General features: G+C 43.7%; 2 protein-coding genes and 1 pseudogene across 4 annotated transcripts; 1 reads left to right on the top strand and 2 right to left on the bottom strand.

Moving 5' to 3' along the window:
* Positions 1-41617: 41617 nt before the first annotated feature.
* Positions 41618-154167, bottom strand: EIF2AK1 (eukaryotic translation initiation factor 2 alpha kinase 1). The gene is made up of 15 exons (XM_082261884.1): positions 153910-154167; positions 124380-124535; positions 120023-120159; positions 106759-106796; positions 106578-106677; positions 105690-105770; positions 104527-104626; positions 96593-96650; positions 91614-91989; positions 90869-90977; positions 71577-71683; positions 62656-62773; positions 47265-47344; positions 45846-46079; positions 41618-41820 (listed from the first exon to the last, which is right to left on the bottom strand). The coding sequence occupies exons 1-15, from the start codon at positions 154016-154018 to the stop codon at positions 41698-41700; spliced, it is 1926 nt and encodes a 641-aa protein (XP_082118010.1). The 5' UTR covers positions 154019-154167; the 3' UTR covers positions 41618-41697.
* Positions 107408-116352, bottom strand: LOC309557688 (zinc finger protein 862-like; annotated as a pseudogene). Its single transcript has 3 exons — positions 116250-116352; positions 107901-109751; positions 107408-107714 (listed from the first exon to the last, which is right to left on the bottom strand). The product of its transcript is annotated as a zinc finger protein 862-like (transcript).
* Positions 154168-154316: 149 nt separating the features above from the next.
* On the top strand, positions 154317-227736 carry RSPH10B (radial spoke head 10 homolog B). 2 transcript variants are annotated; one of them, XM_082261882.1, is made up of 19 exons: positions 154317-154463; positions 170363-170645; positions 175138-175213; positions 175293-175361; positions 175965-176138; positions 177447-177532; positions 179851-179971; positions 180715-180891; positions 183142-183283; positions 187154-187278; positions 191229-191418; positions 192577-192685; positions 196203-196282; positions 208211-208359; positions 216575-216682; positions 220964-221137; positions 224231-224324; positions 226788-226968; positions 227070-227736. In XM_082261882.1, exons 2-19 carry the CDS (start codon positions 170398-170400, stop codon positions 227287-227289), a joined length of 2523 nt encoding a protein of 840 aa, XP_082118008.1. In that variant the 5' UTR covers positions 154317-154463; positions 170363-170397; the 3' UTR covers positions 227290-227736. The 2 variants fall into 2 exon arrangements, with proteins under 2 accessions (XP_082118008.1, XP_082118007.1); XM_082261881.1 differs by having other exon boundaries at positions 192574-192685.
* Positions 227737-249839: the final 22103 nt, after the last annotated feature.

The following is a 249839-nucleotide window of genomic DNA, read 5'->3' as shown; positions in this document are numbered from 1 at the left end:
AGCGCGCCGCGACCTCGGAGCGGCCGCCACGGACTTCATAACATTGAAGTCTATGGCGGTCGCCTCCTGGTCGCCCCAAAGAAGCTCCGGACCCTTTTTCTAGGTCGGAGCGACTTGTGTCGCTCCTATTAGAACGGGTCCGCAGCTTCCCTATGGGAGGCGACCTGCGGCGACCTGTGAGGCGATCAGGTCGCCTCACAGGTCGCCCTAGTGTGAACCGAGGCTTATGAAGTGACTGTTTAGTGGCCTGCTCTAGGTGTCTGATGGTTAAAGAAAAGGAGACCTCTTATTGGTACCAATATTTTTACCTTCTGAGTGTGGGGAGGAATAAGGTGGAGTGAAACACCAGGAAAGGGTGGATATCCGAAGTATACTCAGACCTAATTATTATTAAGTAGTCCATACAGTCTGGTGAGTGAGCATTTTAGAGGGGAATAAGCACCAAACACAAGTGTTTTTTTTTTTAGGGGGGAATTTGGCAATGATTATGCGATGCATACTAGCTCATTATGCCTTTGTCTTTAAGGTTTTTTCTTTTTTTCTGAGGTTTACAACCTCTTTAAGGAACTGAAACATAGGGTGTTAACCACAATGAAAAGGTTATATATTACCCGTATGCAGTGTTTTACTGCTCAAACAGATGGGTGTATAGTCAGAGCTTAGGCTTTCTCTCCGGCTCCCCAGGGAAAGAGTAGTTGGAGAAATACAACTCCATGGGATTAATTATGGTTCCTGAAATTTTTGTCAGGGTGCCAGGAAACAAGACCTCATGAAGATGCAAGTAAAAAAAAAGCAGTTTATTAGGGCAAAACAATAAACGCACAGCAAGAGTGAGGAGCGAAATGAGGAACAGCCAGGGGTCAAGTCCTGAAGCGGGTTGTCATCCAGTAGCGAATAGTCTGCCGATGCCGGATTGTCTGCCGATGCGGGGTCGTCTGCCGATGCGGAATCGAGAACCAGAAAAGTCGTCGCCAGGACAGTTCAAACACCTCCCAAATGACCCCTTTTTGGAAAGTAGACACCCAAAGCTATTTGCTGAGAGGCATATTGAGTCCATGGAGTATTTTATATTTTGCCCTAAGTTTCAGGAAAAAATTTTTTTTTTTTTTACACAAAGTTGTCACTAAATGATATTTTGCTCACGCATGCAATGGGTATATTTGAAGTGACACTCCAAAATACATTTTGCTGCTTCTCCTGAGTACAGGGATACCACATGTGTGAGACTTTTGGGGAGCCTAGCTGTGTATGGGACCCCAAAAACCAATCCCCACCTTCAGGTTTTCTAATGGCGTAAATTGCTTATTTTACCTCTGCACTACCTGTCACAGTTTCAGAGGCCCTGAGATTTCAAGATAGCACAAACCCCCCCCCCCCCCCCCCCCAAATGACCCCATTTTGCAAAGTAGACACTCTAAGCTATTTGCTGAGAGGCATGGTGAGTCCATGGAATATTTTATATTTTGCCACAAGTTTCGGGACAATTATTATTTTCTTATTTTTTGTTTTTTTACACAAAGTTGTCAGTATATGATATATTGCTCACACATACCATGGGTATATGTGACATGACACCCCAAAATACATTCTACTGCTTCTCCTGAGTACAGGGATACCCCATTTGTGAGACTTTTTGGCAGTCTAGCCGCGTACAGGACCCGAAACCAATCGCCGCCTTCAGGCTTTCTAAGGGCTTAAATTGTTGATTTCACTCCTTACTACCTATCACAGTTTTGAAGGCCATGAAATGCCAAGATAGCACAAAACCTCCCCAAATGACCCCATTTTGCAAAGTAGACACTCCAAGCTATTTGCTGAGAGGCATGGCGAGTATTTTGCAGCTTTCATTTATTTTGAAAAGTGAAGAAAAAAAAGGAAAATGCATTTTGGACTTACAGAGGAGGTCTACTGCAAGAATTACTGCACTCGACCTGGCGTTCGCGGCAATACCTCACATGCATGGTGCAATTGCGGTTTACATATGACACTAGACCAACGCTTGCGTGCGCATTTTCGCGCAAGCACGGGGGGACAGGGGGGGATTGATTTTTTTATTTTGCTTTTTTATGTTATTTTGACACATTTCCTTTCATTTTTTTTTTTTAATCATTTTTATTGTTATAAACAGGCAAAAAATTTGGGGGAGCATACCCATGTATTTCTAAAGCTGCTGCAGCTATGAACCAAAAGACATGTATATTAAAAAAGAATAGCGCGCAAATGCAAAAGAAATAACTACCAAATCTGAAGACAATCCATAAATAAAAATGGGGGTTTGGTCCCACCATATGGCCATATCGTGCTCAAGCCCACTACTGCGTCAAAGTACCCCATTATCAGTGGGTCCTACACTATCCATGAAAAAGAGATGAATCCAGCCTAACCCTTGGAGATAATACTCCTTGCTGGGAAGGATGTGCAAATGCACTACAGGGGACTCCTACTATATCCACTAGATGGTGGACACTGATTGAGTACAGGTGTGTGTGGGGGGGTGGGGAGGGTTGCTCAACCTCGATAGTCTGGTCAGACCGAATACATAATAAACAGGCAAAAAATTTGGGGGAGCATACCCATGTATTTCTAAAGCTGCTGCAGCTATGAACCAAAAGACATGTATATTAAAAAAGAATAGCGCGCAAATGCAAAAGAAATAACTACCAAATCTGAAGACAATCCATAAATAAAAATGGGGGTTTGGTCCCACCATATGGCCATATCGTGCTCAAGCCCACTACTGCGTCAAAGTACCCCATTATCAGTGGGTCCTACACTATCCATGAAAAAGAGATGAATCCAGCCTAACCCTTGGAGATAATACTCCTTGCTGGGAAGGATGTGCAAATGCACTACAGGGGACTCCTACTATATCCACTAGATGGTGGACACTGATTGAGTACAGGTGTGTGTGGGGGGGTGGGGAGGGTTGCTCAACCTCGATAGTCTGGTCAGACCGAATACATAATAAACAGGCAAAAAATTTGGGGGAGCATACCCATGTATTTCTAAAGCTGCTGCAGCTATGAACCAAAAGACATGTATATTAAAAAAGAATAGCGCGCAAATGCAAAAGAAATAACTACCAAATCTGAAGACAATCCATAAATAAAAATGGGGGTTTGGTCCCACCATATGGCCATATCGTGCTCAAGCCCACTACTGCGTCAAAGTACCCCATTATCAGTGGGTCCTACACTATCCATGAAAAAGAGATGAATCCAGCCTAACCCTTGGAGATAATACTCCTTGCTGGGAAGGATGTGCAAATGCACTACAGGGGACTCCTACTATATCCACTAGATGGTGGACACTGATTGAGTACAGGTGTGTGTGGGGGGGTGGGGAGGGTTGCTCAACCTCGATAGTCTGGTCAGACCGAATACATAATAAACAGGCAAAAAATTTGGGGGAGCATACCCATGTATTTCTAAAGCTGCTGCAGCTATGAACCAAAAGACATGTATATTAAAAAAGAATAGCGCGCAAATGCAAAAGAAATAACTACCAAATCTGAAGACAATCCATAAATAAAAATGGGGGTTTGGTCCCACCATATGGCCATATCGTGCTCAAGCCCACTACTGCGTCAAAGTACCCCATTATCGGTGGGTCCTACACTATCCATGAAAAAGAGATGAATCCAGCCTAACCCTTGGAGATAATACTCCTTGCTGGGAAGGATGTGCAAATGCACTACAGGGGACTCCTACTATATCCACTAGATGGTGGACACTGATTGAGTACAGGTGTGTGTGGGGGGGTGGGGAGGGTTGCTCAACCTCGATAGTCTGGTCAGACCGAATACATAATAAACAGGCAAAAAATTTGGGGGAGCATACCCATGTATTTCTAAAGCTGCTGCAGCTATGAACCAAAAGACATGTATATTAAAAAAGAATAGCGCGCAAATGCAAAAGAAATAACTACCAAATCTGAAGACAATCCATAAATAAAAATGGGGGTTTGGTCCCACCATATGGCCATATCGTGCTCAAGCCCACTACTGCGTCAAAGTACCCCATTATCAGTGGGTCCTACACTATCCATGAAAAAGAGATGAATCCAGCCTAACCCTTGGAGATAATACTCCTTGCTGGGAAGGATGTGCAAATGCACTACAGGGGACTCCTACTATATCCACTAGATGGTGGACACTGATTGAGTACAGGTGTGTGTGGGGGGGTGGGGAGGGTTGCTCAACCTCGATAGTCTGGTCAGACCGAATACATAATAAACAGGCAAAAAATTTGGGGGAGCATACCCATGTATTTCTAAAGCTGCTGCAGCTATGAACCAAAAGACATGTATATTAAAAAAGAATAGCGCGCAAATGCAAAAGAAATAACTACCAAATCTGAAGACAATCCATAAATAAAAATGGGGGTTTGGTCCCACCATATGGCCATATCGTGCTCAAGCCCACTACTGCGTCAAAGTACCCCATTATCAGTGGGTCCTACACTATCCATGAAAAAGAGATGAATCCAGCCTAACCCTTGGAGATAATACTCCTTGCTGGGAAGGATGTGCAAATGCACTACAGGGGACTCCTACTATATCCACTAGATGGTGGACACTGATTGAGTACAGGTGTGTGTGGGGGGGGGTGGGGAGGGTTGCTCAACCTCGATAGTCTGGTCAGACCGAATACATAATAAACAGGCAAAAAATTTGGGGGAGCATACCCATGTATTTCTAAAGCTGCTGCAGCTATGAACCAAAAGACATGTATATTAAAAAAGAATAGCGCGCAAATGCAAAAGAAATAACTACCAAATCTGAAGACAATCCATAAATAAAAATGGGGGTTTGGTCCCACCATATGGCCATATCGTGCTCAAGCCCACTACTGCGTCAAAGTACCCCATTATCAGTGGGTCCTACACTATCCATGAAAAAGAGATGAATCCAGCCTAACCCTTGGAGATAATACTCCTTGCTGGGAAGGATGTGCAAATGCACTACAGGGGACTCCTACTATATCCACTAGATGGTGGACACTGATTGAGTACAGGTGTGTGTGGGGGGGTGGGGAGGGTTGCTCAACCTCGATAGTCTGGTCAGACCGAATACATAATAAACAGGCAAAAAATTTGGGGGAGCATACCCATGTATTTCTAAAGCTGCTGCAGCTATGAACCAAAAGACATGTATATTAAAAAAGAATAGCGCGCAAATGCAAAAGAAATAACTACCAAATCTGAAGACAATCCATAAATAAAAATGGGGGTTTGGTCCCACCATATGGCCATATCGTGCTCAAGCCCACTACTGCGTCAAAGTACCCCATTATCAGTGGGTCCTACACTATCCATGAAAAAGAGATGAATCCAGCCTAACCCTTGGAGATAATACTCCTTGCTGGGAAGGATGTGCAAATGCACTACAGGGGACTCCTACTATATCCACTAGATGGTGGACACTGATTGAGTACAGGTGTGTGTGGGGGGGTGGGGAGGGTTGCTCAACCTCGATAGTCTGGTCAGACCGAATACATAATAAACAGGCAAAAAATTTGGGGGAGCATACCCATGTATTTCTAAAGCTGCTGCAGCTATGAACCAAAAGACATGTATATTAAAAAAGAATAGCGCGCAAATGCAAAAGAAATAACTACCAAATCTGAAGACAATCCATAAATAAAAATGGGGGTTTGGTCCCACCATATGGCCATATCGTGCTCAAGCCCACTACTGCGTCAAAGTACCCCATTATCAGTGGGTCCTACACTATCCATGAAAAAGAGATGAATCCAGCCTAACCCTTGGAGATAATACTCCTTGCTGGGAAGGATGTGCAAATGCACTACAGGGGACTCCTACTATATCCACTAGATGGTGGACACTGATTGAGTACAGGTGTGTGTGGGGGGGTGGGGAGGGTTGCTCAACCTCGATAGTCTGGTCAGACCGAATACATAATAAACAGGCAAAAAATTTGGGGGAGCATACCCATGTATTTCTAAAGCTGCTGCAGCTATGAACCAAAAGACATGTATATTAAAAAAGAATAGCGCGCAAATGCAAAAGAAATAACTACCAAATCTGAAGACAATCCATAAATAAAAATGGGGGTTTGGTCCCACCATATGGCCATATCGTGCTCAAGCCCACTACTGCGTCAAAGTACCCCATTATCAGTGGGTCCTACACTATCCATGAAAAAGAGATGAATCCAGCCTAACCCTTGGAGATAATACTCCTTGCTGGGAAGGATGTACAAATGCACTACAGGGGACTCCTACTATATCCACTAGATGGTGGACACTGATTGAGTACAGGTGTGTGTGGGGGGGTGGGGAGGGTTGCTCAACCTCGATAGTCTGGTCAGACCGAATACATAATAAACAGGCAAAAAATTTGGGGGAGCATACCCATGTATTTCTAAAGCTGCTGCAGCTATGAACCAAAAGACATGTATATTAAAAAAGAATAGCGCGCAAATGCAAAAGAAATAACTACCAAATCTGAAGACAATCCATAAATAAAAATAGGGGTTTGGTCCCACCATATGGCCATATCGTGCTCAAGCCCACTACTGCGTCAAAGTACCCCATTATCAGTGGGTCCTACACTATCCATGAAAAAGAGATGAATCCAGCCTAACCCTTGGAGATAATACTCCTTGCTGGGAAGGATGTGCAAATGCACTACAGGGGACTCCTACTATATCCACTAGATGGTGGACACTGATTGAGTACAGGTGTGTGTGGGGGGGGTGGGGAGGGTTGCTCAACCTCGATAGTCTGGTCAGACCGAATACATAATAAACAGGCAAAAAATTTGGGGGAGCATACCCATGTATTTCTAAAGCTGCTGCAGCTATGAACCAAAAGACATGTATATTAAAAAAGAATAGCGCGCAAATGCAAAAGAAATAACTACCAAATCTGAAGATAATCCATAAATAAAAATGGGGGTTTGGTCCCACCATATGGCCATATCGTGCTCAAGCCCACTACTGCGTCAAAGTACCCCATTATCAGTGGGTCCTACACTATCCATGAAAAAGAGATGAATCCAGCCTAACCCTTGGAGATAATACTCCTTGCTGGGAAGGATGTGCAAATGCACTACAGGGGACTCCTACTATATCCACTAGATGGTGGACACTGATTGAGTACAGGTGTGTGTGGGGGGGTGGGGAGGGTTGCTCAACCTCGATAGTCTGGTCAGACCGAATACATAATAAACAGGCAAAAAATTTGGGGGAGCATACCCATGTATTTCTAAAGCTGCTGCAGCTATGAACCAAAAGACATGTATATTAAAAAAGAATAGCGCGCAAATGCAAAAGAAATAACTACCAAATCTGAAGACAATCCATAAATAAAAATGGGGGTTTGGTCCCACCATATGGCCATATCGTGCTCAAGCCCACTACTGCGTCAAAGTACCCCATTATCAGTGGGTCCTACACTATCCATGAAAAAGAGATGAATCCAGCCTAACCCTTGGAGATAATACTCCTTGCTGGGAAGGATGTGCAAATGCACTACAGGGGACTCCTACTATATCCACTAGATGGTGGACACTGATTGAGTACAGGTGTGTGTGGGGGGGTGGGGAGGGTTGCTCAACCTCGATAGTCTGGTCAGACCGAATACATAATAAACAGGCAAAAAATTTGGGGGAGCATACCCATGTATTTCTAAAGCTGCTGCAGCTATGAACCAAAAGACATGTATATTAAAAAAGAATAGCGCGCAAATGCAAAAGAAATAACTACCAAATCTGAAGACAATCCATAAATAAAAATGGGGGTTTGGTCCCACCATATGGCCATATCGTGCTCAAGCCCACTACTGCGTCAAAGTACCCCATTATCAGTGGGTCCTACACTATCCATGAAAAAGAGATGAATCCAGCCTAACCCTTGGAGATAATACTCCTTGCTGGGAGTGCCACACACACCTGTACTCAATCAGTGTCCACCATCTAGTGGATATAGTAGGAGTCCCCTGTAGTGCATTTGCACATCCTTCCCAGCAAGGAGTATTATCTCCAAGGGTTAGGCTGGATTCATCTCTTTTTCATGGATAGTGTAGGACCCACTGATAATGGGGTACTTTGACGCAGTAGTGGGCTTGAGCACGATATGGCCATATGGTGGGACCAAACCCCCATTTTTATTTATGGATTGTCTTCAGATTTGGTAGTTATTTCTTTTGCATTTGCGCGCTATTCTTTTTTAATATACATGTCTTTTGGTTCATAGCTGCAGCAGCTTTAGAAATACATGGGTATGCTCCCCCAAATTTTTTGCCTGTTTATTATGTATTCGGTCTGACCAGACTATCGAGGTTGAGCAACCCTCCCCACCCCCCCACACACACCTGTACTCAATCAGTGTCCACCATCTAGTGGATATAGTAGGAGTCCCCTGTAGTGCATTTGCACATCCTTCCCAGCAAGGAGTATTATCTCCAAGGGTTAGGCTGGATTCATCTCTTTTTCATGGATAGTGTAGGACCCACTGATAATGGGGTACTTTGACGCAGTAGTGGGCTTGAGCACGATATGGCCATATGGTGGGACCAAACCCCCATTTTTATTTATGGATTGTCTTCAGATTTGGTAGTTATTTCTTTTGCATTTGCGCGCTATTCTTTTTTAATATACATGTCTTTTGGTTCATAGCTGCAGCAGCTTTAGAAATACATGGGTATGCTCCCCCAAATTTTTTGCCTGTTTATTATGTATTCGGTCTGACCAGACTATCGAGGTTGAGCAACCCTCCCCACCCCCCCACACACACCTGTACTCAATCAGTGTCCACCATCTAGTGGATATAGTAGGAGTCCCCTGTAGTGCATTTGCACATCCTTCCCAGCAAGGAGTATTCTCTCCAAGGGTTAGGCTGGATTCATCTCTTTTTCATGGATAGTGTAGGACCCACTGATAATGGGGTACTTTGACGCAGTAGTGGGCTTGAGCACGATATGGCCATATGGTGGGACCAAACCCCCATTTTTATTTATGGATTGTCTTCAGATTTGGTAGTTATTTCTTTTGCATTTGCGCGCTATTCTTTTTTAATATACATGTCTTTTGGTTCATAGCTGCAGCAGCTTTAGAAATACATGGGTATGCTCCCCCAAATTTTTTGCCTGTTTATTATGTATTCGGTCTGACCAGACTATCGAGGTTGAGCAACCCTCCCCACCCCCCCCACACACACCTGTACTCAATCAGTGTCCACCATCTAGTGGATATAGTAGGAGTCCCCTGTAGTGCATTTGCACATCCTTCCCAGCAAGGAGTATTATCTCCAAGGGTTAGGCTGGATTCATCTCTTTTTCATGGATAGTGTAGGACCCACTGATAATGGGGTACTTTGACGCAGTAGTGGGCTTGAGCACGATATGGCCATATGGTGGGACCAAACCCCCATTTTTATTTATGGATTGTCTTCAGATTTGGTAGTTATTTCTTTTGCATTTGCGCGCTATTCTTTTTTAATATACATGTCTTTTGGTTCATAGCTGCAGCAGCTTTAGAAATACATGGGTATGCTCCCCCAAATTTTTTGCCTGTTTATTATGTATTCGGTCTGACCAGACTATCGAGGTTGAGCAACCCTCCCCACCCCCCCACACACACCTGTACTCAATCAGCGTCCACCATCTAGTGGATATAGTAGGAGTCCCCTGTAGTGCATTTGCACATCCTTCCCAGCAAGGAGTATTATCTCCAAGGGTTAGGCTGGATTCATCTCTTTTTCATGGATAGTGTAGGACCCACTGATAATGGGGTACTTTGACGCAGTAGTGGGCTTGAGCACGATATGGCCATATGGTGGGACCAAACCCCCATTTTTATTTATGGATTGTCTTCAGATTTGGTAGTTATTTCTTTTGCATTTGCGCGCTATTCTTTTTTAATATACATGTCTTTTGGTTCATAGCTGCAGCAGCTTTAGAAATACATGGGTATGCTCCCCCAAATTTTTTGCCTGTTTATTATGTATTCGGTCTGACCAGACTATCGAGGTTGAGCAACCCTCCCCACCCCCCCACACACACCTGTACTCAATCAGTGTCCACCATCTAGTGGATATAGTAGGAGTCCCCTGTAGTGCATTTGCACATCCTTCCCAGCAAGGAGTATTATCTCCAAGGGTTAGGCTGGATTCATCTCTTTTTCATGGATAGTGTAGGACCCACTGATAATGGGGTACTTTGACGCAGTAGTGGGCTTGAGCACGATATGGCCATATGGTGGGACCAAACCCCCATTTTTATTTATGGATTGTCTTCAGATTTGGTAGTTATTTCTTTTGCATTTGCGCGCTATTCTTTTTTAATATACATGTCTTTTGGTTCATAGCTGCAGCAGCTTTAGAAATACATGGGTATGCTCCCCCAAATTTTTTGCCTGTTTATTATGTATTCGGTCTGACCAGACTATCGAGGTTGAGCAACCCTCCCCACCCCCCCCACACACACCTGTACTCAATCAGTGTCCACCATCTAGTGGATATAGTAGGAGTCCCCTGTAGTGCATTTGCACATCCTTCCCAGCAAGGAGTATTATCTCCAAGGGTTAGGCTGGATTCATCTCTTTTTCATGGATAGTGTAGGACCCACTGATAATGGGGTACTTTGACGCAGTAGTGGGCTTGAGCACGATATGGCCATATGGTGGGACCAAACCCCCATTTTTATTTATGGATTGTCTTCAGATTTGGTAGTTATTTCTTTTGCATTTGCGCGCTATTCTTTTTTAATATACATGTCTTTTGGTTCATAGCTGCAGCAGCTTTAGAAATACATGGGTATGCTCCCCCAAATTTTTTGCCTGTTTATTATGTATTCGGTCTGACCAGACTATCGAGGTTGAGCAACCCTCCCCACCCCCCCACACACACCTGTACTCAATCAGTGTCCACCATCTAGTGGATATAGTAGGAGTCCCCTGTAGTGCATTTGCACATCCTTCCCAGCAAGGAGTATTATCTCCAAGGGTTAGGCTGGATTCATCTCTTTTTCATGGATAGTGTAGGACCCACTGATAATGGGGTACTTTGACGCAGTAGTGGGCTTGAGCACGATATGGCCATATGGTGGGACCAAACCCCCATTTTTATTTATGGATTGTCTTCAGATTTGGTAGTTATTTCTTTTGCATTTGCGCGCTATTCTTTTTTAATATACATGTCTTTTGGTTCATAGCTGCAGCAGCTTTAGAAATACATGGGTATGCTCCCCCAAATTTTTTGCCTGTTTATTATGTATTCGGTCTGACCAGACTATCGAGGTTGAGCAACCCTCCCCACCCCCCCCACACACACCTGTACTCAATCAGTGTCCACCATCTAGTGGATATAGTAGGAGTCCCCTGTAGTGCATTTGCACATCCTTCCCAGCAAGGAGTATTATCTCCAAGGGTTAGGCTGGATTCATCTCTTTTTCATGGATAGTGTAGGACCCACTGATAATGGGGTACTTTGACGCAGTAGTGGGCTTGAGCACGATATGGCCATATGGTGGGACCAAACCCCCATTTTTATTTATGGATTGTCTTCAGATTTGGTAGTTATTTCTTTTGCATTTGCGCGCTATTCTTTTTTAATATACATGTCTTTTGGTTCATAGCTGCAGCAGCTTTAGAAATACATGGGTATGCTCCCCCAAATTTTTTGCCTGTTTATTATGTATTCGGTCTGACCAGACTATCGAGGTTGAGCAACCCTCCCCACCCCCCCACACACACCTGTACTCAATCAGTGTCCACCATCTAGTGGATATAGTAGGAGTCCCCTGTAGTGCATTTGCACATCCTTCCCAGCAAGGAGTATTATCTCCAAGGGTTAGGCTGGATTCATCTCTTTTTCATGGATAGTGTAGGACCCACTGATAATGGGGTACTTTGACGCAGTAGTGGGCTTGAGCACGATATGGCCATATGGTGGGACCAAACCCCCATTTTTATTTATGGATTGTCTTCAGATTTGGTAGTTATTTCTTTTGCATTTGCGCGCTATTCTTTTTTAATATACATGTCTTTTGGTTCATAGCTGCAGCAGCTTTAGAAATACATGGGTATGCTCCCCCAAATTTTTTGCCTGTTTATTATGTATTCGGTCTGACCAGACTATCGAGGTTGAGCAACCCTCCCCACCCCCCCCACACACACCTGTACTCAATCAGTGTCCACCATCTAGTGGATATAGTAGGAGTCCCCTGTAGTGCATTTGCACATCCTTCCCAGCAAGGAGTATTATCTCCAAGGGTTAGGCTGGATTCATCTCTTTTTCATGGATAGTGTAGGACCCACTGATAATGGGGTACTTTGACGCAGTAGTGGGCTTGAGCACGATATGGCCATATGGTGGGACCAAACCCCCATTTTTATTTATGGATTGTCTTCAGATTTGGTAGTTATTTCTTTTGCATTTGCGCGCTATTCTTTTTTAATATACATGTCTTTTGGTTCATAGCTGCAGCAGCTTTAGAAATACATGGGTATGCTCCCCCAAATTTTTTGCCTGTTTATTATGTATTCGGTCTGACCAGACTATCGAGGTTGAGCAACCCTCCCCACCCCCCCACACACACCTGTACTCAATCAGTGTCCACCATCTAGTGGATATAGTAGGAGTCCCCTGTAGTGCATTTGCACATCCTTCCCAGCAAGGAGTATTATCTCCAAGGGTTAGGCTGGATTCATCTCTTTTTCATGGATAGTGTAGGACCCACTGATAATGGGGTACTTTGACGCAGTAGTGGGCTTGAGCACGATATGGCCATATGGTGGGACCAAACCCCCATTTTTATTTATGGATTGTCTTCAGATTTGGTAGTTATTTCTTTTGCATTTGCGCGCTATTCTTTTTTAATATACATGTCTTTTGGTTCATAGCTGCAGCAGCTTTAGAAATACATGGGTATGCTCCCCCAAATTTTTTGCCTGTTTATTATGTATTCGGTCTGACCAGACTATCGAGGTTGAGCAACCCTCCCCACCCCCCCCACACACACCTGTACTCAATCAGTGTCCACCATCTAGTGGATATAGTAGGAGTCCCCTGTAGTGCATTTGCACATCCTTCCCAGCAAGGAGTATTATCTCCAAGGGTTAGGCTGGATTCATCTCTTTTTCATGGATAGTGTAGGACCCACTGATAATGGGGTACTTTGACGCAGTAGTGGGCTTGAGCACGATATGGCCATATGGTGGGACCAAACCCCCATTTTTATTTATGGATTGTCTTCAGATTTGGTAGTTATTTCTTTTGCATTTGCGCGCTATTCTTTTTTAATATACATGTCTTTTGGTTCATAGCTGCAGCAGCTTTAGAAATACATGGGTATGCTCCCCCAAATTTTTTGCCTGTTTATTATGTATTCGGTCTGACCAGACTATCGAGGTTGAGCAACCCTCCCCACCCCCCCACACACACCTGTACTCAATCAGTGTCCACCATCTAGTGGATATAGTAGGAGTCCCCTGTAGTGCATTTGCACATCCTTCCCAGCAAGGAGTATTATCTCCAAGGGTTAGGCTGGATTCATCTCTTTTTCATGGATAGTGTAGGACCCACTGATAATGGGGTACTTTGACGCAGTAGTGGGCTTGAGCACGATATGGCCATATGGTGGGACCAAACCCCCATTTTTATTTATGGATTGTCTTCAGATTTGGTAGTTATTTCTTTTGCATTTGCGCGCTATTCTTTTTTAATATACATGTCTTTTGGTTCATAGCTGCAGCAGCTTTAGAAATACATGGGTATGCTCCCCCAAATTTTTTGCCTGTTTATTATGTATTCGGTCTGACCAGACTATCGAGGTTGAGCAACCCTCCCCACCCCCCCCACACACACCTGTACTCAATCAGTGTCCACCATCTAGTGGATATAGTAGGAGTCCCCTGTAGTGCATTTGCACATCCTTCCCAGCAAGGAGTATTATCTCCAAGGGTTAGGCTGGATTCATCTCTTTTTCATGGATAGTGTAGGACCCACTGATAATGGGGTACTTTGACGCAGTAGTGGGCTTGAGCACGATATGGCCATATGGTGGGACCAAACCCCCATTTTTATTTATGGATTGTCTTCAGATTTGGTAGTTATTTCTTTTGCATTTGCGCGCTATTCTTTTTTAATATACATGTCTTTTGGTTCATAGCTGCAGCAGCTTTAGAAATACATGGGTATGCTCCCCCAAATTTTTTGCCTGTTTATTATGTATTCGGTCTGACCAGACTATCGAGGTTGAGCAACCCTCCCCACCCCCCCACACACACCTGTACTCAATCAGTGTCCACCATCTAGTGGATATAGTAGGAGTCCCCTGTAGTGCATTTGCACATCCTTCCCAGCAAGGAGTATTATCTCCAAGGGTTAGGCTGGATTCATCTCTTTTTCATGGATAGTGTAGGACCCACTGATAATGGGGTACTTTGACGCAGTAGTGGGCTTGAGCACGATATGGCCATATGGTGGGACCAAACCCCCATTTTTATTTATGGATTGTCTTCAGATTTGGTAGTTATTTCTTTTGCATTTGCGCGCTATTCTTTTTTAATATACATGTCTTTTGGTTCATAGCTGCAGCAGCTTTAGAAATACATGGGTATGCTCCCCCAAATTTTTTGCCTGTTTATTATGTATTCGGTCTGACCAGACTATCGAGGTTGAGCAACCCTCCCCACCCCCCCACACACACCTGTACTCAATCAGTGTCCACCATCTAGTGGATATAGTAGGAGTCCCCTGTAGTGCATTTGCACATCCTTCCCAGCAAGGAGTATTATCTCCAAGGGTTAGGCTGGATTCATCTCTTTTTCATGGATAGTGTAGGACCCACTGATAATGGGGTACTTTGACGCAGTAGTGGGCTTGAGCACGATATGGCCATATGGTGGGACCAAACCCCCATTTTTATTTATGGATTGTCTTCAGATTTGGTAGTTATTTCTTTTGCATTTGCGCGCTATTCTTTTTTAATATACATGTCTTTTGGTTCATAGCTGCAGCAGCTTTAGAAATACATGGGTATGCTCCCCCAAATTTTTTGCCTGTTTATTATGTATTCGGTCTGACCAGACTATCGAGGTTGAGCAACCCTCCCCACCCCCCCACACACACCTGTACTCAATCAGTGTCCACCATCTAGTGGATATAGTAGGAGTCCCCTGTAGTGCATTTGCACATCCTTCCCAGCAAGGAGTATTATCTCCAAGGGTTAGGCTGGATTCATCTCTTTTTCATGGATAGTGTAGGACCCACTGATAATGGGGTACTTTGACGCAGTAGTGGGCTTGAGCACGATATGGCCATATGGTGGGACCAAACCCCCATTTTTATTTATGGATTGTCTTCAGATTTGGTAGTTATTTCTTTTGCATTTGCGCGCTATTCTTTTTTAATATACATGTCTTTTGGTTCATAGCTGCAGCAGCTTTAGAAATACATGGGTATGCTCCCCCAAATTTTTTGCCTGTTTATTATGTATTCGGTCTGACCAGACTATCGAGGTTGAGCAACCCTCCCCACCCCCCCCCACACACACCTGTACTCAATCAGTGTCCACCATCTAGTGGATATAGTAGGAGTCCCCTGTAGTGCATTTGCACATCCTTCCCAGCAAGGAGTATTATCTCCAAGGGTTAGGCTGGATTCATCTCTTTTTCATGGATAGTGTAGGACCCACTGATAATGGGGTACTTTGACGCAGTAGTGGGCTTGAGCACGATATGGCCATATGGTGGGACCAAACCCCCATTTTTATTTATGGATTGTCTTCAGATTTGGTAGTTATTTCTTTTGCATTTGCGCGCTATTCTTTTTTAATATACATGTCTTTTGGTTCATAGCTGCAGCAGCTTTAGAAATACATGGGTATGCTCCCCCAATTTTTTTGCCTGTTTATTATGTATTCGGTCTGACCAGACTATCGAGGTTGAGCAACCCTCCCCACCCCCCCACACACACCTGTACTCAATCAGTGTCCACCATCTAGTGGATATAGTAGGAGTCCCCTGTAGTGCATTTGCACATCCTTCCCAGCAAGGAGTATTATCTCCAAGGGTTAGGCTGGATTCATCTCTTTTTCATGGATAGTGTAGGACCCACTGATAATGGGGTACTTTGACGCAGTAGTGGGCTTGAGCACGATATGGCCATATGGTGGGACCAAACCCCCATTTTTATTTATGGATTGTCTTCAGATTTGGTAGTTATTTCTTTTGCATTTGCGCGCTATTCTTTTTTAATATACATGTCTTTTGGTTCATAGCTGCAGCAGCTTTAGAAATACATGGGTATGCTCCCCCAAATTTTTTGCCTGTTTATTATGTATTCGGTCTGACCAGACTATCGAGGTTGAGCAACCCTCCCCACCCCCCCACACACACCTGTACTCAATCAGTGTCCACCATCTAGTGGATATAGTAGGAGTCCCCTGTAGTGCATTTGCACATCCTTCCCAGCAAGGAGTATTATCTCCAAGGGTTAGGCTGGATTCATCTCTTTTTCATGGATAGTGTAGGACCCACTGATAATGGGGTACTTTGACGCAGTAGTGGGCTTGAGCACGATATGGCCATATGGTGGGACCAAACCCCCATTTTTATTTATGGATTGTCTTCAGATTTGGTAGTTATTTCTTTTGCATTTGCGCGCTATTCTTTTTTAATATACATGTCTTTTGGTTCATAGCTGCAGCAGCTTTAGAAATACATGGGTATGCTCCCCCAAATTTTTTGCCTGTTTATTATGTATTCGGTCTGACCAGACTATCGAGGTTGAGCAACCCTCCCCACCCCCCCACACACACCTGTACTCAATCAGTGTCCACCATCTAGTGGATATAGTAGGAGTCCCCTGTAGTGCATTTGCACATCCTTCCCAGCAAGGAGTATTATCTCCAAGGGTTAGGCTGGATTCATCTCTTTTTCATGGATAGTGTAGGACCCACTGATAATGGGGTACTTTGACGCAGTAGTGGGCTTGAGCACGATATGGCCATATGGTGGGACCAAACCCCCATTTTTATTTATGGATTGTCTTCAGATTTGGTAGTTATTTCTTTTGCATTTGCGCGCTATTCTTTTTTAATATACATGTCTTTTGGTTCATAGCTGCAGCAGCTTTAGAAATACATGGGTATGCTCCCCCAAATTTTTTGCCTGTTTATTATGTATTCGGTCTGACCAGACTATCGAGGTTGAGCAACCCTCCCCACCCCCCCACACACACCTGTACTCAATCAGTGTCCACCATCTAGTGGATATAGTAGGAGTCCCCTGTAGTGCATTTGCACATCCTTCCCAGCAAGGAGTATTATCTCCAAGGGTTAGGCTGGATTCATCTCTTTTTCATGGATAGTGTAGGACCCACTGATAATGGGGTACTTTGACGCAGTAGTGGGCTTGAGCACGATATGGCCATATGGTGGGACCAAACCCCCATTTTTATTTATGGATTGTCTTCAGATTTGGTAGTTATTTCTTTTGCATTTGCGCGCTATTCTTTTTTAATATACATGTCTTTTGGTTCATAGCTGCAGCAGCTTTAGAAATACATGGGTATGCTCCCCCAAATTTTTTGCCTGTTTATTATGTATTCGGTCTGACCAGACTATCGAGGTTGAGCAACCCTCCCCACCCCCCCCACACACACCTGTACTCAATCAGTGTCCACCATCTAGTGGATATAGTAGGAGTCCCCTGTAGTGCATTTGCACATCCTTCCCAGCAAGGAGTATTATCTCCAAGGGTTAGGCTGGATTCATCTCTTTTTCATGGATAGTGTAGGACCCACTGATAATGGGGTACTTTGACGCAGTAGTGGGCTTGAGCACGATATGGCCATATGGTGGGACCAAACCCCCATTTTTATTTATGGATTGTCTTCAGATTTGGTAGTTATTTCTTTTGCATTTGCGCGCTATTCTTTTTTAATATACATGTCTTTTGGTTCATAGCTGCAGCAGCTTTAGAAATACATGGGTATGCTCCCCCAAATTTTTTGCCTGTTTATTATGTATTCGGTCTGACCAGACTATCGAGGTTGAGCAACCCTCCCCACCCCCCCACACACACCTGTACTCAATCAGTGTCCACCATCTAGTGGATATAGTAGGAGTCCCCTGTAGTGCATTTGCACATCCTTCCCAGCAAGGAGTATTATCTCCAAGGGTTAGGCTGGATTCATCTCTTTTTCATGGATAGTGTAGGACCCACTGATAATGGGGTACTTTGACGCAGTAGTGGGCTTGAGCACGATATGGCCATATGGTGGGACCAAACCCCCATTTTTATTTATGGATTGTCTTCAGATTTGGTAGTTATTTTTATTGTTATCACAGTGAATTTAAATATCCCCTATAATAGCAATCTGTAGTGACAGGTACTCTTTTTTTTTTTTTTTTAAATTGGGGTCTTTTAGACTCTAGAAACCTTCCTCTGACCTTAACGCATCTGACCACACCAAAATTGGTGTGATAAAATGTTTTCCCAATGGCGCTGTTTATTTCTGGCGAAAAGGTCATGAAATGCTCGTAGCTTCTGGTATCTTAGGCCATAGAGATGATTGGAGCCATTCTCATCTCCAATCAGCTCTATGGTTAGATAACTGAACCATTGACTGCACTCTTGGGTTAACCGGTGGGACAGGAGAGCCCGAGAAAAAACGCGGAAGGCAGCGGGAGGGGAAGGGGGGGGGGCGGAGTCCCATCCCACTGCATGTAAAAGCAGTCTAGCAGCCAATTATCCGCTAAGATTGCTTTTACATGTAAGCCGACCGCTGGCTGTAAAAAACGATACCAAGGTGATGCCTATATCTGCAGACATCATCCTGGTATAACCACTCAAAGTCCAGCAATGTATCAGTACATTGCTGATCCTTGTTTGGCATATAGTGTATTCACCACAGGAATATTGTGTAGTATACACACCATTAACCACCCAACAACCAAACCCACTTATTTAATGGTGGGTATACAGTGGGTACGGAAAGTATTCAGACCCCCTTAAATTTTTCACTCTTTGTTATATTGCAGCCATTTGCTAAAATCATTTAGGTTCATTCTTCTTCCTCATGAATGTACACATAGCACCCCATACTGACAGAAAAACACAGAATTGTTGACATTGTTGCAGATTTATTAAAAAAGAAAAACTGAAATATCACATGGTCCTAAGTATTCAGACCCTTTGCTGTGACACTCATATATTTAACTCAGGTGCTTTCCATTTCTTCTGATCATCCTTGAGATGGTTCTACACCTTCATTTGAGTCCAGCTGTGTTTGATTATACTGATTGGACTTGATTAGGAAAGCCACACACCTGTCTATATAAGACCTTCCAGATCACAATGCATGTCAGAGCAAATGAGAATCATGAGGTCAAAAGGAACTGCCTGAAGAGCTCAGAGACAGAATTGTGGCAAGGCACAGATCTGGCCAAGGTTACAAAAAGATTTCTGCTGCACTTAAGGTTCCTAAGAGCACAGTGGCCTCCATAATCCTCAAATGGAAGACGTTTGGGACGACCAGAACCCTTCCTAGAGCTGGCTGTCCGGCCAAACTGAGCTATCGGGGGAGAAGAGCCTTGGTGAGAGAGGTAAAGAAGAACCCAAAGATCACTGTGGCTGAGCTCCAGAGATGCAGTCAGGAGATGGGAGAAAGTTGTAGAAAGTCAACCATCACTGCAGCCCTCCCCCAGTCGGGGCTTTATGGCAGAGTGGCCCGACGGAAGCCTCTCCTCAGTGTAAGACACATGAAAGCCCGCATGGAGTTTGCTAAAAAAACACCTGAAGGACTCCAAGATGGTGAGAAATAAGATTCTCTGGTCTGATGAGAACAAAATAGAACTTTTTGGCCGTAATTCTAAGCGGTATGTGTGGAGAAAACCAGGCACTGCTCATCACCTGTCCAATACAGTCCCAACAGTGAAGCATGGTGGTGGCAGCATCATGCTGTGGGGGTGTTTTTCAGATGCAGGGACAGGACGACTGGTTGCAATCGAGGGAAAGATGAATGCGGCCAAGTACAGGGATATCCTGGACAAAAACCTTCTCCAGAGTGCTCTGGACCTCAGACTGGGCCGAAGGTTTACCTTCCAACAAGACAATGACCCTAATGCCCCATACACACGTGCAGATTATCTGCAGACTTTTGTCTGCAGACTTACTAAAACCATATAATATGAGGTCAAACCTAAACACTTTCAATTTGTATGCAATCCGGCAGGCCCTTGCACTACATAGAAAAGGTAAGTCTGCAGACAAAAGTCTGCAGATAATCTGCACGTGTGTATGGGGCATAAGCACACAGCTAAAATAACGAAGGAGTGGCTTCACAACAACTCCGTGACTGTTCTTGAATGGCCCAGCCAGAGTCCTGACTTAAACCCAATTGAGCATCTCTGGAGAGACCTAAAAATGTCTGTCCACCAACGTTTACCATCCAACCTGACAGAACTGGAGAGGATCTGCAAGGAGGAATGGCAGAGGATCCCCAAATCCAGGTGTGAAAGACTTGTTGCATCTTTCCCAAAAAGACTCCTGGCTGTATTAGATCAAAAGGGGGCTTCTACTAAATACTGAGCAAAGGGTCTGAATACTTAGGACCATGTGATATTTCAGTTTTTCTTTTTAATAAATCTGCAACAATGTCAACAATTCTGTGTTTTTCTGTCAGTATGGGGTGCTATGTGTACATTCATGAGGAAGAAGAATGAACCTAAATGATTTTAGCAAATGGCTGCAATATAACAAAGAGTGAAAAATTTAAGGGGGTCTGAATACTTTCCGTACCCACTGTATATGACAATATTCCACATATACCTAAAGGTATTTTAACTGCAGTCGTGAAATCAACCTACCACAGCTACTGCCATCAGAGGTATCCATATATGCTGAGCGCAAACGCTGTTTGTGTCAGAATATATAAAATCAGTGTGGCAGCCGACGGGTACCTTCAAGAGAAACAGGTTAACAAAAGAATGAACAAAGTACAGTAAAAGTACAGTAGGAAGAGTAGAAGAACATAAAAATAACTTAGACGACAACAATTTTTGGCTTTTTTTTTTTTTGTAATTTTTATTTCATGTTTTTATGCATTTTTTTTTTACACTTTTTTTTTTTTCTTCAACGTTAAAGTTCCAGGTTCCAGGTTAGGATGATAGCCCTCGAACATCTTTTGAGACCCTGTGAAAATGTGCCCTAAACTGTGTCGTGCTGTACCCTACGCTAATAATCCACTAGTGTGTGGTAGCGATGGAAACAGTCACTGTGGCAAAGACCAGGTCGGTCAGGACAGTCGGGACAATAATCACGGGTGTCACGCCTAAATCCGCGCTTGCTGCAGACACGGCATCTTTTTTGGGGTTATCTTTGGGTAGGGGTACTCGGGAGGAATTCCGGAAAATGCCTCTCATGCAGCCAGCTCACTGCATCCGGTTGGGGAAGTTGGGCAGGAGCACCAGCTGGATCTCATTATCTCTTATTGGTATTGAAAGAAGGATAATGTTCCGGCAGACGCTTTTTATAAGACAAAAGCAAGCGTTGTAAATAGCCAATTGAAATAGGTATACCCAGCGTCTGGCCTTACGGGCAATTAAGTACGGTCCCATTATCTGGTCGTTGAAGTCCACCCCTCCCATTTTACGCTTATAGTCGTGGACACAGAGGGGCTTCTCAACAACAACACCGGTGACCGTAGTAATTTCGACTGCTGTGTCTGGGTGAATGGAGGACAGAACGAAAACGTTCCGTTTGTCTCTCCACTCACTGCAAGCAATTCATCACATCTCAAGCAGGCTCTCTCCCCCTGACTCAGTGGAGCATTTACTAGCCATTGGGGGAAGCCCTGGCAATTAGATCGCACGGTGCCACAAGCGCCAATTTGTAATTCAAAGAGGTTTCTAAAAAGTGGCACGCTTGAATAAAAATGGTCCAGGTACAAGTGGTACCCCTTTCTGAATAAGGGTGACACCAAGTCCCAAACTACCTTACCGCTGCTCCCTATGTAGTCTGGGCAGTCGGGGGGCTCCACAGAACTATCTTTTCCATCGTAGACACGGAAACTAACTGTATAGCCTGTCACAGAGCTTATACAGCTTGACCCTGTATCTGGCATGCTTGCTGGGGAGATACTGTTTCATAGCAAGGCGTGCAGCAACCCATATCAGGGACTCGTCAAAGCAGACATCTTGTTCAGGGGTAAACAAGGCTGCAAACCGCTGAATGAAGTGGTCAACAAGGGGCCGAATTTTGTGGAGCCGATCATATTCAGGGTCTCCCCGAGGATGACAGAGTTCATTGTCATTGAAATGCATGAACCGAAATATTTGTTCGTATCGAGCCCTGGACATAGCAGCAGAGAACACGCGCATTTGATGAATTGGGTCAGTGGACCAATATAACCACAATTCATTCTTTTTTGTAATGCCCATGTTGAAGGATAGGCCCAGAAAGATTTTAAAATCAGGAACAGTTATAGGATTCCAGGCAAATGGTTTGGCAAGGGGTGAATTTGGGTTGGCGGTGATGAATTGACGTGCATATGTTATACCTGAAGGGTTTCACATGTACTGTCACTTTAAGGCTGGCTCCACCCAGGAGTGATGACAAGGCTCAAGGGGCAGAGTGGCCATCTTAGACACATGTAGAGATGTATTGATATACAGAGCTGTCCTGTAATGCTGTACAGAGTGCTGAATAAACATCCGTTGTTCCAGACCAGAGTCCTGTGTCTCTCACAACACGGAGAATATAACAGTGGCGACGAGGATGGGATTCACAAGGTTACTATTTATGTGAGAAAGAAAAAGAAGAAAAAAAAAAAAAAAAAAAAGAACTCTGGATTGTCAGCTGGATGCAAACACCCACAGAGCCCAGCAGGAAAATGTCATTGATCGGGACATTTAGTGAATTTGATGGAGAACAGACAACGTGGAGTTCCTGAATTGAGAGACTAGAACAATATTTTGCTGCAAATGCCATCCCAGGCGACAGGCAAGTAGCAGTATTTCTGACACTGGTTGGTGCTAGGACATATGACACTCTTAGGGATCTCCTTTTCCCTGAAAAACCAGCAACTAAGACTTTGGCAGAGCTCCCGACACTGTTAGGGAATCACTTCTAGCCTAAACCACTAGAGATTGCAGATAGTTTCCGGTTCTATCAGCGGCAGCAGCAGCCAGTTGAAGATATTAAGGCTTATGTGCTCGCCCTTCGCAGACTAGCCTCAACCTGTTCTTTTGGGGAGTATTTACCAACTGCACTGAGGGATAAGTTTGTCATGGGACTAAATAGTGAGTCTAGCCAAAAGAGACTGTTAACAGAGAAAGAACTTACCCTTACAAAGGCAATTGAGATAGCTTCAGTGATGGAAATGGCTGTGAAAGATACAGAGGCATTGAACCCCCAGAGCAGAAGGAAAGAGGTTAAAGAGGAAGTTTTCAGAACAGCAGTCAAGCCAACTGCAGCTAACTGTAAATATAGAACCTCACCAACCCGGAAGTCAGCTTGCTACTGTTGTGGGAATACAGACCATGATCACAAAGTCTGCCGGTTTAAGGATCAGCTCTGTCATAATTGTGGTAAGGCAGGCCATCTGAAACGAGTCTGCCGTAGTAAGATGGTGCGAAATAAACAACCTCTGAACCCCAGGACAAAGGCATATATGGTGGGAAGATATACATCGTCATCTGAATCAGAGGATGAGGAAGTGCTCCACAGATTGGACATGTATCATATGCATTCAGCACCCTCAGCAATGACTGTAGAGGTAACCGTGGAAGGAAAGAAACTCAAGATGGATGTAGACACAGGAGCAGCAGTTTCAGTTATCACCCAGAAACAATGGAGAAAACTTCTGATCCGAACAACTGTCTGTCCAACACCAATCAAACTGCAGACATACTCAAAGCAGATACTCCACCCACTGGGTTACGTGAAATTACAGGTATCCTACAAGGGTCAGACGAAAAGAATGCCATTATATATCCTAGAACATGGGAGACCCCCTCTCTTTGGGAGAGACTGGATTGCTTACTTTGGCATGCCAGACATCGCCATTAACCCCTGCAAAACCGTGACCATCCCATCAGGGGATGAAGAGGGATGGGTGGAATCCCTGAAACAGCGATTCCCACAAGTCTTTGTTCACCATTTGGGAAAAATAAAGCATGACTGTGTGAGACTCAGGCTGAAACCCAATGCCCAGCCTAGGTTCTTCAAAGCTTGGACGGTACCTTTCGCACTCCGAGCAGGTGTGGAAGCTGAACTAAGCCGGCTGGAGGAACAAGGTGTCATCTCAAAGGTAGAGCACAGCGAGTGGGCATCACCAGTTGTACCAGTAAAGAAAGCGAATGGGGACTTACGCATTTGTGGCGATTTCCGCATGGCACTAAATTCTCAACTGGAGATAGACCAGTATCCCCTACCCAGAGTAGATGACATTTTTGCCTCTCTTGCAGGAGGTCAAAAGTTCACCAAGCTTGATCTCAGGCAAGCTTATTTACAGTTTGAGGTCCACCCTTCGTCCCCCAAGTTTCTAACCATCAACACTCACAAGGGACTGTATGAATACAATCGGATGGTGTTTGGTGTAGCCTCCGCCTCCGCCCCTGCCATTTGGCAACGCAAAATGGATGAGATTTTGGCGGACATTCCTTTCACACAGTGCCTGTTAGATGACATGCTCATCACGGGCCTGACGGACCAGGAAAACAAAGCTGTAACGGATCTTTGTACCCCAGGTGGGCACATCCGCCGGATCTGTGTCTCCTGTCCTCCAAACGCACCCACAGCCTGCAGAGAAGCCATATCCAGCCTGTAACCCCTCAATCACAAGACAATCCACACAGGTGTTGAGGGTTAACCATGCAGAGCTTAAACTGTTTATTACATTCCAAGACAACAGTTTTACATACAGTTAGGGAAACTCCCCTTAGCCTTTCCACAGAAGGGGGGAAGGGAACAGGGACCAACCAATGAGAACTGAACATTTGTACATTTGAAACATGCAGTCTTAATACACACCCCCTGCGGAGAGATGTCTCCAACTCAGACCATTGTCTGCCATGAACCCACACACTTAGACACAGAAACAGGAGGGGGGGGGGGATGGGTTGTAACATTACATTACATTAACTCAATGCCATGAGTCAGTTGTTCAGAGGATGAATAAAGGGAAAATAAAATGCAATGTCCCAAACTCATAAGAAAATGACACAAAGGGGTTTACAATCCAGGGACAGGGTGATCCGTCACCCATAGTGACGGCTAGTACCGTCACATCTCTTCCCCCCAAAGGTAGACTAATCCAGGTACTAGACCTCCAACTGGTCTGTGCCTGAGTTAGTCGGGTAACAAGTCCCAAAGAGTCAATGTCTGTTTGCCTGGATAATTCGTCGGCATTGCCGTTTTGCTTCCCAGGGCAGTAGTGGATGGTAAAGTCAAAAGGCTGCAGCGCCCAACTCCAGTAGCTTCTGGCCCATAGTCTGTCGGTAGGAGGCTTGCGCACAGTCCCCTCCAAAACACACAGTGACAGTGGGTTCTGTCACATTTCTCCCCTTTTAAAAACAGACTAACGAGGTTCCTGACCCTCAAATGGTCTGGACCTGTGTTAGTCACAAACTTCCACCCCAGGCAACCAGGAAAAGTAAAAGTACGACTCTGGCGCTGGGGAGCAAAACCGCACATAGGGTCTCCCATGAATAAAAACAGCTGCTGCAGAGTTGGAACAGCTGTCTGCACTCCTCTGATCCAGGGCAGGGTTGCAGATATTGGGGGGAGCTGAATAATCCTCTGCCCTGATGCCAGCGCTTCCGCTGGTAGGGAATGTAGGCTGGTAGGGCTATGCATTTGGGGATAAAAAGGTACTTGCTTTTCTCCTGGTGTAGTTACCAGCCGCTGAGAAGGTATCTTGCAGGGACTGTCTCCCGGATTCTTCATCTCTGGTTCTGATGCTGGGCAGAGACCATCAGCGCTCTGTCCTGTAGCCAGCGCTTCTGCTGGGGGGATGAACATTGGGGTAGTGTCCAATTGCTGGGGAGGGAGAATTGCTTCCTCTACTCCCGGTGGGGATATCTGCTGTTGGGAAAACAGCTCACGCAGATCCTCTCTCAAACTCTCCGGATCCAACTCTTTTTCTGATGCTGGGCAGATGCCAGGGGCACTCTGCCCTGTAGCCAGCGCTTCTGCTGGGGCGATAAACACTGGGGTAGTGTCCAATTGTTGGGGAGGGAGAATTGCTTCCTCTACTCCCGGTGGGGGTATCTGCTGTTGGGAAAACAGCTCACGCAGATCCTCTCTCAGACTCTCCGGATCCAACTCTTTTTCTGATGCTGGGCAGATGCCAGGGGCACTCTGCCCTGTAGCCAGTGCTTCTGCTGGGGCACCAGATGAGATACTCTGGACTTGCTGCTGATCACCATTTCCCAGCCTTCCAGCGCCTGTCTCAACTCCCCCTTCTGAGACCTTCATGCTATCAGCTGGTCTCGCTGCCTGGGGGACCTCCGGGGCATTCCGGCATTCTAGCGCTCGCAGTGCCCTCTGTATCATCGCTGCTTCTTCCATTGCAGTTAGTACGGGAAAACGCAGGGTCACCCCTGGCCCCATTTGCTTCTCATCTTCGTGACTGTCTGCTATTTCTCTCGGGACAGTCCCAGGCAACGGGAGCCATGCCAGGCTGCTGATCACCGTCAAACAGCCGCTTGTAGGCAATCTCGAGCTCCCATTCCTGCTCAACCAGGAACTCCAATTCCTCCAGGTCACACGCCTCGTCGGGGAGGTCCAGCACCTCATCTCGGAAATCCAGAATGTGTTCCAGCCGCCACTCCTCATCGCTCCCAAAGTCTGGGTCTCCGTACATTTTTTGATGGAGCAGCCCCATGCCGCCATAGGCAACGCCTTCTGTTGGGCTGCCATCTGCTGTACCTGGCCACAGTTGAGCCGCGAACCACCGGAGGGCTCTGTAGCTGGCGTCCAGCCTCATTTCCTCCTGGACCAATCTTCCGAGCTCCGTCTTCCCTTCATCTCGTGGTCGTTCCCTCAGGAACACCTCTCGCGCACAGTACTGCGTCCGGTACATCTCTGTGGAGGAGGGAAGGATCTTCCCCTGATGGTGCCGCTCGTGGCTTAGCGCCTCATGCCAGAGTTGCCGGCGGATCACATCCTCCCAGCCGAGCCTGGTGTGCTCTGTCGCTGGTCCCCGATGGTGCTTCCGCATGCCTTGAAGCCTCCTCCCGAACTCCGCTCTCATGCTGGCTGGTCCCCGTATCACTCCTCGGCAGCTGCCCAGATCTTGAATCCTGGTGGTGGTTTGGATGTCCTGGACTGCAGGAGACATCCCACCGCTGCCAACCAATGTAACGGATCTTTGTACCCCAGGTGGGCACATCCGCCGGATCTGTGTCTCCTGTCCTCCAAACGCACCCACAGCCTGCAGAGAAGCCATATCCAGCCTGTAACCCCTCAATCACGAGACAATCCACACAGGTGTTGAGGGTTAACCATGCAGAGCTTAAACTGTTTATTACATTCCAAGACAACAGTTTTACATACAGTTAGGGAAACTCCCCTTAGCCTTTCCACAGAAGGGGGGAAGGGAACAGGGACCAACCAATGAGAACTGAACATTTGTACATTTGAAACATGCAGTCTTAATACACACCCCCTGCGGAGAGATGTCTCCAACTCAGACCATTGTCTGCCATGAATCCACACACTTAGACACAGAAACAGGAGGGGGGGGGGGGTGGGTTGTAACATTACATTACATTAACTCAATGCCATGAGTCAGTTGTTCAGAGGATGAATAAAGGGAAAATAAAATGCAATGTCCCAAACTCATAAGAAAATGACACAAAGGGGTTTACAATCCAGGGACAGGGTGATCCGTCACCCATAGTGACGGCTAGTACCGTCACATCTCTTCCCCCCAAAGGTAGACTAATCCAGGTACTAGACCTCCAACTGGTTAACTGAGTTAACAAGTCCCAAAGAGTCAATGTCTGTTTGCCTGGATAATTCGTCGGCATTGCCGTTTTGCTTCCCAGGGCAGTAGTGGATGGTAAAGTCAAAAGGCTGCAGCGCCCAACTCCAGTAGCTTCTGGCCCATAGTCTGTCGGTAGGAGGCTTGCGCACAGTCCCCTCCAAAACACACAGTGACAGTGGGTTCTGTCACACAAGCGTAACGTGTAGCTTGTGTTGGCTAGACTCCAAGAGCAGGGTCTAAAAGTGAACTTAGCGAAATGCCAATTCATGGTACCTAAATTGGAGTTTTGTGGCCACCTTGTGGATGCAGAGGGTATACACACCACGGAAGCCAAAGTTGATGCTTTAGTAAAAGCTCCAGCCCCAACCAACGTCCAACAGCTGCGATCATACCTGGGCTTGCTGAACTATTACCACAAAGTCCTGCCGGATCTAGCACACACTTTGTTTCCATTAAACAAGCTTTTGGAGAAAAACTCCAGATGGAACTGGTCGGCTGCATGCCAACGTGCTTTTGAAGTTTCTAAGCGAAAGCTGTTGGCGTCACGCATGCTCGTGCACTATGACCTCCAAAGGCCTCTCACCTTGGCTTGTGATGCCTCACCCTATGGTCTAGGGGCTGTACTATCTCATGTTTTTACCAGATGGGTCAGAGAAACCTGTGGCAATCGCCTCCAGGTTGTTGACAAAAGCAGAAAGCAATTACTCTCACATTGACAAAGAGGCTCTGGCGCTCATATGGGCAATTAAGAAGTTTCATCTTTACCTGTATGGTAGGGAATTCACCATACTGACTGATCATAAACCACTCCTTCAGATCTTTAGCCCTGACAAAGGCATCTCCCAGACGACTGCGGCCCATCTTCAACGCTATGCCCCATTCTTGGGAGCATATAACTACAAAATCCAGTATCGCAGCCATGATGCCAATGCTAATGCAGACGCCATGTCCCGTCTGACAAGGACATTAACAGACTCTTCTCCACCTGTGAAGAGTTGTCGTTACACCAGCATATCCTTTCTGTCTTCCGGGGAAGTAGCAGCCCATACAGCCAAGGATACCTTCCTTTAGACAATACTCTCCTGGGTACGGTACAGTTGGCCTGCAACTGTCACACAGGATTATGAACCTTACTTCCGTAGGCGTCTGGAATTAACTGTGGCTGGCAACTGTGTTTTATGGGGAGACCGAGTGATCGTTCCACAGACCCTCCGGAGACACATTCTGGACTTGCTACATACTGGTCATCCCGGGGCACGCGTATGAAACAAAAGGCCTGAGGCTATGTGTGGTGGCTGAACCTCGACTCCGATATCACAACATATGTGAATGCGTGTGCTGGATGTGCACAAACTGCAAGAGACCCTCCTCGAGGGTGCGTCCAGCCCTGGACTTGGCCCATGGTTCCCTGGTTTCGCCTACACTTGGACTTTGCAGGCCCGATCAGAGGACACACCTTTTTGATCATTATTGATGCCCATTCAAAGTGGCCTGAGGTCATTCCTGTTACCCAGTCGACGACTAGGGCGACGATTTCCATACTGTTACATCTCGCTGCTACGTTTGGATACCCCAGAGAAATTGTCACAGACAACGGTGCACAATTCACAAGCCAGGAGTTTCAGGGTTTCCTGACTGCCCACAACATCAAACACAAGTTGACCGCACCTTACCACCTGGCTACAAATGGTCAAGCAGAAAGGTTTGTACAGACCTTCAAACGCTATTTCAAAGCTACTGTGGCTACAAGTAAACAACAGTCCCTGTCACCCCAGCAGCTGGACCCCTTCCTTTCTGCTTACAGAACCACACCACATGCAACCACTGGAAAAACTCCAGCTGAACTTCTTTTGGGTCGGCAGCCATGGACTGTTTTGTATATGCTCCGCCCTCAAACGGTCCAGGAACATGTACGGCAGTCCCAAGACAAGATTCCCCGGTTTACAGCCCAGCAAAAGGTATGGGCCCGATCTTATGGGCGCTTCCAACACTCGTTGGCTTCCTGCTATCGTCGCAGAGACTTTGGGACCCAAAATATATAGGGTCTGCCTGGAAGATGGTTCCATTTGCAGACGGCATGCGGACCAATTGCGTCCTCGTTCTCAGCTGCCTGAATCCCTGACATCGGCTGCACCTCCTGTGTCTCAAGGATCTGCTCCTACCGGATCAGGAGGCATTGAGACTGATGCTTGGGGGGACTCTGAACTTTTGAACTCAGCTCCAACAGAGCCCTCCAGCCCTGGTCCAGAGGTTTGTTCACCCTCTGAGCTAGGGGATCCCCTCTTGGCTCCGCCGGTGTCCATTCCGGCCAGCCCTGCTTCCTCCGGCCCAGAGTCACTGGGTGCCCGTCCTCAACGACACTGTCGCCCTCCTGACCGGTTTCAAATGCAAGACCGGTTACGAGACTTTTGATGGGCCCGCTGAAAGTGATCCGCTGCCATGTTCTCCCCGTAGCATCCCTGGAAGTTGTTCTCACATCCGGACGCGTAAGAAGCCATGTAAATCTCCTGAGTTGGAGGACTGTATTGGACAATTATGAGTTACTGTTTTATGCCTGTTCTCGTTTTGTTGTTTTTTTTTTTTAGGGATGGATGGAAGGTGTTATACCTGAAGGGTTTCACATGTACTGTCACTTTAAGGCTGGCTCCACCCAGGAGTGATGACAAGGGTCAAGGGGCAGAGTGGCCATCTTAGACACATGTAGAGATGTATTGATATACAGAGCTGTCCTGTAATGCTGTACAGAGAGTGCTGAATAAACATCCGTTGTTCCACACCAGAGTCCTGTGTCTCTCACAACACGGAGAATATAACAGCATATACATTTGATTGATCCACAATAGATCTGTAAAGATCTTCAGTGAAAAACAGCTCAAAAAAATTAAGGGGATTAAAACCAGCTGTTTCCACTCGAATTCCAGGTTGGGCAGTGAATGGGGGGGGGGGGGGGGGAAGTACTGGTGCTGTAGAATCTGTGGGCTGCCAATTAGGATATGCCAGCGCTTCAGGGAGGACACTATGGGCTTTACGGGCCTGTTTTTGAATACTTCAACTGCACTTATCGCCACGTCACCAAGTCTTACTGCAGTGCTGGTTGTACTAGGTCCAGGGTGTACTAGGCCACTCGTGTTTGCCACGGCACTAGTACTAGCACTCTGCTGCATACGAGAAACATCCAGTTCTTGCATCTCAGCAACTCCAGAATGGGGTCGGGTACGCCTGACCTTAGCAGGGACCCATCCGTCGTCGGAGCGGTCTGTCAGGGAGCCGCTGCTGTCTACAGGTTCATATACTGACCCTGATTCTGCCAGTGAGGCTTCCCCATCGCTCTCATCTGACATGGTCAGTATACTGTAGGCCTCTGCACTATTGTACCAACGTTTGGACATTTTATCAACTATATTTACCGGTACAGTAGTGTGACTAACCGGTAAAAAAGCACCTGGTTGTCAAGGACTTTTTGGTCACTACAAAAAAAAAAACTGCTAGTGCTAGCAGAGATCAGGCCTGACTCTGCTAACGCAGCGGTTTTATGTGATTTTGGAAGTGACAATAATCTATTGATTACTGCACTGGCCTGGGAAGGGTGGGCTGGGCGGAGGGGCTAAACGCAGGTGCTGGCAGGAATCAGTGCTGATTGTGCGAACACCACGTTTTAGGAACACTAAACTATGGGGACGCTAGTAATCAGATCAGATATTGAATTGTTCAAACACTATACTAGTAATGGAGGTGTGTGTGTATGTGTGTGTGTTCGTGTACTTGACTCTAACCGACGCTAAATAACGGTGGTGTGGTGGGACCCTGACGCTAACTAGCCTAAGTAGCGTCACCCGTGACACTAGTGATCGGTAATCACTGTATATAGTGAACACTGTGACAGGGCATTGAAGGGGTTAACTGGGGGAGATCAAGGGGTTAAACCTTTATAGGGGATAGATGGCAGGTGGCCTAAACCTATTTGGGCCTAGCGCAAGCACAAATTAGGGTCACAAGTGACACTAATACAATGATCAGTAAAAATGGATTTTTGTAAAATCTTACCGTAAAATCCTTTTCTCTTAGCTCATTGACAGACGTAGTCCTCGGTGATACACCACCTTCGGGTTATGTTGCCTCCACAGGAGCAGGACTAGACAGGAAATTAAAATGCTCTGGCCACACCCTAGGGGCAGTCCCAGAGGGTATATCCTCCCTCTCTCTGCCTCAGCAAATCAGTTATGTGAAAAAGCAGTCTTTAGAGATTTTAACCCAACTCAAAAAACAGAGGGGCGGGGACTACGTCTGTCAATGAGCTAAGAGAAAAGGATTTTACAGTAAGATTTTACAAAAATCCATTTTTCTCTGGCGCTCATTGACAGACGTAGTCCTCGGTGATACACCACCTTCGGGACGTCCCAGAGCAGTATCACAAATGAGGGGTGGGAAAATGAAATCAAATCCCAATCTAGAAGGCCCAACCGGTGCCAACTAGAAGTTTACAATGCTCATCCTTAATGATGAGACTCAACAAAAAAAGAGAAAAATTATTTTTTTTTTTTTTTTCAAACAGAAAAAACCCTCGAGGTAGACCCCCGGTCTCCTCAAATTGCGGCCTGCAAAACCTTGTGGCCAAATGAGGCATCCGCCGATGCCGTCACATCAATTTTATAGAATTTTGTAAAGGTATGTACCGACGACCAGGTGGCCGCCTTACATACCTGGACCACTGACGCCTGATGGCGAAAGGCCTAGGAAGTACTGAGCGCTCGAGTGGAGTGCGCCCTAACAGGGAACGGAGGACTCTGACCCTTAATAGAATAAGCCTGTACCACCGTTTGTCTAATCCATTTAGCAATGGTCGCGGCAGATGCAGGCAAACCCTTTCTGGGGCCATCCGTGATCACAAAAAGTGAATCCGTCTTACGGAATGATTCCGTAGCTTTCAGGTATACCCTGATTGCCCGAACCACATCTAAGGAATGCAACGCATGTTCCCGATGATGCTTGGGCTGAGGACACAAGGAAGGTAGTACAATATCTTCATTCAGATGAAAATCTGAAACCACCTTAGGAAGAAAAGATGGCTTAGGATGAAGTACTACCTTATCCCTATGAATCACTAGGTATGGGGACTGGCATGATAATGCAGCCAGTTCTGACACCCTGCGAGCAGAAGTAATAGCCACCAAGAAGGCCACCTTCTGGGATAAAGTAAGCAAGGGAATCTCCCTGATGTTTTCAAAGGGAGGTTTCTGTAGAACCGACAAAACCAAATTAAGATCCCAGGGCGGTAAGGGCGCGCGGACTGGAGGAGCCAGGTGCCGCACCCCCTGGATGAAATTCCGCACCAAGGATTTGGTAGCTAAAGGCTTCTGAAAGAAGATTGCTAATGCTGAAACTTGACCCTTGATGGTGCTCAAGGCTAGCTTCTGCTCAACCCCTTGTTGCAAAAAGGCCAATATTCGAGTCACCGAATAGGTACGTGGAGGAAATCCTAAAGATTCGCACCACGCAATATAAGTCTTCCATGTGTGATAATAGACTTTGCTGGAAGTCGCTTTCCTTGCTTTAATAAGGGTAGGAATGACTGAAGTAGACAAACCTCTGTCCTTCAGTACTTGGGTCTCAATGGCCAGGCCATTAAACCCAGCGACTGTAAAGCATGATGGTAAATTGGTCCTTGAGACCACAGACACTCCCTGAGACTAAGTTCCCACGGAACGTCTACGACTAACATGTCCAAGTCGGCCAGGCCGGCTTGAGGAGGCCAGCCTAGAATTTCTAGGACCACTGGCGCTGATAGAATCTGAACCAGGCGTCCCTAGAGGTATCTGGCCCCGACCATCCGAGAAAGTCTGGTCGTTTTCTGTTCCCACACATTTATCAGATACCTGATTGTTATCAGGAAAGGTGATCTTTTCTGGTTGAACCTCAGGGACCGAAGTCACCCGACTAGAGGCTACTTGGCCTATCTGGTCAACCAGATCCGATTCCTGTGAGGTATAGGGACTAATCTTAGGAAAAGGTAAAGGAAAAGATCTATTCAGGGAACGGTAACTACCGCTTCCTGTAGTACTTAAATGTTGGAAGGGAAGAATCGCACCGGTAGTAGTGGTTGATGCTCGATCTAATGTCCTGAATACCGGTAAAAACGTCCCCCCACCCTGAAACCGGGTGGGGGCGCACCTTCAGGCTGTGTACTCCTTTGCTTCGGGTTTGGCTGGGTTGGTCCTTTGCTTGTCCGACCAGCCCTTCTTGAACCCTCCTGGAGGAGTCTTGCCTTTCCCGCTAGTACCAGCCGGGCGCCCTTTATGGGCGGTAAAGAAAGGTCCTCGCTTGTTGCGAGGTCCTTTAGCTTTAGCAGCCTGTGGCAAAAAAGTGCTCTTGCCCCCAGTGGCATCCTTAATGATTTCATCTAGGTTGGCCCCAAATAGACGATTCCCCTGAAAAGGGAGATTAGTCAAGGTCTTTTTGGAACCTAGGTCAGCTGACCAGCATTTTAACCACAGCACACGTCTGAGGATCACCGCTGATTTAGATGCATGCCCTAATAGGGGGGTAGTGTCCAAGGCTGCGTCACAGATAAACTGTAGCCCTTGTATAATCTGTTCCATCAAATCAGATGTCTCCTGGGGAATATCTTTTCCCCTAAGATCTTGGCGTACCATTTTCGCCCATTCCGTAAGTGTCTGGGAAACTAGACCAATAACAATTACTGGTCTAAAAGCTGACCCTATCAGAGAGAAGATGGTGCGGGACTCTGCTTCCATCTTTCGATCCACCGGATCCTTAAAGGACGAAGTGTCCTCCACTGGAATAACCGTGGCTTTATTCAGCCTGGAAATAGGTGGATCCACCACTGGTGGTACCGTCCATTTCTTAATGATGGATTCCTCAAACGGATAGCGTCTAGCAATACGCTTGGAAATAGTAAAGGTACGTTTAGAATGCTCCCATTCTCCTTTAATCTGATTACCGAAACATTTAGGTACAGGAAAAACCTTCACCGTTTTGATGGGCTTATTAGTACCAAAAGGAATCTCTGTTTCAGTTGCCTCTGCCGGTAAAGCCTCAAGTTTTAAGGTTTCCTGCACTGCCACAACTAGTGCGTCTACCAATGCTTCTTCCTGAATTATAGCGGGAGAAGGAACGTCCTCCTCACTGTCTGAGGGGGCTTTACCTGAGACAACAGCCCTTGCAGAGGAACCTGCAACTGCAGTGACCATCTCTGAATCTGAGTCAGAGGTGTCAGATAGTATAGGGGTAGGCGGGGGTCGCTTCCTTGACCCCCGTCCCTGACAGGCCGCCTCCACCCGAGCCACCATAGACTCCAAAATTGCTGTAAATGACTCTATACTCTGTGCACCGGCGGGTCCCATGGCCCCCTCGAGGGAAACAGGTGGGGGAATATGTGTGGCAGGGTCCATGATAATTCCAGTCACTTCCTGGATAATATAATTCAAAAATAAAAAACTTTTTTTTTTTTTTTTTTTTTTTTTTCAGACCCCCAGCGCCACAAAAGCCCCTTAGTGTTACCTGCTAGGGATCCCTATCGATCGAGAGAGAGAAAGAGATAGACCCCCAGGCTCACCACTTGATGCTCAGAGTTTAACTGCAACAGGTTACAGCGCTGTCTTAACAAACAGGAAGTCTTTTGGCTGGCTGCCCAGGAAGAAAGGAGACGGCTCCGCCCCTCTGCACGCCTTCCGGCGCCTCCCCCAAGCTCCACGAGGTGTTTGGATCACCTCAAACATGGCCGCCCCCATGCTGGAGACACGAGGCTACGCCAAAATGGCGGCTCGTGCGATCCAGCAAAAAAAAATGGCGGCGGCCTGTACTGAATAGCGGTGTGCTGCAGGGCACACAACACTCTCTCTGCATGGGGATATGGCGTGGTTGGCGGTACCGGCCCTGGCGGACCGCATGGCCATTCGGGAGGCCTGCTAATAGCTGGAGATCTGATTAGGAAGGCAGTCTACATGTCCGTGGCTTCTGACTGGTAGGTAGCTTATTCTTAACACCGTAAGATTCCCAGAATGCCACAGATTACATCTTTTTAACATGTATACAATTAGATTGTTAGCTCCCAAACCAAGCCTCCTGGCTTTTTGCACATAAAATCACACTCAAAGTAGGAGGATCTGTGTCATGTTATAGGATAGAGAGGGACTCTATCTTACCATACAGAGAGGGGCCCGCGTTCACCACAAGACCCGTCAGGGGAAAAGGGGGAACATACTACTCACCATACCGGAACCAGGCGGGCACCAACTCCTGACAGTACCCCTCTCCACCGGGGCGGGAGGGCTGTCGACCGATACGGACGCCGTGACTCATGGTCTTTGGCGTTTCAGCGAGACGTTTAACTCGCGTGGACAGTCCTTTAATGGGACTTTGTCGCGGCCGACCCAGCGCGGAGCTATGGCCTGCACGCGCTCGTAGGCTGAACTGGGGTGACCACCGGATCTCAACATCCAGCCCGTCGCCCAGTTCAGCTTTCTTGCTTGAAGATCTCACAGGAACTCTGGAGAAAAAAAGCTGTCTAAAAAATCCTTTAAGAAAAAATTCTTGCCAGGACCTAAGATCCCAGCAAGGTATCTAGGTCCTTACTCCTAACTAGACAGAAAATAACTGATTTGCTGAGGCAGAGAGAGAGAGGATATACCCTCTGGGACTGCCCCTAGGGTGTGGCCAGAGCTTTTTAATTTCCTGTCTAGTCCTGCTCCTGTGGAGGCAACATAACCCGAAGGTGGTGTATCACCGAGGACTACGTCTGTCAATGAGCGCCAGAGAAAAGATATTTATACCACTGTATATATAGTGTTCACTGTGGGGGTTTGGGGGGGTGATCAAGGGGTTAAAATGTGCCTATGTGAGGTAGTGTCAGTGTAGTGTTTGGTGGAACTCACATTTTTGATGCTTCTTCTCCTGGAACCGAAAGGGCTCCAGGAGGGAAGATTACATCACTTCCCCTGCCTGTGTTTACATTACACAGGCAGGGGACATGATGCCATTGGCTAGAACCGATCACCAGATCGAGACCAAAAATCATTGGTCTACATCTGGTGACTGATCGATTCTCAGCCGAATCAGACCAGGATCGGCTCGCAGGGCGCGCACCCTGCGAGCCGTGATCGCGCCCGACGTAGGTCTACGTCACTGAACGCAGGAGAGCCACTTTGCCACAGTACCCTCCATGTGAGCGGTCGGCCAGTGGTTAAAAACACTCGTAAACCAGGTTACTCGCAAAACCAAGGTATTACTGTACATACAATACCTGGCCGATGGCACTGGAAATCACCGAAGTAGAGTCACTTCCATGATCTCCACTTGCTTCCAGGTTCCATGATGCAAAGCGTTCTTTTACTTCATAAGGTGGAGAGGCAGAGTGGTGCCATCACACTCTACACTTCTTCCAGAGGATGCCTTGGAAAATGCACGCCATTCTTTCAATGGTGCCTGTACTGAGTGGCAGACAGATCGGACCCCTGACTGACATTTTTGACACTTTTGGGGTACCAGTGACATTCCAGTAATCAGTGCTATAAATATGCACAATTACTGTAAAAATGATACTGGCAGGGAAGGGTTTAACTTATGGGTGATCAAGGGGTTAAATGTGTCCCTAGGGGTGTGGCTAGTGAAGTAATCACAGAGACATACGATCCTACATAGCCTCTGTTATTAGTTTAAGCAAAATGACAGACGGCTGTGTTTACATCAGCCATCTGTCTTTCTCCCTCTCCTGTGGGAGACTGCGAGTGGCCGGTGGACATTGGAGCCGTTGGTCACACGCGCTGGCTAGGCAGGGAACAAGTGGGGCGGGCCTGGGGCCAACTTGGATGACAAGAGGGAGGCTATCCGAAGGGCTCATGAGCGAGAAACCATAAGAGGCCTCAGGGGATAAGACCCTCTCCCCAGCCCACGAGCCGGTGGGCCTGATTTACCAAGGGTGACTCGTAAAGACTTCAAGCCATTTTGTGAAGCTACAGGGGATGTGGACGAGTTCTTCCAGGATTTCGAACACTTATGTCAGCTGCTGGAGGTGCCTAGTGGGCCTGCTGGAAGGTGGTGCGGCTGCTGCCTACCGGACAATGGACACACAGTGGAATCGAGATTACAGTAGGATAAAACAGACTGTATTAGAACATTACATGGTAACTTCAGAAACTCACCGGATCCAATTCTGGGACCTCTCCTGTCATTCTGAGCCTTCCTTCAAGATGTATGCACACAATATCTCGCGGGCCTGCCGACGCTGGCTGGAGGGGGAGCAGGCCTTTACTATTGAACACGTTATCCATCGCCTTCTTGAAGGAACAATTCTTTGCCAAATGCCCAGCAGAGGTACGGGAGTGGGTGAAGGAGAGGAACCCTGGCACCCTCGGGCGGGCTGCTGCACTGGCAGACGAGGCCCTTGCCATTAAACCCTGCTGGAAGAGGCTGGTAGCCGAACAACCCAAGGCCCAGAACCCAGCTCAACCACTTCCCGGCACTCCCATGCCACTACTCCAGCACCCTGTCACCCCAACACCATCCCCAGTCCCTCCCTACCGGCCTCGTCCTTCTGGGCTATTTCTGGACTGCCGGTGCCATAGGTGTAACCAACCAGGGCATCTTCAGGCCAGCTGCCCTCAGAACCGTCGCACCACGTCCACCAGCCACAGTTGCCCAGTCAACTACCCAGAGTTGGCCTCAGCGGAAAGGACCTCTACCCCAGCCTCCCAGTGACTGGCTGACCCCCACGGCACCCAATCCTCCTCGGGGAGTCTACAGTGTTCATCCCCTTGTCATACCATACCCGGCAGCAAGACCCTCAGTAGGTGAGCCTATTACCACAAGTGCCTCCAGGGAGACCTGCCAACTCCTAAGATATTTAGCTGAGTGAGAGTCCCTCCTGTGTTGTTCATCTCTGCTGTTTGTAAGACTGTGTGTCCCCTACAGACTCCCCTAGTGGTTCCTGCGGGCCTCTTCATACCTGCCTGCCAACCTGGATTTTGGATTTACCCTGTCCCTTCCTACAATCTGGATTTTGAATTTATCCTGTATCTGCCTGCTGGTGAGTGGATTAACACTGGGCCTACCAGAACTCTGCCTGGACTTTGTCACTTCATTGTTTGCCCTGATCCGTGTGTGGCCCAATCCCTCGCTGGCCAGGACTTTGCCCATTCTATCGGGAGCCCCCTGTTACGGACTACCCCTGTTATCTGGAACGCTGTCCTACCCACGTTGGGTCTGACCCTGGGCACCTTTGTTTTGGCCCCTTTCTTTGTGAGCCTACCGCTACCATTCAATAGAAGGCTTTGTCGGCACTCCTGCTCTCCATGTGTGTTCTGTCCCACCTACACTTCCGTTACAGTAAACCTTATTTGCGAAGGGATAACAGCATTTAAAACGTTTGGGCACCAACATGTGCTTGATGCGCCCCCACTGTTCATTGACAAGATTGTCAAAAAGTTCCGGGCAGGGATACACTTTGCCTGATTTCTGGGATTTGCAGGTGCCAAAAGACACCTGTGTTTCTGACACTGTAGACTCATCCGCCATTTTTCAAGTTTCACGCACTGAAATTATAGGTGCTTCCACCAACGCGCAGCGACTGACGAGGACAGGTCCTCTTCGCCATCAGAATGCGATGACACAGAGCCACCAGGGTGGGATGCGTCTGCGGTGACCATATCTGCCTCAGAATCGGAAGATACAGCAGAAGGAGGCGAAGGTACAGGGCATTTACGGCTAGAGTTACTTTAACACTAAATCCACTTTTGATACCAGGCTTCTCAAGATCGCCGTAAAATCTGATATGGGCTGCGATCCAGAGGGTTCCGCAGTCGCACTGAGGGTCTGTAAGTGAAATTTTATCCTGGGACTCCATTTACACTGGAGGAAAAACAATGCAGTATCACTTTAAAAAAGTTGCAAAAACCCGATCGCACCGCTACACAGCGGTACAGCAATTCCCAGCCTAACAGTCTGTCAGCAGTGTGTTTGAGGAAACCCAAAGAGACCCCAAAAAAACTTTACCAAACTGATCAGGAGGCTTGCAGAAACGATCTGTACAGCAGAAAGATCTGACACATGAAGTGAAATTCACCTGGGTCATGCCTAGAGTATCCAGAGTCTGCCTGTGCTGTCCAGCATGTGGACTACAAGAAAATGGCCGCCCCATGCCTTTCTATGGGGAATTTTAAGAAAATGGCTGCCCATGCATTACGATGAAGATTATTTTATCATCAATGCAGAGCAAGCCTACAGCAAAAAGGCAGCCTCTACGGCGCGCCATGCAGTCTCCAGGACCCCCAGAGAGGTCGGCAAACAAAGGCATCGGATGGTCCACAGGAGGAGACCCCACCAGAACCCCCCCTCCCCCACAGAACCACCGCAGCAATATATCCGCCTACGAGGGAGGCCCTTGTCTACCCGAGAGGCTACGGGAACTGAGGTATACCCAAGGGTCTGACTATTCTGAGGAGGGGACCCATGTTCTCCCTGAGACCACCAGAGAATTGGGGGGACACTCACCATACCACAATATCAGGTGGGCACCACTCTGAACAGATTACCTCCCACCCGGGGTGGGGGTACTGCCAGCCAAGGGGTACACTGCGACTCAGGGCGTTCCAGGTAGTTTGCGTCCCAGCGAGACGGTCCATTTGCGGGCTCGTCCCCATCCAACGGGGCTCTGTCGTGGTGAGCCCTAGTGCTGGACTATAACTTGCTCACACTCGCTGGCCAGGCTGGTAGACCTTAAGGATCTAGAATTTCCAGTCCGAAACCCAGCCAGCTGTTGCTTGTAGTTCTCCAGGAACTCTACTTAAAGAATAAAGTACAAATAAGGTTCCCAAAAAAAGAATAACAGCTAAGACCGAAGTACCAGCAGGGAACTAGGTCCCACTCCTAAACTAGGCAGAAACAAACTGAGGGCTGTAGCAGAGTGTGTGGGGTTATGCCTGCAGGGACAGCCCCATAGGGGTGGTGAAAGCTTTTTCCTGCCTAGTGTCCTACTCATGTAGGGGGCAGCATAACCCAATGGTCAAGAAGATATGAAGCTGCATCTGTCAATGAACGATAGAGAAAATGTGAATGACTTAAAATTCTCACCAGTGGCATTACTCTAAAATATTTTCACAAAAATGTAATTGAAACTGCCACCTGAGGCTAAATACATTGCATTTGGACAGTCACTTTGGGTGGCTTAATTGGAGGAAAGGTTAATTCACTGAAAGCAGTCTATTGCAATGTGTTAACGTGTATTGTTGTGCATTGATGTGTGTATAGTTAAGAATGCATTAGGACTAGGCTGCCCAAGCAATGGACCAAAAAATTCACTTGATTCCCTTTTTGGGAATGCTTTACAATACAACACACTGAAAGTGCTATAATGCGTTTTTGCACATTTGCATTGGCTGACGCTGCACAGTTCATTGGGGTGCAATTCACAATTAATAGCACGGCAAAGCACCACAGCACTCATGTTGCAGTATTGCCCAGTATCACAATCCAATGGTGACTGGTCCGTCATGACATCAGACTTGGTGCATAACAGTATGCAGTATTGAAATTGGATGCCAAAAATATGCTCAGATTTCATAATCTGTAAACTGAACCATTAATACAGCTTTCCAAGTTTATAATTTCACAGGTGAAAACTCCACAAAAAAGGCATGCATATATAAAATAAAGTTATTTTATTTTACAATGTACACGTTTATGTACTAAAGGCAAGGGACAACTTGGCAGGAGGTGAAGAGGAATTTATACTGGAGATTCTATTCCCGGTCTGCCTGACATCTGTCCTTGTAACAGCTCCAAGCTCTTTTTTAGTCTCTCGTTTTCTTTCTCTAAATCAAGAACTTTCTGCTGGAGATCCTGCATCACCTAGTAACCAGAGAAAAAAATAATTAAAAAGCAAATATGCATTTTACTAATTGCCTGACTGCCAATCTGATTTAGTTTTTGAGTCACTGAGGTAGAATAACTATGAAGAAGATCAGAATTTCTGACTTGACAAAGATCACTGACTCACGTACTGAAGCCACAGGATTAGCATTAGGCAGTTACTAAGGGCATCTTACAAAAATTTACGTATTAAAGGTCAGCATTCAAATTCTATCTAGACTACTGCTGTAACTCAAGGAGCTGCTATGGAGTCCACAGCCAAAGAAGTCTAGGGCCAAAAAAATGAAGAAAAGAAAAAGTCTGATCCTACAAACACATTTTTCTTTGTAGAAACTGTACTGCTATCCTTTAAAGTAAAGAAACATTACCAGAAAAAACATGGAGCCTTTCATTGCTTAGGTCTTCTTGTGAAAGTTTGGAATTATTGAATTTTTAGGACTCTACATCAGTCAACCAGGAAACTACTTCTCCTACCCATCAGTCAACCAGGAAACTACTTCTCCTACCCATCAGTCAACCAGGAAACTACTTCTCCTACCCAACAGGAAGCAGATCGGGAAGGTTAAAAAGACTTTTGGTTGATTGGTTGTGCACATCTAACCAGTGAATGAAATCCTTTGCTTTCTCTACAATACCTAGTTGAAACATGGCAAGTAAACTTTGAGAGAGGGGATATAGTGAAAAGTGTCTGAACATAGATTTGCCAATAGATCCAGATTGTAACACTGGATAAAGGTTTGACAGCTGGACTACACTGCAAATATGTTCAAGACACAGCTATTTGCCTAGTGAAGTGTGCTTTTAAGGAATATATAGTAGCTTGGTGCATGTTTTTTTTTTATATTATATGGTCAGGAGTAAAAAAAAAAAAAAAAAAAAAGTATTGCATTTTAAAATGATGTAGTATTCTATCCAGCTATCAGGTGGAGATCAAGTATCCTTATTAAATCATTAGCACCATTACTTTTTAGCTGTGCTAAAAGAAGCCTTTTAATTAAAAGGATTATGGTTGACTTGTAAAATCCTTTACCCTTGCCGTACATCACAGGACACAGAGGCATTAATATTTATGACTACTTGGTTATGTTACCATCTTTAGGCGAATGGGCAATAGCCAAGCCTCAGTTTTGTAGCAAGCGATGACGAACGCAAGCAAGAGGGTAGACAACTCCGTGTCATACAATAAACTCCAAAAAAAAAGCATTTTGCAGGCAAATCAAAAATCCTAGTTGCTTAACCATTTCAAAATCGGGCAGTTTCACCCCCTTCCTGCCCAGGTCAATTTTCAGCTTTCAGCTCACGCAAACTGAGTGACAATTGCGCGGTCATGCAACACTGCACCAATATGACATTTTTATCTTTTTTTTAACACAAATAGAGCTTTTTGGTGGTATTTAGTCAGCCCTAAGTTTTTTTATTATTTGCTAAATATTTGATATATGATAAAAAATTCAGACTAAACTGTATTCTCCCACATTTCTTTGGTGAAAATAACCCAAATCTGCGTTTATTATTTTGTCTGTAGGAAAGTTTTAGAATCCACAAACTATAGTGTATATATTTCTAAAAATTGATCAATCCTGATGTACTGATGGCCTATCAAACTTCTTCAGGCCCAAAAATGCCAGGATAGTACAAATATCCCCAAATGGCCCCTTTTTGGAAAGTAGACAGTCCAAGGTATTTAGTAAGAGACATGGAGAGTTTTTTGAAGTTGTAATTTTGTCACAAATTTTGGAAAAATTTAAGTGAAAAAAAAATTTCCACAATTTTTTGTTTCATACGGTCACCACAGTACAGTGTCATCATATAACTGGTGTGGTGGTGATCAGGGACACTGACTGGTGACAGTATGTAAAAAAACAAAGCAAAATTTTTACTGAATGAAACTGATTAGTTCCTTGTTTACTATTGTGATTAGCTGTGATTGGCCACAGCTAACCACATGGGTACAGTTGGGCTGTACTATGTGATCACTTTGACCAATCAGAGCTAGCAACACAATGAACCGCATGAAAGAAAGCCATCCATTGTGTACAGTGATTGGTTACAGCAATCACATGGTACAGGCAGCGGTCCAGTACACTGATCAGTCATCGGCTGTCATAGGACGTCCACCTGGAACAACAAAAGTCCCCCCCCCCCCGGCTGTCAAATTACAATAGGCTGGGCGGGAAGGGGTTAATCATACACCACAGGATCACAGGACAAAGAGGAGTTAATATTCATGACTACTTTGAATGTTTCCAAGCACTGAACATGAGGGGAGGACAACACCCAATTCCTCAAAGAGAAATAGGAAATCCCACTACAAAACTGCATGCAAGACCCCCCCCCCCCAAAAAAAAATAAAATAAAAATAAATAGCATCAGCAGAGGCATTAAAATCAACCTGGTAGAACTTAGTAAATGTATGAAGGGAAGGCTAGGTAGCTAACAAACTTGGAAGAGAAGCTTGATGCTCAAAAGCCCAGGAAGCACTGACATGCCTGGTGGATTGGGTCTTAAAGTGATACTAAAGCCTCTCTTTTTTTTTTTTCTATTAAAAACACAAACATGGTATATACTTATCTGCTCTGTGGAGTGGTTTTGCACAGGGCAGCCCAGAGTCTCCAGGTCCCTGGCTGGAGCTCCTGCTCCCTTCCTGCTTGCTGTCCGGGCACTGTTGAGTGCCAGGACAGCAAGCAGTTTGCTATGGGGGCACCCGAGTGGAGCTGCAGCTTTGTGTATCCATTCAGACATGGAGCTGTGGTTCGGCCCTGCTCCCTCTCTCTTCTGAATGGCTGAGTTTTATTGACAGCAGCGGGGGCCAATGGCACCGCTGCTGTGTTTCGGCCAATCAGGAGGGAGAGTCCCAGATGACTGAGGCACTCGTGGACATCGCTGAATAGAGATGGGGCTCAGGTAAGTATTAAGGGGACTGGTGGAAGCTTTTTATCTTAATGCAAAGAATGCATTAGGATAAAAAACCTTCTGCCTTTACAATCACTTTAACCAGGAAAGAGATTTGTTGCCCTTGATGCCACCCCAAATCTGTTGGGTTGTAAGGAACAGGCAGGGAGATGTAGGAACAAAGTTCCAAAAGTAGAGATCTTCAGAGAGGCTCAGGGAAGCATCCATCACCTTCAGACACTAGCACATGACTATTGAGCTGGGAGGGGTTATGCCTGGGTGGGGATTCCTGACTTTTTTTTGACCAGTGTCCATTCATCTGAAAGTGGCAGCATAATCCATGCAGTTATGAACATTAACTAGCTTTGGTCCCACCCCCAATGCAATGCACTCGCCTGAATGGCATGCACTGTGCTCGCTGTACCTCGCAGGATATGTACGTCACATAACCCAGGAAGCAAAGTCTTCCATTCACAAAGGAGATGGGTGTGAGCCTAGCAGCGTGTCATCGGGAGGCTGAACCTAGACGAGCTGGCAGAATCCCACGAGATCACAAAAACCATAGAACGGCAAGACCCAATCAGTGGGAGAAAAGAAGGTGATTCTGCAGGACACACTGGATCTGCTAGGTGGGGGGGGGGGGGGGGGGGGGGGGGGCAAACTTTGGAGAACCTACAGAAAGGTAAGTCGGGGAAAGAGCCCAAAATGGGGGGTAGGGGTTTGATCTGCTTTAAGAAAAAAATAGTTGCAAACTTTAAATTAAAATTAAACTGACCATAAACCATATCATTTCTCTTTAAAGAGCCCCTGTCCGGTTTCTTCAACCCTCTGTGTACCTTTTGGAAAGATTTCCCCTTAATCCTGTGACGAAGGAGCAGGGGACATGACTGAGCCACGCTGTGTCTATGGATGCAGGCAGCGACTTCCTATGGTGGCATACCGAGAAGAGGAGCCAGCAGGGTAACTGAAAAAAGGAGGTTCAGGACCACTCTGTGCAAGTATAACTTGTTTGCTATTTAAAAAAAAAAATCCTTTACAATCACTTTAACGATGGAAAAAAGGGCAAAGGGGACTGCCATTACAGCAAACATTACCCTTATATTAATACTTACATTTTCCTTGTCATGAAAGAGTTCACATTTCAGCATTTGATCAGCAGATGGTCGCAGTCCACATTCTGCACTGGTCAGTAGCTTAACGTATTTGGTTTGCACTGGCCAGTGATTTTCAAAGGGTTTTGGAATAATGCCTTTGCTCAGAGACGTTAAAATGTCATTTCTCTCCATCTCAGTCCAGAACGGGTGGAAGAGTTCCAGCAATATAACGCCCACACTGTACATATCTGACTGCAAGACACAATGTTATGGTTTAAAATGAGAGCAGCACAACCCACTGGAAATAGATACAAGTAAAGATGAATGATAAAACTTATTAAATTTGTTGTTGCATTTTCACACCTACAGAAACAATATACACGTACAGCAATGTATTTTTTTACCGCTTGCCGATCGTATAACCTACATATACAGCGCCAAGGTGGCTCTGCTGTGCAGGATCAAGTACTGCAAGATCCCGTGATACGTGATCCTGCATTTCCTGGTCTGGGACGTGCATGGACGCCGCCGTCGACCCGCTACCGCTGGGATTACAACACCACAGGGGATGATGTGCGGGTACGCAGACTCTATACCCGCCAATCATTAGGCAGAGAGCCAGAAAGGCGATCTGCCTATCTAAACAAGGGAGATCGCCGTTCTGTCAGTAGGGAAGGCATTGATTCTGTATTCATGCAAAGCATGAATATGGATCATTGCTTTCCCCATAGAAAAAATAACTGCCTGTCAGCACTGTACACTGGCTAGGCACACAATTAACCCTTTGATGGTCCCTTATGTTAACCCCTTCCCAGCCAGTGTCATTAGTACAGTGACCATGCATATTTTTTGTCACTGATCACTGCATTGTTACCAGTTCCCAAAAAGTGTCCTAAGTGTCAGGGCACAATTTGTCTGCTGCAATATCACAGTCCCGCTATAAGTCACTGATAGCCACCATTACTAGTAAAATAAATAAATAAAAATTCCATAAATATATCCTACAGTTTGTAGACGATATAACTTTAGCGCAAACCAATCAATATACGTTTATTGGGATTATTTTTACCCAAAATATGTAGCAGTACACATATTGGCCTACATTTGATTATGAAATTTGATTTTTAAATTTTCTTTTTTTTTTTTTTTACCGTTATATAGCAGAAAGTAAAAAATATTTTTTTCAAAATTGTTGGTCTTTTTTGTTTGTAGTGCAAAAAAATAAAAAACCCAGGGGTGATCAAATACCACCAAAAGAAAGCTCTATTTGTGGGAAAAAAAGGACATCAATTTTTTTTGGGTACAGCGTCGCACGATTGTCAGTTAAAGTAACGCAGTGCTGTATCACAAAGAAGGGCCTGGTCACAAAGGGGGTAAATCTTCCGGAGGTCAAGTGGTTAATCTTTGCGTAGAGCAACATTGGAAGAAATACTGTACCTTAAAATCATAGTGTGATCCTTTCAACTGTTCTTGAGCAGCATATAAGCAGGTGCCAACTCCTGAAGTATGTGTTGAGTCTGCATGAGACAATTACATGGTATTATTATAACTCAACTGTTCGAAGACATAATAGGAAGAAATCATTTTACAGCCATAGGCATTACATAGGTCTTAAAAATTATTACAGTTACAAAGAGACATGAAAAAAAAAGCCTGCTGCACACCTGCAGAATACAAACTGAACCTATAATAAAAAATGCATTGTATAAAGTAAATAAATAAAAATGGTAGTGGTGGTAACTGATGCATTGTATATATCAGCATGGGGGACAGTGACAAGAAGAGTAGATTTGTGTTACTGGTATCACAACCAAAATCAGCAGGGAGGAAGGCTTCACGCCACGGATTAAAGTAAGTTTTACCATGTGTTAGATCAGTGTTTAACCCTTTTCCAGTCGGGGCACCCTTGAAAATTATTGGTTTACATTACTGTGTATTGTGAAATGCACAAAAGCGCGCTCCTGACACGCAGACAAATGCAGTGCTCTTACGCAGACATGCAAGGGTGTCAGTTGCTGAATGCCCACCGCATTTACTGCAGCAAGGTGGCTCGGCTGCGCGAACCAACATGACTGTAGGGGGCACGCGCACTAGCCCCACGATGTTCTGATTCCATTCAGAACCGATCAGTCATCAGGTCCAGGCCAATGATTTTTGGCCTGGACCTGGTGATCGGTTCTGACCAATTGCAGCATATCCTGTGCCTATGTAATGTAAACATAGGAACAGGAAATTATGCAATCTTCTCTCCTGGAGCCCCCCTTTTTCGGTTCCAGTGTGGGAAGAGATCTACCATGAGTACACAAGCAATACACTGACACCAGTACACATGGGCACACATTTAACCCCCTGATCACCCCCCAGTTAACCCTTTCACTCCCTGTCACAATGTACACTATACACAGTATACAGATAATTTACTGATCACTGTATTAGTGTCACTTGTGATTTCAGTTAGTGTGAGAGACAGTTCGTGGTAGTCTGAGGGAGTCCCAGATGGATTTAGGGTACCCGCCATACATCCCCCAATAAAGATTTAACCCCCTGATCACCCCCAGTTAAACCCCTTCATTGCCCTGTCACAGTGTCACTATTATAGTGTACAGATCTTTTTTCTGATCACTGTATTAGTGTCACAGGTGACATCAGTTAGTGTTAACGTTAGTTAGCGTCAGATTGCCCACCACATAATTAGTAATACATTTTAACCCTTTGATTGTCCGTGACATATACACACAAACACACACACATACACTAAACCCCTCTATTACTAGTATAGTGACTAAAATGATCAATAGCTTTGATCTGATCAGAACTATACTAGCATCCCCAATAGTTTAGTATAGTGTTCCCAAAACACAGTGTTAGCAGGATCAGCCCTGACATCTGCCAGCACCTGCGTTTACCCCCTTCGCAGATGCCCGTTCCCCCCCCCCCCCCGGCTCCACAAAATTCAGCCCCTCGTAAATCACTTCAACCTGAGGTTTGCAGCCTTGTATACACCCCAACAAGCTGTCTGCATTGATGAGTCCCTTATTAACTTTTCTGGCCCCCTTGCTTTCAAACAGTTTCTCCCCAGCAAACGTGCCAGATATGGGGTCAAGATTTAGAAGCTCTGTGACAAGGCAACAGTCTATACATGTAATTTCTAGATTTACAAGGGAAAAGATAGCAATCTAGAGCCCCCCAAATGCCCAGACTACATGAGGCGCAGTGGCAAGATTGTTTAGGACTTGGTGTCATCCTTATTCTGAAAGGGGTACCATTTATACGTGGACAATTACTACACAAGAGTGCCACTTTTTAGTCACCTTTTTGGATTTTGGAATTGGCGTATGTGGCATCGTGAGAACTTATCGCCGGTCCTACTCTCAGCGGCTTGTAGATTCCAAACTTAGACAGGGGAAGAGAGCCTGCTTGAAGTGTGATGAATTGCTTGCAGTGAAGAGGAGGGACACACAGAATGTTTTCGTTCTGTCCTCCATTCACGCAGATATGACAGTCCAAATTGCAACGGCGACTGGTGTTGTTGAGAAGCCCCTCTGTGTCCACGAATACAACCTTAGCATGGGAGGGGTGGACTTCAATGACCAGATGATGGCGCCGTACTTAATTGCCCGTAATGCCAGATGCTGGTAAAAAAAAGTGTCTGTATAATTATTCCAATTCGCTCTGCTGAACACTTATGTGCTATACAAAGAGTCAGGAGGAAGTGGATTCTTCCTTAAAATTCCAAGAAGAGATCATCACAGCTCTTCGGGATCCAGAAGATGCTGTGGCCCAAATTCACAATCCAGATGCACGAGAGGCATTTTCTGGATGTCCTCCCTGGTACCCCTACCCAAAGAGCACCCCAAAGATGATGTAGTGTCTGTAGAAAACGCAGGTATAGGCGTGACACCCGCTATTTTTGTCCCTCCTATCCTGGCCAACATGGTCTGTGCATCGGGACTGTTGCCGTCGCTACCACACACTAGTAGAGTATTAGTGAGCACACTTTCACACAGGATCTCGAAAGATGTTACATTGGCTTTCGCATTTTGAGAGACCCTAGCCTGGAACAAAAACAGTGTAAAAAAAAAGTTTAAAAAATTAAAAAATAAAGCCAAAACTAGTTGTTTTTTTGAGTTAATTTTCTGTTCTTACTCTGCTTTTCTACTTTTACTGTACTTTAAAATATACTGTCAGACTAATGTTTTATTGTTACCGTTTTTCATTGTTAACCATAGTTATCTTCGCAGATACCACCATTCTACTGTTTTACTGCACTGTATACTATTATAATTGTAATGTTTTATTGTTAACCATTGTTTGCTTTGCAGGTACACCCATCAGCTGCAGCACTGATTTGTTCATTCACAGCAACAACGTTTGCCCTCAGTATATATGTAAATCAATGATTGCAGCACTATAGGAAGTGATTTCACCACCACAGTTAAAAAAAAAAAAAAAAAAAAAAAAAAAGAAAGAGCATTTATGGCGAAGCATAGGGGATGGGGTGAACACAGAGGGCAGATGTTTAGCCATTTAACAGTTTACGTGGCAGAGATTTCTACATCCACATGGACTGATGCGAATGGGGGTATCTGCTAAAATTCTTTATTTTCATTCAGCCCATGGGCTGAACGAAGAAAAAAAGAACATTGCATGTGTGCCCATCATTAGAAGTGGGTGGATGCTGCAAGGTCAAATGGTGGGCATACCACACACTTTCTGGTATCGGTTAAAATCCATTTCTCTGATGTTCACCGATGGACACAGCTCCTGATTCTTCTTAACCATTGGGTTATACTGCCCCCTACAGAAGTAGGACAATAGGAAAAAAATGCTTGACTACACCTATGGGCAGTCCCAGCTATAGGCACTCAGTTTTGTCAGAAGAAAGCCAACTCCCCAGAAGGGTGGATGCTGTGTCCGTCAACGAACATCAGAAATGTATTTTACGGTAAGTCATAAATCCCATTTTCTCTCTTGTTCATTGACGGACACAGCTCCTGATTCTTCTTAACCATTGGGATGTCCCAAAGCAGTGTTCATGAGGGGTGCAAAAACCACAGAAAAAAAAATTCCCATGGCTAGCCATAGCCAACCAGGTAACAGAGCTCAACCATAAACTGGAGCTTAACTGAAAAACAATACACCCTCAAAGAAGACCAGGTCCTCTAAACAGCAGCCAGCAACCCTTGCGACCAAGAAGCATCCGCAGATGCCAAAACAAAAACTTTACAAAAAACTTAGTAAAAGTGTGCACTGACGACCAGGTGGCCGCCTTGCAAAACCTGCATCACTGACGCTTGAAGACAGAAAGCCCAGGAGACAATAAGCACCCTAATAGAGTGTATATAAAGTCAAACTCGTATCAGAGAAATATAAAGTCTCCACCCTGCACCGTGGATAAATATAATTGGATAAAATCAAAAATTCCAAGTAAAATATAGCTGCTGCTATAGATCCAAGATAATATAAACAAATGCGGTCATTCAATGGAATGTCAAACATTAAGCAGCGCTGGAATTAGTCCATCACACATTACATGGAACAAAATAAAAAGCAATCAGAGGTAGAGTCCATATAAATAACTGTCCAAAAGAGGCACCAGGTGAGAAGATAACCAAAGAGAAGGTAGCTGTAGCTAATCAAACTGGTAAGTGAACTGTCACCGCACCTCATGGGTTCCTCTCCCTATGGTGGAAAACTCACCACAATCAGCAAATAGGCATTTTGATCTAATCACCATTGAGCTGACAATCCTCCAGACTGAATCCTTCCTCACAGGCTCGGAAAGCGAGGGCACAATCAGCATTCAAGGGTGGTGACTCCAAAAATTCCTTATAGGGATGGCTCATATCCAGCTGAACTCCTCACTCTTGTAATCATACACGGAAGGCAGTGAACCCTGGACTGTCCCGCGGTAACCTTCAGGCAGAGGAAGCCTTCAGATGCTGGTATTGGAAGCCATGGATGCATTTCGTCATCACTTCGTCAGAGGGCGTGGTGAAAAACACTGATTGCCTAGAGCCGAGAGTGGGTGTATACCCCCCCCCCCCCCGGACTGCCCATAGGTGTAGTCAAGCTTTTTCCTGCCTAGTGTCCCACTCCTGTAGGGGGCCATAAACCCAATGATTAAGAAGAATATGGAGTTGTGTCCGTCAGTGAACATTTTCTTTTTTTTTACACAAAGTTGTCACTAAATGATATATTGCTCGCACATACCATGGGTATATGTGGAATGACAACCTAAAATACATTCTGCTGCTTCTCCTGAGTACAGAGATACCATGTGTGAGACTTTTTGGCAGTCTAGCCGCACAAATGACCCCCAAAACCAATCACTGCCTTCAGGCTTTCTAAACGCGTAAATTGTGGATTTCACTCCTCACTACCTATCACACTTTCAGGGGCCATGAAATGCCAAGATAGCACAAAACCCCCAAATTATCCCTTTTTCGAAACTAGACACCCCACAGTATTTGCTAAGAGGCATGGTGAGTATTTTGCAGCTCTCATTTGTTTTGGAAAATGAAGGAAGAAAAAAGGAAAAAAACGTTTTTTCCTTTTTTTCAATTTTCAAAACTTTGTGACAAAGCGAGATCTGCAAAATACTCAAAATGCGAATAGCTTAGGGTGTCTACTTTCCGAAAAGGGGTCACGGGGGGGGGGGGGGGGGGTTGTGCTGTCTTGGCATTTCATGGCCTCTGAAACTGTGATAGGTAGTGAGGATTGAAATCAACAATTTCCGCCCTTAGAAAGCCTGAAGGCGGTGATTGGTTTTCGGGGTCCTGTACGCAGCCAGACTTCCAAAATGTCTCATGTGATGTGATATCTCCATACTCAGGAGAAGCAGCAGAATATTTTTTAGGGTGTCATTTCACATATACTCATGGCATGTTTAAGCAATATATCATTTAAATGACAACTTTGTGTCAACTTTGTGTAAAAAAAAAAAAAATTTTAATTTTACCAAAACTTGTGGCAAAATATAAAATATTCCACGGACTCAACATGCCTCAACAAATAGCTTAGGGTGTCTACTTTCTAAAAAGGGGTCATTTGGGGGGTTTTGTGCTATCTTGGCATTTGATGACCTCTGAAACTGATAGGTAGTGAGGAGTGAAAACAATTTACGCCCTTAGAAGGCCTGAAGGCAGTGATTGGTTTTCGGGGTCCTGTACGCGGCTAGACTGCCAAAAAAAGTCTCACACATGAGGTATCTCCATAGTCAGAAGAAGCATCAGAATGTATTGTGGGGTGCAATTCCACAAATACCCATGGCATGCGGTAGCAATATATCATTTCAATGACAACTTTGTGTAAAAAAAAAAAAAAAAAACACGGAATTTTTGTAAAATCTTACCTGTAAAATTCCTTTCTCTGAGTCCTCCGACAGTCGCCGCCTCTTCATATTCGTCACATATGGGGGTATTAGACTTTGCTCCGAAGGAGTAGCTAGGCAACAGAATATGTTAACATTAAAGCTTTTAACATATCCCACCCTCAAGGGGTGGTCCCCTCAGTCAATACCCTCCTACTTCCTGCAACCATATCTCAGTGGAATAGCAGTAGAGTATACAACCAAACCCCAAAAGAGGGGCGGGGGCGGCGACTGTCGGAGGACTCAGAGAAAGGAATTTTACAGGTAAGATTTTACAAAAATTCCGTTTTCTCTTACGTCCTCCGACAGTCGCCGCCTCTTCATATTCGTCACATATGGGGACGTCCCAAAGCAGTGCAAACATGAGGGGTGGGAAACGCATCCGCGCCGAAAGGCAACGCAGTCTCCGCATCAAAGAAAGGAACCTTACCAAAGGAAGTAAACCAGCTGGGCTACAGGAAAAATAATTGCTCAACAGGAGCAACAACCCAGGAAAAGACAAAATAACCAGGGGATAAAAAACTTATCCCAACAGCCAGAGGTCCCCAACAAGGGACCCTAGGGAATTGCCGCACTAAGAACCTTGCGGCCAAAGGAAGCATCCGCCGATGCCTGAACATCTACTTTGTAGAATTTCGTGAAAGTGTGCACGGTCGACCAAGTCGCCGCCTTACACACCTGGGCTACAGAAGCCCCATGACGACAGGCCCAAGACGTACTCAGAGATCTAGTAGAGTGCGCCTTCACAGGCACAGGGGGAACCTTCCCCTGCAAAGCATAGGCCTGTTCAATGGTCTGCCTGATCCATTTGGCGATGGTAGAGGCCGACGCCGCCATGCCCTTCCGAGGACCCTCTGGAAGAACAAACAAGGAGTCAGTCTTTCGAACAGACTCAGTCGATTTAAGGTAAACCCTTATCGCCCGAACAACATCCAAAGAATGTAATCTTACCTCCTTTGGATGTTTAGGCTTCGCGCACAGCGAAGGCAAGACAATATCCTCATTAAGATGGAATTCCGAAACTCGCTTCGGAAGAAAAGAAGGATTAGGTCGCAAGACCACCTTATCCAAATGAACAACCAGATACGGAGACTTGCAGGACAAAGCTGCCAGCTCCGACACTCTGCGAGTCGAAGTGATCGCAACCAAAAAGGCGACCTTTTTGGACAACATAGACAACGAGATCTCCCTGATCTGTTCAAAAGGAGCACGTTGTAACACAGATAGAACGAGATTCAAGTCCCAAGGGGGCAGAGGATCCCTCCTAGGAGGAACCAGATGCCGCACTCCCTGAACAAAAGTGCCAACCAAGGAGTTGGAAGCCACGGGACGTTGAAACAGAACGGCCAGCGCAGACACCTGACCCTTTATCGTAGCCAGCGCCAAACGCTGATCGACACCCGTTTGAAGGAAGGACAGCACTCGGGAAACCGAGTACGTGCGGGGTGAAAACCCCCTGGACTCACACCAGGCAAAATAGGCCTTCCAAGTACGGTAATAAACCTTCCCCGAGGAAGACTTCCTCGCGTTGATCAAGGTATGAACGACCTCTGGGGAGAGACCCTTCTCCTTCAGGACCTCGGTCTCAACAGCCAGGCCGTCAAAGCCAGCGACTGTAAAGCAGGATGGTATATCGGTCCTTGAGACAGGAGATCGTCTCGAAGAGGCAGACGCCACGGGGCGTCGACCGCCAGATTCACGAGGTCTGCGTACCAGGACCGGCGAGGCCAGTCCGGTGCCACAAGAATCACCGTGCTGCGTTCCGAGTGTAACCTGCGAAGGAACCTGGACAGCAACCGAATCGGTGGAAACGCGTACATCAGCCTGTACTGATGCCACGGGGCCACTAACGCGTCCGACGCGTCTGCCCGAGGGTCGCGCGTCCTTGCCACGAACCTTCTCACCTTGTTGTTGAGACGAGACGCGAACAGGTCCACATCTGGAAGACCCCACTTCGCGCACAACATCTGGAAGACAGCCGGGTGGAGAGACCATTCCCCCTGATCCAGGGTCTGGCGACTCAGATAGTCCGCCTGCCAGTTTTCCACCCCCGGAATGTGAACCGCCGTTATCGCCGGGACATGAGTCTCGGCCCAAGACAGAATGTCGGCCACTTCTCGAGCCGCTCGGGCACTCCTGGTGCCCCCTTGGTGGTTGATGTAGGCCACCGCCGTGGCATTGTCCGTCTGCACCCGAACCGGGCAGCCCTGCAGCCGCTCCGTCCAGCGATGAAGACAGAGATTTATCGCACGCAATTCCAGAATGTTGATCGGAAGGGAAGACTCCCCCTCCGACCAAGTTCCCTGGGCGGACAGAACGCCCAGAACACCACCCCAGCCCGACAGGCTGGCATCCGTGGTGATCACCGTCCACGAGATAGGACAAAACGACTTGCCCCCGGACACCATCGGGGACTGGAGCCACCACAGAAGGTCTCTTCTGGTGCGATGACTCAACGAGATTTGAAAATCCAGAGATTTAGGTCGTCCGTCCCACATGGACAGGATCTCCGCTTGGAGACCCCGCGTGTGAAACTGGGCGAAGGGAATCGCCTCGAAGGCCGAGACCATAAATCCCAGGCATCTCATGCACGTCCACAGAGACGAGTGCGGAACGTCCCTGAGGGACCTGACTTCCTCCTGAAGAGTTCTGAGTTTGTCTTCCGGCAGGAAGACCTTCGCCTGCACCGAGTCCAGAATCATTCCCAGGTAGGGAAGACGAACCGACGGACTCAGTGTCGACTTTGGAAAATTTATGGTCCAACCAAACTCCTGCAGAGTTTGCATCGTGACAGACAGGTCCTTCTCCAGACCCTGGCTGGTAGCAGACCGAACCAGAATGTCGTCCAGATACCCCAGGACAGAAATGCCCTGGGCCCTCAATAATGCCAGAACCGGTGCAAGCACCTTGGTGAAGACCCGCGGAGCCGAGGCGAGACCAAATGGTAACGCCACGAACTGGTAGTGATCCTCCGCAATGGCAAATCGAAGGTACCTCTGGTGACCCTCGAAAATGGGGATGTGAAGATACGCATCCTTCAAATCGATGGAGGCCATGAATTCCCCCGGAACCAGGGCAGCCACCACCGACCGCAGGGATTCCATGCGGAACTTGCGAACCCGCACAGAGCGGTTCAGAGCCTTCAAGTCCAGAATTGGACGAACCTTGCCCTCCTTTCTGGGCAAGGTGAACAGATTGGAATAAAACCCCCGAAATCTGTCCCGATGAGGCACCGGAACTACCACTCCCTGAGCCCGCAGGTCCCGCACCGCCAGGTGCAGGTCCCGTAAACGCTCTGGAGACAGTTGAAGATTTGAGGGAAAAAATCTGCTCTCCGGCCGAGAGAGAAACTCGATCTTGTAACCAGATCGAACGATCTCCTGAACCCATCTGTCCCGCACGCGGGCCAACCAGGGTTGAAGAGAACCGAGCAAGCATCCCCCCACCCCAAAACTGGGTGAGGGCGCCCCTTCAGGCCGCACTGTTATGGGCTGCGGATCCGGATTGACCGGACTTCTGTTTACCAGACCAGGGCTTCTTCTGAGAGCCTTGACCTTTGAACGGTTTGCCCTTGTAGTGCGATCGAAAGGCACGAAAGGACCCCTGAGGGGGCCGAAAATTAGCATGCTTCTTCCCAGAAGCCCCCTTAGCCTTGGGGAAATGGGGTAAGAGAGTGCTCTTACCTCCGGTGATCCCCTTAATCAACACATCCAAGGACTCCCCAAAAAGGCGAGACCCATCATAAGGCAGATTGGCTAAGGTCTTACGTGAAGACTGGTCCACCGACCAACATTTCGACCAAACCAGACGGCGAGACAACACCGCCACGCTGTGCACACGTGCAGCCAACGGGACTAGGTCCAAGTCCGCATCACACAGATACATGACACCCTGGTGGATTTGATCCACCATATCCAGGGTCGCCGGCGAGGCCGAATCGGCCACTAGGACGCGCCTAAGCATCTGCGTCCAACTTGCGACCGCCTGGGCCGCCATGAGAGAGGCAAACAGAGCCTTAAGCATAGAACCAGTAACAGAATAAGTATGATGGGCAAGAGACTCCAATCTCCTATCCGTGGCATCACGGAACACAGGGGAATCCTCTGCAGGAATCGCAGTGGATTTGTTTAAAACCGCAATTGCGTGATCCACTGGGGGTGGTACACACCACCTTTCATCAGTGGAAGGCGAGAAAGGATAACGCAGCTTGAACCTACTTGGTACAGCAAAAGGTTTGCGCAGATTGCGCCATTGTTCCTTAACAGCGCGCTGAAAATCATCATTGCAGGGAAAAACCTGCGGCGTCCTGCGTTTTCTCTGCGTCCCATAAGCCGCCAAGGCAGCGGGGGGACACACTTCATCCTGCAAACGCAGCGTTTGTTTTATGGAAGCAATCAATTCATCCATGATTGCGAGCTCTTCAGGCGAGCCAGGGGGAGAATTATCAACCCCTTCAACTTCAGCTTCCACCTCGGACCCCACTAGATCCAGGGAGGAGCGGGACCCCGATAAGGAGGCCCCCGCCATAACAGCCCCATCACCTTCACCCTCAGAATCAGAGGAAAGAGAAACTCTGGGTCTTTTAGTAGATTGAGCAGCCACCAGCATCTGCACCTGAGCAGCAAGGCCAGCCACAATAGTGGCTAAATCCCCCCCTGGGGGGGAAACAGCGGTCCCCTGGCTTTCCACCAAGGCGGTAGGAAATTTGCCCTCCTGAGAATCCATTGCCCCTATTACAAATGCCGGATAATAAAGGGTAAACTGCCCCTTTAACAAGCGCGGCGAGCGCAGCCCACCGCACCACACACAAGCACAATGAGACCCCCACAGGGACAATAAAACTGACACAGGCAATGGATAGGAAGGATATAACCTGAGGAGACCCTCGCCGCTGCTGCTGCCTCGATCGGTGTTCCTGGAGAAGAGGAAGTGATGCTGCCAGGGCGCTCTATGAAAGCCTATGGGAGGCTACAAGAAAATGGCCGCCATGCATGTAGAACATGCGGCCGGAGCGAGTGTAGGCAAAATGGCGCCGAAACCGCCGCTCCACAGTACAGTAATGCACACGTGTCATTATAAAGAAACATGTCAGATCGCCGCAGCGATCGCTGTATAGTGCCCAAACATGCCCAAAAACATGCCCCACAGCACACAGCTTCTCACACTGACAAGGCTGACACACACAGTGTCACACAGCTCCCCCCCCCCCCCCCTTGCAGCCCACAGCATGCAGCCGAGTGATAGGGAGACAAACAGTGTGAACAGAGGCAGGTTACACAGTCCCAGACTGACACCCCCCCAGACAGACAGGTCCCCACATAGATACACTTACCTCACAATGGCGTGGGGGACCCGCACAGGCGAACAAGCCGCTGCACATGAGGCAGGGAGAGTCGCATACAAGACGCACAGAATGGGGGTTAAGAAACCGCACAGCGTCCAGTGAGGTAGCCACCTCACCAATCATCCCTGCACCGAACAGGGATGGGTCGTTCACTGTGCCAGGAGCGTTACCTGGCTGAACGCTCGATGGCAGGCTGGGAAGCCACTGACCCACGACCTGCGACTAGGGGGATCAGCCCGAGACCCAGCCCGCATGATCCTCTTCATCCGAAGAACTAACGCTGACAAAAAGAACAGCTAAGTAAAGGTAGAGAGAAAACTCAAACAAAAAATCAAAAAAGAAGAAAGAGTCTGGGGCACAAAGCCCCAGCACAGAGAGAGCCAGCCACTCCTGACAAGCTAGACATTGAAACTGAGATATGGTTGCAGGAAGTAGGAGGGTATTGACTGAGGGGACCACCCCTTGAGGGTGGGATATGTTAAAAGCTTTAATGTTAACATATTCTGTTGCCTAGCTACTCCTTCGGAGCAAAGTCTAATACCCCCATATGTGACGAATATGAAGAGGCGGCGACTGTCGGAGGACGTAAGAGAAAAGGAGTTTTTGTCAATTTGTAAACACCTATGACAAAAAAGAAATATTAAATGGGCTCAACATGCCTCTCTGGAAATTAATTGGGGTGTCTACTTTCCAAAAAGGGGTAATTTGGGGGGGGGGGGTTGTACTGTTCTGCCATTTTACCACTTCAAGAAATTAGATAGTCAGTCAGAAAGTTATAGCTGCATAAATTCTAGTATATACACCATAGTTTGTAGGCACTATAACTTTTGCGCAAACCAATAAATTTACGGTTATTGAGATTTTTTTTTTTTTCAAAGACATGTAGCTAAATACACTTTGGCTAAATTGTATGAAAAAATTGAGTTTATTGGCTATTTTTTTTATAAGAAAAAGTAGAAAATTTTATTTTTTCCTCAAAATCTTTTTCATTTATATCGCAAAAAATAAAAAATTATCAGTGTTGATGTCCCTTTTTTTTTTACACAAGCAGGTTACTGGCTCTCCTCACATTGACAGCATGAGGAAAGGAATGCCAAAAACCAGCTTGTGTTTACATCATGATCAGCTGTGATTGGACACAGCTGATCAGGCGGTAAAGAGCAGATGATTGGCTCTTTACCCTAATCTGTGATCAGCTGTGTCCCGAGGACACAGCGATCACAGAGCGCGCCAGCGGGTGCGATCACAGGAGGACGTCATATGATGCCCTCTCAAAGCTGGCCAGCCTTGCTGCAGCCGTCATTTGGCTATAGCGCGGTTGGCGAGTAGTTAAAAATCGGCAGTACTGTACCTTTCTTCTAACTACCGGGTACTGCACTTTAGGGGGAGGCAGAGAGCAAGAGCGCACACACACTCCACAGCTCTCCCTCACTTTCGTTTTCCTATGTGAAATTAGTCTGACGGAGCTCTCCAGTTCGGCTGGGGATCTGAGAGCTCAGAATCATGTGACAGCTGCGAAACCCCTCTTGAAAAAAAAAAATACTGATCAATGGGGGGAGGGGGTAGTTTTGTTTTCTGCCTGCCTGTACTCTAAATCTATCAATGTTTTTAATATGTGGTTTTCACTTCACACATCCCCTCCGATTATGTAATATATTATATATATTAATTATATGCTCAAGTTAAAATGTCTGCGTTTGTGGCAGGTTTACAATAAATGCAATATATTTTAGTATCGTACAATACAAGCATAAAGTAATTTATTGCACAATTATAGCAATCGACTGAAAAGCAGGGGTACGGGGGTGGGGGGTTAATTTAACTACACTTTGTAGCACTGTACAATGTAATTTGTATACCAAGGGAAGGTAGTAAAAGGTAATACTACACAAATACCAGAGGCCCACACACTTAAAGTGTCATTAAACCCACATCATTAAAAACTATCAATACATGCTGTATTACATGCTGTTCATACTCTCTAGGAGATTCGTATTTCTGTATTCTGCAAAAAAAAAAAAACTGTCTGAAACTGCTGTTCTTCATCTCCCCCCTTCTGTTCATGGCCCCATTGCAGTTGGGGATTTTTTGAGCAGTGTTGGCAGCTCTGCACATGCTCAGTTTTCAGTGAGTTTGTATACTGAACATTTCCTCCTTATCACATCTGAGCAACCCATGTGACTATAGAGTCACATGTGTGTGTGCATAAACACAGTGGTAAATGACAGCCCACTTCCTCCCTCCTCCTTAATGCCCACTAACTAGTTAAACACAATAGGGAGGGGGGGGGTCATTACACCTTGATTGATGGATGCTTCACCTCCCTGTTATTCTAAGACACCGGCTGGAGGGGCCTTTACTTACTTGCTCTCCTGATTCCTGCTGCAGCCTTGGTAAAGGTTCTGGTTATGGACAAAGGTGCATTTAGAAGTTTCAGATGCTGTAGCATACCAAGCAGCATGCAGAAGGGAATTCAAGAGAGAGAGAGACTATGTGTTGGCAGATGGCTTCACCAGCTGCCAGCAACTATAAAACATTATGGTGTCCTATGGAAACCATCAGAACTTAGCTTTTATTAATCTGGCTGCACTCCTTGGCTAAAACCAGGCTGGCAGGGTAGCAGAGTATTTGTTTGCAACAATAAAGTTCAAAGCTGAGCCATAATTGCACCCTAACAGACATACCCACAAGCCAATTTATAAGTTTTTGTTATAAATGTTAACATACTAATGCAACACACTCACCATTGGTCCCTTCTTTCTTTAACCAGTGGTCCGAATGTTGTAAAATATCTCTGCAAGCGAGCCCAAAATCCCCAATGCGTACATGCAGGTCTGGTCCTTGCAAGCTTTTATTAATCTGGCTGCACTCCTTGGCTAAAACCAGGCTGGCAGGATAGCAGAGTATTTGTTTGCAACAAATAAGTTCAAAGCTGAGCCATAATTGCACCCTAAAGGCCCGTACACACGTACCGATTGTCGGCCGAAAATGTTCGGCCGCCGAACGATCGGCCGATTTTCGGCTTGTTAGTATGATGCTTCCGACAGCGCACTTTCGGCCGAAAAGAATCTGTCTTGCAAGCATGAAAATTTTTGTATGCCGACACCAGAACGGCCGATTGTTCGCCAGTCAGTACAGAATTCCGCCGACAGACAGCAGATTTGCAAGACTGGGCATGCTCAGAAAAGAAAAAAAACACAGGGAAAGTTAACCATTACATGACATCACTTCTGCAGTCGGCTGTAGTCGGCGGACAAAATTCTTGTGCAGTCTTTTGCACTTTTCAACAGACACCGACAGCCCTGGAAAAAGACGGCCGATCGTTCGGCCGACGATCGGTACGTGTGTACGGGGCTTGACATACATACCCACAAGCCAAGTTATACGTTTTTTTTATAAATGTTAACATACTAATGCAACACACTCACCATTGGTCCCTTCTTTCTTTAACCAGTGGTCCGAATGTTGTAAAATATCTCTGCAAGCGAGCCCAAAATCCCCAATGCGTACATGCAGGTCTGGTCCTTGCAAGCTTTTATTAATCTGGCTGCACTCCTTGGCTAAAACCAGGCTGGCAGGATAGCAGAGTATTTGTTTGCAACAAATAAGTTCAAAGCTGAGCCATAATTGCACCCTAAAGGCCCGTACACACGTACCGATTGTCGGCCGAAAATGTTCGGCCGCCGAACGATCGGCCGATTTTCGGCTTGTTAGTATGATGCTTCCGACAGCGCACTTTCGGCCGAAAAGAATCTGTCTTGCAAGCATGAAAATTTTTGTATGCCGACACCAGAACGGCCGATTGTTCGCCAGTCAGTACAGAATTCCGCCGACAGACAGCAGATTTGCAAGACTGGGCATGCTCAGAAAAGAAAAAAAACACAGGGAAAGTTAACCATTACATGACATCACTTCTGCAGTCGGCTGTAGTCGGCGGACAAAATTCTTGTGCAGTCTTTTGCACTTTTCAACAGACACCGACAGCCCTGGAAAAAGACGGCCGATCGTTCGGCCGACGATCGGTACGTGTGTACGGGGCTTGACATACATACCCACAAGCCAAGTTATACGTTTTTTTTATAAATGTTAACATACTAATGCAACACACTCACCATTGGTCCCTTCTTTCTTTAACCAGTGGTCTGAATGTTGTAAAATATCTCTGCAAGCGAGCCCAAAATCCCCAATGCGTACATGCAGGTCTGGTCCTTGCAAGAAAATATTTCTTGGCTGCTCAAAGACAACATAAAAACAGAACAGGGTTAAGCCCATTGTAATAGCTAGGCACAGATAACTATGCCTAAAAGAGATAAATTCGGGTAGTTATATTAAATTAAAAGAAAGCCTTTCCTCTGATAAAACGGCAACTACCAATGCCGACTTCTCATTCTACAATGACTAATTTTGCTTTCATTCTGCCCCTCTGCTTCAATACTTAGAATGTATTGAAATCGGAGGGTCCGCATAATAGCCAGGCAACTACAATGTTCTGGTCAGCATTGGCAGCTCCCATTTTTTTCTTCCAGAAACATTTATTTTAAAGCAATTAAGTCATATATTAAAATTAGATAATAAAACAGATGTGTATTATCCCGCGCTCCCCAAGTTGTGTTCCCACAACTGCAAACAAAATTAAATAAAAAATGTTGGCTGCGCATATCCTTGTGCAATCCAATTAATGTTTTTAAACCAAAACCTTACTTTCAAACCACAAAACTGCTTTCATTCAGTGACAAACTTTCTCGTGTACAATAAAAAAAAACAAATGCGACAGTCCCAGGTAAATATAACTCAATTAGTAGTGCTTTTCTTCTTTCAAATATGCCTCTTATATCCCACAGTTTTTCCACCTTCACCCTTGTGGAATTCAGTTAATTGTGCAGTGACTCCCACCACCTTTCACCACTATGCTCACCTCCAGTTTAGACCTGTTACAAGGTCTAAAATCACCTTCCCCTGCTGGGGTTATTTCCACTCTCCTCACGGAGCTGGCTTTGTCTGGACTTCCTTTCCCCCACGTCCCCTCAGTATAAAAGATACACTCCCATTGTGTAGTATATAAAGGTTTCACATTTATTGAATATCCACTTACATTAAAACTTGAGACAGTGCACTTTAAAAAAATCATCCGAGGGGGCAGCAGCTCCCGTATGCTCTTGTACATGGGTTACCAAACTATGGCCCTCCAGTTGTTCGGGAACTACAATTCCCATCATGCCTTGCTATGTCTGTGCACGTCAGAGTTTTACAATGCCTCGTGGAAAGTGTAGTTCTGCAACAGATGGGAGGGCTGTATCCCCACTCTTGTATGTTCCACAAATACAGTCCTCTGTCACCGGACTCCATCCACACGTATCATCAAGATCACGTGACTTCCTCAGGGATTAGGGGGCAGGTTTTGGGTGACGTTTTTTAACATAACATGAGGCGTGATTGTTATGACCTATGCAAAACCAGCAGTGGGAGTAGTTGTGGTTGCCTGAACAACCAACCGCCTCATGTTATGTTAAAAGAAGTCACCCAACACCTGACCCCTAATCCCTGAAGAAGTCACGTGATCGTGACGATACGCCTGGGAGGAGTTGGGTAAAAGAGGACTGTTTGTGGAACATATGAGAGCATACGGGAGCTGCTGCCTCGTTTGATGATTTTTTTTAAAGCGCACCATTTCAAGTTTTAATGCAAGTGGATATTATGCAATAAGTGTGGAACCTTTATATACTACACAATGGGAGTGTATCTTTTATATTGAGAGGATGTGGAGGAAAGGAAGTCCAGACAAAGCCTGCACAGTGAGGAGAGTGGAAGAAGAATAAACAGCTGACAAGCCTGGAATTAACCCCAGCAGGGGAAGTTGATTTTAGACCTAGAAACAGGTCTAAACTGGAGGTGAGCGCAGTGGTGAAAGGTGGTGGGAGTCACTGCACAATTGTATTGACTGAAATCCACAAGGGTGAAGGTGGAAAAACTGCAGAATATGAGAAGCACATTTAAAAAAGGGAAAAATATTTAAGAAGAAAAACACTACTAATTGAATTATAATAATCTGGAACTGTCACGTTTGTTTATTTTATTGTACACGAAAAAAAGTTTTGTCATTGAATAATAAATGGATTTTTGTAAAATCTTACCGTAAAATCCTTTTCTCTTAGCTCATTGACAGAGGTAGTCCTCGGTGATACAGCACCTTCGGGTTATGTTGCCTCCACAGGAGCAGGACTAGACAGGAAATTAAAATGCTCTGGCCACACCCTAGGGGCAGTCCCAGAGGGTATATCCTCTCTCTCTCTGCCTCAGCAAATCAGTTATGTCAAAAAGCAGTCTTTAGAGATTTTAACCCAACCCAACTCCAAAACAGAGGGGCGGGGACTACGTCTGTCAATGAGCTAAGAGAAAAGGATTTTACGGTAAGATTTTACAAAAATCCATTTTTCTCTATCGCTCATTGACAGACGTAGTCCTAAGTGATACAGCACTTTTGGGACGTCCCAGAGCAGTATCACAAATGAGGGGGTGGGAAAATGGAAATCAAATCCCAATCTAGAAGGCCCAACCGGTGCCAACTAGAAGTTTACAATGCTCATCCTTAATGATGAGACTCAACAAAAAAGAAATTTTTCAAACAGAAAAAAACTCTCGAGGTAGACCACCGGTCTCCTCAAATTGCGGCCTGCAAAACCTTGCGGCCAAATAAGGCATCCGCCGATGCCGTCACATCAATTTGATGGCGAAAGGCCCAGGAAGTACTGAGCGCTCGAGTGGAGTGCGCCCTAACAGGGAACGGAGGACTCTGACCCTTAATAGAATAAGCCTGTCCCACCGTCTGTCTAATCCATTTGGCAATGGTCGCGGCAGATGCAGGCAAACCCTTTCTGGGGCCATCCGTGATCACAAAAAGTGAATCCGTCTTACGGAATGATTCCGTAGCTTTCAGGTATACTCTGATTGCCCGAACCACATCCAAGGAATGCAACGCATGTTCCCGATGATGCTTGGGCTGAGGACACAAGGAAGGTAGTACAATATCTTCATTCAGATGAAAATCTGAAACCACCTTAGGAAGAAAGGATGGTTTAGGATGAAGTACTACCTTATCCCTATGAATCACTAGGTATGGGGACTGGCATGATAATGCAGCCAGTTCTGACACCCTGCGAGCAGAAGTGATAGCCACCAAGAAGGCCACCTTCTGGGATAAAGTAAACAAGGGATTCTCCCTGATGTTTTCAAAGGGAGGTTTCTGTAGAACCGACAAAACTAAATTAAGATCCCAGGGCGGTAAGGGCGCGCGGACTGGTGGAGCCAGGTGCCGCACCCCCTGGATGAAATTCCGCACCAAGGACTTGGTAGCTAAAGGTTTCTGAAAGAAGATTGCTAATGCTGAAACTTGACCCTTGATGGTGCTCAAGGCTAGCTTCTGCTCAACCCCTTGTTGCAAAAAAGCCAATATTCGAGTCACCGAATAGGTACGTGGAGGAAATCCTAAAGATTCACACCACGCAATATAAGTCTTCCAAGTGTGATAATAGACCTTGCTGGAAGTCGCTTTCCTTGCTTTAATAAGGGTAGGAATGACTGAAGCTGACAAACCTCTGTCCTTCAGTACTTGGGTCTCAATGGCCAGGCCATTAAAACCAGCGACTGTAAAGCACGATGGTAAATTGGTCCTTGAGACCACAGACACTCCCTGAGACGAAGTTCCCACGGAACGTCTGCGACTAGCCTGTCCAAGTCGGCCAGGCCGGCTTGACGAGGCCAGCCTAGAATTTCTAGGACCACTGGTGCTGACTGGATCTGAACCAGGCGTCCCTAGAGCTATCTGGCCCCGACCATCCGAGAAAGTCTGGTCGTTTTCTGTTCCCACACATTTATCAGATACCTGATTGCTATCAGGAAGGGTGATCTTTTCTGGTTGAACCTCAGGGACCGAAGTCACCCGGCTAGAGGCTTCTTGGCCTGTCTGGTCAACCAGATCCGATTCCTGTGGGGAATTGAGACTAATCTTAGGAAAAGGTAAAGGAAAAGATCTATTCAGGGAACGGTGACTACCGCTCCCTGTAGTACTTAAATGTTGGAAGGGAAGAATCGCACCGGTAGTAGTAGTTGATGCTCGATCTAATGTCCTGAATACCGGTGAAAACGTCCCCCCACCCTCAAACCGGGTGGGGGCGCACCTTCAGGCTGTGTACTCCTTTGCTTCGGGTTTGGCTGAGTTGGTCCTCTGTTTGTCCGACCAGCCTTTCTTGAACCCTCCTGGAGGAGTCTTGCCTTTCCCGCTTGTTCCAGCCGGGCGTGCGAACCCTTTATGGGCGGTAAAGAAAGGTCCTCGCTTGTTGCGAGGTCCCTTAGCTTTAGCAGCCTGTGGCAAAAAAGTGCTCTTGCCCCCAGTGGCATCCTTAATGATTTCATCTAGGGTGGCCCCAAATAGACGATTCCCCTGAAAGGGGAGATTCGTCAAGGTCTTTTTGGAACCTAGGTCAGCTGACCAGCATTTTAACCACAGCACACGTCTGAGGATTACCGCTGACATAGATGCATGCCCTAATAGGGGAGTAGTGTCCAAGGCTGCGTCACAGATAAACTGTAGCCCTTGTATAATCTGTTCCATCAAATCAGATGTTTCCTGGGGAATATCTTTTCCCCTAAGGTCTTGGCGTACCAATCTCGCCCATTCCGTAAGTGTCTGGGAAACTAGACCAATAACAATTACTGGTCTAAATGCTGACCCTATCAGAGAGAAGATGGTGCGGGACTCTGCTTCCATCTTTCGATCCACCGGATCCTTAAAGGACGAAGTGTCCTCCACTGGGATAACCGTGGCTTTATTCAGCCTGGAAATAGGTGGATCCACCACTGGTGGTACCGTCCATTTCTTAATGATGGATTCCTCAAACGGATAGCGTCTAGCAATACGCTTGGAAATAGTAAAGGTACGTTTAGAATGCTCCCATTCTCCTTTAATCTTATTACCAAAACACTTGGGTACAGGAAAAACCTTCACCGTTTTGATGGGCTTGTTAGTACCAAAAGGAATCTCTGTATCAGTTGCTTCTGCCGGTAAAACCTCAAGTTTTAAGGTTTCCTGCACTGCCACAACTAGTGCGTCCACCAATGCTTCTTCCTGAATTATAGCGGGAGAAGAAACGTCCTCCTCACTGTCTGAGGGAGCTTTACCTGAGGTAACAGCCCTTGCAGAGGGACCTGCAACTGCAGTGACCATCTCTGAATCTGAGTCAGAGGTGTCAGATAATATAGGGGTAGGCGGGGGTCGCTTCCTTGAACCTCGTCCCTGACAGGCCGCCTCCACCCGAGCCACCATAGACTCCAAAATTGCTGTAAATGCCTCTACACTCTGTGCACCGGCGGGTCCCGTGGCCCCCTCGAGGGAAACAGGTGGGGGAATTTGTGTGGCAGGGTCCATGATTATTCCAGTAACTTCCCGGATAATATAATTCAAAAATAAAAAACTTTTTTTTTTTTTTCACAGACCCCCAGCGCCACAAAAGCCCCTTAGTGTTACCTGCTAGGGATCCCTATTGATCGAGAGAGAGAGAGAGAGAGAGAGATAGACCCCCAGGCTCACCACTTGATGCCCAGAGTTTAACTGCAACAGGTTACAGCGCTGTCTTGACAAACAGGAAGTCTTTTGGCTGGCTGCCCAGGAAGAAAGGAGGCGGCTCCGCCCCTCTGCACGCCTTCCGGCGCCTCCCCTAGCTCCACGAGGTGTTTGGATCACCTCAAACATGGCCGCCCCCATGCTGGAGACACGAGGCTACGCCAAAATGGCGGCTCGTGCAATCCAGCAAAAAAAATGGCGGCGGCCTGTACCGAATAGCGGTGTGCTGCAGGGCACACAACACTATCTCTGCATGGGGATTTTTGGCGTGGTTGGCGGTACCGGCCCTGGTGGACCTCATGGCCGTTCGAAAGGCCTGCTATAGCTGGAGATTTGACTAGGAAGGCAGTCTACATGTCCGTGGCTTCTGACTGGTAGGTACCTTATTCTTATCACAGTAAGATTCCCAGACTGCCACTGATTACAATCTTTTAAACCTGTATACAATTAGATTGTTAGCTCCCAAACCAAGCCTCCTGGCTTTTTGCACACAAAATCACACTCAAAGTAGGGGGATCTGTGCCATGTTATAGGATAGAGGGGGACTCTATCTTACCATACAGAGAGGGGCCCGCGTTCACCACAAGACCCGTCAGGGGGAAAAGGGGGAACATACTACTCACCATACCGGAACCAGGCGGGCACCAACTCCTGACAGTACCCCTCTCCACCGGGGCGGGAGGGCTGTCGACCAATACGGACGCCGTGACTCATGGTCTTTGGCGTTTCAGCGAGACGTTTAACTCGCGGGGTCAGTCCCTTAATGGGACTTTGTCGCGGCCGACCCAGCGCGGAGCTATGGCCTGCACGCGCTCGTAGGCTGAACTGGGGTGACCACCGGATCTCAACATCCAGCCCGTCGCCCAGTTCAGCTTTCTTGCTTGAAGATCTCACAGGAACACTGGAGAAAAAAGCTGTCTAAAAAAATCTTTTTAAGAAAAAAATCTTGCCAGGACCGAAGATCCCAGCAAGGTATCTAGGTCCTTACTCCTAACTAGACAGAAAATAACTGATTTGCTGAGGCAGAGAGAGAGAGGATATACCCTCTGGGACTGCCCCTAGGGTGTGGCCAGAGCATTTTAATTTCCTGTCTAGTCCTGCTCCTGTGGAGGCAACATAACCCGAAGGTGCTGTATCACCGAGGACTACGTCTGTCAATGAGCGATAGAGAAAACAGTTTTGTGGTTTGAAAGTATGGTTTAAAAATATTAATTGGATTGCACATGGATAGGCGCAGACAACATTTTTTATTTTAAGTTAAATATTGAAAAATGTTAAGTCGGCAGCTACAAAAACTGTAGCAGCTGACTTTTTAAACAGGATCCAGCACAGTCCTCATAGAACATAGGTCCACGGCACCAGCATACTAACTGAGAGCAGCCAGCTGTGACTGCATGTGGCTTACCAGCCGGCTGCTTACTGCGCTGATTGGTCCTTCAACTTTCTGGGACCTGTGTTGTGTCCCAGAGGGCTGTGGAGGAAGGTGGGGGCCGAACTTCCACTTGGATTACCACGGTGATCTGACCAGAAGTGGGGGAGCGAGTACTTGTTGAAACCAGGTAACCGCAACCCCACCCCCTCCCCCGCATAAAAATTGTGTCAAATGTGGAGGAGGGGAGGAGGAGGAAGACCAGAACTTCCCCCTTTCCTCAAATCCACTTATAGCAGGTGAGCGGCTTGCTTTTTCTCCTGAACAATGTTTTTCCTTTTTACCCCTGTTCACATTTCTACCCTTTCACTTATACTCCCTACGAGTGTTTTCTAAACTTTGTCCACTCATGTGCCATTATCGCAAAAACTGCAAAGTATCAGTTCCAACTGTGCTACTGAAAATGATTACACCTCGCATTGCTGTCTTCTTCCCACAATGCCAGCAACCAGTCAGGACCTAACCTTCTCCAAACGTGCGCTGAAAAAATTCAAACCCATAAAAAGTGGTGGTCCACCACAGTCCCTGTGGTATCTGCCACTGGAAGCTTACTCAAGAGGAAATGCATGGCTATTCGACTTCAAAGTCCTACCATTAACACTGCTTAATCTTTTTTTTTTTTTCCTTCGGTCTTTAAATACCAGTATGCAATATTTTAACCTCTTCCTGACTGGATGCCTATGTGACTGTAGAGAATCTAGTCACAATTTTTTTTTCACCATCAATTTCAAAGTACCAAGGTATGACTAAGCAGCCAATCTTTCTCTACCACAAACAGGAAGGGAGAGAACACTTTCGAGCCAAATCTAGAAAAACATTATCTCTCATTTTATTTCCACACAGGTTGCATTTTGGTTGAGTAAAAAGTTTGTCTCATACTTTATTATTTTGGCTTTGTGTGTTTGACTCCTAGACCCTTAGTCTAATAAGTAACAGCTAGATCATAGATACACTTATAGTGTTACTAAACCCTCAAAAGTAAAATCAGTCTGTATATTCAGTAAAGCATGCTTGTTTTACTCACTGTGGAAGGGGTTAATCCTCTGAAAGGTATAAAAAGGCTGTTTGATCCTGTATGCACAGGTCCTCCTCTTCTTGCATTGTCCCCATAACATGTACATACAAGACAGAGTTGCTGGATTCAGGCTGCACATGCTCAGTTTGGTGTGGATTGCTGGATATTTTTTTTCTTTTTTTGAGAGTGCGCATGTGATCAGCACAGGGCCAATCCAGAACTGTCCAGACAGAGGGTCAGAGGTCCTGCATCCTGATAGGACAGCCAGTGCAGTATGAAAACGCCTCCTGCAAGCTTTAACCAGGCACTGATGGAAGTCACAAGACTGCTATATATTGCTGATGAGAAAAGGTATTTAGCAGTTTAAATTTACTAAACTTATTGGATTTCCATGTTTTGTGTACCGTGGGAGACCAAATATAGTGATATATATATATATATATATATATATATATATATATATATATATATATATATATATATATATATATATATAGACCAGATATAGGCTCCTGGGTTTAGTAACACTTTAAGTACAGGTGGAAAATAAGTGGAAAAAAAAATCTACACTGTGGTCCATTAAGTCCCACCTCACCAGATCTACCATAACTGGCCCATAATAACAGGGTGCATGGGCAAAAATATACCAGCACATCTTAGAAATAACTCAATGTAAAAAAAATGTGTACAGGACTATCCAAGGTTGCAATTAAAGCCCAACTCTGGGGAAAAAAAAAAAAAATACCTTGCAGTGAGCTGTGTCCACACTGCAAGGGTTATTTGCTACTTTAGGTCTAAGGGACATAGAAAAGAAGATCTACTTACTCAATTCTCTGACCGGTCCCTACAGCTTCACTACAGGGGATAATTTTTAAGTTTCCCAGAGCTGACCTCTACGTTTATAAAAGTTAAATAAAAAAATATCCTTCTTGTTTGGAATGATTACACATTGATAGTCATGAAAACACCATACCTTCAGATCTCTATGAAGGACGCCCATGGAATGGATATATCGCACTCCTTGCAGAAGTTGGTAGAATATTCTGAGTGCGCTAGACACATCCACAAACTCAAAGCATCCTGTGGAAAAGTTAAACTCAATTAATAGTAGAACACCAAGGCAAACCTCATTAAAGGATAAGTTCACCTTTAGGAGCATGTTATACCCACATTTTAGGGAGTATCTCGGAACATGCTCCTATCCACCCAACTCCCCCCCCACCAGCGCTTTCCGCTCTGACAGTGGACTTGGGATTTTCTCGCTGCACCCGCTGTCACAATTTTCGGTGAATGAGTAGGCTACAAGTGCTGTCAGTCATTGTGGCTGAAGGCTTGTAGTTCTCAATGAACTGCGAGGACACTGGTGATTGTCCTGCCATTCAATAACTGCCTTCTGCCCCCAGAGGTATGGGAAGACAGTGTGCTGAGAGTCTTCAGGAACCTGGCATTGCACCCGCAAACTTCTGATTGCGGGTACTTTTTTTTTACCTGCAAAAAGATATGCAATTATTATTTTTTTTTGTTTACAAAAAGCGCACACAGCCTTTAACACCTCTTAGAATGTAACCCCCGCAAGATATTTTCTAAGAACATTAGGAGATAAAGAAATAAATAATGCAAACATTTTTTTTTTTAAATGATAAAAAAAACCCATAGTACCCTATTGGACACCTTACTGATGTTTTAAATAATGTGTGGACTGGTCATTAATAAAGACATTTCAGTCATCCAACAAAGTTGCTTTTTTCATATTTGTAACTTCTAAATAAAGCACATGGAGAACAAATAAATAATGATATAAGCGCCGGTTCACACTACCGCGACGCTACTTCGGGTGGCGACCTCCGAGGTCGCGGTGCGAGCCGCGACCTCGGAGCGGCCGCCGCGGACTTCATAACATTGAAGTCTATGGCGGTCGCCTCCTGGTCGCCCCAAAGAAGCTCCGGACCCTTTTTCTAGGTCGGAGCGACTTGTGTCGCTCCTATTAGAACGGGTCCGCAGCTTCCCTATGGGAGGCGACCTGCGGCGACCTGTGAGGCGACCAGGTCGCCTCACAGGTCGCCCTAGTGTGAACCGAGGCTAAATATAAGCTAGTACATAATATAAGAGGCTATAGTTCAGAGGCATTCATGTAAATCCATGTTTCTCTAGCGCTCATTGACAGACGTAGTCCTCGGTGATACACCACCTTCGGGTTATGTTGCCTCCACAGGAGCAGGACTAGACAGGAAATTAAAAAGCTCTGGCCACACCCTAGGGGCAGTCCCAGAGGGTATATCCTCTCTCTCTCTGCCTCAGCAAATCAGTTATTTTCTGTCTAGTTAGGAGTAAGGACCTAGATACCTTGCTGGGATCTTAGGTCCTGGCAAGATTTTTTTCTTAAAGGATTTTTTAGACAGCTTTTTTTCTCCAGTGTTCCTGTGAGATCTTCAAGCAAGAAAGCTGAACTGGGCGACGGGCTGGATGTTGAGATCCGGTGGTCACCCCAGTTCAGCCTACGAGCGCGTGCAGGCCATAGCTCCGCGCTGGGTCGGCCGCGACAAAGTCCCATTAAAGGACTGACCCCGCGAGTTAAACGTCTCGCTGAAACGCCAAAGACCATGAGTCACGGCGTCCATATCGGTCGACAGCCCTCCCGCCCCGGTGGAGAGGGGTACTGTCAGGAGTTGGTGCCCGCCTGGTTCCGGTATGGTGAGTAGTATGTTCCCCCTTTTCCCCTGACGGGTCTTGTGGTGAACGCGGGCCCCTCTCTGTATGGTAAGATAGAGTCCCTCTCTATCCTATAAATGACACAGATCCCCCTACTTTGAGTGTGATTTTATGTGCAAAAAGCCAGGAGGCTTGGTTTGGGAGCTAACAATCTAATTGTATACATGTTAAAAAGATTATAATCTGTGGCATTCTGGGAATCTTACGGTGATAAGAATAAGCTACCTACCAGTCAGAAGCCACGGACATGTAGACTGCCTTCCTAATCAGATCTCCAGCTATTAGCAGGCCTCCCGAATGGCCATGCGGTCCGCCAGGGCCGGTACCGCCAACCACGCCAAATCCCCATGCAGAGAGAGCGTTGTGTGCCCTGCAGCACACCGCTATTCAGTACAGGCCGCCGCCATTTTTTTTGCTGGATCGCACGAGCCGCCATTTTGGCGTAGCCTCGTGTCTCCAGCATGGGGGCGGCCATGTTTGAGGTGATCCAAACACCTCGTGGAGCTAGGGGAGGCGCCGGAAGGCGTGCAGAGGAGCGGAGCCGCCTCCTTTCTTCCTGGGCAGCCAGCCAAAAGACTTCCTGTTTGTCAAGACAGCGCTGTAACCTGTTGCAGTTAAACTCTGAGCATCAAGTGGTGAGCCTGGGGGTCTATCTCTCTCTCTCTCTCTCGATCGATAGGGATCCCTAGCAGGTAACACTAAGGGACTTTTTATGGCGCTGGGGGTCTGAAAAAAAAAAAAAAAAAGTTTTTTTATTTTTGAATTATATTATCCAGGAAGTGACTGGAATTATCATGGACCCTGCCACACATATTCCCCCACCTGTTTCCCTCGAGGGGGCCACGGGACCCGCCGGTGCACAGAGTGTAGAGTCATTTACAGCAATTTTGGAGTCTATGGTGGCTCGGGTGGAGGCGGCCTGTCAGGGACGGGGGTCAAGGAAGCGACCCCCGCCTACCCCTATACTATCTGACACCTCTGACTCTGATTCAGAGATGGTCACTGCAGTTGCAGGTTCCTCTGCAAAGGCTGTTATCCCAGGTAAAGCCCCCTCAGACAGTGAGGAGGACGCTTCTTCTCCTGCTATAATTCAGGAAGAAGCATTGGTGGACGCACTAGTTGTGGCAGTGCAGGAAACCTTAAAACTTGAGGCTTTACCGGCAGAGGCAACTGAAATAGAGATTCCTTTTGGTACTAATAAGCCCATCAAAACGGTGAAGGTTTTTCCTGTACCCAAATGTTTCGGTAATCAGATTAAAGGAGAATGGGAGCATTCTAAACGTACCTTTACTATTTCCAAGCGTATTGCTAGACGCTATCCGTTTGAGGAATCCATCATTAAGAAATGGACGGTACCACCAGTGGTGGATCCACCTATTTCCAGGCTGAATAAAGCCACGGTTATCCCAGTGGAGGACACTTCGTCCTTTAAGGATCCGGTGGATCGAAAGATGGAAGCAGAGTCCCGCACCATCTTCTCTCTGATAGGGTCAGCATTTAGACCAGTAATTGTTATTGGTCTAGTTTCCCAGACACTTACGGAATGGGCGAGATTGGTACGCCAAGACCTTAGGGGAAAAGATATTCCCCAGGAAACATCTGATTTGATGGAACAGATTATACAAGGGCTACAGTTTATCTGTGACGCAGCCTTGGACACTACTCCCCTATTAGGGCATGCATCTATGTCAGCGGTAATCCTCAGACGTGTGCTGTGGTTAAAATGCTGGTCAGCTGACCTAGGTTCCAAAAAGACCTTGACGAATCTCCCCTTTCAGGGGAATCGTCTATTTGGGGCCAACCTAGATGAAATCATCAAGGATGCCACTGGGGGCAAGAGCACTTTTTTGCCACAGGCTGCTAAAGCTAAGGGACCTCGCAACAAGCGAGGACCTTTCTTTACCGCCCATAAAGGGCGCCCGGCTGGTACTAGCGGGAAAGGCAAGACTCCTCCAGGAGGGTTCAAGAAGGGCTGGTCGGACAAGCAGAGGACCAACCCAGCCAAACCCGAAGTAAAGGAGTACACAGCCTGAAGGTGCGCCCCCACCCAGTTTCAGGGTGGGGGGACGTTTTCACCGGTATTCAGGACATTAGATCGAGCTTCAACCACTACTACCGGTGCGATTCTTCCCTTCCAACATTTAAGTACTACAGGAAGCGGTAGTTACCGTTCCCTGAATAGATCTTTTCCTTTACCTTTTCCTAAGATTAGTCCCTATACCTCACAGGAATCGGATCTGGTTGACCAGATAGGCCAAGTAGCCTCTAGTCGGGTGACTTCGGTCCCTGAGGTTCAACCAGAAAAGATCACCCTTCCTGATAACAATCAGGTATCTGATAAATGTGTGGGAACAGAAAACGACCAGACTTTCTCGGATGGTCGGGGCCAGATACCTCTAGGGACGCCTGGTTCAGATTCTATCAGCGCCAGTGGTCCTAGAAATTCTAGGCTGGCCTCCTCAAGCCGGCCTGGCCGACTTGGACATGCTAGTCGCAGACGTTCCGTGGGAACTTCGTCTCAGGGAGTGTCTGTGGTCTCAAGGACCAATTTACCATCATGCTTTACAGTCGCTGGGTTTAATGGCCTGGCCATTGAGACCCAAGTACTGAAGGACAGAGGTTTGTCTACTTCAGTCATTCCTACCCTTATTAAAGCAAGGAAAGCGACTTCCAGCAAGGTCTATTATCACACATGGAAGACTTATATTGCGTGGTGCGAATCTTTAGGATTTCCTCCACGTACCTATTCGGTGACTCGAATATTGGCCTTTTTGCAACAAGGGGTTGAGCAGAAGCTAGCCTTGAGCACCATCAAGGGTCAAGTTTCAGCATTAGCAATCTTCTTTCAGAAACTTTTAGCTACCAAGTCCTTGGTGCGGAATTTCATCCAGGGGGTGCGGCACCTGGCTCCTCCAGTCCGCGCGCCCTTACCGCCCTGGGATCTTAATTTGGTTTTGTCGGTTCTACAGAAACCTCCCTTTGAAAACATCAGGGAGATTCCCTTGCTTACTTTATCCCAGAAGGTGGCCTTCTTGGTGGCTATTACTTCTGCTCGCAGGGTGTCAGAACTGGCTGCATTATCATACCATACCTAGTGATTCATAGGGATAAGGTAGTACTTCATCCTAAGCCATCTTTTCTTCCTAAGGTGGTTTCAGATTTTCATCTGAATGAAGATATTGTACTACCTTCCTTGTGTCCTCAGCCCAAGCATCATCGGGAACATGCGTTGCATTCCTTAGATGTGGTTCGGGCAATCAGGGTATACCTGAAAGCTACGGAATCATTCCGTAAGACGGATTCACTTTTTGTGATCACGGATGGCCCCAGAAAGGGTTTGCCTGCATCTGCCGCGACCATTGCCAAATGGATTAGACAAACGGTGGTACAGGCTTATTCTATTAAGGGTCAGAGTCCTCCGTTCCCTGTTAGGGCGCACTCCACTCGAGCGCTCAGTACTTCCTGGGCCTTTCGCCATCAGGCGTCAGTGGTCCAGGTATGTAAGGCGGCCACCTGGTCGTCGGTACATACCTTTACAAAATTCTATAAAATTGATGTGACGGCATCGGCGGATGCCTCATTTGGCCGCAAGGTTTTGCAGGCCGCAATTTGAGGAGACCGGTGGTCTACCTCGAGGGTTTTTTTCTGTTTGAAAAAAAAAAAAAAAAAAATTTTCTCTTTTTTGTTGAGTCTCATCATTAAGGATGAGCATTATAAACTTCTAGTTGGCACCGGTTGGGCCTTCTAGATTGGGATTTGATTTCCATTTTCCCACCCCTCATTTGTGATACTGCTCTGGGACGTCCCGAAGGTGGTGTATCACCGAGGACTACGTCTGTCAATGAGCGCTAGAGAAAAATGGATTTTTGTAAAATCTTACCGTAAAATCCTTTTCTCTTAGCTCATTGACAGACGTAGTCCCCGCCCCTCTGTTTTTGAGTTGGGTTGGGTTAAAATCTCTAAAGACTGCTTTTTCACATAACTGATTTGCTGAGGCAGAGAGAGAGAGGATATACCCTCTGGGACTGCCCCTAGGGTGTGGCCAGAGCTTTTTAATTTCCTGTCTAGTCCTGCTCCTGTGGAGGCAACATAACCCGAAGGTGGTGTATCACCGAGGACTACGTCTGTCAATGAGCTAAGAGAAAAGGATTTTACGGTAAGATTTTACAAAAATCCATTTTTGCTTTTCAAATTTGCCAGCACATCTTTTCGTTTTATATAGTAAAGTTTACATTTAGTTGAAAAAAAATAGCACAAGGCACATTAATTCTAGTCTCTAGAAAGTACTGTATCCATTATGCTGCTTTCTCCTCAGTTAGCTGAAATGCTTTTCCATAGATCTCCTCCCTTCCCAATATCAGCTGGGTAATAGTATTGAGGGAGCGGTGAAAGCCGCTCATCAATAGTGCACGACTATGCCCACCCTTTCCGACCAGCTCCTCCATTCATAGAAGCAGTACTACAGCTTCAATAGACATTATGTTTAATCTATTTATTAGTTTTTTTTCTTTCCAAGGAATACAAAAGATTCCTCTAATTCCTCCTGTATTGAATTGTATTGTAACTGTATTGTCTTCCCTCACATTGTAAAGCGCTACGCAAACTGTTGGCGCTATATACGATAAATCCTGTATAATAATAATAATACAAAACTAATAAAGAGACAGCATTCAAGTCATACAAGGATAGCTTAGAGATCTGTCTTTGTTCATACCCTTCAAGTTTTTAACAGAAAAAGCAATACATATTCACATACTCACTAATAAATCATACATAATAGAAGAGAGATGAATGCATTGTCAAAGACTTGGTGGTTACCATAGCAAACATATGCATAGTAAAAAGACTTGATAAACAGGCACTAGAGCCAGATAAAAATATGTAAAGAGAATTGAGCTGTATGTTAAGAAAGAAAAAGGCAGCTAACATATAAGCTGTATACCCAACTTAGATTTGATATGAAAAAGGAAGTGTAGCGCACTTGATATAATTAAACATATGTAGAATGTATAAATTCAATAGTGAAAAAATGAAAGTCCATTCATCCTGATGTCATTAACGGCAATCATCAGTGATATGGCAACTGCTTCAAAGTGAAGATAAATGATATTCAAATAAATGATATTCAATCGTGTATCACCACCACCAACAGAAGGATTGCAAACTCACCAGATGTCAAGGCTGCCATTACAGCAGCAAGAAAGCCTCAAAAGCACTTATATGGGTCACTCTGCATATCAAAACCGTGGATATCTTTCACAAGATCAGCTTAGCAGGTTCCAACTACTGTAGAGATAAAACCACTCAGCCAGATCCCAAAAGTATAACCAGTATAAGTGCAGTAGGTTTATTAAATCATAATACAAAGCATTTCCAAATATAAAATTGCATAAAACTCACATAAATTGCTGTTGGCAACCCAGAATCGCACAGCAGCAAAACATCATTGCCAAATGTAGCACCAGACATGTTTCGTCCTGAAGGAAGTTGTCATAGGGTCATTTGGCACTGACATCTGGACAAATATAAAGAAAATAGTGTCCCGAATTTGCAGGTGCAACCACTTCCGAAAAAAACGCTGCAACCGGAAGTTGCGAATCGGTCATTTTGCCGGAGAACTGGAAGTCATCTGTCTGCCGTCTTTGGATAGACCCGAAAGTCGGCTCAGGGCCATCTTAAGAAGGTGACAGGAAATCCAGATATGGCCATAAATAGAGAGGGTAAATGGGAAATAAACTGTAAAAAGAGAAATATTTTTACAGAAGACAGACATAGTATACCAAAAATTGTATTATATTCAAAACTGAGGATACCATTAGATATTCCCAGGCAATAGAGCCAGCAGACCCAGTTCCTGTTCCCATTTTAGATAAAGGGAAGAGGATTCTGGTAGGTTTCTTTCTATAGAATTTGGTAGATCAGAGAGAGTGGGTGTTCTGGTCTGGTGGACTAGGAAAGTAATCAACAAAGTCCATACATGAGCTAATCATTTTGACTGAACTTAGACTTAAATGATATGAATCTAACAGGTATCCTAGCAAATTTGAAAAAAAAAAAGAAATTGGTCTGCATGGATAAATTCCCAAATACCTGTGAACTACAGCCTTTATATAATATAATATATATATATATATATATATATATATATATACACACATACACACACACATACATATATACATACATACATACATATATACAGTACAGACCAGAAGTTTGGACCCACCTTCTCATTCATAGAGTTTTCTTTATTTTCATGACTATGAAAATTGTAGAGTCACACTTCAAGAGGTAGTCACCTGAAATGGTTTTCACTTCACAGGTGTACCCTGTCAGGTTTAAGAAGTGTGATTTCATGCCTTATAAATGGGGTTGGGACCATCAGTTGTGTTGTGCAGAAGTCAGGTGGATACAAAGCTGATAGTCTTACTGAATAGACTGGAATCAGGGCTGTCTTTAACACAGGGCAAAAGGGGCAGATGCCCCGGGTCTAGTCATTGTTGTGGGGCCCAAAGCAGCTGCCCCTTGAGCCCCCAAATAGTTAAAAGGGGATTCAAGAGGGCGCAAGAAAATTTTTGCCCAGGGTCCAATCAATCAAATCAATCAAGCCCTGATTAGAATTTGTATTATAGCAAGAAAAAAGCAGCTAAGTTCAGGAAAACGAGTTGCAGAAGAGACTTGTTTGGGCTAAAGAACACAAGGAATGGACATTAGACCAGTGGAAATCTGTGCTTTGGTCTGAGGAGTCCAAATTTGAGATCTTTGGTTCCAACCACTGTGTCTTTGTGCAACGCAGAAAAGGTGAACGGATGGACTCTACATGCCTGGTTCCCACCGTGAAGCATGGAGGAGGAGGTGTGATGGTGTGGGGGTGCTTTGCTGGTGACACTGTTGGGGATTTATTCAAAATTGAAGGCATACTGAACCAGCATGGCTACCACAGCATCTTGCAGCAGCATGCTATTCCATCCAGTTTGCGTTTAGTTGGACCAGCATTTATTTTTCAACAGGACAATGACCCCAAACACACCTCCAGGCTGTGTAAGGGCTATTTGACCAAGAAGGAGAGTGATGGGGTGCTGCGCCAGATGACCTGGCCTCCACAGTCACCAGACCTGAACCCAATAGAGATGGTTTGGGGTGAGCTGGACTGCAGAGTGAAGGCAAAAGGGCCAACAAGTGCTAAGCATCTCTGGGAACTCCTTCAAGATTGTTGGAAGACCATTTCAGGTGACTACCTCTTGAAGCTCATCAAGAGAATGCCAAGAGTGTGCAAAGCAGTAATCAAAGCAAAATGTGGCTACTTTGAAGAACCTAGAATATGACATATTTTCAGTTGTTTCACACTTTTTTGTTATGTATATAATTCCACAAGTGTTAATTCATAGTTTTGATGCCTTCAGTGTGAATCTACAATTTTCATAGTCATGAAAATAAAGAAAACTCTTTGAATGAGAAGGTGGGTCCAAACTTTTGGTCTGTACTGTATATAGAGTAATACTAGCTCCTCCGGGTTTGCTGGTGCACATGCCCACTGCTGACTGTGCTGTGGTTGGACACAATGCAATTTTGTCAGCATGTCCGGCCCCAATGATTCATGATTGAGACATGTTGATAGGCTGTGTTCAATTGCAGCACAGAACCCTGTGTTTACAAACACACAGGGCTCTGTACAGTGATCTGAATAAAATCAGCACACATTATGCATAGTTAGCCATATATTTATCCTTTGATTGCCCCTAGATTTTAACCTCTTCCCAGCCAGCGTCATTAGTATAAGGTCAGTGTGCAGCATTATCACTGATCCCTAAATTAGTGTCACTAATGAGGTCAGTGTCTGTTAGTGCCAGAATGCCTGACAACCTATTACAGTCACACTATACAGTGGGGGAAATAATTATTGGATCCCTGCAGATTTTGTATGTTTTTCCACTTACAAAGAAATGACGGGTCTATAATTGGTATCATTAGTGTATTTTGAATGATAGAGACAGAATATCAACCAAAAATCCAGAAAAAACACGAAACAAATGTTATAAACTGAGTTGCAGTTCAGTGAGCAAAATGAGTATTTGGTCCCCTACCAACCAACAATAATTCTGGCTCCCACAGAGTGACTACAGTATGTGCTGATGTGGTACATCAATTAGTCCTGTCAATTTAAGAAGGTACTCCAGTCCTAACCACAAGTCGTTATGTTTATAAGACACCTGTCCACAGAGTCTCTTTCTTCCATTCAAACCTCACCATCATTGGTAAGACCAAAGAGCTCTCAAAGGATGTCAGAGACAAGATTGTAGACCTGCACAAGACTGAAATGGGCTACCAGACCATCAGCAAGAAGCTTGGTGAGAAGGAGACAACTGTTGGAGCGATTATTCCCAAATGGAAGAAATACAAACTAACCATCAATTGCCCTTGGTCTGGAGCTCCATGCAAGATTTCACCTCATGGGGTAAGGATGATCATGAGAAAAGTGAGGGGATCAGCCCAGAACTACCCGGGAGGAGCTTATGAATGATCTCAAGGCAGTTGGGACCCACAGTCACCAAAAAACCATTGGTACCACAATACACTGCCAGGTCCCCCTTCTCAAAAAAGGCACATATACAGGCCCATCTGAAGTTTGCCAATGAACATCTAAATGATTTTGAGAAGGATTGGGAGAAAGTGCTGTGGTCAGATGAGACTAAAATTGAGCTCTCTGGCAATAACTAGACTCGCCGTGTACGGAGGAAGAAAAATGCACACACACACACACACCATAGTTTGTAGCCTCTAAAACTTCCACACAAACCAATTAATATACACTTATTGGGATTTTTTTTTACCAAAGACGTGTCAGAATATATTTTGGCCTAAATTGTATTTTTTATTGGATATATTTTATAATAGAAAGTAGAAAATAATAGGATTTTTGTACTCAATGTAAAATCCTTTTTTCTGTGTTCATTGACAGATACAGCTCCATATTCTTCACCATGGGGGTTATGCTTCTCTCTACAGGAGTAGGACTAGGCAAACTAATACAAAAGCTTGGCTACGCCCTGTTGGCCATCCTCGGCTGGCATAATCCCCCTTGGGGGAACCCGACCCTTAAGTGAATAAGCCTGGGTCACCCTCTGTCTGATCCATCTGGAAATGGTAGCAGAGGAAGCCCCTTCTGCGGCCTATCCATAATCAAAAAGAGCGGAGTCTGACCTCTGAAAGGGCTCAGTGGCTGCCAAATAGACCTGAATAGCTTGAACAACACCCACAGTATGCAAAGCAAATTCCCTGGGATGAGCCGGCTTGTGACACAAGGATGGCAGCACAATGTCCTCATTCAAATGCAAATCAGAGACAACCTTCGGGAGGAACGACAGCCGTGGTCGCAGGACCACCTTATCCCATTGAACCACCAGATAGGGAGAACAAGACAAGACAAAGCCTCCAACTCCAGCACCCTGCGAGCAGAGGTGATAGCCACTAAAAAAAAAAAAAAAAAAAAATCACCTTTGCGTCAGCCTAATTAAAGGGATCACCCGTATGTCTTCAAAGGGAGGTTTTAGAAGAACAGACAGAACCAGGTTCAAATCCCACGGTGGCAGAGAAGAACGTACAGGCAAACCCCTTGAAGGTATGTACGCACCAATGAATGGAAAGCCAAAGGTCTTTTGAAAAAAAAAAAAAAGACTGCCAAGGCAGACACTTGGCCTTTCATGGTGCTCAAGCCAGTTTCTGATCAACACGCCCTTGAAGGCAGGCCTAAATCTGAGCCACCAAAAAGGAATGAGGCTGGACTCCTCGAACCTCACACCAGGAAATGTACGCCTTCTACGCCCGTTGATAAAGCTTTCGAGATGTAGATTTCCTTGCCTTCAACATGGTCGGAATCACCGAGCCAAACAACCTCTGTGTCCTTCAGCACCTGACTCTCAAGAGCCAGGCCGTCAGCAACCATAAAACAGGATGGAAGATCAGCCCTTGAGACAACAGATCGTCCCTGAGAGGAAGCCTCCAGGGGACGTCAAGCGACCAGTCGCACCAGGTCGGCATACCAGTACCGGCATCATTTTGGCCCCGAACCTGCATATAAGTTGCAGAAGAAGCTGGAGCAGAGGAAAGGTGTAAATCAGATTGTACCGGCTCCATGAAGCCAGCAGAGCCTCTGGCGCCTGCCAGAGCCATCTCGCGACCTGGCCATGAACCTCTGCATCTTTGTGTTGAGCAGAGACGCCAACAGATCCACCTGGGGGTTGCCCCGCGGCAGACAAATCCGATGAAACACGTCCAGGTGGAGGGACCATTCCGCCAGGTCCAAAGCCTGACGACTGAGCTAATCCACCTGCCAATTTTCCACGCTGGACATGTGCACGGCAGAGAGGGCCGGAACAAACTGCTTTCCCCACCGAAGAATGTTGGACACCTCCAGGGCCGCCATCACACTCCTGCCGCCCTGGTGATCCACATAAGCCACGGCCGTGTCGTTGTGGGACTGAATCTGCACCAAGAGCCCCCAGAGCTGCTCTGTCCAATGATTCAGAGGCCGTGCCACCAACCTCTACACCTTTCCATTGGGCTGATAGGCCAAGAGGTTTACCTCGGAGTGCCCCGTCAGAGACAACTGAAGTGACCATTCCCCCTGGTCCTACGCCTGTCCACGTCAAAGGCAATCCGCCTTACCCTTGAATGTGTACGGCGGAGAGGGCTGGAACGAAAAGTTCTGCCCACCATAGAATGCCAGCTACCGCCAGAGCTGCCATGACCCATCTTGTGCTCCCCTGGTGATCGACACAAGCCACAGCCATGGCATTGTCCGATTTAAATCACACCGGATACCCCTGAAGACGATCCATCCAAGGATCCAAACTAAGTCTGATCGCTCGGAGTTCCAGTACTTTGATTGTCAGTCTGGACCATTCCAGGGTCCAGACCCCCTGGGCAGAATCTTTGCCGAGAACACCTCCCCACCCAAACAGGCTGGTAGCCTTGGGACAACTGTCCAACACAAGGGGAGAAAGGATTTATCCCGGCGGGGCGCCGGAGAAAGAAACCACCAGGATCAGGGACCCTCTCATTCCCCGGCTCAGCCGGATCAGATCGGCTAAAGACTGTAGATTCTCGTGCCATTTAACCAGAATCTCCCTGCAGTGACCTCATCCCGCATGCAAGTCCGGAGGGATGATCGTCTATCGGACAACAAAAAATGAATAGCAGCCTGCAATTTCTGTAACATGGCCAGAGGAAGAAGCACTCCAGAATTGGATGAACCTAGCCCTCTCTTTCGGAGGGCAAGAAGGAAAACTCCGACTTGTAATCAGACAGTAGCACTGTGTGGACCCATTGGATGTTCACCAAGAAGGTCCACGGGCCAGGAAACCAGTAAAAACGTCCCCCCAACCCAGGCACAGGTGACGGCACACCTGCAGGCTGAAGATGCCTCGTCTGCGGGTCTAGAAAAAAATCCTGCTCTCGCCAAGCCAGGCCCGCTTGGAACCTATCTAGGAGGACTTAAAACTTCTTGTGGGCCTAGAAGGGGTACCTCATAGAAAGAGGTTTAGGAACCACAAGGGAACATTTTGGACGCTCCCATTCAATCTAGACATATTAATCAGAATAGGATGGAGAAGGCAACATTGTTGCCGTGCGAGATAAATAGTGAATGTCAAAAAAGGGGAACAGCAACCTAACCAGCCACCTCAGCTACAACCTCCATCTGCAAAGTCTCCTGCATGGATTGTAATCAGTGCACAACCAGTGCCTCTTGAGTGCAGCCACAGCTGAGGAAGGAATAGCCTTACCATCTGACAGATCAGGGATGTGGGCATGTCCGCTGCGACGGAGCCAGAATCCAGGATCTGGCAACTGATGAGGCACAGGAGGGTAAGAGGGCGCTAGCGGAAAACACAAAAAATGACCCCGAGGGGTCTGCCATCAAGGCCCTACGCAGAAAAGCGCTGACTAAGGCCCTGCATAGGGGGCACCGACCGCTGACGCCCCTCCAAGGCCCACTGCCATCATCTCACTGATGCAGGTAGTCTGCAAGTAGAAAATCCCTTAGGGCCCAACAGCATCACTGGGAAGGGTAGCATAATGGTGGCCACTACTTGCAGAGACCAGGACCAACCCCACAGCGCTGAACCTCCAAAAGGAGGGGCCCAGGTCGGTCGCAGGGTGGAGGTGAACCCCTGAGGGACCGACCACCCCAGGGACTTTCTGCGCCTGACTCACCATGCAGGAAGGAGGGAGCGGGCAATCTACTTACCAGTCCAGCATGTATGCGAGTAGCACTCCCAAGACAGAACCTCCTCGCCAGTGGGGAGGAGCTGTCAGCCAGGGCAACACTGACGCAGACTATCTGCGCTCAAGCATATGTGTCCCTGAACGTTGAACTCCCTGGCCGCCCTGGTCCAGGATGGGGCCTGTTGTGGCCGACCCAGCGCGGAGCTCTGGTCTGCGGGCGCTTGCTGGCCAGACTGGGGTGACCACTGGATTTTTTAAAAATAAATGGATTTTTGTAAGATCTTACCGTAAAATCCTTTTTTCTTAAGCTCATTGACAGACGCAGTCCTCTTGATTAATATCAAATCGGGTTATACTGCCCTCTACAGGAGTAGGACACTAGGCAGAAGGAAAACGTTCTGGCCACACCTTAGGGGCAGTCCCAGAGGGTATATCCTCTCTCTCCCTGCTACAGGATGTTAGTTATGTCACAAAGCAGTGTCAGAGAATTTAACCCAACCCAACTCAAAAGTATAGGGGGGCGGGTACTGCGTCTGTCAATGAGCTTAAGAGAAAAGGATTTTACGGTAAGATCTTACAAAAATCAATTTTTCTCTGTCGCTCATTGACAGACGCAGTCCTCTTGATTAATATCAAATCGGGACGTCCCAAAGCAGTGCCACAAATGAGGGGTGGGATAACAGAAATCAAAATTTAAATCCAGAAGGCCCAACTGGTGCCAACTAGAAGTCTAAAAGGCTCATCAAACAAAAGGATGAGACTCAACTGAAAATCCAACAGATTAGCTGTCTGTGGTAAAAAAAACCCTCGAGGTAGACCAACGGTCTCCTCAAATTGCGCCCTGCAAAACCTTGCGGCCAAAAGAGGCATCCGACGATGCCATCACATCAACTTTATAACATTTTGTAAAGGTATGAACCGACGACCAGATAGCCGCCTTGCAAACCTGGACCACTGACGCCTGATGGCGGAAGGCCCAGGAAGCACTAAGCGCCCGAGTGGAGTGCGCCTTAACAGGGAACGGAGGATTCCGACCCTTAACTGAATAAGCCTGTACCACCGTCTGTCTGATCCATTTGGAGATAGTCGCGGCAGATGCAGGCAACCTCTTTTTGGGGCCATCCGTGATCACAAAAAGTGAATCCGTTTTACGAAACGAGTCCATAGTTTTCAGGTAAACCCTGATTGCCCGAACCACATCCAAGGAATGTAACGCACATTCCCGAGGATGACTGGGCTTAGGACATAGGGAAGGAAATACAATGTCTTCATTCAGATGAAACTCTGAAACCACCTTAGGAAGGAAGGATATATTCGGACGAAGAACCACCTTATCCCTATGAACCACCAGATATGGGGAACGACAAGATAATGCGGCCAGTTCTGACACCCTGCGTGCAGAAGTAATGGCCACCTTCTGGGATAAAGTAAGCAAGGGAATCTCCCTGATATTTTCAAAGGGAGGTTTCTGTAGAACCGACAACACTAAATTAAGATCCCAGGGCGGTAAGGGCGCGCGCACTGGCGGAGCCAGGTGCAGCACCCCCTGGATGAAATTCCGCACCAAGGAATGAGTAGCCAAAGGTTTCTGAAAGAAGATTGCTAACGCTGAAACCTGACCCTTGATAGTACTCAAGGCCAGCCTCTGCTCAACTCCTTGTTGCAGAAAAGCCAAGATTCGGGCCACCGAATAGGCCCATGGAAGAAATCCAAAGGATTCACACCACGCAATATAAGACCTCCATGTGCGATGATAGACCTTTCTAGAAGTCGCTTTCCTTGCTTTAATTAAAGTAGGAATAACTGAAGTTGACAATCCCTTGTCCTTCAGCACCTGAGTATCAATAGCCAGGCCGTTAAAGCCAGCGATTGTAAAGCAGGCTGGAAGATCGGTCCCTGAGACCGCAGATCCTCCCTGAGAGGAAGTCTCTAGGTAGCGTCTGCTGTGTTCGTTCGCGGACCTCGGGAGCGGGTTACAAAACTCTGCGCCTTCCTGTTGAGCCAAACTGCCAACAGATCCACCTCCAGGGTGCCCCAATGAAGGCACCGCTGGTGAAATGTCTCTGGATGAAAATCCAGAATCTAACGGCTGACCTAATCTGTCTGCCGATTTTCCACCCCCGGAGTGCATACTGCGGGGAGAGCCGGAACAAACCGTTCCGCCCAATGAAGAATGCTGGCCACCTCTATGGCCGCCAGGGCACTCTTGGTGCCCCCTTGGTGATTGACATAAGCCACGGCCGTGGCCTTGTCCAACTGAATCCAAACCGGGTTGCCCTGAAGCTACTCGGTCCAGAAAATCAGACAAAGTCTGATCGCTCTCAGTTCCAATACATTTATCGGTAACCTGGATTCTGTCGGAAGAAATGACTTTCCCTGGCTGAGCATTGGAGACCGAAGCTACCAGACCAGAGACTTTCTGGTCCGCTCGATCGGATCCGATTGTCCAGAGAATCGGGATTCTGATTTGATCTGAAAAGAATCTCCTTTTGTGATCTTTTGCAAAAGTGAAGAAAACGTTCCCTGTTGCATCAAGTCTATTACTGCTCCCCGCAAAGCTTTTAAGCGATCCGGGGATAGTCGAATGTTGGAAGGGAAGAATCGCACCGGTCGAAGTGATCGAAACTTGATTTTGTATCCCGACCGCATGACCTCGCAAACCCCTTTGTCTGGGATTCTGGAAAGCCATGGATCCGGAAACCGGTGAAGACGTCCCCCCACCCCAGAGATGGGTGGGGACGCACCTTCAAGCTGTCTTATCTTCAGGTTTGGCTGAGTCGGGCTTTTGTTTACCCGACCAGCGCCCTCTGAAACCCCCTGAAGGGGCTTTGGAGGACTTCCCCTTATCGCCTGCCCCAGCGGAGCGAACAAACTTTTTATGAGCGGAAAAAGGAAGGTCCTCGCCTGTTACGAGGTCCTTTACCTTTAGCTGTCTGTGGTAAAAAAGTGCTCTTACCCCCAGTGAGATCCTTTATAATCTCATCCAAGGTGGCCCCAAACAGGCGATCCCCCTTAAAGGGAAGATTAGCCAAAGTCTTTTTGGAACCTTGATCAGCCGACCAGCACTTTAACCACAACACACGTCTGAGGACCACTGCTGAAACAGATGCACGCCCTAGCAAGGGAGTGGCGTCCAGGGCGGCGTCACAGATGAACTGTAGCCCCTGTATAATCTGCTCCAGCAAATCTGATACTGCCGGGGGGATACTTCTCCCCTTTATGTCACGGCGTAACAATTTGGTCCATTCTGTCAATGTTTGTGAAACTAAACCAATGGCAATCACTGGCCTAAATGTTGACCCTATCAGGGAAAAAAATGGAGCGGGATTCCGCTTCCACTTTTCGATCCACCGGATCCCTAAAGGAAGTACTGGTGGTACCGTCCATTTCTTAAGGAGGGATTCCTCAAACGGATAGCGTCTAGCAATGCGTTTGGAAATAGCAGGGGTTCGTTTAGGATGATCCCATTCCTCCTTAATTAGGTTACCAAAACATTTGGGCAAGGGAAAAACCTTCGCCATCTTGGTAGGCTTGCTGGTACCAAAGGGAATCTCAGTGTCATCTACCTCTGCCGGTGTAAACTCAAGACTTAAGGTTTCCCGGACAGACATGACTAGTGCGTTCACTAACGCTTCTTCTTGTGCTATGGCGGAGGCAGAAACGTCCTCCTCACTATCTGAGCAGACCGTGCCCGAGACAGCAGCCCCAGCAGAGGGACCTGCAGCTGCAGTGACAAGCTCAGAATCCGTATCTGAAGTATCAGATGAAATAGGGGTAGGCGGGGGTCGCTTCCTTGACCCCTGTCCCTGACAGGCTACCTCCACCCAGGATACCAAAGACTCCAAAACTGCTGATAATGCATCAATCACAAGTGGGGTACTGGAGGGTCCTGCGGCCACCTCAAGGGGATCAGGTGGGGATACATGTGTGGCAGGGTCCATGATTTACAAGACACTTGCCAGCAAACAAAAAATAATTTCAAAGAAAAAACTTTTTTTTTTTTCAATCCCCCAGCGCAACAGCGCCCCTCAGTGTTACCTGCTTGGACCCCACAGAGAGAGAGAGAGAGAGAGAGAGAGAGAGAGAGAGACCCCAAGGCTCACCACCTGATGCACAGAAGTTTCTATCAACCTGCTCCCAGCACTGTCTGTTACAGACAGGAAGTCTTTGGCTTGCTTTTCCCGGGTAAAGGAGGCGGCTTCCTGTTTCCTTCCTTTTGCAGTCCTGACACTACATCTCCCATTATCTTTTGAGCCTCTGTAGTTTCAGGGTGGGCTATGTGAGACACTTGTACCAGTTGTGAGAGTTGATGTGGGTAGGTCCTAGGGTTACTTGTGGGTGTCTCTGGGCCTTCATGTGGCTGGTGAAAGGTGTAAGCGTGTCATTCGTATCTTGCAGCATGCCAAAGAATAATGGCTTACTGCAAAACTACAGAGGAAAGATATGGGAGGTTATTATGAGGGGGGGGGGGGCTCAGATCTGAGGGGTGGGCCTTTCCCTGTTCACAATGGTTGGCATATTTAGCTAGGCAGGATTGGTCTTTAATTGTAATCCATTTAATCCTGCCCAGCAGAAGCACAGCTAGCTTTCAGAACAGGCTGTGTATAAAGGGGTTACCTTCTTGAATAATGCTGTGATCTGTGAGGTGGGACTTGGGAGGTTTGGACTCTTCCTGTAGGAGCGACTTGGTGGGATTAAATGCTAATTCTGATGTATTCAATCCCACCCAGTATCAAAGCTGTGAGGGAAAGGACATCTGCAGAATCAGAAAGACTACAGAGGGGTGTGTTACAGACTCTAATTGCCGCAGGAAGTGGATGTGGAGGGAACAGAGTCTATCAATCAGCAGGATATACATTGTCACATGATACAAAGCCACAACTAAACCCAGAATATCGGGATCCGCAGATAACTGTGCAACATGGTACAGAGGCAGGATCTAGGCTGGGATTGATCATTCCACTCATTTCTAATGAAAATAAAGGTGGAGTTTAGCTTTAAAAAGCAGTGAGATACATGACCATACCATGTCACAGAACCACAGTTTACTGTAATTGATTTTTGGATACTGTAGATCTTGCATTCAAATCTCAATTTATCATATCCTGCCCTCAATATGTCTATGCGCATCAATGCATGTACCTGTGAACTTTAACTTTTTCAATAAAAATCACTTAGGAAAAAAAAAAGATAAAAAACTGTCAGAAAGCCTTGCGGACTTATAAGAAGGGGCAATTGTCAATATAGCTTGCCACTGTACCTAAGAGAAGTAACAAAAAAGAAACAAGTTCATTAAAACAAACAGACATTTTTAATATTATTTATACTTACTTGAAGAATCTCCTCCTTTCCTGTAACATTCATTCCTCTCTTCAATCCAATCCCACAAAGACTTTTCACATAGTTTCATTTGTATATGTAACATCAAGTGATACTGTATCTAGAAGAACAAAATGGCATGGGTACTGTATATATACAGCTCTAATGAGCAGTAACTACATCTCACAGAACACAATTTATGGTTTAAAAAAAAAAACTTTTCAAGGGCCTTTTGTCAGTGAACGCACCATACACTCCACTGAGCAGGACATACTATCCAGTCTGTATACAACTTGTTTCTACATTATATCCGCCATATTGACTACCCCAACAGCTCTAGGCTGTATACCACCATACCCCCCCCCCCCCCAACATAAATACAGAAAATAAAGAACTAATAATGCCACCACATACAAGATATTGTAGGTTGCAATATATTACATTTTTGTTTTTGAGTTTAGATACAGCATCAAGCAGAAGGCTTTTTAAATGCTCCAATATAGAATATTTCTCTAATATTACTTTTTTCAAAACGCTTTGGAAAGGTGGAAGCTCCATTCTGAAATCAAAACTACAGCCACGTCTTTTTCCAGGTTTTAATTGGTCAGAACTTTTTTCGGCTTTTTACTGTTTGAGAATAAATCTCACATTACTTCCTGCAGCAGTGACAGCAGTTAAAAACTCTTACTATTGAAATTGTAAACCTCTAGTATGTAGATTAACAGGGTATGTAAATACGAAAGAAGACTTTACATACTTCAAAGTATCGATGTAAGCATAATTCCTTTTGAACACAGTCTTCTTCATCGCAAGATGAGTCGCTTCCATCGTCTACATCATCCTCGGAGCTGAATGGACACCGGTCTCTCCTGCATAGATCCTGAGATGTGTCAAGCTTTTTATATACACTGGACACTGGGCGGACATTGGCATTAGAGTCTTTGTTCCCACAGTAGTAAACATCAGACACAGTAAGGTTTTGCATCTTGCTTTCAGGAGAGCACGTCTTTTTATTTAGAGACATCATGCTAATACTCTGTGAGGCAAAGGTGGCAGCGGGATTCCCCTCTCCCGAGTCTGCAAACACAATGGAGCCACTGCTGTTCTCTGTGCACTGGGTATCTTTAAAGTGTCTGCAAAAAAAAAAAAAAAAAAAAAAATGGCAAAAACTCCAACAAGATAATATAAAACATCAAAAAAGGAAAAAAGGGCTCTCTACCACAGACCTGCATCATGTATAAAATGTTGGATATCACTTTAAATTTGGACTGCCGAGAGAGTTTTTAACCACTTCCTGACCACCCACTGCAGATATACTTCGGTAGGGCGGCCACTCTGTGCCAGATCACATGCCTAGTATGTGATCTGACACTTCCAGGTCTAGGGCGTGCACACGCGCCGCTGGCGACCGGCTCCTGCTGTGTGTTACCGCAGACTTTGTCAGCCAGCACCAGCCGATTGTACAGTACACAGGCAAAACGGTGATCTGCCTATGTACACAAGGCAGATTGCAGTTCTGTCAGTAGGGAAGGTATTGATCCCGTTTTCCTGCAAAGCAGGAACATGATCAATATTTATTCATAGTAAAAGCACCCTCCCACACAGTGAAAAAGCACAGGCTAGGCACACAGTTAAATCTTCGATCGCCCGATGTTAACCCGTTCCCAGCCAGTGTCATTAGTACAGTGACAGTGCTTTTTTTTTAGCACTGATCACTGTATTAGTGTCACTGGTCATCAAAAAGTGTCAGTGTCCCATTTGTTTGTCCGAATATCACAGTTCCGCTATCAGTCGCTGATCACCGCCATTACTAGTAAAAAAGAAATAAAAATATCCCATAGTTTGTAGACGCTATCACTTTTGCGCAAATCGATCAATATACACTTATTGGGATTTTTTTTTTACCAAAAATACACTATATTACCAACAGTATGGGGACACCTGCCTTTACACGCACATGAACTTGAATGGCATCCCTGTCTTAGTCTGTATTGTTCAATATTGAGTTGGCCCACCCTTTGCAGCGATAACAGCTTCAACTCTTCTGGGAAGGCTGTCCACAAGGTTTAGGAGTGTGTCTATGGGAATGTTTGACCATTCTTCCAGAAGCGCATTTGTGAGGTCAGGCACTAATGTTGGCGGAGAAGGTCTGGCTCGCAGTCTGCGCTCTAATTCATCCCAAAGGTGTTCTGATTGCAGTCAGGAGTCTGTGCAGGCCAGTCAAGTTCTTCTACCCCAAACTCTCTAATCCATGCCTTTATGGACCTTCCTTTGGGCACTGGTTTAAACTATTTGGTCGAGGGGGGATTATGGTGTGGGGTTGCGTTTCAGAGGTTGGTCATGGTCCCTTAGTTCCCTTAGGTTGGTCATGGTCCCTTAGAGGAACTTGACTGGCCTGCACAGAGTCCTAAACCTCAACCCGATGGAACACTTAAGAATTAGTGCAGACTGAGAGCCAGGTCTTCTTTCCAACATCAGTGCCTGACCTCGCAAATGCGCTTCTGGAAGAATGGTCAAACATTCCCATAGACACACTCCTAAACCTTGTGGACAGCCTTCCCCAGAAGAGTTGAAGCTGTTCTAGCTGCAAAGGGTTGGCCAACTGAATATTGAACCCTATGGGCTAAGACTGGGATGCCACTAAAGTTCATGTGCGTGTAAAGGCAGGCATCCCAATACTTTTGGTAATACCGTTTATGTAGCAGAATACATATTAGCCTAAATTGAATTAGAAATTCGATTTTAAATTTTTTTTTTTTAGTTGTTTTATAGCAGAAAAGTAAAAAAAATATATATTTTTTTCAAAATGGTCGGTTTTTTTGTTTATAGTGTAAAAAAAATAAAAACCACAGAGGTGATCAAATACTAGGGCTGAACGATAGTCGATGTGCTATCGACTATCGTGCAGCAGGGGTGGGCGATATTCGCATCGCCGAGGGTGCGATATTAATTAGGCAGGTAGAAGACGGCGGGGGGAGGGCTCACAGTTCTCACAGTTCAGCGCCAGTGGCAGGGAGAAGTCGGTCGGGACTCGGACTCACAGTTCAGCGCCAGCGGTGAGCAGCGCGCCGTGAGTAGCTGCACAGCTAGCCAATCACGCGTGCCTGCACACCTGATTGGTTCGCTCTGTGCCGATACTTATGGCGTGATTGGTTCGCTGTGCCGCCGGTCAACAGAACTAGCTGCAGGGCGGCAGACTCCACTGAACGTGTGGGCTGGAGTCTGGACGGATGATTGTCGAGTCAGGCTAAAGCCCGGTACACACGTACCGAATGTCGGCCATCTTTTGTCCGGTGCTGTCCTGTCGGCTGAAAAGTGCTAAAGACTGCACACGAATTTTGTCGGCCAACAACAGCCGACTGCAGAAGTGATGTCATGTGATGGTTAACTTTCCGTGTCTTTTTTTTTCTCAGAGCATGCCCAGTCTTGCTAATCTGCTGTATGTCGGCCGAATTCTGTACTGACTTGCGAACAATCGGCTGTTCTGATGACAGCCAACAAAAATTTTATAGCCTGCACACCCGATTCTGTTCGGCCGAAAAGTCGCTGTCGGAAGCATCATACTAACAAGCCGACAATCGGCTGATCGTTCGGCGGCCGAATATTTACGGCCGACAATCGCTACGTGTGTACGGGCCTTAAGGCTGTGTTCTTCTACCGGCTCCTCTCCTACCACCACTGTGATTCCCGACTGAGAGTGACTGTGCCTAATCCAGATTGTCATCCACAGTACACTGAGTGTCAATAGTGCTGCCTGATAAATATATACCATTATTAACCCTGGCCAGCCCTGGCTGTATCTGACTGCAATTATAAGAAGAAGGCTGTGCTGCTGCCTGCATTGCAATACTCCATGTCCATGATTTCCATCCCAGCACCCCTACAGTAACATTAACCCTGGTTGTCCCAGCTGGTAATTGTTGACTTTAGCCTGGATTGACGTCTCTCTCAATATCGCAATATATATATAGTTGAAAAAAAAATATCGCAATGTACTTTTTTTCCAATATCGTGCAGCCCTATCAAATACCACCTAAAGAAAGCTCTATTTGTGGGAAAAAAAGGATACCGTATATACTAGAGTATAAGCCAACCCGAATATAAGCAGAGGCCCCTAATTTTACCACAAAAAATGGAAAAAATGATTGACTCGATTATAAGCCTAGGATGGGAAATGCAGCAGCTACTGGTAAATTTTGAAAATAAAAATAGATACCAATAAAATTACATTAATTGAGGCATCAGTAGGTTAAATGTTTTTGAATCTTTATTTCAAAGAAAAACAGTAAATTAGCTCTATAAGTGGAAAAGAGGGTCAACAAAAACAATATGGTATCAACAATAACTTTAAAAGTACAAAAACCTTCGCTCAATCAGCAACCAAGCTAAAACACAAGCTATGGATGGCAATGAAGACAGCGCTTTGTATGAGGACAGCAGTGATGGTGATGACTGCGAACTCAGTGATGATGACAATGTCTATGCCGATAACCTCACACCAGCTATAGCTGAAGCTCTGTTTGGACATACAGATGATGAGGAGGAATCCAGTTTTGAAGGATTTTCGGCTTGTAGTTCTCAATGAACTATCACAGCGCTGTTGTAGTTCATTAATGCTTCCTGCTAGTGTGTAACTGCTTAGCCATATGATGTATGGCCAAACAGATTACACACAGGGTCTGCAAGAGCCCTGCATAGCACCCACAACCTGCTGATTGTGGGTGCAATGCTTTCAAGGTTACCAACAAAAAAATATTAAATGCACATTTGTTTTACTTGCAAAAAGATGTGCATTTATTTATTTTGTAAAAGGTAAAAACTTATCCTTTCCTAGGATAAACTTATCCTATCATAAGGAAGCTAATAAGCCCATATATGTGATAGAACTGAACAAGTCACAGGTAGTCTTTATGGGGGCATAAGGGGCCTATTAGACCTCTAAAGTCTCCACTGCCCTCTGCTTCAGCCAATCAAGCACAGACTTTGCTTGATCTGCTTTTTACCCAGCTTTTCAAGCAGGATTTAGACAGCTGTGAACCTGGAAGTGCTCAGAGCTGAATTCTTTCAGGTTACATATTTATATAGTTAGCCAGGTTGAAAAAAAAAAAAAACACAAGTCTATGTAGTTTAACTAATAGAAAGAAAACAAAAACATAAAACCTCCATATACACAATCCTAAACCAGTCATGTGATCCAGCTCTCCTGCTTCAGTTGCAGGGGAGAGGAGGGAGGGCCAACAATGTATGGGCATAGGAACCTATGAGTGATGTCACCAGTCTAGGCTTTACTAGCTGTTGCCAAGCGCTCTCTCTTCTCCCTTGCAGCCACCGCTGGCTGACACGGGATTATGTTACCGGACTGAAAATATGCAAGTATACAGTGTACACCTTGCTTACACAGATTAGCCAGCATGGGGGGGGGGGGGGGTGGGGGTGGGAGAGTGGGTCTGTAAGATTCATTTGCCTTATTTCAGAATTTTACTTCAATCTGGCAGATGTTCTAACTGTTCTCCACTCTGTCAAAAGCTAGAAAAATAATTTTGGCTGAATTTCCAGTTTTAGCACTTGATAGAAAGACAGGTAGATCAGCTAATCAAAGAAATAAACTACTGAAAATGGGCATGAAGGGACACGCCATTTAACCTAATAGAGGAATATATAAACTATAAAAATGGGAATAAGCCATGATGAAAGAAGCAAGAGATAAAAAGAGAAAAAAAGTGCAGCAATACTTACTCCTGAGACTTTTGGTTGGAAGAACCTCGAATAGCTTTTAATGTGGGGATAGCTTTGCCTAAAATCACAATACAAATTAAAGACATTTAAAAAGAATAGGAAACAGCATCATTTAAACAAACAATTCTGGTCAACTAGAAAAACAGAAGAATGTTTTACAATAAAGAGTTGAGAAAAATATAAACTTTTTAGTTTAAACTCTTGCAATTTCCAGTGTGAGAAACTCTGTAAAACTGTATGGAGCCCTGCCCCCCCCCCCCCCCCCCCAATGTCATGCTGACCATATGGAGCAGAAACAAACAGGCTTATACCTGCCTACTAGGACATGCTGTGAAAGATTGGCCACAGACAGTATATCGAATCCCTGTAGAATACAGATAATAAAATAAAAATATATTTGAACTAAAAGTATACCTTAAAAAAGTTATTTTGTCTTCACAGAAAGTATTATTGTCCCTTTGAAACTACACTGAGGAAATGTCATTCAGAAACAGTGTTCAAATTAACAGCCCACTGCAAAACTGATCTGCTAAGAGAATGACTTTAGTGCTTTTGCTGTGAGCTTTGAGGAGGAATGGCTCCAGGGTGCCTGCATCCACCAAGGTCAATGAAGGATAGTTTAGAAGCCAATTTACGGTTAGTTAAGAATATAAAAATATTTAAAATGCCCAACGCCTGGCCACGTGTTCACTTCAAAAACTTTAGTTGTTTACAATCCATATCCATCCACTGGGTAAAAAGTTCCCTCTCCACAGGAGAAAAAGGGGCTGGTAATCAAGTTAACAGGTAATAACTTCGTTTTCAACTTGGCAGTTCAGCAGAAGTCTATGTAATGATCGATATCTGTTGAACAGGGACTGAAATGCATTAAAAGATAGGAATATCTTTTAATGCATTTCAGTCCCTGTTCAATAGATATCGATCATTAGATAGACTTCTGCTGAACTGACAAGTTGAAAATGAAATTACCGGTTAACTTGATTTCCAGGAATCTTCCAGGACGAACTTATGAGGGAGTGGCTCCTCCCACCTAGCACAGGAAACACAAATCCACATTAGTATAAAAAGACAGGCACTGCGCATGGTCCCTCAGTAATAACAAATAACCGAAGGCCTAACATGTACACCCTCTATTAACCTTTACAAGATCATAGGATGGGAACAGTAACGTTCCTGGAAGATTCCTGGAAATCAAGTTAACAGGTAATAACTTAGTTTTCCCAAATCATCTTCCAGGACGGCCTTATGAGAGCAACATCATAGAAATCAATACCTGTTAGGGAGGTACTACTGCCTGCAGCACTTTTCTCCCAAAAGTCTAATCAATTGATGACAGAAGGTCCAGACAGTAGTGCCTATACGAAAGTCTGGAAACATGACAAGGTGGCTGCTTTGCAGATCTGGATGAGGGTGCTTTCTCTGCCCAAGAGGAGGCTAAGGCTCTAGTGGAATATGCTCTAAGCTTAGGTGGAGCTAGCAGTCCTGCTATGGAATAGGCTTCCTCAATAGCAGATTGCATCCATCTCTAGATAGTGTTTTTTGAGTCGCCTAGTCCTTTCCTGGGACCTGAATACAGCACAAACAGATTGGGTACCTTTCTCCATTCTTTGGTTCTTTCAATGTAGCATAACAGGCATCTCCCGACGTATAAATTGTGAAAATTCTCTTCTTTTAAATAGGTTGCTTGTCCGCAGAAAGATGGAATTCCGATGTCTTGTGAGCTATGGAAATCAGTAGATATCCTAGAGAGGAACCCCGGGACAGAGCGACCTTATCTGGAAAAATGAAACAGTAAGGTTCTGCTATTGATAAAGCTTGCAATTCACGCACTCTCCTGGCAGACACCAGGGCCACTAGGAGTATGGCTTTCTAAGTTAGGAGTTTTAAAGCGCTCAAACGGTTCTTTCATAAAACTCTGCAGTACTGCCAATAGGTCACAAGGTCTCACCTCTTCTGCTGAAGAGGTCTTTTCCTTGAAACAGACTTAATAACCTCTTTGAGTATGATCCGCTAATCTTAGGTCTAGGAAACTGGATAATGCCACCACTTGCACTTTTAGGGTGTTGGGTGCAAGACCTAAATCTGTTCCATCCTGTAAAAAATCCAGTACGGCTGCTTTACTACACCCAAAAAAAATCCTGCCTTTTTCCTTCCTCCAGCCATACATTTTCCAAATTTTGGAGAAAATAAAATCTGTGGACTTTTTCCTACTTTGCAATATGGTGCAGTTCACTTTCTCTGACAGACCTTTGCTTTTTAGCAGCTCCTTCTCAGTAGCCAAATTGTCAGAGAAAGACGGCCCACATGTGGGTGGCACAATTTTTCATTGAACCAGCAAGTCCTCCCTTACTGAAAGCTTCCAAGCATTTGAGATCGAGAGGTTCTGGAAAGCAGGAAACCAGGTTCTCGTCGGCCAAAACAGGGCTATTACGGTGACTTTTGCTTCTGTAGTTTGAAACGTCTGTAAGACTTTCAGAACGAGCCTGAAGGGAGGCAATGCATACAAGAGCTTCCCTGACCAGGGGTTGGGCGAATGCATCCAACCCTAAACTGCTTGAACCCCTGTGTATCGCGAAAAATTTCCTTACTTTTGCATTTTTTGAGGAAGCGAAAAGGTCCATCTTCGGATAACCCCAGTTTTGAGTGATCAGCATGAACACTTCTTGGTTCAGATTCCATGAGATCTGTTCATGTATGTAAAATCTGTTCTCTGCTAGCGAGTTTAATTTCCCTTTGATGTGTACTGCTGCAAGGGAAAGGACATTCTCTTCTTCCTAGCAAAATATTATCCTGGCTAGTTCCGAGGATTGCTGAACATGTGCCTCCTTGTTGGTAATATAGGAAACCGTGGAGATAATGTCCAAAAGGATTAATACATGTTTTTCACTTATGGTGGATGCAAAAGTGCGCAAAAGATCACCCTCTCTCACGTTGGAAGACTTCTTGGCCCAAGACTGATTACATTTCCCTTGCGCTGCCTGGTGGCCCGTGTAGGCTCCCAAACCCCACGCACTTGCGTCTGTTGTGATTCTTAATGGATCCACCTGTGTCCAACAACGTCCCAGAGATAAATTCCTTTCTAGCAGCCACCACTGTAAGGATTCCTTCACTGGACTCGGCAGTGTCACAAGATTGTTTAGGGATTGTTGGTGACCGTCCTATACTGATTAACATTAACCTCGGAAGAGCTCTCATGTGAGTCTGGGCCCAAGTCACTGCCGGAATATCGGCGGTCATCAGTCTTAATCTCATTATCTTTCTGATGGATGTTGTGGGGTTCCCTCTTTTCTTCTAGTAAGAAGATTTTTGCCTTTAAGGTAATCCACCATATAACCCAGAAAAATAACTTTCTGAGCAGGGAGAAAATGCGACTTTTCTGTGTTTAAAATCCAACCCAGACTCTGAAGGTGACTGTGTTATGTTCAAAGACCTTTCCAATTCCATAGCAGTTTTTGCGAACAAGAGCAGGTCGTCTAAATACGGTATTATCAAGATCCCTTCTGTCCTTTAAGGTCTGTAATGCTTCTGCTAACAGTTTTGTGAAGATTCTTGGAGCAGATGCTAGCCCGAAAGGTAGAGCATTGAATTGGAAATAGATTGTCTGATGTGGACCTTTTACTGATGGGAATGTGTAAAAAAGCATCCTTCGGGTCTATTGTGGCTATGAATGACCCCTGCGTCAGTAGTTCTTTTGTCGTAAAGATGGTTTCCAGCTTAAGTTTTTTGTATTTGACTGTTCTGTTGAACATTTTCAGGCTGAGGATCAGTCTGAATTTTCCTGACTGTTTCTTCTTTAGAAAGATGTGGGAGTAAAAACCCCCTCTGCTTTCCCCTTGAGATAAGGGAGGATATGACTCCTTGGTCCATCATTTCTTGGAGCAGATTTGTCATGGCAGCTGCCAAGTCCGCATTCTTCAGAAGTCTGGTTACTAAAAAATGTTCTGGGGGGGGATATGATTGAATTCTATCTGATAACCTCTGGTGATTAGATCTAAGATGTATGCCCTGTTTAATGTGGCCTGCCATTGGGATAGGAAGGCCACCAGTCTCCCTCCTACCCGGCAAGGGGAGTCAATGCCCTTTTTCTTTAGGCTGCGAGGGATTAAACAAAAATCCACCTTTTCCCCCTGGTTTTCTATATTGCTATGGCTTCTTTTGCTCTTGCTTGCTACCTTCTTTAGGTCCCATTTTCTTGAAGGGACAAAATCCTTTATTGTATTGCTGTTTTTTGGGAACTGGAAAACTTTGCTTCCTGTCTGATGAACGTTCCAACACTGAATCTAGATCAGCCTTTTTCAACCAGGGTGCCCAGGCACCCTGGGGTGCCTTGAGGTACCTTCAGGGGTGCCTTGGCAAAAAGCCTAAAAATTGCCCAAAAACTGTATACAAGTTAGTGAGTGGAACAAGTCTGCCTTTAGTTACACAAAGCCAAAGAATTTTATTGTGCACCATTACAACCTTATAGCCGCCAGTGCCCTAACAACCAATGACATCATCTGTTAATAAGGAGGGTGACGGCTGCCTGCACAGAATCCTTGTTTGACCCTCTCCTGCCCGTTTCCATCAGTGTTGGGGGTCACATTAGCTGAGTGATTGAGGGAGAAGAGAAACACTGGATTAATAGTCAGTACCAGCGTTTAAAAGTGTATTTGCTTTGGAAGAATAAAAGTATTTGTTTTGGAAGAATAAATAACCTCTAACTTTGGGTGTCCTACCTGTGTCGGTGTTGCTGCATTATGTAAAACTATTAGAATCGTTTTTTACATTTTGGAAAAGGGTGCCTCAAGACTGTCCAAAATTTTAAAGGGTGCCTTGAGATTGTCCATAATTTTAAAGGGTGCTTTAACTGAAAAAAAAGGTTGACAAAAGCTGATCTAGATCTTCACCAAAGACTAACTTTCCTTTGAATGGCAGGGAACATCATTTTTCCTTGAAAGAGGAATCCCCTGCCCAAGTTTTCAACCAAATAGCCCTTCTTGCGTGGTTGATCAGAGCAGTACATCTAGCCGAAAACCTGAAAACTTCAGCCGAAGTGTCAGGTGACCGCTTTGTCAAGTGCCGGGAGGGAATCCAGAAGCTCTTCTTTAAGAGTATAATTTTCCAGCAAAACTTTTAAATTGCTTCAACTAGAGATCAAGGATCCTGGCAACGCAGGTAGAAGCAATGGTCAGTTGGAAGTTTGCTGCCCCTGCGTCCCATGCCTTCCTTATGTAGCCTTCGCCTTCCTGTCTATGGCATCCTTAAGGGAACCTGTGTCTTAAAATGACAGGTCTAAATGCTTTGCAACCCTGGACAAAGCTGCATCCAATTGTGGACACTTCCCACAGTGATGAGTCTTCCTCTTTATAGGAAAACCTCCTTTTGAGGCTTTTAGGGAGAAAAACCCTCTTCTCTGGTTCTTTCCATTCCCCGAAGATTGTGTCCTTTAATGCTGAATGTAAAGGGAAAGATCTAGGCTCTTTTGTATGTAACCCCGCATATAGTTTGTCATGGATAGATAGATCCTTTTTCTTCCTTCTCTTCCAGCTCTAATGTATCATAAAATGGGATTTTTGACTTACCGTAAAATCCATTTTTCTGATGTTCATTAATGGACACAGCTCCTCAACTTCATGACTATATGGGTTATACTGCCCCCTACAGGAGTAGGACACTAGGCAGACAAAAACTTTACCACGCCTAGGTGTCCAGTCCCAGGGGGTATACGCCCACTCTCTGCTATAGGTATTTAATTTTGTCACAAGCAGTGTCAGAAGGAACACTTACAGGGGAAACCGATATTAGCCCGGGAGGCCCTTGCCACCTAGCACAAAGGCCTGACAGAAGTGGGAGTCGCTGTGATAATAAAATGTTCCAGGCAGGTTTGACTCCTCCATCAACCTTGTTTGTGTAGATGAAGGAATCTGATAGTTTTTTGGGCTGAACAAATTGTCTATGGCCAACCTTTGCATAGATTGCATAAACCCTGCAACCGATTTTTTGATTTGATTGATTTCCTGTTGCTTTTTCCTTCATTATTTCTGGTTTCCTTCTCCTTTTCCCATCCTCATCTCCATCCAATGGATTGCATCAACTAATCCAATCGGATTGCACGAACACCTTTGAAATTTTTCTCCAAGAAACAAATCCAATCGGATTACCAAATTGGTACAATCAATTCGGAATTCGACTACTTTCAGATCACCCTGGTATCATACACATGGACCAACCCTATCGGATTGCACGGATCCTGCAACCGAATTTTTCATTATTTCCGTTTCTTTTCTCCCCTCTCTCCCCATTTTCATCTTCTACTCAATGGTCTGTAAAGACTATTCTAATTTTTTGTACCAATATCCGCAAATGACTTTGGCCCCCCTTTACCTTTTCGATGACCTTTGACCTCATGTCTGGACCAATGTTATTCGACTTTGTGTCTCCCACCCTGACCCATCCCACATCTCCCCACAGGAATTTTTCTTCCTTTTATTATATTGCTGCAACCTTAATCCAAAATGCTCTAAATTATTATCTTGGTACTATATTTTATTGATTTCTTTAGGGTTTACACTGTTGCACAGTGTATCTCCCCTTTGATACATGTTCCTCTTATACTGATGTAATAATCTGCATCCACTTCCTTTTGCCTCCCCATAAGAGATTCCAGTGGCTCCCGGCACAGAAAGCCCCGATCGGGGCTCTTGAACCTGAATGGTCGGTGTTTTCACCCTCCTGTATCCCGCACAGGGACTTCAGCTTCTAATCTGTGTCGGCGGCCTCGCAGGCACATCCGCACGGCTACAAGGGATGCGCCCTGACAGTACGCGGGTGCACCTCGTACCATGCTACGGATTCCACCTGTTTGGCATCACGCAGCGCATCATTGCGCATGCGCGGCTGCCTTTAAAAGGCCGGGGAACACTCCGGGTGCCTCAGTCTCTCCCACACCGAGGGAGGAGATGGACCCGGAGCGTATATGCTGCCTCTATTTATGACAACTCCTTCTCAAACGTAAGTTAAACACGGAGGGGATCTCCTTGCACCCCCTCAACAAAATTTGAGAAATTTCTTCACCCATGTTATACTTAAGATAACAACAATTATTACTTACTACAATAATTTTTACATATTCCCTAAATTGATAGACGATCTCAATCAATGTGGATTCTGCCAGTCAAACCACATTGGATCCTGGATCGGGTCATTCCGTTCAGAAAGTAAATACTACTAGATATTAAGCCTTCAAAATACCTTTTTATACCCATTTAATGTACTTATGCAGCATATTTGTTCCTGCAGCACCTGGACAAAACCTGGGAAGGCATGGTCTTAGGAAGTGGACAAAACAATTGTATGTTAACCCACACATGTGTAAACTATATTATGTATGTTTTCAGTACAATATTGCCCAACTTGATACTCCCTTTTTGATTATCTGTAGAATCGGTGAAATATCCTTGATAAAGGCCACAATAGGCCGAAACATGTCGGATCACCGATCTGGCACCTCCTCTGCACTCATCCCGGTCTTCTGACATGAGGAACAGCAGAGCAAGACCACATATAACCCACTTTTAAGTCACTTATTGCCACATGCAAACACACTTTATTTCTTCTTCTTCACTGCACAATGGGACTTTACCCATTAAAGTCACCATTTAATTGTTGTATATATATTGCTAATTCGCAATAAATTTTGTATATTATACTACTTTTGCTTATTCTCCTGTACTCCTGCCCATAAAATCCCATACTTGACTTGAGGCACCACAAACCACAAACAATTTTGTTGGGATGGTGGCAGAAACGATTATAATCTTCCAATGTAAGATCCAAAAAACTTATCTCTTCGTCTATGGCCAACCTAACTAATCTTTTACAGTGTGTTTGGGCCTTACTTTTTTTAGATCAGCAACTTAGTGTAAGGAATTACTAAAACAGTAAATATCACTTACATTTAGAGTGTGGCGGCTTAACATGTTCCATCCAGGCTGTATTGTACCCAACAATATTGGGATGCTGCAGACCAGCCAACACCTTAACTTCACGAAGAACCTGGTACAGATAAAAGCGATCCATCAGCAAACTGCAGCATAGACTTACAACACTATCAATTAGGACATTGTTATTCTAGATTCTGATCAATGCTAGCTCTCTAACAATCCATCTATCCCCCCAGCTGTAAGTGGGACTTGGGAAAAGGACCAATTAAGGTAAAAAAGACTTCAGGTTTTAGTGAATATGTGTTTGCTAGTAACAAGTAGTCTTCAATTTATAATTCACACAACAGCCTAAAAATGAAAGCTGCAAGCATGATGTGACTAAGTCACCTTTCAAAATATTGGTATACAGCATAAGTGCTGCGCCAATTAAAACATTGAATGAACTTAGTGCTTGGGTGGAGCTTAGCGATCCTGGAGTGAGCTAGTTGTTTGTAGGCTGGAGGAATCCGGATACTGCTACAGATTATTGTAGTCAGACAGCACTGCTCTGCCACATGCTTTGTATTATGGGAGGCATTTCTCTTTACATTCATGTGAGCATACTGTATTTTTATTATTCTAATAAATCTATTGCAGTGAGCACTATGTTCCCTCTTTGTCCCCTTTGAACCTGATTACTGGGTGTATTCATGAGTGGATGGGTCAGCCTGCAATGCTGGACCTTATGATCAAATGGATACATGCTGGTGATTTCTGTAGAAGGTATACACTGAAAGGTTATTATTGGCACCATCTACAAGCATCTGCCTGATTTCTCCTTTAAAGAAATACGCGCATTTGACCTTTGTAGCGAGGGTCAAATGTTGATGGTGCCACCATAGGCAAAATACCTGGGTTTTTCATGCCGCAGAGATGTGTGCAGGACAGATTTGTATAAACAAAGATTTAAACAAACTTACACTCTGCTTTAGTAAAATACTGAACCATCTTCTCACCATCACTGAGTCTTGGGTGCTGCATCTATTACTAATCTATTTATGATACAATTGCTCTCTCTCGCTATACACACATAGTGCACACACACTAATGTCTAATTTACTTAAAGTGTGCGGTCCTATAGTTCACAGTCTCATTGCCTCATCCACTATTACCACACTCTTTCCTATGAAACATACCTTTTTACAGTCTCGGCGCGACACCTTCTTAATCAGAATTTTTTTGATTGCATAGAACTGGCCATCCAGCTTGTTACGGACCTACAAAAAATAAATTAAAAAAAAGTATAGTTACATAACATTTTAGCGGATGAAGTGTGGAATTTGCTGTGAGAGGATCTTACACTTGGAGTTTTTGGTTTGATACATTGTCTCTAAGACTCAAGCCATTTGTTTGAAAACCAAATAAAATCAGTAATATGCTGAAATTCTAAATTATTTACCATAGAGTTTTTGACTTTAACCAGCAACATGTACTGTGAATTCTATGACTAAGTCCCCTGTGGGCAGGGTGAAACATGTCAGGGGGCGTGGTCAGTGAAGTAGCACTGGCTGAGGCTGTTCGAACACTGCACATGGGTTGGGTTAGGGGAGCGGCATCCCAGATGCTTAGTAGCACGACATGCTGCAATTTAAGGCCTAATAAATGGTCATTGGTTTAAAACCGAATACGCGAGTGAAGGGTGGACACATTAGATATCCCCACCAACTAGCGTCTTACATCTTGGGCATTTCTGCTGGAGATTTTTTTTTGCGGGGGTCTCAAAATGTGCCTACTGCTGCAAAATAAAATGATAATCCAACAGGCAGAAACAGGCCTCCTTAGCAATTAACCTAAATTGGGAACAACACCCAAGAAATACAAGCGGATGCAAGAAGTCCATCCCACCATCTATCCAAGAACATCCATTCTGTATCCAGAATATGACAGCAGAGGAGGAATGGACCAGGATGGAACAAGCACATTGTTTAAGCTTCTAGACGTGACCAAATCACTCCTTCATTTTACAGAGTGACCAATCTTTAAAATCAGATAAAAAAAAAAAATTACAAATATATTAGCTGTACCTTGTAGACTTTTCCATATCCACCTTTCCCAAGCTGAGTAATTTCCTCAAATTCATTTAAGTAACGAGAAGTCTGTGCCTCGGCAAGCATATCCTTCGCCCTAAACAAAACATGTCTATTAGTTAATAGAGGTCATGAGAAGTTCCAGTTTCAGATCAGCTACTGAATATAAGTTGCTTACCTGTTCAAATGTAGATTTAGGTCACCATTGGTTATTTCCTACAAATAATAACACATGCATTAAGAACTATGTAAAAACATTGGCTTTCATGTATCAAAGTGACTTAAAGAAAACAGATAGCAGTTCCACCATTATATCTGAAGGATGCTTTTTCCACACCTGTGGCAATAAAAATATGGGAGCTGACTTCATAACCTAATACATCACTGAAGTGCAACAAGCAGTCTAAAATTGGTCGGCAACATGAGTTAAGAGGTGTCCCAAGCAGCGACGGCTCAGCATCCCCTTATACAAAGCAAAGCCTAAGGATCAATGAGAGATGAAAGATAGCTGACAGCCTACAGGGGTGTCCAAACTTTTTTCAAAGAGGGCCAGATTTGATGAAGTGAACATGCGTGAGGGCCGACTACTTTGCCTGACATTCTTTGGACCAGGGCTTGACAAATTTGTTTGGAATCTAGGAGCCAGCTAAAAAAGTTAGGAGCCAGTTTTTTTTTTTTTTTTTAACAACAAAGCTTTATTTTCAATGACGAAAATAACCGATCTTAAATTTAAACATAAAGACGACTAGAACCAAACATCATAGGCATTTAACTTGTGTAGATAATGAATATATTCTGATGTGACACACCAGCTGTTTAATGCAATGTCATTTTTTTTCACTTGACTTTTTGTGGCCATGAATATGCCTTGTACTTTTGCAATTAAAGTACCAATGGTCAACGGCCTTTGCAGGATCAAAATCCTTCACTGATGGTCCATTCATGTTGGTCATCAACAAATCGCCTAAACTTTCTTGCTGCATTAAAGATCTGAACTTATTTTTTACAAAGTTCATTAAGCTGAATCCTCTCTCACAACATGCGGTTGAGACAGGCAACACAGACACTATAGACAACAAGTTTCCCAAAACTGGAAATCTGTCTGTGTTGGAGAGTGCCAAATCCAGAAGTTCACTAATGCCCCATACACACGTGCAGATTATCTGCAGACTTTTGTCTGCAGACTTACCTTTTCTATGTAGTGCAAGAGCCTGCCGGATTGCATACAAATTGAAAGTGTTTAGGTTTGACCTCATATTATATGGTTTTGGTAAGTCTGCAGACAAAAGTCTGCAGATAATCTGCACGTGTGTATGGGGCATTAGTTTCTTTCCTTTTCCAAGGACTTTAAATTCATATCACTCATTGTGGATTGCATGCATGCATTTATCATGCATTTCAGGCAGTGAGAGTTGTTTCTGGAAATGCTGAGCCAATGTTGTAATGTCATCAACACCATAGTCTTGTAGTGCTTTTCCCGATGGCCAGGCAAAGGTATCAAACACTGCAGTGGAACGTTCAATATTCCATTGAATGAGAAATCGCTCTTCTAGATATTTTACACCATACTGAATCAATTTGTCCTTTTCATGCTGGATCAAAGAAGTTGCAGTATTACCGAGTCCATGCAACTGTACATCTTGATACTGTCCTTTGAGTGATGTTCCAGTTAGAAATCTCTCCTCATACTGTTGTGGCACATCTTTGAGAGATTTTAAAGAAGAAATAGTGTTTTTCACATGCAACTCAATTGTGCTTAGGAAAAGCTCTTCCCTTTGAAATAAAAGGGAGAGGTTCTTAATAATTTCTAGGTAGTCAAGCAGAAAATGGAGCATGTGAACAAATTTAAAATCAGTTCGTTTTTTCAACAAACCATGTGCAACTGCAGAAGCAGTGTCTTTTTCTGCAGCAACACTTTCCAGGTGGACTGTCACACATTTCCAATCTTTGACAAGTGCAGAGAGAGCACTAACTTTGCTTGACACCCATCTTATGTTATGCAAGTACTGAAATTTCTGGATTTTTTTCATGAAAACTTTCAGCTACCTGCTTTAGCTGTCGCATTCTCTTGGGTGAATCCTGGTAAAATTGGTACAGCTTCTTTAAAACAGAGTCAAGGTCATCAATGCATTTTTCCTCTTTCACAGAGCTTAATACACTTAAATTTAATCTGTGTGCAACACAGTGAATGCCAATGACATGACTGAGATTTTGACGTACTTTCTGTACCAGTCAATTTTCAGCTCCAATCATGCTTGCAGCACCATCTGTACCAATTCCAATCAGCTGGTTTGAAAAAAGCCAGTCTAAAAGACCATGTGTCTTCAGCTCTTTAGTGATGGTTTCTAAGTACCCATCTGCAGTTGCCATTTCAAGAGGTAGGATTGATAGAAATACTTCTTTGATCCTATTGCTCTTGATGTATCTGACATATAATATTAAATCTTCTACTCCTCCTTTGTCAGTTGATCCATCTAGCATCAAGCTAACATATTTCGCCTCCTTTAGCTCGCAGATGAGTTCTTTCCGGATTACAGTTGCAATATGTTAGATGAATTCCTTGCATCTCTTGTCATTTGCATACTCCTCTCTCACATCAACCCCTAGTTTCCCTGTTAGCTCTAACAAACCTTTAAAGTCTGTATATGGCTTGTTGTTTTTTGCAATATAATAGGCTACATTAAATAGAACTTTCATGTGGTTGAACATCCCTTGGTCCATTTTGTGAATGCATACAGCCAATGGCGTAGCTTCTGGAGCCAACAGGGCATGTTTGGCCTTCATACATTTTTCATGCTGGAGTGACTTTCCATGTTTCTTGAAGGTCTCCAGTTTAAATGGTCCTGAAAACCCTTTCGCAATCTTGGATGTGTGGTCGGCAATGCCAGGGAAGGAGGCACAACACTCACATATGGCTATACCTGTGTTATAGTCATATTTAAGCCATGTGTTCTTTGCACCAATCTTGCTTAAACTTCCTTCTGCCATCATTTTGAGGGCGACTTGTTGAAGGGGACTCCTCTGCTGGTTGTTCTTCTCTTGTGCAGTTTGATTCTGCAATAACATTTTGCACTGCACTTTCTGAACAAGAAGTCTTTGCAAAGAAATTTGTCATTCGCAGTTGCTTGGTATCTTCTGACGTCACGCCTTTTGCAGCACGTTTCTTTTCTTCTGAATTCACAAACAAAGATGTTTTTGTTGAAATCCCAATAAGTAAAATAGTCTACAAATTATGGTGTGTGTATATATACTGGAGTTATTAGCTTTTTTTTTTTTTTACACTAGTAATGGCGGCGATCAGCAACTTAGAGCGGGACTGCAATAGTGCGGCATACAATCTGACAATGACACTGGGAGGGAACTAACTGCCACTGCCATCTAAAGTGACACTAATACAGTGACCAGTGATAATATACACTGTACTAATGACACTGGGTAGGAAATGGTTAACACCAGGGGCAAATCAAAGGGTTAACTATGTCCCTAGTAGCGTGTAAGGGCTCTTTCACACGGGCGATCCTATCAGATCCGCCTGCCAGTTTTTTAGGCGGATCGGATCGGATCCTCCATGCAGCTCTATGGGGCAGCGGATGTCAGCGGAGACACCTCCGCTGACACACGCTGCCACCCGTATCTGATCCTGTCCGTGAAATCTGGACGGATGGAAACCCAATTTTTCCATCCGTCCAGGTATCTGATCAGATGAGAGCGAACAGGCGGTCCGCTCTCATCCGATCCCCCATAGAGAGCAGCGGGAGCTGTGACACCTCCCTCTTCGCACTGCAAGTGGAGACGGAGCTGTCATCCGCCGGCTCAGCGGGGATCGGCGGATCGATCCCTGCTAAGCAGCACGGATCCGCCTACGAAGTGTTTACTATGTGGTGCTTTAACTAAGGAATGTAACTGTTTTTATTTCCTGCTTTGCAGGACACAAAACCAGCACATCCCCGCTATTAATTTACCAACACAGGTCTCTCTCCTGTCATCCGCTCCACCAATTGATAGACCGCAGTGATGAATCATTGGCCGGGCCCCCTGATTGGCATGTGCTGGAGCTGGAAGTGCCAGATCGCTGCTTGCCCACAGCAGGGCTAAATGTAAAAACCACATGGCTGGTGCCCAGAACTGCATGTACTGGGCGTTGGGTGATATAGTTTGCACAACCCTGTGAAAGGAATGGCAGGCACAGCACTTCTAGCCCCCAGCCACAAACCAAACACAGCAGAAGGCATGTGGACCATCCCCAGTAGGTCAGAGGCCCAAGGCAGAAACGCAGCATCACAGCCTGTCCATCACTAGGCCATGTAAAGCCTTGTACACACTATAATTTTTTTTTTTCGTTCATCCCAACAGGTTTAAGGAAAAAAACTAACAGCGCAGGTCTGAGCCACTGTACTAACAATCTGATGTTAGTACAGCGATCTCCCCTGCTGAGCTATTGTGTTGTGACAGGGGGACAGCCATTGGCTGAGAGTGCTGATTTTATAGCATACTCATCTGACAGAAGCCAGCCCAGCTGCCATACACACGGGTCGAAATGGCAGCCAGTTTTTATTGAGCTGGCCGATTTTGCCCGGTATTTGGCCCATGTGTATGGGGCTTGATGGTGTGATGTGCAGGGGCTCACTAGGGAAAAACAGTGCAGCAAGGTTGGGGCGATAGGCGATCCAGTGACCAAGAGTAACATATGCCACCTTATGCCCCTTTCACACGGGCGCCTACGCTAAGCAGAAGCCGCATGCTCAGTGGGGATCTCTCTGCTGATCCCCGCTGAGCAGGCGGATGACAGGTCCTGTCCACTCTGCTATGCAGACACAGCCCATTCTCCTCTATGGGGCAATCAGATGGAAACGACCGTCTGTTCCCATCCGATGCCATCCAATCCGATTCACTGGACGGATGGTAAATAGAACCACCATCCGTCTGTTTTTGGCGGACAGGATCGGATGGCAGCGGCTTGCCACTCCATAGAGACTGAAGGGTCCGATCAGGTCCGCCTGAAAAACTGACAGGCGGACCTGATCAGAAAGCCAGTGTGAAAGGGGCCATCGGCTGTGTGGCATGGCAGGGCAATGATGAAAAATAATATATATTTTTTTTTTTCCATAAAAGATTCTTATTGTGAATAAGGGATTATAATCAATACATTGCAAGGAGATTACAAAATGCAATTTTTAAAGTAAGGCCCCTTTCACACGGTCCGCATTCCATTGCGGACCGTGCTCTGCTCAGCGGGGATCGATCCGCCGATCCCCGTTGAGCCGGCGGATGACAGCTCCGTCTCCGCACTGGGAGGTGTCAGAGCCCCGCTGCTCTTTATGGGGAATCAGATGAGAGCGGACCGCCTGTCCGCTCTCATCCGATCCCATGGACGGATGGAAAATAGTGTTTCCATCCGTCCGGATTTCACGGACCGGATCGGATACGGATGGCAGCGGGTGTCAGCGGAGGTGTCACCGCTGACATCCGCTGCTCCATAGGACTGAATGGGGCATCCGATCAGATCCGCCTAAAAAACTGACAGGCGGATCTGATCGGACCGCCCGTGTGAAAGAACTAAGGGCTCTTTCACACGGCCGCTCCGCTTGTCCGCAAATCATCCTATTTTTTTGCGGATGATTTGCGGACATAATGTAAGTCAATGGCACTGCGGATGTCAGCGGAATACCATCCGCTGACATCCGATTTTCTTCCTTTCAGTTCTGCTCCGTTTTTTGGAACGGAACAGAACCCTAGTTTTTCATCCGTTCAAAAAACGGAAAGGAAGGAAAATCAGATGTCAGCGGTGTCATCCGCTGACATCCGCAATGCCATAGACTTACATTATGTCCGCATATCATCCGCAAACGGATGGGATGATATGCGGACATACGGAGCGGATGACACAAATGTCATCCGCTCCGTGAAAAAAAAAAAAGTCCCGCAGCGGAGAAGAAATCCAGAGCGGCCGTGTGAAAGAAGCCTAACACTCTTTTGCAGAAGTGCATAAATATGTAGAACACATTATCCTTGAAATTCCAGGAGAGAGCAGTGTAAAATAAAATAACCACACTCCCCTGCACACTTACCTTTTAATCAAAGGGCGCCAGATGAAGACTGCAAAAACTTCCGTCTCTCCACCTCTAGGGAAGGAGAAAGGCGGGCATTCAGAACAAGCAGTAGAAATTCCTTGCAGCACGGTTAGTTACTGCTTGTTGTAATACTCCCGGCCACCACAAGAGGCCGCCAGTTCCCCATTGGCAGCATCTCCATGAAGAAGGCCCAAAAGTCGGGGACTAAATTTTCGGATACTGCGGTAGTTCGAGCGCTCGGGGCGGGCGCAAAGCGGCAGGACATCTCCTGCAGTGCACCCCAGGCGCCAGGTCGCTAATTCTAGTCGCAAATGCGACCTGGCGCCCGGGGATTGTCGAACCCTGCTTTGGACCAATAAAGTTAAATGCAAATGAACTATTTTATGCAAAGTTTTTGCAAACGGCATACTTTTTATTTCGTCACATGGATGGCAAATCTAAAAACAGGTGTTAAATCACTCCGCCTTTCAGATCTGAAGGCCAGATGAAAATAAAATCCAGGAAGCGGAAATATATACAATGCCTTGCGAAAGTATTCGGCCCCCTTGAACTTTTTGACCTTTTGCCACATTTCAGGCTTCAAACAAAGATATGAAACTGTAATTTTTTGTGAAGAATCAACAAGTGGGACACAACCATGAAGTGGAACGAAATTTATTGGATATTTCAAACTTTAACAAATAAAAAACTGAAAAATTGGGCGTGCAAAATTATTCAGCCCCCTTAAGTTAATACTTTGTAGTGCCACCTTTTGCTGTGATTACAGCTGTAAGTCGCTTGGGGTATGTCTCTATCAGTTTTGCACATCAAAAGACTGAAATTTTTGCCCATTCCTCCTTGCAAAACAGCTCGAGCTCAGTGAGGTTGGATGGAGAGCGTTTGTGAACAGCAGTTTTCAGTTCTTTCTACAGATTCTCGATTGGATTCAGGTCTGGACTTGGCCATTCTAACACCTGGATATGTTTATTTGTGAACCATTCCATTGTAGATTTTGCTTTATGTTTTGGATCATTGTCTTGTTGGAAGACAAATATCTGTCCCAGTCTCAGGTCTTTTGCAGACCCCATCAGTTTTTCTTCCAGAATGGTCCTGTATTTGGCTCCATCCATCTTCCCATCAATTTTAACCATCTTCCCTGTCCCTGTTGAAGAAAAGCAGACCCAAACCATGATGCTGCCACCACCATGTTTGACAGTGGGGATGGTGTGTTCAGGGTGAGGAGTTGTGTTGCTTTTACGCCAAACATAACATTTTGCATTGTTGCCAAAAAGTTTGATTTTGGTTTCATCTGACCAGAGCACCTTCTTCCACATGTTTGGCGTTTCTCCCAGGTGGCTTGTGGCAAACTTTAAACAACACTTTTTATGGAGATCTTTAAGAAATGGCTTTCTTCTTGCCACGCTTCCATAAAGGCCAGATTTGTGCAGTATACGACTGATTGTTGTCCTATGGACAGAGTCTCCCACCTCAGCTGTAGATCTCTGCAGTTCATCCAGAGTGATCATGGGCCTCTTGGCTGCATCTCTGATCAGTCTTCTTGTATGAGCTGAAAATTTAGAGGGACGGCCAGGTCTTCGTAGATTTGCAGTGGTCGGATACTCGTTCCATTTCAATATTATCGCTTGCACAGTGCTCCTTGGGATGTTTAAAGCTTGGGAAATCTTTTTGTATCCAAATCCGGCTTTAAACTTCTCCATAACAGTATCTCGGACCTGCCTGGTGTGTTCCTTGTTCTTCATGATGATCTCTGCGCTTTAAACGGACCTCTGAGACTATCACAGTGCATGTGCATTTATACGGAGACTTGATTACACACAGGTGGATTCTATTTATCATCATTAGTAATTTAGGTCAACATTGGATCATTCAGAGATCCTCACTGAACTTCTGGAGAGAGTTTGTTGCACTGAAAGTAAAGGGGCTGAATAATTTTGAACGCCCAATTTTTCAGTTTTTTATTTGTTAAAGTTTGAAATATCCAATAAATTTCGTTCCACCTCATGATTGTGTCCCACTTGTTGTTGATTCTTCACAAATAATTACAGTTTTATATCTTTATGTTTGAAGCCTGAAATGTGGCAAAACGTCGCAAAGTTCAAGGGGGCCGAATACTTTCGCAAGGCACTGTATGTCAGGAACATTGTAAAGTACATTACATATTATTGGTAATAAAGGTTGTCTGTCAACTTTTAAGTTAAAAAAATATGAACAGGAACATAACACCAAGTATACATGTTGTGTCCAATTATATTTATAAACTGATTTAAACCAACTGACATCAACTGAGATTTTACAATGTATTCATCTCAATTCGGAGCACGCATGCTCTCTAATCAGTCACACAAGGGTTAACCACATAAGCGCTATATGAACCCACCGATGATGATTAAGGATGGTAGCAATAATACTCATGAATGATGCCAATGTAGTAAATAGAACATTGAAAAGTTTTATTTAAAATCAGTTCCATGTATCTATAAAACAGCAGTACACCTTGTACAATGACCCCCCGCTGGATCTGCAATGGTGAAGCCAAAATAAGGGGTTAAAAATGCACAGCTTGGTGACCATTCAGTGTGTGTGAAGGCATAAAACCAGCCAGGAACAATGCAGCAGTATGGACAGTTGTGCCTTGCTCAGACTGTGAGGAGATAACAGAATGCCTCAATACTGGACAGGGACGGGTGGAAAACCAGTCACACAATGCCCGGTATAGGGCATACCACAATAAGTGGTGACCGGGAAGGGGACCCGGAAATGACGTCAGACTCTGGGAGGAGGACGACCAAAACAAGGCTTGAACCGCTTTAGAGCCCCTGGTGGTGAGCGCCATGTGCGGTGACCTAATGCAGGGGTGCCAGGGAAGCATGAGAAGTGCCTGCTTCTCATATGGTTGTCCTGACAACTTTTCAAAGTTCTATTTAGTACATTGGAATCATTCATGACTATTATTGCTGCCATCAGTAATCATCATCGGTGGGTTCATATAGCACTTAACCCTTGTGTGACTGATACTTTTGAACATCCCTCCTGGTGCGTTTTTTTCCCCACACAGCTGCTACTTGACCCCCAGGTGTTATGCCAATTGTCATGGAGAGGGTGCTGGTCCTGTCATACTAGCGCTGGATTTATGTGTGTTTTTTAGTGCTACCTAATCAGGCTAAGTCCGAAGCCATATTGAGCAAGGGATATAAAGCTGTTGGGGGCGGGTGGTGGGTGTTAACAATAGTGTATTCACAAGTAACAGGAGAAACTGGAAGTGGATGCAGCGGGCTGGGATGGAACATCATTTTGAGTAAAAGTCATTCAAAACAGTAGCATATATAAGAGAATAATTTATGGTAAAAGAACTAATTTGGCATACGTGCTTACTTTCATCCCTCACAGAGGTTATCTTTGAGCTTTATATTGGTTATTTATTCAGCAGACTTTAGTTCCGTGGGACCCACAGCCATGATCTATTAAGTTGATAGGGCAACAATCCGTTCCAATTTTGGTAGGTGTGTTTTTTTTTTTTGGTCTCTTTTCCACAATATTTTTAACTAAATCGCAATAAACTTTTTGTTTAAAACTATACTGCCTGGGTGGAATTTATTACCTGCTTTACACAGTCTGTTGGAATGATGGGGGGAAAGTCTGCCCAGACTGTTGTAGATGCCCGGTCTGTGAACCAAAGGCAAGTCCAAGTCATGCACCAACATGTAGAGCTGGGTAACCGCAGGGACACGTCACAATGTACTTAAGGCCTTATACCAGTCGGTCTGTTCCACGTGCACCGGGCACACCCGTCCTGAATGCTGACCTTGTTATAAGGGCTGACCTACCAAGTAAGTGACTGAGAAACTAGGTCCGTGGTCAAACCCAGGCTGCAGCGCCAAACCGGCAATGGACAAAAACATTGCAGACAACCCTTCCTCATCACAGTCCATAGGAGCCTCCATAATAAACTGCAAATGCAGTCCCCCCACTACCACATTAACCACCCAAGCCTGTAGAGGAAAAGGAGAACTCTGCAGGGCTGACCACCCCACAGAGCACCCGTGCCCCACACTGCGTCTGGTGAGGGAATTTGCTTACCGATCCAGCCAAATGTATGGGTAAGACTTCCATGACAGATCCTTCTTTCCACCGAAGTAGGGGGGCTGTCAGGGTAACACTGACTTCGGAGCTTGGTCATGTGTCCCTGCAAGACGTTTAACTTGATGGGGCTTGTCACGGTCGACCCAGTACTTCACTAAAGGTTTGCACAGTAGCTGGTAGGAAAGACTGGGGCGATCACTGGATCTAGATTATCCAACCAGTTGCCCAGCCTGGATGTTGATTAAAAATCCCAGGAAAAAATGCTATGGAACCACAAGACCCATCAGGGAACAAGGTCCTTACACCAGAAAGAACTGATTTGCAGAGAGGGGGGTTTATACCAGCTAGGACTGCCCACAGGCCTTGTGTACTACTCCTGTAGGTGGCACTATAAACCCTGTGGTCAAGAATAGAAGAGCTAGGCAAATTAATGGAAACCCTATTAAAGGATAGGATTGTGGAACATCTTAAATCCCATGGATTGCAAGATGAAAAACAACATGGGTTTACTTCAGGGAGATCATGTCAAACAAATCTTATAGATTTTTTTGACTGGGTGACTAAAATAATAGACGGTGGAGGTGCAGTAGACATTGCATATCTACATTTTAGTAAGGCTTTTGACACTGTCCCACATAGAAGACTTATCAATAAACTGCAGTCATTGAGCATGGACTCCCATATTGTTGAGTGGATTAGGCAGTGGCTGAGTGACAGACAACAGAGGGTTGTAGTCAATGGAGAACATTTAGAACAAGGTCATGTTACCAGTGGGGTACCTCAGGGATCTGTACTGGGACCAATTTTGTTTAATATCTTCATTAGTGATATTGCAAAAGCCCTCGATGGTAAGGTTTGTCTTTTTGCTGATGACACAAAGATATGTAACAGGGTTGATGTTCCTGGAGGGAAACGCCAAATGGAAAAGGATTTAGGAAAACTAGAAGAATGCTCAGAACTCTGGCAACTGAAATTTAATGTGGATAAGTGCAAGATAATGCACCTGGGGCGTAAAAACCCAAGGGCAGAATATAGAATATTTGACACAGTCCTGACCTCAGTATCTGAGGAAAGGGATTTAGGAGTAATTATTTCAGAAGACTTAAAGGTGGGAAGACAATGTAATAGAGCAGCACGAAATGCCAGCAGAATGCTTGGATGTATAGGGAGAGGTATAAGCAGTAGAAAGAGAGAAGTGCTTATGCTGCTGTACAGAACACTGGTGAGACCTCACTTGGAGTATTGTGCGCAGTACTGGAGGCCATATCTCCAGAAGGATATAGATACTCTAGAGAGAGTTCAGAGAAGAGCTACTAAACTAGTACATGGATTGCAGGAAAAAACTTACCAGGAAAGGATAAAGGACCTTAACATGTATAGCTTGGAAGAAAGAAGAGACAGAGGGGATATGATAGAAACTTTTAAATACATAAAGGGAATCAACTCGGTAAAGGAGGAGAGCATATTTAAAAGAAGAAAAACTACCACAAGAGGACACAGTTTTAAATTAGAGGGGCAAAGTAGAGGAGAGAGTAGTGGATGCATGGAATAACCTTCCTGCAGAAGTGGTAGCTGCAAATACAGTGAAGGAGTTTAAGCATGCATGGGATAGGCATAAGGCTATCCTTCATATAAGATAGGGCCAGGGACTATTCATAGGATTCAGATATATTGGGCAGACTAGATGGGCCAAATGGTTCTTATCTGCCGACACATTCTATGTTTCTATGTAGGTCAATAAACATAAGAGAAAGAAAATTGCTTGATTCTCCCATCAACACTGCAATCCCTCCCGCAGCACTATTGTGTTCTGCCAGCGGGGGAGTCTTTGCTGCTGGCTGAACACAAGGGTCACTGCTGGTGGCTATAGCTGCCAACAGTGATCGCATAAAAAAAATCCAAAAAGCTGGTTGTACTGATGTTGATCGATGGATTGACTTTAGTACAACCAGCCTGCCCATAGATGGTTGGAATCTTGGCCAGTCCCTGCTGAACCGGCTGAGATTCTAGTCATCTATGGTCGGATTTAGACTAAGGAATGAACATATTAAAGCCAAACACCTGTTAATCATTTTTAATGTATTTTTTATTTATACATTTTCTGTATTAAAGCAAAATATACAGAATACAGAAAGGATATCTAAGAGAAAATAATGCAGAGTGCAAAGATCGTTGAGAAAAGATAAAGTATCATGAAAACAGTAAATTAAATCTCTATCCACATAGCTATAATAATGTGGTTGTAATCCCTAACATATACCCAGTGAAGTTACTGGCCTCAGGTGACACACAGGAGGTGAAACAAAACAATGTACATTGGTTGTACCAGTTTATATGCAGTACATCTTTGTAAAACTCGGAAAGGAAAAGGTTTTTTCACAGACTCACAAAGCAGGGGGCAGGAAGCTGCAATTATGCTTTGGAGAGAGGCAAGTAAATACTACATAAATATGTGCTTTGTTCTGAGGTTTACAACCACTTTAATAAAAAAGTAGAACAATGCTAGTAAAAAATAAACAAAAAATATTGCTTTCAATAAGTCAAAAGTATAAAGGTTATAAAGAGCCTTTTGTCGATGACTTAACAACTTTAAGCATTTGCAGCAACACAATCAATGATTACTGTGGGCACCACGCCTGTCAAGTGTTAAATGGTTTGCCTCAACCCTCTAACTGACAGTTTTGCTGGACAGCTTGGTGTCTTAAAGGAAGTGAAAAAAAAAAACAGACGTATTGGCTGGATCCCCAGGAGAAAACAAAAGGGAAAAAAAGGATGCAAAAAGAAAACTAATGCCCCAACCCTAAGAATTTGTACATTGTACATTATACATTTTTGTTTACCAATGCTACATTTAGGTTTACTGATAATCTAAATAACATCATGGAAATTGTATGGCGGGAAGCAAGAGTATGCAAATAGTGAATTCTGACTTTACTGGCTCCATGATTGCTAAGGATTTGTAGGTCACCATACAGAAAATGATAATTCCAGAGCTTATACCTTTAAAACTTAAAAAAAAAATGTCAGCTTTCATATTTCTGTCCAATAATATTCATTATAAGTTGTGCTGCCACATAAAGCACTGTCTGGATCACAAGACTCTGTGCATCACTTTAAAAATCATTGGGGACTTAATTCCCAAATATTGGTTTCAATTGCTTTTATTGCCCTTTAGTTCATGACACAGAGATAAGTGATTGTGTTAGATAATCCGACTTATTTTTAAAGTGAGCCAGCAGATTTGGATCACAATATAATATTGAAATAGGATTACATAATAAAAATAAATACCTCTTTGTGCATGTGCCGTTTAGCAGCCTTTAGTAGTTCTGTGATAGCTGTGCTGTGCTGCAATCTCACTGAGCTGAACTCATCACTGAAGGCAAATGGAGTCAGAAGGCCCATTCTTGTAAAGGTTTGGCAAAGCACTAGGAAACAGAAGGATGATCACCAAACAAATTATGTTAAAGTGCAGCTCATAACTTTCTCTATGTACAGGAGAGGGATCCCCAACATCCATTTAATGCCTCGTACACACGCAACAATTATCGGCCGACCGATCGGCCGACTTTTGTCCAGTGTTTTGTTGGTTGAAATGTGCTCTAGACTGCACACAAATTTTCTCGGCCAACAAAAACCAACTTCAGAAGTGATGTCATGTGCTGGTTTACTTTCCGTGTGTTTTTTCTTCTCTGAGCATGCCCAGACTTGCTCATCAGATTTTTGTCTGCCGAAATCTGTACTGACTGACGGAAAATCGGCCGTTGTGGTGACGGCCAACAAAAATTTTATAGCCTGCACACCAGATTTTATTCGGCCGAAAAGTCGGAGTCGGTTGTCGAAAGCATCATACTAAACAAGCCGAAAATCGGCTGATCGGACGTTGGCCAAAAATTCACGGCCAACTATCGATGCGTGTGTACGAAGCATTAGTCTCCTTGCAATCCAACCATTACAGTCCTGGCCCTCAGTGTCTTTTCTTCAACTACCCCTCCTCATCCTGTCTCTTATTTCATTTCAGAGATGTGTCAATTTTGCAACTTAATAGCATTTAACATTTGCAGTCTATCCCAGCATACTGTATTATAGATCTTTATTTTTCTGGAGTTATAGATACTTTTGTTTTGGAAAAGAGAGGGATTTAACTCGATACTTATCACAACCCTAGAGACTGATCCCAAAATATAAGCCAAGTCTACCCAGACTATGGATGCGAGATCCAGAAAGGATTCCACAGTGGGAATGCTCAGAAGTACCTGCATAAACTTCAATTGGATGTTGCTCCTACAGTACAGAGCCAATTAAAGTCTATAGGACAGTAAATGTGACTTTTTTTTTATCAGGTGCAATATAGCGATGACTGAATGAAAACGAAAGCACTGAGTAAGTAGGCACTGTGCTCTTCGGGGACGTGTTACTACGGCATGATGGCCGTGCGGGGCCCCTCCCACAGGGCCGTGACATTCATTTACACAGTTATGTGAATGAATAAACTACAAGTACCGTCAGTCTTTGTGGCTGACGGCTTGCAGTTCTCAATGAACTATGAGGGCGCTAGTGAGCATCTTCGTAGTTCATTGTTTCTTCCTGGACTGAAATAACTGTCTGCTAGTAATGGAGGTACGGGTAGGCAGCTACACTGACAGTCTGCACCCACAATCTGCTGATCATGGATGAAATGCTTAGTAGGTTCCCAAAAAAAAAAAAAAAATATTTATATTTTTTTAAAGCACAACTTATCTTTTAGAGTAGCAGTTTTAATTTTCACTAAAAAGTGTACCTTTAATCCCAAATGTAGAATGTGAATACAACATATCTGTATGTATGAAATCGTAATGGAAGTAAACTTATTTTCAATATTACCTATTTACAATTATCAATATTAACAAAGCATATTTATATTAGGTCGCAAATATTAAAAAAAAACGTTTTTTTTTTATGTGCTTTCTGCATAATGAGCACATAAACAAGGAGTCTCAGTAGAATACTAGAATCCGTTTTAATGCACTCCAAGAGCTTGTTTACATGGGTGACCAAGGGATGATAAAAGCAGGCAGTTGGGCTGCAATTTTACCTGTCCCTGCCCATGAAGGGGGGCATGCATCCACTCCGGTCTATACACATGCCACGGTCACAAAGCAAACATGTCATCACAAGGAATGGTTGCCACACATATGAACAAGCCCCATCTATAAAAACCCTAAAGTGCTACCCACATTTCTTTATCTTTTCTATATTTCTTTATCTCATCTGCTGTATGAAACAGCATATAGTTACATATTTTTGAATTTTTTTTTATTTTTTTTTTACAGTAAAACTTGACAGCCCACTGCTTTGATTCCTGACCTATCCCTGCTGCCTACTGTGATGTTCACTTCACACATTCAAGAAGGCAGCTTTAGGGAGAGGCACATGTGCGCCACAAGATCCCATGTATGTGAAGACATGATGCTGGTCTCTGTCCCAAATACCTAGCAGAAGCCTGCAGCATGTCTGTGCATGCACAGGATTCCCCACACCTGTGCAGACTTGCTGCAGGTCTCTTTCCTAAGAGGAATCTTAATGCCTCGTACACACGGTCAGATAATCGTACGACATATCGTTCGAGTAAAGTAGCATGCTACAAAATGTCGAATGCAACCATGTGTACTAACCATATGATTTCTGTCGTACGATTGTGTGAAAGCAACCAGAATGCGTAGCCACGTCTTGGAAAGTGATGTCACATATAATAACCTGGCTTATAGTTATTTCGCTATTTCCGATCATGCGCGGTGTTTGTCGAACGATTTTTAGCGGACGCATAGTGTACTAATTACACGATTGTCGTTCGCGGGGCTATCGTACGAAAGAAGTTTTCCTGTTTGTCCCTTCGGATTTTGTTGGACGAACTGTTGTGATCGGCTGTCGAAAGCTGTGTACAACGATCAGATTATCGTGCAACCAGGTCGAAAGCGAGTTTTTCGTACGATTATCTGACCGTGTGTACGAGGCATAAGATTATGCAAGGCATAGCAAGAACAAACAAGATAATCAGTGTATTCCACAGGCTAGTAAGTACTCTTTTTTGTTATAATGAAGGGACAAATATTAGGTAGAGGGAATTCAGTTTCATCTAAGGAGGGTGACGTTCCTCTTAAAATGAAAGAAAAAAAAAAAATACTTCACTTGAACTTTACAGCAAGTTTTATTAGCTAGTGCAAAGGTACACAACATCATATGCTGGAGTTCAAACAATAAGATTGGACTCTGAGCAGAACTGTAATTCCGCCCTGCACTTAAAATGTGCGTCAGTGCTAGCATCTATATTATATGAAATTATTTACTTAATATAAAAAGAATGATCTTTCACATTTTTATGCAAGATTTAAAAACAGGAACTAGCTTTAATATATATATATATATATATATATTTTTTTTATTAATGGTATTTGACTACTATTATTGAATGAACAGACAGTGCTGATCATTCATTCACAATAGTGACAGATCACAGTGCTGCGGCTCTGTGTGTCTATCAACGGCTGCTTTTACACTTACACAGCCTGCTCGATGGATCACACAATGCTGCAGTGCCGTGTTAGCTTTAACTTTTAGGAATTAGTGATTGAAAATATACCAAAGGCTGTAAAATGTTTTTTTGTGAATGGCAGAGAAAAGTCAAGTCTATTAAATTAATATTTTTAGCACAATGCCTAACTGACCATTATCAATTTCTGTGAATTCAGTTGAGATTTACTCAAATACCTGATCAAGAAGTCTTTCCAAGAGCATTTATAGACAGACGAGAAGACATTTGTTTTTCCAAGTTAGTAAAAAGCAAACATTTAGGCTCTCACAGTATGGTAAAGCTTTTGGAATCAGATCAGCCTAAGCGCGTAACAGCTGTTTTCTTTTTTAACTGATAAATGTGCATTTAAAAGGCAATAGAAATGCTGATAATAAAACTGCCAGATCAGCAGCAATATTTACTGGCTAGAGTTTCCCCTTCCTCTCTACTTCAACACTGCTATCTCCTTTTGGCTTAAACTATGGGCAGATTTAGTTCACACAAACATTTCAAGCTTAACAGCTGCATTTTCACAACATGTGGAATGCCCCAGCTATTTATGCTGTCAAACCTATACTTCTTTATTTACATTGTATGCATACTGGATCTGCTTCCATTTATATCTTGAATATACAGAATGTATTAAATAATATAAAATGCATAGAAACATTTGTTTTGTTTGTGTATGTGTGATTGCTCAGTGCTTGGCCTACATATAGATCAATAAAAATAAAATTAGTGAACTGCATCCAAAAGGCTTTTCTATTAAACAAAATGGGGGAGGATTAGAACCTGTAGTGGAATTTTTGCTGTCTGTCAGCACTTTGGATGTTCCCTCGCTCTGTCCAGGCATGCTCCTGAGATCCACCTGATTAAAAAGGGAGGCCCCCAAATGCCCTGCAACTACCCCCAGTTTGAAGACTGGTTTTAACCATCTTAAAGGGACTGATGACTGGGCCACTTGTTCTTCCAAGTGAGCTCCCCATACTGAGTTCTCTAAAAACTATATGTAGGGTTATACAAAACACTGGTCACAAATTCCATCAAATATTCCATTTAAAAAAGAAAAAAAGAAAACAAACATAAAAGCATACTTACATCTAAAAAGTTGTTTAGAGCGGTTGGGGTTTTGTTCATGGACATGACATAAATGCTCTACCAGAGAAACCAACAAGAGCTGGTTGGGGACTGTAGTAACGTTTGGGAATTGCCATCTTCTTTTCACCAATTGCAGGTCAGAAGGTGAATCAGATTCTACAAAAGGAAAATATAGAAACTATTCAGCTAACAAAAATAGAACAAACATAATAAATTTACCTATAAATTTAAGGGCCGTTGACACCACAATTTCTTTTTTACGGATAGGTTTCTGCATGTGTGATACGTTCTTGTGCAGTTTTTCCCATCTCATTTGAGGATATGCATGTTCCAGTGCAAGTTTAACCACTTTACGACCGGCGCACGACGATCTACGTCGGCACTCAGCCCCGGCCAGGCAAACTGACGTAGGCCTACGTCAGCACAATTTGCCGGCCCTGTGCGCGCTCCCGCGCGTCCCCGCCGCCAACGATGACTCGATTGGGTTCAGAACCGATCAGTCATAAGGTCCAGGCCAATCATTTTTGGTCTGGACCTGTTGATCGGTCCTACCCAATCAGATCATCCTCTAAGCCTGTGAAATGTAAACACAGGCTTAGAGGAGATGTGCCCTCCCCCCACAACGGTCTTTTTGGATCCAGCGTGAGAGGAGAGCACATCTTACTGTGAGTATTGCACCAAGCACACCCACACACAGTTAGATAGGCACATTTCACCCCCGATCGCCCCCCCCAATTAACCCCTACAGCACCTGACACAACACACACTATATACAGCATATAGCAGTTACCTATATACCTGTATAAGTGTGATTTGTGAACAGGTGTAGCACTTGCGACCCCCCCTTTTCCACTCAAATTACCCCCCACCCCCCCCTAATAAAGATTTAACCCACTGATCTCCCCTGACCCCCCCCCCCTGATCACCGCCGTTAACCCCTACACCCTCTGTCACATCAGCACTAATACAAACGCAATATACGGTGTTATTGTATTTTTGTATTAGTATCATTGTGATCAGAATTAGCGCAGGCGACTAAGTTTCTGTCCCAAGAAGGTTTAGGGTCCCCGCCACCCGCCCAATAAAGATTTAAGCCCCTGACCCCCCCCGATCACCCCTACACCCCCTGCCATAACACACACCGTATACAGTATATAGCATTTTGCTATATACCCGTATAAGTGTGATTTGTGGTCAGGTCTAGCGCTTGCGACCCCCCTTTTTCCACTTGAATTACTCGCCACCCCCCCTAATAAAGATTTAAGCCCCTGATCCCACCTGATCCCCCCCTGATCACCGCTAGTTAACCCCTACACCCTCTGTCACATCAGCACTAATACAAACGTAATATACTGTGTTTTTGTATATTTGTATTAGTGTCATTGTGATCAGAATTAGCGCAGGCGACTAAGTTTGTGTCCCAAGGAGGTTTAGGGTCCCCGCCACCCGCCCAATAAAGATTTAATCCCCTGATCCCCTCCTGATCACCCCTACACCCCCTGCCACAACGCACACTGTATACAGTATATAGCATTTTCTATATACCCGTATAAGTGTGACTTGTGACCAGGTTTAGCGCTTGCCACCGTTCCTTTTATCCTTAGGATACCCGCCAGTCCCTTCCAATAAAGATTTAAACCCCTGATCCCCCCCTGATCACATCCCGTTAACCCCTACACCCTCTGTCACATTAGCACTAATACACACATAATATACTGTTTTTACTGTATTTTGTATTGGTGTCATTGTGACTTGAGGTTGCGCTAGCTAGCTAGTTTCTTTCCCAAAGGAGGTTTAGGGTCCCCGCCACCCCCCCCAGATCCCCGGCGCATAGTTTAGAAGTAACCCCTTGATTGCCACGCACGCACGCACGCACGCACGCACGCACGCACGCACCTACACTTCCATTTCTAGTATAGTGTTTGAACAGATCAATATCTGATCAGAACTATACTAGCGCCCCCATAGTTTAGGGTTCCCAAAACGCGGTGTTTGCACGATCAGTACTGATTCCGGCCAGCACCTGCGTTTAACCCTTTCACCCAGGCAAGTGTAGTAATCAATAGATTACTGTCACTTGCAAAAAAACACAAGACACAAAACCGCTGTGTTAGCAGAGTCAGGCCTGATCCCTGCTAGCATTAGCAGTTTTTTTTTGTAGCGCTTGAAATAATCTTCGACAACCAGGTGCTTTTATTACCTGTGAGTCGCATCACTGTACGGGTAAATTTAGTTACCAAAATGACCAAACGTTCGTACAGGGATGAAGAGCTTATCAGTTATATGCTGACCGAGTCATCTGATAGCGAAGGGGAAGCTACAATGACCGAATTAGTGTCAGTATATGAACCTGATGACGGCAGCGGCTCCCTGACAGATAGCTCCGACGACAGATGGGTCCCTGTTAGACCCAGGCGTACCCGACCCCATTCTGAAGTTGTTGTGATGCAAGAATCGCAGGGTGCTCGTATGGAGCAGAGTGTGGGTACTAGTGCCGCTCATCCTTCTGGCGACCTGGCAAGCGCCAGCGGCCTAGTACAACCTGGACCTAGTACAACCAGCACTGCAGTAAGACCTGGTGACGTGGCGAGTCCCCTAAGTGCAGTTGAAGCTGGTGCGGTGGCTAGCACAAGTAGTGGCCCGCAGCCACCGCGTATTCGAAGACAGGCCCGTAGAGCCCATAGTGCCCTCCCTGATGCGCTGGCATTTCCTAATTGGCAACCCACTGATACTACAGCGCCAGTACTTCCCCCATTCACCGCCCAACCTGGAATCCACGTGGAGACAGCTGGTTTTACGCCCCTGAACTTTTTTGAGCTGTTCTTCGCGGAAGATCTTTACAGATCTATTGTGGATCAATCAAATTTATATGCACAACAGTTCATCGCCGCCAACCCAATTTCACCCCTTGCCAGACAATTCGGCTGGAAACCTATAACGGTTTCCGAATTTAAGATCTTTCTGGGCCTTTCCCTCCACATGGGCATAACTAAACAGAGTGAATTGCGGCTATATTGGTCCACTAGCCCAGTTCACCATATGCGCATGTACTCTGCCTCTATGTCCAGGACGAGATACGAGCAAATTCTGCGATTTATGCATTTCAGCGACAATGAACTCTGTCGTCCTCGGGGAGACCCTGCATACGATCGGCTCCACAAAATTCGGCCCCTCATAGACCACTTCAATCAGCGGTTTGCAGCCTTGTTTACCCCCGAACAAGTTGTCTGCGTTGACGAGTCCCTGATTAAATTTACTGGCCGCCTTGCTATGAAACAGTACCTCCCCAGCAAGCGTGCCAAGTACGGGGTCAAACTGTATAAATTGTGTGACAGGGCCACAGGCTATACAGTTAGTTTCCGGGTCTATGAGGGAAAAGATAGCTGTGTGGAGCCCCCCAACTGCCCAGACTACATAGGGAGCAGCGGTAAGATCGTTTGGGACTTGGTGTCACCCTTATCCGGAAAGGGGTACCATTTGTACGTGGACAACTTTTACACAAGCGTGCCACTATTTAGTCACCTTCTCGATTTACAAATTGGCGCATGTGGCACCGTGCGACCTAATCACCGGGGCTTCCCCCAACGGCTTGTAGATTCCCGTCTTAGTCGGGGGGCGAGAGCCTGCTTGAAAACGGACAAATTGCTTGCGGTGAAGTGGAAGGATACACGGGATGTTTATATTCTGTCCTCCCTTCACCCAGACACGACGATCCAAATTCCTACGGCAACTGGCGTTATGGAGAAACCCCTCTGTGTCCACGAATATAACCTTAATATGGGAGGGGTGGACCTTAACGACCAGCTTTTGGCGCCGTATTTAGTTGCCCGTAAAGCCAGACGCTGGTACAAAAAAGTGTCTGTTTACCTATACCAATTGGCTATGCTGAACGCCTTTGTCCTATACAGGGCGTCAGGACGAACTGGATCTTTCCGGGAATTCCAGGAAGAGATCATCCTTGCCTACCTGTACCCAGGAGGCATGCCTGCCCAACTTCCCCTTCCAGATGCAGTGAGCCGGCTGCATGAGAGGCATTTTTCACATGTCCTCCCGAGTACCCCTACCCAAAGATGGCCCCAAAGAAGATGTCGTGTCTGTAGCAAGCGCGGATTTAGGCGTGACACCCATTATTATTGTCCCAAATGTCCTGACCAACCTGGTCTCTGCATCGGGGAATGTTTCGAGCGCTACCATACACTAGTGGATTATTAGCGTAGGGTACAGCACGACACAGTGTAGGGCACATAAACACAGGGTCTCGAAGGATGTTGGATGTCCATCGACATTTTGAGAGACCCAAGCTGGAAGAGAAGATCGCAGAAGATCGCAGTCCCTCCCAAATCAAGAAATAAAGGAACAGTTAGAAAGAAAAATAAAAGGATCCAAAAACTGTTGTGGTGTCAGTAATTTTATATGTCCTTCTACTCCTTCCTACTATACTTTTTTCAATGTCCTTTGTTTGTTTTTTCATTCTTTTGTGACCTGTTTCTCTTGCAGGTACTTGTCGGCTACCACGCATTGATTTTATATATTCTGACACAAACCGTGTTTGCGCTCAGCATATATGGATACCTTTGCTGATAGCAGCTGTGGTGATTTTCTGATTTCAGCACTGCAGTTAAAATCCTATTTTGGTATACGTGGATAGCGCCGTGTATACCCATCATTAAATTCAGTGGGTGGTTGTTTGGGCGGTTAATGATGAAGATCCAAAAACTGTTGTTGTCAGTCATTTTATATGTCCTTCTACTCCTTCCTACTATACTTTTTTCAATGTCCTTTGTTTGTTTTTTCATTCTTTTGTGACCTGTTTCTCTTGCAGGTACTCGTCGGCTACCACGCATTGATTTTATATATTCTGACACAAACAGCGTTTGCGCTCAGCATATATGGATACCTTTGCTGATAGCAGCTGTGGTGATTTTCTGATTTCAGCACTGCAGTTAAAATCCTATTTTGGTATACGTGGATAGTGTCGTGTATACCCATCATTAAATTCAGTGGGTGGTTGTTTGGGCGGTTAATGATGAGTAATACTACGCATTATTCCTGTGCTGATTTCTGATAGGTTCTCTTTTTTTCCGTTCAGCCCACAGGCTGCATGAAAAAAAAAAAAACCTATATGCCAAACAAGGACCAGCAATGTACTGGTACGTTGCTGGACTTTGAGTGGTTATACCAGGATGATGCCTGCAGATTTAGGCATCATCTTGGTATTGTTTTTTACAGCCAGCGGTCGGCTTACACGTAAAAGCAATTCTAGCAGGTAATTGGCCGCTAGACTGCTTTTACATGCAGTGGGAGGGGCCTCCCCCCCCACCGCCGCCTTCCGCAGCCTTCCATGGTTTTTCTCTGGCTCTCCTGTCCCACCGGTTAACCCGAGAGTGCAGCCGGTGGTTCAATTATCTAACCATAGAGCTAATTGGAGATGAGAATGGCTCCAATCATCTCTATGGCCTAAGATGCCGGAGGCTACGAGCATTTTATGACTTCTGTTTCGCCAGAAATAAACAGGGCCATTGGGAAATTGGGAAAGTATTTTATCACACCAATTTTGGTGTGGTCAGATGCGTTAAGGTCAGAGGAGAGATCTAGAGTCTAAAAGACCCCAATTTTTTTAAAAAAAGAGTACCTGTCACCACAGATTGCTATCATAGGGGATATTTAAATTCACTATGATAACAATAAAAATGATTTAAAAAAAAAAAAAATTAAAGGAAAGGTGTCAAAATAACATAAAAAAGCAAAAGAAAAAAAAAAAAAATTGAGCCCCCCCCCTTACCCCCGGTGCTTGCGCGCAATGGCGCACGCAAGCGGTGGTCTAGTGTCATATGTAAACCACAATTGCAGCATGCATGTGAAATATCGCCGCGATCGCCAGATCGAGTGCAGTAATTCTTGCAGTAGACCTCCTCTGTAAGTCTAAAGTGGTAACCTGTAGAGACTTTTAAAGGTTTTCAAAAATGTACATACGTTTTTGTCGCTGCGCAGGCATGCGCAATTTTTAAAGCATGTCATGTTAGGTGTCTATGAACTCGGCATAAGATCATCTTTTAAATTTTACCAAAAAAATTGGAATTATATAGTGTATTTGTGCAATAAATTAAAAAAAATGTATTTTTTTCGCAAAAATTGCGTTTGGAAAATCTGTGCGCAAATACCGTGTGACAAAAAAATTTGCAACATCCACCATTTTATTCTATAGGGCCTCTGCTTTAAAAAAATATATAATGTTTGGGGGTTCAAAGTAATTTTCTAGTAAAAAAAAAATATTTTTTCATGTAAACAAAAAGGCACAGAAAAGGCTTGGTTTTCAAGTGGTTAGAAGAGTGGGTGATGTGTGGATAAGATTGAGCATAAAATGCCGGGACTGTTCAAACACCCCCCTAATGACCCCTTTTTGAAAAGTAGACACCCAAAGCTTTTTTCTGAGAGGCATGGTGAGTCCATGGAGTATTTTATATTTTGCCACAAGTTTCGGGAAAATTATTATTTTTTTTTTTGTTGTTTTTTTACAGAAAGTTGTCACTAAATGATATATTGCTCATGCATGCCATGGGAATATGTGAAATGACACCCCAAAATACATTCTTTTGCTTCTCCTGAGTACAGGGATACCACATGTGTGAGACTTTTTGGGAGCCTAGCTGTGTACGCGCCCCCGAAACCCAATCCACATCTTCAGGTTTTCTAATGGCGTAAATTGCTGATTTTACCCCTGACTACCTGTCACAGTTTCAGAGGCCCTGAAATTTCAAGATGGCACAAAACCCCCCCAAATGACCCCATTTTGCAAAGTAGACACTCCAAGCTACTGGCTGAGAAGTATGGTGAGTCCATGGAATAGTTTATATTTTGCCACAAGTTTCGAGGAAAAAAAAATGTTTTATTTTTTATTTTTTTACACAAAGTTGTCAGTAAATGATATATTGCTCACACAGGCCATGGGTATATGTGAAATGACACCCCAAAATACATTCTGCTGCTTCTCCTGAGTACAATGATACCCCATGTGTGAGACTTTTTGCCAGTCTAGCCGCGTACAGGACCCGGAAAACCAATGCGCACCTTTAGGCTTTCTAAGGGCGTAAATTGTTGATCTCACTCCTTACTACCTATCACACTTTTGAAGTCCATAAAAAGCCAAGATTGCACAAACCCCCCCCCAAATGACCCCATTTTGCAAAGTAGACACTCCAATCTATTTGCTGAGAGGCATGGTGAGTATTTTGCAGCTCTAATTTTTTTTGGAAAATGAAGAAAAAACAGGAAAATGCATTTTTTTTCCTCTTTTTTCAATTTCCAAAACTTTGTGACAAAAAGTGAGATCTGCAAAACACTCAACATGCCTCTCTGCAAATAGCTCAGGGTGTCTACTTTCCGAAAAGGGGTCATTTGGGGGGGGGGGGGGGGGGGTTGTGCTGTCTTGCCATTTCATGGCCTCCAAAACTGTGATAGGTAGTCAGGAGTGAAATCAACAATTTACGCCCTTGGAAAGCCTGAAGGCGATGATTGGTTTTCGGGGTCCTGTACTCGGCTAGACTGCAAAAAAGTCTCACACATGGGGTATCCCTATACTCAGGAGAAGCAGCAGAATGTATTTTGGGGTGTCAGTTCACATATACCCATGGCATGTGTGAGCAATATATCATTTACTGACAACTTTGTGTAAAAAAAAAAAAAAATAATATATATATATATATATATATATATATATATATATATATATATTTCCCGGAACTTGTGGCAAAATATAAAATATTCCATGGACTCACCATGCCTCTCAGCAAATAGCTTGGGGTGTCTACTTTCCAAAATGGGGTCATTTGGGGGGGTTTTGTGCTATCTTGGAATTTTAGGGCCTCCGAAACTGTGATAGGTAGTCAGGAGTGAAATCAACAATTTACGCCCTTGGAAAGCCTGAAAGCGGGGACTGGTTTTCGGGGACCTGTACTCGGCTAGACTGCAAAAAAGTCTCACACATGGGGTATCCCAGTGCTCAGGAGAAGCAGCAGAATGTATTTTGGGGTGTCATTTCACATATACCCATGGCATGTGTGAGCAATATTTCATTTACTGACAACTTTGTGAAAAAAAAAAAAAAAATAATATATATATATATATATATATATATATATATATATATATATTTCCCGGGACTTGTGGCAGAATATAAAATATTCCATGGACTCACCATGCCTCTCAGCAAATAGCTTGGGGTGTCTACTGGGGTCATTTGGGGGGGGGGGGGGGGTTTGTGCTATCTTGGAATTTTAGGGCCTCCGAAACTGTGACAGGTAGTGCAGAGGTGACATGCACAATTTACGCCATTAGAAAACCTGGGAGTGTCGATTGGTTTTCGCGGTCCTGTACACAGCTAGGCTCCCAAAAGGTCTCACATGGGGCATCCCCATACTCAGGAGAAGTGGCAGAATGTATTTTGGGGTGTAATTCCACATATACCCATGTCATGTGTGAGAATTTTATCTTTTAGTGACAACGTTGTGTAAAAAAAAAATAAATAAAAAAAAAAAAAAAATAGTAATATTCCCAAAACTTGTGGTAAAATATAAAATATTCCATGGACTCACCATGCCTCTTAGCAAACAGCTTGGGGTGTCTACTTTCCAAAATGGGGTCATTTGGGGGGGTTTTGTGGTATCTTGACATTTCAGAGCCTCCTAAACCGTTCGAGGTAGTGAGAAAATGCAATGAAAAATGTACGCCCTTTGAAATTCTGATGGTGGGGATTTGTTTTTGTGGTCCCGTACACAGCTAGGCTCCCAAAAAGTCCCACATATGTGGTATCCCTGTACTCAGGAGAAGCAGCAGAATATATTTTGGGGTGTAATTACACATATACCCATGGCATGTGTGAGCAATATATCATTTCAATGACAACTTTGTGTAAAGAAAAAAAAAAAAAATTTTTAGTCATTTTTCAAACACCTGTGACAAAAAAATGAAATATTCAATGAGCTCAACATGCCTCTCAGAACATTCCTTAGGATGTCTACTTTCCAAAAAGTGGTAGTTTGGGGGGGGTTTTGTACTGCCCTGCCATTTTAGCACTTCATGAAATGAGATAGGCAGTCAAAAATTAAAGCTGCGTAAATTTCTGTATTTACACCATAGTTTGTAGACGCTATAACTTTTGCGCAAACAAATAAAAATACGCTCATTGAATTTTTTTTTGTCAAAGACATGTAGCTAAATATATTTTGGCCAAAAAAAAATACATAAATTGAGTATATTGGATATTTTTTAAAAGACAAAGTTGAAAATGTCATTTTTTTGCAAAATTTTCGCTCTTTTTTTATTAATATCGCAAAAAATAAAAAGCGCAGAGGTGATCAAATACCACCAAAAGAAAGCACTGTTTGTGGGAAAAAAAGGACGTAAATTTCGTTTGGGTACCACATTGCATGACCGCACAATTGTCAGTTAAAGTCACGCAGTGCCGAGTCGTAAAATACCCCCTGGTCGGAATGGGGGTAAAATCTTCCGGGGCTTAAGTGGTTAATGCATTTTGCCATAGGTCAGATGCGTTCCATACAGAAAAAAATGCAACATGAGCGACTTCTGTTGACTGCACTGATGTGAACTAGGGCTAGGGATGCACCGAAATGAAATTCTTGGCCGAAGCCGAATAATAATAAAATGTTTGGCCGAAGGCCGAATACCGAACGCGGTGTTTGACATTTTTTCCATTTATTTTGCCAATTTTTTGTCCTCTCTCTTGTCCTCTCGTGTCTCTCTCTCTCTCTCTCGTCCTCTCATCTCTCTCTCTCTCTCTCTCCCTAAATGTTACTGTAGGGAATGGGATTCAGTGCACACTGAAGCCTTGTACCATAGGGTTAATGTTAGTGACACTGTAGGGATTGGGAAGGATGCTGGGAATGGAAATCAGGAAGCATGCAGGCAGCCTTGTAAATTTTAATTGCAGATACAGGGCACTGGGCAGGTCAGGGTTAATGTGGTAACATCAATTACTCAGTGACAGTCAGTCAGTGTCAGTGTGGACTCCATCAGATTATACAGTCTCTCATAGTGGTGGTAGTAGGAGGCTGGAGGTGGACTAGTAGTAGCCTGGAAAGGAGCACAGCCGCATACATACATTACTCACTCGTGCACTGCAGCCCACCCCACACATTCAGTGAGTCTTACTCTCCTCCCTAGTTTTTTCAATGGCACATTCAGGAAGCCAATCACGCCGTGAGTAGCGGCACAGCGGAACCAATCAGGTGTGCAGGCATGCGTGATTGGTTCGCTGTGCAGCTAATCACGGCGTGATTGGCTTCCTGAATGTGCCATTGAAAAAACTAGGGAGGAGAGTAAGACTCACTGAATGTGTGGGGCGGGCTGCAGTGCACGAGTGAGTAATGTATGTATGCTCACCGCTGGAGTGTCCCGGCTTCACGGAAGTCTGTGAGTCCTCCTGTCCTCCTCCGAGTCCCTTCGCCCTGCCTATGTAAATATCGTGACCTCGGCGATATGAATATCGCCTACGGCCACAGAACGATAGTCGATATCATATCGACTATCGTTCAGCCCTATTATTCGGCACAAAATTATTCGGCCTTTTGACTTATTCGGCCGAACACCGAAAGTGCTATTTTTTCTATTTTCGGCTGAATAATGTTCGGCCGCCGAACATTCGGTGCATCCCTAACTAGGGCCTTTTGTTTATCATGCAGAATAAAACGCACTGGACTGCATCTGGTGTGAACCAGCAAGAAAGTTGTTGTATTGAAGCAGAAACATGCCAGACTGTAGTAACAAACCTGTCAATCCTTTTAAATGCTCAAATGTTCTAAGATCAGACTCTAAAAGATCCCTGCTATTACATTTTCTAGCCAAAAATGCCTCAAAAAAGGTGCACCTCTCTGTCGCAGGTTTTACCATTTTAAAAATGGCTTAATGTAATGTACTACCATATTAAAGTGGTTTTACATTTGTTTTTTTTAAAATAACAAACATATCTATACTTACCTGTTTTGTGCAGTGGTTTTGCACAAAGTAGCCCCAATCCTCCTCTTCTGGGGTTACGTGCCGGCGCTCAAGGCTCCTTCTCTTCATCGGGTACCCCCATGGAAAGCCACTTTCCCCATGCGGGCCCTGACCCCCCCACCCCATCACAGGATTTGATTGACAGCAGCGGCAGCCAATGGTGAAAATGTAAGACTTTACAATCACTGTAAGTCCTACCCACCTACGATCCACTTCCTCAGTGCCTCAACGCTTAGGAACAGCTCCCTCTCTCTCTCAATGGACTTGCAAATGGATAGGCCATAGCCGAGAATTGAAGGAAGTTGCGCTATGAAGCCACACACTAGTAGATCAAAAATTCATAAGAAAATCTGCACAAAAATTCTCAGCACATTTGACAGCTTGACAAACATTGTATAAAAGTATTTTTAAAGTAATCTTTGCTTTTAGAATTCAGTTTTGAATTTAATCTACTTTAGTGAATTGAAGCCACATGCACTGTTAAAAATGTGTTAGATTGACAAAAAGTTTCCATCTTGCGCCAAAAGAAATGCTGATTTGACTCCACTAATTATTCTAAAATCTAGAAACATTCGTAAAACGACTTAACTTATTCTCTCTGGAGAAGAGATGCTTGAGAGGAGATATGAGAGCAATTAATGATGGGGTCAGGTGTGTTCGGATTGTACCCGCCAGGAAGCCATCACTGCACACCGCCAATCATAGGCAGCATGCTTCGGGGTGGGCAATGCCTCACTGCCTATGATTGGCGGTGTGCAGAGACAGCTTCCTGGCAGGTACAATCCGAACAAGCCTGAGCCCATCCCCAATAGCAATATACAAAAATCTCAATGGTGATCCCAGCATAGGTAGGAAGCTATTCAGTCTCAGTGAGTGAGAAGACACAAGGCCACACAATGAGTTTGGAGGAGAAGCAGTTTAACTATAAGCTGTGTAGGGAGGGCTTTCAATGTCAGGGCGATAAGGATGTGGAACTCGCTTTCACAATCGGTGGTGTCAGCAGGAAGTATTGATCATCCTGGACGTGCATCTTAGTCCACACATTATACAGGGATATGCGAAACGATTTTTGACATGAACACACACACCTTCACAAGTTGAAATGAATGAAGTAGTGTCTTTTTTTCAACCATACCAACTATGAAACTATTATTGTATAACTAAAGCTGGCAGTAGAATAAAGATTACCAAAGATGAACAGCACTCCTAAAGTCATTCTAAAATCCCCAGCTTTATTTCATCAATTTGCAAGCATCACCTAATGCATACAGACACCAAGCTCCTTTCAGATTTTGCATTTCAAGCCACCAGGTCTTTATCAAAGCCATCACATTGGAACAGAGAGCAGGAAAAAGAATTCCAAAAAAGTTTATTAGACCAAAGAAAAGACAATCAAAAAAGGGGGTTCAAGTAACAATAGAGCCGTACAGTCCACTTTTGTTTTGCACCCCCATTTCCCTGTCCCCGGTTTTATGAGCAAGAGCATGTATATAAAAGTTAGGCAAACCATTGAAACTTCCTGTATAAATCCTTCACTTAGAACCCACATACAGGCCCCATGCACACATGCAAAAAAAAACCCCCATCACTTTTGGAGGCAATTTTTTTTTTCATCTTTTTATGCCTCTGAACACTTACCCTATGTCAAACAAAAAAGTAAGACGAATGCACCAGCCTAGTGCAGTGCCATTAATTAGAATGGAAAACACAGACAATTATACTCACAAAGCCAGATGAGTATAGGGCACATACCTAGAACCAGAAGAAGACTCCAAACGTAACCTCCTTTAGATCAGCACAAACGACACTCAACGAAAAAGGTGACTTGTGATGTGTTTTGAGGGTACACCTTCTTCCTTTCCCAAAAACACATCAGTGTCTGCTCTGCAATGGGCGTCATTAGTGCCTATCTAGAGCTACAATTCAGGCTACAGTTCACATTCTTGTTATGTGCCCTTCACTCATCTGGCTTTGTGAGAATAATTGTTTTACTTTCTAATAAATGGTACCATTGGTAATGCACTAGGCTTGTGTGCCCTTCTTGTTCTTTAAGGATTTATACCTGGGAATAAATACAAAATGGATCTTGTCACTCTTGCATTTGAAGATGAAGCCTGGAGGATGGATTACACTAACCCTATCAGTGCAATACTGGAAGTATGCAATTTGACTAATCTGGACAATTTCTGGATTTATAGAGTTATAACAATTTATTTAGACTGCTTTGGAATAGTAGACATGTATGATAAAGTAGGATAACTTCTTTTATTAACCAGAGATGTGCAAGGCATACAACCTTGACAGACAGTATATTTTAGTATAAGTGCAGCAAGAGCTTAAGAAGCATGTCCTGTGGGGAATGTTTGAAATGTTTGTTAGAATAGGTCTGTCGCATTAACCACTTTACCACCGGAGGATTTTGCTGTCTTACGTCCAGGCCACTTTTTGCGATTCAGCGCTGTGCGACTTTAACTGACAATTGCGCGGTTGTGCGATGCCGTACCCAAACGAAATTTATGTCCTTTTTTTCCCACAAACAGAGCTTTCTTTTGGTGGTATTTGATCACCTGTGCGCTTTTTACTTTTTGCGCTATAAACAAAAAAAGAGCGTTTATTTTGAAAAAAATAACAATATTTTTAACATTTTTTTATATGAAATTCCCCCCCAAAAAAATTTAAAAATCTAATTTTTTTAAAATTTTTGGCCAATTTGTTTTCCTCTACATATGTTTGGTAAAAAAAAAAAAATCACAATAAGTGTATTTTGATTGGTTTGCGCAAAAGTTATCGCGTTTACTAACTACGGGAAAGATTTTTGGTGGTTTTTTTTTTTTTAACGCGTAATGGCGGCGATCTGCGATTTTTTTTGCGGGACTGCGATATTGCGGCGGACAGATCGGACCCTTGACTGACATTTTTGACACTTTTTGGGTTACCAGTGACATTACTGCAGTAATCAGTGCTATATATATGCACTGTTACTGTAAAAATGACACTGGGAGGGAAGGGGTTAATTTTATTGGAGAGGGAGGGGTTAATGTATGCCTGGTGCTTACTGATGTGTGGGGGGGGGGGAGGTGACTGAGTGACAGAAGGACCGATCGGATGTTCAGCTATGCTCACTCCGATCTGTCAGTCCCTGTCACTTAGGAGATCCGCCCGCTCTGTTTACACAGGCGGGCGGATCTCCTCACTCGATTTCCCGACGATCGGGGCAGAGCAGCGGCAAGCGCCGCTGCTCCTCCGCTGGGCCGACTCCCGCTGTGACTGAAAACAGCGGGAGCGCGCCTACAGGGGGAGGAATCCAGCGACGTAGGTCTACGTCGCTGGACGGGAACGAGCCACTGTGCCGCAGTAGCAGCACAGTGGCTGGGGGTAAAGTGGTTAAATATATATATAGGCAATGTAGTTTTGGACAGAGTTCAAATATTTATATTCATATACAGTACTAGGATAGACATCTCTGCTTTCTTTGGGTCGATTTTTGCTTTAACCACTTACCGCATACTAACGTAGGTCTACGTCAGTAAACTTTGCGGTAGTGTACCGGGATGATGCCTCTAGCTAGAGGCATCATTCCGGTACCGTGGTTTGAAGCCGACGGTTGGCTTTCCGTCGGTACTGACCGATGCGGCTCGGGAGCCGCTCGATCGGTACCCGGGGGGGCGGGAGGGGACGTCCCCCCCCCCTCCCGCCGCCTTCCGTGGCTTTGCTCGGGGCTCCCGTCCCACCGGGAGCCCCGAGCACCCAGCCGGCGCGTCCGCCGGCTGGATGGAGTCCCGATGAATGCCGGAAACAGCATCGATCGGGGCTCCGTTGACGTAACCCGGAGGCGGCGTCCATGACGTCACTTCCGGGTTACTGTGCCGCAAAAGGCGGCAAATTTGAAAATCGGCTGTATGCAAAAACGCCGTTTTTGGCATTTTGCATACAGGGAAGTGTAGTGGAGGGGTCTAGGGTCTTTTAGACCCTCGATCCCTCCATAAAGTGTACCTGTCACGACATATTGCTGTCACAAGGGATGTTTACATTGCTTGTGACAGCAATAAAAGTGATCAGATTTTTTTTTTTTTTTTAAAACTGTAATAAAGTTAAAAAAATAAATAAAATAAATGGGGAAAAAAAAAAAAAATTTAGCCGCCCCCGTCACCGTTAGCTCGCGCACAAAAAAAAACGTATACGCAAGTCGAGCCGCAAATGAAATCGCTGTTCAAACCACACATGTGAGGTATCGCCGCGATCGCCAGAGTGTGAGCAATAATTTAAAAAAAAGAGCTACACTCTACCTCTAAACTGGTAACCGTTAAATAAATTTAAAGCGTCGCAGATTGAGATCTCTATTGACCGTAGTTTGTCGACATCCCACGGGGGGGGCGCAATTTTAAACCGTAACATGTTGGGTATCTATTTACTCGGCGTGACATGTTCTTTCACAATATACAAAAAAAATGGGCTAACTTTACTGTTTAGTATTTTTTAAATGCAGTGAAATGTGATTTTTCAAAATTTTTCCAAAAAAATGGCGCTTTATAGACCGCTGCGCAAATACCGCGTGACAAAAATGATTGCAATGACCGACATTTTATTCTCCAGAGTCTTTTCTAAAATAATATATATAATGTTTGGGGGTTCTAAGTTGTTTTCTAGGAAAAAATACTGATTTTAACTTGTGAACAAAATGTGTCAAAAATAGGCTCGGTCCTTAAGTGGTTAAAGAAAAAAAATTATATATATTATATAAATAAATAAAAAATGAAAACATGGAACTGAAAGCAAATAAAAAAAGCCATCTCAAACACTGCTTATAGGTTTTAGTTTATTGGCAGCAGGGAACTGGGCCCAAGAATACCCTTGACTCTCACTCTACAACCTTTACATGATGCAATGTCTTGTAACTGTTTAGTAAAGTAAAGAGCAATACATGAAGTGGGCACACAATCTTCTTGTAGAATTGGTTTTATAAGCTTTCTGGCACAAAATGTTGCTTTAGGTGTGGTTTATTAAACTAAACATTTTCTCTCACAAGGATGTCCTTTTAACTAGCCCTGGGGGAGTAACCATCAAGCTATACTATACAGATAGTGGTTATCTGCACCCTGCATGCCATGTCAGTCAGGGCTGGTGCTAGACTATTTTACGCCCTAGGCAAGACCAGCTACTTGCGCCTCCCCCCCCCCCCCCCCCCAAAAAAAAAAAAAAAGGGAAAGGGTTAAAAACTCCTCTATGTAATACCCAGTGACCCTCCCTGATCTGATGGTTCCTCCATGTTATGCTGTCATACCCAGTGACCCCCATATTCCTTCATGTCCCTCTATGTCACAACCAGGGACCCTGATGTTTTTCCATGTCACATCCTGGGACCCCGATATTCCTCAATGTCATGCTGTCATACCCAATGACCCCAATGTTCCTCTATGTCACACCAGTGGCCCCTGATGTTCCTCCATGTCATACTCGGAGAGACCCTGATGTTTTTACATGTCACACCTGGGGACATCGGGTCCGCCGGTCACACGCGCGGGGGGGGGGGGTCCGTGACCGCGCGGGGGCGCGCGCTCGCTCCCTAGACCCTCCCAGGCTAGTGACGTTTATATACGTCACTTTGCCTGTGAGGGGCTGACCGCCGCAGTATATTTACTTGCGGCGGTCGGCAAGTGGTTAAGTGGGGTACAAGAAAAGTAAGAAAATTGGGAGAAAACGATTGTCTGATTTTCCTCGTTATTTCACAGCAAGCCGGAACCAAGGAAATAATGTATTTTTCCCATTGTTTGTTTTTTCTGACCATGCAAAATCTTTTCTTTCTGATTTTTACATACAAAAACGGAACGAAAATTTTTCGTTCTGGTCCCATACAAGAAAAAATTTGGAGTTTGTCCATTGGGAAATTTTCGTTCTGAAGATCGGAATCGGCAGTCGAAAGTTGTGTACACACTATCAGAAAGTCGGGCAATCATTCCTTGGATTAAAACGTTTGCCTGATTTCCTTCTAGTGTGTACAAACCTTTACTATAAGCCGCAATAGCCGCTAGCAATATACACTCCGTGTTCTCCCGGCCAGGAAGCCCCCCCCCTGGAGAACACAATAGCTCAGCGGGAGGGATTACTCTTTAAACCATGACTGTATTAATGGGGGAATTGAGAAATTGGTAGCAGGGAAGAAAATTGCTCCATCTTTGGCCGGCTTAAAGTTGTGTTCCAGCTGGGGGGGAAAAAAAAATTCAAATACTGTAGCTGCTGACTTTTAATATAAAGACACTTACCTGTCCAGGGAGCCCATGATGTCAGCACCCCTTTCGGACCAAGTGCTGCCGCCGCCATTTGTTCTAAGGGAAATCGGCAGTGAAGCCTTTTGATTTCACAGCCGGTTCCCTACTGCGCGTTTTAATTGGCTTGGCAGTGGGGGAAGGAGGGGGGGCCGAACTTCCGAGGGACAGTGCCGTCTCCCGGAAGTGGGAAAGGATACCTGTCAAAAAAGGTAACCGTTCCCCCCTCCGGTACACAATTTGGCACCATTCGGGGGGGGGGGGGGGAACTGGGAAGGCTTCATTTACACTTGTGGTGCCATCTGGAAGTGTACCGTTCTAAGAGGGCAGTTGACTGGCATGTCGCCTTCTGGACACCTGTTTTACCTACTGAAAGACCTCTATGCAGTGCTGCAGTTGCGTACAATAGATGTTAGCTTCAGTTCAGTGCAGATGCGGCACGGTCTCGTTTATTTGCATGTGCTGCGTTTGCGGCATTAAATCCTGCTAAACATGACATGTGGTATAATTTTTTTCACATCTGTGAAGAAAAGTAGGGATGAACCGAATATTCGGCGGCCGAACATTATTCGGCCGAAAATAGAGAAAATGGCACTTTCGGTGTTCGGCTGAATAATTCAAAAGGCCGAATAATTTTGAGCCGAACAATGTCTCACCTTCCTCATTGCGGCTCGCGGTCCTCTATTATGATCTATGTAAAAAATGTCCTCTGCAGTAAGTAACCCTCTGATAATGTATGCAATGATCCTCTGTAGCTTCCGCCCTGACCGCTCACCTTCCTCATTGCGGCTCCCTTCTCACACGCCGCTGGTGTCCTGTCCGGCCGCGAGTAGGGGGTGTGACGTCACGCGCACGTCCCGCCCCCTGCTCCTGACTGGCGGCTCCTTCACACTAGGTCCACGCCCCGCCCCCCTGTTCGCGGCTTTTGGCTCTGGCTGCAGTTGAGGTATGTGATGTGGAGCTGAGCACATTTGGGGGAGAAGAATACGGTAGCTGGCAGCTGCACAAGCATTAGTGTGCAGACTGCCATATGTTGTTGCCACTTGCCATGCTAATTATATTAGAGTGCCCTATAAAGTGCCCCTTGACATAAAATGTGGCCATCAGCGTGCCCCTTATTTTATGCTAAGGGACATGCTGATGAGCATATTTTATGTTAAGGGGCACTCTGATGAGCATATTTTATGTTAAGGGGCACTCTGATGGGCATATTTTATGTTAAAGGGCACGCTAATGGGCATATTTTATGTTAAAAAATTCGAAACACCGCGTTCGGTATTCGGCCAAGCATTTCATTATTATTCGGCTTCGGCCAAGAATTTCATTTCGGTGCATCCCTAAAGAAAAGCAAAGCAAGGAATGTTTATCACCCTCCTCCAGCCACCATGTTATGTTAAACTGGTTTGACTTGAAGTCTGAACAAAGCACATTTCTAGATTTTTTTTGCCTCTCCCCAAAGCACTAAAGCGGTTCATTTACTAAAACCGGGGAGTGCAAAATTGATGCAGCACTGCAGAGAAACAAATCAGCTTTTTTTTTTTTTTTTTTTGTCAAAGCTTAACCACTTGCCCACAGTGCACTTTCACCCCCTTCCTGCCCAGGCCAATTTTCAGCTTTCAGCGCTCTCACGCTTTGAATGACAATTGTGCGGTCATGCTACACTGTACCCATATGAAATTTTTATAATTTCTTTCACACAAATAGAGCTTTCTTTTGGTGGTATTTTATCACCTCTGGGTTTTTTTATTTCTTACAAAAAGTTTTCTTATTTTCTGTGAGTACATTTTAAAAAATAAATAGATTTTTCTCCTTCACTGATGAGCGCTGATGAGGCTGCACTTATGGGCACTGATGAGGAGGTACTAACATGCCGCACTGATGAGCACTGATAGGTGGCACTGCTGGGCACTGAGAGGTGGCACTGCTGGGCACTGAGAGGTGGCACTGATGAGCGGCACCATCAGTGCCCACACTCAGTGCCCATAGATGAGCAGGCACTGACTGGCAGCACTATGGGCACTGATGGTGGGCAGTTATGGCATTTTATTTCCCTCTTGTGTAATCAGGGCACTGGTGATCAGTGCCCTGATTACATTTCTCTGTGTCCCCTATGAGGAGGAGCCGCTGTTCGGCTCTCTGCTTCCTCACATGCAGTCTCTGTGTGAGCCGGAAGGAGAGCTGGCAATAAGAGATGATCTCATAGGTTTACATTTGAGATCATCTCTCATTGGATGTTCCGATCGCGTGGCAAATGGCCGCTGTGATTGGCCATTCACCACGATCTGTGATTGGCTGTGTCCAAGGGACACGGCCGACACAGATTTTCCCCGATGCGAGCGCGCGGGGAGCCTGTTACTGGGAGGCCGTTTAAAGACGGCCTCCTGGAAATTAGAGCCCGTGCTGAAGCCGTCTTTCGGCTATAGCGCGGGCAGGAACTGGTTAAATAAACTAAAGTTAGAAGCTGATTGGCTACCATGCACAGCTGCCCCAGATTTTGAACTCTCCAGTTTTAGTAAATCAACCCCTAAGCCCTGATTCACACTGGAGCGGACGTGGGACTCTCGTGGGATGGTTGGCCCCCCAGGTTCCCCTCCTTCCCAATTGGGTCTCCCCTCCCCCCAGCTTGGTGGTCTCTGTAGCCCCCATCTGCTCATCCCAACCCCCCCCCCCCCTCCGGGATGGACACACCTTTTTGGAGATACATATACACAACGTTCGACCTGCGCCAGTGAAAGAGTCAAGTACATTCGATCTTATACAAAAAGTTTCAACTGTGGCTGTAGGTAGTCTTTTTAGGAGGTATGCAGGATAGTTCAATCCCTGGGGTTAGCGGAGATGGATGGTGGAGGTGGCTGCAGGCTTCATACAGAGCTAGAGGGACTCTGCAACAGACAAAAAAGGGGTAGGAGAAGAAAAGCAGCGCCACCTCAGTGTAGATTAAAAGGGGAACACCCGCCACAGTGTACTTCCCTAACATACCAACAGTGTTGTAGATGAACCATCACCATTTGCTGATCAACTATTTCCTCTGTGTTAGTTACTACGTTGTTTTTATGTAATAAATAACCTTTTAATCTACACTGAGGTGGCGCTGCTTTTCTTCTCCTACACCTTTTTGGAGGTGAATGGGGTTCGACACAGGCGATGGGGAGCGTGCCACCGGCGCCGAAAAAAGAAAACGCTCCTTAAAGGGGGATGGGAAAGGTGGGGCACCTGTCTGGGCCCCCCTCAGTGTTGGGACCTGTTTTACAGCCATTGGAAGCCCCCCCCCCCCCCCCGGAATCCATGGGAGCCAAGCAGAGCCACCATTTTCTTATAGCCTGTTTACCTACTGAGCGGCGGCCATGTTTGTGTGACCTCGGTGACCATTTTCCTATAGTTTCCCATTAAAATAAGCGGCGGCCACGTTTTTGAAGCTCAGATGGGTGGCGATTTGAGTGATGGGGGGTCCTCGGCCTCTAGTACTAATAGCCAGACATGTCTTTTACTGATCGCTGTGCAGAAGCCTACTGTGACCTACCCGGTGTTGGCGAGTGCCTAGGTCTCCCTCTTCCACTTGCGGCTATACAGCAGTAGTGCAGTGCTGTGCCTTGTGGTGTGGACAGCGCGGTGGGGTGTCCCTTACAGTGGATTTTTACACTGAAACATGTTTCACCACCTGATCCACTCTCCAAGGATGCGGGGCCCTCCGGGGCCCCACAACCGGCTGCACTGACAGCGGTCCTGGAGTCCTGTCCAAAGTGGATTTGGTCCTGGACAAACGGGCTAGCAAAAAGTGTCCCCCGCCTTTACCCGATTCCTCTGTCTCTTCAGTTCCAGGGTCTGAATCGGCCTCCAAGGATGCCAGTTACCCTTCGGGGTCTGTGTCCATGCCCCCCAGCATGCCCATAGTAAGTACAATTCCTCTGTTCCTCTAGTCGCGCATAAAAAGGCGCTAGCGGATACACTGATTGTATCGGTGCAGGAAACCTTATATTTGGAAGATGCGACTGATGCAGCATCAGAGGCGCGGGTCACCTTTGGCACCCACAAGTCCTCCAAAGCAGCAAGGGTGTTCCCCTTTCCCGTCTTCTTTTGATGATATTGTCTCAAAACAGTGGGGGACCCCAAAATGCACAGTTGCAATCCCTAAGCGTTTGGCAAAGTGATACCCTTATGAGGAGTCCTTCCTTAAAAAGGACAGTACCTGCTGCAGTGGACTCTCCGGTTTCCAGGTTGAATAAAGCCACGGTAACACTGGTAGAAGAGTCTCTGGTTTTCTCTGATCCGGCTGGTAGGGGGGGGGTCAGAGGCCTTGACCAGCCATATGTTCACTGTGGCTGGGTCGGCGCTTAGGCCGGTGTTTACCTACCATCACCCTGGCATCACATGCTATGACTGAATGGGCTAAAGTTTTACGCTGGGACCTAAAAGGAGAAGCATCTCCCTACTGAGTTTTTGGAGCTGGCGGATCAATTGGTCCAAGTGCTACAGCTCGTTTGACGCCTCTTTGGATACCGCTCCCTTGATTTCCAGACTGCCTGGCTCTGCAGTGGTCCTGCAACGCATAACCGGGCTGAAATGCTCGTCCGTGGACCAGGCTTCTAAGAAGGCCTTGTCCGATCTTCCATTTGTGGCAGATTGCCCGTTTGGAGCTTCCCTGGATGACATAATCAAAGACCTCACAGGGTGAAAAAAAAGGAGTACTCTTCTTCCTCAGGCTTCCAAGAGTAAGGAGTCCCGTCGCAGATGGGGACCCTCCTTTTCCGTTCACAAGCAGCCTTTTTGTTCCTCAGGATCTCAGGACAAGGGATCAAAACCCCTTAGGGCCTCCTATGGAAGTTCCAAGAAGTCTTGGTCAGACAAACTTAGAGCGGGATCTGCCAGGCCTGCAGACAAAACCTCCTCCACATAAAAGGGGCGCCCTCGCCCTTATCAGGGATGGGAGGGGGGGGGAGGGGAATGCCTTCGCTGTTTTTAAGACCCGTGGACCTTCCTAATTCAGGACAAGTGGGTCCACGAAGTCCTTCGATCCGGCTACAAGATTGAGTTTTGATCATTCCCACTGGCAACCTGCACTTATCCCCAGATCTCCTACAGGATCTCTAGAAGGTAGTGCAAGATTTGTTATCTCAAGGAGTGATTGTCCCGGTTCCGATGTCGGAATGCTTTCAAGGTTTCTATTCAAACCTCTTTACGGTTCTCAGGAAGGAGGGCAAGATGCATCCAATTCTGGACCTCAATGTACTGCACTGCTTTGTGCCGGTACAGAATTTTCTGGCGTTCCCTTTTGGTCTTGTCTCCTTATCCTCGGGTCTTCACAAAAGTGTTGGCCCCGGTTCTAGCATTACTGCGTCAGCGGGGGATCGCGATCCTGGTGTACCTGGATAATCTTTTGCGGGCAGAGTCTTCAACTTCCCTGTTAGCCAGCTTGGAGATCATTCTGCAAATGCTGAGGGAGTTTGGTTGGATTCTGAATCTCCAGAAGTCGGCTCTGGTTCGGTCCATGAGCTTGAAAAATCTAGGACTGACTCAGCCTCGGCCAGAGTGTTTCTCTCTTGCACAACTTCAGAAGTTGCGGGAGGAGATTCGGCTTCTGCTGTCCAGCAGACGGTCATCTGTTCGGACTTGCATGCGAGTGATGGGCCTGATGGTGTCTACCTTTGAGGCGGTTCAGTTTGCACAGTTTCACACAAGATCTCTACAAAAGGAGATTCTGGTGAACAAGGATTCTTAGTCTCTGGACAATCTGATCATGTTGAGCCAGAGAACCAGGAGGGTCCCTGGTTTGGTGGCTTCGCTATCTGGCACTTCTTCAGGGAAAAATTCTCTCTTTCCCTTTATCGGACGGCTATCACCACGGATGCCAGCCTATCCCCGTGGGGAGGCATCCTTGGCACAGATTGTGCTCAAGGGGTCTGGACTCTGGAGGAGTCCAGGCTACCAATCAATGTACTGGAGCTCCGTGCGATCAGGCTTTGACTGGATCATTGGACAGTTTAATTGGACAATGCCATGGCCGGGGCCAATGTCAATCACCAAGCGGGCACGAGAAACATTCCAGCGGCTCGGGATGTAGCCGGCATTCTAAAGGTGGGCAGAACGGTTTGTTACAGCCCTCTCTGTTGTACACATTCCTGGGGTGGAAAACTGACAGGCGGACTATCTCAGTCGACAGGTGTTGGACCAGGGAGAATGGTCACTTCATCCGGAGGTGTTCAATCAGTTGAGGCCTCTCGCCTTAAAACAGGAAAGTTCAGAGGTTTGCGGCACGGTCTCGGGACCTTTTAGCTGACGCCATGGACGCCCTGGTGGTTCCCTGGAGTCATGATCATCTGATATACACCGTTTCTCCTCTCAAGCTTCTGCCGAGACTCCTGCGCAGGAACAAGGCAGCAGGGATTCCGGTCATCCTAGTGGCTCCAGACTGGCCTCGCCGGTCTTTGTACACAGATCTGGTATGGCTGGTCGCCGATGTTCCTTGGAGACTCCCTTTCAGGGAAGTACTGCTGTCTCAAGGACAGATCTTCCATCCTGCTTTACAGTGGCTGGCTGTTGAAAGCCAGGTGCTGAAGGATAGAGGGTTGTCTGATTCAGTGATTCCTACGCTTTTAAAATCTAGAAAGTCAACTTCCAGGAAGATTTACCATCGTACTTGGAAGACGTACCTTGCATGGTGGGAGTCTCTTGGGGGTTCACTCTTGCTCCTTTTTGGTGACTCCAGTGGGGGGGAGGGGGGGTGCGGTCGAGCAACATTTAGCTTTGAGTACCATCAAGGGCCAGGCCTTGGCGATTTTCTTTCAATGTCCGTTGGCCTCACACTCCTTGGTGCGTACCAGGGAGTGACACACTTTGCTCCTCGGTACGGTCTCCATTGCCGCCATGGGACCTCAATTTGGTGTTGTCAGTTCTTCAGCAATCTCCCTTTGAAAATATTTGGGGGATTCCCCTGCTTACGTTGTCCCAGAGGGTAGCCTTTTTGGTGGCTATTACTTTGGCACACAGGGTGTCTGAGCTGCAGGCGCTGTCTTGCCATTCACCTTATCTAGTTGTTTACAGGGATAATGTGGTTCTTCGACCATGTCCGTCGTTCCTTCCGAAGGTCGTCTCCGAATTTCATCTGAATGAAGACATTGTGTTGCCTTCCCTGTGTCCTAAGCCTAAACATCCTAAGGAAGTTGTCTTGCATTCCCTGGATGTGGTTCAGGCAATCAGGTTCGGGTTTTCCTGGCAGCTACAGAGTAATTTAGGAAATCAGACTCCCTATTTGTCCTCATGGTCGGATTGACCTTGCAAGAGACTGGCTGCTTCTGCTGCGACCATTTCCAGATGGATCAGGCAGACTGTGGTTCAGGCTTACTCTATTAAGGGTCAGGTTCCTCCTTTACCTGTCAGGGTGCATTCTACTTGGGCGCCTAGTGCCTCCTGGGCCTTCCGTCATCAGGCATCAATGGTGCAAGTTTACAAGGCGGCCACCTGGTCGTCTGTGCACACATTCACATAAAGTGGATTTGTTGGCATCTGCGGATGCTTCCTTTGGCCGAAAAGTTTTGCAGGCTGCTGTTTAGAGGTTTGTCCTCTTTGAGGGTGTTTATTCAGGCGAGCTCCATGTTACCTGGTTAGCTATGTTTAGCCTTTGGGAAGTTGTTTTTTTCTGCTGTTCCCACCTCTCATGTTTGGCACTGCTTTGGGATGTCGCCAATGGTCATGAAGATGAGGAGCTCTGTCCGTCGATGAACGAAAGAGAAAATCGGATTTTTGACTTGCCGTAAAAATCCATTACTCTGATGTTCATTGATGGACACAGTACCCCCTCCTCTTGGAGTTGGGTTTTTACAAAACTGAATACATATAGCAGGAAGTGGGAGTATACCCCCAGGAACTGCCCCAATAGGCATGCTCAAGCTTTTCTCTGCCTAGTGTCCTACTCCTGTAGGGGGCAGCATAACCCTATGGTCATGAAGATGAGGAGTTGTGTCAGTCAATGAACATGGAGAGAAATGGATTTTGCGGCAAGTCAAAAATCCCATTATTTTTGGTGCCCTCCACCAACTAGTGTAAACAAGGCCTTTTAGTACCATTACCAAGTAGTTATAAGGCTTGGACTAAAAATTTCTACAGAACATTCTATATTCTGACTTATATTTCCAATGCTCCTTAAAGCTGAACTCTGGGCATTTTCTTTCCTGTAGAGTTGCGCTGTGCTTGCACTGCAGGGGTTAACTGATTGTTTTATTCTAGCCACTTGCCGACTGCCTAACTGTAAGGCTACGTTCACATCTTGGCGTTGCTAATACAGGCGTTTTTATGGGCGTTTTTAGATTGAATAGAGACCAATGGAAAACGCCTGTAATCTGCCCAAAAAGAAGCTCATGTACTTTTCTTGAGCGTTGGGCGTTTTGCTCACTACGTCAAAACGTTTAGATGTGAACAGGGGCCATTGAAATGAATAGGATTTGTCTTGTTGGGCGTTTTGAGAGCTGATCCTAGAGCAGAAAAATGCCCCCAAAACGCCTACATGTGAACGGAGCCTAAATGTAAATCATTAATTTGACATTAATATATTACTAAGTATATGTAACATATGTAAACTGTGTTCAAACAACATGTGAGGTATCACTATGATAGTTAGAGCAGAAGCAATACATTCTAGTGCTAGACCTTCTCTTTAACTGGTAACCTGTAAAAATATTCACAGCACCGCCTATTGAGATTTTTAAGTACCGTAGTTTGTCGCCATTTCACGAGCATGCGCAATTTTCAAGCATGACATCTTAGGTATTTATTTACTCCGCATAACATCATCTTTCACATTACACAAAAAAATTGGGTTAAATTTACTTTTTTTTGTATTAATCAAAGTGTATTTTTTTCCCAAAAAATTGTGCTTGAAAGACTGCTGTGCAAATACAGTGTGACATAAAAATTTGCAACTACTGCCATTTGATTTTCTACAGTCTCTGCTAAAAAATATATTAATATAGGTTTGGGGTTTCTAAGTAATTTTCCAGCAAAAAATACAGATTTTACTTGCAAACAGGCAGGGAGGCATTTTCCCTCAGTTACTCTAACCAAAATATTATTTTAAAAAATGTTGCCTTTAGTTACACTTTAACCAATTGCTGACCACAATACATACATAATATATATATATTATATATACACATACATTGTGGTTTGGAAGTGGTTTTCCGGGGTTATGGCTGAAGATATCAGCCATAACCCTGGTATTGCTTTTTTCAGCTGGCAGCTCGCTTTCTCTTGAAAGCATTCTGAGCGGCTCATAAGCAGCTGGAACACTTTCAGACGCCCCCCGGCCCGCCGGTGTTTCTTGGGTTTACCGTTTCCACCGTCTCGTCTGACAAATTATCCAACAATGCGACCGGCTGGTCACAGGGGCGATAAAAGACTAGATTGTCTTTGATCACCTCTATGGCCTTGGAGGACCGAAGCAACAGCGGGATATAACTTCTGGTCCACGGTGAAAGTAAACAATTTTTTTTTTTTTTTAAAGCAAAATATCACTTATTTTTCCAATCCTTTGCTTTTAAAACTAAAAGAGAGATGTGTCTTTTTGACCCCATATCTCTCCATGAAGAGGACCTGTCATCCTTATTTCTATTACAAGAGATGTTTACATTGCTCGTAATAGGAATAAAAGTGATCCCCATTTTTCATGAGCTGAACTCAAAGATCTAAGACTTTTCTTTGTACACAAAAGGCCTATTTCTCTCAAATATTGTTCACAAATCTCGCTAATGCCCCTTTCACACGGGCTTTCCGATCAGGTCTGCCTGTCAGTTTTTCAGGCGGACCTGATCGGATGCTCCATGCCGCCCTATGGAGTGGCGGATGGCCACAGTGACCGCCTGTCCATTTTCAACGGATCCTCCAGACGGATGGAAAATAGGGTTTCCATCTGTCTGGATTTCACGCAGAGAGCAGCGGGTGTCAGCGGACATGTCACTGCTGACATCCGCTGCTCCATAGAGGTGCATGGAATGTCTGATCAGATCCGCCAGAAAAAACTGACAGGCGGACCTGATCAGAAAGCCCATGTGAAAGGGGTCTAAAGCCCCGTACACACGATCAAATTATTAAACGATCTGTCGTCCGTTTTTTTGTGGCATGCTAGTCTGATGTGGAAAGTGAAGAGGTTATTTTCATACGAATTTTCCCATACGACAGAATTCTACTTCAGAAGTGATGTCATGTGTTGGATTGCTTTCTATGTGTTCTTTCCTCTCTGAGCATGCCTAGTCTTGCTCTTAAGTTTCTTTTCCGTCGAAATCTGTACTAATGAGACGAAAATCGGATGTTGTTTTGATGGACGACAAAAATTATATAGCCTGCACATCAGGATTTTGTCAGCCGAAAAGTCGGCTGTCGAAAGCACCATACTAACAATCCGAAAATCGGTCGGACGAATTTTCCCTACAGATTTTCTTATCGTGTGTACGGGCCTTAAGGCTCCTTTCACACGGGCGGTGCGCCCGACGGAGTCTGCCCTGCTCAGCGGGGGATCGATCTGTCGATCCCCGCAGAGCAGGTGGATGACAGCTCCGTCTCCGCTCTGTGTGCAGTCATCCGATCCTCCAGACGGATGGAAAAAAGGGTTTCCATCCGTCTGGATTTCACAGACAGAATTGGATAGCAGCGGGTGTCAGCAGACATGTCTCCGCTCAATAGGGCTGCATGGAGCATCCGGTCCGCCTGAAAAACTGACAGGCGGATCGGAAAGCCCATGTGAAAGGGGCCTTAATGACCACTTCTCCTTTGGCGAGATAATCCATCCACCTCACAGGTGTGACATAGCAAGATGCTGATTAGACAGCACGATTATTGCACAGGTCACAACAAATTTTATATATATATATTTTTTTTTTTTATTTATTATTAAAATGTATTTTTCCCCCAAAAAAATGTGTTTGAAAAAAATACTGTGTGACATACACGATTTAACCACTTGCCGACCGCCACAAATACATATACTGCGGCGGTCAGCCGCTCACAGGCAAAGTGACGTATCGGTACGTCACTAGCCTGTGAGGCTCTGGGGAGCAAACGCGCGCCGCCGGATGCGTGCTCCCGCTCGGTCACGGACCCCCCCCCCCTCGCGATCGCCCGTTAGAGCGGGAGAAAGGCAGGCGGCTAATGTAAACAAGCCGCCTTGTTTACATGTAGGACCGTTGATTACTGTTTCGACACCTCAAGCCACAGCCAATAACAGTTAGAAACACGCCCCTAGGGACACAGTTAGCCCCTCCCTCTCCAAAAAAGTTAACCCCTTCACTGCCAGTGTCATTTTACAGTAACAGTGCATATGTATAGCACTGATTACTGTAGTAATGTCACTGGTACTCCCAAAAGTGTCAAAAATGTCAGTCAAGGGTCCGATCTGTCCGCCGCAATGTCGCAGTACCGCAAAAAAATATAAAAAAAATCGCAGATCGCCGCCATTACGCGTTTAAAAAAAAAAAAAACAAAAATGACATAACAAAAATGAAATAAATCTTTCCCTTAGTTAGTAAACGCAATAACTTTTGCGCAGACCAATCAAAATATGCTTTTTGCGATTTTTTTTTTTTACCAAAAATATGTAGCATAAAACAAATTGGCCTAAAATGTTAAAAAATTTAGATTTTTACATTTTTTTGGGGAATTTCATATAAAAAAAATGTGAAAAATATTGTTATTTTTGCAAAATTGACGCTCTTTTTTTTTTTTTTTTTTTTTTTGATCATGCGCTATAAACAAAAAAAAAAAATCGCACAGGTGATCAAATACCACCAAAGGAAAGCTCTGTTTGTGGGAAAAAAAGGACATTAAATTCGTTTAGGTACAGCGTCGCACGACCGCGCAATTGTCCGTTAAAATCACGCAGTGCCGAATCGCAAAATAGGCTCTGGTCAGGAAGGGGGTAAAATCTTCCGGGGCTTAAGTGGTTAAACCATTTCCAAGATTGTCTGCTAAAAAAAAAAAATAATATTATATATATATATATATATATATATATATATATATATATATATATAAATAAATAAAATAAATGTTTGGGGGTTAAAAGTAATTTTGCAGCAAAAATACAGATTTAAACTTCTGGTGTGACTATCAATAAATATGACTTTTTTCTGATTGTTATGAAGAAATGTGAAGACTGCCATTAGAAGTGAGATTGGAGAAGTAACTTGTGAGCAGTGTGAGTGGTCTGTCCTCTCCCTGGCACAACTCCCAGCTGTCACCCTGTACATGGCTCATTACATCAGCCCAACACTCACCGTCCAGCTCCAGGTCCGCCTCCTCCGGGTACTGGAACACCGGGATCCCCTCCGCCGCCGTCTTCATCACCACCTGAGCCGAGGAGCGGGGTACCGGGCTCTCCCCCATTCCTGGAACACCCGGCTCCTACCACACACCGAGCATTCCCATACAGTACAAGGCAACACACTCCGCTCGTCTCCAGCAATTTCCACACTTCACCATAGACACCGCAAAGAGCAGGTGAGAGCGCCCAAGACTTCCGCCTCTGGTTGGCACTGCAAGCGGAAGTCGGAGGACACCACATGAAGAGATTCCAACGTACGCTGTGTATCCTTCTCCTCACACCTTCAGAAGATCAGGGGATCTAATACGGAGACAGGAATGTGCACGAGAAGAAGGTAAATGAAGCGGCAGCACTAATTTACTGGGAGGGTTTTCAAACGTGCCAGCCACAATATGGCGACGTAAGCTTCCATTGGTCGAAAGGAATCACATGGTAGACGTTTCCAGGGAGATGGAGACACTTCCGTGACGCTCAAGAAAGAGTTCTTATCATCTGGTCAGTGTTTTGGTAAGATCGTGTACTTGTTATTCTGGCTACATTTCATCATTATTATTATCACCATCATCATTATATTAGTTTGATTTTATTGCTTTTGATTTATAAGATTACAAAAAAGTAGAAAGGGGGCTAACATATAGAAAGGGAATGGGAAATGCACAGGGAAAATTTGAGAACAGCATGGTTTTGGAAGTACAGGGACACTCCACTCATTTGTTTTTCTCAAGGTGAATAAAAATCAATGATTTAATTAGAAACGAATTTATAAAAATCTTATTTTTTAATTTTTTTTTTTATTTAAATCAGATTTGTTGGGATTTTTATCAAATTTATTTTGATAAAATGCTTTTGGTGCAGAAATCTATCTAAAGATAGTTTCCTCCTTTTTAACCACTTCTGGACCGGAAGATTTTCCCCCTTAATGACCAGGCCATATTTTGAGATTCGGCATTGCGTTACTTTAACAGACAATTGCGCAGTCATGCGACACTGTACCCAATTAAAATTGATGTCCTTTTTTCCCACATATAGCGCTTTCTTTTGGTGGTATTTGATCACCTCTGTAAATTTTATTTTGTGTGCTATAAACAAAAAAAGAGCGACAATTCTAAAAAAAAAAAAAAAAAAAACAATATTTTTCACTTTCTGCTATACAACATTCTCAAAAAAAAATTCAAAAATCAAAATTTTTTAATATTTTAGGCCAATTTGTTTTCTGCTACATATTTTTGGTAAAAAAATCGCAGTAAGTGTATTTTGATTGGTTTGCCCAAAAGTTATCGTGTCTACTAACTACGGGAAAGATTTATGTCATTTTTATTTTATTTTTTATTTTTTTACTAGTAATGGCAGCGATCTGCGATTTTTGAGACTTTTGGGGGGACCAGTGACATTACTACAGTAATCAGTGCTAAAAATATGCACTGTTACTGTAATAAGGACACTGACAGGGAAGGGGTTAACATTGTGGGGGATCAAGGGGTTAAATGTGAGCCTAGGGGAGCGATTCTAACTGTGGAGGGGGCGTGGCTTCTGAAATGATCATAGAGACCTATGATCCTATATAGAAGGATCACATGGGGTCTGTGATCATTCCAGGGAGAAGAACAGTCAGTTGTGTTTACAACAGCTGACTGTTCTTCTCTCTCAGTGGGGAACGATCACGGGTGTCAGGCAGCAATCGGAGCCTCCTGCCCCCTGCATCGGAGTCCCCGCTGGAGAAGTGGGGGCGGAAGTGCGCTCGCCTCCTAGCTGCCAGCGTGCGTCCGATGTAGACCTAATTCGTTTCCACGCAGGAGAGCCACACTGCCGCAGTAAAAAGGCGGCGGGTGGTCGGCAACCGGTTAAGATACATCAATAATTTGGTTTATTCAGCATGAAATAGAGCTTAGTTATGTAGCATGAAGATGTATATTCTGCAATATTTAAGTTTTTGGTAAACTCATTCATTGAATCCAAGCAAGCTGAAATGACATGCACTGCATTGTGACAATTTCACACTAACTACCAGCAAGAATGAATCCTTATATTTAAAGAGTACCTGTCATTTCAGATCCATCATGGCAGCGCCTGTTAGTGGGGATCCACTCACCTGCTGCCGCCACGTCCCTCACCTTGTTGTGTCACTGCCGCATCACTAGCTGTCCCATTAAAGTGAATAGGACTGTCAGTGGGTCAGAGGAGGAGCCGCTAAAGGACCGAGATGACAGTTGCTCTTTAAAAATGATGATTTAAATCGAGTTGATTTCAATAAAGCCTTTTTACTAGTGATTTAAATCCTGATTTAAATCACAAATGAAATCGACTTGATTTAAATCAAATCCACCCTGGTTTTTCTTCTTTTTTTTTAGATAAAATGACAATGCCGCAAACTCTTTAAAGTGGAAATAAGCCCATCGATTTAACAGTTTCAAAAAAGTTACATTCCTGGCCCATGCCGGAAATATAACTGTCACATTGGTTGTGCTCTGTACCAAACTGTCAAACTATCCAATGTCTGATGTCATAACTGATCACATGTGCATCATCATGGCAGTTGCAGATCGAATAGAAGCAGCTTCCTTGGCTGTATAGGATAAGAGGGTTTAATTCTGCTTCAAGGCTGTCATCAGATCAGCCTCTACAATCTTGCCAGTGCCTAAAAATGCCTAAAAAAGGAGAGCAACTGAGCATGTGTAAAGCAGGGTGAGACGAGACAGTGTATTACTGAACTTTAAACAGTATAGGCACTTATTTTCAATGTTTTACATAGCTATCCCTGCAAAAGGGGCCAACCTGAAGTGATCTAGCAGGATTTAATTTCATTACTAAACTTCCACTTTAAATATATGTAAGCTGAGGTTTGCATACGCACATCACGGGAGGAGCAGTCTATTCATTTGAATGGGTTGCTGTACCAGCAAGAAATGTGGGGAAAGAAGTCCCCGATCCTCTTTTAAAAAGGTGCCACATGTGCTGATATGTGGGGGTGCCATTAAGAATTAACTGCTCCTCATGCATCTGCTTAAGAGCAGCACGTTTGTGCGATTATGTATGCATTACCAACTCGCACATATGTGAACGTAGTCTAATGAGCAATTTCCAAGTATGGATATTTATTTTATACATAGTTGCTATTGTCCAGCTTTGATCAGTGTAACTATGTATATATAGTTACATAGTTAGTGAGGTTGAAAAAAGACATCAGTCCATCCAGTTCAACCAATGATGTGCGTTGTGTGTTTGCTGTTAACCGTACATTGTATACCCCTGTATGTTGTGGTCTTTAAGGTGCCCATCTAATAGTCTTTTGAAACTATCGATGCTCCCTGCTGATACCACTGCTTGTGGAAGAGAATTCCACATCCTTACTGCTCTGACAGTGAAGATAGTTACATAGTTAATATATCATACCTGGCTGATGTCTCTGGAAGCTGGAAATCACTGAAGTACAGTAGACCCCGCTTTTCTAATGATCTTCACTTGCTTTCCGGTCCTGTGCTGAGCAGCTGGCCTGTTGCATTTTGAACACAGGAGGTTGGCTGCTCAGCAAGGGTGCAATTCAGAGAATGCTTTCACTTTCTGAATAAATGCAAAGCATTCTCTCATTGGATGAGGTGGAGATGTCACTGCCCTGCCTCTCGACCTTGTCCAATTATCCACTTACCGACCGCCCACCGCCTATTTACATCAGTCCTGTGACACTAAATACCAGGGTTATGGCAGCAGATCGCTGCCATAACCCCGGTATTTTTAAAAACGGCGGGCATATTCACAGTGGGATGACTCTTACGGTGCGGCGGAAGAGGTGCCCCCTCCTGACACTTTCCGGCCGTTTTCCCCACTTACCGGACCCGCCGGCTGCGGGGAAAGCGATCCGGTCCCGAATCCTCTGAGACAGGAAGTTGAGTGAGGGCAAGATGGCCCTCACTCGATTCTATGGTCTTGGAGGACCGGAGAGACGTTAAACGCATACTTGCCAACATTTGAAAAAAATTTCCAGGGACACTTTGCAGCACAGCTATCAATTACTTACCACACCCACTTCCCTGAAGCCCTGCCCACTCTGCATAATTAATCTCTGCCTACTTATCATCAGATTATATGGTCTACTCAATAAAGAGAGAATTACAGGAATTTGAAAAGGGAATTTCAAACTTAAGGCCAAAGTAGCAGAGTAAATTACCCGGGACAGGGTCCTATTTGCCAGGACTGACCCGGCAAAAATGGGGCAGTTGGCAGCTATGCAATTGTCGTTGCCTAGCAACCAGTTTAAAGGGCCGATTTTTTTATTTTTTTTTTTCCTTTTTTAGTGTAGTTGTGAGGTCTGAGGTCTTTTTGGCCCCAGATCTCACAATAAAGAGGTCTTGTCATGCTTATTTCTTTTACAAGGAATGTTTACATTCCTTGTAATAGGTATAAAAATGATACATTTTTTTTTTAAACTGTGTAAAAATAAAAAATAATAAATAAAATAAACAGGAAGAAAAAAAAATTAAAGCGCCCTGTCCCTGTTAGCTCGTGCGCAGAAGCGAACACATACGGAAGTCCCGCCCACATATGTAAACGGTGTTCAAACCACACATGTGAGATATAACCGCAATCGTTAGAGTGAGAGCAATAATTTGAGCCCTAGACCTCCTCAGCTGGTAACCTGTAGAAATTTTTAAAGTGTTGCCTATGGGATTTTTAAGTACCATTCCACGAGCGTGCGTAATTTTGAAGCATGACATGTTGGGTATCTAAATACTCGGCGTAACATTATCTTTCACATTATAGAAAAAAATTGGGCTAACTTACTGTTTTATAATTTTTTAATTCAAAAAAGTGAATTTGTTTCCAAAAAAATTGCGTTTGGAAGACCGCTGCACAAATACGGTGTGATAAAAAATATTGCAACAATCTCCATTTTATTCTCTAGGGTCTCTGCTAAAAATATATATATAATGTTTGGGGGTTCTTAGTAGTCTTCTAGCAAAAAAAACAGATTTTAGCTTGTAAATACCAAGTGTCAAAAATAGGCCTGGTCTTAACCACTTAAGCCTCGGAAGATTTTACCCCCTTCCTGACCAGGGGGTATTTTGCGATTCGGCACTGCGTGACTTTAACGGACAATTGCGCGGTCGTGCGACGCTGTACCTAAACGAATTTGAAGTCCTTTTTTTTCCCACAAACTGAGCTTTCTTTTGGTGGTATTTGATCACCTGTGCGATTTTTTGATCATGCGCTATAAACAAAAAAAGAGCGACAATTTAGCAAAAATAACAATATTTTGCAATTTTTTTTATATGAAATTCCCCCCCCCCCCCCCAAAAAATGTAAAAATCTAAATTTTTTTAAATGTTTGGCCAATTTGTTTTCTGCTACCTATGTTTGGTAAAGAAAAAATCACAATAAGCGTATTTTGATTGGTTTGCGCAAAAGTTATTGCGTTTACTAAGGGAAAGATTTTTGTCATTTTTGTTGTTTTTTTTTTTAACGCGTAATGGCGGCGATCTGCGATTTATTTTGCGGTACTGCGACATTGCGGCGGACAGATCGGACCCTTGACTTACATTTTTGACACTTTTGGGGGTACCAGTGACATTACTACATGAATCAGTGCTATACATATGCACTGTTACTGTAAAAATGACACTGGGAGGGAAGGGGTTAACTTTATTGGAGAGGGAGGGGTTAAGTGTGTCCCTAGGGGCGTGTTTCTAACTGTCATTGGATGTGGCTAGTGGTGTAACAGCACAGATCAACGGGGTCCTACATAGCAGGACCGAGTGATCTGTGCTTTTACACAGGGGAGAATGACAGGCGGCTTTGTTTACATTAGCCGCCTGCCTTTCTCCCTCTCTACCCGACGATCGGGAGTGACCGGCGGACATCGGGTCCGCCGGTCACACGCGCTGGCTTCGTCGGGTACGAGCGGGGGCGGGAGCGCGCCTCCGGCAGCGCGCGCTCGCCCCCTTTATGCTCCCAGGCTAGTGACGTACCGGTACGTCACTTTGCCTGGGAGGGGCTGACCGCCGCCGTATATAGTCGGGCGGCAGTCGGCAAGTGGTTAAAGTGGTCATAGAACTCTTTGCATTCATTCATTCAGGAAATGTAAAGCATTCTCTGAATGGCACCCTTGCTGAGTGCCTGACCTCCTGTGTTCATAATGCAGCAAGCCAGCTGCTCAGCACAGAACCCAGAAGCAACTAGAGATCACTGGAGTAGTGGTGTCTATTTCAGTGATTTCCAGCTTCCAGGGGTATCGCCCAGATATAATATATACATAGTTACATAGGTCCAAAAGGACTAACATACCTATGTATAAGATATCTATACCTGGAATTCTTTTTTTAAATAATAGCTGTGTGTATATCAAAAAGATCACCAGACTATTTTTTTCAATGAAAACATTCCCATAATATTATATGTGCATTTACCATATTTAAGGCATGTTATTACCCTGTAATAGCCTGCCTTGTGTAGATGTCCAAAAGCCCCAAGACTGCTGTTGTGTGCCACCATCTTGGATGTGATTTCAGCAGCCCCAGCAGACTCAAAGCTGTCACTCACGTTTATGTAGGAAGTTAATTGGAGTGGCAGTGTAGCTGGGCAGAGAGAGTATTCAGACCCTCCTAGAAAAGGAGAGGTCTATGAAATGCAAGAAGGAGTGCTAGGGAATGGGTTAGTCATATCAGTGTTGCCAACCTACCAGATTGAAATTTACTGACACGACACCCACAATTTACTGGCACAGCCAAGTTTTTACTGGCTTTTCCAAAAGTTACAAAATTACGGTTTTAAGTGCAAATTTCAATATTTAGGCTACAAACAAATACAATATGCAATTAGCAATGTGATTTATGGTAGCTATTGAGGCAAAAAAACATGTTTCCTATTTTATTTTTGATATAGTGAGTAGGGATGGGCGAACGGTTCGGCCCAAGTATGAGTTCCCAGCCGAACATTTGCCTGTTTGCCCATTCCCCGAACACCCGAATTTGCAGGGGGATCGCCTTGACGAACATCCTGCAATGCACTGCAGAGCACTGCACAGTGCATTCTGTGCCCTGATTTGCTCAAAGCTTTCCACATTTAGGGCGCAGTGTTAGCTGGTTGTTAAGGAATGGGGCCGGGAAACCGGCCATCACGTCCTTAACAACTGATGAGTCATCAGCTGTCAATGTGTTTCCCCGCTGACAACTGAATAAAAAAAAAAAAGTGCCGGTAAAAAAAATAAAGAAAACAATGTCAAAATTTAAAAAAAAAAGGACTGGTGTGGGGACCCCCCAAAATCCATACCAGACCGGCAGGTCAGGAAAAAGGGGGGGAGACGAGTGAGTGCCCCTTCTCCTGAACCATACTGGGCCACATGCTATCAACATGGTAGGGTGGGTGCTTTGGGGCAAGGGGGCTCTGCTCCCCCTACCCCAAAGCACCATGTTGATGGGGACAAGGACCTCTTCCCGAAAACTCAGGGCTGCGGGTGGGGGCTTATCCGAATCTGGAAGCCCCCTTTCCCACGGGGGCCCCCAGATCCTGGCCCCCCCATGTGAATGGGTATCAGGTACATCGTACCTGTACCCATTCATCAAAAAATTGTCAAAAAGTAATAAACGCAGGAAACAAATCCTTTTTTAAAAAATAGAAAAAAGTGTCCCGCGATGTAAATCCATCGTCAATCAAGACGCCCGCCAGACCCGGAAAGATAGAAAAAAAAGAAAGCGCTTACCCCTCCTGGGAGACCTCCCACCGACTGCTCTTTCTTCGCTTTGACAGTTCATATATAGGCATAGGGCGGGGCCACCCTGTTAAGTCACCTGGTGGCAATGCCCCCTTTTGACGCCAGATGTCATCACGTGATGTCAGACGGGGTCAGTGCCACCCAGTGACGTAACTGGGTGGCCCCGCTCCTTGCCTATTTAAGAGCTGTCAAAGCGAAGAGGGAGCAGTCGAGGAGGCCTCCCAGGAGGCGGAAGCATTTCCTTTTTTTCTATTTTTCGGATCTGGTGGACGTCTCGATTGACAATGGATTTACATCGAGGAAAATTTTTTTTATTTTTTAATAAAGAATTTATCAAAAACTGTTTCCTGCGTTTCTCACGTTTTGTACCCCTTTTATGGTGAATGGGTAGGGGTACGATGCCCGATACCCATTTAGATGGGGGCGGGATCTAGGGCCCCCCTTGGTAGAGGGGGCTTCCAGATTCCGATAAACCCCCCATCCACAGACCCCAGCAACCACAGCCCAGGGTTGTCGGGAAGAGGCCTTTGTCCCCATCAACATGCGGACAAGGTGCTTTGGGGTGGGGCGCACAGAGCCCCCCTGCCCCAAAGCACCCACCCCCCTCATGTTGAGCAAACGCCCCCCCCCCCCCTTTTCCTGATCTGCCAGGCTACATGCACAGATAAGGGTCTGGTATGATTTTTCATTTTTTTTTTTAAATTTTAGCATGAGGTTCCATGTAAAATCCACACCAGACCCGAGAGGCCTGGTATAGCCTGGGGGGGGCTATATTTTTTAATAGCTGAGTGCTGGCAATTGTAACCGTGAGTCATTTTTAAATGGGATTTCTGTAAATGCTACAAATGCGCCACTTTAGAGGCACATTAGGGGACCCCCCAGGCATTATATTTAAAGGAATTTTTCACTTTCATTGTTGCACTTTAAGCATCATTAAAATCAAAACTCCTGAAAAAAACAATTGTTTTTACATTTTTTTTTTTTTATTCATACATGTCCCCCTGGGTAGTACCCAGACCTCCAAACCTCTTTTATGACCAATTACTTGCATATAAGCCTTCAAAATGGCCACTTTTGATTTTTGCTGTCCGGCTTCCATAGTCTTCAATGAGGTTTGCTGTTCGGGTTAGAACATTTCCCCTGTTCGGGAGTTCTGCTGGGTGTTTGGCAGGCAGCAGACTTGATGCAACTACATTATCTTAAGGACCCTCTTTAGCATCCCTTTGACTGACACCTGTCCACTGGCTCTTCTAGCTGACGAGTTGGCTCTCTCTGGACAGGCCTCATGACACAGATCTGTACTCACTGTATCCAGAATCAGATCCTTTCCAGTGTTTCCCTTCTAGTCAGCTCTGTAGGACATCTGGGTTCAGCTCCTCTCTGACTCTGACCCCGAGCACATGTGCCCTTGGCATTTATACAGTATCCCAGCATGCACCAATGCACTTTTCTCTGCCAATCACCAGGGCTGTAGTGAATGCCCGTGCACTCATTAGTCAGGTTAACTCCCACTGTCCACCATGCCTCCCTATTGGAAAAGTGTGAAACACTTCAGACAAACTGAGCTGCACCTGAGTGCCATGAGCAGACCTCACTAGCAGATCCTGCTCTCTGGTAGGCAGAGAACAATATAGACTTACCTGGTAATCTTTCTGGTAAGCAGAAAAGATCCAAAACTATACTCTCTCTCTAGCACCTACCTAGGAGGGTGCTACACTCCCATCCTGCAGACCCAACACGAGGCTCCGGTCCCTCCGCTCGTCTCCCTTGCACTATGACATCACACGACACGCTCGGGTACTGCCTCTGCCAGATCTGCCCCCCCGCCAGCACTTCCCGAACACAGTGTAGCAGACACTCAGATGATCTCTGCCAGCTCCCGCCAGCTCCAGACCAAAAATGCGAATGCGAAGTTCCGAGACGAGAGTCACAGCCACATTTTTTACTGGCAACCTTTGCCTGTCACTGGCATTTACTGGCAAGAGAAAAGTGCCCTTTTTTTACTGGTTGGCTGTAACAATAAGTCTTACTTTCTAGCAAGTTCAAAGGCACTTTTAATCCAATTTAAAAAAAATAGTAGAAAAAAGGGGGGGTTGGTGTGAAACACCAACCAACCTGCGCTAATGAATGTGAAAATAGTATTAATAAATTAAATATAGATTCATGTGTTTTGTGAAATTGCTTTCAACCTTGTGAGCTGCAACATAAACGTGGTACACGTGGATAAATGCAAAATATATAAGGGTACGGCGCACAACAAAGAATGAATCAAATTCTAAAAAACTAGATAAAACACACCGTGCTTGTTAGTGAACAGTGAGGTGAAATTAAATATGTCACACTCTAGTGCTCAATAAATAAAGAGTGACAATATATCAAAATAAATATATCAAGTCTCTGGTGCTCAAAAAGCCATCAAACAGATAATCCAAATAACAACAGCTAATAGGAAATCTTGAAACTTGATAGGAGTGTGTATTCCTTTAAGCCTCCACCTTCACTCCTTCACCCAGTGCAAGCAAATCTTACTGCTTACCAGAAATATGGGACCCCTTGATTATAGGGGGTCACATAAGCGTAATCCTTTCAGCCTTTGATCGGACCAGACCATAAAGCTCTCACATCAGTAATATCCACATATAAGTTGGCACTTGGTGTAGAAAAACACTTTCTCAGCAGGGTGAGTGTGTAGCCAAACCATGGGATTGAATCAGGACCATAACAAAAGTGGAGAGAAGAAAGAGGCTCTCATGGCGCAGTATCTCATAATTAATCGTTTTAATGATTTAAAATTGCACTTACTACATCCAGATAAAAGAAAGCCTTTACTGTAGGAATCGCGGTGACAAGGGATGGGAACGCCGCTTCCGCGTTCCACCTGCGCTCCACCTTGACCGGAAGTTCCTCTATGGTTACGATCTCACGTTCCCGACGCACGTTTCGTCAGTACGTACTGACGTCATCAGGGGATTTATAATTTGATTCATTCTTTGTTGAGCGCCGTACCCTTATATATATTTTGTATATTTAAAAAAATAGTAGTTGGAAAGGAATACACTGTAAGGGGTCATTTAAAATACATAATTTTTCTGTGGTTTTACCTGCAAATTTCTAAGTTGCTGACAGGGTCTCTTTAAAGGAAACCTGAGATAAGAGAAGTACAAAGGCTGCCATTCCAGACTTCTTTATGAAAATGTTCTTTGCTTAGATGTCATGCCAACCTAATGATTTCAATGCTTTCATAACCTGTTCAGGACAGCCCACATTGTACTGCAGACGTGTGACTCCAGCAGGCACAGTGGCGTATCTGTACGTTGCTGACCTCTGTCGAGTACAAGTCTAAATGCAAAATTCCCTATGCACACATTCATGAAAATGGCTGTAGTAATGTTGGGTGCTGTAAAGACCACCGGCTGGGAACCCTAGACAATCAGAGTGAAGAAATGTCCTCAGCACACCAAGCTTTCCTCAAAGAGTCCAAAGCTTTATTCACATGGTGACACGGTACACATACAGCAACATTTCGAAACCACACAGGGCCCCTTCGTCAGGCAAGTGACATCATTTTCCTGACGAAGAGGCCCTGCGTGGCTCCAAAACATTGCTGTATGAGTTCCGTGTGACCATTTGAATAAAGCTTTGGACCTTTTGAGGAATCCTTGGTGTGATAATGACATTTTTTCATTCTGTCGAGTACAGGGAGCGCAAGCTCCCCCTGACTTTCACTGTAATTAGACAAAGCAAGATTCTGTCAGCAGGTCCTGGTGAATGATTCATGACTGGGACCTGCTGATCAGCTGTGTCCAATCACATTCCAAAGCCCTGTGTGGACAAACAACACAGGGCTCTATGCAGAGGGATCAATATTTCTTTTTGTTCTCCCGGCAAAGCAGTTGCAATTGCAATTCCAGTATATATCCCATAGTTTGTAGTCGCTATAACTTTACGCAAACCAATCAATATACACTTATTGGGATTTTCTTTTTTTTTACCAAAGACATGTAGCAGAATTCATTTTGGCCTAAATTTAAGAAGAAATTTGATTTTTTAATTTAATATGTTTTATAACAGAAACTAAAAAAATATAAATTTATTTTTTCAAAATTTTCAGTCTTTTATCGGTTATATTATAAAAATAAAAAACACAGTGGTGATTAAATACCACCAAAAGAAAGCTCTATTTGTGTGAAAAAATGCTATACATTTTTATTTTCATACAGCATTGCATGACCATTTTCTAGTTACAGTAGCGCAGTGCTAAATAGTGGTGAAGTGCTTAATCGTTATCGCAGAGCACACATCAGGAGTTCTGACTTCACACTTTTCAGAAATGGTCAGCAATGGCAGCCAATATATTTCCTTCAGGAGAGGTTTTTCCTAATGCTAAGACGTACAGTGGGGAAAATAATGATTTTATCCCCTGCAGATTTTGTATCTTTGCCCAATTACAGAGAAATAAAGGGTCTATAAATTTTATCATAGGTGTATTTTTAGTGATAGATACAGAATTTCAAACAAAAATCCAGAAAAAACACATGATACAAATTTTATAAAATGAGTTGCAGTTCAGAGAGTAAAATAAGTATTTGATCCCCAAGCAAAACATGACTTAGTACTTGGTGGAGAAACCCTTGTTGGCAAGCACAGAGGTAAGGTGTTTCTTGTAGTTGGTTACCAGGTTTGCATACATCTCAGGAGGGATTTTGGTCCACTCTTCTTTACAGGTCCTCTCTAAATCCTCAAGGTTTCTTGGCTGTCGCTTAGTAACTCGAAGTTTCAGCCCCTTCCATAAATTTTCTTTAGGATTAAGTGCTGGAGATTGGCAAGGCCACTCCATGACCTTAATGGGCTTCTTTTTGAGCCACTTCTTTTTTGCCTTGGCAGTCATTGTCATGCTGGAAGACCCATCTATGACCCATCTTCAGTGTTCTGGCTGAGGGAAGATGGTTCTCATCCAAGATTTTACAATATATGGCTCCGTCCATTGGCCTCTCACCTATGATACAAATTATAGACCCTATATTGCTTTGTAAGTGGGCAAACTTACAAAATCTGCAGGGGATCAAATAATTATTTTTCCCACTGTATGCATCATGAAATCTTTTTTAGATAAGGGGCTCATTTATAAAGCAGCCTAAGTGTGGCCATACTGCTGCTTTTCTATTAAAACCCCTCTGGCAAATGTATAAAGCAGTGATTAGTACTTCATAAATATACTTTGTGTTTCCTTCCCTCTGAGACTTTGAAGCAGGGGAATCCCAATTCATTTTGATGAGTAAGGCAAAAAAACATTTTAAGGTCATGTGACAGCACTCTCCTCCTATCTACAAGTGTTCTCTGCAGTGTTATGTACACCAAAGGAGATAAGAGTCTTCCTGCATCATACATTTTGCATTTTAAAGTTAAGTTTTAAGTAAAAACAACTTCAATTTATTAGTTAACAATCGCTGTACTTTTAGGAAATCAAGCCCTTTTACCTTAAAGCTTAAAGTGTTACTAAACCTACAACAGTAAAATCAGTCTGTGTATGCAGTAAAGCATGCTTGTTATACTCACTGTGGAATCTAAGGGGTTAATTATCTGCATTGTGTACAATGCTGTTTGATCCTGTCTTCTCTGCTCATCGCCTTCTTCCACTGACTCCAATATATTTCCTGATAACACAGAGCCAGGGGACAGGCTGCATATGCTCAGTTTGGTGTGTGTTGCTAGCGAGTTTTTTTTTTTCTTAGGACGGTGCATGTGATCAGCACAGGACCAATCAGCACTGTCCAGACAGAGGGTCAGGGGTCCTGCATTCTCATAAGACAATCGTGGGAGAATGAAAACTCCTCCTACAAGCTTTAACCAGAGATTGAAAGATTTCACAAGACTGCTATATACTGCTAATGAGAGAAGATATTTTGCAGTTCGCATTTACTAAAAAAAAAAATTGTATTTCCTGTGTACTGTGGAAGACCAGATATAGTGAATGCAGGGTCCAGGGTTTAGTAACACTTTAAGTTTAATCTGCTTATATTTTGCCTTCCTTGGTTCTCCCCCCCCCCCCCCAATTAACATACTAATGACATTTTTAAATAAAACCTTTATGTTTTCATTTCATACTTTATTTTAGACCAATATTATATAAAAAGGAAGGGGGAGGGATAAAGGGGGGGATGGGGGGAATGGGAAAGAAAAGGGAAGGTGGGACTATAATTGAAACTCTTGCCATCAAGTCTCCATCCCTGTATACGATTCAAAAGTGAAACACATAGTGTTCGGAAATGGTTGGGACTTTAGATGAGATGTGGTCAGTGTAAGAATAGTGATGTAAATGGTAATAGTATATACATGCTGGTAAGCATAAAAATATGTATATAATTATTTAACATCACGTATTTATTAAATATATCCATGGCAGTTAATATCACAATACACATACAATACAAAAGCAATAGACAGACATACACAATATGTGTACATACAATATATTATAATAGTCTGGTAGAACCATACACAATGATTAGAACAGTCGAAATGATAAATAGAAAGATGTGCCAGCCAATGTAATTGGAAAAATCGAAAAAGGATTGGATGCATGGTGGAACTTGGTAGATGAAGATTGCCTCATAAGCTCAACGCGTTTCGTGAAATTGTTATCACTTCCACAGGAGCAGGCATGGTTTTAATATCTAAAGGAACATATATGTATGAATAATATTGCATCCAAAAAGGATAATATAATATTGGGAATATTGGATGATATGTAAAACTTACGTCGTAAGTATTGGCTGTCAGTAGGCTATGAATCACCCGGAAAATTGTCTAGGATGGGAATTTATTTTAGACCAAGTAATATAATTGCTGGATCTCTGTGCTTTTCATTGAAAAGTAGGCAGATCATGACTGGTGGGAGGGGCCAGCAGGATGCTCTACATAGCTTCTTGAAAACATGACAGAACCCGTGCTTCAATGCTCCTCTCGTGCCCTTAGTACTAATGCTAGCATTGGAATAACTGTTGGGAGAAGTTATGCATATGTCAAAATGCTTTGATGGGTGGATGTCAATTTGAAGGAGTGGGCATTCCTAGACAGGCTGCGCTTGCATGCAGACTGCCCTTACCAATGTCCACCTGTGATGTTGAACCTCCATGACTGAAAAAACTGAAATAGAGTGAATTAAAGGAAAGAGCCAAGGACAGTAAGGACCATGTCGCTGGTGACTCCTGCGAGCATCAGGGTCGCTAAGAGACATCCTATTAGTCTTTATTAAATTACTTCCTTACTGCTCAGGCCAGCTAGATTTTGCTCCCATGCTGCGCCATTGCTAGTATTCAAGGCCAGATAGAGTGCAGGTTCCACAGAATTAAGTAGAGCCTCTGTCGCTTGCAATGTGTTGCTGGAGTCACGGGTTTCAGGAGGAAAGGGCTGGAGGATGCTCCTCCACCCAGAAAATGTGGCAAACTCTAATTTGCTGAAGCTTCTAATGCACACTTGGGAAGCTCACAGAATACAGTAAAATCCAGGTAAGAAATTTTAGCACAAGAGAGAAGACTGAAGGAAAAGCTGGAGATCAGCTTTTAAGTCAAACATACAAAACTAATTTATATTGTGATATTTTATTTTTTCTCCCACAGTTGCAGTACGCAGATATTTATTTTATTTTATTTGTGTGTTCATTTACTTTAAAATGGTATTAGGAGTCCTTTCACACTGAGGCGCTTCTAAACTGCCAGTAAAACACTTTTCAGGCGCTTTTCAAGAGATTTTTGGGCGCTTCACATACATTTTAATGGAGAGGGACCCTTTTGAGGTGCTTTTTTAGCAATCCAAGATGCTGCTCGCCACTCCACCAGCGCACCGGCCCAGTATGAAAGCATTTATTGATTTTAATGGGAATAGGATTTCATGAGCTTTTCAGATGCTTTTTTAGCGCCAAAGCGCTTGCAAAGCATCTCAGTGTGAACGGGGTCTGCCCCGTTCTTTGCGTCCATAAGACACGTAGATCCACAGCTCAGCTCTGCCCCCTGTCTCATAATTGGCTTTCTGACTGTGATTGACAGCAATGGGAATCAATGGCTGCCTCTGCTGTCTCAGCCAATGAGGAGAGAGAGACCCAGAACACCTGAGGTTTCGATGCACATCGCTGGATCGAGCAGTTGGGGGCTCAAATGAATGGGGGGGGGGGCTGTGGGGGAAGCAGCACACAGAAGGGTATTTATTCCTATGCATAGAATGCACAAAGGTAGAAAAAAAACTTTAGCCTATTACTAATACCAACTAGTAGCCTTTCTTTTTGTTTTAGAATGGGGAAGGCGTGGGCCCTTTGTTGGAATCTTATTAATCTCTGTCCCCTTTGGGGAGATTTCTCCTTACTTCCTGTCCTAGAGAGCAGGGAATTCACACCTCCAAGGACACAGACAGCAATAAAAATCTGACAAAGGATGTTACACGTTGTTTTATCTAACTCAATTAAATTAAACATCTTGGCTATATTTGAGCTTTAAATTCTGATTTTTTAAAAACTTTCACTTCAAATTTTAACATGTCCTAAGATTTAACATGCTGACAACATGGTATTCATTTCCCACCGTGCAGTTTGCTATTACCAATAAATCAGGACATTTCCAGTAGCCTAAGAAATTAAGGACAGGCTATAATTTATTTTACTGTCAATACTAATTGTGATTTGTAAACATGTGTGTGTTCTGCAAGTAAATAGATTGATGTTTCTGATGGTGATTAGAAATTCAGAATATGGGGAAAATTAAGAAAAAGAATGAGAAAAAGGCAGACAAGTTAGCGGTGGATACCTCTGAAGATTCAAACTCCAAAATCTCATCTGTATCTGCTTCCCCAACTGAAGAACTTCCTCCTCCTTCCCCTAAAGTTGTTTCTGAGGACCAGCCTGTAAAGACTGAGGAGTCCCCCACCGCTGTGCCTACCATTGTCCCCTCTCCAGCACTGTATGAGGAACCAGTTCTAACTCAGGTTATTATAGAAAAGTAAGTTCATCCTCATTGTTTTATGCTAAAGGACTTTGTGAAAGCACCTTCTTCTGTGGTATTTTCTTATAGAATAATCAATTGTAAGCCATTTTTTTCTTAGTTATCTATTTTATGTTGTTCTTGTGCAGAGTTTTCACAACTGTTATCTAGGGATTTCTAGAGACCTGTGACATGTAGACATGTGCTTTTGGTTTTGTGCCGAATCGAAATTCGGACAAAATTTTAAGTATTCGGATATATACGTATTTCCAAATAGAAAACTAATTTAAACAAATCGGAAATAACGAAACAAAATTTCAGACGAAACTCGTTTTCAAATGGAATTTGAATTTCCAAATAGAATAAATAAAAATAGAAAATAAAGGAATAGAATAGAAAATAATATAATAGAATAGAAAATAATAGAATAGAATAGAAGCGAGTAAAACAGAACAGAATAGAAAATAAAAGAATAGTAAGAAATAGAATAGAAAATAAAGGGATAGAATAGAAAATAAAGGAATAGAATAAAACATAAAATAATAGACTAAAATAAAAAAGAATAGAGAAAAACAGAACAAAATACAATAGAAACTTAAAGTTAATTTAAAATAGAGTATAACTATGTTCTGAAATTCGAATTGCAAATAGAATAAATTTAAATGAATTTGAATAGAAAAGAATAGAATTAAAAAAAAAGAATAGAATAGAAAAAAAACAATAGAATAGAATCAAATGGAAAGAATATAACCTTCTTCTGAAATTCAAATTTCAAATAAAATAAATTCAGATTCGAATGGAAAAAACTTGAATTTGAGAAGCATAGAATGAAAAAGAATAGAATAGAAAATAAAAGAATGGAATAGAATATAAAAACAATAGAAAAGAAAATTTATAACCATTTCCCAAATGTGAATAGAATAAATTTGAATTAAAATAGAATATAATAGATTAGAATAGAAAAAAAGAATAGAAAATTATAAAATCTAAAGAATATAACAATATAACCATCTTCCTGAATTTGAATTTCAAATAGAATAAATATATTTGAAAAGAAAAGAATAGAATTGAATCAAAAATAAGAGAATAGAATAGAAAAAAACAATAGAATAGATAGAAAGAATATAATCATCCCAAAATTAAAATTTTGAATGCAATAAATTCGATTTCAAATTAATTTGATTCCAATTAGATTGGAATTTGGTCGAAATGAGTTCAATTCAACCAAATTCATAATATTCAAATTGATTTGATTTTGAATAAACAAAACAAATTCTAAAAACGAATTAAATGTATTTAACACATTTAACTAAACTAATTTACAGTGGGGAAAAAATTGATTTGTTCCTCTGCAGATTTTGTAAGTTTGCCCACTTACAAAGAAATGAAGGGTCTAAATTTATTATCATAGGTGTATTTTAAATGATAGAGACAGAATATCAACCAAAAATCTAGAAAAAACACATGATACAGATGGTAAGTATTGAATTGCAGTTCAATGGTTAAAGTAAGTATTTGATCCCCAAGAAAAACATGACTTCGTATTTGGAGGAGAAACCCTTGTTGGCAAGCACAGAGGTAAGACGTTGTAGGTGGTGACCAGGTTTCCACACATCTCAGGAGGGATTTTGGTTCACTCTTCTTTACGGATCTTCTCTAAATCCTTAAGGTTTCTTGGGTGTTATTTGGCAACTCGAAGTTTCAGCTCCCTCCATAAATATTTTATAGGATTAAGGTCTGGAGACTGGCTAGGTCACTCCATGATCTTAATGGCAAGTTGAGTTGATGCCAGGGAGCTCAATTTTGGCCTCATCTAACCACAGCACTTTCTCCCAATCCTTCTCTGAATCATTTAGATGTTCATTGGCATGACTGTACATGTGCTTTCTTGAGGAGTTGGAGTTGCCGTGTTTGGAGGAAGAAAAATCCTTACTATGACCCTAAGAACACCATCCCTACAGTCAAACACGGAGGTGGAAACATTATGCTTTGAGGCTGTTTCTCTGCTAAAGGTACAGGCCGACTTTGCTGCATTGAGGGGCCAATGGATGGGAATGTGTACTGTAAAATATTGGATGAGAACCTTCTTCCCTCAGCCAGAACACTAGAGATGGGTTGTGAATGGGTATTTCAGTATGACAATGACCCAAAACATCCTCCAAAGCAACAAAGTAGTGGCTCAAAAAGAAGCACATTAAGGCCATGGAGTGGCCTAGCCAGCCTCCAGACCTTAATCCTATAAAACATTTATGGAGGGAGTTGAAACTTTAAGTTGCCAAGTGACAGCCAAGAAACCTTAAGGATTTAGAGAAGATCTGTAAAGAAGAGTGGACCAAAATCCCTCCTGAGATGTGAGCAAACCTGGTCACCAACTACAAGAAATGTCTTACCTCTGTGCTTGCCAACAAGGCTTTCTCCACCAAGTACTAAGTCATGTTTTGCTAGGGGATCAAATACTTATTTTCAGAAAAAGGGGTTTGGTGTAACCGTGGATATATATAATCAATAAATATAAACATAAAAATTATGTGAATATATGAATATTGATAAATATTAAATAAATATTAAATAAATATTCATTTAAAGGAATTGCTTCCTTATAGTGAGCAGCAACAAAAAAGCAAGGTGCTGAACAGTTGTTTAAAAGAAGGAAAGTGTCGCGCTCAAACATAAAGTGCTTGTGCAGATATTAAACCTTAAAAGGTTTAATATCTGCACAAGCACTTTATGTTTGAGCGCGACACTTTCCTTCTTTTAAACAAATACTTATTTTACTCACTGTACTGCAACTCAATTTATAACATTTGTATTGTGTGTTTTTTCTGGATTTTTGGTTGATATTCTGTCTCTATCATTTAAAATACACCTATAATAAAAATTATAGACCCTTAATTTCTTTGTAAGTGGGCAAATGTAAAAAATCTGCAGGGGATCAGATAATTATTTTCCTACTGTATATAAAGAACGAATCAAAACTAAATACATTTTTTCATTCTGCACATGTCTAGTGACATAAGAGCGGAAGCAATAAAGAACCTACAACATCCTCTATACACAGTAAGTGTTAGATGAGAAATTACATAGGTCACATGTCACTTTCAGGCAAAGTACCCTTAGGCTGGCCATACACTGAATATAGCACCTGCTAGCAATAATCACAAGAGAATCCAGCAGGCTGGTTGTACACAAGCTGATCGATCAATCAACTTGGTACAGTCAGCCTGCCAATTAACAGTTTGAATCTCGGCCAGTTCCTTCTGATCCGTCCGAGATTCAAACCGTGTATGGCTGGCATTATTCTTTTTCGTCTCTTTTCTCTGACCTTAACAAACCCACCCCTTTGACAGATGTATACTTACCAAGATCCATCACCTTTGGCCTATGTTGTTTGTTTACATAGAACAGTGAAAGGCTCCCTATCCTGGCTGTGCCTGTGCAGGAGTCTCATATATGCCTATGGAGCTCATCCACCTCAGGCAGCCTCATAGAAGTCTAGGGGCTGCAAATCCTCTAAAATGTGTTTTTGATTTTGTCTGCATCCCTGTTGGAGACACTTCCTGTCACTACTTGTCCTAGCAAGAAATGAGGGAAACCTTCCCCTATAGGGACACAAATGACAATAAAACCCTACCAGAGGAGCTGACTTTTATACTTACAACGTGGCAGTAAAAATAAGCAGTAGACAGTAACAGCAAGAATGCCGACTAGCTTAATGTCCATTGATGACGCTCGGGACGGTGGGCGAAATGCGTTGAAGTAATTTCCGGTTTAACCAATTGCGTCACTTCCTGTCTCCTCGTGCAACACACGCTAGTCGCCGTTCCAGGAATTTCATGCTGTTACTGTCTACTGCTTATTTTTGCTGCCACGTTGTGAGTATAATTGTGATATATATTATTAAACAATCCTTTTACAATATCACACTGTGATCCTTTCATTTCGTCGGGGCTGAGCTTGCCAAAGAAACAATTTTTGGGCATTTGAACCATACATTACTTCTGGATGGCACCCAGGACTCCACACTCACAATTGGCCCAGAGGGGTCTTCCTTTCTGGGGAGCGGGGGTGCAAGAGGGGGGAGTGGCTCCCTGACAGGGATGAGCACCTTTCAGCATTAAGACAATTAAGGCACCTGAGCACCTTTTTTGAGGACTTTTGCACAGCTTCTTCAAACATCCCATGAACTTTATTATTGCATGCAACTATTTATTGAATTGAACTTGATTATTACATGCATTTATATATTGAATTGAACTTTATATTGTATGTATTTATTTATGAAATTAATTTTGTATTTATATTTTTGCTTAGTTTGCACATTTATTTACTGACCTAATATAGGATTTTTTTGCACTTTAAATGTTGATACACATTTTCATCTATCAATTGTTTTAGCACGTTTTACAACGTATTTATCCATTTATTTGATTTTATCTAGCAAGCACTGTTTTATATATTTTGTTTTGCCAAAGTACACTACAGTTTCCATTTTTTCGTTCTTTTTTCACAGGTATGAAGGGGAGTTGGTGCGTGGACTGTATGAAGGAGAAGGAGTTGCTTATTACAAAGATGGAAATGTTTACAGAGTAAGTTTTTGTAGATGCAATTTGCTTTCATCCCGTGTATTTAACTGAAAAAGTACATAATACATGTCTTCATTTGCAGGGTTCATTCTCTGAGGGGCTTATGCATGGCAAAGGAACATATACATGGGCAGACGGGGTAATATATGAGGTAAGGGAAAACTATCATTTTAATCTGTTCTTTCTCCCACACTGATCCTGCCCTTCTGGCCTTCAGATAAAAACATGATATTGTATCTCTAAGTAAAAATTTGCTTCTAAAAACACTTTCTTACCGACTGTTATTCTGATTCTATTCTAAGTAACTCATCTGGAACAAGTACACAGATAAGAAAATGTGTAAAAAAATTCAGAAGTGCTTAGCTACATACTTATTCTGAATTAGCGACTTAACGTTTTCAAGCAAGAGTATTAGTATGACAGCCACGCTAATGGCAATTTCAGTTGTTGAGTTTAAAAATGGCAGCCTCCATATTTCTCTCATGACAGGTTTCCTTTAACTCAAGGCTGCAATCAACAGCTAAAAACACATTTAAAATACATATATGTTAGCTTTGTTACCTGCTTAAATATATGAAGCTCTGAGCAACTAATTTTGTGATTCACATACTCCCTTAACACTATATAACCACGAGCGTAATGTCATTATTCAAAATTTCCCACTTCAGCCTCATCAATGCATAATGGCTACTTCACAAAATGTACAAACTATTATTATTTTACATTAATTGTCATTAATTTTTTTTTGCTCCAGGGTCAGTTTTGTAAGAATAAACTAATGGGACATGGCATATATAAGTGGCCTAATGGCAGTCGTTATGAAGGACAGGTGAATGAAGGCATCAGACATGGGACCGGCATTTACATATCTAGTGATCAGCAGATCTCATATGTTGGTGAATGGTACAAGGGCAAACGCCATGGCAAGGTAAGCTGTAGATATCAATAAACACAGTGGGCTTTAAGCTGAAAAGTGTCCGAAAGAACAGCAGTTCCTGTTGTACAGTTAAAGTTCACCTTAAAACTAAAATCTCTAAATCTACTTGCAGCCACAATCTAAGACTAACCTATCTATTCCTGTAAAGCAAAAATCACTATACATACCTTTTCTGAAGCCAGTCCAGGCTCCATCGGTGAAATCTGTGTGCAGGAGATACCCAACAATGGCTGGCAAATGCCTGGGAAGTGACATCACCCATTGAGTTACCATGGGGCTTCCGTTGTCGGCTGCCTCTTGTCCACCCGCCTACACAGAGAAGTTACCGCTGACAGCTCTGCGTGGGACCGGACTGGAGCGGCTTCAGAAAGCATATGTATTACGATTTTTTATGTACAGGGCTAGATTGGTTAGCCTTAGATTGTGGCTGCAAGTAGATTTAGAGATTTTAGTTTTAGGCTGAACTTCTACTTTTACATTTCTTTTTTTTTTTGTTTCCAGTGAAGCATGGTAGGATATAAAAGAGCATTTGATTTATTAATGACTGTTAGTCAAGGAGTGTTAGTATTTCTCACACCTTTCAGATTGTGTGGTACATATAGCATTTCAGAGGCTGCATTTGACCTACTGTGTGTTCTTTGGGCACAGCATGTCTTACTAAAGTATATGTGAACCCCTACCTTTTAACAACCCATTCAGTTTTAAAAATAAATACAAGGCAAGACGTGTGTTTGTGTAAACCTTTTTTTCCTTTTATGTGACCACATGACCTCTGTTCTCCTCTGCATAAGGGGCTTACAGAGGTGGGAGTTTAGACTGCAGCACAAGTCCTGGCCATTGAAGGACAGGCAGGCTGTGTTCCCAGCACAGCCAGAAAACATATCACGCTGGGAAGGATGTGCTACATGCCTAGCTTGGTCAGTTTGAAATATGAAAGCAGGAAGACTGGCAGGATCACCAGTTATTTCACACAAATTAGGCAATACAAGGAGAACAGAATACTTTTTAACACAAGTACATAGCACAGCATACACTTACCAGAAATATGAAATGTTGGGGTGACAAACACTTTAGGCTGAGTTTGAACAGCAGACAAAGCAGGACAAATTCAGCCTTTTCTTGTCAAATGCTGCAATTCCCATTCCAATGCATACATTTGCATAAACAGTGTTTGAAGACAATACCTGTCAACATAAGCCACACACGTACCAATGTTTTCAGGCTGCTTTAAGTCATGATTAGCAGGTAAAATGGTAGGCAACATGAATATTCTTGATGATCATATGCCTTTTATTGCAGGGTGTGATGTATTATGATTCAGAGGAAACATCATGGTACGAAGGGGATTGGGTGCACAATAACAAAGAAGGCTGGGGAGTACAGTGGTACGTATGTTCATCAACTGGTTTTTATATAAAGATGAACACATATGGTAATATCATTCTTACTCTTACTTCTAAACTAGAAGCTCTTCTTATATATTAGTAATGACCAAAGGAACAAAATCTCAGATACAATAGGCCTTATTTTTTTTTGGGCTTTTTTGGAGTGATAGGATAAGAGGTATAGAAGCATCACGGGGTAGAGCTGGAGAGTAGAGCTGCTACTTCTACAAGAGAGACTTTTATTTTAGAATAAACGTGTGTAAAGGATTTGGCACTTCCAGTGCTCTTAAAAATCAAAACTGTTTTAAAACTCCTGGTTTTTGTCCATAATAAATGATGGCAAAAAATTAGTCCAAAGCAATGACAAAAACAGGCAAACAAACTTTTAAAGTCCAATGTGACAAATCCCAACACTAAACAATGTGCTTCTATACACGGACCTTTTATTTACTTCTACAAGACCTTTTATTGGTTGAATTAGATGGACTTGTGTCTTTTTTCAACCTGACTAACTATGTAACTATTTCAAACAGTGGATCAGTGCGCAGCTAGGCCAAGTTTGACCAGACTGGGTGTTGATAATTTTGTCTACCAGCCCCAAAAATCATTGTTGGAGTGAACAGTTGTATCACATTGTTGAATTTTTTTTTTTTTGCAAAGGCTGTGATTTTCCTACCAAAAGGATATCACTTTATTGTGTATGCATACTCTTCTGCATAAATGTGATGATTTGGCGCTATGATTTTTTATTTTTATGCAACGATAATTGGTATAAATGTAACCTCACATACTGTCTATATTATTACATAATTATTACATAATTATACATAATGTCTATATATAATTTGTTGAGCATTGGTGTAAAAAAAAAAAAAAAAGAACTCCAGGAGAAAAAAAAAAAAACATTTCTTTACACATGAAAGTTGAAGGCTACAAGAAGATCAGCAAAGCTTTACTTATCAGTCAGAATACTGTAGCAAAAGTGATACAAAAATATAACAAAGATGGAACTGCAACCATCTTACATACCGTAGACGCCCACGCTGTCCATTGAAGTTGACACCTCGATAGGAGCGTCTTCTGATGAGAAGCGTTGAATAAAATCGCCATGCAAGTTCACTGCAGTTAGCTAAAGAAGTAGAAAGCCAAACTGGGGTGATTGTTTTCCATGACAGAATATGAGATACACTGCAGAGGAATAGCTTGCATGGGTGGAAGGAAGCCTCTCCTAAAGCCCATGCACAAAAAAGCCCACCTAGAATTTGCCAGGGCCCATGCTAAAAAAAAGAAGATGACTACTGGGATTCTGTATTATGGAGTGATGAGACCAAGATAAATGTTTTTGGAACTGATGGCTTCAAAACTGTATGGCGTTGCAAAGGTGAGGAGTACAAAGAAAAATGCATTGTGCCTACAATGACACATGGTGGTGGCAGTGTCCTTCTGCAGAGCGTCATGAGTGCTGTTGGTGTCGGGGAGCTGCATTTCATTGATGGTATCATGAATTCACAGATGTACTGTTCTATATTAAAAGAGAAGATGCTACCATCACTCCATGCCCTTGGTCCTCATGCAGTCTTCCAACATGAAAAAGATCCAAAACACACATCTAGGGCCACTGTTGCATTTCTGAAGAAGAGCAGGGTAAAGTGGTCAAGTATGTCTCCTGATCTGAACCCAATCAAACACCTTTGGGGAATACTGAAGAGACGTGCATCACTCTTCATCCAGCATCCAGTCACTAAAAGAGGTTGTTCTGGAAGAATGGAAAAAGATAGACGTTGCAGTATGTCACCAACTTGTCCATTCCATGCCTAGAAGACTTGGTGCTGTCCTTACAAATCATGGAGGTCATACAAAATACTAGATGTAGTAGTTTTTGTTGTGGGGTGTATTCATTTTGCATCAAATAATTTGAGTAAATCTGAAGATTTTGTAATCTAAGTTATATTATTAACCTTACTTTCATGTAATGAGCTAAGCAAATGTTCTATAAAACTTAGTTTTGTCCAAATCTTGGAAATTGTTCTTGTGTTCATTGAGATATTGATTAAAATCTTACTTTTCAAAAGGGGTGTACTCATTTATGCTGAGCACTCTATAATGAAAGCTATACTAGCGGTGTTCAGTGAAGCAGTAATTTGTAAACAAAATAGAGAGATCCAAGAAGTGGCATATACCTCTTTGTGGTTAATTCGCTGTATGCCAGCATATTTTAAATGTCTATTTTTTTCCTGGAGTTCTTCTTTAAATACTGTGTATCTGTCATCCTAAAATTATGTATCAGTACACTGTGAAAATGTGATCAAATTTGACAGTTTTAAGTCCGGAAACCTCTATGAAGGCCAGTGGAAGAATAACAAGTTACATGGAGTGGGGAGGATGAGGTGGATTATCTCCAATGAAGAATACATAGGCCAATGGGAGAATGGCATACAGGTACTAACATATTTATAGCTGAGAAATATTCACTGTTCCATCCCTCCTAACATTTACTATTAGTATTATTTCAGCGTTTATTATTCAGGGAAAGAAACACCAGTACTACTGGCCACAGCCACAGTTACTACAAGTAACCCATAGTATGATGAAAATTATTGTTTTCAAACAACAAAAAAAACACATTCCAAAACCACTAATTTGCAATTTTGTTTTGTAGATACAGCTAAAATGGCATACCAGAACAAATGAATTGTTTTCTGTGACTTTGGGATCTACGCTGTTTAAATCTAAATAGTTTTGTCCCATTTATTCTCTTCATCTGTTGGCATGACGTGTCCTATTTTACAAATAAAGGGAACTGCCTCTGTGAATTCGATTTTTTATGTTTAAGGGGCTGCAATCCCGATCTTAACTTAACTGCTTGCTGAGTCACTGACCTGGGACAAGCATGTAGCCAATAAAGTCTCAAAAGTATAAATACTCATTTGCCTGCTTTTTCCAGGTCAGTGACGTACTAAGAAGAGAAGCCACACTTGGCATGTTCCTTTAAATACCAAGTCAGCCCTAACAACTTCTATATTTTTATTAAAGTTCACTTAAAGGTAGCTTTTGCCTATTTATGGATAATGTATCCATACACGGGTCAATATTTGGCACATTTAGGCATATTCTTTAGGATAAAATAAAATAAATGATGGCTGTAACAGTTGCCTTTCTAAAGTTTTTACCTTTTAATACAGAATGGTCATGGGACCCATACCTGGTTCTTAAAGAGAGTGCCTGGATCACAGTACTCCTTGAGAAATGAATATGTCGGGAACTTTGTCAATGGTCAACGTCATGGACATGGCCAATATTTCTATGCCAATGGCGCAATGTATGATGGGGAATGGCAAAACAATAAAAAGCATGGCATGGTAAGTATGCCATCAGTTGTCCTAGAAATTAAACACATGCATAAAAGTGTTTGAAGGTATAACAGTTATTTTTGCCCATAGCATCGATCAGATTGTCCCTTTTGCTATTCCACTGCATTCTGGAAGAAAATAAGTGAGAATCTGGTTATCATGGACAGTAATATGTATTCCTCCTTCATACAGAATTATGCATTATGCATTATGCCCTCTAGTTCCTCCTGTTTTGAATTGTATTGTAACTGTATTGTCTTCCCTCACACATTGTAAAGCGCTGCGCAAACTGTTGGCGCTATATAAATCCTGTATAATAATAATAATAAGGCATGCAACCCATTTTGTATATTTATATTGCACATTCTATATGTTAACGTTTTAGAGCTTAATACAGTACACCTGACCAAATACAAGTGAGACAGGAATAAAAGCAACAATAAGGTCCATGCAATTCAACCCATAACAAGTTGCCTTTTTTGAGTGGGCTGAGGGGGCTGGGGCATAGCTAAATCTCCTGCTTATTTTTTTTTTTTTCGAGGAAGCCAGCAAGATGATATCTGATTGTCATATCTGCAGCCATCACTCTCAGCTTTCTGTTGTATGCTACACCAGCATGGAACAGGTGACAATAAATGTGTCATCAATCATCACGCATAACTCTTTATTTATATTAATCTATAACAGCCTTTTTCAACCAGGGCGTCCAGGCACCTAGGGATGCCTTGAGGTTCCTTCAGAGGTGCCTTGGCAAAATGCCTAAAAATTGCCCTAAAACTGTAGGTGGGTGGATGAAACCTGCCTTTTAGTTACACAAAGCCACAGGTTTTCATTGAACACCATTACAACCTTCTAGTAGCTGCCACCCTCCTAACGACCAATGACATCATCAGTTGATAAGGAGGATATCAGTTGCCTGCATATCATCCTTGTTTGACCGTCCCTTGCCTCTCTCTATTAGCTTTGGGGTCTCATTAGCTAAGCGATGGAGAAACACTGAGGGAGAAGAAAAACATTGGGATACTAGTAATTGCAAAGTTTGCAACATTGTATTTGCTTTGGAAGAATAAATCACCTTTACTGTGGGGGTCCTATGTGTAATGATGTTGCTGCATTATGTAAAACTATTAGAATATTTTTTTCATTTTAGAATGGGGCGCCTCAAGACTGTCCATAATTTTGGAGAGTGCCTCGAGATTGTCCAAAAATGTAAAGGGTGCCTTAACTGAAAAAAGGTTGAAAAAGCACTGCGCTAGAATAGTGGCTCTTACCAAAGTCCCATTCTGCATAGGAGTATGGGAACCAAATGATGGGGATATGGACTGGATCTCTGAATAATTAAAAAAAAAAAAACAATTAGAACATGATTGTTAGCATTACTGAACTTGAAATTAAAGTGGAGTAATTGACTTGATATCAGATGGCAATTGTGTCAGCAATTGAACCTCGATTCCTTTACTAAATATGATAAAACCCATATGATTTTCTTACAGCTGTTCTGTTCCTAGCAATCAGTATGTAAAATAAAACTGAGCTAACCAAGCTATTGACATCTTTTCAAGTCATACTGGTACCTATTAGGAGATGTTATGATAATGATTTTGAAAGTGTGGTGAACTTGGTATGGACTCATTTTGGGCAGTCTTTAGGGGGTCTGTAATCATAAAACGTTTAAGAACCCCTGCTGTGAAAGAAGACAAAAAGATTTGTCTTAGATAAAAAGGAAATGCAAAGATTTTGCTGTAAGCAGCTGTCAACTGTCAACATTTACCTAGGCATCCCTTTGCAAAATAGATTCAAAAGTTGAAACTGACACTTCTTTATAATAGACAGGACAGGTTAAGTGACATTGGATAAGCACATTTGCCACTTGACTTTTTGAAAGTAGGAAAAGGTAATTGGGTAATTCCTGGTGCTAGCATTTACTGTAACTGAAAAGTAGGGGGGTTGAATTGTAGTTTAGAACATTTTCAGGCTAGTCAACAGATAATAAAAGTCCTAAAAATTAGTCCTAAAATTATAGCTTTTGACATAACAAGGTTTCCACATTGTATTGTGTTTTTTTTTTAATAGTAAGAAATGTTCAAATGTACAGTATCTGTTTGTACTTCGTGTTTCTTTGAAAAGTTTTTCTCTACTCTCTGAAAGAAAAAATCTTTTCATGTATGTTGGTTGTAAATGTTTACTTTGTGTATTTGCTCTCAATATACGCTGACTTGCAACACAGCATTACTTATAATTTTGCCTTGTGATTTTTAGGGCAAGTTTGTTTTTAAGAATGGGAGGATCTATGTTGGTGAATTTACAAATGATCAAATATCTGAATATCCCAATTTCAAATATGATAGAGTGAACACTCCTGATCTGAGTGGAATCCGTACCCAGAGTCCAGGTGGAGCAGGTGAGCAGTATAAGAAAAAGATCATACAGCTATGGGACTTAGTGTACAGTAGTGCTGTACCCCCTTGGGAGCCACTGGTAATTTGGGTCTCTTTCCCTCACTCAGAGAATACAGTGGCAAAAATAATTATTTGATCCCCTGCATATTTTGTACGTTCACCCACTTACAAAGAAATGAAGGGTCTATATTTGTTATCATAGGTGTATTTTAAATGATAGAGGCAGAATATCAACCAAAAACCCAGAAAAAAACACATGATACAAATGTAATAAATTGAGTTGCAGTTCTTTGAGTAAAATAAGTCTTTGATTACCTACCAACCAATAATAATTCTGGCTCCCACAGACTGGCTACAGTATGTGTTCATGTGGTACACAGATTAGTCCTGTCAATTTAAAAACTCGGTATGTGTATAAAAGACACCTGTCCACAGAATCTTTTTCTTCCATTCAAACCTCACCATCATGGGCAAGACCAAAGAGCTGGAAAGGATGTCAGGGAGAAGATTGTAGAGCTGCACAAGGCTGGAATGGGCTACAAGACCATCAGCAAGAAGCTTGGTGAGGAGACAACTGTTGGAGCGATTATTCGTAAATGAAAGAAATACAAAATACCCATCAAACGCCTTTGGTCTGGAGCTCCATGCAAGAATTTACTTCATGGGGTAAGGATGATCATGAGAAAAGTCAGGAATCAGCCCAGAACTACATGGGAGGAGCTTGTGAATGATCTCAAGGCAGTTGGGACCACAGTCACCAAACAAACCATTGATAACACAATACGCCGCCATGGATTAAAATCCTGCAGTGCCAGCAAAGTCCCCCTCCCCAAGAAGGCACATGTACAGGCCTGTCTGAAGTTTGCAAATGAACATCTAAATCATTCAGAGAAGGATTGGGAGAAAGTGCTGTTGTCAGATGAGACCAAAATTGAGCTCTTTGGTATAAACTCGACTCATTGTGTTTGGAGGAAGAAAAGTGCTGACTATGACCCTAAAAACACCATCCCTACAGTCAAGCACAGAGATTGAAACATGATGCTTTGGGGCTGTTTCTCTGCTAAAGGTACAGGCTGACTTTGCCGCATTGAAGGGCCAATGGACGGGGCCATGTATTGCAAAATCTTGGATGAGAACCTTCTTCCCTCAGCCAGTACACTGAAGATGGGTCATGGATAGGATTTCTAGCATGACAGTGACTTAAAACATACTGCCACGGCAACAAAGGAGTGGCTCAAAAGAAGCACATTAAAGTTTTCGAGTACCACTCCTCAAGAAGGCACATGTACAGTCATGCCAATAAACATCTAAATGATTCAGAGAAGGAGTGGGAGAAAGTGCTGTGGTTAGATAAGGCCAAAATTGAGCTCTCTGGCATTAACTCGACTTGCCATTAAGATCATTGAGTGGCCTAGCCAGTCTCCAGACATTAATCCTATAGAGAATTTATGGAGGGAGCTGAAACTTCTAGTTGCCAAGTGAACAAGAAACCTTAAGGATTTGTAGATCTGTAAAAGATCTGTAAAGAGTTCACCAAAATCCCTCCTGAGATGTGTGCAAACCTGGTAATCAACTACAATAAACGTCTTACCTCTGTGCTTGCCAACAAGGGTTTCTCTACCAAGTTCTAAGTCATTTTTTGCTTGGGGATCAAATACTTATTTTACTCACTGAACTGCAACTCAGTTATTAGCCTTTGTATTGTGTTTTTGACTGGATTTTTGGTTGCTATTCTGTCTGATTTAAAATACACCTATGATAAAAAATTATAGATTGTTCATTTGTTTGTAAGCGGGCCAACTTACAAAATCTTGAGGAGATCGAATAATTATTTTCCCCACTGTATACAGCCAGGCACACAGCATTTTCTGCATTTTTTTTCTCTGGCTCAAAGGTCTGTCTAGGGGTTTCTTTTTAGGGTTTTTATGAAAACAGTAACTTGGATAGGGATGGCTTCATGTGATACTCCCAGACTATAGAACAACTTGAGTACTGCTTGGCTTCTGGCTGCTATGTACAAAAATACAGGCTATATTGCACAACCTTTGGCTGCACTGTACTCTTTTGGCTGTCTTGTGCAACTCCTGGCTGTACCGGGAAAACTTCTAAGCCAGTGATGGCGAACCTATGGCACGGGTGCCACAGCTGGCACGCAGAGCCCTCTCTGTGGGCACCTGAGAGCCGCCGCCACTGCCCGCACTGTGACACTGGGAGAAGTGAGCGCGGTCTGTCAGTGTATCTCCCCCGCTCGCCCCCTTCTTCTGTCAAGCAGCACGGGATAGGGACAGAGTGGCACTTGCAGAGATCGCTGCCCACTTTTGATTCCACCTTCCTCCCCATTGCCTGAAGCCAGGGACCAATGAGGAGCCAGGAACAGTGCACCATGAGACATGTAGTCACTGAAGACTATGCCTCAATTTTATTCAATTAAAGAAAAACTACAGCCCCAGCATGCCATGAGAAAATAAGAGGAGGAGCAGCCTGGAGCCCAGGAAAATAAAGGGCTGAGAGAGAAGGGTGAGAGGAGTGTGGAGACAAGAGTGAGAGGAGGCTGAGGTGGATCAGGAGGGAGAGAGAGCCCAAGCCACAACAGCCCCTGGAGTGTAACCAGCCAGAGAGGAGCAAGAAGACGGTGCTGAGAGGACACCATCAATAGTGAGGAGGGTGATTGAAGTCTCCAACAAAAGGAGAAGCTGCTTCCAGGCATACCAACACTGGACGCTGTAGCCGGGTGAGTGCTGAATTTACTACAATCCATCTTGGAGTGTGTGATCATCACCTGGGTGGCTGGGTGTCTGCAGTTAAATTGCAGTTTTGGCACTTTGAAAAAAATAAGTTGGTTTTGTGATGACGTTTGGGCACTCTGGCTCAAAAAGGTTCGCCATCACTGTTCTAAGCAATGTAGCACACTCCTGGCTGTTTTTGTACAACTCTTGGCTGGACTGCACTTGTTTGGGTGGTCAGACCAACCCACAGTCACTTCTCCTCTGTATAGCAGTATCAGTTACTCATTCAGTCCCAGAATGGTTGGGCTTTCTCCCACCAACTCCCCTCTGACTCTGCTCAGTCTCTGGACACAGCTCTCTTTGGTAGGCCCCCCAGCTAAGCCTAGTTGGGATCTCAATATCTTCAAAGATTCCTCTGACTTCCTCTTTGTCTCTTTCTGCACCAGGGGCAGAGCGCCTGCACACAGAAATCTCCTCCTGAAGAACTGGACCCAGGAACTCTGCTCCCTGGCTGCCAGGTCCCAGAATATATAAGGGCTCCCACTCCACCTTCTGGGCATACCTCCCCAAGGATTGGCCGGAGTTCCATAAATATTCAGGCAGCCTGTCCTGCTGTCCCTCCCGCTGTATTTCTAGAAGTCTCTAGAAGGCAGGGGGAGTAGCAGAACAACAGCCTGTGAGACACTGAACAGCCCTGAGTAATCAACCCCTGCTCCATTGTTACAGAGGAGCTAACTACATTTACCTAGCAGCCTTCACTGAACTAGGAGGGTGCTACAAGAGAAAGCAAGAATTGTTATTCTTGTCCAAAAAACAACATCGTCACTTTGGCAGCAGGTGGATCTTGATGCTTTACACAACACTCTCAGACACCCACCTTGAGCTCTTTATCTTTATTTAATAAAATAAAAAGTGATGCCACACAAGGCAGTCTAGACCAACAGCCCTAATATGCTGCCAATAACAATTTCTCATGACCTACAGGTGTCTATGCACCTTAGAAAGGGTGGGCATTAGACATAATAGATAACCTTTATAAGAAATGCTTTACAGTTTCTCATAATTTAAATATTTAGACATGGATGTTTAAAGGTGGTATCTAGGTGAATTGGTTTTTTAATTGTGTTATTTATAATCATTTTGCAGGTTTATTAAACTCCTCCACAACTAATTCAGGGATACCAAGTTTAGCAGGGTCCTACATCGAGCTTGACATAACATCGTTATTGAATACATTTCCAGAGAATGAGCGATCAGAAGAGTTGAAGCAGGTAGACTATTGTTTATGAAACATTCATAATATGTTCTTATATAATAATGGAGGCTTGGTGGTGTTGCTTTTGGGTTGTAAGTTACCCCATCAATGCACAAGTAAAAAAAAAAACAGTTGTATAGTATAATCCAAAAGTTCCTAACTAGTCGCTCAGAATCCAATTGGGGGGTTTCAGCTCCTTTTGTTTTTACATGTTGGCAGCCTATGTGTAGTTTTTTTTTTTTTTTATAAGGTAAGAACCTGTATTTCCTGAACACCAGCTGCAATACACAGTTTTTAAAGCCAAGGCTCTCTATCTGATTAATTCTTTAAAATGTTACATTTCTGTAGATGCTTTCTTATAAACTAAAGCAGCCTATAGATTATATAGATTATGTAGTTTTCTTTCCTTCCACCACAAGAAAAAAATGAGATGAAACAACACCAGTACAACCAGGCAAATAAAAAGCTCTAAAAAAGAAAACCAAAACAGATTAGTTCAGCTGGCTCCATGTACACGGGACGTTAGAAAAAACGTCCTGCAAAGCTATTTCTGATGCCGGGAAAAAGCAGCTGTTAAACGTGCTTTCAGTAGCTTTTTCCATTTGCGTTATTGCACGTTTGGCCACGTTGCTTTTAGCAGCGTTTTTCTGCCTCCATTCAAAATCAATGGTTCCCTATGGGAGCCTTTTGATTTGAATGGAAGTCGCACCGCAAGTCGGATCTGACTTGCGGCGCGACCTGCAATGTGAGAATCTTGAGGGGGAACTCCACGCCAAAAATGGGAAAAAAAACTGCATGGGGGGTCCCCCCCAGGTTCCAAACCAGGCCCTTCGGGTCCGATATGGAATTTGAGGGTAGCCCCACGCCGAAAAAACGGCGTGGGGTCCCCCCCAAAATCCATACCAGACCCTTATCCGAGCATGCAGCCCGGCAGGCCAGGAAAGGGGAGGGGACGAGCGAGCGGCCCCAACCCCCCCGGACCACAGCAGGCCACATGCCCTCAACATGGGGGGGTGTTGGTGCTTTGGGGCAGGGGGGGCTCTGCACCCCCCACCTCAAAGCACCTTGCCCCCATGTTGATGAGGACAAGGGCCTCATCCCCACAACCCTGGCCGGTGGTTGTGGGGGTCTGCGGGCAGGGGGCTCATCGGAATCTGGAAGCCCCCTTTAACAAGGGGGCCCCCCAGATCCCGGACCCCCTCCCTATGTGAATGGGTATGGGGTACACTGTACCCCTACTCATTCACCACATAAAAGGCAGTGTATGGAAATAACGACAGGAGAAATTTTGGAAAGTTTATTAAAAATCTTCATCCGGTTCTTCTTGTCTTCTCCTCTCCGGTCTTCTGCTCTTTTGCTGTCCGCTCTTCTTGTCTTCTCCTCTCCGGGGTCTTCTGCTCTTTTGCTGTCCGCTCTTCTTGTGTTCTCCTCTCCGGGGTCTTCTGCTCTTTTGCTGTCCGCTCTTCTGCTGTCCTCTCTTCTTTTCTTCTCCCCCCCCCCGGTCTTCTACTCTTTTGCTGTCGGCTCTTCTTCTTCCTCCGGTCCTCCTCCGACAACGTCTCTGGTGATTATGACGGTCTCCGGTCCTCTGCAGCTGATTATATAGCCATTAGGGGCGTGGCCCCGATGACGTCATCGGGAGGCCCCGTCCCCTCATGTCACAGATGACGTCATATGCGTTCTAAAAAAAGTCCCTGAACGCAACTGCCTGCAAATGACTGTAAACGACCATGTGTACATGGCCATTTCCAGCGTCCCGTGTACATGGAGCCTTAAAGGTTAACTCCACTTTTGTGGGGGAAAAAATAGCAAATAAAGAAAAAATAATATAGAGTATACAATTGCCACACAAATCATATTGTAATTGAATGTTACAAAAAATTCCCTTTCCTTGTCTATCTGCAGCTTTGTAATTTTCTGAAAACGCAATGCAGTATGGCTACCTGGAGGTGTTCTGTACACAGAATGTGTACAGAACACCCCCAGAAACATAATTTCCTGCTTGTGTGATTGGCTCATCAATTTTCCAAGAAGTCTGCCCTAAGATACAAGTTAGGGCATCCCCTGCAACAAAAATTTAATTTTTGGTGAGCTACTTCTAATAGGAACACGTCTAAAGGGATGCAGGCCCAGCAGCTTTCCTCATTAGAGCCCTGCAGGTGCATAGCTGATTGATAAATATGAAACCACTCCCATTAGACTCACTTTCCCACATCGATACAGACAAACACACAGGGATTTCTTCAGAATAACAAAATGTAGAAATCTGCAACAAAGTTTGATAAAATTCTTGCAATGTACATAGATCACCCAGAGGGGAATGTTTTTTTCTTAACAAAAGTGGAGTTACACTTTAAACTATGGCCACGGCAGTGCAATGACATCACTTGCACCTTGTGAAAAATAAAAAAAGGAATCTGCCACAAACTAATTGGTAACCAAAGCACAATTCACTGCTTTTAGCAGAAAAATCTTTTTTACCTCCAAAAGAACAGCAGAAGCTGTCCTCTGAACAGCAATACCGTTGGAAGTCAACACAGCAAAAACTGCTCTTAGGAGAGGTACAGTTAAGAAATGCAGATTTAGACAATGAATCCATAGCTGATCCTAACAGTGTAAGAATAAAAAAGGGGAAAAAAATGTTTTTTATGGAGAAGTCCTATTGAATTTCAGAGATGGAGGTAATCCATCTATATGTTGTCGTGGAGTGTACAGGAAACTTTTCTGTGTGGGGCAAGATCCCCCCCAGAATGTTAGCAGGGCAGGCCTGAACTAGAAAAAATAAATTATACAAGTGGAGTACATATTGCTCTGCTTCCAGGTTATATGTTCAACCAGGAGAATAAGGCCAGGTTCACACATATGCCAATTGGAGGCGGGTTTGCCCCCACATCCAATTCACATGACAGGAGAGTGTGACCGGCTCTCAATGGAGCCGGTTCACACAGCACTGGGGCAGCCGCGGCCCACATTTAAAAAGGGTCCTGGGCGTCTTTGGTTTCCGATTCAGGTGCAAATTTAGGCAAAAATTCCCACCTGAAGTGGACCCCATGATGTGAGCCATGCCCGTGGCATAATGAAGGGAGCCGAAAGCTGGATACACACTATGCAACTTTTGTTGGTAGATTTCCATTAGATTTACCTTCAACTATGTAGTGCAAGGGCCTTCCTGATTGCATACAAATTGAAAGTGTTTAGATTTGACCTCATATTATATGGTTTTGGTAAGTCTACAGGAAAAAATCGAAAGAAAATTTTATAGTGTGTATCCAGTTTTTGGGTAAGTTTGTGAGGGCTGGAGGTAGTAGACGGCATAGTAGCTGCTCTCACGTTTCAAAGTGCTAAAGCTATCCAATGAACACCATACCTGCTAAAATGTCACTTACCTTACCTTTATCTAACTTCTGTGCATGTTGTGATAAAAAAAGAAGAAATTAAAGAAATGTTAAGAAATTCAAATATAATGAAATAAATAAAATAAACATTTAAAGCAACCCCACCACCCTGCGCACACAAATATGGCCTCCAAAGCACGTGCAGGGCACACGTGTATGTATATGACAATTGCACAACACATACTGGATACTGCCGCATGCACTAGAGAGGGAAATAATTGTATCCTCAGTTATTGCTACATTTAAACTAATGCACTATAAAGGCATTTAAAGTGTTACCTGCTGATAATTTTGATACTATAGTTTTTTGCTGTACTTTTTAGACCAAGATTCAAGTATCAATACACATGCTTCTTGAAATTTAGACAATATTTGTTTATCTTGGAGCTCAGCTTTAATCAGCAAGAGGATCGAGGGGGCATTTATTTGCAAAGGGTGTGTGGCTCCGGTCAAAATCGCACAATAAAAGTGTGTGCAGGAAGGGAGTACTTCACAAGGCAGACTGTCGTCAGGGATGGGGGAGTTCAACTTAAAGAACATTTCGAATAATTTTGCTCTTGGCTATTTATAGGTAGAATATGGTATCCTGCGGAACCTTACAGTGCTGAAGAAGACATACAAGTATTACAGCAGTCTGGGGAATGAGAATTGCTTTGATAATGCTTTTCTAATGACAAAATTACAATTTTGGAGATTTCTAAAAGACTGTAAGTTCCACCATTATGACCTTACACTTTCTGGAATGGATCGCATACTGGCTGGTGAGTAGGATTACCTTTTTTTTCTTTTTTTTTTAATGATAATGTCATTATATTACATTTGTCCTTCAGTGTATTAATAAACAAATTTGTCAAGGTTAAAGCGGTAATAAAACCAAAACCAAAAATTAATATATTGCAGCTTACCAATCATTGGATGTGGTGGCTGCATTCGTTTTCTTTTTTTTGCCTCTGTTTTCACCTGGTGATCTACTAGCAGATTCAAATATGCTAACAAATTGAAGACAAACTCCAGCTAAGAGCCCATTAACATTAGAGCGACTTGTCAGACGACTTGTCAGCCTGACAAGTCGCGCTCGGTTGCGTTCCATTGATTAGCACAGGACCCGTTCTAATAGGAGCGACACAAGTCGCTCCGACTTAGAAAAAAGGTCCTGTACTACTTTGGGGCGACCTCGGAGCGACTTGCATAGACTTCCATTATGTGAAGTCTCTGCAAGTCGCGCCGAAGTCGCGGTGCACAGCGGTGCACGCGACTTCACAGGTCGCCCCCCAAAGTCGTGTCGCGCTAGCCTGAATGGGCTCTAACACCCTATAACCAGGTACAACAAACTGTTTTTTCTTTTAAGATATAATATTTGCATGAATAAATCAACATTGATCATTGTAAGGACCTCTGCAAGTGTCAAATGGTTTGTCTCATCCCCGTAAACTGATACATCTGGAAGGGAGCTTGTTCTGTTGAAAAATAACAGACTTACTGGCCAGGTCACCAGATGAAAAAAGAAGAAAAAAAATCCTTAAAAAGAAAACCAATGCAGTCATCACATCTAAGAATTGGTAAGCTTCAAAGTACTAAATGTTTGCTTTTGGGTTTAATACTGCTAATACACCCTTGCTACTGGAGTTGATTCATTACAATTGGAGTAATGAAAATTAGCACAAAGGGGAATATATTGTCATCAGCAACCAACCAGGTTTCACATTTCTATATTATGAAAAAAAAAATTCCCAAGAACACTGACTGGCTGCTATGGGTATTTTTAATCAAGTTACCTGATAAAAAAAAAAAAAAAAAGATACACTTGTATAACATGTTCAACCACTCTTTCTACAATCTCTTATTTCTTAATTACTAAAATTTTAATTCTGATGTGATATTGCAGTATAACTTTATTTTAGATTTGACTTATTCAGCAGGAAATGGCGACCCTGAAGAGGTACACTCCCCCTATGCAACAATACTGCTTCGTACCTTCCTGACATATATTGTCTATTTGGCCTACCACGTCACTCATGAAGAGAATCCGTAAGTAAATCATGTTGTGTATAAATTGTAAAATATTTGAAAAGTTTCCAGCTTGGGTGGCGGACAGACCATTATATTATATGATAACCCTGGATTAAAAATAAATCCAAAAATGGTTTCGATATACTCCAAAATACTCTAAAACATGCACTAAAGAGTCATAATTACATTTAAAAAGGCCTGATGTTTTACATACAAAATATTCTTTACTGCTAACCATTTAAATTATGCCTAGTCTGTATTATGTGCCTGATGTGAGATACTGTATCTTGCTTCTATAAGGCTTGATGCCATGGGTGTGGTTGTTGAAAATTAAGGTATTATTTGCCTTGCATATTTACATTGGTCCAGCTTGCCACAATGCAATTAAGGATAATTTATATCTAGTGGGCTGCTGGGAAAGCTGGAAATTACCGTAGTAGTCGATGCTACAGTGAAAGCCTTCCGGGTCTTGCTCAGTATCTATGCGAGTGGCCGCTCCATTGCACACTGACCACAGGGGGTCTCTTGTTTGGCACCATTGTTATTCATAGAATACCTTGTATTTTTATTAAAGAATACAAGGCACTCTCTGATTGGACAAATTGTGACATCACTGCCCCTCCTCTCCCCTTCGTTCAGTCAGAGAATACCTTGTAGTCTTTGAAAAAAAATAGAAGATGTTCTATGCTAAACAAACATAATTTACTATGATATTGTGGAGACTGAGCCTCCATCCTGGGAGCAAACATCGATTGCACCTGAAAAAACCTTTCATCTTGGTCCCTTCCTGTTTGTGTTTACTTGGTGAGCCCACTACAGTCTGAGGATCCCTGGCGCGTGTCGTCTGGCCCGACTATAGGATACTCTATTCAAGGATCAAGGTGCCCCAGTCTTAGGAGGATGCGAGAAGGATTGGTATTAAGGCGTGATACCCCTGTAGGGGTTACTCCTTTTGGTGAGTGCATATTATAGCAAAAAGGAGCACGGGCACCTCTTTACCTCACCACTCCACCCAGTGTTGCTTGGGTTCAATACCTAGACGGATTCTCCACTTGATTGCACGGCCATTTTTAAGCACAGACTTTTGTATTGGACTTTTTACCTGATGATCTTATTTATTGCCACTTATTTCAACACTTTTATATGATATATCACCATCCATTTAAATTATTTTTTGTTGATCTGACCATCACTGTGCACAGTATCACTTTAGCATTGTCACTTTATGAGTGATTTTCACACATATATTTATCACGTTATGGTATATATTGTTTACATTACTACCATTTATTTAACTTTTATTTATCTTTTTGGCACATCACTTTGTACACAGTCACTTTAGCAGTGTTTTTTTGTGCATGGCATTTCATATATTTATTTATTTTTGGTGCTATTTATTCATTTTTTATTATTTGTATAGTCACAGTAACCTTTACACTGGTATTTTACATATTTATGGTATAGATATTGATTTTACCATTAGTCCCTTTGTATGGTTCTATACACATATATTGATTCCAGCATTTTGTGTACCGGTTTACACACCCGACTAGTTGCCACTTTATCCCTCCCCCCTTTTCTTATTGTGCAGACTGAGCCTCATGTAAAGTAAAGTTAAAAACTTGTTTGGGAACTGGAAAAGACATTATAAAAGAGGTATAGAAAAAGTTAGCCCTTGGGGTTGTAGTGGAGCCTAACAGCCTGTAGTTAAGTCACATAGTGCTCATGCCTAAGCTGAAAGGCAGCCTGAGGTTCTGCAGTGCCTTCAGGAAACTAAATTAAATATCCCTATTTCATGATTCTCCTGTACCGCAGAGCAAAAAAAAAGACAGCATTTGCATCCCCAGATGGGCTGCACCAGTAATGTTTCCCACTTTTTTGCTTACAGCCTCATACCAAAGAATGATGGCCTTAAGACCCTACAGATATGCTGCTTCAGCATTTATATCTAGATGATGTAATTTTTAGTCTAAACTGGAATTCCCATCTACAGAAGGTACAGGCAGTTGTAGATTGTATTTGTAAGGCCTGGTTAAAAGCCTGTACAAAAAAAAATGCTCTATAAGCATGGAAGAAGCCCACTATATTGGCTTTAGCATTGGCTTGGAGGCTGTAAACTATGGGCCTCCAGTTGTTCGGGAACTACAATTCCCATCATGCCTAGTCATGTCTTTGAATGTCAGTGTTTTACAATGCTTCATGGGACGTGTAGTTCTGCAGCAGCTGGAGGGCCGTAGTTTTAAGATCCCTGCTCTAATGGATTGAAGCAAAGATGAAAGCAGTTAAAAGCTGTTTGAAACCAGTGTTTATAAAAGGTTATAGCCATTATAGAGATTGTAGGAAACCACTGGAGGTTTTTGCCTAACTTTCCGAATATAGCAGCTCCACTTACTGAGCTCACTAAAGGGAACAAGTCAACTGAGGTGAAATTGTTCGAAGAGGCAGAGAGCTTTTCAAGAGCTGAAGGCAGAATTGTGTAAGATACCAAAGTTAACCACCACCAACATCAGTTAAGAATGTCTTGTACAAACAAGTGCCTCTGGTGTTGGCCTTGGTGCAGTCATGTTCCAAGGAAATGAATGGAGAAGAGAATCCTGTAGCATACCTCAGCTGGAAACCAATTCCTGCATTGAGGATTAATTCAATAGCCATTGAGGTATTACCTTTTGGAAGACAGTTCCATTTGATTACAGACTTTTCTCCACTACAGTGGATGGCTCGGAAGGGAAGGGAACACTGCAAAGGTGACAAGATTGGTTTATTGCTCTGCAAGACTTTGAATTTTACGTAGAACGTAGGACAGCTGCCCAACAAAGAAAAGCTGATGGACTATCCTGTGTCCACGTGTATTTTAGCCAAATGTGTTCCTTCCTACAGGTCTGACCGAAGGGTGAGGTTATGTAAGGCACTGATTTGCAGGATTGTGGACTATGTATATGTGTCACCTAGGCTTTCCATCTGTAAATGGTGAGGGGCTCTAGGGTTTATGACAAATATGAAGAAGTCAAAGTCTATGTTTGTTTTCTCAGGATTCTAATAGGCTCTGGCTCCTGGAGTCTGGAAGCTTTGAAGAACTGTGTGCGAGATCATGCCTCCATTTCTAGGTCCACATCTTACCTGGTAGCCAGGCCTTGGTATTACCTTAAACTGTGCACAGGCTTTATACTGTATATGTGAGCTGACTAATGCTTGGGACTCTGTCATGCTCTCTGCTGTGAATTGTTGCTGAACACTAAAAAGTTGGATGGGGAACCTGTTATTTAGTTAGAAGTTCAGAGGAGATGTTCAGTTTTATGCTATGGACTTGCTGTACAAAGCCTGCATGCCATGAAACATTTTTTATGACCTTGCTGAATAAATGCAAGTCTACTTGGACTGTTCTTGGATCTCCCTGTTTTGTGGATGGTTGAACTTGGACATTGTTCATTTTTAACCTTATTGACAATGTAATGGTAATTCTGAGAATCATGTCAGTAGTTATACTGTTAATACTTTACTTATCTGTTTAATAAGAATAATATTTATTTTCTTGCAGAGGGAAAAAGGTATCCCTTGTGGACTGCTTTTCCAAAATGATGGCACAAAATATATCACCTAATTCATGTAATGTGAAAGGTCAGTGCTATACATACACAGTATATTTAATTTTAAATAATATAGTAAACTTTTTTGCAGATCTTAACCAGGGGGCACAACAGAAACATACAGTGTGTGTGTATATATATATATATATATATATATATATATATATATACAGTGCCTTGTGAAAGTATTCGGCCCCCTTGAACTTTGTGACCTTTTGCCACATTTCAGGCTTCAAACATAAAGATATAAAACTGTAATTTTTTTGTGAAGAATCAACATCAAGTGGGACACAATCATGAAGTGGAACGAAATTTATTGGATATTTCAAACTTTTTTTAACAAATAAAAAACTGAAAAATTGGGCGTGCAAAATTATTCAGCCCCCTTAAGTTAATACTTTGTAGCGCCACCTTTTGCTGCAATTACAGCTGTAAGTCGCTTGGGGTATGTCTCTATCAGTTTTGCACATCGAGAGACTGAAATTTTTGCCCATTCCTCCTTGCAAAACAGCTCGAGCTCAGTGAGGTTGGATGGAGAGAATTTGTGAACAGCAATTTTCAGTTCTTTCCACAGATTCTCGATTGGATTCAGGTCTGGACTTTGACTTGGCCATTCTAACACCTGGATATGTTTATTTGTGAACCATTCCATTGTAGATTTTGCTTTATGTTTTGGATCATTGTCTTGTTGGAAGACAAATATCCCTCCCAGTCTCAGGTCTTTTGCAGACTCAATCAGGTTTAATTCCAGAATGGTCCTGTATGTGGCTCCATCCATCTTCCCATCAATTTTAACCATCATCCCTGTCCCTGCTGAAGAAAAGCAGGCCCAAACCATGATGCTGCCACCACCATGTTTGACAGTAGGGATGGTGTGTTCAGGGTGATGAGCTGTGTTGCTTTTACGCCAAACATAACTTTTTGCATTGTTGCCAAAAAGTTAAATTTTGGTTTCATCTGATCAGAGCACCTTCTTCCACATGTTTGGTGTGTCTCCCAGGTGGCTTGTGGCAAACTTTAAACGACACTTTTTATGGATATTTTTAAGATATGGCTTTCTTCTTGCCACTCTTCCATAAAGGCCAGATTTGTGCAGTATACGACTGATTGTTGTCCTATGGACAGAGTCTCCCACCTCAGCTGTAGATCTCTGCAGTTTATCCAGAGTGATCATGGGCCTCTTGGCTGCATCTCTGATCAGTCTTCTCCTTGTATGAGCTGAAAGTTTAGAGGGGCGGCCAGGTCTTTGTAGATTTGCAGTGGTCTGATACTCCTTCCATTTCAATATTATCGCTTGCACAGTGCTCCTGTAACGCTCCTGCGTTTTATGTATAATGTGGATTTACAGCTGCAGAAATATTCCACTTCAGTAGTCATGTAGAGAAACGTTGAGACACCAATCGCAACTCCCAAGACTCATCATGTGTGGATAGTCTCAATTCAGCAAGTAAATACACACACTCAATAAGATGTTCCTAGAGTGACTTATATGTATAGTAATATAGTGATGATAGGCTGAAGAGACAGGTTGGGTAGAGATGGTAGATGACAGACACTTGAAAGGAATGTTCTTGAAAGTAAGATAGTAGCAGATGGGATGCAGATAGGTTTAGCAATCATGTATGGTAGCAGATGATAGAGTAGCAGGTGAACATACAGGATAGACCAACCCAGTGCAAGAGCAGATGGTATTAGGCTCAAGAGCTAGCAATCTTAGTTAGTGCAGATGTAGTAAAGGAGAGGTTCGGCAAGAACAGATGATCCGGTAACGGGATACAGGGATCAGCAGCGTGGTTCCGATAGCGAGGTATGCTTGAGAGCTTCAAGGCAGATTATGCGGCATTGAATGAACATGTGAGTGAGACCGCCGGAGGTTGAAATAGCCGCTCCAGCGGCGCTCAGTGATGACAGCATCGGTCTTAAAGGTGTATGCGCACCTTACCAAAAGAGAATGGTGGGGCGCATACACTTAGGAAAAGTGGAATTAGGGTACCAAAGGTACCAGAACATTACAGTACCCCCCCCTTAAGGCCGGCTCCTGAAGGCCTCTGGAGCTGGTTTGTCTGGGTACTTCGCATAAAAGTTGCGGATTAATCTAGGGGCATGTATGTCAGAGGTGTTTAGCCAGGTGTCGTCTTGGGGCCCATAGTTCTTCCATCGAACTAAGTATTGAAGTTTTCTTCTGTGGATACGAGAATCCAGAATCTCTTTTATCTCATATTCTTCTCCACCTTCAACTTGTACAGGAGGAGGAAGTGGGATAGTAGGCCTTATTCCTTGGTCAGGAACATGGGGCTTCAGTAGCGACACATGGAAAATGGGATGTATTTTGAGGTCTATTGGCAATGTAAGCTGTACTGCAGCTTTTCCAATAAGTTTCTTGATTGGGAAAGGTCCCAAGAAGAGAGGTCCAAGCTTTTTGCTAGGGATTTTCAGTCTTAAATTTTTTGTTGAGAGCCAAACGAGGTCTCCAATAGCATACTGAGGAGAAGGTCTTCTGCGAAGATCATAGTACTTCTTTTGTTGACTGTGAGCGTGTGCAATGGTAGTATTAAGCAAACCCAGAGAGTCCTTTATTTGGGTAAGATAGTCTGAGGCTACTGGGTTATTTGAAGGAAGGATGCGTGGTGGAAGAATAGAGGGATGAAACCCATAGTTCAAGTAGAACGGACTCTGCTTGGTCGTACTGTGGGTTGCGTTGTTGTAGGCAAATTCTGCCAGAGGGAGAAGATCCACCCAATCATCCTGTTGGTAAGAAGTGTAACAACGTAAATATTGCTCGATGCATTGGTTGACTCTTTCAGTCTGTCCGTTGGTCTGCGGATGGTAAGGAGAAGTGAGCTTCCGCTCAATTCGTAGTATGTGACATAGTTCTTGCCAGAACTTAGAAATAAATTGTGATCCACGGTCAGACAGAAGAGTTTTTGGGATACCATGTAACTTAAAGACATGTTTCATCAGGAGTTCTGCCGTTTGTTTGGACGAAGGTAGTCTGCGAATAGCAATGAAATGTGCCATCTTTGTCAGATGGTCCACTGACACCAAGATGGTATTAAATCCTTTGGAAGGAGGTAGTTCTACTATAAAGTCCAAGGACACAACTTCCCATGGAGTTTGGGGTATTGGTAGACTGCATAGTAGACCGGATGGTCTCGTAGTGTCAATTTTGGACCTGGCACAGACATTGCATGAAGAGACGAATTTTTGTATAGATGTTTTCATGTCAGGCCACCAGAATTGTCTGGTAATCAGATTAAGAGTCTTTGTCATACCCATATGTCCTGCCATAGGCACATCATGCGATAATTCCAAGATCTTGGTGCGCATGGTAGGTGGTATGTAAAGTTTGTCGTTGTAGTAGAGGAAGCCTTCTGCATCGGTATTTAGTTGTGGTGGGGGTGAATACAAACTTATACCATGCAAAACCTCTTCCTTCAAAGAACGGACAACTCCAATAATACGCTTGTGAGGTATTATAGGAACGGAAGGGATTTCGAAGTAGTTTTCTTCAGTTAGTCGTGATAGTGCATCCGCCTTTTTGTTCTTATCTGCAGGTGTGTAGGTCACTAGGAAGTTAAACCTTAGAAAGAATAGTGACCATCGTACCTGTCGGTGAGAGAGAGTTTTGTTAGTCTGAAGATATTGAAGATTTTTATGGTCCGTGTATATAAGTATTGGTAATCGGGTGCCTTCGAGTAGATGTCGCCAATTCTCCAGAGCCAATTTTATAGCAAGCAGTTCCTTTTCACCCACGGGGTAATTTACCTCTGGACTGCTTAAGGATTTAGAAAAGAAGGCGACTGGATGGAGTGGTGAAGTGTTAGTTGGTCGTTGGGAGAGTATTGCTCCTACTGCCATGTTTGACGCATCTACTTCCAGAATGTATTGGAGGGATGGGTCTGGATGGCGTAGTATGGGAGCAGAAGTAAACCTTGTTTTTAACAGGTGAAAAGCTTTATTTGCTTCATCTGACCATTTGAATGGTCTCTTAATGCTAGTGAGCTGTGTGAGGGGTCTCACAATGGCAGAGAAGTTCCTGATGAATTTCCTGTAGAAATTAGAAAATCCAAGGAATCGCTGTAGCGCCTTGCGGGTGGTTGGTGTAGGCCAATCCTGAATGCAGGATATCTTACTCATGTCCATCTTGATTCCTGTTTTGGATATGATGTAGCCTAGAAACAGTACCTCTTCTTTATGAAACAAGCATTTTTTCAGTTTCACGTATAGGTTGTGTGCAAGCAATCTCGATAATACTAGTCTTACATGTATTCAGACATGTACATGTACATATTCAGTACATGTGTTCAGACAAGGATCGTGAATTTTTAAGTATATCGTCCAGATATACCACAACACAGACATCTAGTAAGTCTCTGAAAATATCGTTTATAAATCGTTGAAAGGCTGCAGGGGCGTTGCATAGCCCGAATGGCATTACAAGATATTCGAACAATCCGTATCTGGTTCTGAATGCAGTTTTCCACTCGTGTCCATCACGGATTCCAATGAGATTGTATGCCCCTTTCAGGTCCAATTTTGAAAAATAGGTAGCTCCACGCACCTGCTCAATGAGCTCAGGGATAAGCGGTAGAGGATAGCGAACTTTTATTGTAATAGCATTCAATTGCCTATAGTCGATGATAGGCCTGAGACTTGAGTCCTTATTGCGGACAAAAAAGAGTCCTGCTGCTGTGGAAGAAGTGGAAGGTCTAATAAAACCTTTTTTCAAATTCTCATCCAAATATTCTTTGAGATGGGAAAGTTCATCCTGTGAAAGAGGATAAACATGACCGAACGGCAATTTGCTATTTGGGAGTAGATCAATACTACAATCATAGTCTCGATGGGGAGGTAGTGCTTGAGCATTTTTCTCAAGAAAAACCTCAGAGAGATCCTGATAACATAGTGGTGCAATCTCATCTGTCACCACAGACAGGATCTTCCCGGAAGACGGGAGGTTACACGTACCCTCGCAATAGCAAGAGAGGAAGGCCAGGGTCCGTTCCTTCCAATCTATGGTTGGTTGATGTGTGTGTAACCAGGGAAGTCCCAAAACAATGGGAAAGTGGGGTGAAGGTATTAGATCGAAGGTAGTGGTCTCCATATGAGACCCGTTAGTAGTGACTAGGAGTGCCTGTGTCTGATCAGTGATCGGACCAGAGGATAAAGGAACACCGTTAATAAGACTCACTGAGACAGGTTTAGAAATAATAGGGACTTTATTTAAAGCAGCAAAACGTATGTCAATATAATTTCCACAAGATCCTGTGTCAATCATGGCCTTAGTAGTAATCCTGTTCTGGTCCCACTGTAATGTTAAGCAAACAAAAAGGTAAGGGTTAGTAATTGAAGTTGTCAATCCCCCTAGGAGGACATGTGGACACTCACCCTTCTTTTTGTAGACTAGGGGACAGACGTTTATCTTGTGATCCGGGGATGCACAGTACAAGCAGAGATTACCAGATCATCTTCTGGCTCTTTCCACAGTTGATAGAGGTGGGCGTATGGTTCCTACCTCCATAGGAGTGGGGTCATCGGCCGAAATCCGAGAAGAACTGGATAATGGCATTCCCATTTTTTGAGCCTTTCTTTCTCGTAGTCTTCTATCTATGGTGATACTGAGTTGTATCAATGCATCCAGGGTTTTTGGCAGATCCGCTCGGGCGAGCTCGTCTTTAATGGCCTCTGATAGGCCAAGCCTAAATTGAGTTTTCAGAGATGCATCATTCCATTCTGAATCAAGGGTCCATCTCTTGAATTCTGCGACAAAGTCTTCCACAGGTCTCCTACCTTGTTTCAAGGACCTTAATTGAAGATCGGCAGTACTCTGCCTATTGGCATCATCATATAGGCTAGTAAGTTCTGCTAAAAATAAGGCATAGGATTTGAGAAGCTGATTGTTTTTCTCAAAAAGAGAGTCTGCCCAGGCCCGAGGATCGCCTGTTAGGTAAGAAGTAATAGTACAAACCTTAATGTGATCAGTAAGGTAGGTACGGGGTTTTAGCAAGAAAAGTAACTCACATGCGTTTTTAAATTCGCGAATTTTTTTGCGATCGCCTGTAAATACCAAAGGAGGATTTATTTTGGGTTCAGGGGACTGAGCAGTGGTAAGTTGTGTCAGTCTGGTTACCTGCTGCGTCAGAGCCTGATTTTCTTCTCTTAATTCAGCAAGTGCGTGTATTAACGCAGTTACTTGCTGTTTTAATTGTGTCACCTGAGTGGTTATTTCTGCTGAATCCATTTGAGGTTCGTTCAATCTGTACGCTCCTGCGTTTTATGTATAATGTGGATTTACAGCTGCAGAAATATTCCACTTCAGTAGTCATGTAGAGAAACGCTGAGACACCAATCCCAACTCCCAAGACTCATCATGTGTGGATAGTCTCAATTCAGCAAGTAAATACACACACTCAATAAGATGTTCCTAGAGTGACTTATATGTATAGTAATATAGTGATGATAGGCTGAAGAGACAGGTTGGGTAGAGATGGTAGATGACAGACACTTGAAAGGAATGTTCTTGAAAGTAAGATAGTAGCAGATGGGATGCAGATAGGTTTAGCAATCATGTATGGTAGCAGATGATAGAGTAGCAGGTGAACATACAGGATAGACCAACCCAGTGCAAGAGCAGATGGTATTAGGCTCAAGAGCTAGCAATCTTAGTTAGTGCAGATGTAGTAAAGGAGAGGTTCGGCAAGAACGGATGATCCGGTAACGGGATACAGGGATCAGCAGCGTGGTTCCGATAGCGAGGTATGCTTGCAAGCATGAGAGCTTCAAGGCAGATTACGCGGCGTTGAACGAACATGTGAGTGAGACCGCCGGAGGTTGAAATAGCCGCTCCAGCGGCGCTCAGTGATGACAGCATCGGTCTTAAAGGTGTATGCGCACCTTACCAAAAGAGAATGGTGGGGCGCATACACTTAGGAAAAGTGGAATTAGGGTACCAAAGGTACCAGAACATTACAGCTCCTTGGGATGTTTAAAGCTTGGGAAATCTTTTTGTATCCAAATCCGGCTTTAAACTTCTCCACAACAGTATCTCGGACCTGCCTGGTGTGTTCCTTGTTCTTCATGATGCTCTCTGCGCTTTAAATGGACCTCTGAGACTATCACAGTGCAGGTGCATTTATACGGAGACTTGATTACACATAAGTGGATTCTATTTATCATCATTAGTCATTTAGGTCAACATTGGATCATTCAGAGATCCTCACTGAACTTCTGGAGAGAGTTTGCTGCACTGAAAGTAAAGGGGCTGAATAATTTTGCACGCCCAATTTTTCAGTTTTCTATTTGTTAACAAAGTTTGAAATATCCAATAAATTTTGTTCCACTTCATGATTGTGTCCCACTTGTTGTTGATTCTTCACAAAAAATTATAGTTTTATATCTTTATGTTTGAAGCCTGAACTGTGGCAAAAGGTCGCAAAGTTCAAGGGGGCCGAATACTTTCGCTAGGCACTGTATATATATATATATAAATATATATACACACACTTGTATGGGGAAAAATATAATGCTGGATATCTATACTGATATGGACTGGGTAATGTGTTAGGAATGAAAGGATGCCACATTGTTTGATGGAAATGAAAATTATCAACCTACAGAGGGCTGAACTCAAATACGCCCCCAAAAATCAAAGTGTAAAAATGATGCAGCAGGCTAGTCCATTTTGCTGAAATTTCATTGCAGCAACTCAAAATAGTACTCCCCCACGTGCTTGTATACATGCATGACAATGTCGGGGCATGCTTCTAATGAGAAGACCGATGGTGTCCTGGGGTATTTATTGCCAGATCTGGACCAGGGCATTACTGAACTCCTAAACAGACTGAGGTGCAACCTGGCAGTGTCGGATGGACCGAAACATAATGTCCCAGAAGTGTTCTATTGGATTTAGGTCAGACGAGCCTGGGGGCCATTCAATGGTATAATTTCCTTCATTCTCGAGGAACTGGCTGCATATTCTCGCCACATGAGGCCGGACATTGTCATGCACCAGGAGGACCCACTGCACCAGCGTAGGATTTGGCAATGAGTCCAAGAAATTCATCCCGATTCCTAATGGCAGTCAGGGTGCTATTTTCTAGCCTCTAGAGGTCTGTGCATTAATCCATGGATATGCCTCCCCAGACCATCACTGACCCACCACCAAACCAGTTGTGCTGAACAATGTTATAGGCAGCATAACGTTCTCCATGGCTTCTCCAGACCCTTTCACGTCCATCACATGTGGTCAGGGTGAAGCTGCTCTCATCCGAAAAAGCACAGGGCGCCAGTGGCAGGACCTGCTGTCAAGGTCTTACCTTGCGCTCCTGTTGGCAGCCATCTTGGACATGTGCAGACTGCTGCCTCTTATAGACTCTGATTGAATCATCACTTCCAGCTGCCTGGGCGTCGCACATTGATAATGTTGCACACCTGACTATATCTATCACCTGTTGGGTTGCAATCCTTGCCCTTGTGTGTGCTCCAAGGTGCATCTCTGCTAGCCGTTTTCTGTTCTCTGTGTTCCTCCGTGTATGACCTGGCTTGGCTGGCGACTCTCCTGGCTCTTGACCCGGCATTGGCTGACGACCTAACATCGGCAGACTACCCACTTCTGGACCTGTCCCCGGCTTGTTCCTGCTCTCTCTTTCTCACTCTTGCTGTGTGATTATTGTTGTTTTCTCCAAAAAACTGATTTATTTTACGTGCATCCTCATGTGGTCTAGTTTCCTGGCACCCTGACAGCACACAAGGGCCATGAATCCTGATGATGCAGGTGCTCCTACACTCCCTATGCTGGTTACCAGGCTCGATCAACAAGATCACCTTTTGGATAAGTTCTCTCTGGCGTTGCAGACGTTGCTTGCATGCACAGCACACCTTGCAGCTGGTGCTGCTAGGCCAGTTGGTTCCTCCTGTTGTTGCACCTGCTGCTGCTCCTGCAGCTGCAGTCTCTTTTACCAGAGGGATGACTGGTTCAGCCCCCCTCCCGCAGCGAACCGAGTCAGTGTTGTGGCTTCTTAAACCAAGTGGGCATTTCCCTCTGACAGCTCCAAGCTGGACTTCCTAATCTCGTTGCTCTCGGAGCAGGCCTTGGCCTGGGGGAATCCCTTATGGGAGAGCGATAATCCTGTGATACTCGATTACCCGAATTTTGTTGCCTCCTATTGTAGGGTATTCAATGTGCCTGCTCGCTCTGCCTCTGCTGCTAAGCTGCTCATTATATTTTTCCCCCACATCCATGCCACATCAGTGCCATATCGGTGCAACATCAGTGCCATGTCAGTGCTCATCCGTGCCACATCCATGCCACGTCAGTGCTCATCTCTGCTACATCCATTCCACATCAGTGCTCATCCGTGCCTCTTCCATGCCACATGACTGCTCATCCATGCCACATCAGGGCCACTACGGTGCTTATCAGTGCCCTACAGTGTCTCACAAAAGTGTAATGGGTAGTCAGGAAATTAAATTTGTAATTTTATGTCCCTAGAGCACGGTGCATGTCAGGCCTCTGTATGTGGCTTGGCTGTGTAAAAGTCTCACACATGTGCTATCGCCATACTCAGGAGGAGTAGCAGAATGTATTTTAGAGTGTAATGTTTGCTATGTACATGCTATGTGTTAGAAATATCTTATAAATGGATAACTTTGTGTAAAAAAAAATGTGTTTTAATTTTCTTTCCATGTTTTCCAAAAACTTGTGGAAAAAAATGACATGTTCAAAAGATGCAATATGCGTGCTAGATTATGTGTCGGGGTGTTTGCTTTCAAAAATGGAGTAATTTTTTAGGCGTTTCCATTGTCCTGGTGCTCCAGGGCCTTCAAAAGTGTGATAGGTTGTCAGGAAAGTATAAGTGTAATTTATCCTCCCAGAACGCCTGGAGGTGCTACTGGGATGTTGGGCCTCTGTAATGGCTAGGCTGTGTAAAAATCTTACACGTGGTATCGCCATATAGCAGAATGTATTTTGGGGTGTAGTTGCAAGTATGCCTATAAAGTGTGAGAAATAACTTAGTAATATGACAATTTTGTGAAAAAAATAAACAAAAAATCTTCATTTTGTAAAGAATTGTGGGAAAAAAGGATGACTTTAAAAAACTCACCATGCCTCTTACTAAATACCTTGGAATGTCTACTTTCCAAAAAGGGGTCATTTGGGGATATGTGTACTTTCCTTGCTTTTTAGTGTCTCAAGAAATGAGATCAATTTTCAATGATTGGCACCATAGCTTGTAGACTTTATAACCTTCATGAAGACCAAATAATATATACTTATTTCGGTTATTTTTACCAAAGATATGAAGCAATATAACTTTTGGCCAAAATTTATGAAGACAAATTAATAAATTTGCAAAATTTTAAAACCGAAACGAAGAAAAATGCATTTTTTTTATATTATATTCTTTTTTCATTTATAGCGCAAAAAATAAAAAATCCAGTGATGATTAAATACCACCAAAAGAAAGCTCTATTTGTTTAAAAAAAAGGACAAAAATTTCATATGTGTTGCATAATTGTCATTCAAAATGTGAGAGCACTGAAAGCTGAAAATTGGTCTGGTTAGAAAGGGGGTATAAGTGCCCAGTAGCCCTCCGCTACTTAACTGACTAAGGGCTCTTTCACACGGGCGGTCCGATCAGATCCGCCTGTCAGTTTTTTAGGCGGATCTGATCGGATCCTCCATGCAGCTCTATGGGGCAGCGAGTGTCAGCGGAGGTCACCTCCGCTGACACCCGCTGCCATCCGCATCCGATCCTGTGCTGAAATCTGGACGGATTGAAACCCTATTTTTCCATCCGTTCAGTAATCGGAGCGGAGCGGATCTGATGAGAGCGGACAAGCGGTCCGCTCTCCTCCGATCCCCCATAGAGGGCAGCGGGTGCCGAGACACCTCCCTCTCCGCTCTGCAAGCGGAGACGGAGCTGTCATCCGCCCGGCTCAGCGGGGATCGCGGATCGATCCCCGCTGAGCAACACGGATCCGCCTGCGGAGGCGGACCGTGTGAAAGAAGCCTAAGTCAATGTCCCAGGAATTTAATTGACTTGATGCTGTACTCTGATTAAAAAGTGTTCCTTTAATTTTTTTGAGGTGTGTGTGTGTCTAGCTGTGCTATCTAGCAGGATTATAAAATTTGCGGTACATAATAACAAATCCTTTGGCAATCCTTGGCAAGTAAAACTGATCCCATGTAGACAATAAATTATGTATTTAGTTACTTGGAATTTAGCTTTAGGCTATGTTCACACTGATCCGACACTGAAGACCCACGACTTCCGATCCGACTTTCCCCTTCGACTTCAGGTCCGACTTCCATGCGACTTCAATTAACAAGATCCAAATTTAAGATGATTGCGACTTGTCCTTTGACCAATCAAAATAATTCCTATGCTTCTGGTATGGATCAAACCTCATGCCAAAAAAAAAAACATGATGGGCCCCCCGAATCCCCCCCCCCCCTGCCCATGGGAATGAGCATGGAGTACATTTTACCCCTACCCATTTACCCCAAAAAAACAGTGTAGATGGTTTTTGACAAGTCCTTTATTAAAAAAAGAAGAATGTCCCCTGTTGTAGTTCCAATGTGTCTTCATTCTCAGGTATCGCCACCAATGTCTTCTTCCTCCAGTCTTCTCCCTCCGCCGATGTCTTCTTCCTCTGCTGATCCACTAAAAATACAAAAATGGTCCTCATCCCGACACTGCCCACCACTGTTGCGTCAGCTACAGTGTCTGTCAGTTCTTAAATAGCCACGGGGCGTGGCCATGCGGCAATGTAACATAGAGGCCCCGCCCCTTGTGACCTCACGGACCCATCATGCCCAGGACCAGTTGGACCGACACAAGTTGGACCAGTTAGGACGGCTCTTGAAGGGAAACCATTAATTTTGACATATCATGCGACTAGTAGGAACTGGCCCTTAGTTTAATTAATCTTGAGTGTCTTCTTTTGTCATTTACAGGGTTTTTATTCCGTGAAGCCCAGAAGACCGAGCATGCAATGTGTTACATTGACAAATGTTGGGACATTTACAAAAGTTGCTGCCAGAAAAATAGATCCCCACCTTATGAACCCACTATGACCATGAGGCGTTTCATCTGGATGATGAATGTAGCTAAATTCTTATTATTATTATTATTGTTAAGAAGTTTGAAAGGTGTCCTTTAGCATATGAAATATCCATAACTTTGCCCTAAACAATTTTAGAACATCCTCTCTCTCTTTAGTTAAAATAGTATTTACCAATGTTTTAGGCTCTCTTTTACACTTATGCGATTGTGAACCCTTGTTGTGATGTGCATACAGCATGACACACCATATGTATGCATTGCAGTTTGGCATTCACTCTAAAAAGTACCCAGAGAAGATAAAGCCCTTCAGTGCACCGCATTGACAGAGGTAAATGCACTGTGCTTAAGAAACATTTTAGGGGACACTGCTGATTGCCTCAAACACAACAATTTCATCGAAATGTAAAAATTGTCCTTACATGACTCGCATCAGGAGAAAAATGATATTAGAGGCTCATGAAGACGGAAGAACAGCAACAAGAAAAGATAGCAGACAAAACCATAGTTAGAATAAAGGGAAGAAAAAGTGGGTAAAGAGGTGGGGACACCAGGCTGGGAAGTCACCAAGACCTACAGCAAGAACAGCTCATGATTTTAAGTTACAAAACAACAATAGATCCGGCGCCAAGGGTATCAGTGGTCACTCAACAAATGAGGGAATTGTGCTCGCTGCTGACTAGCTGTGGGTAATCCCAAACAGTGTAATGATAAAGTAAACGGTCAGCGCAGATTTACCCCCCTGTCTCAATAGTGTAGATACAAATAACAATTTACCTCTAAATGGATGAAACTGATGCTTGATCCTATTATCTTTCTAAACTGCTAGTGCAAACACATGTGAACACATGTGAGAATTAACCACTTAAGGACCGCCCACCGCAGTTTTACTGTGGCAGGCAGCCCCCTCCTGCAGGAAACCGACGTAGCCCTACATTGGTCACGCGCCTGCTGCTAGGGGGGCGCGCTCCCATCCCCAATCAGCAGCGGGGACTCCGATGCACGGGGCCGGCGGCTCCAATTGCCGCGGGCCACCCGCAATCGTTCCACGCTGAGAGAGAAGAACGGTCAGCTGTTGCAAACACAGCTGACCGTTCTTTTCTCTGGAATGATCACTTCTATATAGGATCACAGGTCTCCGTGATCATTTCACAAGCCCCCCACAGTTAGAAAAACTCCCCTAGGCTTACTTTTAACCCCTTGATCACCCACTGTGTTAACCCTTTCCCTGCCAATGTCATTATTACAGTAACAGTGCATATTTTTAGCACTGATTACTGTAGTAATGTCACTGGTCCCCCCAAAAGTGTAAAAAATGTCAGTGAGGGTTCTGATCTGTCCGCCGCAATGTCGCAGCCCCTCTAAAAAACGCAGATCGCCGCCATTACTAGTAAAAGAAAAAAAAAACAATAAAAATGACATAAATAATTCCGCTAGTTTGTAGACGTGATAACTTTCGCGCAAACCAATCAAAATACGCTTATTGTGATTTTTTTTACCTAAAATATGTAGCAGAATACAGATTGTCCTAAAATGATAAAAAAGAATTCGATTTTTTTATTGGGAATGCTATGTATAGCAGAATGTGAAAAAGATTTTTTTTTCAGAAATGTTGCTCTTTTTTTGTTTATAGAGCAAAAAATAAAAATCGCAGAGTTGATCAAATACCACAAAAGAAAGCTCTATTTGTGGGAAAAAAGGACATCATTTTTATTTGGGTACAGCATCACACGACCGCGCAATTTTCCGTTAAAGTAATGCAGTGCCAAATCGCAAAAAATGGCCTGGTCATTAAGGGGGCAAATCCTTCCGGTCCAGAACTGGTTAATCTCTTAAATAGTGCAATTATTAAAGTGCAAACAAAGAATGTGCATTAAAAAACAATTGCATAACTGTTAAGTAATGCAAATATAACAGTGTTTCTGGACTTCATATTCACAGTGTTATGATATTAAAAAAATCAACAACTACACCAATTGTTTCTTTTTCTCCTCGTAAAGTCTCCAGGAGAGAAAGAAGTGATTGAGAAGTGGAAAAATGTCAAAAAATGTAGAATGCTTCCAAAAAAATCCATGCAATTACCCAGTGCGATCCTCCACCGATCACCCCAAACTGACTCACCAGATGGATGAATGTTTCTCTATATTTGCAATAATTAACGGTTATGTAATTTTTTTTTTTATGCACATACTTTGTTGGCACTTTAATGATTGCACTATTTGGGAGAGTATTTGCTTACAGAATTGTCACATGTGTTTGCACTAGCACTTTAGGAAGATAATAGGATCAAGCATCAGTTTGACCCATTTAGAGGTAAATTGTCATTTGTATCTACCCTATTGAGACAGGGGGGTAGATCTGCGCTGACCGTTTACTTTATCATGATTTTAAGTGCTGGTTCACACTGCCGCTACCACTAAAGTAGCGTCGCTTCCAGCGCGACTTTGACGCGATTTTGACGCGACTTTGGCGCGACTTTGACGCGACTTTGGCGCGACTTAGCGCGACTTAGCGCGACTTTGACGCGACCTAATCGCGAGGCAACTTTTTATTTGGCCAATCACAGAGCTGAAAATTGACAGGTACACTTAGACCCCCCAGACACTAAATACAAAAAAATGACATGCCTGCCTAAAAAAATGCCCGCTAAATGCCTGCAAGAAAAAAAGCCAGCCGCAGAGAAGCCGTATCCCTGAAAATATAGTAAAAATGCTGTTTTTTAGGGGTTCTGGACATGCTACAGAGCTGAAAATTGACAGGTACACTTTTTAGACCCCCCAGACACTAAATACAAAAAAATGACATGCCTGCCTAAAAAAATGCCCGCTAAATGCCTGCAAGAATAAAAGACAGCTGGTAAAACACTACAAAAAATTAAAAGAAAAATGATTTTTTTTAGGGGTTCTGGACATGCTACATAGCTGAAACTTGACAGGGACACTTTTTTGACCCCCCAGACACTAAATCCAGAAAATGACATGCCTGCCTAAAAAAATGCCCGCTAAATGCCTGCAAGAAAAAAAGCCAGCCGCAGAGAAGCCGTATCCCTGAAAATATAGTAAAAATGATGTTTTTTAGGGGTTCTGGACATGCTACAGAGCTGAAAATTGACAGGTACACTTTTTAGACCCCCCAGACACTAAATACAAAAAAATGACATGCCTGCCTAAAAAAATGCCCGCTAAATGCCTGCAAGAATAAAAGACAGCTGGTAAAACACTACAAAAAATTAAAAGAAAAATGATTTTTTTTTAGGGGTTCTGGACATGCTACATAGCTGAAACTTGACAGGGACACTTTTTTGACCCCCCAGACACTAAATCCAGAAAATGACATGCCTGCCTAAAAAAATGCCCGCTAAATGCCTGCAAGAAAAAAAGCCAGCCGCAGAGAAGCCGTATCCCTGAAAATATAGTAAAAATGATGTTTTTTAGGGGTTCTGGACATGCTACAGAGCTGAAAATTGACAGGTACACTTTTTAGACCCCCCAGACACTAAATACAAAAAAATGACATGCCTGCCTAAAAAAATGCCCGCTAAATGCCTGCAAGAATAAAAGACAGCTGGTAAAACACTACAAAAAATTAAAAGAAAAATGTTTTTTTTTAGGGGTTCTGGACATGCTACAGAGCTGAAACTTGACAGGGACACTTTTTAGACCCCCCAGAAACGAAATCCAAAAAATGACATGCCTGCCTAAAAAAAATGCCCGCTAAATGCCTGCAAGAAAAAAAGACAGCTGGTAAGACACTACAAAAAATTAAAAGAAAAATTATTTTTTTTTAGGGGTTCTGGACATGCTACAGAGCTGAAACTTGACAGAGACACTTTTTAGACCCCCCAGAAACGAAATCCAAAAAATGACATGCCTGCCTAAAAAAATGACCACTCATGAATGCCAGCAAGAATAAAAGACAGCTGGTAAAGACACTACAAAAAATTAAAAGAAAAATGATTTTTTTTTAGGGGTTCTGGACATGCTACAGAGCTGAAACTTGACAGGGACACTTTTTAGACCCCCCAGAAACGAAATCCAAAAAATGACATGCCTGCCTAAAAAAATGACCGCTGATGAATGCCAGCAAGAATAAAAGACAGCTGGTAAAGACACTACAAAAAATTAAAAGAAAAATGATTTTTTTTTAGGGGTTCTGGACATGCTACAGAGCTGAAACTTGACAGGGACACTTTTTAGACCCCCCAGAAACGAAATCCAAAAAATGACATGCCTGCCTAAAAAAATGACCGCTAATGCCTGCAAGAAAATTATGCTCTTTTCTTGTTCACTACCATTTTTTAGCAAAGTCGGATGACAAGTCGGATTACAGGTCGCTTCAATTAAGATAAGGAGGCGACTCCCATTGAAGTATATGGGACAGGTCGGATCACTGGTCGCCTGAAAGTAGTACAGGACCCTTTTCTGAAGTCGGAGCGACCTTAATAGCGGCAATTAAGACGGCACTGATTCATTTACATTGGTTTGGTCATGTCAAGCGACCTGGGGCGACCTGGGGCGACACAAGTCGCCTCGTGAGTCGCCCTAGTGTGAATGGGGGCTAAGTTAATCCTTACATTAACCACTTGCAGACCGCCGCAAGTACATATACTGCGGCGGTCAGCCCCGTGCAGGCAAAGTGACGTATGGCTACGTCACTCGCCCGCGAGCCAATAGGGGGCGAGCGTGCGCCGCCGGAGGAGCGCTCCCGCCCCCTGTTTGTTCACGGGCATCCCGCGCGAGTGACCGGGGGTTCCGTTGTCCGCCGGTCACTCGCGATCTCCCGCTGGAGAGGGAGAAAGGCAGGCGGCTAATGCCGCCTGTCATTCTCCCTGATGTAACAGCAGAGATCATAGGATCCTGCTATGTAGGATCGTATGTCTCTGTGGTTACATCAAAAACCACACCCCTTTACAGTTAAAAGCACGCCCCTAGGGACACACTTAACCCCTGCTCTCTAATAAAGTTAACCCCTTCCCTGCCAGTGTCATTTTTACAGTAACAGTGCATATGTATAGCACTGATTACTGTAGTAATGTCACTGGTCCCCCCAAAAGTGTCAAAAATGTCAGTCAAGGGTCCGATCCGTCCTCCTCAAAGTCGCAGTCCCGCAAAAAAAAAATCTCAGATCGCCGCCATTACTAGTTAAAAAAAAACAATAAAAATTACATAAATCTTTCCCGTAGTTAGTAAACGCAATAACTTTTGCGCAAACCATTAAAAATATGCTTATTGCGATTTTTTTCACCAAAAATATGTAGCAGAAAAGAAATTGGCCTAAAATGTTAAATTTTGATTTTTACATTTTTTTGGGGGGGAATTTCATATAAAAAAATGTGAAAAATATTGTTATTTTTTCAAAATTGTCGCTCTTTTTTGTTTATAGCGCAAAAAGTAAAAATCGCACAGATGATCAAATACCACCAATAGAAAGCTCTGTTTGTGGGAAAAAAAGGACGTCAATTTCATTTGGGTACAGCGTTGCACGCGACCCGCACCGCGACCTCGGAGCAGCCGGCACGGACTTCATAACATTGAAGTCAATGCAGGTCACTCCGGGTCGCCCCAAAGAAGCTCCGGACCCTTTTTCTAAGTCGGAGCGACTTGTGTCGCTCCTATTAGAACGGGTCCACAGCTTCTCTATGGCAGGCGACCTATGGCGACCTGTCAGGCGACCAGGTCGCCCCAGTGTGAACGGGGTCTAAGTGGTTAAAGTGTGCCCATTGTTTTAAAAACCTTGTTTCTGTGTATAGATTGTAGTTGTATACAGTACATACAAGGGGGCAGCCACATGTGCTTGTTACCGTATGGGCTCTGTACATGTACTCTGTACATTATGTCACTAATAAGGTCTGCTTTAACCGCTTGCCGACCGCCGCACGACGATTTACGTCGGCAGTCAGCCCCTCAAAGGCAAAGCGACATAAGTCTACGTCGCTTGCCTGCGAGGCTCTAGGGAGCGAGCGCGCGCCGCCGGAGGCGCGCTCCCGCACGGTCACGGACCCCCCCGTGCGTGTGGGCACTCACGATCTTCCGTTACACCGGAAGAAAGGCAGGCGGCTAATGTAAACAAGTCAACTGTCCGATCTGTCCGCCGCAATGTCGCAGTCCCACAAAAAAAATCGCAGATCGCCGCCATTACTCATTAAAAAAAAAAAACAACAAAAATGACAAAAATCTTTCCCTTAGTTAGTAAACGCAATAACTTTTGCGCAAACCAATCAAAGTACGCTTTTTGCGATTTTTTTTTTACCAAACATAGGTAGCATAAAACAAATTGGCCTAAAATGTTAAAAAATTTAGATTTCTACATTTTTTTTGGGGAATTTCATATAAAAAAATGGGAAAAATATTGTTATTTTTGCAAAATTTACGCGCTTTTTTTGTTTATAGCGCATGATTAAAAAATCGCACAGGTGATCAAATACCACCAAAAGAAAGCTCTGTTTGTGGGAAAAAAAGGACGTCAAATTTGTTTAGGTACAGCGTCGCAGGACCGCGCAATTGTCCGTTAAAATTACGCAGTGCCGAATCGCAAAATAGGCCCTGGTCAGGAAGGGGGTAAAATCTTCCGGGGCTTAAGTGGTTAAGCCTGGCACACACTATCAGTTCTTTTTTTCGTTTAACCCAGCAGGCTGAACGAAAAGAAAAAAAAAAACTGATGAGCTCAGGAGGAGATTCTTTAGCCCCGGAGGATTTGGCTGCTCAATGACCAGGCCCTATTTTGCGATTCAGCACTGCGTGATTTTAACGGACAATTGCGCGGTCGTGCGACGCTGTACCCAAACGAAATTGACGTCCTTTTTTTCTCACAAACAGAGCTTTCTTTTAGTGCTATTTGATCACCTGTGCGATTTTTATTTTTTGCGAAAAACAAAAAAAGAGCGACAATTTTGAAAAAATAACAATATTTTTCACATTTTTTTATATGAAATTCTCAAAAAAAAATGTAAAAATCTAAATTTTTTAACATTTTAGGCCAATTTGTTTTCTGCTACATATTTTTGGTAAAAAAATCTCAATAAGCGTATTTTTATTGGTTTGCGCAAAAGTTATTGCATTTACTAACTATGGGAAAGATTTATGTCATTTTTATTGGTTTTTTTTACTAGTAATGGCGGCGATGTGCAATTCTTTCTGCAGGACTGCGACATTGCGGCGGACAGATCGGACCCCTAACTGACATTTTAGACACTTTTGGGGGTACCAGTGACATTACTACAGTAATCAGTTCTACAAATATGCACTGTTACTGTAATAATGACACTGGCAGGGAAGGGGTTAACATTACTGGTGATCAGTGGGTAAATGTATTCCTAGGGGCGTGATTCTAGCTGTCAGGGGGCGTGGCTTTTGACGTAATCACAGAGACATGCGATCATATATAGCAGGATCACATAGCCTCTGTGATCACTTCAGGTAGAATGACAGACGGCTGTGTTTACATCAGCCGTCTGTCCTTCTCTCTCAGCTACGGGAGATCGCGAGTGGCTGGCGGCCATCGGAGTCGCCGGTCACACGTGCTGGCTCCCCAGGTAATGAGCAGGGGCGGGAGCGCGCCGGCGGCGGCACGCGCTCGCCCCCTACAGTCTCCTGAGCGAGTGACGTAGGGCTACATCGCTTTGCCCAGCAGCGGCAGAGTGCCGCAGTAAATGTACGGTGGGCAGGGCTGAAGCGGTTAACTATCCAATGTTGGTACAGCGATCTCCCCTTCTGAGCTATTGTCTTCTGACAGGGGGATGGTCTCCCAGCCAAAACACAGTGGCCATTGGCTGAGAGCTCTAATCGGATACCGATCGGCAGACCTTTTCCAGTCATGCCCCTTTGACAGAAGTCTGAAATTCGGCCAGCTTCTGTCGGACCGGCTGCTCTACACAAAATGTCGACCGGTTTCTATTGAACCATCCAATTTTAGACCCGTGTGTACAGCTCTTTAATGAAAAGAATAGACTGCCCTCAATCACTGTTTATGCCAAATGACCACAATGCATCTAGAAAGCCAGAGATAATTTTGTTATTATGCTAGGTTATAAGGGGGTCAGAGCAGTACTTTTAGTAAGGGCAAGAAGGAGGTACTTATATTAAAAATGTATTGTTATGTGGTAGTACAGACATGCTGTACTGATTCATGCAAAGTGTAATTTATGTAATTGGTCCACTTTAACATGAAAATAATCCTATCATAGTAACTGCCAAGTAAAGTACCACTTTATGTGTGTACCCGATGATTACAATGAGAAATGTTTGATGCTGTGTATACAGGACTTCAAAATCATGAACCGGGATCTTACTGTTACGAAGATTGTGGAAATCTTAGCTGAGGACGACCCCGCTGTGCATGATGGCAATGAAATTAATCTTGACCTAGAGGTGAGACTTTCTTTTTGTTCTTTCGTCTTGTAAATAAAAGCCTTAACTTGATTGTCCCTTTTCCATGTAACACTTCCTACACACGTTACAGTCAGATTTTAGATTTACCAAATGTAATGTGAAAGCTCCTACTATTCAGTGAGTATGTATCCAATCATCCAATCAGATGGGCTGTTGCTCTACATTGATGTTGATAGATTTAAAGAAGGTCTAAAGATCGAAAGAAAATTGTACAGTCAGATTGTAACGTGCACCGTCAGCCTAATACAGGGCGCACACAATCAGATCTTGCCCAATGTATGAACAGCTGTATAGTAAAATGCTAGCCATACACATATAGAATTTTGTCCAATTTTCGCTAAATTGGCTTAAATTTAAGCCGTCAGTGGTCTTATTGGCATAATGCGGCTCTACAAAATTTGACAAAAAAAATTGAAGGAGTAAGGCGAAAAATCGTTGGTCTAACAATGACTGCATCCTGTCAGATGCATATCAGCTTTATAGTATAAGTGATGGCATTCTTATTTGGTGTCACATCCGCAAAACCACAAATATATCTTTAAATTCAAAAATCTGGATTTTGAGGTACCGCTGGTAGCACACAGTTTATATTAAAACTTATTTTTATTATACCTAAATAGATAAAACAGGTAACATTCATCAATTCATATAAGAACTCATATACAGTACTTAGAAAAAGTATTCATACCCCTTGACATTTTCCACATTTTCTTATGTTGCAACCAAAAATGTCAATGTTTTTATTGGGATTTTATGTGATAGACAAACACTGGCACATAATTGTGAAGTGGAAGAAAAATTATAAATGATTATGAATTTTTTTTTACAAATATCTAAAAAGTGTGGCATGCATTTTTATTCAGTCCCCTTTACTCTGATACCCCCTATTAAAATCTAGTGGGATCAATTGCCTTCAGAAGTCACCTAATTAGTAAACTGAGTCCAACTGTGTGTAATTTAATCTCAGTATATAAATACAGCTGTTCTGTAAAGCCCTCAGAGGTTTTTTAGAGAACCTTACTGAACAAGCATCATCATGAAGGCCAAGGAACACACCAGACAGGTCAGGGATAACGTTTTGGAGAAGTTTAAAGCAAGCTTTGATTCACAGCTCAGAATCCGTCCACAGGACAACTATTAGTCGTGCCCTCCACAAATCAGGTCAGATGAGGCCAAAATTTTACTTTTTCAAACTGTATGGCTGAATTTGCATTGTATTCGGACCAAACTCGTGCAGGACTTTTTTTGTCCACACCGGAATTCTGGAAATGGATTCTGCAAATCGTGCTGCGTTTTGCAAACTGATTGTGGAGTGTCGTTAACTTATCATACACTCCGCAATCAGTTAGTATGAACAGATTGCTATTTTGATGTGGTGCAAATTTGCAGTGAATTTGCTTTGCATCTAGTGTGAACCGGCCCCAAGACAGAACTAGCTACCTGACTTTCTCAAAGGTAGCACTATGAAGTTTCTTTATTCTTCCTTATGAATTTATCTGACCCTGAGAAGTACTAAGGAGTGGACTAAGCAGGAGACCTGTGGACAGGGCTGCTGATAGAAATCATGGGCCCCGTTCAGCCTACCTGACAGAGACCTCCTCCGAAAATATTAAATTATATTTTTGCTAATATTAAACCCCCGCAGTGCTATGATTTGCAGCCATGGCAGAAATTATGCCCTCGTCAAACAAGACCCATTGAAGCAAATAGTGGCCTGGAAGCAATATCTGCACCCCACAGTGAGTGATCGTGTGTTCATTCAGGTTGGTGTGTTCATTCAGGATGGTGCCTCCTCCGCTCACCACCCTGAAAAACCCTGACTCCAAGCCCTCTGCAGCTGCCCTCAGCACCTGCCGGCGGGAGAGGAGGGAAAATGGCAGCACAGCGGGGGAAATGGGCACACAGGGGTCCCAGAAAGTGGGAGAAGATACTAGAACCGATCCCCCTGCAGTGCAGCCGGAGGAAGAAAACAAAAGTAGAAGCCTTGCTCAAGACCAACAAGTGTCAGCCATAGGGCAGTACTGCTGGACCTCCTGCTAGGCAGGTGCTCAGGCCCCCCTTTTAATCTGATAGGGCTCGGGCCCAGTACAGAAGGGCTGACTGTACTGCCTTATCAGCGGCCCTGCCTGTGGAACCCGTGTCTTAAGGCTTTATATGTTAAGACTGAGGTCCTCCAAAATAAGTGAGGGCACATCTGAGTGGATTGGTTTGGCATGCTGGGAAATCATGTACATTTACATCTGTGACACATTGCACAACTTTTCTGTGATTCATCAATTGGGACTTTAGACTTTACTTTCTCTCTCTCACACACATATTTATATAATTTTTGGGTTGAATGTATGATAACACTTGTATTACAGTAAATATTTGAGTATAATATTATATGTTTTATTTTTGCACTTGAGATGGAAAATATTACCTTAAAGCAGCACTGCACTACTTATAATACATACAGTTGTGCTCATAAGTTTACATACCCTGGCAGAATTTATGATTTTGTAGACATTTTTCCGAGGATATGAATGATAACACAAAAACTTTTCTTTCACTCATGGTTAGTGTTTGGCCGAAGCCATTTATTATCAATCAACTGTGTTTACTCTTTTTAAACCCTAATGACAACAGAAACTACCCAAATGACCCTGATCAAAAGTTTACATACCCTGGTGATTTTGGCCTGATAACATGCACACAAGTTGACACAAGGGGTTTGAATGGCTATTAAAGGTAACCATCCTCACCTTTGATCAGTTTCCTATTAATTAGTGTGTGTATAAAAGGTCAAATGGGTTTCTGGACTCCTGACAGACCCTTGCATCTTTCATCCAGTGCTGCACTGACGTTTCTGAATGCTAAGTCATGGGGAAAGCAAAAGAATTGTCAAAGGATCTGCGGCAAAAGATAGTTGAACTGTATAAAACAGGAAAGGGATATGAAAAGATATCAAAGGAATTGAGAATGCTAATCAGCAGTGTTCAAACTCTAATCAAGAAGTGGAAAATGAGGGGTTCTGTTGAAACCAAACCTCGGTCAGATAGACCAACTAAAATTTCAGCCACAACTGCCAGGAAAATTGTTCGGGAAAAAAAGAAAAAAACAAATAACTTCAGGTGAAATACAGGAATCTCTGAAAAAATGTCGTGTGGCCATTTCAAGATGCACAATAAGAAGGCACTTGAAGAAAGATGGGCTGTATGGTCGAGTCGCCAGAAGAAAGCCATTACTACGCAAATGCCACAAAGTATACTGCTTGCAATACGCCAAACAGCACAGAGACAAGTCTCAAACCTTCTGGCACAAACTTCATTTCGAGTGATGAGACTAAAATTGAGCTTTCAGGCCACAACCATAAACACTACATTTGGAGAGGAGTCAACAAGGCCTATGATGAAAGGTACACCATTCCTACTGTGAAACATGGAGGTGGATTGCTGATGTTTTTGGGAAAGTGTGAGCTACAAAAGACACAGGAAATTTGGCCAGAATTGATGGCAAGATGAATGCAGTATGTTTTTAAAAAAATACTGGAGGAAAATTTACATTCATCAGCCCGGAAGCTGCGCATGGGACGTACTTGGACATCCCAACACGACAATGATCCTAAACACAAGGCCAAGTCGACCTGTTATTGGCTACAGCAGAATAAAGTGAAGGTTCTGGCATCTCAGTCTCTTGACCTCAATATCATTGAGCCACTCTGGGGAGATCTCAAACATGCAGTTCATGCAAGACAGCCTAAGAATTTACAGGAACTGGAGGCTTTTTGCCAGGAAGAATGGGCAGCTTTACCATCTGAGAAGATAAAGAGCGCCTCATCCACAAATACCACAAAAGACTTCAAGCTGTCATTGATGTTAAAGTGGGCAATACACGGTATTAAGAACTGGGGTATGTAAACATTTGATCAGGGTCATTTGGGTAGTTTCTGTTGTCATTATGATTTAAAAAGAGTAAACACAGTTGATTGATAATAAATGGCTTCAGCCAAACACTAACCATGAGTGAAAGAAAAGATTTTGTGTTCTCATTCATATTCTCTGAAAAATGGCCAAGAAATCATAAATTCTGCCAGGGTATGTAAACTTATGAGCACAACTGTATTTTTTACTTTTGTGTTTGGTGATTCCACATAGATGTTAGCTGCTCCATAATTGTATATACTGTAGATTTTATATTAATAGGAGAAGCCCTGAGATATTATTTATTTTAAAGCTATTTTATGTATATGATTGTTAACCAGTTTTTTTTCCTTGTCAGCTTACATTCCTTGAGTTCTTTGAGGCGCTGTTTGGCTGTGCTATCACCTATGTCACAGATGAGCTATTAAGTCAGTCAATCAGTGAACTTTCTCAAAGTGAACAAAGTCAACTATCTGTTACAGATGAGATCCCAGAAGATGTAACAGATCACGCGCTAGATCATCCACATCTGGTTAGTATTAAATATAACATTTTCTTTCTCTCAATCTCTCTCTTGTAATATAATACTTAAAGTAACATTATTTGTTCGCTTTGTTTTTTCCTTTAAAATAATAAAGAAGTTATACCTACCTGCTCTGTGCAATGGTTTTACATAGAGCAGCCCTGATCCTCTTCTCTTGGCGAGTGCCCCCATAGGAAGCTGCTCTCTATACAGGAGCTTGTGCGGGCTCGCTCCCAAGCCACCTTGTCTGCGTCCATTGACACAGACAGGATGGCTCGGCCCCACCCCCCAGATCCCTCGTCACAGAATTTTTTTAACAGCAGTAGAAGCCAATGGCTCCCTCTGCTATCAGTCTGTGCAGCGAGACAGGACAGAGACGGGAGAGCCACTGTTCTCATGCACATCACTGGATCGGGATTGGGCTCAGGTAAGTATAAAGGGGGTGAGGGGGTACAAATTCATCACATAAGGTTTTTTCCTTAATGCGTAGAATGCATTAAGGTAAATAAATGCTTGGCCAATTCCAGAGACAAGTGGTTCATTCCTCATTGCCCTTGTATTCCTCATTCCTTAATGCCGTTTGATCAACTGTACTGGATGAACGAGTAACATAAAGGAATGGTTTGCATGACTCTACCCACTATGCAAAAATAAGGAATAAAACCCCTTGAGTGTTGGGTTTGTGATGGAAGTTCTCTTTTGTTTTTAGAAGACAATACTGTGCTTCACACACTGATTCAATGGAGGGTTTTCTGGTTCCTTTTGGCCTACCTCACTATAAAACTGCCTGGAAAACTTGAATATTTGAATGTATGTTTGCTTTTCAGGTCTAATCCACTATATTAAACGTGTATGTTTAAGAATTGCCCTAAAAACTACAACCCAAGTAAAAGCCTAATTACATTGCATAGATACACTTCCATACACATTCTCTGTATGCTCCAGGCTCCTGCAAAAAAATAAAAAAGTAAAGGCAGCAGCTAAAGAATTCTATAGCTGCTGACTTTTAATATTAGGACACTTACCTGTCCATGAATCCAGCAGTGTCTTCACCTGAGCCGATTTTTCAGTCGGCTATAGGGTGCTGCCATCACTACCTCTATTAAGGGAAACTGGACTTTTGACTGAGTTCGCTGCGACAAGCTCAGCTAGAAGTGGGAGCAGGTACCTGTCAAAACAAGGTACCCGCTCCCCCCCCCCCCAAAAGGTGGCAAATGTGGCAGAGGAAGAAGCAGACAAGCAGAGATCCCCCTTTTGGGTGGAGCTCTGCTTTAAGAAATTACATCTGTAAAATTCTGCCACCTCTCTGTATTAAATTCCTTCGAAATTGCTTCTCCAGAAACCAAAATTTCACGAGCTAGTGAAGTTCTCTATTTTTTTTTTTTTTTTAGGTACTATGGTCCTGGGTATATTCATCACAGAAGGATGATGTAACAAAGGAGTAACGGCTAATTCATATGGGCAGCTGCTGGTGGGAATCGACGATTCTTGGTCCCAGGTTGGGTCTCTGGGCAGGCGGATGTAAATGGGTGTGCAACCAGTTACAGTTACATCAGACTACATCAGAGCCATCACATTTATGTCCAAAAAAAAATGGAAAAGGAAACAGAACTTTTCTGTGTTTTTTGTTTTGGACCTAGATGGACTCAGAGATATCCAGATGTGAACAGATGCACATCCATTTACATCTCCCTGCCTAAAGACCTAACATAAGAATTCAGTTCAGATCAACCTGAAAAACTGAATGGATCTGATCTGACCATCTGTGTGAACTGTGAAGGGGACTTTAAAGCATACCTAAAAGGCAAAACTTTTTTTTTTTTTAGTTTTGCATTAGAACACCTGTCCAGTTTTTATTGTTGTCAGTGCCCCTGTTAGGGACATTCTCCCTCCCTAATTGAACGTTTACTATTATCACAGAGCAAAGGCAAAAAAAAAATCCACATCCCACATTTTCGGTTCTCATCAGGACAGAAATAGAGACAGGGAGTTTCCAATGGGAACATTAGCTATAGTGACCCTGGTGACAACCAGGGATTCCCTCACTTTGGAGGGATTTTCCCTCACTTCCTGTTGTGGCTATGTGACAAGCGAAGGGAAATCTCCAGCCAATAGGTTACAGATGGGAAAAAAAAAAATGACGGGTTATTATAACCCTCCTTTACTCTACTCTATTTGCCTTTAGTTCCACCATAAAGTAAAACATTGTGATACTATTTTAAATTATGTGCTCACTGAAAATATACTGTAGTTCTCAAATTGGCTCCCAGTAAAACAGGTCCTTTGTATGAGTGCGACATTACAGTATAAGCAGAGGCGTAACTAGAACCTTCAGGGCCCTGATGCAAGAAACCATGAAGGGCCCCCCAGACCCCTGGCCGGGGCCCTTACCTTCAAGCCCAGGGCTCTTCCCACTAATCCTGGGGCTCTTTACACTCGTTGCATGGCCTTTTATTACAGTCCCGCACCAGGATTCTTTCACAGGTTCTGCAGTGGGCCCCCTTCCTGCAATCTTGTGGGCCCCCTTCCTGCAATCTTGGGGCCTCCCCACAGTGGTGCAATGCCAGGGTCCGGTCGCAAGTGTGACCTTTGCGATCCTGGAAGTTCACCCACTGGTTTGCTACCGGGCCCCCTGGAGCATGGGGCCCGGTAGCGATTGCAACCCCTGCATCCCCTGTAGTTACGCCCCTGAGTATAAGCTCTTTTATGGGTCTGACATCCTCAGGATTATTTTTATTGAGGAATAATACATCAGTACATCAGTAAAAAATTGTAAAAGTTTAAAAAAAAAAGACAAATTTTAAAGAATGTCAAAACTAATTAGGTTGGTAGACCGGTGCTGGAAAATGTATCCATTGTCAACCAAAATTACCTGAAATGTGCCCCATACCAATATATAAACTGTTCACATTGTCTTACAAGAAGACAGCATTAAACAGACATAAATGCTGTACAAGAACTACTGAGCTGTAATACAAACTTGTATTTCTACCACTAGTGTAAATAGGGACCATTGTGATATGTGTTTTCACATGCTTTCATGTCTTTACAAGAATAAATGATGTGTATTACAATTCTATTTCTCCTTCGCCTAATTTACAGAATAAGACTGATTATGTGATGCTAGAGCAGGATTTGATCAATGCCTTAAAAACAAATGAGAAACGGAGCCCACCTCTTCCTTTCCAGTCCACAAGTGAGTATTGGCATTCGTAAATGTATTCAGAGAGTGAGGTCCTATTTTTACAATGTGGAATCCAGGAAAAATGAGTTGCTTGTGTGAATCAGGATAATAAAAACAATACTAGCATATACAGTAATGCATCTTTAGTGTAACTTTTCAATTAAAACCATTTTGAGGATTCATTGAAGTTTGTTCTTGTTATCTGTTCTAGTTCATTGTTGTATTACATGTACAGATTTGTAGTCTTCCTGTAGTGGCTAATAGCATATTTGACGGGCTAGAAAGCATCCCTGCTGAACAGTTGTTGAGATGTTAAAGTGGATGTAAACCTGATTAATGAAATTGGACCTGGGCACATCTATCAGTAGTGTTTACCTATTTCTCTTCAATCCCTAAGTCCTGTGGCTTGCTCTTTCTCCGTTATTCTGTTTTCAGCATAACTTCTGCCAAGTCCTCTGTCAACTGTAATAAAAACAAGCTGAATTTTGTGTCAGGATGGGTGCTACAAATAGATTAGCAGGGAGCTAGTCTATTCACAGCACAGCTTTTCCTTCCTCTGCCTATGTGGGAAGGGGGTGTGTGCCTTTCCTCCAATCAGCTGTCTCACAGTGTATGGCCAAACTTCCCTCCTACAGGTTTGATCTCCGGAAGATAACATTCTAACAGGACGTGCACTTTCTAATGGCGCTTTTCCACTGCATGGAACCGAACGGTTCGGCACTCTTTTGTGCTTTTCCACTGCTGGTACCGCATGGTATAGTGTCGGAACGGTTCGGTACGGTACGGTACGGCGGTGCTTTTCCACTGCATGGAACCGAACGGTACGGCTCTGAAAAAACAGTACCTACTCGATTGTGGTTCCAACAGGTACCATAACTGGTACCATATCCCACAATCCTTTGCATGCAGTCACTTCTAGCCACTGATTGGTCAGAGAATCCCACCCACCCCGTTGTTATCCCACCCACTTAACTTTAGTACTACTTTAGTGGAAAAGCAAACCTATACCGTACCGTACCGAACCGTTCCAACACCGTACCATGCGGTACCAGCAGGGGAAAAGCAAACCGGGCCAAGCAGGGCCGAGTAGAGCCGAGCCGGTACTTGCAGTGGAAAAGTGCCATAAATGTGCACTTTCTAAAGCTGAAGACAGCACATATACAAGTAAAACTTTTGTAAAAGGATTTGTTTAATCTCTGTGTATCATCTGAGGCTGTTCATTTCACTAAGTATATGTGAGGGTTTACATCCACTTTAATTTGTCAGAAAGGAAACATTATAGACTAATAGACGCGCATTGAGAGAAAACTACATTATTGCAGAAATGGTGCAGAGAACTACAAAAAGTAGCCCAGTCTGCAATTAAAACTATTTGGGGAGATATCTGTTTACATCCTGCCCCATAGACACACCGGAAAGTGAGAGGAGAACTCTACAAAGTGAGGGAAGTCCCCTCTTAAGCGGGCAATACATGGATTGAAACTCGGCTGGTTCATTTTGGTCCATGTATGGGCACCCTGGTTGTACACAAGTCCATTTTTAGACTTAGCAAAGCGAGGTGGATGGGAGAATCTGATCTTTTTTTTTTTCTTTCCCTAAACCCGCTGTTTATGGTGCCTACTGTACAGCATATGTTGATTACTTTATGCTTCGTACAGGATTGCTTTAAAGATCTGAACTATGCATCCAATATCATTATAAACACAAGATGGCGGTATATATCCACATTTGAATGTATAGCAGCAGTTGTAGCAGAAGTTATGCCAAGGAGTAAAATAAAATAACTTATGAAGCAGTTGATGGAAGCAATTTTACCCACTTTAAATTAAAAATTTCCATTCCCCAAGCATGAAACGTTTATTAGTACCTTCAAACACATTGCTTCTCTCCCCATAAACATGCAACCTAACTAGACAACACAGAACATTTGCGGTTATGCATTTTTTTTACTTTTTTCTTCATCTCTAACCTATTCACTGGTGTCACCGACATATATAGAGGTTACCTGATCAAGATCCTATCCCACTGGCTCCCAATCATATCATGGAAGCATGCTCTCAACGAAAACTGTGGAGTCAGCTGACGCATATATGCTTTACACCATGGGGAAGTGGTTATAGTATAACTAAAGGCAAAACATCTTTTTAGATTTGGATAGGGTGGTGAGGGGTTAGAACGTCTGTGAAGATTTTATTACCCAGTTACAGAGATTTACTCTCTTATTGTCCTAATCACTGATGTCAGTGGGAATAAAAGCAAAGGTAAATTCAAATTCAAAATTCTGAGTAGCCACCAGAACAGGGATAGAGACGAAATCTTCCAATGGGGACACTTGTTCTTTTGACAATTGTTTAAGAGGGAATATCCTTCATATTGTCAAGATATCCTCTCTCTTCCTGTTGAATTTTACAGGTCAGGAAGTGAAGTAAAATTCCCCCAATATAACTGCTCTGTTAACATTCATTATTTTTGCAGAAAAACTGCAGAAGAAAGGTGCAACTGATAAGTGGTTCCACCAGATCAACATATTTTTCCTGAAAGTATTCTTCCCGGCCTACGAATATTTAGAAGAACTGAAGGCTGAAATCCCAAAAAACAAAATCAGACAAGCCGAACAGGCACGACTGCAGCAGATCAAGGAAGAAGAAGAAGCAAGGTAACATCATAAATCTATAGGGGTGATTTGGATTCCCTGAATTTTTCTGAATAACACAATAGCTAAGAAATGTTCTTTTGCTGAATGTCTTTTTTATTTAGACTTAAAGCATTGAAGGCAGAAGAGGAAGCCAAAAAAATTGAGCAGATGCAGACAGAGAGAGCTAGTGCTTTACCGGAAGATGTTCAGATGTCCAATGACCAGACTGATAACAACAAAAGTGGACAAGATCTAATCACGCATAAGGATGACACTTCCATCCCTCCATCTACTGCTAGTACAAAAAAGACTGCCACAGCAGGCAAAAAGAAGAAAAAATAATATTGTTTTATGGCGATATTTGTGTCCCTGTTTAAGAAATTCATATAAACTTTATATGTTAAAAATAAGAATGAATACAAGCATCATTGTAGGGGTAAAATGATTGAAGAATGAGATAGGGTAAAGTATACACTGAGAGGGGCATTAGGTACAGTATATTGACTCTTTTCTATGCCTCCATTCTAGTGAATGGTTCTACATTAAGCATACAGTCCTTCGGGAATTGGCAATGCTTTCCTAGAGGAGGTGGTTGTTGGAAACTGCATAGGGCAATATACTGTAAGTCCTCTTGACTTTGGTAGCCATTCTGGTTTAGGGCCTGTGTTGGTATGCTTTGGTGGCGGCTGAATTGCAAGTCAAATGCAGGTAAAATGGAGATCAACTTAAGGTCAGATGCAACTGTCAGTGAATTCTGAATGACCTCAAACTGATGTCAAATGCAAGCGTGTCCATTGGTGTAAACGAGTTTGGGCAAATGCTACACTTTTTTTCCAGCTCTTATATGCCCCCATATGCATATTTCAGATCAGTGACTCACTATTAAAGGTGGTATAAAGAAGACAAGCCTGGAGCATGCACTTTCAGAAATAAGTTCATAATAACTGCCTTCAAATTTCTATCCTTTCAGCTTACTTTAGATTGCTGGACATACTGTAAACTTGTCATCATTTGATAAACACCAGGAAGAGATGTTTGAGATGTGAGGGATTCTTACAGTATGTTTATTCAAACGATCAAATGTAGGATATTTTCAGATAAATTCACTGATTTAAGAGAAGGCAGTTCTCCCTGATTTAGGGGAAGGCAGTTCCCAAAGCAAACATGCCCCCCTCTATGGATGCTGGAGAATGCCCCTAAACATAAACAACAGAAATGGGCAACTGACTCTTAGGAGTTCAAGAAGATTTTAAAAGTTCACAGTTTGAAAATAAAAAAGTTAGCTATTTTTAATGTAGAATAAATATATATGGGGCTGTGGTGCTACTCTATGTATGCTTCTAGAAACAGGAGAATGTATAGCTGAATAAAACTACTAAAAAAATGGATCCTTTTATGTGTGTCTTCTAGTGTTATATGTGTAAAAATTATTAAATAATAAATAACCAGTAATTGTAATGAAAAAGTGACCAGTGCTTTAACCTCCTTAGCGGTATTCCCGAGTGTGGCTCGGGGTGGAATTTCAGTGCCATTAGCGGTAACCCCGAGCCACACTCGGGGTACCGCCAGGGAGCATCGTTGGATCCTGGAAGAGAGGTTACTTATCTTGTCCTGGGGATCCCGCAATGTATTCCGGCATCCAGTGGCCGGATCTTCCGCCTGATGCTCTGTGCCCTGGCTTCCGTCTCCTGCGAGCATCACGCCGCAGGGGGGTGGAACCGGCGGCAAATTCAACAAGTTAAAAACACAAACACACTGATATATTGTAATCCTATTGGATTACATTACTAAAATAAAATAAATTGGCCTTAGTATGCCCCCCAGTGCTTTCTCCTGTGCCTTTCCAGCATTTTTCCTGTACTTTTTGTCTGAAAACTGCAGAACGACCATGGCATCAAAAAAGCGCACCGCCACCTCAAAAGCGGTATATGACCTGCTGGAAAACAGCGACAGCGATACAGATTCGCTTGCAGAATTGAGTGATAGCGATTCGTGGGGAAGTTCGTCATCGGACACAGAAAGCGATTTCAGCAATGATCCTGCGACTGTGCCCAGCGATGTGCGGACTTGGTGCTCGATTGACTGCGGTACGGAGCACGTAGTGCCCCCAAGATTCCCGTTTACTGGAGCACCTGGTATCAAAATGGATGTTGAGGATGACAACCCCTTGGCGTACCTCCAACTCTTTTTGACCGATGAGGTTATTGAAAAGATTGTTATGAAAACAAATCGGTACCAGGAGCAACAAGCTGCTGGGCATCAGAGGTTTTCAAGGAGCAGAATGTGGGAACCAGTGACCAAAGCGGACATCTGAAAGTTTCTGGGCCTAATTGTTCTGCAGGAAGTGGTGGGGAAACCCCTGCAGAAGTGGTATTGGACCACCAACAAATTACTGGCCACTCCTTTTTTTGGCACAGTCATGTCGGAAAATACAAATTTTCGCTCATTAGGAAATATTTGCACTTTGCAAATAATGAAGCATTTGATGAGACTTCTCATCCAGCTCCAAAACTCAAAAAGATTTGGGAGGTTTACCAAATTATTCTGAAAAATTTCCAGCAGACCTATGTACCAGATAGAGACATTTGTATCGACAAAAGTCTAATGGCCTACAAAGGAAGACTCAGCGGGATACAGTATATAGCGTCAAAGAAAGCACGATTTGTCATAAAATCATTCATGCTATGTGAATCCAGCACTGGTTAGATTTGGAATTCGGTCCTATACACCGGGAAAGGAACCAAATTACACAAACGATTCAGCAGTTATGTAATGGCAACCGCTTTGGTTCTTACTTTGATTGAGCAATTGCTGAATCAGGGGTACTGTGTAACCACAGACAATTTTTATACGTTTCCAGAACTCTATGAGTTCCTTCTACACAACAAGACGGATGCATATGGGGCCGTTAGAGCTAACCGGCGTGACATGCCGCCAACCTTTGCCAATAAAAAGCTCAAGGCAGGAGAAATAGTTGCCTGGCAGAAAGGCAAAATGATGGCACTGAGATGTGTGCCTAATGAGTACCATCCACAACACCTCTACTGTCATGGTACACACAAAAGGAGGAAAAGACGTAATGAAACCACAACTGGTGATGGATTACAATACCACCATGGGAGGTATGGACAGAGCTGACCAGGCCATGACTTTTTATTTGAAACAACAAAAAAAATATTACAAAAAAATCTTCAGGCATCTTCTTGAACAATGTTTTTGGAACGCATTTATTCTACTAAAAAAAAAAGTGTGACAGGCCTGTGGTTCATGCGGACTTTGGAAAATTGCCGAACTTATATTTCTCAAGCACCAAACACCAACGGCTGTAAATAGATTCGGACGTCATGCTGCTGGTGTTGTGAACCCCGAACGCCTGACTGGTCGCAACTTTATGGACCACATTTCACTAATGGAAAAGAAGTCCGCACCCACAAGGATGTGTGTGGTTTGCTGCTTTAAACGTGACGACACTGGAAGAAAAATCTGAAAAAGAAACGCGGTACCATTGTCCTGATTGTGACGTCGGACTTTGTGCTGTACCATGTTTTAAAATTTTCCACACCCGGGACATTTACTGAAGCAATATGACTACTAATATTGCATCCTTGTTAGGCCAAAAAAAAATGTCAGTGTTTTTGATTATGTTATTTATTGCAATTTATTGAATAAAAAGTACTATTATTATATCATTTGTTATTATTTATAGTTATTTATTATATTATAATTTATGATTTTGTGTTTCAAATTTCATCATACCCGGGATGTTATAAAGAAGAACGCACAGTAAACAGTAAAAAAAAAAATCAAAAATTATATATAAATAGTTGGTTTGGGCTGCTCGTCCTTAAGAATTACATGCAAAATAATGGTACCGCTTTCAGCACCTAAAATCTGAAATAATCATAGCGCCAGGGAGGTTAAATACCATCCGTCCACCAAAACGTGTTGATATTACTGTGTTGTGAAATATTCCAAATCCAACAATTGGTGTAAAGTGCTTTACTGTATAGTCACCACTAGAGGGAGTGCTATACACAAATATGCACTCCTACTTAGTATAGGTATAGTGATAATATAAGCATCCAATATGTGTGTAAAATTACCATATAAAGTGCCAATAGTGATGTAAGAAAAATTATATATCAACAATAAATAATATAAAGTGCCAATTGCTCAATATCCACAATATTAACGCTCAGTCCAATAATATATGTGTGCCGAATGGCATAGTTCAATGCAAAAATGCTAAGGAAATATATATTAAGTGATCCGTGCTTCCTGTGCTCTTCAGTGTTCAAACAATTGTGCGGTGCTCTCCCCCTATGGTGTTAAACTCACCACAGATCCTTCCACGTAAAGGGGTATCAAGCCTTTTAACACTGTGTTGATTCCTGGGTCTCCATATGTCTCCATCGGGTTCACATGAAATTATATAAGGCAGTGGTCCTCAACTCCGGTCCTCGTGGGCCCACTAATAGGCAGGATTTTAATTATTACCTTGGGGAGATGCAGACTAGAATACTGCAATCACTGAGCAGCAAATGAGATCACCTGTGATGTAATTTAGTTATCTTGCAAACCTGGCCTGTTAATGGGCCCGAGGACCACTGATATAAGGGACAGTCCATAGTGTACCAGTATAAAATATTTAATGAAAAAAGCAGCATCCACTTACAATTAGGCAGTGGTATACAATCAAAGAGGCGTTCGTGTCGGATTGCCCCATATATTATATATATTTCCTTAACATTTATGCATTGAACTATGCCATTCGGCACACATATATTATTGGACTGAGCGTTGATATTGAGCACTTGGCACTTTATATTATTTATTGTTGATTTATAATTTTTCTTACATCACTATTGGCACTTCATATGGTAATTTTACACACATATTGGATGCTTATATTATCACAATACTTAAGTAGGAGTGCATATTTGTGTATAGCACTCCCTCTAGTGGTGACTATACAGTAAAGCACTTTACACCAATTGTTGGACTTGGAATATTTTACAACTCGGTAACATCAACACGTTTTGGTAGATGGATGGTATTAAAAGCACTGGACATTTTTTCATTACAATTACTGGTTATTTATTATTTAATCATTTTTACACATATCACATTAGAAGACACACGTACAAGGATCCTTTTTTCAGTAGTTTTATTCAGTTATACATTCTCCTGTTTCTAGAAGCATACAGGTCCTTCTCAAAAAAATAGCATATTGTGATAAAGTTCATTATTTTCTGTAATGTACTGATAAACATTAGACTTTCATATATTTTAGATTCATTACACACAACTGAAGTAGTGGGAGCCTTTTATTGTTTTAATATTGATGATTTTGGCATACAGCTCATGAAAAACCTAAATTCCTATCTCAAAAAATTAGCATATCATGAAAAGGTTCTCTAAACGAGCTATTAACCTAATCATCTGAATCAACTAATTAACTCTAAACACCTGCAAAAGATTCCTGAGTCTTTTAAAAACTCCCAGCCTGGTTCATTACTCAAAACCGCAATCATGGGTAAGACTGCCGACCTGACTGCTGTCCAGAAGGCCATCATTGACACCCTCAAGCAAGAGGGTAAGACACAGAAAGAAATTTCTGAAGGAATAGGCTGTTCCCAGAGTGCTGTATCAAGGCACCTCAGTGGGAAGTCTGTGGGAAGGAAAAAGTGTGGCAGAAAACGCTGCACAACGAGAAGAGGTGACCGGACCCTGAGGAAGATTGTGGAGAAGGACCGATTCCAGACCTTGGGGGACCTGCGGAAGCAGTGGACTGAGTCTGGAGTAGAAACATCTAGAGCCACCGTGTACAGGCATGTGCAGGAAATGGGCTACAGGTGCCGCATTCCCCAGGTCAAGCCACTTTTGAACCAGAAACAGCGGCAGAATCGCCTGACCTGGGCTACAGAGAAGCAGCACTGGACTGTTGCTCAGTGGTCCAAAGTACTTTTTTCGGATGAAAGCAAATTTTGCATGTCATTCGGAAATCAAGGTGCCAGAGTCTGGAGGAAGACTGGGGAGAGGGAAATGCCAAAATGCCTGAAGTCCAGTGTCAAGTACCAACAGTCAGTGATGGTCTGGGGTGCCATGTCAGCTGCTGGTGTTGGTCCACTGTGTTTTATCAAGGGCAGGGTCAATGCAGCTAGCTATCAGGAGATTTTGGAGCACTTCATGCTTCCATCTGCTGAAAAGCTTTATGGAGATGATTTCATTTTTCAGCACGACCTGGCACCTGCTCACAGTGCCAAAACCACTGGTAAATGGTCTACTGACCATGGTATTACTGTGCTCAATTGGCCTGCCAACTCTCCTGACCTGAACCCCATAGAGAATCTGTGGGATGTTGTGAAGAGAAAGTTGAGAGACGCAAGACCCAACACTCTGGATGAGCTCAAGGCCGCTATCGAAGCATCCTGGGCCTCCATAACACCTCAGCAGTGCCACAGGCTAATTGCCTCCATGCCACGCCGCATTGAAGCAGTCATTTCTGCAAAAGGATTCCCGAGCAAGTATTGAGTGCATAACCGAACATAATTATTTGAAGGTTGACTTTTTTTGTATTAAAAACACTTTTTTTTTTATTGGTCGGATGAAATATGCTAATTTTTTGAGATAGGAATTTTGGTTTTTCATGAGCTGTATGCCAAAATCATCAATAATAAAACAATAAAAGGCTTGCACTACTTCAGTTGTGTGTAATGAATCCAAAATATATGAAAGTCTAATGTTTATCAGTACATTACAGAAAATAATGAACTTTATCACAATATGCTAATTTTTTGAGAAGGACCTGTATATAGAGTAGCGCCACAACCCCGAATATATTTATTCTACACTTTATACTTCAGGATGAAGATGGGTTAGCAGCAACTCTAGTGTAATTTTTGTTATATACATATTGTTATACATTTTTATGCAATAACAACAACAATAGCATTAAGGCCCCGTTCACATATGGGCGACCTCAGAGCGGCCGCCACGGACTTCATAACATTGAAGTCTATGGCGGTCACCTCCTGGTCGCCCCAAAGAAGCTCCGGACCCTTTTTCTAAGTCGGAGCGACTTGTGTCGCTCCTATTAGAACGGGTCCGCAGCTTCCCTATGGGAGGCGACCTACGGTGACCTGTGAGGCGACCAGGTCGCCTCACAGGTCGCCTCAGTGTGAACCGGGACTTAATCTCCTTTGCGCAGGAAAAAATATTTTGCAATTCATTAGCTGTTTTTAATGGTTGAAATATAAATTTTAATAATATCTTCTTGGGCTTTTTCACCTTATAAACTGATGCGTACTTGTGTACCACTTGGTAAAATGTCAGAATACATATGATAGCAAGTACCTTGAGGACATGTATTTCCACACACCCTTCTTCTAATTAAATTGTTTTGTCTTTTGAAACCTCAGAATAATGATGTAGATGAGATCTAATGTATCCAGTCATCTTATATGCTTTCATATCACAGTTCCTAATTTTTGGTAACCCTGTGTAAAATCTTACATTAACTAACTGCACCTCCTCACCCTCACAGCAGACACCCCAAAGTACCTCACTCCAAGTTTTGCAGAGTTGCACTTAGTACCCCCTAAATTTAGGAGTAAACGTCTAGGTTACATTTTTTACTAACTCTTGGCTCTGTACCTTCTTACCAGCATTCAGTGCAGCAAGACTACCTAATCAGCTAATAGAGAAGTGTTCTTTTGCACTTTATGATGCCAGGAAGGCATGGATGGGGATCAAAGTAGGACACAAAGATAAGGATACCTAGAAGTGTGTGCCTGATGATCCTAGCAGCACACAAGCTGCTTTGCACCAATGTGAAGCCAGCTGTTATTTTTCATCCAGGCAAGGTATTTTGTCATATCTTAATTTTCATCCTATAAAAAAAAAAAAAAAAAAAAAATCACAGTTTAAGGTTTAAAAAGTTATAGACCAGACTATGAGGGAACCACATCCCAAATTACTCCACAATCGTAGTAACAAAACAAAAAAGCAAGGTTAGCGGGCTTTTCAGGTACCCAAAGATAACAGCCATTGTTGGAAAAAAAAATTATTAGTATCATTTAAAAAAAAATAATAAAATTTTAAGTATATATATTATTGTGCTTCCTAGTACAATTGTTATATTGCCTTAGTCATCCAGCACCCCCCAGTATCCCCAAGCTCTATATTCCAAAGAATTACATATATTGATATAGCCAAAACTTTGATAGCTGAAAGTTACTTATGCCGCTGGCTAGTTAGATGGTAGACTAGGATGAACTTCCTCAGGAGGGTAGTTGATGACAATTTTAGATAATTTCAAGTTCCAGGAGGCACTGCTACTAAATATATCTCAGGGTAGACGCAAGGACACGGAAGGAAGGAAATCCCCTGAAGGGCAAAACTGGCCACAAGCTCAAGCTTGTAAGATATAAACAGGCTATCCTCATTCTCCTTCCCTATTCATAGGGCAAGATGCATTCCGTCTAGTTAGGGATGTATAGTTGGAATACCTCTCCAAATCAGGGAACTCATCTGCTTATAAAAGCTGTGGTGTTTTTTCTCCTTTTAGCTTGTTTAAATCAGAACCCCAAATTCCTGCAGGAAAGGATATGGAAGGAGTGGGGAAGAGATGCAAGAGAAAAAAAAAATGGCCCTCTCTTCTCGACATAAAAATATCCATGGCCACACTATTATGTAAAAATGGATACATTTTAAGCCCAGCATGACACTGAACCAAACATAAATGGCTGGAGCCAGTATACAGAATCTGCTAGAATACCAGACAGGTATAAAGCTGGCCATACACTATACAATTTTCTTATTCAATTTCCTTTAGATTTACCTTAAACTATGTAGTGCAAGGGCCTGCCAGATTGCATACACATTGAAAGTGTTTAGGTTTGACCCTATATCACATGGTTTTGGTAAATCTAAAGCAAAGTTGAACAAGAAAATTGTATAGTGTATGGCCAGCCTTAGCCAGCAGGTTGTTTCCACTCCTGACCACCACCCCAAATCTTAAAATTAAAAAGGATGGACATTGCCCTAAAAATAAACAAAAGCTTAATATATGGGCTGCCCTTGTTGTGTGTCGTAATTATCCTTGAAAACCTACTATTAAAAGATAAATTGAAAGTTTGATATTTTTCTTATGTAGTGCTTGAGCAAATAAAGTGACAGAGTGAAAAAAAAAAAAAAAATAGGCAATAGCTGAAAGCGTCTGTGGAAATAGGACAGGGTGGAAGGTCCTGACTATAGAAGATTTTCACCACGGAACTTGGAATGCCACTCAGGCAACAGCTGCCAACTGAAGAGCTTCAGCTGTCCTCAAATGAATCTGACAAGCAAGAATTTACACAAAATGCACCGCCGAGCTATTTTACACATTATCGCCATTTACCAAGGGAGGGGGGACCACATTCTAAACATGTCACAAGTATGTCTATGGTAAATACTGTTACTGTTGTAAAAGACGTGTCAGCTTTATTTGCAGCCATCTATAGATACAGTAACGTAATGATTAAATTACCACCAATGAGACTGAATAAATATGTTCTGCTGATTGTACAGAGCCTCAAAATATTTAACACCAACCTGCATGACCGAGCTACAAACAAACATGAAAACTGAAACTCTACGAAGAAAGCACTTGGACCTTAAAAGGTTTGCTAGCTGGATAAACTAATATTTAAGTATAGTAGATGGGAATTTTAAGGTACCCAAAAGGTGTCTCAATACATACTATACATAAAATATATAAAATGAAATGTCTTTATTCATGAAATATATAAAAACAGACATCTGAAAAATATAAAAACTTGGGTACCCCCCCCCCCCCCCCCGGCCCATGTTTTATTTAACACCATATTGTAAAAATAGATAGAGCTTAGGATATCTTCTTACAATATTGTTGAAAATACATTCATGTTACAATAGCAACAAAGGAGGATGACTTACTGAGCAATCACTTTACATGTTTCATTGAGGAAATTTCAGGAGTGATGGTTGGTGACCAGTAAAATTGACATAACATAACCTATTTGCTATCACCGTCTCTGGGCCATCCCGAGGTTAGCAGAAAGGAGACTAGAATGGAAGACAGGAAGACGTATATCAATTCAATGGGGATCCCAATTTTATTAGAATTAAGAAAGAGGTCATTGCCAGGACAATATGTTGCAGCTCATGTGGAAACACAACGTATAACCAGATCCTTATAGTAGATACCGACAGTAGGGTATCCAGATATAGAGCAGGGACATAAAAACCCCCTCCTTGAAGATTTCCCCTCAAATAAAGTATACGGATGCTGTCAGGTTCAGTGGTGTCACTAAGGGGGGCCATGCCCCCCAATAGGATCCCTGCTCTGGGATGGCAGGTTGGTAAGCCCAGATTGTGGGTTCACAAAAGTGGGGGCATAAAAACCCCCTCCTTGAAGTTTTCCCCTCAAATTAAAGTATACGGATGCTGTCAGGTTCAGTGGCATCATTGGGGGGGCAGGAGGGGGACATGCCCCCTCCAACATTATGCTGGCCCCCCCATGTGTCTCCCCAACAGGATCCCACCTCCTGCTCTGAGATGGAAGGTCAGTAAGCCCAGATTGTGGGTTCCCGACCCACCATCCCTGAGCATTATCGTGAAGAATGGAGCCGCACCAGAGGAAGCAGAGCCAAATGTGCTCCACCTGTGACAGGAGAGATACAGGAAGCATCGGTTCTGCTCTCTACTGCAACCGCATGCTTCCTCCAGCACCACTCCTGTCACATCTCCATTGGTGTCTCAGAGGAGTCAGCTGTCCCAGCCAGCAGTACCAGGCAGCAGTACTAGCAAGCAATACCCACCAGTAGTACCAGCCACCAGTACCCACCAGCTGTACCAGTCAGCAGTACCCACCAGCTGTACCAGCCAGCAGTACCAGCCCTGGAGGACAGCCAGCAGCAGCCACCAGCCATACCCGACTGGGGGACAGCAGCAGTCAGTGATACCTGCAGGAATCCTGAGGAAGAAGTGAAGATTGAGGTCAGCTGGGGTGCAGGTACAGTGGGTACGGAAAGTATTCAGACCCCCTTAAATTTTTCACTCTGTTATATTACAGCCATTTGCTAAAATTATTTAAGTTCATTCTTCTTCCTCATGAATGTACACATAGCACCCCATACTGACAGAAAAACACAGAATTGTTGACATTGTTGCAGATTTATTAAAAAAGAAAAAACTGAAATATCACATGGTCCTAAGTATTCAGACCCTTTGCTCAGTATTTAGTAGAAGCCCCCTTTTGATCTAATACAGCCAGGAGTCTTTTTGGGAAAGATGCAACAAGTCTTTCACACCTGGATTTGGGGATCCTCTGCCATTCCTCCTTGCAGATCCTCTCCAGTTCTGTCAGGTTGGATGGTAAACGTTGGTGGACAGCCATTTTTAGTTCTCTCCAGAGATGCTCAATTGGTTTTAAGTCAGGGCTCTGGCTGGGCCATTCAAGAACAGTCACGGAGTTGTTGTGAAGCCACTCCTTCGTTATTTTAGCTGTGTGCTTAGGGTCATTGTCTTGTTGGAAGGTAAACCTTCGGCCCAGTCTGAGGTCCAGAGCACTCTGGAGAAGGTTTTTGTCCAGGATATCCCTGTACTTGGCCACATTCATCTTTCCCTCGATTGCAACCAGTCGTCCTGTCCCTGCAGCTGAAAAACACCCCCACAGCATGATGCTGCCACCACCATGCTTCACTGTTGGGACTGTATTGGACAGGTGATGAGCAGTGCCTGGTTTTCTCCACACATACCGCTTAGAATTAAGGCCAAAAAGTTCTATTTTGGTCTCATCAGACCAGAGAATCTTATTTCTCACCATCTTGGAGTCCTTCAGGTGTTTTTTAGCAAACTCCATGTGGGCTTTCATGTGTCTTACACTGAGGAGAGGCTTCCGTCGGGCCACTCTGCCATAAAGCCCCGACTGGTGGAGGGCTGCAGTGATGGTTGACTTTCTACAACTTTCTCCCATCTCCTGACTGCATCTCTGGAGCTCAGCCACCGTGATCTTTGGGTTCTTCTTTACCTCTCTCACCAAGGCTCTTCTCCACCGATAGCTCAGTTTGGACGGACGGCCAGCTCTAGGAAGGGTTCTGGTCGTCCCAAACGTCTTCCATTTGAGGATTATGGAGGCCACTGTGCTCTTAGGAACCTTAAGTGCAGCAGAAATCTTTTTGTAACCTTGGCCAGATCTGTGCCTTGCCACAATTCTGTCTCTGAGCTCTTCAGGCAGTTCCTTTGACCTCATGATTCTCATTTGCTCTGACATGCATTGTGATCTGGAAGGTCTTATATAGACAGGTGTGTGGCTTTCCTAATCAAGTCCAATCAGTATAATCAAACACAGCTGGACTCAAATGAAGGTGTAGAACCATCTCAAGGATGATCAGAAGAAATGGAAAGCACATGAGTTAAATATATGAGTGTCACAGCAAAGGGTATGAATACTTAGGACCATGTGATATTTCAGTTTTTCTTTTTTAATAAATCTGCAACAATGTCAACAATTCTGTGTTTTTCTGTCAGTATGGGGTGCTATGTGTACATTCATGAGGAAGAAGAATGAACTTAAATGATTTTAGCAAATGGCTGCAATATAACAAAGAGTGAAAAATTTAAGGGGGTCTGAATACTTTCCGTACCCACTGTAAACCAGAGCATCCGTGTGAAAGCAGCCTTAGGCCCACAGTCGATCTGATCGGGTCCTTCTGTTTTTCAGGTGGACCCAATTGGATCCTCCATTCACCTCTATAGAGCAGCAGATGTAAATGGACTTGTGCCTGCTTACACCTGCCTATCTAAAATCCAATCCACTTGATCTGTCCCCTTCTGTCTGGGTGGATTGGATCGGAGGGCCCCTTGAGTAGAGCCGGCTGTGTCCGTGTCTGCCCTGCATATGCTGAGTAGATATGGACCCATCATCTGCCTGCTCCAATCATTTTAGCACACAACCAGTTAACAAGTCGCTAAAGTGGCCCTCACTGCTCAAAAGGTTGCGCTCCCCTGGTGTAGGGGGCATGAGTCCCGGATGGAGGGGTACGCTGTAGAAGCCTTTGCCAAGTTTTGCCACGGCGTGTGGCGGAGGGAAGGATTCCCGGATGGAGAGGTGCTCTGTACTGTAGTGCATCAGGAGACCCGCAGGGAAAGGTCTTGATAAAAGTTGATAAAAGTGTTAAGACCGCTGTCACTGTCACGGTTGGCCTTAACACTTTCATCACTGTGGTTGGCAGGTCTCACTATTCTTCCCTACCTCCACCGTGCTGAGAGCATGGCATCAATACTAGACTTTATTACTGCAAAAACTGGCACCAATACTAGGCTTGATTACTGCGTAAACTGGCACCAATACCAGGGAGTATTACTGTGTAAACTGGCACCAATACTTGGTGTTATTACTGCGTAAACTGGCACCAATACTAGAGGCTATTACTGCATAAACTGGCACAAATACTAGGGGCTATTACTGCGTTAACTGGCACAAATACTAGGAGCTATTACTGCGTAAACTGGCACCAATATTAGGAGCTATTACTGCATGAACTGGCACCAATACTAGGGGTTATTACTGTGTAAGCTGGCACCAATACTAGGGGCTATTACTGCATAAACTGGCACCAATACTAGGGGTTATTACTGTGTAAGCTGGCACCAATACTAGGGGCTCTTACTGCATAAACTGGCACCAATACTAGAAGCTCTTGCTGCGTAAACTGGCACCAATACTCTGGCTATTTTACTCCGTAAACTGGCACTATTACTAGGAGTTATTACTGCGTAAACTGGCACCAATACTAGGAGTTATTACTGCGTAAACTGGCACCAATACTACGAGCTATTACTGTGTGAACTGGCACCAAAACTAGGGGCTATTACTGCATAAGCTGGCACCAATACCAGGTGCTATTACTGCGTGAACTGGCACCAATACTAGGGGTTGTTACTGCGTAAGCTGGCACCAATACTAGGGGTTATTACTCCGTAAACTGGAACCATTACTAGGAGCTATTACTGCGTGAACTGGCACCAATACTAGGGGCTATTACTGCATGAACTGGAACCAATACTAGGAGCTATTACTGTGTGAACTGGCACCAATACTAGGGGTTATTACTGCATGAACTGGCACTAATACTAGGGGCTTTTACTACGTAAACTGGCACCAGTACTAGGGGCTATTACTGCATAAACTGGCACCAAATACTAGGAGCTATTACTGCATGAACTGGCACCAATACTAGGGGTTATTACTGGGTAAATGGTTTGCTGAAAGTGCTTTAAAATATAAAGAAAAGCTTTTAGGAGTTTTCCTCTTTCTCAGGTCTGAAGAAATACATTAGGAAGAATGGAAAACTCTTGAATGCTTGTCTTATAGGTGTTAGGTTAGTACAATAAAAAGGTATCATTGCATGCTGCATTACTCTCGTATTTTGTAACCTTATTTTTATATATATATATATATATATATATATATATATATATATATATATATATATATATATATATATATACACACATACACACTTATTTCATTTTTTCAGTGGTATGATATAGTGGTGAAAATCATGAGTGCCCCCCTAGTTTTGACTGGTATGTTATGTGCCCCCCCCCCCCCCTACATATTGTTCCCAGAGTCGCCACTGGTCACTTTCTCCTAGCTTTTTCACTTCAATACAATCCCTACTGCTTCTGCCATCACAGGTAGTATGGACTCACAAATTATATCTATACCAAAACATATAAGAATATGTTCAACAAATAATATGTTTAACAAATAAGCGGGGGATGTACCAGCGTTTTTATACTTTTAACTGTCTATTTTTATGTATTTCAATATTAAATTCTATGTATAATAATATGTATTGAGACAATTTGTTGGTATCTTAAAAATCCTATCTATACAGTACTATTTTTAAATTTGCACTTATCAGTGGAGATGTGGCTACCTCCATTTTAAGCATCAAAAGTTTTGCTTTTATATATTCCTATAACTGTATAAACTAAAGTTATTAAGTCTTTCTGGATGAATTTAATAGCATAATTATAATTTCATATAACATATTGGAACAACAAAAACATAAATCACATAAATCCAAGACACAGCTATTCTAATCTTGGGTGAACATTTGTAAAAAGCAATGGGACAGCTGCAGAATGGCCTGCTGGGAAGCTGTGGAGGAGCTTCCTGTACTCTGCAATGAGAGTGTGCGTATTAGCGTGAAACATTGCTGCTGTATAGACATACATATAAAAGTGTTGTCACTCTAGGAGCAGAAAGTTCATGGAGGAGTGGATCAACAGGTAAAAGAAAATATGTTAAAATCAAGCCTGCAGAAAAAAGGGAAATGTCTAAGAGACAATAGGTGAACACTGCATCTGGGTCAATCACGCACTCATTAGGTGGGGGAGCCAGCAGCCTCCCAATACTTTCAATCGGGCTGCCTCCCGCAGGTAATCACTGGGAAGCCTGCTGGGGTTCTTGCATGTTTACTGTTAAAAGTTAGAGTAAAAGGAAATCACAAATTTGGGGTTGACACACATAATAGTACTAGGCTCCATTTACACTTGTGCAACTTGTCATGCAACTGTGGATAACAAAGTTGCATGACAAGTCATTTTCATATGTTTTCCAATGATAATCATTCGTATATGTGCAACTTAAAGTTGCAGCAACTTCAACGTAGTTCATGCACTACTTTGATCTGACTTTCATGCAACTTGAGGGCCAAAGATTTCAATGTTAATCCTCAAAAGTTGCATGAAAGTCATACCTGAATGCTTTGCAATGCAACAGTTGTGCCGCAGTTGTCCATTATCACTGATCAAAGTCATATCCAAGTTGCACCCATCTAAAGTTGCACTTCAAAGTTGGCACAACTTTGGAGTTGTACAAGTGTGAATGGAGCCTAAGAGGGGAAATCTTCCAATGGGGACACCAGTTCCAGTGACACTACAAGATTCCCTCACAGCAATTTCCTCTCACTTTCTGTTTTGGCTATGGGACACGAAGTGAAGAGAAATCTCCCCTATGGGACACAGATGCTGAATACAAAGCTGACAGGGGTTATAATGTGAATTCAGACCAAGCCCATGCAGGACCCTTTTTTTGTCTGCACCAGAATTGGATTGCATGGCTGTTCATACCCATGCGATCCGATTCTGCAAATAACACTGTGTTTTGCAAACGGATTGCGAGATGTCATTAACCTAACCTGCACTCCACAATCAGTTTGCATAAACCAGTTGCGATTTTGATGCGGTGCGAAATTGCAGCAAATTCACACTGCATTTAGTGTGAACTGGCCCTTAGCACCTGTCTCTTGCAGCACTTGGGTCGTGGCTTGATTTTCACAAGGGACACTATCTGCTTTAATAGTTAACGCTCTCCCTGGTTTCCTCTGCATACCTAAAGGGGTTGTAAAGTCAGAAGATTTTTCACCCTAATGCATTCTTTGCATTAAGATAAAAAGCCTTCTGTGTGTAGCAGCCCCCCTAATACTTACCTGAGGTCCCTCTCTATCCAGTGATGTCCACAGGTGCCTTAGCCGTCCGGGACTCTTTCTTCGGATTATCTGAGACACAGCAGCGGCACCATTAGCTCCCACTGCTGTAAAACTCAGTTAGCCAATCAGGAGAAAGAGAGGGGGTGGCCGGGGCCGAACAGCAGCTCCATGTCTGAATGGATACACGGAGATGCATCTCAGCTCTGGTGCCCCATAGCAGGCTGCTTGCTGTGGGGGCACTCAACAGGGGAGAGAGGCCAGGAGCTCCAGCGAGGGACCAGAGAAGAAGAGGATCCGGGCTGCTCTGTGCAAAATTTTACACAGAGGAGGTTAGTATTACATGGAAGTATAACATGTTTGTTATATTAATAGTAAAAAAACAAAACAAAAACAAGACTTTACAAGCCCTTTAATTTCAATGTCACAATCCAAAAATCATATTGGTAGGTTAATCAGCCTCATGCAAAATTGTGTATGTATATATCTTCCTGTTAGGGCTATTAAACTAAGCCCATTGGGGTACAGACAGACTGTTGTCAATGTCTGTGGTAAAAAAAAGTGCTTGGAAAAAGAAAGGTTGTACTAAAACAAAAAAAAAAAAATGTAGGCAATTACTTATGCTTCGTGAAAATGCTTGTTACCTGTCTATTACGCTAATTTTCTAGCTTTCCTATTTTCTTAGTTTCTGACCAAGTATGCATACGAGTTCAAACTTGCCTTTTGAGTTGCTGCATGCTTGTTTCAGAAACCATGAAATACAGTAGCAGGATCAGCAAAATTGCAGGCATTTAAAACTTTCACAGAGATGGCATCAATGATACCACTTGCTGTACAGGTTTCCTTGAAGTGAACAGTGACAATCAACCATACCAGATTAATGACACTAGATGGCTCTGCAATCTGCAGTCATATATTTTCAGCACTAAACAGTCATCAACAAATAGCTTGTATTCAGTAACAACCTTTTGAAGATCACTAAAGTGATTTGAGAACCCATCGCAGACCGCAATGAACTATGGGGTTTTACTGCCCTCCAAAACCACAAATGTAAATGAGCCCTTACTGTCTTGAACCCCCTATAAGGTTGCTTTTACACTGGTGTGCTGTGGTTTAACCGGACTGCGGGTGTAACGCAGTGCACCTGCGGCTTAGCTGTGCTTTGCCATAGACTACTATTACATCTTGCAGGTGTGGTGCACTTTCAGAAAGCAAACCAAACCCACAGGATATAATGGGTGGAAGCATCCGCTTAATGCGGCTCCTACTCTCTCCGCGACCACTTACTTTCTCTGCTGCCTGGTCTCTATGCACTTTGATGCTCTGGGATGGCAAGTCGGCCACCCATTGATCGCAATCTGGGCTTGCCAACCATGTGGTCCTGGCCCACCTGTTGTGCATCCCTGCTATAAACGGTAAGTCACCCCAAATTTGACATTTCATGATTCAAGAGGTTAGACTCTCCAGTGAATGAACCACATCCAAGTTGTGAAGAGCCTTGTCCTCCTGGTATCTGAGGCCTAGGACAAAAAAAAAAAAGAAATATAATGTCCTAGCTAAGATTGCAAGTGATGGCAACCAGGAATAGAACTATGTGATGTAGAAGTAAATGGAATGTCCCAGATGGGATCAAATGGAGAATTCCAATATACAGAAAGTAACAAGTTGCTGTCCCATGGAGTCAACAGCGTCTTATTTGTTAAATGTAACAATATATGTTTAACAACTTGCATAAAAGGTGCACACCAAGGGATGTAAAGCAAATAGTCTCTGAAAGAAAACCGCCAAGGCTGAAATTCGACCCTTGGTTGCACTTAAGGCCAGACTCAGAATAGCTCCAAACACTAGCAAAAAAACTGAAACTTTGCTGAACAGGGAAGGGTTAGGCCTTGGAGGTAACTTCTTTTTTTTTTCCATGTATTTATTTATTTTTTTGCCAATGTCCAATCGCCTGAAGGTGGGAACCTTATTGCAAAGGAGATGAAGATCATTTGGGTCCTCAAATGTATGGTAAAATAGATTTTTTTGTACTCACTGTAAAATCCTTTTCTCTGAGTTCATGGACAGACACAGCTCCATATTCTTTACCACAGGGTTATGCTGCCCTCTACAGGAGTAGGACTAGACAACACAAAAGCTCAGCTATGCCCTGTGGGCCGTCCTCAGCTGGCATAATCCCCCTCTCTCTGCTTAGACATACTCAGTTTTGTAACACGCAGTAACAGAAGCATAAAAACTCCTTAGAGGGTTGGGTGCTGTGTCTGTCGAACTCCGAGAAAAGGATTTTTCGGTGAGTACAAAAATTATATTTTCTCTTCCGTTCATTGACAGACACAGCTCCATATTCTTTACTATAGGGACGTCCCAAAACAGTGCCAAACATGAGGGGTGGGAACAACAAACCCAAGGCTAAACACAAACCAATCTAGGCAATAGTAGCCCAACCTGAAATACAACTTCAAATCGCAGCCTGAAAAACTTTGCAGCCAAAGAAGGCAACCGCAGATGCCAAAACATCCACTTTGTAAAACTGAAAAAGTACACTCCGACGACCAAGTGGCCACCGTGCACACCTGCGCCACTTACACCTGATAGTGAAAGGCCCAAGAAGCACTAAGTGCCCGAGTAGAACGTGCTCTAACAGGGAAAGGTGGGAACCTAACCCTTAAGAGAATAAGCCTGGGTCATGGTCTGTCTGATCCATCTGGAGATGGTAGCAGAGGAAGCAGGAAGCCCATTCCGTGGCCAGTCCGTAAGTACAAAGAGCGAGTCTGACCTCCAAATAAGGACTTAGTGGCTGCCAAATAGACCCGTATGCTAGGCAAATTCTCTGGGTTGAGCCGGCTGGGACACAAGGACAGCAGCACAATATCCTCATTCAAATGGAAATCGGAGACAACCTAAGGGTGGAACGATGGCCGTGGGCGCAGGAACAACTTATCACTGTGAACCACCAGACAGGGAGAACGAAAAGAAAAAGCTGCCAACTTCGACACCCTGCGAGAAGAGGGAATAGCCACCAATAAAAAAAAAAAAAAAAAAAAAAAACACCTTTGGGACAGCATAAGTAAAGGGATCGCCCATATGTTTTCAAAGGGAGGTTTTTAAAGAACCGACAGAACCAGGTTCAAATCCCACAATGGCAGAGGAGAACGTACAGTCGGAATAAAATGACAAACTCCTTGAAGGTATGTACACACCAATAAATGGGAAGCCAAATTTTTTTTTTTTTTTTTTTTTAAAAACGACTGCCAAGGCAGACACCTGGCCTTTCACGGTGCTCAAGACAGTTTCTGATCAACACCCTGTTGAAGATAGGCCAGAACCTGAGCCACCGAAAAGGAATGAGGATTGACTCCTCAAACCTCACACCAGGAAATGTATGCCTTTTATGTCCCATGATAAAGCTTTTAAAATGTAGATTTCCTCGCCTTCAACATGGTCAGAATCACAGAGCCAGACAAGCCCTGTCCTTCAGCACCTGACTCTCAAAAGCCAGGCCGTCAAAGCCAGCGACTGCAAAACAGGATGGAAGATCGGCCCTTGAGACAACAGATCGGCCTTGAGAGGAAGCCTCCAGGGGACATCGGCGACCAGTCACACCAGCTCGGTGACCAGTCGCACCAGCCTACCAAAACCGGCGAGGCCAGTCTAGAACCACAAGAATGACTGAAATCTCTTCGACCTTGATCCTGCGTAGAAGTCACGGAAGAAGCTGGAACAGAGGAAAGGCGTATATCAGATGGTACCGGCTCCATGGAGCCACCAGAGCGTCCGTGGCATCTGCCAGAGGATCTCGTGACCTGGCCACAAACCTCTGCATCTTTCTGTTGAGCTGAGACACCCACAGATCCATAATCGGGAGTGCCCAAACGCAGACAATTCTGAGAAACACGTCCAAGGGACCATTCCCCTCTTTTCCAACGCCTGACTACTGAGGTAATCTGCCTCCCAACTTTCCACACTGGAAATGTGCACGACCGAGAGGGCTGGAACAAACCTTTCTGCCCACCAGAGAACGTCGAACACCTCCAGGGCCACTAACACACTTTCCGTGACGCCCTGGTGATCCACATAAGCCACGGTGTTGTCCAACTGAATTCATACCGGGAGCCCCAGGAGCTGCTCCGTCCAATGATCCAGGCAAGGCCTGATCGCTCGAAGTGCCAAGACATTGATAGGCAATCTGGACACTTCTAACATCTCTTAGATTGTAAGCTCTAACGAGCAGGGTCCTCTGATTCCTACTGTATTAAAGTGTATTGTATTTGTACTGTCTACCCTCAAGTTGTAAAGCGCGAAGCGTAAACTGTCGGCGCTATACAAGTACTATATAATAATAATAACATCCGTAAGCCCCGGGACCCCTCGCCACTCAGACAGGCTGGCATCTGTCGTGACCACGATTCAGTACAAGGGGAGAAAGAACTTACCCTGTAGCAAGGCCGGGGAGCGCGGCCATCAGACCAGAGAACACTTTGTCAACTGGCTCAGAAAAATCACCTAGTCCAGCGACTCGGGACACTTGTCCCATTTTACCAGAGTCTACTTAAAAAAGGAGTCTTGTGTAGAACTGTGCAAGGTGGACACCATCAGACCCAACACTAGCATGCACGCCCCAAGGAACAAACACGTGTGGGCTAGCAACAGTTGAATCTTAAGATGAAACTTCTGCAACTTTTCCAGAGGAAGGAACACTCCGGCTAGAACTAAATCCAGAGTCAGCCCCATATAATCCAATCTCCTGGTCAGAACCAGGGCAAACTTCCAAAGATTCAGATGGCACCTGATCTCCAGCAAAATCTGGAGAGTAATTTCCACATTGGCCTGCAGAGCCGATGGAGACTCTGCTCGCAAGAGGAGGTCATCCAGGTAGCCCAGCACAGCAATCCCCCCACTGACTCAGCAAAGCTAAGACCGGGCCAACACTTTCGTGAAGAACCGAGGAGCGGAAGCTAGACCGAAGGGTAACGCCACAAACAAAAAGGCAATTCAGTTAGGGCCTTCTTGGAGGTTTGATCCGCAGACCAACACTTCAGCCACAAAATACACCTAAGCATCACTGCCGGCACAGATAGCTTAGAGACTCACGTGAACCGCATCCAAAGATGCATCATAGGCAAACTGCAGACCCTGGACCAACCGATCCACCAGTTCGCCATAGGCAGGGGGGAAACTGGCCACCCCCCATGGACAGATGTAAAAGCATTGCCCACACCGTCATTGTCTGATACCCCAGAGGGGAGGCCAAAACAGGTTGCAAGAAGGCACCAGCCATAGTAAACATGTAACGGGCCTAAGAGATTCTGCCCGCCTGTCAGCCGGATTTCTAAAAGCTGGGGATACTACTACCAGAAACAAAGATTTCTGCAAATTAATACTATTCTGTGGTCACAGCACTTCTATACATTATATTTTATACATTAGTGTACCCCCCTCCCCCCCCCCCCCATAACCTCAGTGCTGGGATTGGAGAGGAGTATTATGGTGGGGAACTTTCACTGCAGGTAATGTTGCATAGCAAAGAGAAAATATCAAGTGGATCTAACATTAGGTTATGCAAGGTTACTGATACATTAATTGCTGAATATTCCTATGTCTTAAAAGCCTAGGTTTAGTTACATTTTTTAAAATAAGCACAAGGAACAGTACTTACATTCAGTGAGAAAGATCTCTTAGTTGCATCCTTCCATCCTCTGCCATCCTTATACCCCCTGCAGAGGCAATCTTCCTGTACCGCAGGGGTTAATGCAGCCACTGCACCTGTCGTAGGTACTTGTCAATAGTGTCAACTATTCATGTCCTTTCCTAACCCCCTCCTCCATTCATAGAAACTGTATCCTAGTGTTCAGTAATATGGAAGTTATAGTATGGCTTCTATAAACGGAGGAGGGATTCAGAAAGGGTGAGCATCGTCGCCACTCTTGACAAGTACCTATGACAGGTCAAGCAGCTGCATTAATCCCTGCAGCACTGGAATATTTCTGCTGTGGGGGCATTGGGGGGGTAGTGGGACTGAAGATTTCAATGAAGATAGCAGCCACCAGCACAAGGGAAAATTCTCATTGAAAGTACCGTTCCTTGTGCTGAATAAAAAGAAATATCTATATACTTAGCCTTTAAATCAGACCCTTTTTATACTTTTCTAGAAAAATGTGTCAATGTAAAGCAAAAAAATGTTTAACTTAGTTAATTGCTTTTGTCATTTTATTTCCTTCTGCTTGTTCATGATGTTTCGACTTTGCTAAATATAACAGGTCAACACTTATGTATGTATTTGCTATGCTGTTATCTACTATTTGCTTGGGTACCACGAATCGAATGTTTGCCAAATTGCATAGAATCAAATAATATGTGTACTGTATTTTG

This window comes from Pelophylax lessonae (assembly GCF_965119305.1).
Source record: "Pelophylax lessonae genome assembly, chromosome: 6".
NCBI classification, from domain to species: Eukaryota; Metazoa; Chordata; class Amphibia; order Anura; family Ranidae; genus Pelophylax; species Pelophylax lessonae.
The sequence above is the reverse complement of the archived record's forward strand: the minus strand, read 5'-3'. Positions and strand labels throughout refer to the sequence as shown.

What these genes read in the sequence shown, in the direction of transcription:
- EIF2AK1 (XM_082261884.1), bottom strand. Translation starts at nt 154,018, where the DNA reads ATGGGGGAGAGCCCGGTACCCCGCTCCTCGGCTCAGGTGGTGATGAAG. An exon ending in CGCGCCGAGACTGTAAAAAG is followed by an intron (nt 104,627 to 105,689) that starts GTATGTTTCATA and finishes TATCTGTACCAG; the next exon opens with GTTCTTCGTGAAGTTAAGGT. An exon ending in GATCACACTATGATTTTAAG is followed by an intron (nt 46,080 to 47,264) that starts GTACAGTATTTC and finishes TGTGTCTTGCAG; the next exon opens with TCAGATATGTACAGTGTGGG.
- RSPH10B (XM_082261881.1), top strand. Translation starts at nt 170,398, where the DNA reads ATGGGGAAAATTAAGAAAAAGAATGAGAAAAAGGCAGACAAGTTAGCG. An exon ending in GAAGGCTGGGGAGTACAGTG is followed by an intron (nt 177,533 to 179,850) that starts GTACGTATGTTC and finishes CAAATTTGACAG; the next exon opens with TTTTAAGTCCGGAAACCTCT. An exon ending in GTCACTCATGAAGAGAATCC is followed by an intron (nt 192,686 to 196,202) that starts GTAAGTAAATCA and finishes ATTTTCTTGCAG; the next exon opens with AGGGAAAAAGGTATCCCTTG.